This window comes from Mobula hypostoma, chromosome 2 (assembly GCF_963921235.1).
Source record: "Mobula hypostoma chromosome 2, sMobHyp1.1, whole genome shotgun sequence".
Lineage (NCBI taxonomy): Eukaryota > Metazoa > Chordata > Chondrichthyes > Myliobatiformes > Myliobatidae > Mobula > Mobula hypostoma.
The window spans coordinates 114,533,333-114,735,681 of NC_086098.1; the positions used below are offsets into that span (position 1 = coordinate 114,533,333).

At 45.2% G+C, this 202,349-nt stretch overlaps 2 protein-coding genes, 2 long non-coding RNA genes and 1 pseudogene across 8 annotated transcripts; 2 read left to right on the plus strand and 3 right to left on the minus strand.

Moving 5' to 3' along the window:
- Positions 1-6,184: 6,184 nt before the first annotated feature.
- Positions 6,185-38,244, minus strand: LOC134359283 (uncharacterized). 3 transcript variants are annotated; one of them, XM_063072258.1, is made up of 7 exons: positions 37,799-38,244; positions 29,054-29,189; positions 23,738-23,916; positions 20,610-20,776; positions 20,014-20,158; positions 12,443-12,582; positions 6,185-8,430 (listed from the first exon to the last, which is right to left on the minus strand). In XM_063072258.1, the coding sequence occupies exons 1-7, from the start codon at positions 37,851-37,853 to the stop codon at positions 7,357-7,359; spliced, it is 1,896 nt and encodes a 631-aa protein (XP_062928328.1). In that variant the 5' UTR covers positions 37,854-38,244; the 3' UTR covers positions 6,185-7,356. The 3 variants fall into 3 exon arrangements, with proteins under 3 accessions (XP_062928328.1, XP_062928338.1, XP_062928348.1); XM_063072268.1 differs by lacking the exon at positions 29,054-29,189 and having other exon boundaries at positions 37,799-38,243; XM_063072278.1 differs by lacking the exons at positions 29,054-29,189; positions 37,799-38,244 and adding an exon at positions 28,425-29,036.
- Positions 38,245-60,396: 22,152 nt separating this feature from the next.
- LOC134359292 (uncharacterized) lies at positions 60,397-87,514 on the minus strand. The gene is made up of 3 exons (XR_010021077.1): positions 87,477-87,514; positions 87,279-87,362; positions 60,397-60,424 (listed from the first exon to the last, which is right to left on the minus strand). It is a non-coding gene; the product is annotated as an uncharacterized LOC134359292 (long non-coding RNA).
- A 13,712-nt stretch (positions 87,515-101,226) lies between these two features.
- On the plus strand, positions 101,227-110,183 carry LOC134359298 (uncharacterized). 2 transcript variants are annotated; one of them, XR_010021082.1, is made up of 3 exons: positions 101,227-101,307; positions 102,459-102,556; positions 106,826-110,183. It is a non-coding gene; the product is annotated as an uncharacterized LOC134359298 (long non-coding RNA). The 2 variants fall into 2 exon arrangements; XR_010021081.1 differs by having other exon boundaries at positions 101,250-101,397.
- LOC134337729 (interleukin-22 receptor subunit alpha-2-like) lies at positions 103,138-105,763 on the minus strand (annotated as a pseudogene).
- Positions 110,184-128,836: 18,653 nt separating the features above from the next.
- LOC134342388 (calpain-1 catalytic subunit-like) lies at positions 128,837-189,341 on the plus strand. 2 transcript variants are annotated; one of them, XM_063040446.1, is made up of 21 exons: positions 137,994-138,246; positions 139,802-139,871; positions 156,130-156,248; positions 158,147-158,280; positions 159,725-159,893; positions 160,516-160,599; positions 161,331-161,416; positions 162,894-162,965; positions 173,729-173,889; positions 175,292-175,461; positions 175,917-175,928; positions 176,362-176,573; positions 177,091-177,130; positions 177,590-177,655; positions 178,641-178,698; positions 178,883-178,947; positions 179,239-179,307; positions 180,303-180,381; positions 180,465-180,578; positions 188,035-188,087; positions 188,380-189,341. In XM_063040446.1, the coding sequence occupies exons 1-21, from the start codon at positions 138,007-138,009 to the stop codon at positions 188,404-188,406; spliced, it is 2,100 nt and encodes a 699-aa protein (XP_062896516.1). In that variant the 5' UTR covers positions 137,994-138,006; the 3' UTR covers positions 188,407-189,341. The 2 variants fall into 2 exon arrangements, with proteins under 2 accessions (XP_062896515.1, XP_062896516.1); XM_063040445.1 differs by lacking the exons at positions 175,917-175,928; positions 176,362-176,573; positions 177,091-177,130; ... (6 more) ...; positions 188,035-188,087; positions 188,380-189,341 and adding an exon at positions 128,837-129,177 and having other exon boundaries at positions 175,292-175,599.
- Positions 189,342-202,349: the final 13,008 nt, after the last annotated feature.

Below are 202,349 nucleotides of genomic sequence, written 5' to 3' on the forward strand. Positions count from 1 at the left end.
GTGCTAATATAGTGGTCAGCACAACACTTTAGAGCCGCAGCAATCAGTGATTGAGCTTTAGTCTCTGCCGCTGTGCGGAAGGAGTTTGTACGGGGTTCTCCCCATGGGGTTCCTCCGGGAGCTCTGGTCTCCTCTCACATTTCAAAGGTGTACAGGTTAGGGTTAGGGTTAGTAAGTTGTGGGAGTACTACGTTAGACCATAAGACCATAAGACAAAGGAGCAGAAGTCAGCCATTCAGCCCATTGAGTCTGCTCCACCATTTTATCATGAGCTGATCCATTCTCCCATTTAGTCCCACTCCCCCACCTTCTCACCATAACCTTTGATGCCCTGGCTACTCAGATACCTATCAATCTCTGCCTTAAATACACCCAATGACTTGGCCTCCACTGTCGCCCGTGGCAACAAATTCCATAGATTCACCACCCTCTGGCTAAAAAATAATTTCTTCGCATTTCTGTTCTGAATGGGCGCCCCTCAATCCTTAAGTCATGCCCTCTTGTACTAGACTCCCCCATCATGGGAAACAACTTTGCCACACACACTCTGTCCATGCCTTTCAACATTCGAAATGTTTCTATGAGGTCTCCCCTCATTCTTCTAAACTCCAAGGAATACAGTCCAAGAGCGGACAAACGTTCTTCATATGTTAACCCTCTCATTCCCAGAATCATTCTAGTGAATCTTCTCTGTACCCTCTTCAACGTCAGCACATCCTTTCTTTAATAAGGAGACCAAAACTGCCCGCAGTACTCCAAGTGAGGTCTCACCAGCGCCTTATAGAGCCTCAACATCACATCCCTGCTCCTATACTCTATTCCTCCAGAAATGAATGCCAACATTGCATTCGCCTTCTTCACTACCGACTCAACCTGGAGGTTAACCTTAAGGGTATCCTGTACGAGGACTCCCAAGTCCTGTTGCATCTCAGAACTTTGAATTCTCTTTCCATTTAAATAATAGTCTGCCCGTTTATTTCTTCTGCCAAAGTGCATAACCATACACTTTCCAACATTGTATTTCATTTGCCACTTCTTTGCCCATTCTTCCAATCTATCCAAGTCTCTCCACAGACTCTCTGTTTCCTCAGCACTACCAGCCCCTCCACCTATCTTTGTATCATCAGCAAACTTAGCCACAAAGCCATCTATTCCATAATCTATGTTGTTGATGTACAACGTAAAAAGAAGCGGCCCCAATACGGACCCCTGTGGAACACCACTGGTAACTGGCAGCCAACCAGAATAGGATCTCTTTACTCCCACTCTCTGTTTCCTGCCAATCAGCCAACGCTCTATCCATGTATGTAACTTACCCGTAATTCCATGGGCTCTTATCTTGTTAAGTAGCCTCATGTGTGGCACCTTGTCAAAGGCCTTCTGAAAATCCAAATATACAACATCCACTGCATCTCCCTTGTCTAGCCCACTGGTAATTTCCTCAAAAAATTGTAATAGGTTTGTCAGGCAGGATTTTCCTTTAAGGAATCCATGCTGAGTTCTGCCTATCTTGTCATATGCCTCTAGGTACTCTGTAACCTCATCCTTGACAATCGACTCCAACAACTTCCCAACCACCGATGTCAAGCTAACAGGTCTATAATTTCCTTTTTGCTTCCTTGCCCCTTTCTTAAATAGTAGAGTGACATTTGCAATCTTCCAGTCCTCCGGAACCATGCCAGAATCTATCGACTTTTGAAAGATCATCGCTAATGCCTCTGCAATCTCCACAGCTACTTCCTTCAGAACACGAGGGTGCATTCCATCTGGTCCAGGAGATTTATCTACCTTTAGCCTATTCAGCTTCCTGAGTACTTTCTCTGTCGTAATTATGACTACGCACACTTCTCTTCCCTGCCACCCATGAGTGTCCGGTATCCTGCTGTCTTCCTCAGTGAAGACTGATGCAAAATACTTGTTCAGTTCCTCTGCCATCTCCTCATCTCCCATTACAATTTCTCCAGCATCATTTTCTATCGGTCCTATATCTACTCTCACCTGTCTTTTACTCTTTATATACTTGAAAAAGCTTTTAGTATCCTCTTTGATATTATTTGCTAGCTTCCTTTCATAGTTAATCTTTTCCCTCTTAATGACCTTCTTAGTTTCCTTTTGTAAGCTTTTAAAAACTTCCCAATCCTCTGTCTTCCCACTAATTTTTGTTTCCTTGTATGCCCTCTCATTTGCTTTAACTTTGGCTTTGACTTCTCTTGTCAGCCACGGTTGCATCCTTTTTCCATTCCAAAATTTCTTCTTTTTTGGAATATACCTGTCTTGCACATTCCTCATTTCTCCCATAAACTCCAGCCACTGCTGCTCTGCTGTTCTTCCCACCAGTGTCTCTTTCCAGTCAACTTTGGCCAGTTCCTCTCTCATGCCACTATAATTTCCTTTAGTGCTGGATACTTGCGAGCTATCCCCAGTACGTCCTTGGATTATATTGGTTGTTAGCACAAACGATGCATTCCTCTGTGTTTGATGTTTTGATAGATGTGTGACAAATAAAGCTCATCTTTCTTTCTACCTATAGCAGGCACTTCGTGGCATGTTTCGAAATACCACCACCATCAGCTGCATTTATTGGCCCATCGCTGGCTTGGTAAGAATCCAAGATCAGCAACTTTTGCCAACACACCCAGCTTCAGACTGTAATTGTATTTCATGAGCTAAACACTCTGATACAGACTCCCTATCCCAATCTCTGTCATAGGACATGGTTATTAGCTGGAGAGAGGAAACAATTCAAGGATTTGTTCAAAGCCTCTTTAACTCCTAGGGATCCCTGATTATTGTCAGCTCGAAGAGGGAAGGAACATTTGAGAAGAAACTGAGAGATGGTGATCCTTGTATAGGAGTAAACAGAAACCCAGAGTAACTGCAGATGAAGCACATTCCCTCAATACTGCCCCACCAAACCCCACCTGCCTGCTGCAGGTCCCATCAGCACCTCAAAGCCCTCAAACCTGGAGCTGAAGCAAGTCATTCTCAAACTCAAGGCACTGCCTAAACAGTAGGGATCCACTCAGGTTTCATTTGTGATTTTGCTCTCCAAAATATGTTAGTTTCAAAATTTTCCTCACTGGTTTTGATTCTATAACCAATATGTCATTTCTTTCTTTTTCAAAGTGCAGAAAAGGCATATAGAAACATAGAAACATAGAAAACCTACAGCACAATATAGGCCCTTCGGCCCACAAGCGTCAAATATATCACAAAAATAATTGTGATGTTTGAGACTGACATCACTAACATCAGAACATTTGTACATAACAATTAACTCGCATTGAATTGCATGCTTCAATATATTATCAAATTTTCATTCTGACTCAAAGGTTTGCAAGAAAGGACACAATACAGTTCATTGTGTCTGCACCTGTCAAGAAAAACACACATTACCAGCCACCTCAAACACTGAACAAATGCTTAAGATATAAAAATGTTTCACGTACTTCTAGCCTTAGGCAAATATAAAGTGGAATACACAAGAATAAAGCAAAATAAAAGCAGTTCACACAAAATTCTGGAGGAACACAGCAGGTCAGGCACATGTATGGGAGGGGAATAAACAGTCAGCAATTCAGGCTGAGACACTTCACCGGGATGAGGGGTCTCGACCCAAAACTTTGACTTTCACTCCCCTCCATCAACGTGCCTGTCCTCCAGCATTTTGTACGTGTTGCTCAAGACTTCTAGCATCTGCTGACTTCTGTGTTTATAAAAGCAGTTTTCCTGATCAAAGTTCATTTTTTTTTTATCAGTTCCAATGAATTCATCAAAGTGGCTCCAGAGGAATTCAGTTCAGTACAGGTTCTGCTTTAAACATTTCACTCTGTTAATTATTACTAAACATTGCTGTTCTGATGAAGGGCTTTCTCTCTGATTGCCATATCTACTTCAGACATTAAATGATTATCAGATTTTATTTTTAAATTCCAATTTTGCTAAATGTGGTCTATTATGTTAGTAACTTATTTTTTGTTGTTTACCTTTCTGTTAAATGGTATCTCTGCAAATGGATTTGCAGCACTTCCCACAGACTCTGGCTTTCAGTGGGTAACTATTGCTTTCTGTGACATGTTGAATGCAGATCTCATTTAACCAAGGTTCTCCCTTCAGTACAGGACCAAGGGAGTGCTTATTGTTCAAGATGCTGCCTTTCAGATTATTATTTTGGTTTGTTCTTTCTGGTATACTTTAAATATCCAAAGGCTCAAAACGGAAGAGAGGACTCCAGCATCCTAGCCATATATCACTCCATTACTAGTGTTGTGAAATGCAACAGGCAAATGCTGTTATTAGTGGTTTTAGAAGTTGAATATTTATATTATTTATATGACGTTCCTCCTTTCAGAACTTATTCAAAACAGAATCTATTTAAAATGGAAAGGTTAAGTGCTTCTTTCATATAAAATAGTAAATGTCTAACATTCAATGTACTCAACACTTATTTTTAACCTGAAAACAATCTTAGTTGTATCTTGGAATTCCTTGCGCCCAGGAAAAATTCTGGACTGTTGTTTTTCTCTTTCCAGCATTTTTGTTATTAATTTTACATATAAGAATACAGAGTACAAGAAAAAAATATATCAATACATTATACTAAATCGCATATAAAGACTCCTTACCCTATATTCATATAGATTAATTAATTCGTAATATTTGAATATAGTATTTTTATTATATTAAAAAATCTAACCCACTACCAAGACAGAAGCTGAGTAGTAAAGAAAAAAAGGAATGGGACCCGAAAGAGAAAATCTCAATAAGCCAAAATATTTTCGGAATTGTATCCAAATCCTCACAGTGTGTTTAACTACCAGATTATCAGTTAACTTACTCAGAGACAAAGGAAGTGAGGATCCAAGAAGAGAAATAATAGAAAATTTATTAGCAGAATTAGCTTCTAAAAAAACCCACGTCAGGCAATCCTCACGATTAATGTAATATAACCAAAATGTAAGATTTCTTACATTAACTGCCCAATAATAAATTCTAAAGTTTGGTAAGGCTAATCCTTCATTCTTTTTATCTTTCTGAAGATGAATTTTATTTAATCTGGAATGCTTATTCTTCCATATACAAGAAGATATTATAGGATCAAGAGAATCAAAGAAAAATTTGAGAATAAAAACAGGCAATGCCTGAAAAAGATATATAAATTTAGGTAATATATTAATTATGATAGAGTTAATTCGGCCAATCAGCGGTAACGAAAGAGGCGACCAATTTGATAGTATCCTTTTTGCGTGATTCGATAGGGTAAGAAAATTTTCTTTAAATTGACTCTTATAATTTTTAGTAATAGTTACACCTAAGTAGGTAAATTGGTTTCTTACAATTTTAAAAGGAACGTTAGAATTTGTTGGTATCAAATTACAAAGGGAAAAGTTCACTTTTATGTAAGTTTAATTTATAACCTGAGAACTGGCTAAAACAGGAGAGTAAAGAAAGCGCATGGGGTAACAAAGTCTCAGCATTAGAAATAAATAGCAGCAGATCATCAGCGTACAGTAGGACTTTGCGAATAGTGTCTCCCCTTAAAATACCGGTGATATCATTAGATTCTCAAAAGGCAAGGGCTAAAGGTTCTAAGGCCAGATCAAAAAGCAAAGAGCTCAACGGACAGCCTTGTCTAGTGCCACGTTGAATCTTAAATGGTTTGGAATTATGAGAATTGGTGATAACCCTAGCGGAAGGAGCTAAATAAAGTAATTTAATCCATTGAATGAAAACGGGTCCAAAGTTGAATTTTTCTAAAGTTTTAAATAAATAATTCCATTCAACTCTGTCGAAAGCTTTCTCAGCATCGAGGGATACCATACATTCCGATATCATGTTAGAAGGAGAATAAATAACATTTAATAACTGACAAATATTAAAGTGAGAATATCGATTTTTGATAAATCCAGTTTGGTTATCAGAAATGACAGATGGTAAAATATTTTCAATCCTATGGGCCAAAACTTTAGATAGGATCTTAGTATCAACATTAAGTAAAAAAATTGGTCTATAAGAAGAGCATTGAGTTGGATCCTTATTCTTTTTAAGGATAAGCGAAATGGAAGGACTGTTGTTTTAAGAGCTGTACCAATGTAGTTTGTGCTGAACATTAAGTGTTTTGCTATGTGTGGTGAACCATTCAATTGTGACACAGAGATTTGTTTAAAATTTAACACACATCATAAGTAGCATCATTTTTTAATAAATGTTTTTACGATTGAATCAATTTCAAAAACAGCTTACAAAATATAAAACCTAAAATATTCTGCACATATAAAAATACTTTTCAATAGCTTTAATGTGATGCATTGTTAATATTGACACTGTCCATTTGTGTGACATATTGGTCTAACTCCGTATTATAATGTATGATTGATTTTCAAGATTGAAAACGGAAAATATTCTCTCCTTCATAAAGGCAGTAAGCAAAAACTCCTTGGATGCTGTTTCCCCAGTGCAAGTGTACGAAGGTTAAACTCCAGTCCTCTACAGCTTAACCCGACTCCCTTCCAACATCTTATAATTAGAGGTTGTTCAAGTTAAAGGAGGAGGGGCACTAGCATCTAGAGCATCTTACAGTGGCACATTTCCATCAATTTTACTTTTGTCCTGTTTCCCTGTTTTCTTACATTGGAACTACCTTAATGCTTTCTTATTTCTGAAGCCATTTATTCTGCTCTATGGATCATGCCCTATTTAAAATAACTTGACACTGGAAGGAGTGTATTGCCTGATCTCCTTCCATATTCTGCTTCCAGTGAACTTCATGATATTTCTATGCCGAAGAGTTTCCTCCAAGGCTCTCATTTTGGCTTTGCCTGATGTTGGCAGTGCTGCTAATTGACAACTAAACATTTCCATTTTAATGGATTGTGGTTATCTTTCTGTTGCTTTGCATTTATGTCTGGGTAAAATGTTAGTTACTGGTGATGATGGTGATTCAGCTTATGTATTCCAATATCAAAGCTCCCGTCTTGGACAGTGTATCAAGGAGAGAGGTAATGGCTATACACATTTCCATTATGTTTGGGTTAGCATTGACATTAAAAGCACCAGGAATGAAATGTAATAGGGAAAAAAAGCTCAAATTTACAGACTTCATCTCTGCTTTCCAGCAGTTGTGACAATTTACATTGCATCCTCTTTCCCATGAGCCACCAGGTTCCTGACTCCTGGTGTCTCACGTGTCCCAGGACTCACCTAAGGGGAGAAAGAGGCTAAGGAGAAAACTGCTTGGGTACTCTTTCGGCCAAAGAAGTTAGATAAAGCAGTGAATGACAAACAACAGGACATAGAGGAAGTATAGAGCAATGCCATATGTTGCAGGAAATACTCGTGGCTCTTGTGTACACATAACTATACTTGTATGCACAGTCCCCAGTGTTCCTGGAAACTTGATAAACAGGTTTCTTCTTCAGTTTTTAAAGACACATCTGGAAAAGCTTCTGCACAGACAGAGGACAGAAGATCACTCTGTTGCTCTATAGTTTCTGACAGGGAACCACTTTCCTCCGAGTCTCTCCTAACACATAATGCAGATAAGGTCAGTTTGCAATTATTGAGGCTCCAGTCCAATGCTGTCAAATCTGGCTCCTCCACCTCTTTCTGGTGTTTTTGATTCAGTCTGTTTGTATCTAATACAATGGGACAATGCTCACCAACATGCACTGGAGGCTTTCCAGCTGGCTGTCGTTGAAACTGCGACTGCAAGTTACAGTGTTCTTGATCCAGTGGCATTTTTGACAGACAAGTTCTTCCATGCTGAGCTTTGTAAGATCCAACTTTAGCCCAGTCAATGTCGTTCCCTGTGGTCCTCATGTTCAGGTCATGGACAAGAGGTTGTGACAGGTAATTCATCTCCTGTGGGCTCTCAGCCTCCCCACTTGGTGAATGGAGGATTGTTTCATATTTTGGGTTCAGACGTGTATCTATTGTGAGAAACCCATACTCAACATGGTCCTGAGCCTCCACGTTGATTAGAAGCGGTGATGGCATTTGAGATTTGTACCCTGATTGTAGGGATTCACTTAGCCGATCAATGTTCTGCAGCTGCTGAGAACAACTGATGTTCTCCATTGCAATGTCTCCTTGCGAGATTTTCTTTTCATTTGAGAGACCGCTTTGCTTGGACTGATCAGACATGGGCACAACACTCTCTTTGCCACCTGGATGGTTTTCTGTTGTTGAAGATCCAATGATTTGGGACCTGTAAACATCTTTTTCATCTTCGGTTGCCAAGGGAGTGATTTTCCATTTGTTAGCAGACTCATTGCTAAACTGCTTTGTTAGAGGAATTCTGAAGTCATCAGCATCCCGACAATTGTGCAGCGATGCTCTGTTGCCACCATTTTCCAGAACCATAACATTAATGGTCAATGATTCAGGCAACAAAAACAGGAAAGCCTTTGTCGATGGGCAATCTCGTTGTAGCTGGGGAAAAAAGCATAAAAGCATTAGTGGCTTCAAATGAAGCACTTAGTGTTCAATTATTTATTGCTTCATGAACATTGTTCATCATCAATTAAATGAAATTGTGTTGTCAGTTCTCTCAAGTCATCGAGTCATAGTTATACAAGCTCTCTGGGATTTAAAACACCTGCTGGAAGTTCTTCTGAGGAAAAACATCTGCAAGTCCATATTAATAAATAATTCTTAAACAGAAATAGAAGAATAGAACTTTTATGACTGAACAATGGCCACGATTTTTTTCTTTGTGTCCTTCCATACAAGTTTCATTCACCTAGTCAACAGATCAAATATTAATGGACGTGCAGCCCACAGTGTCCCATAGATGGAGGTATTGATAGAAAAATGTGGGCTATTTCCAAAGTGACTCCAAGCATTTGAATCTTTTAAATCAAGATTGTGAAGAAGAAAATACATTTGCTGCATGAACCAAAATTTTGATAATAGTCATAAAATTTTATAGAGGTGTAAAATATTGTTTCATATTCCTTTGATGGCAAATGTATTCTGATGAAGAAATTTTGATCTGAAACATTCACTCTGATTCACTTTCCACAGTTGCTATCTGATCTGCTCCATTTTCTGCTTTTATTTCAGATTTCCAGCACTTGTGGCCTTTTAGTTTTTTTCACACTGTGTCAGGTCCAGACTGGCACAGGAATGCTTCCTCATTTATTTAGAAAGAGGAGAATGACCACAGGGAACTACCGTAAGAATAAGTTACTTTTTTTTTTAATTGCAAGAGCATTTAAAGTACTTTATTTTGCAATACTTGTTCATTGTTTTTGGAAAAAGAACTTATAGATATGAATGATTAGAAATGCATTTTGACGGTTGTTCAAGTGTTAAGATCCTCCTCCATTTCTTCCTAACTGTTCAAAATAGAACTCCCTTTTCCCCTCACCCATAGTTCGTGCTGTGGTTTCTACCGTTACTTCATAAATTCCTGCCATGACTCTCCTTCACCACAACAATTTATTCCTCATTCACATTTGTTGCAGCTTTAGGCAAGAACTCCCAATTCCATACAACTGCTGAGAGAATTCCCATGCATTAAATCCTAAATTGTATTCAACAAGACTGGGAAGTTTGATGTGGAGTGTGGAGAAATTAAAAGTGCATGAGTGCATATATTGACTGGAATTGATCGGTTTCCGCTGCTGATAGTGAGAACAAAAGCACTGTGTGCAGACATATATGCTGATATAGCCATCTTCTGCAGCTCTTCATCTATACCATCTTCCTTGGAAGGAGGATAATATGGTTACACTATCAGGTGGAGATGAAACTGCTCATGTTAGTCTTTGGCTTAACGAACAGGTTAAATTTGACCCATCCAACACCATCATTCCATTCTTTGCTGGAAGGACTGTTTAGGGCCTTGAATGGTAGTGAAGGAGGATGTGCAGGGGTGAGTGTAGCACTTTTTCTGCTTGCAAGGGTAAGTGCCAGGACCGAGATCACTGGGGAGGGACAAATGGGCAAGGGAGTTGCATAGGGAGTGATTCCATCACCATTCCCCATCCCCTTTTCCCTCTCACCTTATGTCTGCCTGCCCATCGCCTCCCTCTGGTCCTCCTCCCCCTTTTTCTTTATTCCATGGCCTTCTGTCCTCTCCTTTCAGATTCCCCCTTCTCCAGCCCTGTATTTCTTTCACCAATCAACTTCCCAGCTCTTTACTTCACCCCTCCCCCTCCCAGTTTCACCTGTCACCTGGTGTTTCTCTCTCCCCTCCCCCCACCTTTTGAATCTACTCCTCATCCTTTTTTTCTCCAGTCCTGCTGAAAGGTTTTGGGCCAAAATGTCGACTGTGCTCTTTTCCACAGATGCTGTCTGGCCTGCTGTGTGTGCTGCTTGGATTTCTAGCATCTGCAGATTTTCTCTTGTTTGTGAACGGCAATTGTTCACAGAGTTTAATGTAATCCAGAAATCTGAATGAATGATTTAGAGGCAATTTCAAATCCCTGCAAGGTAACAGGGGAATTTTAATTAACATCAATAGTACTGACCATGAATCACTAATATCCTCTAGGAATCTGTTAATCTTATCACGTCTGCCTTGACCATAATTCCAAAATCACAGCAGCATGGCTGACTCTTAACTGTTCCCTCAAAAGGGCTGGTGAGGCACTCGGGGTGCCGCGAGCCCCGTTCGGTGGAGTACTGTGAGTGCTTGCCTCATCATGTTGAGCCAGAGAATCAAACTAATTTGGGAAACCCATTCTTCTGCTACTTCAGTTGCACTTCTGGCCACCTTCATTGTGAGACTGCAGTGGTGGATGTGGATTGAATAGCAGTTAAGCAGATCACTTTGTCCTGGACGGTATTGAGCTCCCTGAGTGTTGTTGCAGCCTCACTTAATTCATGCAAGGGGCAAGCATTCCAACGTGCTCCTAACTTCTGCCTTGTAAACAGTGGAAAGATTTGGCGTCATCAAGAGAAGAGCCACTTGCCACAGGATGTCTAGCCTCTCACCTGCTCCTGTCACCACTCTACCTGTGAGTCTGGTTCACGTGCATTTCCAGTAGATCATGAACCTCAGGGTATTAATGCCGGGGGACTTGATGATGATAATGGCATTGAATATCAAAAGTAGATGGTTAAACTCTCTATTATTGGAGATGATCATCGTCTGGCACACATCATGTGTACTATATTACTTGCCAGTTACTAGGCCATATCTGAGTACTATCTATTTGCTGAAGAACCGTGAATAGAAATGAATATTGTTCAACCATCAGAGAGTATCACACCTTCATCAGAGGGTATCACACCTTCATCATTGAATACCACATCTTCATCAGTGAATACCACGTCTTCATCAGTGAATACCACGTCTTCATCAGTGAATATCACGTCTTCATCAGTGAATATCACGTCTTCATCAGTGAATATCATGCCTTCATCAGTGAATATCACATCTTCATCAGTGAATATCACGTCTTCATCAGTGAATATCACGCCTTCATCAGTGAATATCATGCCTTCATCAGTGAATATCACACCTTCATCAGTGAATATCACGCCTTCATCAGTGAATATCACGTCTTCATCAGTGAATATCATGCCTTCATCAGTGAATATCACGCCTTCATCAGTGAATATCACGCCTTAAGGAAGCTAACTGAAGGAAGCAACTGACAATATTTGACAAAGTGCCTGCAATGTGGTGAGCTTCTTTGCTGCTTTAAACTGTTTTTTTTTGGCATGCTGCTGAAAAAAATGACTCAAGGTTCTCGTACCTTTTCAGATGCTCCTTCTCTATTTTGGATTAATCAAGAGCCAGGGGTTCCTATGAGCTGATGGAGCATCCCAGCACAAGGGACCTTGGGCAAGGTCTCATAAAAGCTCTATCCAAATTCCACAGTGCTTTCTTACATTTGCATTCTCATTCCCTTGCAATAAAGTGCAACCTAACATCTCTACCCCAATTTGCGTGCTGCACCTGTTACTTCCTAGAACTTCCTGTACCACCACACCCAGATCTCTCTGCACGCAAAATATTTACTAGTTCCTCATCATTTCAAAAAATGTTGTTTCTGCCACTCTTCCCTTGAAAATGAATAACCTAGCATTTTCCACGTTGTACTTGAAATGCCACCGTGTTTCCCTTTTAAACACTGTGCTCTACATGTTTTTCTTCCTACCTTTGAAAAAAAATTTCTGTATGTCTAATTCTAATCTACCTTTTACATAATATACAGTTGTTGCACATCCCCTTGTCTGTAAATGTTATTGTCAAATAGGTAAAATATTATATACTTAATTGGATTAAGAGCACTGTAAATAAATGCAGCATTAACTGTTCTGTTAAATCTGCGGTGAACAGGTTACTTATATGCTTGTTGCTACACGTAAACTGTTACACAAAACATACACAAAAACAATGCAACTGTTGTTATGAGCCCTACAAAGACGGTTCATTTTTATAGGACTTGTAACAACAGTTATGTTGCAACTGTCAGAAACTCCTTACCAGGTTTATGGGTTGCTTCTGATCACTGGCATTTATGTAGTTGTACATAAAACAGCACACCGAAGTGAACAAAAGAATAAAGAAGAAGATCGGCAAAACACATCCTAGCAGAATAATTTTTACCATTTGTTTTGATGGATCTGTCAAATAAAGAAAAGAAAGATATAATGAAAATGCACAATTAAATTCATAAAAAGTATAAATGCTCAGTGGGTCATGCAGGTGAAAAGGACAGATTTATTATTTACAAATGAGGCTTTATACCTGAACTGGGAAAGATTGGAAATAAAACCCCAGAAAGGGAAAAATGAGAGGCTGAACAAGTGGGAAGGTCCAAGTCAATAAAGATTAAATAACAATAGGGACGATGATGCAAAGTGAAACAGGTACAGAAATGAACAATTGATCGAATGAAAGTAAGAACACGAGCAATATCTGAAATGGTTGAGCTGAATGCTGAGTCTTGAAGGCTTATGTGCCTTGTCAGGAAATAAAGAGCTGTTGCTCCACTGACATTGAGTTATTGAAAGTGGTAACAGGCGGAAAGTTAGCGGTCGATGTGAAATTGAGAATTAAAGTTTTTTTGGTGACAAAGTGACAGATAATTGGAAACTTAGAATCTTGCATGTAAACTGAATAGAAGTTTCACAAAGTAGATATTTTATCTGTTTCTGTTCCTGGGAAGGGGAGGCCACGTCCCAAGACTTAGCAATTCTATCATGTAATATTTCTCCAGGTATGTCATTGAAATTTGATTTTACCCGAAATGAAACATAACAATGAAAAAATATGAAAATCCACGGGGCAGAAGTTTAGAGGCAAGATTGAAAAGATTCCAAAATGAGACAGAGTTCTTTATAACATAATAATGAACAATTAATTTGTGCAAACCATATCTGGAAGCAGACCAATGGAAAAGATATTGTGATAACTCACTTGAATGACACTAAAGAATATGAGTTGCAGGGTTGGTGCAGAAATAGATAAAATCAATATATGATTAAAAGCTTTTCATAATTGCTTAAAAATGTAATATTTGATAGAAATATAGAAAACCTACAGCACAATACAGGCCCTTTGACCCACAATGCTGTGCCAAACATGTACTTACTTTAGAAATTACCTAGGGTTACCCATAGCCCTGTATTTTTCTAAGCTCCATGTACCTATCCAGGAGTCTCTTAAAAGACCCTATCACATCTGCCTCCACCACCGTTGCCGGCAGCCCATTCCATGCACTCACCACTCTCTGCGTAAAAAACTTACCCTCTGTACCCACCTCCAAGCGCCTTAAAATTGTGCCGCCTTGTGTTAGCCATTTCAGCCCTGGCAAAAAGCCTCTGACCACCCACATGATCAATGCCTCTGATCACTCTCTCAACTACCTCAATCCCTCAGCTACCCCAGTGCAATGGAACTCTGTGCACAACCCTTGCTGGACTCCTTTTGTTATCAACATCTTCTGGGCAATGAGTGGCAGTAACAAATTGGCAAAGCCTCAGCGTTACTGAAGAATAAGGCAAACTTGAAAAATATGTACCTGCAGTGGATTATTAGAATACAGAATGATTTAATGTAAAAGACAGTTCGTCCCTTTAAAGTAAATCTATTTACTTCAAAGTAAATTTTGATTCGGAGCAAGAAGGCTGCGAGTGAACAGCTGATTTTTCAGAGCGAAGGGAGTTTTCTTCTACTCGGGGTAAAAGAGAGGCGAGACTGCTCAGGCGTGTGACGTCAGCCAGTAGAGCACGAAAGGTTTAAAAAATAAGACCGCCATATCCAGCGGGCAGCAGAGTGATAGGGCTTTGGCTCAATGGGCTTAGGCAGTAACGGGAAGTGGCAAGGTAGGTTTACCTGTGTTAATTGCGGAAAGGAAGTAATATGAGTATGAGGCCAGTTTTCTGTGCTCGGTGTCAGATGTGGGAGGTCCTGGAGTCTTCCAGCCTCCTGGACGGCCATATCTGCACCAGGTGTGTCGAGCTGCAGCTCCTAAGAGACCGAGTTAGGGAACTGGAGATGCAGCTCGATGACCTTCGCTTGGTCAGGGAGAGCGAGGAGGTGATAGAAGGAGTTATAGGTGGGTGGTTATACTGGGGCCACGGGAGACAGACAAGTGGGTCACAGTCAGGAGGAGGAAGGGGAAAATTCAGGTACCAGAGAGTACCCCAGTGGCTGTACCCCTTGACAATAAGTACTCCTGTTTGAGTATTGTTGGGGGAGGGAACAGCCCACCTGGTGGAAGCAACAGTGACTGTGCCTCTGGCACAGAGTCTGGCCCTGTGGCTCAGAAGGGTAGGGAAAGGAAGAGGATGGCAGCAGTGATAGGGAACTCTATAGTTAGGGGGTCAGACAGGCGATTCTGTGGATTCAGGAAAGAGACTCGGATGGTAGTTTGCATCCCAGGTGCCAGGGTCCGGGATGTTTCAGATCGCGTCCAAGATATCCTGCAGTGGGAGGAAGAACAGCCAGAGGTCATGGTACATACTGGTACCAATGACATAGGTAGGAAAAGGGAAGAGGTCCTGAAAAAAGTCTATAGGGAGTTAGGAAGGAAGTTGAGAAACAAGACAGCAAAGGCAGTAATCTTGGGATTACTGCCTGTGCCACGCAACAGTGAGAATAGGAATAGAATGAGGTGGAGGATAAATGTATGGCTGAGGGATTGGATCAAGGGGCAGGGATTCAGATTTCTGGATCATTGGGAGCTCTTCTGGGGCAGGTGTGTCCTGTACAAAAAGGATGGGTTCCACTTAAATCCGAGGGCACCAATATCCTGGCGGGAAGATTTGCTAAGGCTACTGGGGAGAGTTTAAACTAGAATTGTTGGGGGGTGGGAACTGAACTGAAGAGACTGGGAAAGAGGAGGCTGGCTCACAAATAGAGAAATCTTGTAGACAGTGTGAGAGGGAAGATAGGCAGGTGATAGAGAAGGGACGTGCTCAGACTGAAGGTTTGAGATGTGCCTATTTTAACTCAAGGAGTGTTATGAACAAAGTGGATGAGCTTAGAGCGTAGATCAGTACTTGGAGATATGATGCGATGGCCATTATAGAGACTTGGATGGCTCAGGGACAGGAATGGTTAATTCAAGTGCCAGGTTTTAGATGTTTCAGAAAGGACAGGGAGGGAGGCAAAAGAGGTGGGGGCGTGGCACTGCTGATCAGAGATAGTGTCACGGCTGCAGAAAAGGAGAAAGTCATGGAGGGATTGTCTATGGAGTCTCTGTGGGTGGAGGTTAGGAACAGGAAGGGGTCAATAACTCTACTGGGTGTTTTTTATAGGCTGCCCAATAGTAACAGAGTTATTGAGGAGCAGATTGGGAAACAGATCCTGGAAAGGTGTAATAATAACAGAGTTGTCGTGATGGGAGATTTTAATTTCCCAAATATCAATCGGCATCTCCCTAGGGCAAGGGGTTTAGATGGGGTGGAGTTTGTTAGGTGTGTTCAGGAAGGTTTCTTGACACAATATGTAGATAAGCCTACAAGAGGAGGGTCTGTACTTGATTTGGTATTGGGAAATGAACCTGGTCAGGTGTCAGATCTCTCAGTGGGAGAGCATTTTGGAGATAGTGATCATCTATCTCCTTTACAATAGCATCGGAGAGAGATAGGAACAGACAAGTTAGAAAAGCATTTAATTGGAGTAAGGGGAATTATGAGCCTATCAGGCAGGAAATTGGAGGCTTAAATTGGAAACAGATGTTCTCAGGGAAAAGTACGGGAGAAATGTGGCAAATATTTAGGGGATATTTGTGTGGAGTTCTGCATAGGTACATTCCAATGAGACAGGGAAGTTATGGTAGGATACAGGAACCGTGGTGTACAAAGGCTGTAATAAATCTAGTCAAGAAGAAAAGAAAAGCTTACAAAAGGTTCAGAGAGCTAGGTAATGTTAGAGATCTAGAAGATTATAAGGCTAACAGGAAGGAGCTTAAGGAGGAAATTAGGAGAGCCAGAAGGGGCCATGAGAAGGCCTTGGTGGGCAGGATTAAGGAAAACCCCAAGGCATTCTACAAGTATGTGAAGAGCAAGAGGATAAGACGTGAGAGAATAGGACCAATCAAGTGTGACAGTGGGAAAGTGTGTATGGAACTGGAGGAAATAGAGGAGGTACTTAATGAATACTTTACTTCAGTATTCACTATGGAAAAAGATCTTGATGATTGTAGGGATAACTTGCAGCAGACTGAAAAGCTTGAACATGTAGATATTAAGAAAGAGGATGTGCTGGAGCTTTTGGAAAGCATCAAGTTGGATAAATTGCTGGGACCGGATGAGATGTACCCCAGGCCACTGTGGGAGGTGAGGAAGGAGATTGCTGAGCCTCTGGTGATGATCTTTTCATCATCAATGGGGACGGGAGAGGTTCCAGAGGATTGGAGGGTTGTGGGTGTTGTTCCTTTATTCAAGAAAGGGAGTAGAGATAGCCCAGGAAATTATAGACCAGTGAGTCTTATCTCAGTGGTTGGTAAGTTGATGGAGAAGATCCTGAGAGGCAGGATTTATGAACATTTGGAAAGGCATAATATGATTAGGAATAGCCAGCATGGCTTTGTCAAAGGCAGGTCATGCCTTACGAGCCTGACTGAATTTTTTGAGGATGTGACTAAACACTTTGATGAAGGTAGAGCAGTAGATATAGTGTATATGAATTTCAGCAAGGCATTTGATAAGGTACCCCATGCAATGCTTATTGAGAAAGTAAGGAGGCATGGGATCCAAGGGGGCATTGCTTTGTGGATCCAGAACTGGCAGGTCCACAGAAGGCAAAGAGTGGCTGAAGATGGGTCATATTCTGCATGGAGGTCGGTGACCAGTGGTGTGCCTCAGGGATCTGTTCTAGGACCCTTACTCTTCGTGATTTTTATAAATGAACTGGATGGATGGGTTAGTAAGTTTGCAATGACACAAAGGTTGGAGGTGTTGTGGATCATGTGGAGGGCTGTCAGAAGTTACAGTGGGACATTGATAGGATGCAAAACTGGGCTGAGAAGTGGCAGATGGACGTCAACTCAGATAAGTTTGATGTGGTTCATTTTGGTAGGTCAAATATGATGGCAGAATATAGTATTACAGGTATCCCCCGCTTTTCGAACATTCGCTTTACGAAACCTCACTGTTACGAAAGACCTATATTAGTTCCCCACTTTCGCTAACAGAAGGTGTTTTCACTGTTGCGAAGAAAGGCAGCACGCGGAAAAAGCGGCGTGTGAAAAAAAGCAGTGCACGATAAAAAAAGCAGGGCGCGATAAAAAAAGCAGGGCGCGATAAAAAGCGGCGTGCTGCACACCCCGTGCAGCCGCTCTCCCCCGGATTCGGAACTACATTCTAGCCGGCATTGCTTAAACACGTGTCTGTGAGCAGCTGTTTGCAAGATGAGTTCTAAGGTATCAGAAAAGCCTAAAAGAGCTCGTAAGGGTGTTACACTTAACGTAAAACTAGGCATAATTAAGCGTTTCGATCGTAGTGAACGAAGTAAGGACAAGGTGAGTTTGGCTTGTGGAAGTTGATGAAGATGATGTTGAAGAGGTTTTGGCATCTCATGACCAAGAACTGATAGATGAAGAGCTGATGCAATTGGAAGAGGAAAGGATAACAATCGAAACCGAATGCAGTAGCGAAAGTGAAGTCATCCAGGAACTGAATGTGAAGCAACTGTGTGAGATTTTCGCTACAATGATAAAGTACGGCTTTAATTTTGGAAGAGTACGTCGGTTGAGGGCATATTTGCAGGATGGTTTGAGTGCTTACAAAGAACTGTATGATCTAAAAAATGTGTGAGGCTCAGCAGTCAAGCAAGCCTTCCACATCAGCCACAGCAGACAACAAACCTCGACCTTCGACATCGAGGCAGGCAGAGATAGAAGATGAGCTTCCTACCCTAATGGAAACAGACGACGATGAGATGACACCCCAGTGTCCCACCACCCCAACCCCCAGGCCGCAGACAGATACTGATTCGTGGAGAATGCAGCGGTAGCCAGGAGGCACACAGCACATCTTTAAGAAAAAAACCGAAATAAACATGCTAAATAATTACATGCCGGGTGGCACCTAATTAATTAGCATGTTTATTTTGGCTTTTTTCTTAAAGATGTGCTGTGTGCCTCCTGGCTACCGCTGCACCCCTGCATTCTTCGTGGATCAGTATATGTTCGCTGCCCCCAGGGTGGGGGCCACTGCACCACCCCAACCTGTGACAACTCAGCCTAACACACCATCATCAGTGTGCTCTGCGCTGTCCGAATTCCGGTAAGTGATACTACACTGTACATACATTATTTCTACTTTATATAGGCTGTGTATTTTTACGTGTTATTTGGTATGATTTGGCAGCTTCATAGCTTAAAGGTTACTGGAGAGAGTGTTTCTGCCAACAGCGCTTGCGTGAGATTTTCTGCCGAGAGCACATGCGTGAGATTTTCGCTACGGAGAACAATGCCGGCAATGATTGTGGAAAAGTATTTCTACTTTATATAGGCTGTGTATTTATCATATCATCCCTGTTTTTACTAAATGTTACTGTTATTTTAGGTTTTATGTGTTATTTGGCATGATTTGGTAGGTTATTTTTGGGTCTGCGAACGCTCACAAAATTTTCCCATATAAATAAATAAATGGTAATTGCTTCTTCGCTTTACGACATTCCAGTTTACGAACCATTTCATAGAAATGCTCTACCTTCGGATGGCAGGGGAAACCTGTAATGGTAAGACTCTTGGCAGTGTGGAGGATCAAAAGGATCTTGGGGTCCGAGTCCATAGGACGCTCAAAACAGCTGCGCAGGTTGACTGTGTGGTTAAGAAGGCGTATGGTGTATTGGCCTTCATCAATTGTGGAATTGAATTTAGGAGCCAAGAGTTAATATTGCAGCTACATAGAACCCTGGTCAGACCACACTTGGAGTACTGTGCTCAGTTCTGGTCGCCTCACTATAGGAAGGATGTGGAAGCCATATAAAGGGTGCAGAGGAGATTTACAAGGATGTTGCCTGGATTGGGGAACATGCCTTATGGGAATAGGTTGAGTGAACTCGGCCTTTTCTCCTTGGAGTGACAGAGGATGAGAGGTGACCTGATAGAGGTGTATAAGATGATGAGAGGCATTGATTGTGTGGATAGTCAGAGGCTTTTTCCCAGGGCTGAAATGGTTGCCACAAGAGGACACAGGTTTAAGGTGCAGGGGAGTAGGTACAGAGGAGATGTCAGGGGTAAGTTTTTTTACGCAGAGTGGTGAGTGTATGGAATGGGCTACTGGCAACGGTGGTGGAGGCGGATACGATAGGGTCTTTTAAGAGTCTTTTGGATAGGTACATGGAGCTTAGAAATTTCTAGAAGCCTAGTAATTTCTAAGGTAGGGACATGTTCGGCACAACTCTGTGGGCTGAAGGGCCTGTATTGTGCTGTAGGTTTTCTATGTTTCTTAAAGGAAAGAATGGAAAAGGCAGGGTTAGACAGTTAGAAGAGTTAGGCACAGTGAACTATTATTTCTGTGATTGAATATGTAACAATTTTACATGATATAGTATAATAAATAATCTTGAGCCGGTTGATTTGTATAGTTTCTCACCTTTAGGTGTTGTTGTACATTGAATTTCAGAAGGACCACTTTTTCTACCGGTGGGATGTTCCACTGACCAGGCAATTACACAATATGTAGTGTCATGTTCCAATCCATCTACTGTCTTAATCCTATCGTTTTCGAAGAAAGTACTCTAAAAGAAGCATCAGATGTATAATAATTGTTTTAAAAATGGTAAATATTTCTACACAAACTTAATTATACAGATTACCCAAAGAAACAATGATTTTTTCTTTAAAGTTTGTATACTAATTATTTACATGTGCATGTGGCTACCCCTGTGCAATAGAACTCTGTGTATAATCCCTGTTGGATTCCTATTGTTATCAACACCTTCTACAGGATGAGTGGAACAAATTGGCTGTCTCTCATGGTTAGCACATTGTTCTTGATCTCACAGTGTTAACCAGATTTTATACGATTTCTCAAACAGGAGAAAATCTGCAGATGCTGGAAATCCAAACAACACACGCAAAATGCTGGAGGAACTCAGTAGGCCAGGCAGCAGTAATACAATTTCTGTCCAATATTCAGATCCATTAAAATACCATTATCATAAAACATAAAATAAAAATTTCTCTTACCAACTTATTGGTCTTATTGTCGATAACAAGCACTTCAAATTTTAAATCATGGAAAATCTGAGTGAGTGGAATAGAGTGAACATCTTGCCATTTTTTGGGGGGTGTCAATGTGATTGAGATGGAACAAACCCCAGCTTCCAGTTTTACTTTTGGGGAAGTGAAGTTTGCTGAAAGTCAAACAAAAATTAAATCTAAGCACACATTTGCAATTTAGACATAACTCAGTTACAGATGCTTGAAGTAAGAATCTAAGAAAAGTATTAGTCCTGTTGGTTTGTTTCCTGATTTGTGAAATAGATTGATAGTCTGGATTTTTATCCTCAGAACTATGAATTTGGCAAGAAGTTGTCAGAGGAAACCAGCATATTATTTCCATTTTCTGCTTTCTGTTTTACTGTGTTTAAAGCACAAAAAAAAGGATTGGCTGAGATATGACTACAATTAAACTCCAAACATGAAAAATCATCATTAAGGGTAACATTGGATTAGTATGTGTGTGGTTGGTGGTTGGTGCAGGCTCAATGTGCCAAAGGGCCTGTTTCTGGGCTGTTTGACTCTGACTCTGTCAGAAATAAATCAAAATCAAAAAAATGTTAAAATTAATGACTGATCTTGCCTAGCCAGAAAAGACAATATGCTTCCTTTGCAAAGACTTAAATTTTATGTAATGATGAATTTTCATTCGTTAATGCTTTGATTTTTCTAATATTTAGTTTCCTATTAAAACCCTATAAATAAAATGGGTTAGAAATCTATCCTTTGTTGTTTGTACTCAGTGGTTAATATGGAATAACACGTTGTGCTCAACTTCCAAATTTGAATCAAACTTCTCACCGAGGGAACTCTGTGAACCTAGCACTCTAAGCACAGGCTTAGAGTAACTGACCAAAGATAAAATGACAGCTTTGAAGCTGCAGAGCAATTTGTTAAGAACTCTTGAGGTCCACGTGTTTGCCTTTCATTAGTAGGCAGCTGTCGATCCCAGGGGATCATGGGTTTGTGCCTCTGGTGGACTGTGTCCTGTGGGTGGGAAGATTTGAAGAACCGGCTGTTGCCCATGCAGCAGGTTCCCCCTCTCCACGTCACTGATGTAGTCCAGGGGAAGGGCAAGCACTGATACAGCTTGGCACCAGCGTCATCACAGAGGTTACCAGAGTGAAGTTGTAAACAACATCAAACTGACTTAGGGATTCCGACTCCGGATTTCTTCCTTGGGGTTTACTTCTGAAGCCTTTCCCATGGGTGGGTACAGCTGCAAGGCAGTGGGTGTTTCAAATCAGAGTTTTCCTTCTCCTTTGCCCCTTTCCTTTGCCCCTTCTCTTGTCAATGGAAACAATTCCGCCGCCACACGTGAAGAGCAAGAGTTGGACTTGGTTGTCAGAGGCTGTTAAAGAAGCACACCATTTGGAGCACTTTATAGGTAGTGGGAACTTATCCCCACTACCATCCCCCCCCCCCCCCCGATATGACAACCTTAGGAAGCTTTCGTTAATTATTTCCAATACACATGCACTATTTACGTATAGTACTCAAGTAGAAACACTGAGATGAATAACTATTCCCTCTGTGTGATGGTGTTGACTCAGGGAGGAAACTATTTGGACAGGAGAACTCACAGCAGTTTTAAATATTTTGACATCAAAGTAGCATTTGCCTCATCACAAGCATTCATCTGTAAATCAGTGCTTATTGAATCAAGCTTAAAGAAAGTGGCAAGTGTCAAATCATTAATGCTTTTTGGAGTTAAACAGATTTATGAAGATTTCTACTGAACGTAGACACTAGATGTTACCTTAGCAGCAGTTCTCTCATGAGCCAAATATAATGCCGTTGAATTTTAAGGAAATTATGCAATAGACATCCCGAGTACTGTATTTCTACAGTTAATTGATTACTTCATCAATATTGGGCATGGATTTATTACCCTTTATTCAGTTGTAACCAAATCCTCAGTGGGACGTGCAAAACCCTCTGCCAGTAATCATGCAACTGTATCTACGCAGAAGAGTTATCCAAGGTAGCCAAGGTGATCGGGATTGCAGGATTGATGGCTTTGTGGCCAAATTTGAGGATGATTCAAAGATTGGTGGAGGCGCAAGTAGTGTTGAGGAGGTAGGTAGCCTGCGGAAGGACGTGGACTGATTGGGAGAATGGGTAAGGAAGCGGCAAAAGGAATACAGCTCAGGAAAGTGTATGGCCATGCACTTTGTAGATGGAATATTTCCTGAATGGAGAGAGAATTCAGAAATTGGATGTGCAAAGGGTCTTGGGAATCTCAGTGCATGATTCCCTATAAGTTAACTTGCAGATTGAATCAGTAGCAAGGAAGGCAAATGCAATGTTAGCATTTATTTCAAGAAGACTAGAATATGAAAGCAAGGATGTGCTGCAGAACTTATAAGGCATTGGTCAAACCACCTATGGAGTTTTGTGAGCAGTTTTGAGCCCCATATCTAAGAAAGGACGTTCAGGCATTGGAGAGGGCCCAGAGGAGGTTCACGAGAATGATCCGGGAATGAAATGGTTAACAAATGAGGAGCATTTGATGGCTCTGTGCCTGTGCTTGCCTTTAAAATTAATGTGACTATATTATTATAATGGCCTTGGAACCTTAAAGACAAAGGGCTTGGAATGTGATATTGACCGTTGAGGAGAGTGCAGTACAGGAACTTGGCCTCCAGCTTATGTCTGTGCTGACCATGACGACAATCCAAACTAATTCCATCGCCTGCACATACCCATCACTCTCTGTGAAACAAAAACCAGGCTCATAAATCTCTTAAACTTTACTTGTCTGGCCTTAAACCTATGCTCTGACCCAAAGGTTTGACCCTTTTCCATTCTGGGAAAATAACTCTGACTATCTAACCCTCTCACAGTTTTATACATGACTGAAACCCGCAGCTTCTGATGCTACAGAGAAAGCAATTTAAGTTTATCCATCATCTCCTTACACAGTATTTAATACTCTCTCATCCAGGCAATATCCTGGTGAACCTCTTCTCTGGGCTCAAGGAACAATTTCAAAGTCTCTACAAATACTTCTCTAATATAAACAAACATAAAACCATCACATCAGTTTTTCATGATTTGTATTCATTGGGGCAGGGGTGAAATGATACACTTACTTTCCATTTCCGGATTGAATCTTCCACTTCTGATCCAATTTGAAAAGCCAGCTTCTGAAACAGACCTTACCCTGGCATAATAATGTTCTTTGTAATCATCTGTTTCATTTGAAAGGTCACAGTATGTTTTTGTAATATTCCAGCATTCGGTTTTGATCCTCCAATCTCTTTCTCCATACCTGATTTTAAAAAATGCATAATTAAAGCTCTTAGCAAACACTAACTTTGCAAAGTCTTGCCCTGTAAAAGGAGGACTATGAATATTCTTGTCATCTGCAAATGAAATTACTGTACATACAACCTATAACGTCTTTACACAGGCTCATTGTCATGGCTGTCTTCACTTAATTGCTCCAGATTTGATGGGGGCTGGATCAAGTGGTAGGTGAGGATAAAGTCATTACGATGGACATTGCTTGTTAGAAGTATGCATGGGGATGCCTGATAGACAAGGGCTGAGTCAGGATCAGGACAACAGTAGTCCAAAGTTTAAACGTCTAAGGAATCGTGTTCTTTTCACACTTCAAAAAAGCCTTCACTTTCAATGAATTCCCAACATAAAAAGATAGTGAATCCTAGAAGTACTTTGAAAAGAAAGCATGCCACTTGATAAATTCTCTTTTAAGTGGTCAAGTTCAAAGTTGAAAGTAATTTTTTTAAGAGTAGTATACAGTACCATATACAACCTTGAGGTTAAACTTCTTGCAGGTATCCGGAGAAACAATACAGTAGAATCCAAGGAAAACCACACACAACAAAGACAAGCAAGCATCCAATATGCAAATGAGGACAAATCATGCAAATAGTAAAAAAAAGTAAACAAATAATATATAGAATATGAATGGCAGAGTCCTGGTGATGAGTGTCTTAAAGAAAATGTAAAGTGCAAGATTAACGAATGAAATCAAACTGTTATCATATGTTGGAGCAGGCAATGAATGGACCAATATTCCTTTCAAATGAATCCAGCTGCCCTTCACCTCCCCCCCCCCACCCCAGTGCACCCTTTCCTTCCCTTTCTCCCATGGTCCACTGTCCTCTCTATCAGATTCCTTCTTCTCCATCCCCTTACCTTCATCTCCCTTCCCTCACCCACCTGACTTCACCTATCACCTTCTAACTAGTCTGCCCTCCCCTTCCCCTGCCTTCCTATCCTGGCATCTTCCCCCTTCCTTTCCAGTCCTGATGAAGGGTCTCGGCCTGAAATGTCAACTGTTGATTCCTTTCCATAGATGCTGCCTGACCTGCTGAGTTCTTCCAGCACTTTACGCATATTAGTCTGTACCCTGCAATTTCTGTTTCAAATACACACTCAGGAAAAAAAGGAACAATTATCAGCATAAGGGGTTTTCCCTTGATTTTTTATATTATAATCGAGAAATAAAAAATCTTGAACTAGTTCCAGAAACAAAAGAGGGAATTGTGACAAATGCAGTCACTGAACATTGTCATTAATCCAAGACCATAAACAAAATTTATAATTTACACAAGTATGTCAATTGTAAACTGTATAGTTAGTTACTCTATGCTCAATTGTACACTACATGTTGAACAGGGCTCCAGAGGAGGATTACAAGAATGATTCTGGGAAAGGAAGGGTTAACATATGAGGAGAGTTCAATAGCTCTGGGCCTGTACTCACTGGAGTTTTGAAGAATGAGGAGAGATCGCATTGAAACCCATCAAATACTGAAAAGCCTAAATAGAGTGGATGTGGAGAGGATGTTTCCAAAAGTGGGAGAGTCTAGGCCCAGAGGGCACAACCTCAGAATAGAGGAAATCCCTTTAGAATAGAGATGAGGGGGAACTTCACTAGCCAAACATTGCCACAGACAGCCATGGAGGCCATATCATTGAGTGTATTTAAAGCAGAGCTCAATAGGTTCTTGATTAGTCAGGGTGTGAAAGGTTACGGGGAGAAGGCAGAAGAATGGGGTTGAGAGGGCTAGTAAATCAGCCATGATGGAATGGTGGAGCAGACTTAATGGGCCAAATGGCCTAATTGTGCTCCTATATCTTACGGTCTTATCTCCTTATAAAGCAGAAAATAATGAAGACACTCAGCGGTTTCCTTCCTGTAGTCACTGCCCGATCTACTGGTGTCTCTGGCATTTCTCTTTCTGTTTCTGATCTTCAGTGAAAACAAATCTTGGATTTTCTTTGGCTGCAAACCTAACTTCAAATAGTTTTAAAATCTTGATTCTTCCAGTATAGTAATGTGTTTTATTTCTCACTGTCGAATACAGCTGACAGCTGGTTCTGGGGCAAACGCAATCAAAGATAATGATGAGTTAATACTGATATGCACTGTAAGATATTGAAATACTTGTTATACGTGCAGGACAATGTAGTTGAACTCATAACTAATAATAAACACGAGAAAGTCTGCAGATGCTGGAAATCCAAAGCAACACACTGTATCTCTAAATAACTAGGTTGCCACACATTGTGGGCTGTAGGGCCTGTACTGTGCTGTAGATACCTATGTTCTATGAAGTATTAATTTCTGGAATATGAAAATGGCAGAGGTAATATATTGTCAGTATGAAATGAAACAAGCTTAAAATCCACAGCAGCATGAATCAAAGATGAATGTAAAGAAGCCTTGTAACAAAATTTTAATCTAATATATAAATTATATGAGGATTAATGAATTACAGTTTCTACCAGGTAAATTATAGACTATATCTCTCTCCTTCTCGTTAGATATTCAAACTATGCCACAGATGTGTCATGAAGACCAGGTCTATGGAACCGTCCCCTTTTCACAGCTTTTCAATGATTTGATTCCTATAATACTTTTCAAACTCCAGCTTGTTACTCTGCCTCACCATTGCTTGCTTTTTATTGCCCCCACAGAACATTGAACTACGGCTTTCTAGAAGGCATTTTAATCTCACCCTCAATACTGACTTGCTCATGTCATCACTTCGAGAGCCAATTTCTTTCACAGCAATTCTGCCTACTCTGTGATGTCATCTGGGAATTCATAAATACTTTGGAGTGAAACTGAACGGTTGTGGTTTGATATTTTCAAATACTTATCTGTTCTAATTGTATATAGAAATCTACAGCACATTACAGGCCCTTCGTCCCACAATGTTATGCCGACCATGTAACCTACTCTAAAGACTGCCTAGAATTTCTCTAGCACATAGCCCTCTATTTTTCTAAGCTCCAAGTACCTATCTAAGAGTCTCTTAAAAGACTCTATTGTATCCACCTCCACCACCATCGCCGGCAGTGTATTCCACGCACTCACCACTCTCTGTGTGAAAAACTTACCCCTAACATCCCCCTTGTATCTACTTCCAAGCACCTTAAAACTATGCCTCCTTGTGTTAGCCATTTCAGCCCTGGGTAAAAGCCTCCGGCGATCCACACGATCAATGCCTCTCATCATTTCATACACCTCTATCAGGTCACCTCTCATCCTCTGTCGCTCCAAGGAGAAAAGGCCAAGTACACTCAACCTCATAAGGCATGCTCCCCAATCCAGGCAACGTCCTTGTAAGCAATATTTATATCATATATTTTTCAGACACAATCTAAGTATTTTCTTTTGTATTGAATATAAATCTGTTGCATGCTTTATTTTGCGGAATAACTGTTTATATTTGCCTCTCTAAAAGTTAACATGCACAGGATGAGTTGGTTGGGAGATTAAGAAACCTATTTAAACAATAATTCAGATTAGACCAGAAGAAATAATTCAACTTTGCATACAAATTGATGCACAGATAGATAACAAATCTATGTAAAGTGGAACATGTCTTTGTGCTTCTACAGTGTGGAAAATGTGGTCAGTAAGGTGAAAATGTCATGAGAAGCTGCATCTGCAAATATGTGGTTTACCTTTCTATATTGTTTTCACATTGACCTATTGCACTACTCTAAATATTAATTTTAATTCCAATCACATCTTTCTAGTTCTAATTCTTACCAAGAACACAATAAAAAAGGAGTAACACAATTAAAATTAATACTACTGATTAAGACAAGTTTCCTACCTTATAGGGGTTAAAAAGTACATGATTCAGAGATTAACTGACTACTACAACACAGTAGTTTAAGGCTGTTTAATATAGACCACTAGATGTCAAAACAGCCATTGTATAGTATTTTGAATATCACATAATAAGTAAGAATTCTGTTTGCAAAGAGCACATATTGTGGTTAGCAAAACATTTACATTTCTGAATGGGGTTGCTAATTGAATTTTATGGAAGGGGACAGTAACTCTCACTTTTCTAGTGATATGTTCTAGTATGTTGTTAAATCATGGCACATATTAAAATTTTAAAAATTAAGAGTCGGTCACATGTTACAGCAGCTTTCCTTCTAACAGTGCATATAAATCAGCCCCCAATCATGAGACAAATATTTCTTCCTGATCCCTGTGACTAATCCAGCTATTTCAAATTGATCTGGAGAATTCCAAATAGTCACAAGGTGGTGAATAAATTGTAGTTTAGTAGGCAGAAAAAGAGGTCACTAAAATACCTAATTTGGTAGGCTACCACACGTGTGTCTTGATGACTGAGAGGAATATAATGGATAGACCAGAGGTGGAATTGTAGTCAAATTGTTACATGGAAATGAGGAAATATTATTTCCAAAAATACATATATTTTTCATTTCTGATTAGCATAACAGCAAAATTATTTTTTAAAATATCACTTCCTACCTGCTCTTTATTGTTATTGGGCCAATTATTAGAATTGCCAGGAATTTTTCCCTACAATACTTCAGTGGGAAATGAAATCAGAAATGCTGGAATAATCATTAGATTGGACAGTGTCTATGGAGAGAAGACAGCGAGAGTGAGAGAGAGAGTGTGAGAGAGAGAGAGAGTGTGTGAGTGTTACAGGTTGATTGTCTATTATCAGAACTTCAAACAATTAAAAGGCATGTCTTGAGGTGCAGAGAAGGGGAAATTATGGAGAAAACAAAGGATTAGGGTGCAGACCAAGAGAAAATGGATGACACAGATTACTGTTGCTTGAGAGGGAGAAGTCTTGCTGACGGCAATGAACCTGTCTCAAGAAGGTGCAAGTGGAGAGAACACAGAAAAGGGAAAAAATCTCTCAGAATGAAAATTGGACCAGATCTGTGAGCTACAATGTGCCTGGGTTGAAAGTAAATCTGAAATCAAAGAGAATGCTGGAAAAGTCCAACAGGCCAGGCATCATCTGTGGAGACAGAAAAACTGAGCTCCATCAAAATAGGCAAAGGGTTAACAAGCCAAAAATGAAGTTGCTGGAAAATTAAATTTTAAAAAGCAATGTAAAGAGAGAGAATGAGAATAGAAATTACATTTTATAATGCACGCTGAACAGTTGCTTCCCATTCTCTCTCCTGGTAGGCCGTTCCCAGTGTAGGACATTCTGCAAGTTTACTGACAGGAAATGCACACTTCTAGGTGCAGGAAGAGTGCTTTCCTTAGAATTCTCTGAAAAATAAACCAAAAGGAGCAATGTTAGACTGTATACAGCAGTCAAATAAAATTGCACAAGGATGGTCAACATGCAAAATAACCTGAGCATGTTGGTACCTATACTCCATAAAATCATCTCTACTTTGGAAAGGTCAGGGAGGCTCTCCAGATACCAACTGACCTGCTCAGTTCTTCTAGCAGCTTGGTTTTGCTCCAGATTTCAGCATCTGCATCTCTTGAACCTGTTTAACTTCCCAGCTCCACACTTCTATTGATGAAGCTCAAGTAGTGTTTCCCTTATTAATCACTTTCTCAACTGCACAGCTACTGTAATGCCACTTTCTTCTGCTGCTGACCTCACTCTAGAATAGTATCTTTTTGGTGATCAGATAAAGCCAACAAATCAATAGGTTGGTGTGCAGGTTCCTGTCACCAGCTGTAGAGTTTCGGATCCCAAGGGGGGTGTCAGGGAGGTGGCATGTTCCCAAACCAATCTGTGACCTGTTTATTTCAATCTCCTTTAAGTAACGTTGAAGTAAGACACACGAGCATTGCTAGCCATGCATGTGTGGATGAGAACTGACGAATTGCCAGTCCTGACATGTACATAAGATCAGTGGAAGTATGTGGTCAATGCACAGAAAGTCTCTGTCAGGCACCGCTCAGTCTCCACCCAACCAACAGGAGTCACCTGGCACTCGTTTCCAACTATCAGCTGCAGCCTATTTAAACCAGGCTCCCATCCCCAATCCTTGCCCCACTGCTCTGCATTTGGGTTAGTAGACCATCATTAAAGTTGGATGAAATACCGGGGAAAAGCAGAACCTACTGTATGAAACTAACAGCTTTTGAAAAAAGTGGGGAACATTGAAAGAAAATAGTAAAAATATTCAAAAATATGGGATAATAAATTTAATTTTGGTTCGTCCTGACAATTCAATGTTGAGGTCCTGACTGTGTTTCACTAGACTTGCTGTTAATGCACTTTCAGCAACGAAGAGCTCTGCTGTGTAGTGAATAACGGCATCTGCTGCAGCAGGCAATGCAAGGAGTACAGTCAGGGTCACTTTCACCATCCCGCTAATGAATAAAACATGAGATTTCCTTTACAAACAGGAAATATGGAAAGCATCAACCCATATTGTCTTGTCCATAATAACAGTTTCAGGTGCAAACTGTAAATTAAAATTGAACTCCAATATGTTTTGAATTGTTAGGTAGGTTGCAGGATAGAATGGCGATTGATAGTGACTTAGAATCAGACAACATAAATACTTCCTCAGCTATGGATAATATTGTAAAGAGGAATAAAATTAAGAGTGATGAAAATCTATCCACAAAAGACTGGACTTGAAGTTCCTTCCCCCTTCGTTGTATGTATGTTGCTCAGTAAAAGCATGTCGATGCACACATCCTCACGAATATATCTCCGAACATATTACTGACTATCCTTTGAAATATGTTAATAAATGGATACAAGTTCATCTGCATTCCTCCTGTACCTCCTGGGGATTCATGTCAAACCTTAAACCTCAAAGTGATAGCTAATGATTACTCCAAGATGATTTATAGACCCATTGTGGAGTCAGAGAGTGAAACAGTAGAGAAGCAGGTTCTCTGACCACCATGTCCATGCTGACTATGGAGTACCGGCTGTTCTAATCCCATTTTTCAGTTCCTGGATCATAGCCTTCTGTGCCCCGCTGTTTCAGGAGCTTGTCTAGACATTCCTTTACTGCTGTGAGAATCTCTGCCTGCAGCACCCACTCAGGCGATGTGTTCTAGGAGCCAACCATTCTCTCGATGACTGGAGATTAAATCTTTACAGAATAGTCAGCATGGTACTCAGCATTAGAGTGAACTTGATCTGGAATTTCAGACAATGGTGTGCTTTGAAAATTAAATGTGGGGAAGTTTCTGTGACAGTGCTTTGAATTACTGGCTGTGGGTGTATAGGATTAACTACATACGTACAGTACGTGCCTGTCAGTGGAGCTATTGGGGGGTGGGGGTTGCTAGTTGTGAATGGTAGTCGTTGTGTGTGGGGGGGCGGGATGAAGAACTGTGCAGAAATAATGGAGCCAGTCTGAATTGGACAAATGGACTAAAATTTAGGGGCCGTCTATGTAACAGTGTATGAGATTCATCCGATTTTCTAAAATGATCGCACTCAAGCATAACAAGGAGAATACCTGCTTCAATGCAATGACATTTTACATCAAGTCAAAAGCATTTAATTTAAAACTTGGTGATTGCCAGAAGGATAAGCAGCGTTGAAAGAAGAGGTCCTTAGCTAGCAATGACATGTTTTTAAAATGCATAATACAATGCCTTTAGTGCCCCCCAGGTACTTCAAAGCTAACAAACAAACATAACTTTACAACGCTCTTTCACAACACTTCAATGGCTTTTTCTCAGCCATTTAAAGTGTTGTCAAAAGGGAAACATTGCAGAAAAAGTGTTCATCAGGGGTGTCATAATGCAATCAATCATGTGGTATTACGCTGTGATCTGTTTTTTATTAAATCGTGAAATAACTGTTAATCCTGATATCAGAAAAATACATCAGATCTTCAGTAAGGGGTAGCATCTATCACTGAGGCACTTAGAGAACAAGTACATTAACATGTAATATCTGGGAAATCCAATGGTTTCTGCTTTGTTTGAAATACCTTGACTCCTGTAACTATCTGACTATTTTTCTATGTTCAGACATTCCCTGCTCAGCACAAAGATTTAAATTTGTGCTGGATGAATCAGAAAGTTTGTGATAGGTTTTACTGATGACAGAACTGAAACTGGTGGTAATCCTCAGAGGTCCCTGCAGCATCTGCAGAATGAGGGACTGGGTTAGCTTTTCTGGCTGACCTTTCTGCAAGCTCTAATTGTGGTGGTAGGGTGGGGGAAGCAGGTTGGAAAGGTCAGAGAGGATTTCGTGACAAGGTGGAGTCGGAGGTTGTCCAGGTGATAGATGTGCTATTGGTGCCATCTGATGAATGTTTGTGACTGACAGATGATCTGCCAGAGGGAAGACTAAATGGGAGAAGATGAATGAGCGCAACAGAGAGGGAAAACAAAGCTGGAAATGAGAGAAATAGAACACTATAGATGCTGGACAAAAGAGAATACCGAGAATACCCAGCAGATCAGGCCACTCTCTGTGGTAACATTAAAAATGGAGTTGATTCCATTGATAGGTGACTTTACTTCAGAACCAGAGAGCAGCCAATATCCAATATCCATTCCAAGCTCACAGACTCCAACAACACCTTGTCCACATCTCTTCCAACTCACAGATGCCCTACTATTACTCTAGTTTCTCAGGCTCCATAATAGTTGACCATATGACTTTCCTCAGCAGTGCTTCCAAAATGTTTTGGAAATAGAACTAGGGGACATTACCTCAAAACTCTGGTGAGTAGATTTAGATTGGAAATTAGGAAAAGCTGCTTTTCAAGAGGGTAGTGATCTGTGGAATTCTTTGCTTATGAAAGCATTAAATATACATTATTTAAGATAGAATTAGATATACATTTGCATAGCAGGGGAATTAAGGGGTATAGGGAAAAGACAGGTAGGAGGAGCTGAGTCCATGGCCAGATCAACCAGGAGTTTATTGAATGACCGACTGCTGCTCTTATTTATTATGTTCTTACGATTTTTGTTGTCCTTATGTCTTTCTTTTCTCCATAACAATGGCATCCCCTCTACAATAGTTGACAGGACTATCAAATGCACCTGCTCTCTTTCCTGTGTTTCAGCTGTCACCACTCTTCTCCAGCCAAACCTAAGACAGGGCAGCACACACAAAATGCTGGAGGAACTCAGCAGGCGAGGCAGCCTCTATGGAGGGGAATATACAGTCATCGTTTCAGGGTTCCTTTCACCATTCCATCAGCTTCCTAATTCAATAGCACATTGGAACACAAAGGGAAATGGGCATAATACAGGCAAATTGGAATAACACAGATAGGCACCATAGTTGCATGGATGAGCTTTTCAGGTTGAAATTGGACTACAGCAATGTTGTTGGCTGTTAAATATGAACCAAAGTAGCAGCAAGCCAAAGACAAAGATAAATAAAACTGTTGGATCACACTTCACCTATAACCCAACCAATATTCCAAAGTCCTCCTCATAAACGCCCAGGGATTGTTATTTAAATTGCAATGAAGTTATATTTCACAGCAATCTGTAAAGTTAGGGCCTGACAGATTGTTCCAATTGCCAATAAGGAGATTTGTTGATTCATGATGTGCTATACCATATGACGAAGGTGATCATGGTCTTTCCATGACCGTGACTGTCCTTGGCAGATTTTTTTACAGAAGTGGTTTGCTATTACCCTCACCTGGACAGTATCTTTACAAGACAGGTCACCCCAGCCATTATCAATACTCTTCAGAGATTGTCAGTAGTCACAAACAGAATTTGTGATATGCACTAGCTGTTTATACAACCTGCTCTCATCGCTTCAAGTGACCCTGATCTGGGGTGGGGGGACTAAGTAGGTGCTAAATCTTGCCCAATGGTGACCTGCAAGCCAGCAGAGGGATGCAGCACCTCACACCTCCCTTGGTAGAGACATATCTCCACCCCACCACCCAAGTAAGGAAGTAAGGGGAGCAATCACAATGCAGTGATGAGTGGAGGAGGATATGGCTGGAGCAATACCAGGTGTATCTATAAACAGGTGATGATTGGGTAAAACTGCAAATGAACAGCAGGTGTAGCTAAGCAATGGATCAGATCAGAGCTCTGTATTCCTGCATCTATCTGTGAGTAAACAGATAACAGGTTTCAAGGCATTCATAACCTGAGTGAACACACCAACCCCAAGAATGAGGCTGAATTTTCAACCATCCTCAGCAGGAGTGCTAGGTGGATAATCCTCTCAAAGTTCTCAGCAACACAGGTGTCAGTTGTCAGCCAATTAGATTCACTCCAGAGCACTGGACATAGCAAAGACTACAAAACCTGCGTAGGGAGAACAGAATGTCATGTGGTCTCTCTTCACATCTGGGATGAGTGCTTGCTTCCTCAGGACAATATAAACTACCTACAGGCCAGGGGTGAAACAGAAGTGTGGGAACCTGTTGCAGAGGCGTGATACCTGCTGATGTCTAGAAATTCTTTACCTTGTTATTCCACATTTTTATAATATTCACCTTTCAGTTAAAGGCTCAATTTGAATTCCATTCATTGCTCCACCACGACTGCATTGACTTTAGTAAACTAGTTCATCTCCATTCTTTAAAGGTGCATCATCAATCAGGGCTTGGTTTACCTTTTGCTTTATGAGTACAAAAACTAAACAGCTTATTGATCAAGTGTTAAGCATGAAATGTTAATTAAGCTAAACAGGATCCTTACGTTTAGAATGCAAAATGTCAACAATACTGAAAGTCTGCAATCTAAAAGCAGAAAAATACTACAAATATTCAGCCAGCCATTCAGAGCTAGTATTTTAGACTGATGAACTGGTTCTGAAAAATTATCAGCCTTAAATGCTATCCACTTATTCCTTCACAAATGTTATCTGGACTTGCTGAGAAAGAACTACTTTCTATAAGTGCGATATAAAACAGGACATCTTTCACGAGCTCAAAACATGGGTGCATAATATCACATGCAAACAAGCATTATTTTAATGTGATTTGTCTCTTCCAATGGCATTATTTATTTTACAACCTTGATAAAATTTAACCCTTCTGAATCTCTACTGCCCATGCCTTACCCCAGGTATGCAGTTCACAACAGTTCACCCACTGTTCACAAAACAAATGGTCTGGAGCAGGAGTGAGCCACACCGTGCAGTGAACTTTCCACATCAGTTACTGAGGCCATGGATGATCCATTCCTGACAGCCAGCCCAACTTTCCTGTCTGGTTTCTTCACCTTTAATTCCAAAAATCATCTGTCTCAGTTATACTTACTGTACATACCCATGAGCTACAGATTTTTTGGGCAGTGAATTCCAGAGATTTAGGAAACTGAGAAAAGTTACTCAAAGGTCTTAAACTTGTTATTTCTAACCGTTCAGCAGGAGTGGCATCCTCACCGTCTCTGCCTGTCATTCCCTCCGAATGTTCCTCTTTATCTGAACTCCAGACCGGAGAAGCTCACTCCACTAAACCTTTCCTAAAATGGCACCCAGGAATTAGTATAGTGAAACCTTTGCTGTATCACATCCAAAACAAGTGTACCCATCCCCAAATATACAGTGACTTTCCTCACAGTATCCCAGGCTTGGGCCCACCAAGACATCACGTTTTTGTATTCCTCGCTCTCTCTATTATATTCCACTTGCCTCTTTAACTATTTGCTGGGTTAGGAAGCCAACTCTGATTGAACACCAACACTTAAGGATCTGCTTCATTAAACTTCTTTGGCTTTTTGCCCGGTTATTTAACATGTCAGCATTCTTTTGCAAAAACCTTGTCATCCTTAGAATTAATTTTGCCTCCTTTATTTATGAACTTGGATATATTACACACTGGCCCTCCATCTATTCCTTTCCCTTCCATTGATGTAAGAGGCCTCAGGCCTGATCAGTGAGGATATACAGAATGGCTCAGGCTTCACAGATTACTTGAGTGAAGAAATCGAGGTTCACAACCCTGGGAGAAGAGATTTCTCAACCGCACTAACCTTCGGCTTGTGCTTTGGGAAGTGTTTTATTACAAAATAGTAGCTTAGATCTCACTGATGATGAACGTCACCGTGACCTTCATTACACCATTGTCAACACTGGCTGTCTACGATAGAAAGTTAAGAGCTCAGAATCTGTACAAAGCTAACAGTCCAGCAGGCAATAACGATCATTGTTTTCCTGCATGCCTTTATGTTGTGAATGCAAGGACAGAATTCCCAACACCTGGGCCCTAATTACACTTTGTTAACTCCAATCAGCAGTCCTCATTCTTTGTTGGGCTGCCAAGGCAGACACTTTAGTCCATGGTCTGCCATTGCAATAGTTCATCAGGTAGAGAGAGGTGACAATCCAAGGATGTTTTCAAAGCCTCCCTGAAAAGTATGATATTCTCACCAACTCCTGAAAATCCCTGATCCATTATCACTGTAAGTGGAGAAAGAGCACTCAAAGACAGCACTGAAAGTCCATCTGTTAGAAGTATGTAAACTTGCAGCGTAAAATAACATAGTAACAAACCGTCTTGCAAACTACCCATCTGCCACAATGGCATTGCTAGCCAAAGATTCTGCCAAAGACAGAGAGAAAGCAACTCCAGCTTGTGAGTCTCCCAAAGTAGAAAAGAGGAATATTCATAAGAAATGAGAGCAAATGTTACAGAACAAAAAAAAAACTGATATACAGTACTTCATACAAAAACAGTAGCAATAAGAACACAAAAGTGAAAAAGTAATAGTAGATTGAAAGTAAATGTGAAGCAGACTCAATGGGCCAAATGGCCTAATACTGCCCCTATATCGTATGGTCTTATGAGCATAATGCACTGATGATCAGCAACAAAAGGGGTGAGAAAAACTTATAAAAATTTATCAGTGAGGGAGCTCAGAGCAGAATGCTGATAGCCTAAGTAATAAAATTCGAAAAATGCAATTACAGGCAAATAAAGGCAATGAAGTGATAAGTATTGCACAGTAAACATGATTAAGAAATAAATATTTCTGTGCACCTGTATAAGGTTTTCTAAAGGCAAAAGAAGTGGGAATACAGGAGTAACCACAACATTGATAAAGGAAGCACAGAAATCAGGGAAAAAGCAATTCCAGGGAAACTGTGCAGCAGAAGTATTAAAGGAGCCAAACTTCTGGCAAGAGTCACGAGCTGAACTTCTTTTGGTAATGCTGCAGTGATAGAATAAGTAACTGCAGAAAACAGTGGTTAAAACTGTTCAAATGGATTAAGAAAACATAAAAATAGTTTGAAAATCTTTTACATTACACAGTGTTTCTGCCCACAGCGTAAGGGAATACAATCGAAAACATGATTTCTGAGCTGCTGATGAAGAAGGAACAGTTTCGGACACAGTGCAAGTGTGTGGCGTTACCGCCACTGTTCTGAATGGAGGTGTCAGCAGCGAGCGAGTCGATCACGATGCTGCCTCCGCAATCAGCGATAAGCGACACCAGAAGGGACGGCGACGTCCTTCCTTGAGACCATTACTGAATCCAGATGAAGCTTTACGACCGTCTAAATGGTTTTGTAATTATCATTACCGATTTAAACCCAGATTTATTTAACACTGAATTTAAATTTCCTAATTCATGTGTTATTATCAATGCAAAAGAAAAAACCTAATCCAGTTCTCTGATTTCAAACATTAACCCGGTTTCTCTTCAACAGATAGTGTCTTCCCTTTTCCAGTTTCTGTAGTTTGTCCATTTTCATCCTATTGAGCAAACCGGTCTACCCTCTCCCTGCGATTATTGTGTCCAAACACCAGTAATAATACAGAACAAGTGGCATTATTCTATTATAGTCGCTGTAGGCAGCCACGACAGAACAACATGACAACAGAAATATGCTTTTACAACCAAGCGGGGTTTAACGAACGGCGGATCTGAATTATTCCCCGAGTGAGTTCTAGAACAAACATGGGTAAAATTAAAGGGTAGGGGGAGTGACATGTCAGTCTTACCTGCTTCAGCCTGAAGAATGAGTAAGGCCACGAGGAAAAGCCCCGTGAGGAACATTATTTATGTGTCCGCAGCTACACCAGGCATCCGATGAATGTTACAATATTCCGCGGCGGTGGCTGCTACCGCCACGCACCCAGCCAGACAGAGAGAGAGAGACAGACAGACAGACAAACAGCGACAGAGTGAGAGAACGCACTCGTGGTTTGCTCAGCAGATGAAGAAAATGAAACTTAGAGCCCTCTGCTCTGCTCGCGGGGGTGAGGTGTAACCGCGGTACATCCACGTACACTCACAAGGCTTGCACCTCAGGGCACAGAAACAACGTGCCTTCCTGATCTGGGAACAGGGAGCGCGCACAAGGGTAAATTAGCCATTTGTGGCTTTACATTTAAAGGTGAAATTAGTAAATACGAATAAAATTAACGAGGACACCACAGGGCAGGTGATGTTTTGCAGCTAATTTCTATATACCCAAACCCAGTACAGTGAAAGTCTATGCTCCTACCCTTGTGGAATGACAAGTTCTCGAGTACTGGCAAATAAGCACTTGACGCTACAAATCTGAACCGAAAATAGAACATGTTGGAAAAACTTCAGGCGGCATTGATGGAAAGTGAAACGATAAATATTTCTAAACTGCTTCTATTTCTTTCTTTTATTGGCTGTATCATCATCTACACGGAGAGTGCTCATAGCTGGTTACACAAGACATGGACAGCTTTCGGAAACTCTAAGGGTGGTTTCTTTATTGTGGGATTTCTCTTCCTAAAAAGATCACCTTGGCACTCTGCACTTCATCACTTGACAAAAAGAACAGCAATCCCGAAACAAACTATTACTGGGAGTATGCACATAGGCAAAAGAGTAGTTGGATCATATCTAATGCAGCGTCAATACTAGTAGTTTCATGCCAAGGATCCTTGGGGACCTGAATCACCCCAACCACAATCTGTTTCAGCTGCTACCATCCGGGAAATGGTACCACAGCATAAAAGCCAGGACCAACAGGCTCCAGGACAGCTTCTTCCACCAGGCAATCAGACTGCTTAATTCATGCTGACACAACTGTATTTCTATGTTATATTGACTGTCCTGTTGTACATAATATTTATTATGAATTACTATAATTGCACATTTGAACAGAGATGTAACGTAGAGATTTTTACTTGTCATGTATTTGAAGGATGAGTCAATTTAATTCAATTCATGATGGAGTGAGGAATATGACAGGCATTAAACTCTGATTGCATTTTCCTGCCAGATTATTTCAATAACTTCTATGTCTAACCACTTCACTCTATTGTAAGAGAGTCAGCAAGAAGCCAAAAATGTGAGTAGATGAAGCTCAAGGAATCTGAGATTTGCCGACAAACTGAATTTAAAATTGACCTGGTGATAGGAATGAAAGATAGTGATGGATGGATGTTTTTGTCACAGTGGGGTGCTGGGAACAGACCCAAATGCAAGACACAGACAGTGAAGTACAAGGAACAGGACTTGACTAGAGCCAGGACATGACAGGATTCAGACCAGGAGCAGGGACAAGAACGTAGAGTAGGGCTAGGGAAAGCAGGACCAGGACTAGAAACCATGGACTAGGAGACAAGGCTTGGACTCTGAACTCGAGACTGGACAAGGACCCAGAACTTGGGTCTTGCCTCAGGCTCAGACCCCAGAACCAGGCAAGGACATGACATGGCTTCAGGACAGGACGTGGCTGGGGTCTAGAGGCCTGAGCTTGGAGACAGGCCAGGGTCTTGAGCTTGGCTGCAGGCTGGGGTCTGGGGCCTTGGGTTCTTGAGCTTGGCTTGTGATCTTCAAAGCTTGTGTTCTTGAAGGATCTCCTGGGGCAGGATGCAGATCTCCTGGGGCAGGGCAGGACAGACCCAACTACAGGGTAACAGCAAACAGCCTGCTTACCCAACAGAGGCAAGAGACAGAACCAACCTCAGGGTAATGGTAATCACAGCCTGGCTTACCCAACGGAGGCAAGGACAGGAAAGGAGCTCAATCCAGGCTGGCTCTGTCTCAGGGCAGCCAGCAACCTTGGCTGGCTACAGAAACAGCTGAATCCAAACCACAATGACTGCTCCAACAAGTGCCAACAAGGCTCCATGAAGCAGTGGTCCTCCAACCAGGCCTAGAGATCACAAATGGTTTCCCTAGCCTTCCATCAGCAGGTAGCTCCAAGGAGGACTAACAAGACAACCCAGCAGCTCACACTCAACCCCAAGGCTACTTATATTCCAAGCCTCAAGATGGGAATCAGGTGCCTATGCTTAACTCAATCAAAACAAGGGACAGCTGGAAGAACCGGAGTCCTGAGTCCATGGACCAGACTGTGAACCGGAATGCAGACTTTATGGACTGGACCATGACAGTTTTACTAACAGAAACTTTGTAAAATATAGTGTACTTTCTAACTCTGAATCCTTGTCTCTTTTTCTCCAGTCCTGCTGAAGGGTCTCAGTCAGAAACGTCGACTGTACTCTTTTCTATAGATGCTGCCCAGGCTGCTAAGTTCTTACAGCATTTTGTGTGTTTTACTTGGATTTCCAGCATCAGCAGATTCTCTCTTGTTTGTGTACCATAGGGATCAGTGCTGGGGACTTTACTGCTGGTAACGTATACATACCTATAAACCACTAGAATGACAATGTAGGTGGTGTGGTGAGTTTGCAGACAGCACAAAAATTTGTTCAATCATAGATAGCAAAGAACATTGTCTCAGTATACAGCTGCAAAGTTAGATGGTGTAGTGGCAGATAGAGTTTAGTCTAGAGAAGTGTAAATGGCAGGGAGACATCAGGAGAATTGATATTCAGAGACCTGGGGTACAAGTCCATAGCTCGCTGAAAGTGTGGATGTAGTTGGAGGGGATAATGAAACCAGATTTAGTACTGTGTGTATGCCTGTCTTCATAGGCCAAAGCAATACGTATAAAAGTTATCACATTGCAGTTGTACAAAGCATTAGTTACATCACACTTAAAAGTATTATGTACAGCATAAAAGTGGAGAAGAGTTTCAAAAGGATTCTGCCTGAACATAAAACATAGAAATCTACAGCACATGACAGGCCCTTCGGCCCACAATGTTGTGCCCACCATGTAACCAACTCTGGAAACTGCCTAGAATCTCCCTATCGCGTAGCCCTCTATTGTTCTAAGCTCCATGTACCTATCAAAGAGACTTTCAAAAGACTCTATTGTATCTGCCTCCACCACCGTCACTGGCAGTGCATTCCACACACCCACCACACTTTGTGTAAAAAACTTACCTCTGACATCCCCCTTGAACCTACTTCCAAGCACCTTAAAACTATGCTCCCTCATGGTAACCACTTCAGCCCTGGGAAAAAGCCTCCGGCTAGCCACATGATCAATGCCTCTCATCATCTTATACACCTCTATCAGGTCACCTCTCATCTTCCGTCACTCCAAAGAGAAAAGGCCAAGTTCACTCAACCTATTCTCATAAGGCATGCTCTCTAATCCAGGCAATATCCTTGTAAATCTCCCCTGCACCCTCTCTATAGTATCCACATCCTTCCTGTAGTGAGGTGACCAGAACTGAACACAGTACTCCAAATGGGTTCTATCTAAGGTCTTATATAGCTGTAACATTACCTCAGGGTTCTTGAACTCAATCCTGTGGTTGATGAAGGCCATCACACCATACGCCTTCTTGACAACATTGTCGACCTGCACAGCAGCTTTCAATGTCCTGTGGACATGAACCCCAAGATCTCATCAATCCGCCACACTGCCAAGAGTCTTACCATTAATATTATATTCGGTCTTCAAAGTTGACCTACCAAAACGAACCACTTCACATTTATCTGTCACTTCTCAGCCCAGTTCCGCATCCTATTGATGTCCCAGTGTAACCTCTGACAACCTTCCAGACTATCCACACCACCCCCAAGCTTTGTGTCATCGGCAAACTTACTAACCCATCCTTCTACTTCCTTATCCATGTCATTTATAAAAATCACAAAGAGAAGGGGACCCAGAACAGATCCCTGCGGAACACCACTGGTCACCGTCCTCCATGCAGAATACAAACCATCTACAACCACCTTTTGCCTTCTGTGGACAAGCCAATTCTAGATCCACAAAGCAAGGCCTCTTTGGATCCCATGCCTCATTACTTTCAGAACGCACCTTGCATGGGGAACCTTATCAAATGCCTTACTGAAATCTATATACACTACATCCACTGCTCTGCCTTCATTCATGCATTTTGTTACATCCTCAAAGAATTCAATCAGTCTCATAAGGCACAATCTGCCTTTGACAAAGCCATGCTGACTATTGCTAATCAGATTATGTTTCTTCAAATGCTCATAAATCTTGCCTCTCGGGATCTTCTCCAACAACTTGCCCATCACTGAAGTAAGACTCATTGCTCTATAATTTCCTGGGTTATCTCTACTTCCCTTTCTTGAACAAGGGAACAACGTTTGCAACCCTCCAATCCTTTGGTACTTCTCCCGTCCCTATTGATGATGCAAAGGTCATTGCCCAAGGCTCAGCAATCTCCTCCCCTGCTTCCCACAGTAGCCTGGGATATATCTTATCTGGTCCCAGTGACTTATCCAACTTAATGCTTTTCAAAAGCTCCAGCACATCCTCTTTCTTGATGTCTATATGCTCAAGCGTTTCAATTCGCTGTCACTGTAAGTCATCCCCACAAATGCCAAGGTCTTTTTCCCTGGTGAATACTGTAGCAAAGTATTCATTAAGTACCTCTGCTACCTCCTCCAACTCCATGCACACGTTTCCACTATCGCTCCTGATTGGTCCTATTCTCACATGGCTCATCCTCTCGCTCTTCACATACTTGTAGAATGCCTTGGGGTTTTCTTTAATCCTGCTCACCAAGGCCTTCTCATGGCCCCTTCGATCTCTCCTAATTTCATCCCTGAGCTCCTCCCTGGCACCCTTGTAGTTTTCTAGAGCTCAAATAGTACCTAGTTTCTTGAACCTTTCATAAGTTTTTCTTTTAATTAGATTTTCTACATCCTTTGTACACCATAGTTCTTTTACCCAACCATCCTTTCCCTGCCTCAATGGAACATACCGATGCAGAATACCATGCAAATGTTCCCTGAATATTTGCCACGTTTCCCTGAGAACATCTGCTCCCAGCTTATGTTCCCAAGTTCCTGCCTGGTAGCATCATAATTCCACCTACCCCAATTAAATGCTTTTGCAAATTGTCTGCTCCTATTCCTCTCCAGCTCTTTGGTGAAGGAGATAGAGCTGTGATCGCTACCTCCGAAATGCTCTCCCAACAAGAGATTTGACACCTGGCCAGGAATTGAGGGTTGCAGATATAAGGAGAGATGGGATAGTGTGGGTTTATTCTCATGGAATTGCAGGAGGCTGAGGGCTTTATGGACATTTATAAAATTATGATGGACACATACTGGCTAGATAAGTCTTTTTTCCTAGGCAGGGTTCCAGTGTAAACTAGAGGGAATGTGATTAAGGTGAGAAGGGTGGCACTTAAAGGAGATCTGAGAGGTAAATTGTATAACAGGGTATAAATGATTCTGTTGAGAAGAGTTGAGTCACGATCAGCAATTCTGCAGAACAGCAGTGGCAACAGCATTGAACAATAAGCAGAAAAGTGTGCCTGTAATTCTTGCTCAGATGATATCAACGCCCAGAAGCATGATCAGCTAATCACAACATTAAGGAATTGCATTTTCTGCATTCTTCTTTGATTTTAGTTTGCTTCCAACGTACACCATCCTAGACATTCTACCATTGTGTAACTTGCCTGTGGGCATGATGGAGAAACATTCGCATGGCCCTCATTGTGATCTTGCACTTTATTGTTTACTTGCATTGCACTTTTTTTGGGAAGATTTTACAATTTATTCTGCACTGTTGTCGTTTTAGTTTATTTTAGGGTAAAGATATGCTCTGCATAAACACTTTGCAAGACAAGCTTTTCACTGTATCTGGGTACAGGTGACAATAAAAAATCAATACCAATAACACAAGATTTAAGAAGAATGTAGAACATTTAAACTGCCAAGCCGTACAAGGCTACAAACCAAGCGCTGGTAAATGGGGTTAATATAGTGACAAGAGACCTAGACAAGGATGGTTAGGATTCAAGTGTTAGAGTATCCAAGACTAGGAGCGGGACATGATATGAGACTGAAACGAGGACAGGTCCTAAACTAGCTGCTGAATGAGAACCCGAAGTAGAGCTAATGACTGAGCACTGAACTGCTCTGTAAATACTAAAGTCCTGGTGCCAAAGCATGGCCGCCAATTAGCAGTGCAGGCCTAAATCTTTAAAGGGGTTGCACCAGCTATCCATATTTTTGGGAGTCAGAGCGTCTAAACCCCGGAAGCTGCGTATTGTAACAGGACTTCCTCCCCTATGGGTGATTCCTGGCGGCTCTGGACGCTTGGCATGAGGATGATGGTAGGCATGGATGAGAGCTGGATCCAAGATTTCCCTTTCAGGAACCCAACACTGTTCCTCGGGTCCAAATCCTTCCCAGTCCATGAACACCCAGAACAGCTGGTGAATCCAAAATTCTTCTTATGGTGAAGACCTGTTCCCCATCGACAAACCTGGGTGGCTGCAGGGCTGATGGTGGTGGGGTCAATGGGCTGATGGTGGTGGGGCCAATGGGCTGGTGTTCATAGGTTTTAATTTGGAAATGTGGAAAGTGGGATTGATCTTGAGGGTCTCAGGGAGCTACAAGGTGTAAGCCACCGGGTTTACTTTCTTGAGAACCTTGAAGGGTCCAATAAACTGGGGCACCAATTTCCTAGAGTCCACCTGGAGAGGTAAATCCTGAGTAGACAGCCAGACCAGTTGCCCAGGCTGCAAAGCTGGTCCCTGTCTTCTCTTGTGGTTAACCTTCATTTCAGTCTTCCATAGAGGCCAACAAAATCTCCCTCGCCTTAGTCCCTTTCTCCCTGCAGTATCAGAGGAGGTCCTCAACCACGGGAACCCCAACCTCAGCCTCCTGCTCAGGGAAGAGTGGTGGAGCATACCCAACCTGGCATTCAAACAGGGTCGTCCCATGTGTCAAAAGCTGTAAAGTGTTGTGAGCGACCTCTGCCCACATCAAATGGTCGCACCACTGGTCTGGTTTTTCTGAGGCCAGGCACCCCAGGGTCCATTCTATATCCTGGTTCACCAGCTCCGTCTGGCCAGTGGACTGTGGGTGAAACCCAGAGGAAAGACTCACTGTAGCCCCAATCAGGAAACAGAATGCCTTCCAAAAATGTGATGTCAATTGTGGACCTCAATCTGACATAATGTCCACAGATATCCATGGATCCTGAAGGCTTGATGCAGGACAATCTGAGCCGTCTCTGCCACTGACAGTAATTTGTCCAATGCAATGAACTTGCAGGCTTTTGAAAAAAGATTTACAATTACTATGATGATGGTCTTCCATTTGGAAGGTGGAAGACTTGAGACAAAGTTGGTGGAGATGTGTGGCCATAGTCTGTCCAGAACAGGGAGAAGGTAAAGGAGTGCTCGGGGTTGGGTGCAGGGCTCCTTGTTCCAGGTGCACGCCTCACATGCCTGCACTTACTGTTAGGCCTCGTTAGCCATTCCAGGCCACCAGGACCTTCTCTTAATGAACTCAAGGGTTCTGTCAACCCCAGGGTGAGTGGTCATCCTCGATGCGTGTCCCCTTTGAAGTAGCTTAGACCTGATAGAACTTGAAGTGAACAGATGGGCCTTGGGAACAAGTGCGTTGATTCCCCAGTGAACGGCCGTTAGCATCTTAACCTGGGGCAAAATGTTGGTAGGCCATTTCCCTCTTTCGAGTTCGTCAAACTGGTGAGACAAAGCATCTGGTTGTTGGTTCTTTGACCCCAGTCAATAGGTCAGAACAAAACTGAACAGTTAAGGAAAAGAGACCACCTAGCCTGCCTGGAATTCAGGCTTTTGGCCTCCTCAACATAGCCTTGTTCTTGTGGTGTGTCCATACAATAAAAGGGTTCTTGGCCCCCTCAAGCCAGTGACACCATTCCTCCAATGCCAACTTGACCACGAGCAGCACTCTAGTTCTGGTGTCATAATTCACCTCTACTGGGGATAGCCGCCTGGAGAAGAATGCACACGGGTGCAGTTCATTGTCCAAAGGTGTCCATTGAGACAACACTGCAACCACTCTGACATCCAAGGTGTCCACCTCCACGATGAAAAGATGGCCCGGGTGAGGTGAAAGCAAATTGGGAGCTGTTGTGAACTGCTGTCTGAGTTCTGTGAAAGCAGCATCCGTTTCGGTAGTCCAAACAAAAGGGCCTGTAGATCTCTTAGTTAGTACTGTCAGCAGAGCTGCCACTCAGCTGAAGTTCCTGATACACTTTCTGTAAAAGTTGGCAAATTCCAGGAATCATTGGACTTGTTTCACACTGGATGGTCTTGGCCAATGTCTGACTGCCTGTGTCTTAGTAGGGTGCATCTTGAGGTTAGCATTAGAGATGATTAAACTCAAAAATGAAACGCTGGTTATGTGAAATTAGGATTTCTCCAGCTTGACATAAAGTTCATGATCCAGGAGAGGCTGAGTGGAGTAATGATGGTGCTAAACAGCAACTCTTTTGATTGCATCTTCGGAAACAGCTCTATTTCCATCTTTGATATCTTTATTTTCCCCTTTCAGGTTTCTTTTGAAGACCCTGACCTGGAGTTACACGCTGACTTTGGTTCTTTGCGGGAATGGGACTCGCTCTCAGGCTTTCAGAATTGGCCACTGTTTGGCACGCCAAAGGCTTGGACGAAGGGTCCAGCTTGGATTCGGAAGCCTAGGATCTCGGGGCTCTGGAGACAGGTGGATCAGGGACCAGTGTCACCACTAGAGACCCGTGTGTCGTCAGGGGAGTCGGGATATCTGCTGTGTGCCCAAAGACCTGAGATCTTTGAGATCTTCGGGCAAAGAGCTCGAAAAAAGTGACGTAACAGACTTTTAACATTGCAGACCAGCGAGTTGTTTGTTATATCTCCCCGCTCGCTGGGAAAACAGAAACACCCTCCTTCTCTCTTATTAGGGAGAGAGAGAGAGCCTGTGGTATGTTGTATACCGGGTGAAACACAAAGTCTTTGGGGTACTGCAAGTCTGTGTCTTTACTGTTGCTTTGTTCACACTTGAGTGCTCGATGGTGGGTGCCGATGCTTTTTCTGCTGGTTGGGGGGAGGAGGGATTGTTGCTTGCTGTCACTTACGCATGGGAGGGAGGGGAGCTGGGGAGGACTTTGGGGTTCTAACGTTTAACTGTCATTCATTCTTTGGGGGCACTTCTCTGTTTTTGTGGATAGTTGTGAAAAAAAAAGCATTTCAGGACATTAAGTTGGACCTTTGGAACCTTTGATCTAGAAGCCTTTTTAAGATATTGCTGATATGAGCGATGTGCTCCTCCATGGACTTCGAGAAAATTAGGATGTCATCCAATTAGATGAAGACGTACTTATGGAGAGTAACCTAGAGCACGTCGTTGATAAAGGCTTGGAAAGCGGCTGGTGTGTTTGCAAGGCCAAAGGTCATGACTGGGTACCATTGTATGTGTGTGTGTGTGTGTGTGTGTGTGTGTGTGTGTGTGTGTGTGTGTGTGTGCGCGCGCACGCGCGCGTGTGTGTATGTAGGGGTGTGCGTGCATGTGTGTGTGTGTCACATTGTCCTCATCAGTTTACTCAGTACCTGTGGAACTAGAGTCGAAATAAGTGATGTTCAACCTCAAGAATTGCCTAAGAAGGAGAAGTAGAAGTAGCACGCAGCAAGTTTCCCTCGACAGCGGAGTGATAACGCCCTGAAAATGCTATTTCAATTACAATGTTCAACAAACATCAGTCAGGTTGTCAGGGATTACACCCAGTTTTCTTCAGAATCGAGGCCGTGATTATTTGCAGCCATGTGACAGGTTCTTTTATTCATAAAGCAACAACTATTCAGGGTTTATCTTTAATTTTCAAATTTTCATTATTCAAATTTGACACCTGTGACAGTACATTTACACTGGAAAACAGTTTGTGACTATACTCTAGTAAGAAGAGGTCACTGCAGATTAATAATTATGCAATCATATGGAAACAGATTTTGTCACTCAATGCACTATGAACAAGTGTGCCTATAAAACAATGTTTTTTTTAGATATAAGGTTGACGTAATGGTGTTGAGTTTCATTGGGGTAAAAGTCCATGTTAACCAAACTGGTGTGTGGAGCTGTGTGCACAGCAGGCTGTGTTGTCTGACTGTTGTAAATAGTGTAGATGTTGGTATTCACCAAACCTTTCAGAGTCAGGTCTATTATCACTGGCATGTGTCGCAAAATTTATTAACTTAGCAACAGAAGTTCAAGGTGATACATAATGATATAGAGAGACAAGAATAAATAAGTAAATCAATTACAGTAAGCATATATGTATAGATTTAAAATAGTGAAAAGCAGAAGTAATGTATGTTATTTTAAAAAGTGAGGTAGTGTTCATAGGTTCAATGTTCATTCAGAAATCAGTTTGCAGAGGGGAAGAAGCTGTTCCTGAATCTCTGAGTGTGTGCCTTCAGGCTTCTGTACCTCCTTCCTGATGGTAACAACGAGAAAGGGGCATGCCCTGGCTGATGGGAGTCTTTAGTAGTGTACGTAATCTTTCTGAGGCTCCACCCCTTGAAGATGTCTTGGATCCAAGATGGAACTGGCAAATTTTAAAACTTTCTGTATCTTCTCTCGATTCTGTGCAGTCGTTCCCAACCCTGTGCCCCGCCCCCCCCTTACCAGAAAGTCATGCAGCCTGTCAGAATATTCTCCACGGTACATCTATAGAAGTTTTTAAGTGTTTTAGGTGACAGATCAAATCTTTTCATACTCAGAGGAGTTTGAAATATAGTCACTGACTGGCCTTCTTCATATTTGCATCAATATGTTGGGACCAGGTTAGATCCTCAGAGATCTTGACACCCAGGAACTCAAAGCTGTTCACTCTCTCCACATCTGATCCCTCTATGAAGATTGGTATGTGTTCCTTCGTCTTACCCTTCTGGAAATCCACAATCAGCTCTTCTGTCTTACCAACATTGAGTGCCAGGTTGTCGCTGTGGCACCACTCAATTAGCTGATTGGTATACAGAATGTAGAGCAAAGGGCTAAGCACCCTGGAACACCAGTGTTAATTGTGAGTGAGGAGGAGATATTATTACCAATCTGCACAGATCGTGGTCTTCCAATTAGAAAATCAAGGATCCAATTGCAGAGGGAGGGACAGAGGCCCAGGTTCTGTAGCTTATTGATCAGGACTGTGGGAATGTTAGTGTTAAATGCACAGTCAAAGAACAACATCCTGACATGGGTGTTTGTATTGTTCAGGTGGTCTAAAGTCGTGTGAAGAGCCATTGAGATTGCATCTGCCATTGACCTATTGTGGCGATAGGCAAATTGCAATGGGTCCAGGTCCCTGCGGAGGCAGGAGTTCAGTATAGTCATGACGAGCCTCTCAAAGCATTTCATCACTGTAGATGTGAGTGCTACCGGGTGATAGTCATTAAGGCAGCTCACACTAAGTCACTGGTATGATTGTTCCCTTTTTGAAGCAGGTGGAAACTTCCAAACATAGCAGTGAGAGTTTGAAAATGTCCAGGAATACTCCTGTCAGTTGGTTGGTACAAGTTTTCAGAGCCTTCCCAGGTACTCCATCAAGGCCTGGCACCTTGCAAGGGTTCATCCTCCTTAAAGACAGACTGACATTGGCCTCTGAGACAGAGATCACAGGGTCACTGGGTGCAGCAGAAATCTTCACAGCTGTAGTTACATTTTCCCTTTCAAAGCCTGCATAAAAGGTTTTCAGCTCCTCTGGTAGTGAAGCATTGCTGCCATTCATGATGTTGGGTTTCACTTTGTAGGAAGTAATGGCCTGCAAACCCTGGTAGAGTTGGTGTGCATCTGATGTTACCTCCAACGTCGCCTGGAGTTGTCTCTTCACTCTTGAAATAGCCCTCTGCAAATCATACCTGGTTTTCTGGTACAGACTTGGGTCACCAGACTTGAATGCCACAGATCTAGTCCTCAGCAGACGACGTACCTCCTGGTTCATCCACGGCTTTTGATTTGGGCATGCACATCAAGTTTTCATAGGCACACACTCATCCACGCAGCTTTTAATGAAGTTGTTAACAACTGCAACATACTCATCCAGATTTGAAGATGAATCCCTGAATACAGTCCAGTCCATTGATTCAAAGCAGTCCTGTAGACGCTCCTGTGCTTCCCTTGTCCATACCTTCCTGGTCCTCACTGCTGGTGCTGCAGTCTTCAGTCTCTGCCTATACTCAGGGAGTAGAAGTACAGCCAGGTGATCAGAATTCCCGAAGTGAGGGCGTGGAATAGCATGGTAGACACTCTTGATGGTGGTGCAGCAGAAGTCCAGTGTGTTGATGCCTCTGGTACTACAAGTGTTTTGTTGATGTTAATTATTTAGTCACTTTTTCAGGCTGGCCTGGTGAAAATCCCCCCCAAGTGATGGTGAAGGCATCAGGGTGTGCTCTATCATGCAGGTAGGTCCTATTGCTCACATCATCCAGCGTCTGATTAACATTGGCCTGGGGTGGAATGTACACTGCTACCAAAATGATCGCCGGAATCTCCCACAGCAGGTAAAATGGACAGCACTTAATTGCGAGATATTCCAGGTCTGGTGAGCAGAATTGGGACAGCACTGATATATTTGTGCACCAAGAGGAATTGATCATGAGGCATACTCCTCCACCTCTGCTCTTGAGACTTGACAGTCCTATCCTGATGGTGTATTCATCAATCTGAATCTGCGTACCCGGTATGGGAGGGGTTAACCAGGATTCTGTGAAACAAAGGACGCAAGTGATCCTAATGTCCTTCTGATACAGCACCCTAGCTCTGAGATGTTCAATTTTATTTACTACAGACAGTACGTTTGCCAACAAGATAGTCGGAACTGGGAGTCAAAAACCCTGTTTTCTTAAATGCACCAGTAGCCCGGACTAGCAGCCTGGCTTCCTACGAGTATAGCAAGAAGTATGACCATAATCGGCATTGTTTCCATCGGTCTTATTCAATCACATCAAGACATCTTTATTACCTTTAGATTTGAAGTGCAACTGCTCACCAGCTGGTGAGCTGCCTCCTTCATGACCATTCACCCACATCTTTCTCAGGTCAGGGAGAGACAAATCTCTTGACCCTTGCTCTGGCAAGAACATTCTGCTGACAATAATACAGGCTCTGAACTACCAAGTAGCAAGAGGCCTCAGAATGAGTGGGACCTGAGAAAGAATGAGGACAGGATTCATTGGGGTAAGGTTTGTGAGAGGCTAGGCCAAATGCTGTTAATAACAGGGTTAATAACTGCCCCTGAACCTGCCGGTGTGACTCCTGAGGCTCTTGTACTTACTTGCTGATGGCAGCAACGAGAGAGAGCATGACCTGGGTGGTGGGGTCCCTGATGATGGATGCTGCTTTCCTGCGACAGCGCTCTGTGTTGATGTGCTCAGTGGTGAGGTGGGCTTTGCCCTTGATAGACTGGGCCATACCCACTAGTTTTTGTAGGAGTTTCCTTTCAAGGGCTTTGCTGTTTCCATTTCAGACTGTGATACAGCCAATCAGAATACTCTCCACCACACATCGATAGAAGTGTGTCAGAGTTTTAGATGTCACGCCAAATCTTCGCAAACTCCTAAAGATGTAGAGATGCCGCCATGCTTTCTTTGTAATTGTACTTACATGCTGGGCCCAGGACAGGTCCTCTGAAATGATCACACCGAGGAATTTAAAGTTGCTGACCCTCTCCAACTCCGATCCTCCGATGAGGACTGTCTCATCGACCTCTGGTTTCCTCCTCCTGAAGTCACTAATCAGCTACTTGCTCTTGCTGACAATGAGTGAGAGGTTGCTGTGGTGGCTCCACTCAGCCAGATTTTCAATTTCCCTCCTACATGCTGATTCGTCGCCATTTTGATTTGGGCTAGCGACGATGGTGATGTCAGGGGAAGGCTCTTCCACTGGTCAGTTCCTCCCTCAGAGTCCCCTCCCCACCTCTTTATATCGGCTCCCTCTCCTTTACACCCTCAGCCTTGAGGCAGGGTCTCGAGCTGAAATGTCAGCTCTCCCCCTGCCTCATCAGATTCTGATTGATCTGCTGAGTTCCGCCAGTAAGTCAGACCCTCTGACTTCACCCGTTTTCCAGCACGTTGATTGGTGTGGTTTCCTACAAGACTACAAAACACAACGTCTCCCTTGTGCGGCCTGTGCAGCCAGTTTCCCGCCTGCTCTTCCTTTCACGTGTCAGTGTTACCTGGCTCACTGGTGGCAGAGACTTCCCCTGACATCAGGGCAGGCAGGTTCCACTGAACTTGGACTGGATGAAGAAAGTATCAGGGTGAATGTACTGGCTGCTCAGCCTAGGCATGATGCGAACATGGCAAGCTTTAAGTCAGTACAAACACCACCCACAATGAAACTTCTCATGGCAAAAGGCTCTTATATCAGTGGTTACCCTCCAGAAGCAGAGATAATTGTTGATCAGGCCTTGAGTTGCAATGCTACATCCTCCTTGGCCTTCTTGGGGATGCTAATTATAAACAGGCTACAAGGCCACAGAGATCTGAGGTAAATTTACACATTGGGTCATGATATCAGCAGTGTAGAAAGAAAATCAATCAATGCTGGTGGCCTACCCCAACGGCGAGCCTGGCAATATTCTTTTGCTGATATCTCTTTTCTCCCTAAATGTCCTAATTTTCTTTTCTTAAACATCAAGTATACTTCTTTAAGAAACATATTGAATGCTCATTTGTGGTTGTTGTATGGGTTCTGTTCTTAGCAGTCTTCCTAAGGCACTGTAAACCAGGGGTGATGTGAAAGGCATGATCTAAACTAGGACAGGATGAGAACGTTCACATCATCAGACAGGTAGATCTATCTTGTCAGAATTTGAGCAGAGTAACACTGCCAAGTTGAGTAAATTCTTCTGGGATTAGGTATAGACCAATAACCTCCAACTTAGTAGCAAGACTGTTGGTGCTCAGCTGGGGATATTAACTTTTACATCCTTACCTGTTTATGTTTGAGAAACACTTCAGTAATACGTTTGCATGATGTACTGCCAAAATCCTTTTAATAGCTTCAGAAATCAATAAGAATTGTACTGGCTAAAGTTATCCATTATTCTTAAGTTTGGAAATATCATTAGTAACTTCCATTTTCAGTAGTTGCTCAAATTAAATTTAATGCACTACGAATTTAATGCTAATCTATTTTAAGACGGTTACAGAATTTTGCAGTTAGTGCCAAGTTACTGAGTTTTAAACATGCTAGGAGAAATTTTTTTGAAAACTTCTGAAAGAAATTGTTGAAGCATTTCCTGAATGTAATTCTTGTCTAATCACTTTTTGAGTATATACTATACGGGTAAAGAACCTGAAAGCCCCTATTAGAGAAATTTCAAAACAAGGAGGATGAAAATTATAATTTCACAATGTCTCTAGCTGTCTCACAGATAACCAAATTTAGCAATGATAATCTGAAGAACATCACCCAATTCACTCTTCTCAGAGCCGATTAGTATGTTTAAATTTATTTTTACAATGCAGTGACTTTAAAAAAACATGATTTCTTTTTGTCTCATGCTAACCGCAAAACAACCTGGTATTAGAATACAGTACTTTTCTACTTCCTGTTCCTCATTCGTATGCAGAACAAAAGTCTTTGCTGAAAACCCAAAAATACCTATTCTGTGCAAAAAGGAACTCAGGTTGAGTTGGTTGTTTTTCCACGAGATGTATCTTCTGAGTGATCTTTTAAAAAAACAATTCCATTGTGTTGTGAGAAATGTTCAGCATACTTTATGAACTCTGTAATAAAGTATACAAAACCTGCAACCACTGGTTGCCTGATAGGACTAGATGAGAACACTCTTATTGAATACGAATGTTGGCTTTGCATTCAATTCAATAGTAATTATATATGTGAAACAGGGGTTGGTCATTTATCTCCTTAAGCATGTTTACCATTCAGCAAGGCTGAAGATGAATTGTGACCCACATCCATTTACCTGCCCACGCCTCGAAGCTCTTTATATATTTAGGTGAAAGAAATCGATCATTCATAGATTTAAAGTTAACCAAGGATCAATCACTACTTGAGCAAGTGCATTCCAATTCTTCTGCCCCATTTATGATGTTATTTATCTCAACCTTATGTTGTAAAAGTTGTGGCTTTGATACTTTTAGGTCATTTCTCCTAATCTTATAATTCCCAAATTGCAGAAATCAACTTCTTCTAATGTTCTGAAGTTTTTTTTTATTAATTCACCTCACAACCCTCTAAACCCTGGGAAGTATTCTCAGTTTCTGCAATCTATTCATGTAACCCTTGGAATCCAGACCTCGTGTGAGTTGTGTTGTGAATAAATCTATGTTGTACGTTACCTGAGATCAGAATATCAACCCCTTTCTGCACAATATTAACCAATGGTTTGAAGGAAGTAGAGGATAGGTCATAAAGTGTCCTGGGAAAGAGACAGAGAGGCAAGGGAGAATTTTGATATCAGGGGATAGAGACTAGGGATGGTGGAGTTTGTATGAAGTCAGAGAGAAAGTGGTTAGAGACGTTTGAGCTGGCCAAAAGAGGACTGACTCAGCGAGTCACTTGGCATCTGTAGAGTGTAAAACATAGTTAATATTTCAGGGCAGAGACCGTTAACCAGAACTAAAAAAGAGATTTAAATTTCTCCTGTAAGTTTCTGTTAGTCATCACTATATTACCAAATCTGGTAAAAGGTCATCAACCCAAAATATCAACTCTGTTTCTCTTTCCACAAATGCTGTCTGACCAGTTGAGTAATTCCAGCATTTTCTATCTTAATTTCAATTTTTGGTCCAAAGGCCCATTGTGGTTTCACCGCTCCTTAAAGGCTGCTCTGAGGGCTTCCTTGAGGGGTGAATGTTGGCATGATCGTCTCCCATGGTTCCTGCTAGGGCTCAGAACTGCTCCAAAAGAGGACCTGCAGTCATCCGCGGCTGAGATGCTATATAGGCAGCCATTACGAGTGCCAGGTGATTTCATTCCTGATGCCACACCGCCTGGTCGGCCTCTCAGCAGTGTTTCACCCTCCCCAGTAAACTCAATTCCTTTTCACCTATTCCTACCTCCCATCATGCCGTACAGCACTCCTGGGTTTCTGTTACCTACATTCCGCCTCGTTTGTTTTCATCCACTATGACGCACAGCAACATCCCTTTATGTCCATTTACAATGACCCTTTCCATGTTTTGGATTGTAGAGAAAACACTTTTAATCACAGATAGGAGGGGTAAACCTGAATGTATTTTGGTAGATTGCCTTAAACCGGCCCACCAAGATTGGAGTATTCTGCTGCCGTGCCCCTGGCATCACAACATGACCATGACCATGACCATGACCATGACCATGAGCATGTCAACACACCTCCGGTTGAGCCAGAAGCACCTGCTGTTCCTCCATCCATCGAACACAGGACATGAGCTGGGAGGCTCATCCAAGCTCCAGACAGGCTCACAGTGTGGGTTTTTGTGAATTCTGGGGGGGGGGCCTATGTAGGGTAACGTAATTGGGAGAAATGTACATAATTCACAACCACCTACATTGAGCTGGGGTTTCACTTTAAGAGGCTGCTCTGACTTGATGACATTTTTACGTGAAACATTATAGCACTCTTGTGTGTATAGGTTTTGGAGTTCAATAAAATGCATTATGGATTTCATTAAACATAAAATGCCTCATTTTGTTTTATTTGCAAAAACCTACAATATCACTCAGTGATCACTGTATGCTAGTGCTCACCAGTAAAACTTCTACTACATTAACTTACACTTAAGCCCTCCGAGGCACACTTGATAAACACGATTTAGACTTGGATGTGGAAACAGTAAATCTCACAATCTGCAAATAAGATGGAGGCTCCATTACCGGTTGCAGTAGCATTGATTTGGTAAAGGCTACTGGAGAATGTCTTATCCATCTTTAATAATGTTATTCGATCAATTGCATCTTTCTGAATGGCTGGCAGACTAACAGACCTCTGTTCAAATGACAGCTCCAGATGAAGCCGTATCTCAGGAATACACTGTCCCAGTCTGCCAATCAGGTTGCACGCTTGCTTTCTGGAATCTTCAGCCTCTGACTTGGGGGGAAAGGTGCTTCCATTCAACCTTGTTAATTAATCTTCACTTTGAAAAGTTGTCAGAAACTAAATGACATGAACACCCATTCAGAATCCAATTATTTCTCCTTCTAATTAACCAAAAGGGAATTGAAATTTAGTATCAAATTTTCTTAAATGAATTAAAAATAGTTATTTTAATTCTCAATGTCTATGTGAAGAACATAGACCGACTATGCTTAGTAAATTGACAGGTTGGTTTTTCATTGTTCTATGCACTGAGGTACAGTGAACAACATGTTCTGCATACTGTTCATACAGATTAATTCATCACACTGTGCATTGAGGTCATACAGGGTAAAACAATCGCAATGCTGAAGAAAGTGAAACAACTAACGACAAACTGCAGTGCAGGTGGACAATAAGATGCAAGGTCATAACGAGATAGACTGTGAGGTCAAGCGTCAATCTGGTCGTGCTAGGGAACCATTCAAGAGACTGATGAAAGAGGGAGGGAAGCTGTCCTTGAGTCTGGTGGTACATGCTTTCAAGCTTTTGTATCTCTTGCCTGATGGGAGGGGTGAGAAAGGAGAATATCTAAGGTGGATGGGTTCTTTGATTCTGTTGGTTGCTTCACTGAGGCAGTGAGTAGTCCAAGGAGAGGCTGGTTTCCGGGATGTGCTCGGCTATGTTCGTAACTCTCTGCAGTTTCTTGTGGTCACAGGCAGAGCAGTTGCTATACCAAAGTGCAAAATAAATTTATTATCAAAGTACATATATGTCACTATATACAACCCTGAAAGAAATACAAGAAGCACAATAGATTCAATAAAAAACCACACATAACAGGACAGAAAAATAACCAGTGTGCATAAGAAAACAAACTGTGCAAATACAAAACGAAAAAAAGAATAATAATAAAAATAAATAAAGAGTCAATATCGAGAACATGAGAGGAAAAGTCCTTGAAAGTGAGTCCATAGGTTGTGGGAACATTTCAGTGTTGGGTTGAGTGAAGTTATCCCCTCTGGTTCGAGGGCCTGATGACTGTGGGGTAATACAGTAACTGTTCCTGAACCTGGTGGTGTGAGTCCTCTACCTTCTTCCTGATGGCAGCAGCAAGAAGAGAGCATGGCCTGGGTCATGGGGGTCCCTGAAGATCAATGCTGCTTTCCTGTGACAGCGCTCCTTGTAGATGTACCTACTCAATGGTGAGGATGGCTTCACCCGTGATAAACCGGGCCATAACCACTCCTTTTTGTATGATTTTCCATTCAAGGGCATTGCTGTTTTCAAACAAGGCTGTGATACAACCAATCAATATATTCTTCACTACACATCTATAGAAGTTTGTTAAAGTTTTAGATAACATGCTGAATCTTCACAAACTTTTAAGAAAGTAGAGGTGCTGCTGTGCCTTCTTTGTAATGGCACTTATGTGCTGGACACAGGACAGATCCGCTGAACTGATAACACTGAGGAATTAAAGTTGCTGACCCTCTCCATTCCTGATCCCCTGATGGCAAGTGACCCATGCAAGTCCATTTTCCTTCTCCTGAATCAATAATCAGTTCCTTGGTCTTGTTGATATTGACTAAGAGATTGTTACATAGAAAACCTACAACACAATACAGGCCCTTCAGCCCACAATGCTGTACCGAACATGTAATTACCTAGGATTACCCATAGTCCTCTATTTTTCTAAGCTCCATGTACCTATCCAGGAGTCTCTTAAAAGACCCTATTGTGTCTGCCTCCACCACCATCACCGGCAGCCCATTCTGTTGCTGTGGCACCACTCAGCCAGATTTTCAATCTCCCTCTTATGTGCTGATTCATCACCACCTTTGATCCAGCCTATGACACTATGACATCAGTGTTGTTAGCAAACTTGAATATGGCATTGGAGCTGAGCCAAGCTTCACAGTCATAAATATAAAGCGAGTAGAGCGGGGGGGGGCGGGTGCTAAGCACACAGCCTTCAGGTATGCCTGTGTTGATGGAGATGGTGTTGCCAATCCAAGCCGACTGGCATTTGTAAGTGAGGAAATTGAGGATCCAATTGCACAAGGAGGTACTGAAGCCCAGGTTTCGAAGCTTATTAATTAGTTTTGAGAGGATGATAGAGCTGAATGCTGAGCTGTGGCTAATGAAGAGGATCCTGATATATGCATCTTCACTGTTCTGATGTTCCATGGCTGAGTGAAGAGCCAATGAAATAGGATCTGCTGTTGTGATGCTAGGCAAATTGGAGGAGATCCAAGACACTCCTTAGGCAGAAGTTGTTACGTTTCATCACCAGCTTCTCAAGACTTCATCACTGGGGTGTAAATGCTACTGGACGATAGTCATTGAGGCAGGTCACCATGTTCTTCTTAGGCACCAGAATTACTGAAGCCTGTTTGAAGCAGCTGGGTACCTTAAACTACCGAACCAAGAAATTAAAGATATCTGTGAACACCCCAGCCAGTTGATCAGCACAGGTCTTCAGTACCCCGTCTGGGCCGAATGCTTTCTGTGGGTTCACCCTCCTGAAGGATGCGCTCACGTCAACCTCAGAGACTGAAATCACAGGGTCACTGGGGGCTGTGGGGGTTCTTGATGGTTTGACTGTCAAAACAAACATTAAAAGCCTTGAGCTCATTGGGGAGCGAAGCTTTGTTGTCACTTACTTTCAATTTGTAGGAGGTGATAGCATTCAAGCCCTGCCACAGCTGTCGAGCTTCTTTCAGTGATACAAGTTGGTCCGGAATTGCCACTTTGCATGTGAGATGGCGGTACAGAGATCGTACCCGGACCACGTGTATTATACTTAGTTTCCAGACCCTCAGTGCCACTGATCTGACCCTCAGAAAATTGTGGATCTCATGGTCATCCACGACACACTCATATATGACTGTTTTCATAAAGTCCATGAGAAGCATAATGAATTAATTCAAATCCTCTGATGAGTCCTTGAACACAGCCCACTCCACCAACTCGAAGCTGCTCCTCTACCTCCCACAACCACCTCTTTGTTGTCCTTACCTCTGGAGCCTTGTTCTTCAGCCTCTGCCTGTATGCAGCAAAGAGGACAGCCAAGTGATCAGATTTCCAGAAATGCAGTCTAGACATGGAACGGTAGGCACTCCAAGCTGTTATGTGTCAGGATAGGAGGCATTCCTTAGCGCACTGGTAAAAATTGGTGAGGGGCAAAGGGGACATGCCAAACCTGTGTTGGTTGTTAACACAACTGACGCATTGCATGGTATGTTTCGATGTACATGTGATAAGTAAATTTAATCCGATCTAAAGTAGATGAGGCAGGGAAAGGTATTCTGCTAACACCCCCAGCAGCTGATCTGCACTGAATATACGGGCAAAGCCAGGGACACCATCTGGGTCAGATACTTCCTGTGGGGTTCACTCTCTGTAAAACTGGTCTCACGACTGTAACGATGACTGTGGGTTCAGGTGTTAAGGCAGGTGATGACATTCCAGTCCACTTCAATTCAGGACATGCATAGAATGCACTGAGTTCATCGGGAAGGGATGCGCTGCCTGATTTTGTTTGATAGGTCATTGTGGCATTTAAGCTGACAACTTGCCTAGGATTCTATTTTGGACTGGTACTCTCTTGGCATCACTGATAGCTTTACGGAAGCTGTACCTTCATTTCTTGTGAAGGTCAGCGTCACCTGATTTGAATGCCACAGCCCTAGACTTTAGTAAGGAGTGTTCATCCATAGTTTCCAGTTTGGGAATACTCAAATTGTCCTCCTTGGTACACAGGCAATGGCATACCGATTTTTTGATCATTTATTTATTTATTTTGAGAGTCCGTACAGTAACAGGCCCATCAACCCAATGAACCCATCCTGCCCAATTACACCCATGAGACCAATTAAACTACTAATTCGTAAATCTTTGGAATGTGGGAGGTGTCACGTGATCGGCAACAATGAATATAGAATTGAGTCAGGTTTTATAAACAAATAAACAATCGAACATTTATTAAACTCTGCTCAATATAAAAAAATAAACAAATGAAAATCTTAACCAGGAGTAAACTGCTATGCGGCTATTTAACAAACCGCCACTCAGTACTAGTTCTTAAAGCGATAAATGTGAAAACAGTTCTTAAAGTGGTAAATTCAAAGACAGTTCTTAGGACAGTAAATTTGAAAGTCGAAGAGATTTATACAGTCAATTAGGAGAGACTTTCCTGAAGTAAAGAATTCCTCGAAGACACGACATCACTGCCGATCCCAGCCAGATCCTGCCTTGTCCGCAGGATTCACGACGACGGAAATAAGATGGTTTAAGGGCACTGATCTTTCCCTCTGGATACTAGATACTGCACAACCTTTCTGCTACTTTTAGCAGAGGCTATCTCATGCAGATCAATCATACTTGCACGAATTCAATAATGGTCGATCCTTTCAACAATCCAACGACTCCTTCAGGTTCCCGTCTTCACTCTCCAATATTACTGAAAAGGTACATCAACAAATTGGTTATTGGTTAAACTGCCAGCCCAACACTTTTGTACCTTACAATAGAACGTAAAACTCCGTTTAAAATCAAAACTGCGTCATAAGGCAAATACACAACAGAGCGGTGTATCTGGCTAATGTTCTAACTGGGAAAACCAACTGCATCACCAGGGGTCTACAATTATATATCTGGTGAGAACAGGTCATCACATGACCTCCCATCAGCTGGAAAATTACATCATGTGACCTCTGCAACACTATTACATCATCCTCATAAGACAGTCACCAGATATCCATGAGGTATGTAACAGAGGAAACTGGAGCACCTGGAGTAAATACATGTGGCCACGGGCAGGGAGTACAAACACCTTACAGACAGCGGCAGAACTGAACACGGGTCACTGGCGCTGTAATAGCATTATGATAACCACGACACTACTATGCATCCACCCAGCTCAGACAGGCTGAGGAATGAACCTTTGAACATGAAGCAGTCTACTGACTCACAGCAGTCATCTGGGGATTCACGTCTTTCCTCAGTCCAGCACCGTAAAACCTTTTGGACTGGATGCATGACCCACATACAGCATCACCTGCTGAAGGTCTACAAATGTCCTGACGCTCTCTGGCAATACACTATTTTACAGAACCTACAAAAGAACAGGCTAATTTGGATTTTGTCATATATAATGAGGAAGGATTAATAAGTGATCTTGTGGTTAAGGATCCCAGAGGAAGTAGAGACCACAATGTGGTAGAATCTCAGATACAGCTTTAAGATGAACACCTCGGGCAGAAAATCAATGTTTTTACCCTAAATAAGGGCAATCACAATGGTATGAAAATGGAATTGTCTAAAGTACTGTAGATTATGTAAATAAACTGAGAGATAGGTCAGTGGAGGAACAGTGGCAGATATTTGAACATAACGTTTGGCAGCAATTTATCCCAACTAGGAGGAGACAGTCCATGAAAAAAAGGTTAACAAAGGAAGCCAAGGATACAGTTAAGTTGAAAAGTAGGGCTTCTAAAGTAACAAGGGCCAAAGGATTGGAATTGTTCAGGAATCAGCAACAAAACCTAAAGAGGTCATTAGGAGAGAAACGATTTTCAGAGAAAACTTGCAAGTAACATCAAGAAAAACAGTAGAAGTGAGACTTTTAAAGAGTGAGGCTGTAGAGTTAATATCAGGAAACAAAAATGTTTGTTCCATTAACACGATAAAATCTGCAGACACTGGAAATCCAAGCAACACACACAAAATGCTGGAGGAACTCAGCAGGCCAGGCAGCACCTATGGAAAAGACTAAACAGTTGACGTTTCAGGCTGACACCCTTCATCAGGACTGGTAAAAAAGATGAGAATTCAGAGCAAAAAGGTGTGGGAAGGTGAGGAAAAAGTACAAGGTGGTCAGTGATAAGAAACCAGAAGAGGGAAGGGGTGAAGTAAAGAGCTGGGAAGTTGTTTGGTGGAAGAGATAAAGGGTTGGAGAATGGGGAATCTGATTGGAGAGGACAGAAGAATGTGGAAGAAAAAAAAGGGGGAGGAACACCAGAGGGAGGTGATAGGCAGGTAAGAAGAGAAGGTGAGAGAGGGAAACAGGAATGGGGGAATGGTGAACTCTTCCTATGTTACATCAACGACTGCATTTGCTGCTTTCTGTACCCATGCTGAGCTGATCCACTTTATCAACTTTGCCTCCAACTTCCATCCTGCCCTCAAATTTACCTGGTCCATTTCTGACACCTCCCTCCCCTTTCTCGATCTCCCTGTCTCCATCTCCAGAGACAGCTTATCCACCGATATCTTTTATAAACACACTGATTCTCACAGCTACCTGGACTATATCTCTTCCCACCCTGTTACTTGTAAAAATGTCTCAGTTCCTCAGTCTCCGTCACATCTGCTCTCAGGATGAGGCTTTTCATTCCAGAACTAGATTAGATTAGATTCAACTTTATTGTCATTGTGCTGAGTACAGATACAAAGCCAATGAAATGCAGTTAGCATCTGACCAGAAATGCAAAGAATAGTGTTATTTACAAAATAACTGCGAATAAAAGTGCTACAGCACACAAATATAAAAGTACTGAGACAGTACAATATGGGTGCAATACTGCTTAGCGCTGTGATGTGAGGTTCAGCAGGGTCACAGCCTCAGGGAAGAAGCTCTTCCTGTGCCTGCTGGTGCGGGAGTGGAGGCTCCTGTAGCGCCTACCGGATGGGAGGAGAGTAAAAAGTCCATGGTTAGGGTGAGATGCATCCTTGATAATGCTTTTCACCCTGCCCAGGCAGCGTTTATGGTAGATGTTCTCAATGGTGGGCAATTGGGTGCCAATAACCCGCTGGGCAGTTTTCACCACACGCTGGAGTGCTTTGCAGTCCGATACAGGACAATTGCCATACCACACTGAGCTGCAGTTGGTGAGTATGCTCTCAATGGTACAGCGGTAAAAGTCCGTCAGTATCCTGAGACAGAGGTGAGCTTTCTTGATGCTCTGCAGGAAATGAGGTGTCTTCTTTCTTCACAGAAAGGGGCTTTCCTTCCTCCACTATCAATGCTGTCCTCAACCGCATCTCTTCCATTTCACACACATCTGCTCTCACCCCATCCCCCACCACCCTAAAAGGGATAGGGTTCCTCTTGTCCTCATCTACCACCCCGTTAGCCTCCATGTCCAGCACACAGTTCTCCATAACTTTCACCATCTCCAATGGGACCCCACCACCAAGTGCATCTTTCCCTCCCCCCACTTACTGCTTACAAGTGGAACAAGTACCGACTTATAATTTACATTTTTAATATTTACTATCGACTTGTACTCCAGGGAGTGCAAAGTGCAGATTCAAATATCGCTGTGATGATTGTACGCTCTAGCATCAATTGTTTGGCGACAATAAAGTAGAGTGCTACTGCTGCCTCTACACCTGCTCCCTCACTACCACACAGGACCCCAAACAGTCTTTCTGGGTGAGATGACACTTCACCTGTGAGTCTGCGGGAGCAGGAGGATTTCCCGCCATGTCATGCTGGAAGATGATGGCAGCTTTAGGGATACAAGAGAGAACCAGTAGAGAGCCGTTAACACCATGGGCCAAGCAGCAGGGAGAGCGTCCAGTTGGCTTTGGCTGCAAAGGGACGATAGCAGCTGGATGTCTGACCGTCAGGGGTAGAAGACTGATCACCCTCTGCTGTCCCACCTTCCCGAGGATGTTCCGGATTAGGGGATGAAACATCTGAAGACGGATGGACCCAGTTGATGACTCGATGGTCCAGCAGCAGAAACATCACAGCTGTTTAAGGTAATACATGGGATTAGGGCAATTTGAATTAACCTGTGAAGTTTTATGGGTTGTTTCAGATATGGCCAGGACACTCGACTGGTAACAAGGATGAAATTGGTGGAACATCAGTCGTAAACTCCAGGCATTTGGAATTCAAATCTGCTAATGTAAAATGCTGTTGAATATAATAAATATGAATTAGCATCAAAGGCAAAAAAACAATAACAATTTGTCGAAAGAAACAAATTACTTCATTAGTACATTAGAAAATAGATGTTAATGTTATGCTAATATATTTGTGATATGTGAGAGGGTTTACAACTCCAAACCCAACTGTGAAAGGAGGTGGGTTGGGCGTGGAGCTAGCAAACCCATCCCATAAAAACCCAGAGCTACATTATTGCCAACAAAAGCTCCAAAGACCTCATTCCTGGGAAAGGAAGGATCTTCATCATGAAGACATTTGAGGTTGTGCGGTGAAAGCCTGGCCAATCTTCGGCCTAGGACAGAGGACACTGGCTAGCGGCCTATACCCCGTAGGGTTGATAGGTCTAAGAAGAAGAAGAAGTGGATTGATCGCACTAAGAAAATTTGTACAGCTTCAAAACAGCTGCAGCAGCCGCATGCTTATAAGTGTTAATGCCAACACAGAGAATGCCCACTAGTAACATCCAATATAGACAGATTAGGATAGCAATTTACAGACAATGTTAGTTTGTTGCCAGTGTTGTCATTTTAGAACTCAAAGCATCAACTAAATCCTCCTCTTAACCTTGGACATCTGACTGTGCATTTGCAGCTGGACCACCCCCGTCAGTGTAATGTAATAAAACCATGGTTGGTTGCTGACTGATTTCTATTGGCCGTTGCTTTCAATGTACAATGACCATGTACTTGATGAATTGGGCTCCTAGTAGGTGGGGGTTGGAAATATTTACATTGTGTCATTCACTTTTGCATTAGGGATGCACTCTCAGCAGTCATCACAAGTAGAGCTGCAGAGGAGGGGAAGGAGGGAAAGGAAGAGGTGGGAGAAGCAGAAAGTGGAGTCAACCAAGTAGGGTGCAGCTGGTGGAGGAAGCACATGTCCTAAAGTCCAACAATCAAATAGCATATAATAGCATGGAAATAGCTCACTCACCATTTTGAAAGGGTTGATGCAGAGTGCTGGTGGCTGTATGCATGTTATTTTGTAGGAATTGTATGTTATATCTGCTCTAAAACAAAAATCCAGTTGCTAGCCTTGGGAAACAGCCCGGGATTTGGAAGGCTTTAGTTTCGACTACACCATCTGATACAGGCAGAGGCAAACTGGCTCAGCTGGCAGTGGAATGGGGAGTGATGGCATGGGAGTGCTAGGAAGACAAATGCTTTCACACTGACAGAGGACAGTAGTTGGAGTATGCTTTATGATTAACTCATTGTGGTGCACTGGCGTGGCAGTCCTGTCTCAGTCCTGCTCTCCCAGCCTTGAACAACTAGTGGTCAAATGTCATCCATTTAATCTGCCAAGGGAGTTTTCCACTTTCGCCCTGGTAGTGGTGTACGTTCCACCTCAGGCCGATGTCAGGCAAGCACTAGAGGAGCTGTCACAAAACAGCACACACTGATGCCTTCCCTGTCATTGTGGGGGATTTCAACCAAGCCAACTTGAAGAAGTCTCTGAGCAACTATCACCGACATTTCACCTGTGGAACCAGAGGAGTCTACACACTTGACCACTGTTACACCACCATCAAGCATGCTTACCACGACATCCCATTGCCAGACTTTGGCAATGGGATACTCCCAGCCCACAGACAGAGACTAAAGACCACAGCACCAGCGGTGAGGACAAAGAAGGTATGGTCAAGGGAAGAGGAGGAGGAGGAGGAGGAGGACTGTATTCAGGGATTCATCTTCGAATCTGAATGAATGCTCCACAGTTGTCACCGACTTCATCAAGACCTATATGGATGAGTGTGTGCCTTTGAGAACATGCGGGACATACCCAAACAAAAAGCTGTCAGCTGTAAGTGAACCAGGAGATTCGTAATCTGCTGAGGGCTAGTTCTGTGGCATTCAGACATGCAGAACTATACAAGAAGTCCATGTATAACCTACAGAAGGCTACTTTAAGAGGGAAAAAGCAATTCCGATGGAAGTTAGAGACAGAATTGGATGCACATCAGCTCTGGTGGGGTTTGCAGGCCATTATTTCTTGCAAGGCGAAACCTAAGCTTATGTAAGGCTATAGACAAACCCTGCTGCTCAGTGTCTAGGGAAACCCCACAACTAGCCAACTACGTAAGCCAGTTTATGTGGAGGCTGTGTAAATGCCCAATTCACAGATCAGACAGAACACCATGAGCGGTTAAATACGTACACTTTATAAATCTTACTGCAAGTATCGGTTAACACAGAATACACTCTAAAAAGGCACCAAAGTTTGATTAGAGTTTTAAAACTCAATGCACTTAAGGTTTTGTTGGAGCTCAATATCCCGCAGAACCTCGACCCTCTATCCTCGGCCTCCGACGACCCGCACGGGACCACTCCTCGGGTGGTCGACCAGAGCGCCTCCGAATGTGACCATCCTCCTTCTTCTCCGCCTGAAAAACCCACCAAACCTCGCGGTCCCCAGCCATATGAGACAGAATATCACCCACAAAAAGAATAACATGGACACTCATTGATTCGTCCTTCCCTTATCAATAATATAACCCAAACAAGCAGGGAGAGAGAGAACTCCTTACATTGCAGTTATTATTACAGAAAAGCCATTTTATATAACATACAAAGAAGCCATTTTAGACACCTCAGCAGCCAGTGCAACCAAGACCCAGTTACACTTAGGAGAATGATGGCACCTAACGGCAACTCCTTTGTTTGCATCTTTGGAAACAGCTCTGTTTCTACCTTTATTATCTCCACTCTTCCCTTTCAGGGTTCTTTTGAAGACCCTGACCTGGAGTTACACGCTCACTTCGGTTCTTTGCAGGAATGGGACCCGCTCTCGGGGTCTCATGACTGGCTGCTATTTGATATGCCAAGGACACAGCTAGAAGACTGGTGCACCTTCGGTGTTCTGGGATTTCGTGGCTCTGGAGGTGGGTGGACTCGAGGTCGGTGCCTCTGCAGGAAACTGGTGCGTCGTGGGAGACGGAAGATCGAAAGCAGCAAGCTGGCTGTGTGGGCTGTGTGCCCAGAGACCAGAGTTGTTTGGGCACAGAGCTCGGAGGAAGCGACGCAACAAACTTTTAACATTGTAAATCAGCGAGTTGTTTGTTATGTCTCCCTTCTTGCTGTGAAATGGGGCTGTGATGCTTCACTCCCAGATGAGCTCAATGCTTTTTATGCACAGTTTGAAAGGGAGAATAAAACTACACTTGTGTGAATCCCTGTGATCTCTGTCTCAGAGGCTGACATCGGAACATCTTTCAAGAAGGTAAACCCTCGCAAGGTGTCAAGCCCTGACAGTGTACTTGGCAGGGCTCTGAAAACCTGTGCCAACCAACTGGCCGGAGTTTTCAAGGATCTCTTCAATCTCTGACTGCTGCGGTCGGAGGTTCCCAGCTGAATCAAAAGGGCAACAATCATACCAGTGCTCAGGAAGAGTAGAGTGAGCTGCCTCAGTGACTATTGCCCAGTTGTACTCACATCTACTGCAACGAAGTGCTTTGAGAGGTTGGTCATGGCAATAACCAACTCCTGCCTAAACTAGGACCTAGACCCACAGCAATTTGCCTATCGCCACCATAGGTTTTCAGAGCAGTCTACTGTTTGTTGATTACGACTCAATATTCACCATCACCATCATTCACCCCCCCCCAGTACTAATCAACAAGCTTCAAAACCTGAGCTTCTGTACCTCCCTCTGCAAATGGATCCTTGACCACCTCTTCGGAAGGCCACAGACAGTGGGGATCAGAAATAACATAACCTCCTCCCTGTGTTACTCTCCTGAACGGTGTCGTGGCACTGCTGCAGGTCGGGTGACGTGACGTAAGCAACTTTGCACATTGGTATCCATAGCCATGCTGGCAGCAGCCTGAGCATGCATGTTGAGCTTGTGTGACTATCACCACGCTTCCATGCTGGTCGTCTGAATGAGCACAATAGGTTTCCTACAGACAGAAACTGGAATTTGTAACAGGGAATACGAGAAATAGCAGGAGCAGAGGAATAAAACAAAAACTTCAGTCCTCTCTTCACTTGAAGAGACAGAAATATCCTTCAAAAACAACATGGTTCTGATGAAGTTGAGGAAATAGAGAAATTAGGTTTTAGTAAGAACTAAGTATGTGAAGAAACTAATGGCGTTGAAAGCCAATAAAACCTAAGGCCTGATATTTGCATCTCAAATTACAAAAGGGATAGAGGTAGAAATAATGGATACATTGGTTATCTTTATCCAGTATGTATGCCATTGATTATGGAATAGTTCCCACAAAATGGAAGGTGGAAAATGGTGCCCAGCTTTCTAAAGAAGGGAGGGAGAGAAAAAACAAGAAACTGCTGACCAGTAAGCCTAACATGAGGAGTGGGGAAAATATCCAAGGAACTAGCATAGGATGACAGAACAGAAAACTGAAGGTAGGAAGCTGCAGAACTTGTGACCACAGAGACCCAGACACTGAATATTTTTAAGGTGATGTGCTGCTAGATAGAAATAAACATCCAGCGAAGTGGGGTGAGGGCAGAAATATGGTGTAGAGGTGGGTGGTCAGCCATGGATAAATTGAAGGGCAGAGCAGGCACCAGGAGCTGAACAGCCGTGTCCTACTCCTATTTCCATTGCAGCACTCAGACACAATTCAGTTCTTCATTTGCTGTAATGTACACTTAGACATTTGTCATCTTGTACTACATCGTGATGGATGTAGGATTAGATGAAGATTAAAGACAAGGTTAGCTTTATCTGGCACATGTATATGAAATATCAAAGCATTCGGTGAAATGTGTTGTGTCTGTCAATGACCAACACAGTCCGAGGATGTGCTGGGAGTTTCACCATGCTTTTGGTGTCAATTTAGCATGTCCATTCTTACTAACCCTAACCTGTATGTCTTCGGAATGTGGGAGGAAACCGGAGCACCGAGGGGAAACCCACACAGTGACGGGCAGAATGTACAAACTCCTTACTGACAGTGCTGCAATTGAACCCAGGTCACTGTCGCTGTAGAGCAGTACTCTAACCATTACGCTATCACGTCACTCTCTACCCTACTGTGCCATTCTTTATCTTTGTCACTTAAAAATCATTATCTCTATCTTAACATTTCTAAAACTATCAAGGCAAAATATCAAAATACATTGGATTGCCATTAGAAAGTCTTACTAAATCAACCGTTCATTCCAATTTTCTCTGATTTGGTGGGGGGGGGAAGAATTTTCTCACATTGATTAACTAATAGCTTAGATTAGGAACCTGTTTTGGGCTTAGTGAATGCTCTGATATTGTCTATTCATGCAAGCAAGATGAGGGATGAATGGTTGAACCACAGACGATGTAACAAAACAGACAAGTATGTATTAACTATAATATTGAATGGCAAGGAGGGTGGAAAACCCTCTGGCCCATTGCGCCTGTGTCAGAAATGTGGGTGTAAAGAGGGAGGAGAAGGATTTACTGGGATGTGAGGTGCAACTTTTCCACACAGAGGATGGTGGTAACTCTCTGCTGGAGGTGAGTACATTTGTAACACTGAAGAGACATTTGGACAGGTCTGTGGAAAGAAAAGATTGAAAGATACATGAAACAAAAACAAACAAATGGGTCCAACTGAGATAGGCAGCTTGGTTGGTGCAGGCGAGTTGGACAGATGGGGCTTTTTCTGTGACACTGTGACTCTGCTCTGCTCTCTATCTTTCTATGGACAGTCATTCTGGCCACTGAGCTTACTGGGGGAAATCTCCAAAGATGGAAACCAGGCATTAAAACATCAGTTTTCAAACAGATCACAATGCTCGGTTATCCCATGGCTGCTGCTTGTGATCCCAGCTCACTTCTACAATGCTAATGTCCGTTAAGATTAATTGCACTGATACTAACAATTCTGTTTATTAGAGCTTCTGTGAGTCTCTATAGAGGCATTAATTATACATGTAATTGAATTACTTCTTGTACTTCCAATGTTGCTAAATTTAATCCTGAGAAATCTAGGTATGATTAATGATAGGGTATGGGCAATAATATTCCCTAACCTTTCCATGCCTGATTGCGTAGGTTGCACAATGTAGACACATGAAGCCTTAATTATGAGTATATGCTTGCTTAGCTTGGGTAAGGTAAAGGGTTAAATTATAGAATTAAGCTATATTAAAATTAATAAGTCACAAGAGGAAGGTGGTTTGTATAATCTTAGATGTGCTGTCACACTAAGCCATAAACAGTGAGCCAAACCACAATTAAACAGCAGCGGATATGTTGGCGAGTTGCAGGAGAATGTCAGAGCTGCAGGCAGAGTAGTTCAGTCATAGTTATATGGCATGGAACAGGCTCTTCAGCCTAACTCATGCTCACTTGACCCATATCCCTGCAAAACTTTCCTATGCACGTAAATGTCTAAATGTCTTTTAACTGTTGTAATTGTACCTGCCTCTACCACTTCCCCCGGTAGCTTGTTCTATACATTCAACATAGTTTGTGTGAAGAAGTCCCTTTAACTCTGCCCTCACAGTGTAAGTGTATGTCCTCTAGTTATAGACGCCCCTATCCTGAGAAAAAGACTGTGATTATCCACCTTTTTCACACACCTCATGATGTATATACCACTATAAAGCCACTGTTAAATCTCTACATTGCAAGAAAATCTTTCCTAGCCTGTCCAGTCTCTCCTTTTAACTCAAGCTGTCCAATTCCAGCAACATCCTTGTGAATTTTTTCTGCCTCCTCTCTAACTTAATGACATCTTTCTTATAACTAAGTGACCAAAAGTCTCACAATATTCCAAATGCAATCTCACCAACATCTTTTATATCTGTAATATGACATCCCAACTCTTGTCAAAATCCCAAGTCTTTTTATCACTAATTGCTGATTTTTTTTTTATCTCTAGCTGCCATTTTTTTTCCTTTGGTGAGGACTCTCCAGCCCACACCGATGACCCCTTCTCCCATCTTAAACCCTCCTTCTTTCCTGGACATCTCGTTCTGGTCTTCTGTCTGCTCTGTATCTTTTTTTCGCTAGCTGCCAATTTTTTTCTACCAATCAGCTCCTTACTTCACCATCTCCCCATTTACCCCTTCTCCCGGTTTCACCTATCACCTGCCACCTTGTACTTCTCCCTCCCCTCTCTCCACCTTCTTACCCTGACTTCTCCCTTTCCTTTCCAGTCCTGATGAAGGGTCTTGAGCCAAAACGTTGACGATTTACTCTTTTCTACAGTCTCAGCTGCCTGGTCTGCTGAGTTCCTCCAGCATTTTGTGTTGTTTTGGATTTCCAACATCTGCAGGTTTTCTCTTGTATTCAGTGCCCTGAACCATTGAGGCCAGCCTGTCTTACCTGTATCACTGCTTTCAGGGAACTATGTACTTGCCCTCCTAAGTCTCTCCAGGGTCCTGCCATTTATTGTGTACATCTACCCTGATTTAACTTCCCAAAGTCTAAGCAGGTCCTTCCTATCTTACAAACACCCAACTTATGTATAGTCCGTATATTTGAGCAAAGCTTCTGAGAGACAAACGGTATGGATTTGCTAAGTGGCAGGCACCTTCTGCCATGTGGGAACTCTGTTGTAACCTGGGTAATACCTGTATATACTTATAGGGGAGGATTTCGACTTCCCAATATTAACTGGGATCAACTTAGTGTGAAAGGTATGGAAGAGGTGGAACTTTTAGGGGAGTTTTTTGAGCACTTTGTTGCCCTACCAGGCAAGGTGCAGTACTGGAACTACTCTTAGAGAACGTCATAGAGTATTACAGCATGAACACAGGCCCTCTGGCCCATCTGGTCCATGCTGACCACAAGATCCTCCTTGCTGTGGGTGGATGGGAGGATGAATTAAGAAGATGGGAGGGGATAGGAGGAAGAGGTAAAGCGTTGAAGAAGGAGAAATCTAATAGGAGAGGACAGTGGACCATGGAAGAAAGGGAAGGAGGAAAGGAACCAAAAGAAGGTGAGGAGAAAAGAAGAGGTGAGAGAGTAACCAGAATGAGGAATGGGAAACGAGAGAAAGGGGGAGGGGGGAGAAATTACCAGATATGAGAGAAATCGATGTTCATGCCATCAGGTTGGAGTCTACCCAGATGGAATTTGAGGAATCACTCCTTCAACCTGAGTTTAGCCTCATCATGGCAGTAGAGGAGGCCGTGAACAGAAATCTCAGAGGGAAGTTGAATTGAAATAGGTAGCCACCTCCTCACCTCATAATCCTCCAGGCCTCTCCCTCCATGTACCTATTGAAATGCCATTTAAATGATGCAATTGTACTTGTCTTGACACATGGTCCAGCAGCTCATTCCAGGTGCTCACTCCCCTCTGTGTGAAGAGGTTATCTCTCAGGTCTTTTTTAAATCTCTCCCCTCTTGTCCTGCATCTATGCCCTCTAGTTTTGCACTCCCCAAAACTAGGGAAAAGACTATGATCATCCATGCAGCTTATGAGTTCATAAACTTCTATGAGGTCACCCCTCATTCACTTGCACCTCAAGGAATAAAGATCCAGCATGGCCAACCTCTTCCTAGAAGTCAAGCCCTCCAGTCTGGGCAGATTCCTCGTAAATCTCCTCTGCAGCTTGACAATGTCTAGTTTAGGAAAGTGACCAAAACTGTGCACGGTATGGTTGTTGGTGTGATCTTACATCACTACAACATAATTTTCATGCTGCTAATCTCAGTGCCCTGACTGACGAAGGTCAGCATGCTAAGTACCTTCTTCACCACTCTGTCTACTTGCACAGGCACTTTCAATAAACTGTCAACTTGTACTCTCAGGTCCTCCTGTTCCACAACGTGTCAATTCTCTGCCACTCACTTTGTAAGTCCTATGTCAGTTTGAATAGCTTCATCTATCCCTTTAGTTACCTGTTTGAAAAACTCCAAAAGTTTCATCAGACGTGACGTCCCACATACAAAGCCATGCTGACTATTCCTGATCAAGCCTTGACTATCCAAGTGATGGCAGGATTCCCTCCAGTAACTTCCCTACAGCTGAAATCAGACACACCAGTCTGTACTCCCTGGATAACTCTGGCTGTCCTTCTTGAACAATGGAACACTAGCCACCCTCCAGTCTTCTGGAACTTCAGTAATGCCAAGAAATATTCTGTAAAAGGAAATATTGTGAAGACAAAAAAAAATTAATAATTTCAGGTGAAACAGAGGAGATCTTAGACAGACTGGAAGGCAAAACAGATTAAGTAAGAAATGGATGATGATATAAGGCAAAAGGTAATGGTAATGGGGCAAACAAAGAAACATCTAATGGGTCTGGAGGAGTGATGGTATTAATGAACACAATGTTGAGGGCTATGAACTGTCATATAGAAAAATCTACTGATATTCCTTGAGCTAATGATGAGTTTCCTTGAAGAAGAGTGGAAGAATGAGGCTCTCTTTCTCTCACTGCTCTTCTACATCTTCATCTGTCTCACCACACCATCCCTCCATACTTCCACTTGTTTCACATGTTTCCCCCTACTCTCTCTCTCTCCCTTGCTCTGTCTCTCTGTCTTCTCTTTGTCTCTCTGAATGTGACTCTGGTTCATCTGAGGCTGGCTCAGTCAAACACACAAGGAGCAATCAGGGAGCCAAGGTAATTCAAATCCCAGACTCTTCCTGCTTGGACCTTCCTGGCTTCATGCTCCTCCTGTATTGCAATGGCATTGAAATGGTGTCTTATGCACAGAAGCTCCAAGCCAAAGAAGTAAATGTAGAGACAGACGAAGGAATCATTTTCAATGTTCAGAGTAAATTTATTATCAAAGTACATATATATCTCCATACACAACACTGGGGTTCATTTTCTTGCAGCTATTCTCAATAAGTCCAAGAACCATCATAGAATTAATGAAGTACCTCACCAACAGCTGGACAACTAGTGTGCAAAAGATAACAAACTGTGCAAATACAAAAGGAAAGAAAAAAAAGAAATAATAATAATAATTACATAAGTAATAAGTATCGAGAACATGAGACAAAAAGTCCTTGAAAGTGAGTCCATAGGTTGTTGGAACAGTTCAGTGATGGGGCAAGTGAAATTGACTGGTTATCCCCTATAATTCAAAAGCCTGATGGTTAAGGAGTAATAACTGTTCCTGAATCTGGTGGTGTGAGTCCTGAGGCTCCTGTATCTTCCTGCTGATGGCAGCAGCAAGAAGAGAGCATGGCCTGGGAGGTGCCCAGGTGCTACTCTCCTGCAACAATGCTCTGTGTAGATGGGGGGGGAGGGCTTTACCATGATGCACTGGCCCCTATCCACTACCTTTTGTGGGATTTCCTTTCAAGGACCTTGGTGTTTCCACACCAGGCTGTGATACTCTCCACTACACATTTATAAAAGTTTGTCAAGCTTTTAGATGTGATGCCAAATCTTTGCAAACTTCTAAGGAAGTAGAGGTACTGCAGTGCTTTCTTCATAATTGCACTTGTGTGCTGGGCCCAGGACAGGTCCTCTGAAATGATAACACGGAGGAATTTAAAGTTGCTGAACCGCTCCACATCTGATCTTCTGACAAGGACTGGGGCATGGGCAGCTGGTTTCTTCTTCCTGGAGTCAACGACCAGCTCCTTGGTCTTGCTGACATTGAGAAAGTGGTTGTTGTTATGACACCAGTCAGCCAGATTTTCAGTCTCCCTTTCTCACCACCTGTGATTTGGCCTACGACAGTGAAATCATCAACAAACTTGAATATGGCACTGGAGCTGTACTTAGCCACACAGTCATAGGCATAAAGCTGTGGTGCAGCCAGCCAGTATGCTCTCTATTACACATCTATCGAAGTTCCTGAGGTGGGGAGAAACTGGTCACTACACCACTGAAACCAGCCTCTGTAGATCTATCACTCAACTGTACCGACAATCTATGGATTCTGACAACTCTTCTCACTGCCTTGGTAAAGCAGCCAGCACGGTCAATGACCACATCCACCCCAAACATTCTCTCTTTTACCTCGTCCCTTTGGGCAGAAGACACAAAAGCCTGAAGGCACATACCACCAGGCTCAAGAACAGCTTCTACACCACTGTTATAAGTTCACTAGTATGATAAAATGGACTTTTGACCTCAAAAGCCACGCCGTTAAGACCTTACACCCTACTGTCCACCTGCTCTGCACTTTCTCTGTATCTGGAAGAATTTATTCTGCACTCTGTTATTGTTTTCCTTTCAACTACCTCAATGCACCGTTGCAAAGAAACAATCTGTATGAACAGTATGCAAGAAAAATTTCTTACTACACCTCGGAACATATGACAACAATAAACCAATTTACCAACTTGGCAAATGAACATCTTCAGCTCTTGGTTCCGCCTGCTGGTTAGGTATGTAATTACAAGCACAACAAATTAATCTCCAAGTGCAGGAAACCAGAGGAATGGGCCATCAGTTTCCATCCCACCCTGTCAGCAAGTTGTTGGGTGTAGTCTCTCCATCGTTAATATTGTTAAATGTCTGTGCCCACCGCTCCAGCGTCTGCTGGCCACCAACCACTCTCTCCCTCCTTATCACCTCTCTCTCCCTCTTTCTCCCCTTTTCTCTCATTCTCCTATATATTTCCTTCCCTCTGCTTATCCCTTTTACCTTTCTCTAAATATGAATCTGGTTCATCTCGGTCTTTCTCGGTCATCTGCCTAGAGAATAAGGTGAGCCAACCCCAGCCAATACAGGATGCACCTTTCATTCCCCTGTTTGTGGTACAGAATTGCATTAAAAAAAGAATTATTCTGATTGTATATGAATAGTTTGTGTAACCAAGCAACTTCAGCATGGGCCACATAGTCATTAGGATGGCCAAGGAAGCTGCAGCTGCTCAACAATCTGGTATTGGGGGAAAGCTGAGATATTGGGGTTAAGGAGGCAGCAAAGATAGAACGGATCTGACGAGTGTGGTATGTTCCTTGAGTGAGATGTGAGAAATCTGGGAGACCTCCAGTCTCCCTGATAACAACATCTGCATGAAGTGCACTGAGCAGCAGCTCCTTAGAGACTGTATTAAAGAAGGGAAAAGAATTAAAGAATTCTGTGGATGCGAAAGAGGCACCTGGATGGTATGTTGCCTCCCAGATCTTTGGGTCAGGAATGGCCCAGATCAGGTCCACAGCATTCAAAAGGGGGGGGGGGGGGCGCGGGGTGATCAGTCAGAAACTGCGGTGCATTTTGGTACCAACAACATAGGTCGGAAAGGGGAGGAGGTCCTGAAGAGAGAACATAGGGAGTTAGAGAGCAAGCTGGAAAGCAGGACCTCCAGGGTAGTCACCTCTGGATTGCTGCCTGTGCCACATGGCATTGAGAGTAAGAATAGGATGATTTGGCAGATGATTGTGTGGCTGAAGAATTGGTGCAGGGGACAGGGGTTCAAGTTTCTGAGTTACTGGGATCTCTTCTGCAGAAGGTATGACCTGTACAAGAAGGACAGGTTACACCTGAACCCCAGGGGAGATTAATACCTTTTTGGACTGGTTTTCTGGAGCTGTTGGGGAGGATTTAAACTAATTAGGCAAGGGGATGGGAAACAGAGTGACAGGCTGAGGATAGGGCAGTTGGTGTACAGCTAGATGCAGGATGTAGTGAGGGGAAGCAGGGAGTCTGCAGAAGGGCAAGGACAGATTGGGAGAATGTTCAAATTTTAAAAGTTCAAAGCTATTTTATTATCAAGGTACATATATGTCACCATCTACAACCCTGAGATTCATTTTCTTGTGGGCATACACAGTGAATCAAAGAAACACAATAGTAGCATTGAAAGATCATGCCCAACAAAACAGACAACTCCAAAGTGCAAAAAAAACAACAAACTGTGCAAACACCAAAGCAAAAAATGCAATAAATGTTGAGAACATTGAGATGAAGAGCTCTTAAAAGTGAGCCCATGGGTTGTGGGAACAGTTCAGTGAAGGGGTAAGTGAAGTTGAGTAAAGAGTTCTCGAGTTCAAGAGCCTGATGGTTGAAGGATAATAACCTCCTGAATCTGTTGGTGTGAATTCGGACACTCTAGCACATTTCTTCATTGCCAAATCGGTAAAGAAGTGGTCAATGGAACATCGTGCAGGGAACTTTATGGTCATGCACTTGGTGGAAGGAATAAAGGTGAACACTATTTTCTGAACTGGGAAAAAATTCAAAAGTCAGAGGTGCAAAGGGATTTGAGAATCCTTGAGCAGGATTCCCTGAAGGTTAACTTGTTTGTTGGGGCGGTGGTAAGGAAGACAAATGCAATATTGGCATTTATTTTCAGAGGTCTAAAATACAAGAGCAAGGATGTAATGCTGAGGCTTTACAAGGCACTGGTGAGGCCTCACTTGGAGTATTGTGAGCAGTTTTGGGCCTCATATCTAAGAAACGATGTGCTGGCATTGGAGGGGACCAGAGGAGGTTCATGAGAATGATTCCAGAAACTAGAGTTAACATTTGAGGAGAATTTCATGGCTCTGGGCCTGTACTCACCGGAGTTTAGAAGAATGAGGGGGATCTCATTGAAACCTATAGAATATTGAAAGACCTGACAGAGTTGGTGTGGAGAGGATGTGTTCTATAGTCAGGGAGTGTAGGATCAGAGGTCACAGACTCAGAATAGAGAAATGTCCATTTAGTAAAGGGAAGAAGAGGAGTTTCTTTAGCAAGAGAATGGTGAATGTGTGGAATTCATTGCTACAGATGGCTGTGGAGGCCATCAGTGGGTATATTTAAAGCAGAGGTCGATAGGTTCTTGATTGGTTGGGGCATCATAAATTACAGGGAGAAAGGAGTTGAAAGGGATAATAAATCAGCTGTGATGGAATGGTACAGCAGACTTGATGGGCCAAATGGCCTAATCCTACTCCTATGTCTTATGGTCTTTTAACATCCAGTTCTTCCTCTTGCATCTTCCTTGGTTTGCCTGGCTACCTCTGTGATTATTGCATTACCCTGTAGTTGTTTCTGTAAGCACGATACTCTCTGTGAACCAGATAAAGCCAATTAAATTCATTTATCATTGAGTCCAATTTTACTTACGCTTTTCCACTGGACAGTGAGGACAGATGCCAGTGCAATCACTTCAGCTACAGAGAGGCTGGGAATAGATGTATGAGACACTTACAAGTATTATGAGGGTTTAGTAAAAACTATGGTGGTATCAGCACTTTGGTAACACAATTGTGGTGTATATATTCAAAAAGAATGATTGGACAGAAGGCAATGTAGATTTATTAATCTCCCTTTGACTGCAATAAAAAGGATTGAAATACAACGTTAATGCTGAAGTGTTTCTGTACAACAGCAACACTAATCAACACTCATGAAGGCTTTGTAAAGGGAAGATTCTTGCTTGATTGTCCCACCAATTTCTAAGGAGCTGTGATCAGACAGTGTAAAAATTGGAAAATCTGGAAGCAATAAGCAGCTCTAGCAGCTGCTGTGGGAGAGAAACATTGATACTGCAGGCAAAGGGTTCTTCATCAGAACTGCAACAGTGAGGAATCTCGTGTGTTTTGAGGAGCACTGAGGGAGAATGGTGGAGGAAACAAAGGGAATGGCTGTGAAAGGATACAGTCCAAAGTTAGAGACAGAAAACAGAAAAAAAAACTATCTGTCAAGAGATGAAAGTTAATCACCAAGTACTGTAGCCAAAATTGTCAAATTCAATATTGTCCCAAAACGTGTTGATAGGAAAATTGATTCTTTGTTGGAAAAGCAATTCTTTGGCCACATGGAGTAGCGCAAGAACCTGAGGTCAGATAGGAAGTGGGCTGGGAAATTAAAAACACAGGAAACAGGGAACTTCCAGTCCCTTGTGCAAACTGAACAGATGTGTTCTCCAGTGTGGTCACTCAATTTGTGTTTGGTTTGTCAAACATTAACATTAAAACCGTTGCACTGATGTGGACGAGAAACAAGTGAATCACTGCTTTACCAGTCCCTAGACAATGGGAAGGGAAGGCAAGAAATTAATTCCTAATCCGCAAGGACCCCTTCTTGCAGCTTCTTAGCCTCTCCAGATCTCTTCATTGCCAGTTACCAATATGGTATTCATTGCCTCTATTTTTCTATTTCCCCACTCACTCTAAGCGACCCCTCTCTGATCTTGTGGCACTTTGTTCACTGGGGACCAATCCCAATACAGTCATCAAACCTGTGGATAAGTTTCCAGTTTCCTGCTTCCATCCAGGTCATGTTCACCGTTAACATCTCATCCTTCTATATACACCAGAATGCTCTAAGGGCCCACACTCCTCCCTCAGATACGTTTATCAAGTCCCCTTTTATCACCATTCTGCTTTCCTTGACCTTGTCACATTGAACAACTTCACCCTCCACTCCACTAACTTCTCCAAGTTAAAGGTATAACTATAAAAAGCATATTGGCACAGGCTATGTTTGTTTCTGTATCAGATACATGGAACAGTCCTTGCTTCAGACAATTTCAGAATCCCTCTCTCAACATTAGTTACTTTTTGGTGCTGTTTGCACTCACACAGAATTTGAAAATGTTATTATTTTGCTGCAAGTTTCTACACTATTTTCATATTCACGTGGTTATTTTCTTTTGTGCCATCTCCATCTCCATTTCAGTGGGCAGGTTAGTAACCATTATAATTCCACTGACTTCCAAAGCTGTTCAACTACATCTCTTCACACTCTGATCCTTGTGATGTCTCTATTCAATTCTTCAAGTTTCTCCATCATAACATGTTATAATGAGCATCCCCTCTGCTCTCTCCACTTAATCACTTCTCTGCAACTTAAGATGCATGATTTTCGCACTTTTTGAGCTCTGATAAAGGGTCATGTTAATTTATGCTGTCTGACCAGCTTCCCATGTTATTCCCTTCCATCCACCAGCATCCACACTCAACAGACCATCCTCCAATTCTGCATCCTCCATAACTGAAGAATGATCCATCGAATGTGGAGACAGGGCGTTCTACCACCACATACACCTGGCTCTCCCATCCTTTTTCAATATTTCAGGGAGACTAGTTCCTCTATATCTTGCTGGTTTACTCTTCCATCTCCACCAAACAAGGCTGAGTGTTTCCTGAACTTTCTGGTTCTGTTCTTGATTTCTAGCATCAGAAGTTAATCCAGTTTGTCCATCTGGAGAAGAATGTCAGAGGAACTTCAGGGCTGAACCTTGCCCCACTTCACCTGTAGTCCAGTCTCTGGTTAGACCACATTTTGGCACTCCAGAATGGGGAAGATCAAAGAGAGAACCCTCAACCATCAGAGACATCTACGATACTTCATTCGGGAGTCTGACGAGATTCGTTATGTCACCAAATACTGTAGTAAATTTATTCAGATGTACAGTAGGGAGTATTATAACTGGTTGCATCACTACCTGGTATGGAGTTTCTAATAGAAGCTGCAGAGGGTTGTAAACTTAGCCAGCCCCATCATGGGCATTAACCTCCCCAACATCAAGGACATCTTCAAAGGCAGTGCCTTAACAAAGCAGCATCCATCACTAAGAACTCTCACCAGCCAGGACATGCCCTCTTCTTATCAGATTTACCATCAGGGGAGAGGTACAGGAGCCTGAGGACAAACGTTGAACATTTTAGGAATATCTTCTTCCCCTCTGCCATCAGATTTCTAAATGACCGTGAAGCCATGAACATTGCCTCACCATTTTGCTCTTTTTACACTCTTGATTTATTTTTTATATTTTTCTTATTGTAATTAATATTAACTTTTATGTATTGCGACCCAGCTGGTGGTGTAGTGGCGTCAGTGATGGACTTCGGGACAAAAGGTCCCGAGTTCGAATCCAGCCGGCTCCCCAGATGCTTTCCACCTGTGCTGGGTTACGAGCTGGTGATGTCTTTGGAAACTCACCCGGCAGAGGGCAAGGGCAAACCACTGCTGTAACTAGCCTCGTACACCGACTACGGTTCCCCACTACGTCAGAGAGGTGTGGAGGGAAAACGCCCACTAACCTGAGACACTCTGGATGTGATGTACCTTTCCTTTCCTTTATGTATTGGACTGTACTGCTGCCACAGAACAGCAAATGTCATGATGTTTCTCAGTGATAGGAAACCTGATTCTGATCTAGTCCCACCCGCACTTTGTAAGTCAGTCCACCAGTCTGTGCTCCTTTACCCTGAGTAGGAACAGAAACTGAAATGGAAGATCTGGTACAGAAGGTCCTACAGTGCTGGTCTGAGGAAACAGAAGAGCGTCTACATGATTACTTTGAGTCAATGCACTGGCCCACATTCAGGGACTCAACGGACAGCATGAATGAGTGTGTCACCAACATCACAGACTTCATCAGCAAGAGTTAGAGGACTGTGTACCAAAGAGGTCAATCCGAGTATTTCCCAACTGGAAACCATGGGTAACTTGAGAGATCCACTCCCTACTGAAATCCATATCGGTGGCATTCTAATCAGATGACCCTTACCTGTACAGGAGGTCAAGGCATGACCTTCACTAACCCACCTGGGATGCAAAGATACCAGTCCAAAAGTGAGTCCCTGACAAGAAGTCAGTTGTAACAGGGCCTGCTCTCTGTAACAGGCTACAAAATGAAGCATCATTGACAACAGTGCATCCCTCCCCTATGAGCTCAATGCATGCTATGCAGGCTTTGAACAGAAGGGGAATGAAATGACACCAACATCCCTGACAGCATCCTGAATGCACTGTAACCTCAGTCACCACTGGGGACGTCAGATCAGCTTTCTGGTGAGTGAAGCTGTGGAAAGCCTTCATCCCAGATGGTGTTTCTGGCTGCATCTCAGAATCTGCATGGATCAGCTGGCAGGTGTATTTGCAGATTTTTAACCTCTCCCTTCAGCAATCTGAGGTTCCCACCTGCTTTAAGAAGACCACAGTCATCTTGATGCCAAATAAAACAAAGGTAACGTGCCTCAATGATTATCATACAGTTTCTCGGACATCTACTATCATGGAGTGGTTCGAGAGGCTAGTCATCTCCAGACAACTTTGGCTCACTGCAGTTCCCAACTACGAAAACAGGTCTACAGTGGACTCCTTGGCTCTACACTCCTCCTTGGAGCATCTGGATAACAAGGACATCCACATCTAAATCCTGTTTACTGATTACGATTCCACCTCAATGTCATAGTTCGAAACACAGTTCCAACTCTTAGACCTGGGACTCAACATCTCCCATTGCAATTGGATCCTTGACATCCTGACCAACAGACAGCAATCAATAAAGATAGGGAGCAATACCCCTGGCATTATTATTCTCAACACTGGTGATCTGCAAGTCCTCAGCTCCCTACTCTACTCCCTGTAGATAACAGTCGATAACTGTATGACCAGATGCTGTTCCAAATCCATCTACAATTTTACAGATGATACCACCGTAGTGGGCTAATAACAATGAGACGGAGTACAGGAGGGGCAATAAGAGCCAATGACATGGTGTCATGACAACATCCTTTCCTTTGATGTCAGCAAGACAAAAGTACAGGTCATTGATTTCAGAAAGCAGGAAGGAGTATCAATGGTTCTGAGGTGGGATGGCTGAGAGCTTCAAGTTCGTAGGTTAAACATCACCAATAGCTTATACTCATTCAACGGGGTGCACACTATGGCCAAGAAACTTAACCAGCAACTCTACTTCTTTTGAATGCCAAGAAAATTTGGCATGTCCCTGTTGACCTTCACCAATTTAGGTGTACCAATGGAAGCATCCTTTCAGGTTCCATTGCAGCTTAGTATGGCAACTGCTCTGTCCGAAGCTGCAGGAAGCTGCAGAGAATTATGGACACAGCTCAGCTCTCCTTCATGGACTCTCTCTACACTTTGCACTGTCTCAGAAAAGAAGCCAGCATAATCAAAGACCCCTCCTACCCTGGACGTTCTCTCTCATCTCCCTTCCATTCAGCAGAAGACACAAATCTTGAAAACTCATTCTACCAGGCTCAGGGACATCTTCTATCCTGCTGTAACAAGACTATTGTATGTTGATGATAAACTCTTCACCTCGCAATTTAACTCGTCATGGCCTTGCACCATATTGTCTAACGCAAACATGAGGAAATCTGCAGATGCTGGAAATTCAAGCAACACACACACAAAATGCTGGTGAACGCAGCAGGCCAGACAGCATCCATAGGAAGAAGCACAGTCAACGTTTCAAGCCAGGACCCTTCGTCAGGACTAACTGAAAGAAGAGCTAGTAAGAGATTTGAAAGTGGGAGGGGGAGGGGGAGATCCGAAAAGATAGGAGAAGACAGGAGTGGGAGGGATGGAACTAAGAGCTGGAAAGTTGATTGGCAAAAGGGATACAGAACTGGAGAAGGGAGAGGATCATGGGATGGGAGGCCAAGGGGGAGAGAAGCGCCAGAGGAAGATGGAGAGCAGGCAAGGAGTAATTGTAAGAGGGACAGAGAGAGAAAAAAGAGAGAGGGTAAAAAGGAAATAAATAAATAAATAAATAAATAAATAAATAAATAAGGGATGGGGTAAGAACGGGAGGAGGAGCATTAACAGAAGTTTGAGAAGTCAGTGTTCATGCCATCAGGTTGGAGGCTACCCAGATGGAATATAAGGTGGTGTTCTTCCAACGCACCCGACACAGACTGGGAGACCGTTTTGCTGAACACCCACGCTCTGTCTGCCAGAGAAAGCAGGATCTCCCAGTGGCCACACATTTTAATTCCACGTCCCATTCCCATTCTGACATGTCTATCCACGGCCTCCTCTACTGTAAAGGTGAAGCACACTCAGGTTGGAGGAACAACACCTTATATTCTGTCTGGGTAGCCTCCAACCTGATGGCATGAACATTGACTTCTCTAACTTCCGTTAATGCCCCTCCTCCCATTCTTACCCTATCCCTTATTGATTTATTTATTATTTTTCTTTTTTTCCCCTCTCCCTGTCCTTCTCATAATTACTCCTTGCCTGCTCTCCATCTTCCTCTGGCGCTCCCCTCCCCCTTTCTTTCTCCCCGGACCTCCTGTCCCATGATCCTCTCATATCCCCTTTGCCAATCACCTGTCCAGCTCTTGGCTCCATCCCTCCCCCTCCTGTCTTCTCCTATTATTTTGGATCTCCCCCTCCCTCTCCCACTTTCAAATCTCTTACTAACTCTTCCTTCAGTTAGTCCTGATGAAGGGTCTTGGCCTGAAACGTCGACTGTACCTCTTCCTAGAGATGCTGCTTGGCCTGCTGCGTTCACCAGAATTTTGTGTGTGTTACCATATCGTCTACCTGCATTGCACTTTTCTGTGACATTAACCATAACACTATCATCTGTATTCTGTTACTTTTCCCTATATACAATCTCAAAGTAGTTATGTTTTTGAACTGATCTGTACGGATGGCTTGCAAAACTAAATTCTTCACTGTATCTCTTAATGTATGATATTAATAAACCAATCCCAAACCAATGGCCGTACTAACCGCTCTCCGGATCCAAACCACGGAGTGCAAGTAGGCAGGGAACCTGGGCAGTCACTCCCAGATTGGACACTGGCTCAGATCCTTCTGAAGGTGAAACATACTAAATGGATAGCAGACTGGCTGACTGGTAGGAGGCAATCATTGGGAATAAAGGGGGCCTTTTCTGCTTGGCTGCCAGTGACTAGTGCTGTTGTGACCAATTCTTTTCACGCTATATGTCAATAGTTTGGATGACAGAACCCCGAGTTTCTTTTTATTTCAGATGTGGTTCTGCTGCTGTTTGAGCCTGTAATCTACATTCTGGTAGTACGGTTTCAGGCCAATTGGGCGATCTGGCACTTTGCTCTCTCCAAGAGTGTTCCACGAGACTGCGACCAAAGCATGTGGCATGGAGGCCAGGAGGCCAGGAGGCCCGGAAATGGGGAGCGGGCACTTGATCAACCTTGCAGAATAAAGTGCCGAGGAAAACTGGAATCACCAAGGCAAGCGAGTGCTCAGCTCCGTCAACCAGCCTCTTGCTCGCTGCTGCTGAAGTAGGTATCCACGTGTGGCTCTCCCTTGCTCCCGAGGGAAGGCCTTTGCATTCGAGTGATCTCTCTCTCTCCCTTGATGCTGTCGTCAGGTGGGACAGGAGCAAGATTTCATCGCCGCGGATTGTAGATTGGTTTAATCCAGTTTCAATGACGTGTTCTAGGTCTGAGTGTTCTCTCTTTGTTACTACTATTGGGTGATGTTTGAATCAGGCAGCCCGCAGATAATGAACACTGAGCTGAACTGTACTGACATATGAATTTTGTGTTTTATATTCTGTGTTTTTGATCATTGTTTTGTTGCTGTCTGTGTGGTTTTGTTGTGCGGGGGGGGAGGAGGGAGTGGGGGTCTTCTTTGCTCCGGGTGAATGATAGACGGAGGCAGATAGAGAGGTGGGGGAAATGATGAAAAATCAGATAGAGCAAGGTTGGGGGGGGGGGGAGTAAGAGGATAGGAGACAGCTGCTAGAGGGAGATTAGCAGGAACACAAAGTGACACCAGAGCTGGATTCAGATAGGTAAATAAGATGAGAATGGGAACCATTCAGGAGGAAGTGAGTGGGTGGATGGAAGCTGGAGGGTGAGGAGGGGAGGGGAACGTTTGTGGGAAAGGGGACAAAATAGAATGATCAGGGAAGAACTGGGGCAGGGGGTAATGGAGGAAGAAAAATAAAGGGAAAAAGGGAGAGGGTTACCTAAAACTGGAAAACTCAATGTTGACGTCATTGGATTGTAGCAGAATATGACATGTTGTTACTCCAGTTTGTGTTGGCAGTAGAGAAGGCCAAGGAAAGACAAGTTAGCTTGGGATTGGGGAGGGGAGTTGAAATGGCCTGTAACTGGTTTCTGCAGGCTGAGCGTAGGTGTTCTGTGAAGCAACCGCCACGTCTGTGCTTGGTCTTGGTCTCGCCAGTATAGAGGAGGTAAGTCCCGTTGTTGATGAGTTTCAATTTACAGGAGCGATGGCAGGAAGGAATTAAAGCAGCAAGTCTCATCGACGGGCCTATTTAGCTCGAAGCGGGTGGCCAGTGTGGAGTGGCCCAGTGTAAGAGTGGGAACTTGAGGCTTTGGAAAGGACTAGGTAAGATCCAGTAAGACTCTTTAAACTACACAGATGGGCTAATGGCATGTAGTTGAGGCTTAAACTAGGTTACTGATAACATTACAATTAAATAAAAATATACCAAATTACAGCTAAGTAAATAAAGGGGGGATGCGGGATCAGGTGATGTGTTGTAGCTGTGGGGTCTGGGAGCTGGTGGACCCCAGAATTCAGCATAAATTTGATGACCTGGAACCTGAGCTTCAAACAGTTCCTCAGGGACGGGGATACCTACCTGGACACTGTTTCAGGAGGCAGTCAAATAGTCATAGTCATACTTTATTGATCCTGAGGGAAATTGGGTGATTAACTGTTTCAAATTCAGTCTGTGGCCAGGGACAATAGGGTGTGACTGTGGGTGACCTTGACCTTGACCTTTTCCAGCAGGTCTGTGACTGCTGCATCCCATGCAGATGAGAAGCAGGGAGTCTGCAGAAGGACTCGGACGGATTAGGAGAATGGGCAAAGAAATGACAAATTTAATACAGTGCAGGGAAGTGTATGGTCATGCTCCTTGATATAAGGAATAAACCATAAACTATTTTCTAAACAGGGAGAAAATTCAAAAATCTGAGGTGCAAGGAGCTTGGGAGCCCTCAGTGTTTTTTTCTATATTTATCATATAGAGTATTTCATTGTACTGCTGCCGCAAACTTAACAAGTTTCACGATATATGCCGGTGATATTAAACCTGATTCTGATTCCCTGATGGTTAATTTGCAGGTTGTCTGTGGTGAAGAAGGCAAAAGCAATGTTAGCACTCATTTCGAGAGGACGAAAATAGAAAATCAAGGCTGTAATGCTGAAGCTTTGTAAGACACTGGTGAGGCCTCACTGGGAATATTGTGAGCAGTTTTAGGCCCTTTATTTAAGAGAAAATGTGCTGACATTAGAGAGGGTTCAGAGAAGGTTCATGAGAGTGATTCTGGGCAATTGACTACTCTGGGCCTTTACTGACTGGAATTTAGAAGAATTAGAGCCTCTTTCCATGATGGCATGCAGAGGACAGTACAATTCGATAGATCATCCTCACAGCCCTTCCCCATCCAAAGCGGAATGAAGCAGGGTTTCACCCTTGCCCCGACACTCTTTGGGATCTTCTGCTCTCTCGTACTGTTGTACACTTTCAGGGCATCTGATGATGGAGCGACGGCAAGCTCTCCAACCTTGCATGCTTCAGAGCAAAGACCAAAGTGCGTCAGGTCCTGATCCGGGAAATACTCTTCACTAATGATGCCACCCTGACATCCCACACACAATCTGGTCTCCAGAGGCTAGTCAGTTCCCTGGCACATGCTTGCCAAGAGTTTGGCCTCACCATCAGTCTGAAGAAGACAGTGATCATGGGCCTGGACGTCGGCGAAGCCCCCAAGCATCAGCATCGGCGACCACACCCTGCAGGATAGATGAATTCACCTACCTAGGATCGACAGTCTCCAGCCATCTGTCCCTCAGTCCAGAGCTCAACAGGTGAATAGGGAAAGCCGCCGCTGCTATGGCCAACCTGTCAAAGAGCGTGTGGAGAAACAACAAGCTCACCACAGCCACCAAGATTGCAGCGAACAGAGCCTGCGTACTGAGCACTCTCCTCTACAGCAGCGAGAGTGGGACAACTTACGTGCGCCAGGAGCACTGCCTCAACAGCTTCCACCTGCGGTGCTTGTGTCGGATCCTGAGCATTTCCCGGAAAGACTGCGTGCCAAACAAGGACGTCCTGGACCAGGCCAGCGTGTATGTCCTTCTCACGCAGCGACGACTGCGCTGGCTTGGCCACGTCCGCCGCATCCCCCAGGACATCCTATCCAGAGAACTCGCTGCAGGATCCCGGCCCACTGCCGGGTTACAGGGACGTTTGTAAACGCGACCTGAAGTCTGCTGATATCAGGATGGACACTCGGGAAGAGACAGCTGCAGATCGCTGCACCTAGCGTCAGGCTGTACATACAGGCATTACCAATGCAGAGGGAAAACGAACTGGACTGTGGTCGGACAGAAGGGAGAGAAGGAAATCTGCGGCAGTGACTACCCAGCCGCAGCCATCAGCCTTCGTGTGCAGCAGCTGTGCCCAGGACTGCCGCCCAAGAATCGGCCTATTCAGCCACAGCCGATGCTGTTCCACACCCAGCTGAGTCCTAAACCGGGCGTGTCCATTGTCTACTTAGACAGAAATTATTATAAGGGGGGAATCTCACTGCAACCTATAAGTTGAAAGGGCTAGATAGAGTGGATATGGATGGGATGTTTCCTATGATGGAGCCTAGGAGCAGAGGGCACAGCCTCACAACAGAGGGACGTCCATTTAGAATGGAAATGATGAGGAATTTCATTAGCCAGAAGGTAGTGAATTTGTGGAAGTCATTGCCACAGGCGGCTGTGGAGGCCAAGTCCCTGGGTGTATTTAAGGTGGAGGGTGATATATTCTTGATTAATCAGGGCATGAAGGGTTACAGGGAGCAAGCAGAAGAAAGGGGTTGAGAGGGAAATGGATCAGTCTGATGAAATGGCGGAACAGACTCGATGGGCCAAATCTTCTGCTCCCATATCTTATGGTCTATGAGAATGGTGGTTGTAGGAAGGACAAGCAACCAAACCATGGCATTGTAGTCCTAAGGTCAGATGGGGGGTGGTGAAGAAAAGAGAACTATAGTTGTAATTGGGGATAGTATAGCCAGAGGAATAAACATAATTCTCTATGCTAGGATTGAGAATCCCAAAGGCTGTGCTGCCCGGGTTCGGAACTTTTCATCCAACCTGTAGAGGAACTTGAAGTGGGGAGGGAAGGAACTAGTTATTGTGGTTCACGTGGGTACCAAAGGTATTGGAAGAATAAGGAAAGAGATTCCGTTGCGAGAACTTGAGCCGCTAAGCAGTTAATTGAAACGCACAACCAAAAAGGTAATAAGCACCAGATTATAGACGATAGACAGATTGTTACATGAGCCTTGTGCAAATTGGCATGGTGTCAATAAGAGTAGAGTTAAATGTCAAAGATTGGTGCTGGAGAAGTGAGTTTGAGTTCGTGGAACACTGGCATCATCAGTGTGGAAGGGGGAGCTATTCTGATGGCACAGGCTTCACTTGAACCGTGCTAAGATCAAAATCCTTACTGTGGATAGGGCTTTACACTAAATAATAGCAGGGTGAATTCAACAAATTGAAAAGTTATTGATAAAGTAAAAGGGAAGGAGTGTGCAGGAGAGGTTACCATATAAACAAAAATAAGACAAAGTTGAGAAAAGGATAATAATTGAACTTCAGGCAACATGGAGACAAATTTGAGAAGGGGGTGGTGACAAGGAAGCTGTAATATTTGGATGCACACAGTGTACAAAACAAGGTAGATAACCTTTTAGCACAATTAGAACTTGGCAGGTATGACATTATATGACAGAGTTGTGGTTGAAAAAAAGATCATAGCTGGAAGCTAAGCATCCAAGGATACACATCCTATCAAAAACACGGTCAGGTGGGCAGAGGGGATAGGGTGACTTTGCATCCAAGGGGATGCAGGTGGGCAAAGGAGATGGGGTGACTTTGCTTCCAAGGATACACATCTTATCAAAAATACAGGTAGGTGGGCAGAGCTTTGATAGTAAAAGATGAAATCAAATCCTTAGCAACAAGTGAAATAAGATAAGAAAACGTAGAATCCTTGTGGGCAGAATTAAAAAACTGCAAGGGTAATAAGACCCTGATGGGAGTTAATTCCAGACCTCTGAGCAGTAGCCAGGATATAGGCTACAACAGCAGACTGAAAAGCCATGTAAGAAAGGCAATGTTGCAGTGGTCGTAGGGATTTCAATATCAAGAAGATTTGGAAAATCAAGTTGGTGCTGGACTCCAAGAGAACAAACTTGTAGAATGCCTATGAGATGGATTATTAAAGCAACTTGTGGTCGATCTCACTAGGGAAAAGGCAATTCTGAATTGGGTGATATGTTATGAACCAGATCTGATCAGGGAGCTGAAGGTGAAGGAACCCTTGGGAGTCAATGACATAAATGATAGAATTCATCTTGCAGTTTGAGAGGCAGAAACTAAAATCAGATGTATAGATGTTGCAGTTGAGTAAAGGTAACTATAGAGAAAAGAGCTCACCAAAGTTGATTGGAAGGGGACCCTACAGGGATGATGGCAGAGTAGCAATGACAGGAGTTTATAGGAACAAATCTGAAAACATGGATCATTTGCCCCAAAGAAGGAGCAGCATTTTAAAGGGAAGGTTGCAGATCTGTGGCTAACAAGGGAAGTCAAAGACACAGAAGCAAATGAGAGGGCATACAATATTGCAAAAACTAGCAGAAACTTGAGGATTTGGAGGCTTTTAAAAACCAACAGAAGGGAATTAAAAAGGCAACACGGGGACAAAAGATGAGAAGAAGTAAGCTAGCTAGCATTATAAAATAGGATACCAAAAGTCTTTTTTTTACATTTATAAAGAGTAAAAGGGAGGTGAGTGTGGATATTGGATCTCAGGAAAATGATGCTGGAGAGGTAGTACGGGGAACAAAGAAATGGATGATGAATTTGATAAGTATTTTACGTCAGTATTCACTGTGAATGACACCAGCAGTAGACAAGATATTTGAGAGAGTCAAGAGCAGAAGTGAGTGCAGTTGCTGTTACTAAGAAGAAGCTGCTTGGGAAGCTGAAAGGTCTGAAAATGGATAAGTCACTGGTACCAGATGGTTTATCAGGTGTGGCAAATCTTTTTGAAAGTGTGAGTCCAAATTGGTGCCAATCTTCTTAAAAACACATACTCTTGCATACCATGGTAATTTTGAGCAGAGTTGATCTTTGACTAATGAATTAATAACAAGAATTATGGACTTTTTAAGTAAAAAGGATGTGTCCATGCTTATTTACATGTATTTATTGTTTTACTATTAATAGAAGTACTTATAAACAGAGACAGAATGAAATAAGTGAAACATTTTAGAAAGTCTGTTCAAAATTATTAATATTAAAAAGACAATTGAAAAATAACATCATTTCTAAATAGCATTGTTATTATAAACATTTACCATCCAAATAGTAATATGTTTACCAGGTCCATGAGGATTTCAAAATCTATCATTCAACATAACACGTTCTCACAACCATCAAGCTGGTACTAAGCTGGCGTGAGACATTTCCTGCAAAAACGTCTTACTGCTGTTAGGTTGTAACAAATTAATTGCGGCTTCATTTGGCTGTAAAGATAATTACTATGTATTTTTTTATTAAGGGTGGGATTTTAAGAATTGAGAGGCAGCACTGCATGTCACATGCCAACAAAATTTTTGCATGTGCCATCTTGGACACACGTGCCATAGCTTCACTCACAACACGCTGGAAGAACTCGCAGGTCGGGCAGCATCTGTGGAGGCTTGCTGCCATAGTTTCATCACCCCTGCATTACCCAGTGTTCTGAAAGAGGTGGCTGAAGTAGTTGTGGAGGTATTGGTAGTGATCACTAGAGTCAGGAATGGTTCCAGATAACTGGAAAATCACAAATGTTACTCCACTCTTTAAGAAGAGAGGGAGACAAAAGACAAGAAATTATAGGTTGGAACCTGACTTCAGTAGTTTGGAGATGTTGGAGTCCATTGTTAAGGCTGAGGCTTCAGGTTCTAGGAAGCACATGATAAAAATAGGTCAAAATACACAGAGTTCCCTTAAGAGGAGATCTTGCCTGACAAATCATTTGGAATTCTTTGAGGAAATAAAAGGCAGGATAGACAAAGGAGAGTCAGTGGATGTTGTTATTTGGATTTTCAGAGGCCCTTGACAAGGTGCTGCACATGTTGCCTCTGTACAAGATAGGATAGAAAGGTACTATCATGGGCTGGCAGAAGGCAAAGACTGGGAGCACTGTAAAGGGGCCTTTTCTGTACAAGATAGGATAGGAAAGGTACTATCATGGGCAGAAGATTGGCTGGCAGAAGGCAAAGGCTGGGAGTACTGTAAAGGGGCCTTTTTCTGTACAAGATAGGATAGGAAAGGTACTATCATGGGCTGGCAGAAGGCAAAGACTGGGAGTACTGTAAAGGGGGCCTTTTCTGGTTGGTTGTCGGTGGCTCGTGGTGTTCTGCAGGGTCGGTGTTGGATCTGCTACTTTTCGTGTTATATATTAATGATCCAGAAGATAGAATTGATGACTTTATGTGGCCAGGTTTATGGAGGATACAAAGGTAGGTGGAGAGGTAGTAATGCTGAGGAAGCAGAGACTTGAGCAGAATGGAAGACTGGGATTACAAGTGGCAGATGAAATACAGCACAGGGAAATGTATAGTCATGCACTTCAGTAGAGGAAATAAAGCTGCAGACTAATTTCTGAATGAGTGGTGAATTCAGAAATCAGAGGTACAAAGGGAATTGGGTGTCCTAATGCGGGGTTCCTTTTAGGTTAACTTTCAGGTTGGGTCAGTAGTAAGGAAGGCAATTGCAATGCTAGTAACCATTTCAAGAGGACTAGAATATAAAAGCAAGGATGTAATGCTGAGGTTTTATAAGGGGTTGGTCAGACCACATTTGGACTATTGTGAGTGGTGGATGCTATATCTAAGGAAAGATGTATTAGTATTGGAGAGGGTACAGAGAAGGTTTGTGACAATGATCCTGGCGATGAGAGGATTAATTTTTGAGGCATGTCTGATGGCTTGTACTCATTGGAGTTTAGAAGAATGAGGGGGTATTTCACTGAAAGCTACCAAATATTGAATGGCTCAGGTGGAAAAATTGTTTCCAACATCAGAAGAGTCTAGGAGCAGAGGACATAACCTCAGAATAAAGGGATGTTCCTTTAGAATAGGGATGAGGAGTAATTTCTTTAGCCAGAGGGTGGTGAATCTGTGGAATTCATTGCCACAGACAACCATGGAGGCTGTTATTGGGTAGATTGAAAGCAGAGGTGGTTAGGTTCTTGATCAGTATGGGTGTCAAAAGTTACGGGAAGAAGGCAAGAGAATAGGATTGGGAGGAAATACATAAGCCATGATCAAATGACAGAGCAGACCCAATGGGCTAAATGGCCTACTTCTACCCTATGTCTTACAGCGTTATGGAGACCACATCAGGAGCACCAAATGCAGTAGACCAGTGAACCTGGAATGACTCCTTTCTGTCCCTGGATGGTGGTGAGGAAGTGAGGAAGTCCGCTGTGAGGGCAGGGGGAAGAGTCTGAGGTAAGGGAGCAATGTGTCTGGAAGGATGAGTAGAGCAGGCAGTCACAGAGGGAGGGGTCCTTGCAGGAGGCAGAAAGAGGTGGGGAAATGTGGCTGGTGGTGGGACTTCATTACGGCTGGCAGAAAGGACAAAGGATGATGTACTGCACGAGAGGCTCATAAGGTGAAAGGTGAGGAGTGAAGAATATCTGTCTCTGATCTGACTGGGTATCACTGCAGATCAGAATCTGGTAAGTAAAAGAGAGGAGAATGGAGTAAGTATCAGTGCTGAAACCTGGGATTGGATCAGGAACCTTTAGACTTTTCACCTAATGCTCTCCAGCTGAGCTATTTCAGCTACCACTATAATAATTCCTGATTATTTAAATCTGGGTTCTGCCAAATGTCCTGATTGATATATTCTGGAAATTCAGGTAAGAGCTCGGTCTGTGTTTGTAAAGTTTCTCCTTCTTGATCTTGGGATTTATTTTGGACACAGACCCGAGACTGCCAGTGCTCCCTGGATATTCCACGTAATCCAATATTCTCATGTGATTGGTCTATGGGCAACAAAGAGTCAAATTCTACCATCATCCGTACATAGTCCGAGCAAGAAAACTGAAGCATTTCAAGGTAGGTACAGAATGCCATGGTACCCAAGGGCATCGAGTTAGAATCAGTCTCTGTGTTGTAAACTACCTGGATATTTAACGTTGATATATTTTCTATTAGGTGACTTTGGTAAACATTTGTTTTGCAACAGCAAGGGACAGGGATGGTCTGAGATGTCTATGAATTCACCTTTGTCAATATCTGGTTGCTCAATTATTTGAGGATAAAACACAAGACACTCTTGCTTTTTATTATTCCACGTTGTCAGGACTGCAGGGTAGTGAGGCCTGGGGGCACAGATGTACCTGTATTTAAAGTACAGATATATTGACAGTGCAACCAGGGCGAAGATCCCACCGGCCCAGCGGATAATCACTGATTGGATGGTTCTAGTTCTTGGCTCTGTGGATTAAAACACAGATAAAGCAAGCATGTTAACACAGTTTAAATATTATAGGAGTGTATTTATGTGAATAGCAAACATCACGGTGCTCACCTGCCAATGTCACACACTGCTCCCTGCTTAAGTTGCCAACGTTATCATTAAACGGAACCTTTGTTTGAATGGAAACGCAGTAGGTTGTTCCAGGACTTAGATGCTGGATCTCAAAGGTGTTGTTGTTTGTGATGTAAGTCCTCTGATACTCTACATTGACCTGGTTGTTTCAGAATGAGTAATAAAGCTTCAATCAGTTGTGCATGATTTGATAGGAACAGAGAATAAACCACAACGAAAGGCTCTCACCTGACCCTGGGCTTTGACAGACAAGATTATATTATATTTTACTTCAGGATATGTGTCTTTCACTGACAGGCTTCCATTGACTGCTATGCAGGGAGCAATCAACTTAACCAAAACAGACTTTTCTGAGGCGATCACTTCAACCTTTGGAGGCCCGATAACAGCTAGGTGAAAAATGAACATGAATTCTGCTCTTACAATAGTTTGTACAGTTAGGTTAGTCAATGTGAATACTACAAACTAAAGAAGAAATATTGTTATTTAAATATCTATCAATTAATATTCAGCTTTATCAAGTAATCAGATTGTCAATATGCAGTTGTAGCCGTAATACAATACTATTCAGCAGATTATTTGATCTTAATCACATACATAAAGATTCTACCAAGGAATCTGAACCAATTCAACACAACACACTAAAAGTTAGTTTAAGGACAATAAGACCAGACAGGTGATGGTCTCATTAACTATGCAACATCTGACACAATGTTAACCTGTTAGTGACAGGAATGTAAAATATTCCAGCATCTGAAGTTACCTTTCCTTAAGGTTTCTAATTTTCTATTTTAAACTTCTGAAAAGCAGCATATTATTGGTACAAATTAATACGCTAATGGTTGAAAGAATGATTATGAAATGCAAGCTGTCTGTATAAAATCTTCGCCCAGTTCTCTGGACTCCCCAAAGATAGATTGATGGAAACTGAGCAGGCAATTGAGCAATACCTTTAATGAATGAGTCATGTTAAGGTAAATACTGTATTAAAATCCTCAGAAGTAAGATCCTTGCTTGTGCATAATAGGCAGTTACAACTAAAAAAAAGGACAGAATAAAATGTTATGTCCAGCTTTACAGTTCAGAGACATATACTTACTGTCTCTTATTGGAGAAAATGTCTCACTCTGTGTCCAGTCTGATAATCTGTTAAATGAAAATGCTCTTACTCTTACAAAGAAGATTTCAAAATGTTGTCTTGTCTCTTCTGTAAGGTCACAGTAGGTTACCCTGATACCCCAACATTCTGTTTTGTTTGACCATGGCTGTCCATACCTATAATTTGAAATGGCAGTGATTATTCCCTTGTAAATCACTTACTAAAAATTATTAAATCGAAGATCCTTAAAGACCTTGATATTACTCCTACTTTTATCAGTTATATTAAAACACATACTGTTTGTGTTGTACAAAGAACATGATATTTTCTGTCCCATTTTCCAGTTTCCAGTGAAGAACATTGTGGAAGTTTCGGGATATGAATTTTACATCCTTCGGTGCTCCAGATTCTGAAATGAATAGACATACAGACATATATCTTTTAATGATTTGCTGATCGTTAGGATCCCTAATGGTCATTGACTACAGTCAGTCTTTCTATTCTATATTGGCATTTAAATTATATCCTGTTGATTCATTTTAGATACAATTTGAGCAAGTATTTGAGAAAGATATTCCAGTCATTTGATACCTTTATGTCAATTTGTAGATACATTGTGCACCCCAGATACTGCAACAGATCAGGGAACATCTTCACAACTAATCTGGAACTGACTGAAATAATAAGTCTTAATACCATTATTACAATACTTAACAAACATATTGTACAGAATACACAGTTCCATTATCAGACACGCTGTGATTTTAAGTTTAACAAGTGACGATGCTAAATCCAGCTCTTTGATCTTTATTTTCACTTCATTCTGATTGGTGTAAATGAAATAAATAATTTCCATCTTGGCCATTGAGATTAAACATTTAACAGCTGACAATTCTACACAAGTGTTTCTTGGTATCCAAACAACGACTGATAAAATTAATTGGCATTAACAGTGGCAGAACTGAGATTATTCTGAAAGAGAATAATGTAAAGGAGAAGGGCAATAACAATTGTCATAAAACCCCTTGGAGACAGACAAAATAGAATTGGAATACAAATGTGCTGTAGGTTTTTTAATATTATAAAGGATTACTTACCCTCACTGATAATTGTTTCCGATAGTAATAAGAGCAATGAAAACAAGCGCCTGTCTTGTGCTGCCATCTTTACATTCTACAGCAGGCAAAGTAAGAACAAAGAATGTCACCTTCTCCCATTAATGAACAATTGATTTCATCTTCTTTGTTCATGAAATGTCTGATTGCTTCCTTTTTCACATTGTTGTCAAATACAAAAGGAGGAACTAGAATGCAATGTCCTTCTGCCTTCTGCCCACTAACTTGCTGATTCTTCTCTCATGGTGACAAGCAAACTCTGTGCAAGGCCTGAAATGGAGGCATGCTACACACACACAAAATTGGCTCCAGAATTCCATTAAGTGTGACTTATGTCGAGGATACTTCCGGGATTGTTACATAGAGGAGGGGCAAGTGGTGGGATTGAAGTGGATTACGATCGGAATTCATTATCACCACATAAAGCAGGGGTTCCCAAACTAGGGTCCACGGACCCCTTGCTTAATGGTTTTGGTCAATGACATAAAAAAGGTTGGGAACCCCTGATATAAAGATGGTCAGCATCCCAAATCTAGCCCTCTCCCACCCATTCCCATATCCAAAACTCAACCCAGAATAGGCTCTGGCCAAATGTCAAGCTCATGATATGAACTGCCATTTACGGTAGTGATTTCATCTGACTCTACCCAATGCTCCTCTCCACATCTTCAGACACTCTCACCATTGCTCGACAAATTCTACAACAGCTCTCATGTTTAAACACATATTCCACCTTCAATTCTCATTGCCATTGCATTTCCTTAATTCCCACAGCATCTACACCATTTAGTTACAACAGGTGTTGTCCCATTGCCATCACTTTAATTCTCCATCTCACTCCATCTTATCGATCCGTGGTCCTGTTCTGATCTACGGATCTGTGGCCTCATACACTGTCACAATGAGGCCCAACACCAGCTCGAGGAACAACACCTCACCGTTCATTTGGATTTGTTGCAGCCCTCTGGACTTAATATTGAATTCAACAACTTCAATTAATTTAATTCTGGTCTGTAACTGTAGTTTTGTGTCCTGCCATCTACAACGGGATCATACCACTAAGCACATCTTTCCTTCCCCCCCCCCCCCACCTTCCACTTTCCATAGGGATCACTCCCTACATGACTTCCTTGTCCATTCATCCCTCCCCACTGATCTCCTTCCTGGCACTTATCTCTGCAAGCAGGACAAGTACTATACCAGCCCCTACACCTCCTCCCTCACCACCATTCAGGGCTCCAAACGGTTCTTCCAGGTGAGGCATCTGCAAAAGATGAAACAGTCAATTACCCTTCATCAGAAATGATAAAGAGCAAAATCAGATTAAATCAGGTAGCAGAGAAGGTTGTGAAGGTAATGAGTGGATCAAAGAGAACACCTGAAAGGGAGACAAGACGTCATCATATAATGGATGGTTAACCTCCTGTGTATAATATGCTGCTAATGCTGTGTAGTCTGGGCAGGACTGTGCAGTCTGCTTTAACAGAATATGTACAGTGCTTTTTGTTTACCAAGAATGCGAAGCAAACATGATCCATCCTGATACAACAAAAAGGCAGCACAAGTTATCTAACGCTGGATAAAGTTGAAAAGGAATTCATGTTTGAATAACTTCTTGGAGCTTTTGGAGGATGTAACATATAAATGGATAAGGAGAATCAAATGGGTATGGTTTTCAGAAACCAAAAGCCCACATAAAATACTACAGTGCAAAATTAGATTTCTTGGTATCGGAGGTAATTTATTGGCATAGATTGAAAACTGTTTGGCAAGCAGGAAACCGGGAATAGAAATATCCACTACTCTCCTGACATAGGTATTTATTTTCAGGATGGCAGTTAGAAACTTCAGGGACCAATGCCTGACCCATGACTGTGTTGCCACGCACAGCTTCAATCTGCCGAACAAATTTACAGATGTCAATGACATTGATAGGCCTTATTTCCAACAATGATGAGACAGCTACAGAGGAGAAGGCAATGTCCTGACACAGTGGTACCAAAAAACCAACTTCTCCCTCAGTGTCAAGAAAACAAAGGAGCTGATCGTGGACTACAGGAGGAATGGAGACAGGCCAGCACCTATTGACATCAATGGGACTGCAGTTGAGAGGGTGAGTAGTTTCAAGTTCCTCAGTATACACATCACTGAAGATCTCACCTGGCCTGTACATACCAGCTGAGTGGTGAAAAAAGCACAACAGCACCTCTCTCACCTTAGACAGCTGAAGAAGTTCGGCATGAGTCCCCAGATCCTCAGGACTTTCCACAGGGAAACCATTGAGAACATCCTGACTGGCTGTGTCATCGTCTGGTACAGGAACTGTACTACCTTCAATCGCAGGGCACTGCAGAGAGTGGTGCGGACAGCCCAGCGTACCTGTGAAGGTGAACTTTCCTCTATTCAGGACAGTTAAAGCAGCAGGTAAAAAGGGCCCAGAGGATCATCAGGGACTCCAGCTGCCCCAACCACAAACTGTTTCAGCTGCTTCTGTCTGGCAAACGGTAACGCAGCATTAATTAAGGTCAGAACTGACAGGCTCTGGAGCAGCTTCTTTCACCAGCCGTCAGATTTATCAAAACACATTGATCTGATTGTGTACCTGACTGTACATTGATCTGATTGTGTGTCTGACTGTACACTGATCTGACTGAGTGTCTGACTGTACACTGATCTGACTGAGTGTCTGACTGTACACTGATCTGATTGCATGTCTGACTGTGCACTGATCTGATTGCGTGCCTGACAGTACATTGATCTGATTGTTCATCTGACTGTACACTGATCTGACTAAGTGTCTGATTGTACACTGACCTGACTAAGTGACGGTGCACTGATCTGATTGCGTGTCTGACTGTGCATTGATCTGATTGTGTATTGGACTGTACATTGATCTGATTGCGTGTCTGACTGTACATTGATTGTGCATCTGACTGTACATAGATCTGATTGTGTAACAGACTGTACATTGATCTGATTGCGTGTCTGACTGTACATTGATCTGATTGTGCCCCTGACTGTACGCTGATCTGATTGCATTTGATTGTGTATCTGACAGTACATTGATCTGATTGTGTATCCAACTCTACATTGATTTGATTGTGCATCTGACTGTTCACTGTTCTGATTGTGTGTCTTACTGTACACTGATCTGATTGTGTGTCTGACTGTACACTGATCTGATTGTGTGACTGTGCATTGATCTGATTGTGTATCGGACTGTACATTGATCTGATTGCGTGTCTGACTGTAGATTGATCTGATTGTGCGTCTGACTACACTGATCTGATTGCACATCTGACTGTACACTGATCTGATTGCGTGTCTGACTGTACATTGATCTGATTGTGTAAAAGACAGTACATTGATCTAATTGTGCATCTGACTGTACGTGGATCTGATTGCGTGTCTGACTGTTCACTGTTCTGATTGTGTCTGACTGTACACTGATCTGATTGTGTCTGACTGTACACTGATCTGATTGTGTCTGACTGTACACTGATCTGATTGCATTTGATTGTGTATCCGACAGTGCATTGATCTGATTGTGTATCCAACTCTACATTGATCTGATTGTGCGTCTGACTGTACATGGATCTGATTGTGTGTCTTACTGTACACTGATCTGATTGTGTATCTAACTCTACATTGATCTGATTGTGCGTCTGACTGTACACTGATCTGATTGCGTATCTGACTGTACATTGATCTGATTGTGCATCTTACTGTACACTGATCTGGTTGAGTGTCTGACTGTACACTGATCTGATTGTGTACCTGACTATGCACTGTTCTGATTGTGTGTCTGGCTGTACATTGATCTGATTGAGCGTCTGACTGTACACTGATCTGATTGTGTACCTGACTATGCACTGTTCTGATTGTGTATCTGACTGTACATTGATCTGATTGTGTATCTGACTGTACACACATGTACACAAAACAATTATCAGTACAGTCTTAGTGTTTGGGCAATACCCTCCCACATTTCCCCTCTTTAATGCTTGTACATTGCAATGGAGACGCGACATAAAAATCTTTACTCCCTTGGATGCAAGAAATAAAGTAAATTCTAAATTCTACATTCTGGGTCTCAACTAATCGTAATGTATCTTACGATAGGAGGTTACGTAACATCCATGCCAGGATCACCAGACTCAAAAACAGTCATTTTTCCCCAGCAGTAAGGCTGATCAACACCTCCTCCCACTAATCCACACCCCAACCACTGCTACTTTATCATTTCCTGTCAGTCATCTTATGGACAACCACTCTTGTACCTAACATCACTTTACAGACATACAATTAATCAATGTATTATGTATTTACATTTATTGTTTTTTAATTACTGTGTTCTTTTATCTTATTGTGCTGCTTCAGATCCAGATAAACAATTATTTTGTTCTCCTTTACACGTGTACTGGAAATAACATTAAAATAATCTTGAATCTATATAATATTGGAAGGAAGAACGAGTTTGCTGAAGACACTGAACTAGGTGGACTGTGAATTGTTTAGAAAATGCAGAGAAACGCCAAGAGCAAGTGGGCAAGACAAAGCCTTACAATGAGGATTCCACTACAGAGAGGGAAAGAAAATGGCACCTTAACTTGTGCTGGACTTGGGAGGCGATGGCGAACAAAGAGAATTGAGTGTTCTTGAGAAACAGTTACTGAAAGCAAACAGGCAGAGCTAGCAGGTGATCAAACAAGAGGGCAAAGATGAAAATTTGCAAATGCAGGAAATCCAAAGCAAAACACACAAAATGCTGGAGGAACTTGGCAGGCCAGGCAGCATCTATGGAAATGAGTAACCAATTAACCTAACACTCTGTGACCAGTTAACCTGATACCCTGTGACCAATTAACCTGATACCCTGCAGAAGATGGGAAGAAACTGAAACTGGAGCATCTGGAGTAAACCCCTCACGGGGAGGAGACACGAACTCATTACAGACAGTGGTGGGTTTGAACCCGGTTGCTGGTGTTTTAATAGTGTTACACTCTGCTGCTGTGCCACTGGAAAGATTTTGAGGAGTCTGGAGTCTTACAGTACGTGCTGTAAATATCTAACCTCTCACTTGCTCTTGTGGTTAATCCTATTAAGATTCTAATCAATACTGACTGCCAGCAACTAGTGAATAAAAGCTGTCCCCACTAAATTGGCAATGGGCAGAATCCTGAAAAAGCAGTGGTAAATTATTACCAGGGATCGTGCTTGGCGATAGGGATAGAAAAGAAATTGGATCCATTCTGAAGCAGAGTTATTGGTAGCCTGAAGAATAGGAAGTGGGCCCGAAATTAATCGAGTGTGCTTCTGAATGAACCATGAGATGAAACTGTTGAATAAACACTTCTTGTAAATATATTAGTCATGGGATGAAATGCTTCAAATTTAATTTTATTGTGTACATTACTTTTAAATCCACTATGTCTAATTGACTATTGGAAGTATAAACCTTGACAAAAGGCCTCTGCTCCACTTCATCTGTAGCACAGTCAAAATGGTCATCTATAAATTAAATTTCAATACAGGTACTTTGGTTAAAATACAGACTTTTCCAGTAAACTAATATTAAATATAACTGAACTGAACTTCAGCTGTTGCCAGTACATTTCCTTTGTTGATAAGAATTTGTAAACAATTTTCAATTTATTCCTTTGTGGGTTTGATCATAAAGTTGATAAAAGTATATTAAGCCAGTCCTCCTCCACATTACCTTCCGATTACGACTTCTTATTGGATGTCTGGGCAGTAAACAGAAGTTTTCACTTTGTTGCACTAACCCATTAATTAGATTAGAGAGCAATGAAAAAGAGCAATTGTTTCATAAATCAGAGCCTGCTAATAGAAACTGAGGGTAGAATTTTCACAGATGTTTCCTGACCTCCTGTCATAACTTTGATATAGACAATGAAAGTGGCAAATTCAAAGCAATTAGTATCATCGCTGTCAGAAAAGGATTGAGAGTGCAGATAAATTGAAATAAATTGCTGAGTGTTTTACAAAGCAAAATGACTATTGATGCCCGCACTATATTAAGTTAAAAGGAAAAAAAAACACCCAACCAGTCCAAAAAAATTATGCTAAATCTTATTTTCTTGCCATTTAGATGTTCTATGACTTACCCTGAAATGTTGTCACACATTTCTTTCTGCTATATTCACTGGCTTTGCTGAAAATGGAGATCTTAATCTGGGCACATACACAGTAAGTCATTTTTTGTTTCGGGTTCCGTATGTTTAAGGTGATACCTGTCACCATGTACAATTCAGATCTCTGTACAAGATAAGAAGTTGTGTGTCATTTGAAAAGTGCGCCAAGATCCCCACTCTCGTTCTTGTACGAATTGCCATCCCATCTTTGTTCTCCGGCTCCCTGTCTGGGAAATGCTTTGTTTTACTTTAGTGATGGATGACTGACCCTATATTACATATATATCTTGCAGAGACTCTATCGGAATCAATAAACGTTGTGTGTCTTCCTCTATCAGTCTCTTGTACTGACACTTACAGATTGGCTTAAGGTAGAACTTTTTCCCTGCCATGCATTATTACAGTATGTTAATTTCTGAACCTATCACTACACCGTTAGAGCAAAGGAACTGGATTTAGAACATTCACCCCTACCCCACCCCCTTTTTTGCTTACTGTGCCATTTGATTGAATTATAGCTGATCTGTCCATCCTTCCAACCTCGGTTCTATAGCCTTAGTATCCTTGCCCGTCAAAAATTTACAAATTGTACATTGGTATTTCCTGAGTTCCAGCAACAGATTTCATCGAAGAATTTTACGTAATGGTCGAGATCACTGAAATGAAACACAAGCATGACAAATTATTCAGTTGTGAAGGAAAGTACTTCTCAGGCTGTCATCAGAATGTCCCACAATCAAACTAATTCACAGCTATAGCAGAGTATAACTGATAGAACAGTTCCCCTTTCCAATTTTGTCACAAAACTGCAAATAAACATGAAGATCTACAAAACTATATATTTGTTGTGTTTAATTTCCGCTTACTGTTATAAGTAGTTGTTTCACTTCCACTAGTTCTTTCCATTGAAATGGATAATTTTATTTATTTATTTATTTCAAAGTACAGCACAGAATAGGGCCTCCTGGCCCCTCGAGCCGCATAGCCCAGCAACCCCCGGTTCAGCCCTAACCTAATCACAGGACAATTTACAATGACCGATTAACTTACTAACTGGTACTGTACATCTTCAGATTGTGGGAGAAAACTGGAGCACCCAGAGAAAACCCACAGGTTCCATGGGGAGAGCGTACAGACTCCCTACAGGGGACGCCGGGACCGAACACCAAACTCCGACGCCCTGAGCTATATAGTATCACGCCAACCGTCACACTACCATGACACCCTTTGTTTTCTTCCAGCTCACATATCTGCCAGGAGCAGTAAAATTGACAGCTTTTGGAGGGGCACAGTGAATATAAGGTCAGAGATGTGAATACATTTACAACTTGATGGTCCTGTGTCAGGAGGGGGTAAGTTAGCCTCAGAAGGGGCCATGCTAGCCTCTTGAAATGGTCAGGCTGGAACACAAAAATTGAAGGCCTCATGCTGACCCCTCCATTCAGTAAGATCATGACCAAACTTGTACCCACTTTCCTGCACTAATATAACAGAATAAGAAGTCAGGAATTTGTAAACTGGCAGTATGTCATTCCTACAACACAATCGTATGCTCTCTGATCCTAGGCCATGCTTTTTTGACACACTGGTTCTGTCCAACAAATCCTTTGCTTCCACACAGTGTATCAGATGAAGCCACTCTCAAGGGAATTAAAAAGTGATAGCTGCTTCATGGCAGAGATTTAGACACTGGAATGCCAGTATCACAGACATTCCTTTAACAGAATTGTTGGTGCACTCCTACCATATGGACATAGCTTTAATCTTACATTGTCTACCCGGTTGCCTGAAACCTCTACCAGATATTCAAGGTCATTGTATATTTTCTCCAAGGTAATCCAGGAGCCATTTTTACTTCTGAAAGGTGATCATGGAGTGAGCAGTTTCACCAGCATTGATCTTGCCTGGGATATGAGTTTAATCCTTGGTGGACCAATGGCAGCTAATGATGAGACAAAATATGGCATAAAGTGAAAACAGATGATTGTAATCAAATACATCTTACATGATTCAAACCACACATGAATTCTTGTTCAATATAATTATCATAATGGTAGCAGAAAGGCAGAGGTCCCATTTTATTTATTGAGACTTTCCAAAGATTCAGCAGCAAACTGTATGGAGTTTCTAAAAGCAATTTATTTTATCTAACGCTTACAAAGTACAATGGAGACAAGCCTATGTTTTTCTAAATGACTGGCTGGTGTGTTGATCCTTCTCTGGATTAGTTTTAGGATTTATAAAAGCAAATTAAAACCAGAATTGGTGCAGTCAACGGCAACACACACAAAGTGCTGGAGGAGCTCAGCAGGCCAGGCAGCATCTATAGAAAAGAGCCGACGTTTCAAGCCGAGACCCTTCATCAGGATTGGAGACTGGAGATGCTTCCAGCATCTGCAGCTTTTCTCGCATTGGTGCAGTCAAACCAGTTTTCTGTCCAGGATAGGCTTTCACTCTCGTTCCATAGTTGATTTTAGTTTACACCCCACCTCTGTCACAGCGTGCACAAATGATAACCCCAACTGAGTTGTGGCTCTTACAGACACTGGCCTATAAATTCTAATGCACCACATTAGATATGCTAAATGGCAACGATCAATTCCGGCATTAGTTCCCCCATGATTCATCCATCAGAAATACTTAGTGTAAGTTGTCAGCATATTAATGAAATTACTCACTTTCCCAAAAAGGTATAATTCTTTCACTCATGGCCCAGTTTGATTGGCTGCTGGCTGTTTGGGCTTGAACTTTAGCAAAGTGCGGCTCTATGAAACGTTTTGTCTCTTGTGTGAGGTCACAAAATGTCTGACTAATCTTCCATCATTCTGTCTTATTATTCCACTGCTTCCTCCATACCTACAATAGAAAAATTTGCTCTGATTCAGGTGCTGGTGAATCAAATAGGGTATGAATCAATTGGATTATTGGCATTTTAGCAGATTAAGAAAGGTTTGAAATAGCAACGAATAAAACCTTGTTTCAGAGAGAACAGAACCAAATCAACTTTGGGGGTTCATTGAATGCATACAGATTTGGTGTCTTTTTTTTGATATTTGCTCTCAACGATGTTGAATTCTGAGAGGTTAGTGAACAGAGGAAGTGGAATAAATTAGCTGGTCAGGGCAGAAATACTGAGTTAAATGCTGCGGATTGTTCCATGACTGAATGAGGGTCTCTCACTGAAGAAGCATCAAGACCGAATATATTGTAATAACTTGATTGATAATTCAGCAGTTGACCGATCTCTAACTGCTTCATCCATTATGGCACAAAAATGTGGCTTAAAATTACCCCCAGTGTGTATGGTATCAGTGAGAATATTACTTTTCATTACCTCAGCATTAGATTATAAAAATATTTAAATGATGAATCTGCTGCAAGTATTAAAAAGCTGAACAAAAACAATGAAAGCTGTTCTCCTCATTCATTTAGAGAAATCTTATCCCATTTTCCTATCAGCTTCCTAGCTATTTCTTAAATGATTGCTACCCATTGATAAATTTTACTCACTGCAGAATATCAGCCCTATAATGTGCAATTTATTTATTTGATCCTGTGCTCTCTTGAGCAAATGAATGGTTCAGATTGAAGACATTTCCAATTGCTTTTTATCTTGTTCACATCTCTATAAATCAGAAATTCAATTTGTCCGGTCCTTCCTCAAACCTCACTTCTCTAATCTCAGATATGACTTTTGAAAGACTATAAAAATATAAGATACTGCAAACAGTCAGCTGGCATGGTGGCATGAGGAAAGGGGAACAGATTTAATGTTTTAACTGCTTTTAGAAGATTAGCTACCCCAAGCCTTCGGGCTTTCCATTACCTATATGATGTATCACTTCCTGACAAAAATGTAGGATACTGGTCAACAGACATCTTCACCTTCCTAGTTTTCCTGGCTGATTTTTATTAGGTTATCATCATGCAAGATTTTCTAAAGAATGTATTCAATCACTTGAATCAATATTTTATCTGGTGCTAGATTAATATGGATGAAATTTTTGTACAGGATCTCTCCAGTATCCATCAACTCCTATAATATTCCCACAGGTTTCATCCTCAATATCTCTACGTAACGCCCATTCCTCTTTTTGAGACCCCAGTAATTGGCTAACATCATCTACCCAGTTTGATTGCTTATAGACTCTATTGGTGTAAGGGTCCTTTTATATTTCGTATTTTGTACTTCCCAGCTTTTCTGGCTACCTTCTCAAAACATACTTTCAAACTCTTCTATTACCTCAGTGATAGAAACAAACATTTTGTATTGCACGATGTAAACTGTGTTCTTCTTATAGCAGCTGCCTTTCTGCCATTGTAGAACATTGAAGACGTCAGTAGACTTGAAGTTCACCTGTCGTGGCTCTGGAATATGACCTGAAGACAAGATGAGAACTGAATATGTTAAATGATGAGACAGTTAAAGAGTACGTATGCTAATACAAGATTTATAGCTATTTTCCGTTGTTTTGTTGATCTCCCAAATTGCCTAGGAAATGTCATTTTATGTTTTGTGAATCTTTGTCATCAATTGCACTTTACGAGTCTTTTGGCTGGTGATCTGTACCTTGCTACTCGAAGGCTGTGCCTATTCTTAGTCTATCTATGTGCATTTGAAATCCCACAAACTCATCAGGATTCATACACCTTGAATGGCAGAGCAGACCACCAATGGTGATGATAGATTAAGCTTGTCTTCTTCTTTAAACATTTTACTGTGTTACACAATCCACAGTTTTTTACAAACAAGTTACACAGTTATTCTTAAAATATAAGAAATATGAGTCTGTTTAATCAGTAAGGTCATGGATGTTCCAGTCTTGGCCTCAAAACTAGTTTCCCCACACATCCCCCCACCTTCTCATATAGCTTGACTCTCCTGCACTTCGAACTTCTGTCAAACTCCATAACTTTGTAATTGTAATAATTTATACTATGTAAGACAGAAGTGAGAATAATTAGGAACATGTTACTTGGGAGATTATATTGAATAAACTTGTTAAGTATCACCAGAGCAGCAAAAACAAGCATCTACACAAGAACTTTCAGTGTATGCAGAATCTCTTGTGTTTAATATTACCAGAGATCGGGTAACAGAAATTTCTCACTAAAATTTTGCTTTGATAGAAAGGTCAATCATCAATATATATATACTATTTATTTAACAAACACTAAATGTTAAAAGATTGGTTTTACTTATTTAGCGTCTTGTTTGTTACGTGTTCTTTAAAGGCACATTAGTAAGATCATAAGATATAGGAGCAGAATTAGGCCATTTGGCCCATCAAGTCTGCTCCACCATTTCATCAGGGATGACCCACTTTTCCTCTCAGCCGCAATCTCCTGCTTTCTCCCAGTATCCCTTCATGCCAATCAAGACTCTGTCAACCTCTGCCTTTAATATGCATAAAGACTTGGCCTCCACAGCTGCCTGTGGCAAAGAATTCCCAGATTCACCACTCTCTGGTTAAAAAAAATCCCTCCTCATCTCCATTCTAAAAGGATGCCCCTCTATCTGCTGTGTCCTCTGGTCCTAGACTCTCCCACCATAGGAAACATCCTCTCCACCCACATCCACGCTATCAAGGCCTTTCACCATTCAATAAGTTTTAATGCGGTCACCCCTCATTCTTCTGAATTCTAGTGAATACCAGCCCAGAGCTCTTCATATGACAATGCTTGCAGGAAAAATGTTACATGCATGCTTATGACAATGTTAATGTTACCCAATAGTATGTTAGTACTTTATAACACATTCTCCAAATTTCCATTGAAAAAAAAATGGGAGCTAGAAAAAAATAATAAACTGAAGTTCAAAGCAAACAGAGGAGCAACTTTCTTAACAACCCACCTCAACCCTCAAGATTCCAGGAGCTTCACAGCCTTGAAGTCTGATGGTTCTTGGGTCCAATCTGATGGATTAATAAAACTCTCAAGGGAAAACTCCAAAATCATGATTCAAAAAAACAGGGAGCATCTGATCTAGTCCTGTAATTCATATGGAGCCTCACTCTACTCCAGATACTCCAGAAAGTGTTTTCGTCTTCCAGTTTATAGGGCAGGATGTTTGTGTAAGGACCTGGGATTGTTCCAATCCATGCTTGTGGGTCAGTGGAGACATGATAGAAAAACACATTTATTTAAATAAACACAAGTGGTTCTGTAGATGCTGGAAATTTTAAGCAACACACACACGCACTCACCCGCCCACCCACACCCAAAATGCTGGAGGAACTCAGCAGCTCAGCCAGCATCTATGGAGAGGAATGAACAGTCGATATTTTGGGTCAAGACCCTTCATCAGGACCTGATTTGGTCTGACCTTTATCATGTCCTTTGTACAGCCAGAGCTGGTTAACTAAGTAATTTTTCCGATTTCATGTGCTTTTGACAACTAAGCAACGCACTGGGGGAATTCAACTAATGGAAAATCATGGCCCATTTGTACAGACTATTTTTAAACCTCACCTGTGGTAACAGTGGCCAGATAAGTTCACCTCAAGCGAGTAAGTTCACGCCAATCTAAGCCACTGGCAAAACCAAACTCCAGTGAACACTTCACCATGGAGGTTTCCTAGGACTCAGTATTTCAACAGACATTAATGAAAATGTCACTCGATTTGCTTACCAGAAACTAAAGAACAAACTAGGTGTGAGAAACTCAGTAGCACCAACAGCTGAATGGAGAATCTTCCCATCTTGCTTCCTCCACTAACAACTTTGAAATGGCTTTTATCAGATAGAAAAGCAGAAATGAAACTATGTAATTTAAAGAATGTTTAAATAAAAGAAAGTTCCCCCTTGGTAGTTGGGATTTATTCAAGCAAAACCACTTCCTACCTCCCCGTAGTTCTGGACAGAGAACCAAAAATGTACAGCACTTTAGGAGTTAGCCGTTGGCCATGGTCTATGGGCTTGTCGTGATGCATGTTTTTCAGCCCAGTCCCACTTTCCAACACTGGGTATTTAATCCTTCAGGTCAGGTTCTAAGGTTCGTGACGAGAATACACATAGATTACGATGTTAGCTGTCCTGTGCTGGCACCAGTGGGATCAGCAGTTGGTCTGCCACCTGTCTTCAGGAGAGAGAGAGATAAGGAAAACAATGGAGCAGCATTTGGAGATGTTAATGAAGGGACGGGAGAGTTTAACGGAAGAAGAGCTGTCAAGATCGGCTCCCCCTTTGAACCCTGAACTGTTTGAAGTGATGGACAGGCGATACCCCATCAAGGGGATAAAAAGGGACAGGTTCGCTAAGGCAAGACACACGACACCTCGAGGTAACGAGACCCTGAAAGCGGTGCATCTCCCACAAGTCAGTGGGAAGTTTTGGAAGGCGGATCGCGGGACCAAGCCATAGACGCACAGGGTGGAAAGGCACGATCAGCGGGAACCTGGTGTGTGTCCGCCCTTGCCTGGGTGCCAGGTTCACCACAGAGAAATAATTGTATCTGGAAACGGAGGGGTCACAGTCGGTGACCTCAGAAGACATCACAAAGGGCTCGCCCAAAAGCTGACTGCGAAGAATATCGAAGGTCTGTGTGTGGAAGCCGTTTGAATATTCATTCATTTTGCTCTCTCTCTCCTTCCCCCCCACTGTCCATCTCCCACGGCAGTGATTACTGCGAACTGAACTGAATTCAATTGAACTGAACTTTGCGTCACTTTGAAACTGGTCATTTACCCCTAGACGATGATAGAGCTTGATTGATCCTGTTATCCTAATTCTGTGTACATGTGTGTTTATCATTGCTGAACTGTTGCATTTTATTATCCTTTTGCTTGTGTTGCTTATTTCTTTAATAAAACTTCCTTAGTTCTAGTAATCCAGACTCCAACTGAGTGATCCATTTCTGCTGGTTTGGCAACCCAGTTACGGGGTACGTAACAGGTTATATCCAAATAGCATTGACTATGATGGGGTTTTAATGTCTCATTCAAATTAATAAGTAATGTATTTGCTGGAAATGGACTCAGTTGTAGAATATTAAGATTTGTCTTTAATAATCAGAGAATTTAGAAATAGTGGCAAAGTGTTTGACAAAAAACAGCTGTTAAGGAGATATCAGGGTCTCAAGTTCAGCCAGCAGAGGCCCGGCTGCTTTGAGGGGCAACTGCAAACCTGAGCTCTGGGGCTTAAGATGATATCCACGGATGATAAAAGTAAACGCCGCTGAGGTTAGACTGGATGGCAAATGTGAAGAGTGGCTGAGAGTCAGCCCTAACAATTTCAGTTAACTCACCTTCTACAGAAAAAGAACTTGTGGTATTCTGCGTAACAAGGAGGCTACAACATGAGATGGATCAGCTGGAAATTTGATCCATAGATCAAGTTTAATCCCAGTAAATGCAAAGTGAATCATTTGGAAGACCAAGGAAGGGTAGGACATAAACAATAAATTGTAGGATCCTGGTATTGTTGATAAATAGTGGAACCCTGGAGTGCAAATCCATTAATCCCCAAAAGTGGCAGCAAAAGGTGATGAAGGAGGCATGGAGGATCCTTGCCTTCATCAGCCATGGCAGAGAATATGAGACAGGACATTGTATTGCATTATAAAGCATTGGTGAACATTGTGTGAAGGATGTGTTTGCTACACTACAGGAAGGAGAAGTGCACAGGAGTTTTTCCAGAACGATGCCTGGAGTGCAGCATTTCAGTTATAAGGAGAATTTGGGTAGGTTGGATTTGTTCTCCTACAGTGGAGAAGGATGATAGAGATATAAAGAATTATGATGGGGATAGATAGGGTGGATGGTAAGAATGCTTTCCATCAAGGTGAGGGTGTGTAAAATAAGAAATCATAGGTGAGAGGCTGGAGGCTTATAGGAGCTACAAAGGGGATTTTTTTTCACAGAGTAGTTGGACTTCAGAATGCATGGCCTGAGGAGATGGCAGATGCGGGTGCAATGTTTATGTAGCTTTTTGATGAGCATTCGAATTGTCAAGACAAAGATGGCTACAGACCAAATGTAGGTCAATAAATACAATGGTTTACAGACGCATGTTGGGTCAAAGGACTATGAGTCCATAAGAACATAAAAAATAGGAGCAGGAGTAGGCCATCTGGCCCATCAAGCCTGCCTCACCATTCAATAAGATCATAGCCGATTGACCATGGACTCATCTACACCTACCTGCCTTTTCCCCATAACCCTTAATTCTCCTTCTATGCAAAAATCTATCCAAACTTGTCTTAAGTATATTTGCTGAGGTAGCCTCCAGTGCCTCATTGGGCAGAGAATTCCACAGATTCACCACTCTTTGGGAAAAGCAGTTCCTCCTCAACTCCATCCTAAATTTAGTCCCCCAAATCTTGAGGCTATGTCCCCTTGTTCTAGTCTCACCTACCAGTGGAAAGAACTTTCCTGCCTCTATCTTATCTACCCCTTTCATAATTTTATATGTTTCTATAAGATCTCCTCTCATTCTTCTGAATTCCAGCAAGTACAGTCCCAGGCAACTCAATCTCTCCTCATAGTCTAACCTCCTCATCTTTGGAATCAACTAGATGAACCTCCTCTGCACTGCCTCCAAAACCAGTAGTATATCCTTCCTCAAGTCAGGAGACCTGAACTGCATGCAGTACTCCAGGTGCAGCCTCACCAGTACCCTGTACAGTTGCAGCATAACCTCCCTGATCTTAAATTCAATCCCTCTAGCAATGAAGTTCAACATTTCATTTGCCTTCTTGATAGCTTACTGCACATGCAAACTAACCTTTTGTGATTCATGCACAAGCACTCCTAAGTCCTTCTGCACAGCAGCATGCTGCAATCTTCTACTATTTAAATAATAATCTGATCTTCCATTTTTTCTTCCAAAGTGGAAGACCTTACATTTACCAACATTGTACTCCATTTGTCAGACCCTTGCCCACTCACATAACTTATCTATATCTCTCTGCAGACTCTCCATATCCTCTGCACAATTTGCTTTTCTGCTCAATTTAGTATCATCGGCAAACTTAGATACACTACACTCGGCCCCCTCTTCCAGATCATTAATGTATATCGTGAACAGTTGCAGGCCCAGCACTGACCCCTGTGGCACACCACCCACCACTGATTGCCAACTAAGAGTTAACACGCATGTACCCTAACCCTCTGCTTTCTATTTGTTAACCAATCCTCTATCCATGCTAATACATCACCCTCAACTCTATACATCCATATCTTATGGATAAGTCTTTTATGTGGCACCTTATTAAAAGCCTTCTGGAAATCCAAGTATATAGTGTCCATCTGTTCCCCTCTATCCACTACACTCACTATATCCTCAAACAACCCCGGTAAGTTTGTCAAACAGGACCTGCCTTTGCAGAATCCATGCTTCATCTGCCTGATGGATCCATTTCTTTCCAAATGCCTCACTATTTCTTCTTTAATGATAGTTTCAAGCATTTTTCCAACTACGGATGTTAAACCAACCGACTTGTAGTTACCTGCCTTTTGCCTACATCTTCTTTTAAACAGTGGCGTGACATTCGCCTTCTTCCAATCCATCAGGACCTGCCCAGACTCCAGAGAATTTTTTGGTAAGTTATCACCAAAGCCTCAATTATAACCTCTGCCATTTCTTTCAGTACCCTGGGATGTATTCCATAAGGACCAGGGGACTTGTCTATCTTTAGGCCCACAAATTTGCTCAGCACTACTGCTTTAGTGATAGCTATTGTATCGAGGTCCTCACCTCCCATCACATCCATATCATCTCTCTTCAGCATGTTAGACGTGTCCTCCACTGTGAAGACCGACACGAAATAGCCACCCAAAGCCTCCATCAATTGCTCCATTCTCGCCCTCCAAGACGATTGTAGAGCAAAAGTTCTAAAGTTACAGTATCCTAATTTTACTCATGACTTTAGACTGGTGGAGTATAGGAAGGATGTGATAGCTCTAGAGAGGCTGCAGGGGAGAATCAACAGAATATTGCCTGGAATAGAGTATTCCAGTTAGGAGGAGAGACTGGAGAAGCTAGATTTGCTTTCCTTGAAGCAGAGGAGTCATGATTGAGAGATATAAATGACAGGGTGCATAAAAACAAAATCTAGAACTTGGAAAATACAGCACAGGAACATGTCTTTCAGCCCACAATACCTGTGCTGACCTGGTGGCAAATTAAATGAGTTATCTGCCTGCACATGATCCATATCTCTCCTTTCTTTGCATGTTGCTATGCCTATCTAGTGGCTTCTTAAACTCCACCCCTAGCAATGCGTTTTGGGCATCCACACTCTGTGTAAATAACTTGCCCCATACACATTTTTTTAAACTTTCCCACTCTCACCTTAAAGCTACGCCCTCTATAATTAGACCCTGGGGAAAAAGTCTCTGACTATCTACCACAATTATGTTTCTCATTACTTTACAAGCCTTTAAAATTCTTGAGAAAACAATCCAAGTTAGTCAAACCTCTCTGCAGGAAACTTTCCCCTTAACCAGAGGGAGACATAACAAGAGGGCATATATAAGAGGGAAGAAACTCAGAGGGGATATGAGGGAGACTTTCTTCACCCAGAGGATGACGAGTGCCTAAAACGTACTGCTGGAAGGACTTGCTGGCATTTAAGAAGTGAGGACTCGAGTTGCTTATCCATTGCAAGGTATGGGCTAAGTGTTGGGAGAGGGCTTTAGTGTGGGTGGGCTCCCACTGGCTGGCTTGAATGTGATGGGTAGAGTGGTCTGTTTCCATGCAATACATCTCCATAGATCTATTCATAATAAAAGCTTCGCAAATTCAGATCAAACGACTCCATTCCCAACAGAACGGAGTAGAAGCCTGGTTTATACAACCAATCTTTCTGATACATCTATAGGATTAAGTATCATTTCCACCCATTGATTTTCACCATTCTGGTGGTTCTTTTCTATCATTTGTATGTGCACATCAGCTGCGCATTTCCAGAACCAGACACATAGCTTATACCACTTTGTTCTCAAGTGTTAGAGATAAGATCGGCTTAGAATTGTCTCAGAGCTCGGTCAATTCAGACAATATCTGAACCTGAGACTACGTCCACACTAGACTGGATAATTTTGAAAACGTCGGTTTCGCATAAAAACGATAGGCGTCCACACCAGGCGTTTTTGAAAATACCTCCATCCACATTAAAACGGGTATTTGGGCGAATCTCCTCCTACTGGGCATGCGCAGGACACATCTACAGAAAACAAGCGAAGAGGAAACGGTATACTTAGTGCACATTTGTCCAGTTACAGACTAGAAAAACTTAAAAGGAACTTGCCAAACGACGGACAGCTGTTGGCTCTCGTGCAGGAGGACTTAAAACTAAAAATCAAATACTGGAGCGTATGGAGGCAACCAACAAGGAGTTCATGGACAGTATGACCCGGCTGACGACGAACATTGAAAAACTGACTAACTCTGTTGCAGAGGGATTTGCAATGATGAGGAATATGATGGCTCCCCCCCCCCCACCACCAGTACTTTTCACCGCCACAATACCAGCCTCACAGCCACTACAATAACTGCACATACGGACACACAGACCCCCCCCCCCCAGTAGCCCCACCAACATCTTCCCCACTCCCACAGAGGGGTCACCCTGGAAACATTTCCTGCAGCCGTAGTCTTTTCACCAATGAAAGGGACAACAGTTTTTTTAAAACCTCCGGTTACCCTGTACACACGACAACACCCAATGGGCGTTTTCAGATTTAAACACTCTGGTGAGTGTTTTAGAAAAGCTCCGTTTTCAGGGGAGGAAAACACTGTTTCAGTGTGGATAGAGGGTCAAAACAAAGAGAAAAAGCTTTGGTTATGGATTTATCTAGTCTAGTCTGGATGTAGCTTGGCAGATTAGATTTAAAGCATTTGTAATCTTTTCTTATTTTTAATGCCAGTTTGCAGTGCATGTTAATTATAAGGTCAATGTTGATTATATGATTCAAATCAATCTTCTTAGGTGCTTAACTATAAATATTCAACAGTAGCTGACGGAGTGAAAAGTTGCCAGAAATTGAATACAGCGGTTTTATTTAAGATTGACAGTTCTTGCCAATGGGTATAATTCTCCCAATTAGTTTAAGTTCCTGCCTCTCTCCGCAGTTCTTTCGGCTGAACTGAAGTGAGTGGGCCTATGAGGAAGCACTTGTCTGGACTGCAGCAGAGCTAAGGGTCTCCAACTGTCCTAATAGTTCCCCCCTTCATTCAGAAAGGTTCATGAGAATATGGACACTGGGTTTTAATTCTGGATTTCCCCAAGCAAAGCACCATTGAGGAAGTGGTTCTCAAATGGTAACTTGCTGACAGCATCTATAGATTGCAGTGCGGGTTAAATTAAACTTCCGGCCTTCTGTGCTTAAGGGCATGGTTTACGGTTAAGGTTCAAATTGGTTTACCTAAAGACAATATTGCCACCTACTGGTAGGATTTGTCTCATAATCACCAGTCACGCCCTGTATGAGAATCAGGACCTGCTGGGTTTATCGTCAAGTATACCAGGTGCAATGTAATTGTGAAAAATGCCACCAGTGAACAGTATGCATATTCACTCATTATACATAAATAATAAATAATACATAAACCAGAAATAAAACAACAACACAACAGTACAGTGTACAGTACTATAGTGCAAAAAGCATGACAATAACAGAAGGGTCAGGGGTCTGGGAACATGGCAGCACCACTGGGAAGGGGATATGAAAGAGGTGATTGGTTCAGAAGGCTGAAAGCTGTGGGGAAGAAGCTGTTCTTGAGATTGGTGCTCTGGTCTGTTAAGCTCCTGTGTCTTTTCCTAAAAGTTAGAAAAGTAATAACCTATTGAGAAAAACCATTTTTACTTAGCACATGGTTAGAATCTGGAATGTACGGTCTGCAGAGGTGATGGGTTGGGTTCCCTTGTGGCCTTCAAGAGGGAATTGACTGTAAACCATGTGAGAAAAGGTTTACCATGTTACAAAGAGAAGGTGAACGACAGGGACTAGAGGGTTGCACTGGTAGCGAGCTGGTGAACACAGTGTGCACCTGTGATGTAACCATACTATCATTCTGTGTCCATTACAAAAGCAGAGGCTCTTATTATTTGGTCAAAAGCTGCTGGAAAGTGGCTTCTTTCTTTCTAAAGAAGAAATATCCACAATTGAGCTTCTTGCCCCTCCCATAATATGACTGCTGGTGGGCGGATCATTCATAAATATGATTCATAATTACGATACCAATGTACGTAGAGGGAAATCTTCAGTGGACATCCTGGGTTGTCCCCTCCTGTAAACATAAGAGGTTCTGCAGATGCTGGAAATCTGGAGTGATACGCACAAAGTGTTGGAGGAACTCGGCAGATCGGGCAGCATCTATGGAGAGGAATAAACAGTCGACAATTCGTGCCAAAACCCTTCATTGGGTCCTCTCCCTCCTACATCACTTCCATTTTATCATCTTGTGATTTAACATTCTGTAACATAAATATTGAGCAATTTCCCAAAACAAGTTTAGTTCTGAATCAGGATCAGTAATCCCTGTTAATGTTATAATGTACTGAAGACTTTGATGAATTTTGCACTCAGGAATGAAGTTACGACACGATGAAGTTCAGTCATCGTCAGAAGAGAAAGCATTGGGGTGGGCTTCAAGCCAGATTGAAGTGTCGAGGCCGGAGAATGGAAAACAAATTGGTGTTCAGCACCACTACTCCGTGCCAGACAATATCTCCACCCCCCACACCCCTAAACCCATCCCGTCTACCTGCATTTAACCCATCTCCCTCTCTTTTCACTACTACCATGGAGCAGGAGGTGCCGGAGTCTTGGTTCCCTCACCATCAGTTTCCAGAACAGCACTGGGCTCCTGCACCGGCATCAATCGTCTCAGTACTGAACTGACTCTACAGCCTCTGCAGCTCTTGTTCTCAGTATTGTCTGATTACACTTGTTATTATTTGCACAGTTTGTCCTCTTTTGTACACTGGATGTTTGTCAGTTTTTGATTTTTCGTGGATTCTATTGTATTTTTTTGTTTTCCTGTGGGTGCCTGTAAGAAGCTGAGTCTCAGGGATGAGCATGGTATACATACTTAGATGATACATTCACTTTGAACTTTGAACAAAAACTTAGCACACATTTACACAATATACTAAAGCAGATTCCAGCATGTTGCTTCTTCAATGTGTGCTTTGTTCTGCACATATTACACAGTCCAAAGTACACATCAAAAAGACTCTGTCATTTGCTTACTGCTTCTCTATTAATGATGGCAATGAAAATTTAAGAATTTTTTATTTAAGTGGCAGCCTCGGTTGGTCACAGTCACCATGGATGTTGTGTCCTAGCTGTCTAGATAGGCAGGCCTGGGCAGTACCATATGGAGAGCAAGCTGTTGCCCATGTAGCAAGCTCTCCCTCCGACGCATCTGATGAACCCAAAGGAATGGCAGAGACCGATACAGTTTGGTACCAGTAGTGTTACAGGAGTTGCCAGTCAGCGTTGCACTCAATGTAGGCCTTAGGGACTCCAGTTCTGGACTTTTCCCTTGGGTTTTACTCCTGAAGCCTCCCTCATGAGTGAGTATAGCCGCAAGGCAGCGGACGTTTGAGATCAGAGTTTTCCTTCTCCTAGCTCAGCTGCCAACCACAGTAACACGGCCTATCTGCCCAAAGCGACTGGCTTTAAGGCGCCAGTAATCCATCTTTGCTCCTTGTCCTGTCAGTAGAAACGGTTCTGGCCGGGCTTAGTAGCTAGGCCACACATGAAGACCAGGAGCTGGACTTGGTTGTCAGAGGCTATTTGAGGCTCACGCCATTGGGAGCATTTAATATGTAGAGAGTGGGAGCTTGTCCCCATTACCACCGCTGGCTATAACAATCTTAAGGAACTAATAGTGGTAGCCTATTCAAAGAAAACATTTATAAAACCGCTACTTTGCTGAACATCAGGAGATGCCCTAGTGCTGAACATCTAATGAGGAACAGTCATGTCAGAAACATAGCAGCCAAATCGCATACTGCCCGGGGCTGCAAGAGCAGGGCGATAAAATTACATCAACTGCTGCGGAGATGTAATCAACATCAACCAGGTTACCAGGGACCTTTGGTTCCTCCTCATGAAGAAGCTTTTCGGAAACATTAAGGATGAAAGAGATATAGAGAATTCAACTAGAAATCTTTCATCGTCTTTATTGTTCGTCCATCGTCATCGTCGATGAAGACCTCGACACCATTGATGGTGTCGAGACTAACGCATGATTTGGATTTAAGTGAGGGGGAATTGCGCAGCGTCAGCCTCACTCTCTCTTCCCAATTCCCATCTGGATCCAGTGGCAAGACAGAGTCGAGATGGCTGGAGATGAGACCAGGTGCAGTGGATGACCAGGACGTCTTCTGTGTCTTGTCCTGCTCTACATGTTCCACGATGCTTGCAGAGACCGCCTTCTTGACCGTTGGGCCTTCCATTGGTCTCGTCCGCTCAATCCACCTGAGTCTGTCTTCACATGCTGGGATAGACAACTCCCTATCTCACCAAGGGTTTGAGACCCGTCGGCTACCCTCACCTGGCTTAGCCGGCTTGTCGAAACCGTTGCCTGGGTTATGGCCACTGTCACATGCAAACAGTTACGAGGAGCCACAGGTAAGAGCTGAGTGCCAGGTGGGGACCAAAGGTGGGCTAACTGCTTTGAAAAGGACGTGACATGTTCCCCCACCAGAGGTGCTACCCCTCCCTGACACCCCATACTCCATCTATAGTTCTGAACAAAGGACAGTACAGCACTGAACATGCCATTTGGCCCACCTTGCTACCAATTTATATTAAATCTCCTGAATATTGTCCATATTCATCTATTCTCTTCATTTTCATGCGTCTATCTAAAAGTCTGTTTCCACTACTGCCCCAGTAAACCATTTCAGGTGCCAACCATTCTGCTTGAAAAAACTTACCCCTCAAATTGTTATTAAATTTTCTCTCTCTAATCTTAAAAGCATATTCTCTGGGTATTTGATGTTTCTACACTGAGGAAAAAGATTCTGACTGTCATCATTTTGAAAACCTCTATCAGGTCTTCGCTCAGCCTCGAATACTCTAGTGAGAACAAACCAAGTTTGTCCAGACCTTCCTTGTATCTCATGCACCCTAATCCTTGTAAACCTCTTCTGTACCATCTCCAGAAACTCTATGTCCTTCTTATAATGGGGCAAGCAGAACAGAACAAAATACTTCACGTGCCGTTTGACTAAAGCTTCATACAGCTGTAGCATAACTTCCTTACTCTTACAGTAACTCAACACTTTGTTTGCAGCTCGTTTGATATCACCACTCCTGTGTAAAGAGCTTTCCCCTCAGGTCCACTTTAAATCTTTCCCTTCTCTCCGGAAACCTATGACTCCCTTTGACTGGGAAAAAGACTGTGCATTCACCCTGCCTATGCCCCTCAGGATTTTAGACATCTCTATCAGATCACCATTCAACCTCCTACACTCCAAGGAATCAAGTCCAACCTCCCTATAAAAGATTCACTGAAATCTTTCCAGCTTAACAGTATCTTTCCTATAACAGGGTGACCAGAACTGAACACCGTACTCCTGGTGCAGCCCGACCACCATCTTGTCATTTCAGTCATTTGCCCTACAAAAACAGTGATTGAGGCAGGTATAATAATATTTCCAAGTCGAGTTTATTGTCATCTGCACAAGTACGGTACATGTGTGCATGTGTAATGAAAAGCTTACTAAGTAGCATCACAGAAACAGCGTTATATAAGTAGCATTCACAAGAAAAGTTTTTACAACTTTTACAAGAAAGTACACAGAAGAAGAAACACTTCGAAAGACAGTTAGAAGACATTTAAGAGTGCATGGGTAGGACAGGTTTCAAGGGATATGTGCCAAATGCCAGTAAAAGGGACTAGCTTGGATGGGAATCTTAGTCAGCAAGAAACAACTCTCACACCTCTTTTATATCCTCCTCTATCATATCGAAACAACTGAATCCTGTAATGTTGGTGTGACCTGGTGCCCTGAATGTTATATTGTCCTGCCCTTATTGTTTTGAAATAAGCCCAGCATGCTGATTAACCTGCCCCAACCATCCTTTCTTTCAGACTTATTTACAGCAGGGAGCAGTCTGCACAGGAGCCGGCCCTCCAGCCCATCCTTTTCTGACACACCAACTGAAATGCCAAACTAAACTAATCCCTTATGCCTTCACAGGGTCCACATTCCCTCATTCTCTGCAAATTAATAAATTTCCTGACACATGCCAGTGACAATAAACCTGATTCTGATTCTGCAATCCATCTTAGCACCTCGGTCATGTTTCCCTCCCACTACCAACTGGCAGCATATTCCTCGCTGTGTGAAAAAAAACTTGCCCCACATATCTCCTTAGAACTAACTCCCTCTCACCTTAAATGCATACCCTCTAGTACTGTATATTTTGACCATGGGAAAAAGTTGCCAACTTTCTGCTCGGTCTATGCCCCTTCAAAATCTTATAAACTTCTATCAGGTCTCCCCTCAGTCACTACCAGTCCAGAGAAAACAACTCAAGTTGTTCAAACTCTCCTTATAGCACAAGCCAGAGAGCATCCTGAGAAACCTCTTCTTTTTCGTCTCCAAATCTTCCACATCCTTCCTATGATGGAGTAACCAGAATTGAATGCAGCCTAATCAGAGTTTTGTAAAGCTCTAACATAACCTTCCAACTCTTGAACTTGCTGGATCCAATTGTTTAATTGTCATTTTCTTTGCAGTTCAACAATTAATTATTTGCCTGTAGTTTAAGTAGCCTTTATATGCATCATGGTTTATTATGCCTCTAATTGTTATACAAAGTATAATTTTGGAAGCTTCTTTGTGCTGCATTAGTGAATAAATATTTTTTCTCATTGGTCAATTTTTACTGCAGTATTGATGAAGTGCTTTCTAACTGATTAATTTTTATCTATAAATTAAAATGAAGTTTTCTACTCGGGTATAGGATAGTGGAGAGGGCAGTTTGTTCGGGAGAGCACGCGTGAAGTCGCCGGTTACCGGCGCCATCTTAGCTAAGCTTTTCTTATCTCTATGGGTATAAAATAACTAAGCAGAAAGCCATGTCATCTTAATCTTCTTAGTCTGTTGCCTATAAGCCTTCTGCTCCTGTTTCCTTTGTTCTATCAACTCTTAATAAAATGATTGTGAAGCAACAAGTTTTATGCCTCGTTCTTATCTTCTAAAAGAACCTTGGATTTAAACACCAAAATCCATCAAGTGGCGTAGTTGGCAAAGATATTATGAAGTTTAGAATTTGTTACAATTGAAAACAGAGGAATGATTTTTTAACATGCAACAAAATGGGTAAGAGCTTCCTTTGTTGTCTGAAAGAAAAGTTCTAGTAAGTTCTGGCTTTGAATACTGGATGGAAATCAGGATTGTGGACTGCTGTGAGCCTCTTTAAAAAGGAAAACAGCTGTGAAAATATTGGTTAAAATCTACTTAGTCCTAACCTATTTGGTTACAATCTAGGTTGGTCGCACGACAATCTACTGTAGTACCTAGTGAAAATAGTGGTTGTACAATCTATTTGTGATCTGTTTGGTTGATGGATCAACCTATTTGGTATTTGGTTACAATCTATTAATATTTTGATGATCCTGTGACTCATAATGAAGAACAACTGGAAGTGTTTGGACCTTTAAAAGTGACATTGTGTACTGCACCTGCATTAGGAATCCCCAGTAAGGGTAGACCAGTTACTCTGTATGTCAATGAGAAACATGGCTATATGATGGCAGTCTTAGCTCAAGAACATGGAGACATACCATATTCTGTGTGTTGTTACTCTGCTAAATTAGATAGTGTAGCATCAGGATGGGCCCGTATTTACGAGCAGTGCAGGCAATCTATCTAGCAGTCATGGCTGAATCAGGTTTTAAATGTTCGATGTCTGCACTCTGTACACACTTTACTGACTATGAATAGGGCCTCGGTTGTCCAGGTGGTCTACTGTTCTTCAGGCACCTAATATCATGGTTTAACGGTGAGCCCATCGAATCCAGTCAGACTGTTACCGTCAGACATGGAAGTCTCTGATGATGAAGACTGAGCTAGTACAATAGTATTCCGAATAGATGCCTTTATCAAACCTGAAACTGCTCCTCATTGATTGATGGGCAGTTGTTTCTGAAATTAAAGTGCTGGCATCAGGAAGCATGGCTCCTGGTGCCAGGACGACGGGCAGAACTAAAAGCTTTCACTGACGCCTTTAAGTTGGCAGAAGGAAGACTAATATCTACACTGATCTTGATATGCTTTTGAAGTTGTTCATGATTTTGGAAACTTATGGAGACAAACAGGATTTCTTCTGGCTTTAGGGACCACAATCAAGAATGGCCAACTAGTACAAGAACTTATAGAAACATAGAAACATAGAAAATAGGTGCAGGAGTAGGCCATTCGGCCCTTCGAGCCTGCACCGCCATTTATTATGATCATGGCTGATCATCCAACTCAGAACCCAGCCTTCCCTCCATACCCCCTGACCCCTGTAGCCACAAGGGCCATATCTAACTTCCTTTTAAACATAGCTAATGAACTGGCCTCAACAGTTTGCTGTGGCAGAGAATTCCACAGATTCACCACTCTCTGTGTGAAGAAGTTTTTCCTAACCTCGGTCCTAAAAGGCTTCCCCTCTATCCTCAAACTGTGACCCCTCGTTCTAGACCTCCCCAACATCGGGAACAATCTTCCCGCATCTAGCCTGTCCAATCCCTTTAGGATCTTATACGTTTCAATCAGATCCCCCCTCAATCTTCTAAATTCCAATGAGTACAAGCCCAGTTCATCCAGTCTTTCTTCATATGAAAGACCTGCCATCCCAGGAATCAATCTGGTGAACCTTCTTTGTACTCCCTCTATGGCAAAGATGTCTTTCCTCAGATTAGGGGACCAAAACTGCACACAATACTCCAGGTGTGGTCTCACCAAGGCCTTGTACAACTGCAGTAGTACCTCCCTGCTCCTGTACTCGAATCCTCTCGCTATAAATGCCAGCATACCATTCGCCTTTTTCACCGCCTGCTGTACCTGCATGCCCACTTTCAATGACTGGTGTATAATGACACCCAGGTCTTGTTGCACCTCCCCTTTTCCTAATCGGCCACCATTCAGATAATAATCTGTTTTCCTATTTTTGCCACCAAAGTGGATAACTTCACATTTATCCACATTAAATTGCATCTGCCATGAGTTTGCCCACTCACCCAACCTATCCAAGTCACCCTGCATCCTCTTAGCATCCTCCTCACTGTTAACACTGCCACCCAGCTTCGTGTCATCCGCAAACTTGGAGATGCTGCATTTAATTCCCTCATCCAAGTCATTAATATATATTGTAAACAACTGGGGTCCCAGCACTGAGCCTTGCGGTACCCCACTAGTCACCGCCTGCCATTCTGAAAAGGTCCCGTTTATTCCCACTCTTTGCTTCCTGTCTGCTAACCAATTCTCCACCCACACCAATACCTTACCCCCAATACCGTGTGCTTTAAGTTTGCACACTAATCTCCTATGTGGGACCTTGTCAAAAGCCTTTTGAAAATCCAAATATACCACATCCACTGGTTCTCCCCTATCCACTCTACTAGTTACATCCTCAAAAAATTCTATGAGATTCGTCAGACATGATTTTCCTTTCACAAATCCATGCTGACTTTGTCCGATCATTTCACCGCTTTCCAAATGTGCTGTTATCACATCCTTGATAACTGACTCCAGCAGTTTCCCCACCACCGACGTTAGGCTAACCGGCCTATAATTCCCCGGTTTCTCTCTCCCTCCTTTTTTAAAAAGTGGGGTTACATTAGCCACCCTCCAATCCTCAGGAACTAGTCCAGAATCTAACGAGTTTTGAAAAATTATCACTAATGCATCCACTATTTCTTGGGCCACTTCCTTAAGCACTCTGGGATGCAGACCATCTGGCCCTGGGGATTTATCTGCCTTCAATCCCTTCAATTTACCTAACACCACTTCCCTACTAACATGTATTTCGCTCAGTTCCTCCATCTCACTGGACCCTCTGTCCCTTACTATTTCTGGAAGATTATTTATGTCCTCCTTAGTGAAGACAGAACCAAAGTAATTATTCAATTGGTCTGCCATGTCCTTGCTCCCCATAATCAATTCACCTGTTTCTGTTTGCAGGGGACCTACATTTGTCTTTATCAGTCTTTTCCTTTTTACATATCTATAAAAGCTTTTACAGTCCGTTTTTATGTTCTCTGCCAGTTTTCTCTCATAATCTTTTTTCCCCTTCCTAATTAAGCCCTTTGTCCTCCTCTGCTGAACTCTGAATTTCTCCCAGTCCTCAGGTGAGCCACTTTCTCTGGCTAATTTGTATGCTACTTCTTTGGAATTGATACTATCCCTAATTTCTCTTGTCAGCCACGGGTGCACTACCTTCCTTGATTTATTCTTTTGCCAAACTGGGATGAACAATTGTTGTAGTTCATCCATGCAACCTTTAAATGCCTGCCATTGCATATCCACCGTCAATCCTTGAAGTGTCATTTGCCAGTCTATCTTAGCTAATTCATGTCTCATACCTTCAAAGTTACCCCTCTTTAAGTTCAGAACCTTTGTTTCTGAATTAACTACGTCACTCTCCATGTTAATGAAGAATTCCACCATATTATGGTCACTCTTACCCAAGGGGCCTCTCACGACAAGATCGCTAATTAACCCTTCCTCATTGCTCAAAACCCAGTCCAGAATAGCCTGCTCTCTAGTCGGTTCCTCGACATGTTGGTTCAAAAAACCATCCCGCATACATTCCAAGAAATCCTCTTCCTCAGCACCTTTACCAATTTGGTTCACCCAGTCTACATGTAGATTGAAGTCACCCATTATAACTGCTGTTCCTTTATTGCACACATGGATGTCATAAAACTGCTGTCAGAAGTTGCTATATTGAAATGCAAAAAGTCACTCCAAAATTACCACAGCAGCAAGCCATGAAAATGCATTTGTGGATGAATTGCAAAAAAGACAACATATGAAGAAGTAAAAGAAATAAAATAAAGTACCAAGAACATATACAGTGAATCCAACGACTGAAATTATGGAAACAAAGTTGAACTCTATCACAGATGCATATACAAGATTTTCTGGCATAGTAAATATACTGTATAGCACACATTGAAGTACAAAAAATTAACAACAGATGCTCTCAGTGGTGGTGGAATCCAAAGTTCAGGACACAAGCTCAAAAAATATTTGAAAGATGCATGACATACCAGAAAACAAATCCTGGAACAGCGGAAAAACTACCACAATCGCTCCTGCAATTTGTGGAAAAGCTCCTGCCCCACCTGGTCCAATTTTACACTTAGGAATGGGCTACATTTCTTTGTCAAGGATACCTAGACAGACTAGTAACAGTGGACAAGTTTCCAAGGTGGGTGGAGGCTATTCCAACAAGGAAAGCCACTGTCACACTCACAGCAAAAGCTCTGATTAAGCACTATATTCTTAGATGGGGATTGTCACCACATTGGCTCTGACCAAGGGACGTTCTTCACTGGGAGAGTTTGTCAGAAATCATCATGACTGATGATCTTTCTATTGTCCACACCACCCAGAGTCATCATGACAAGTCAAACAAATGAATGGAACTAACAAAGGATGACTAACTGTGTATCATGAGGAAGGCATACCATGGCCTACGGCCCCTCCTATGTCACATCAGAGCAACCCCAAACAAGAAAACTAAACTAAGTCCACTTGAGGTGGGGACAGGATGTCCTATGTCACTGTGGGAGCCCCTGATCTCAAAGTGGCTGATAGACACATTATGGCCGATAGTTGGGTTATCTATTATGTGAAATTAACCCCGGCTGTCCAGTCTGTTTCTCCACAGGTCTCTGCCACTTGGGAAGACACAACAGAAGGAGGACACACGGTGATTTCTGGTGAGTGAGTCCTGATTAAGGAACCACTGGGAACTGGATGGAAAGGTCCTTATCAAGTAGTGTTAATTACCAACTCAGCGGTGAATGTAGAAGGTATAAGGAAGTGGATATAAGCCAGTCACTCCAAGCCAGCTAAAATGATATCCAATGATAATATTGTGGTTCATGTGCTAGTAACCTTTTGGTCACAGTGCCTACACAGCTGGGCTAGAGTGCAAATCACTAACCAGCCAGAAGACCAAGAAAGTCGACAACTGCTGGACATTATGAAGTTTATTCTAATACTATTAGTTGTTTTTGTAGCAATTTTCCCAACTCATAATGTATATTTGTACTATTGATAATCAGAAATACTATTGTTCAATGAAGTTCCTGTCAAATAATAAGAAATGGTCTAAGTTAATGGTACAATATATATTTTACGTGTGGAAATGGTTAGGATCTTATATATTTAGGGTATATTTTTCCTGCCATGAGACGCACATCTTATCTCCCGAGTCTATGCACAGAAACTGCGCATACCATACCATGTACCTGTGTTGGACAATGCCTGGAATCGTGACTGTCGATAACTAATTTAAGGTCTGGAGCTAAACAGAGGAGAGCATCTGTGGGAGTGTTTAGACGGGGTTCAAGTGGGCGACCCAGGACTGCATTTAAACTGGGTCTCCATGTCCAAGGCCCTTGTGTGTGTGGACTGGATCAGGGTCTGGGGCTTCTTCGGGTCCGATCCGGTCAAGGGCACACGAGAGAGAGAGAGGGAGAGGGAGAGAGAGAGGGAGAGAGAGAGGGGGAGGAGAGAGAGAGAGAGAGGGGGGGGGGAGAGAGAGAGAGAGAGAGAGAGAGAGAGAGAGAGAGAGAGAGAGAGAGAGAGAAAAGGGGCGGGGTCTGGGTCTGAGATCTGAGATCTGCCGGCAGTGCCTTCCCTACGAATTGCGGTGGTCGGCCTCTGACAGCGGAATGGCGCAGCGTGAGTCCGGGCGTGGGGGTCGGGGAGAGACTGGGCGAATTACACGTGGTGGGACCAAGGCGGCGGTGGGGGGAAAATCGCTGCTCCTTCATCACGATCTGCCTCGCCAAGCGGCTCCCTGACGGCGGTGGTCGCAGCGAGGGCTGCGTGACTACTGGGAAGGACGAGGAGAGGCGGCTGGGTTGGGGAAGTGCTGCGGAACACGGCCGGTTGAAGGTCTGAAGCGACGGCAACAACTGGCTGAGTGACGGCGATCCTCACAGAACAGGTGGGAGGGGGAGGGTGGAGTGGAATAGATCACTCCCCATCTGCTTCGCACACCCCCCTTACACTCCCTCCCATACCCCACCTACCTCTCCGACACTACCCACCTCCCACACCCCCTCTCTCACACCCCTCATCATATCCCCTCACACACCCCTTCCACAACCTCCCTCACACCCCCAGAACCCCCTTCTCACCCCCCACAACCTCCCTCACACCCCAGAACCCCCTTCTCACCGCCCACAACCTCCCTCACACCCCCAGAACCCCCTTCTCACCCCCCCACAACCTCCCTCACACCCCCAGAACCCCCTTCTCACCCCCCACAACCTCCCTTACACCCCCCAGAACCCCCTTCTCACCCCCCACAACCTCCCTTACACCCCCCAGAACCCCCTTCTCACCCCCCAGAACCCCCTTCTCACCCCCACAACCTCCCTTACACCCCCCAGAACCCCCTTCTCACCCCCACAACCTCCCTTACACCCCCCAGAACCCCCTTCTCACCCCCCACAACCTCCCTTACACCCCCCAGAACCCCCTTCTCACCCCCACAACCTCCCTTACACCCCCCAGAACCCCCTTCTCACCCCCCACAACCTCCTTCACACCCCCAGAACCCCCTTCTCACTCCCCACAACCTCCCTAACACCCCCAGAACCCCCTTCTCACCCCCCACAACCTCCCTCACACCCCCAGAACCCCCTTCTCACCCCCCACAACCTCCCTTACACCCCCCAGAACCCCCTTCTCACCCCCCACAACCTCCCTTACACCCCCCAGAACCCCCTTCTCACACCCCCCACAACCTCCTTTACACCCCCAGAACCCCCTCACCCCCCAACAACCTCCTCACCCCCAACCCCCTTCTCACACCCCACAACCCCTTTCTCACACATCCCCCCTCACCCACCCCTCTCTCACACTGACCCCCTCACCTACCCCCCACATCCACCCTCTCTCATCTACCCCCCACATCCACCCCCTCTCATCTACCCCCCACATCCAGCCCCTCTCATCTACCCCCCACACCTCCTCTCACACACCCTCCTCAGACACCCACCCCCTCTCACACACACCCTCTTGCTCCCCCCTCTCACACACACACTGCCGCATATCCCTCTTGCACACACCTTCTCGCACACATCCCTCTCACACACACCCCTCTAACACCCTGCACACACATCCTTCTCACGCCCCTCTCATGAATCCATGTCACACCTCTCTCACACATCCTCACACCCCTCCTCTCGTGCACACCCCCTCTCACCCACACCTCTCATCTACCCTTCTCGCCCACCCCACTCTCCCCCTCACATACCCCTCTCTCACACCCACACCCTTCTCACACTCCCCCTCACACCACCCACTCGCAAATCATATCCTCCCCCTGCTCTCATCTTTGAAGCTGTCCCTCCCCATCAAGAGTTAACAGAAGGCCAGACGCAGGCCAGGCCTGGAATCTGCCAGGTTCTCCGCCCACCCTCCGCTCTCCGCAGGCAAGCAGAAGCTCAGTGGGACTGGTTTGTGCCGAGGAGGTAGGGCGATGTCTCAGCCCGTCTCGGGAATGTGGCGGGAGAGGGGGCTTGGGGAGGGCAGGGGGGCTTGCTGAGGGGCAGGGCGTGGGAGGATGGGGAGACAGAGAGAGTGGGGCCGGTGAGGAGAGAAATCTGTGCTAGAGACTGGGCAGGGTGGGGCTCCTGGTAAACTAACTCCTGGGCCGTTGATGAAGAGGGGAAGTGTCTATTCCTGTAACGATCCCCGCACTCACAACCCGTGCTGGGCGCAGGCAGAAAGGGTAGAGGTAGGTGGTAGAGAATGGGGGGAGGGTAGAGGTGCTGGGGATGGGAAGGGGAGGGGAGAGATGAGGATGGGAAGGTGGGGGAGAGAGAGATGGGGATGGGAAGGGGGAGAGAGATGGGGATGGGAAGGGGGAGAGAGAGATGGGGATGGGAAGGGGGAGAGAGAGAGATGGGGATGGGAAGGGGAGAGAGATGGGGATGGGAAGGGGAGAGAGAGATGGGGATGGGAAGGGGAGAGATGGGGATGGGAAGGGGAGAGATGGGGATGGGAAGGGGAGAGATGGGGATGGGAAGGTGGGGGAGAGAGAGATGGGGATGGGAAGGGGAGGGGAGAGATGAGGATGGGAAGGTGGGGGAGAGAGGGATGGGAAGGGGGAGAGAGATGGGGATGGGAAGGGGAGAGAGATGGGGATGGGAAGGGGAGAGAGATGGGAATGGGAAGGTGGGGGAGAGAGAGATGAGGATGGGAAGGTGGGGGAGAGAGATGGGGATGGGAAGGGGGAGAGATGGGGATGGGAAGGGGGAGAGATGGGGATGGGAAGGGGAGAGATGGGGATGGGAAGGGGAGAGATGGGGATGGGAAGGTGGGGGAGAGAGATGGGGATGGGAAGGTGGGCGACAGAGATGGGGATGGGAAGGGGAGAGAGATGGGGATGGGAAGGGGAGAGAGATGGGAATGGGAAGGTGGGGGAGAGAGAGATGGGGATGGGAAGGTGGGGGAGAGAGATGGGGATGGGAAGGGGGAGAGATGGGGATGGGAAGGGGAGAGATGGGGATGGGAAGGGGAGAGATGGGGATGGGAAGGTGGGGGAGAGAGATGGGGATGGGAAGGTGGGGGAGAGAGAGATGGGGATGGGAAGGGGGAGAGAGAGATGGGGATGGGAAGGGGGAGAGAGATGGGGATGGGAAGGGGGAGAAAGATGGGGATGGGATGGGGAGAGAGATGGGAATGGGAAGGTGGGGGAGAGAGATGGGAATGGGAAGGTGGGGGAGAGAGATGGGGATGGGAAGGTGGGGGAGAGAGATGGGGATGGGAAGGGGAGAGATGGGGATGGGAAGGTGGGGGAGAGAGATGGGGATGGGAAGGGGAGAGATGGGGATGGGAAGGGGAGAGATGGGGATGGGAAGGGGAGAGATGGGGATGGGAAGGTGGGGGAGAGAGAGATGGGGATGGGAAGGTGGGGGAGAGAGATGAGGATGGGAAGGTGGGGGAGAGAGATGAGGATGGGAAGGGGAGAGAGATGAGGATGGGAATGTGGGGGAGAGAGAGATGGGGATGGGAAGGGGAGAGAGATGGGAATGGGAAGGTGGGGGAGAGAGAGATGGGGATGGGAAGGTGGGGGAGAGAGATGGGGATGGGAAGGGGGAGAGATGGGGATGGGAAGGGGAGAGATGGGGATGGGAAGGGGAGAGATGGGGATGGGAAGGTGGGGGAGAGAGATGGGGATGGGAAGGTGGGGGAGAGAGAGATGGGGATGGGAAGGGGGAGAGAGAGATGGGGATGGGAAGGGGGAGAGAGATGGGGATGGGAAGGGGGAGAAAGATGGGGATGGGATGGGGAGAGAGATGGGAATGGGAAGGTGGGGGAGAGAGATGGGAATGGGAAGGTGGGGGAGAGAGATGGGGATGGGAAGGTGGGGGAGAGAGATGGGGATGGGAAGGGGAGAGATGGGGATGGGAAGGTGGGGGAGAGAGATGGGGATGGGAAGGGGAGAGATGGGGATGGGAAGGGGAGAGATGGGGATGGGAAGGGGAGAGATGGGGATGGGAAGGTGGGGGAGAGAGAGATGGGGATGGGAAGGTGGGGGAGAGAGATGAGGATGGGAAGGTGGGGGAGAGAGATGAGGATGGGAAGGGGAGAGAGATGAGGATGGGAATGTGGGGGAGAGAGAGATGGGGATGGGAAGGGGGAGAGAGATGGGGATGGGAAGGGGGAGAGAGATGGGGATGGGAAGGGGGAGAGAGATGGGGATGGGATGGGGAGAGAGATGGGAATGGGAAGGTGGGGGAGAGAGATGGGAATGGGAAGGTGGGGGAGAGAGAGATGGGGATGGGAAGGGGGAGAGAGAGATGGGGATGGGAAGGGGGAGAGATGGGGATGGGAAGGGGAGAGATGGGGATGGGAAGGGGAGAGATGGGGATGGGAAGGGGAGAGATGGGGATGGGAAGGGGAGAGATGGGGATGGGAAGGTGGGGGAGAGAGATGAGGATGGGAAGGTGGGGGAGAGAGATGGGGATGGGAAGGGGGAGAGAGAGATGGGGATGGGAAGGGGGAGAGAGAGATGGGGATGGGAAGGGGAGAGATGGGGATGGGAAGGGGAGAGATGGGGATGGGAAGGGGAGAGATGGGGATGGGAAGGGGAGAGATGGGGATGGGAAGGGGAGAGATGGGGATGGGAAGGTGGGGGAGAGAGAGATGGGGATGGGAAGGTGGGGGAGAGAGATGAGGATGGGAAGGTGGGGGAGAGAGATGGGGATGGGAAGGGGGAGAGAGATGGGGATGGGAAGGGGGAGAGAGAGATGGGGATGGGAAGGGGGAGAGAGAGATGGGGATGGGAAGGGGGAGAGAGAGATGGGGATGGGAAGGGGAGAGATGGGGATGGGAAGGGGAGAGATGGGGATGGGAAGGGGAGAGATGGGGATGGGAAGGGGAGAGATGGGGATGGGAAGGGGAGAGATGGGGATGGGAAGGGGAGAGATGGGGATGGGAAGGGGAGAGATGGGGATGGGAAGGGGAGAGATGGGGATGGGAAGGTGGGGGAGAGAGAGATGGGGATGGGAAGGTGGGGGAGAGAGATGAGGATGGGAAGGTGGGGGAGAGAGATGGGGATGGGAAGGGGGAGAGAGATGGGGATGGGAAGGGGGAGAGAGAGATGGGGATGGGAAGGGGGAGAGAGAGATGGGGATGGGAAGGGGGAGAGAGAGATGGGGATGGGAAGGGGAGAGATGGGGATGGGAAGGGGAGAGATGGGGATGGGAAGGGGAGAGATGGGGATGGGAAGGTGGGGGAGAGAGAGATGGGGATGGGAAGGTGGGGGAGAGAGATGAGGATGGGAAGGTGGGGGAGAGAGATGGGGATGGGAAGGGGGAGAGAGATGGGGATGGGAAGGGGGAGAGAGAGATGGGGATGGGAAGGGGGAGAGAGAGATGGGGATGGGAAGGGGGAGAGAGAGATGGGGATGGGAAGGGGAGAGATGGGGATGGGAAGGGGAGAGATGGGGATGGGAAGGGGAGAGATGGGGATGGGAAGGTGAGAGATGGGGATGGGAAGGTGGGGGAGAGATGGGGATGGGAAGGTGGGGGAGAGAGATGGGGATGGGAAGGGGAGAGAGATGGGGATGGGAAGGGGGAGAGATGGGGATGGGAAGGGGGAGAGATGGGGATGGGAAGGGGAGAGATGGGGATGGGAAGGGGAGAGATGGGGATGGGAAGGGGAGAGATGGGGATGGGAAGGGGAGAGATGGGGATGGGAAGGTGGGGGAGAGAGATGAGGATGGGAAGGTGGGGGAGAGAGATGGGGATGGGAAGGGGGAGAGAGATGGGGATGGGAAGGGGGAGAGAGAGATGGGGATGGGAAGGGGGAGAGAGAGATGGGGATGGGAAGGGGGAGAGAGAGATGGGGATGGGAAGGGGAGAGATGGGGATGGGAAGGGGAGAGATGGGGATGGGAAGGGGAGAGATGGGGATGGGAAGGGGAGAGATGGGGATGGGAAGGGGAGAGATGGGGATGGGAAGGTGGGAGAGAGAGAGATGGGGATGGGAAGGTGGGGGAGAGAGATGAGGATGGGAAGGTGGGGGAGAGAGATGGGGATGGGAAGGGGGAGAGAGATGGGGATGGGAAGGGGGAGAGAGAGATAGGGATGGGAAGGGGGAGAGAGAGATGGGGATGGGAAGGGGAGAGATGGGGATGGGAAGGGGAGAGATGGGGATGGGAAGGGGAGAGATGGGGATGGGAAGGTGGGGGAGAGAGAGATGGGGATGGGAAGGTGGGGGAGAGAGATGAGGATGGGAAGGTGGGGGAGAGAGAGATGGGGATGGGAAGGGGGAGAGAGAGATGGGGATGGGAAGGGGGAGAGATGGGGATGGGAAGGGGAGAGATGGGGATGGGAAGGGGAGAGATGGGGATGGGAAGGGGAGAGATGGGGATGGGAAGGGGAGAGATGGGGATGGGAAGGGGAGAGATGGGGATGGGAAGGTGGGGGAGAGAGATGAGGATGGGAAGGTGGGGGAGAGAGATGGGGATGGGAAGGGGGAGAGAGAGATGGGGATGGGAAGGGGGAGAGAGAGATGGGGATGGGAAGGGGAGAGATGGGGATGGGAAGGGGAGAGATGGGGATGGGAAGGGGAGAGATGGGGATGGGAAGGGGAGAGATGGGGATGGGAAGGGGAGAGATGGGGATGGGAAGGTGGGGGAGAGAGAGATGGGGATGGGAAGGTGGGGGAGAGAGATGAGGATGGGAAGGTGGGGGAGAGAGATGGGGATGGGAAGGGGGAGAGAGATGGGGATGGGAAGGGGGAGAGAGAGATGGGGATGGGAAGGGGGAGAGAGAGATGGGGATGGGAAGGGGGAGAGAGAGATGGGGATGGGAAGGGGAGAGATGGGGATGGGAAGGGGAGAGATGGGGATGGGAAGGGGAGAGATGGGGATGGGAAGGGGAGAGATGGGGATGGGAAGGGGAGAGATGGGGATGGGAAGGGGAGAGATGGGGATGGGAAGGTGGGGGAGAGAGAGATGGGGATGGGAAGGTGGGGGAGAGAGATGAGGATGGGAAGGTGGGGGAGAGAGATGGGGATGGGAAGGGGGAGAGAGATGGGGATGGGAAGGGGGAGAGAGAGATGGGGATGGGAAGGGGGAGAGAGAGATGGGGATGGGAAGGGGGAGAGAGAGATGGGGATGGGAAGGGGAGAGATGGGGATGGGAAGGGGAGAGATGGGGATGGGAAGGGGAGAGATGGGGATGGGAAGGTGAGAGATGGGGATGGGAAGGTGGGGGAGAGATGGGGATGGGAAGGTGGGGGAGAGAGATGGGGATGGGAAGGGGAGAGAGATGGGGATGGGAAGGGGGAGAGATGGGGATGGGAAGGGGGAGAGATGGGGATGGGAAGGGGAGAGATGGGGATGGGAAGGGGAGAGATGGGGATGGGAAGGGGAGAGATGGGGATGGGAAGGGGAGAGATGGGGATGGGAAGGTGGGGGAGAGAGATGAGGATGGGAAGGTGGGGGAGAGAGATGGGGATGGGAAGGGGGAGAGAGATGGGGATGGGAAGGGGGAGAGAGAGATGGGGATGGGAAGGGGGAGAGAGAGATGGGGATGGGAAGGGGGAGAGAGAGATGGGGATGGGAAGGGGAGAGATGGGGATGGGAAGGGGAGAGATGGGGATGGGAAGGGGAGAGATGGGGATGGGAAGGGGAGAGATGGGGATGGGAAGGGGAGAGATGGGGATGGGAAGGTGGGAGAGAGAGAGATGGGGATGGGAAGGTGGGGGAGAGAGATGAGGATGGGAAGGTGGGGGAGAGAGATGGGGATGGGAAGGGGGAGAGAGATGGGGATGGGAAGGGGGAGAGAGAGATAGGGATGGGAAGGGGGAGAGAGAGATGGGGATGGGAAGGGGAGAGATGGGGATGGGAAGGGGAGAGATGGGGATGGGAAGGGGAGAGATGGGGATGGGAAGGTGGGGGAGAGAGAGATGGGGATGGGAAGGTGGGGGAGAGAGATGAGGATGGGAAGGTGGGGGAGAGAGATGAGGAGGGGAAGGTGGAGAGAGATGGGGATGGGAAGGGGGAGAGAGATGGGGATGGGAAGAGGGAGAGAGAGATGGGGATGGGAAGGGGGAGAGAGAGATGGGGATGGGAAGGGGGAGAGAGAGATGGGGATGGGAAGGGGGAGAGAGAGATGGGGATGGAAAGGGGGAGAGAGAGATGGGGATGGGAAGGGGGAGAGAGAGATGGGGATGGGAAGGGGAGAGAGATGGGGATGGGAAGGGGAGAGAGATGGGGATGGGAAGGGGAGAGAGAGATGGGGATGGGAAGGGGAAGAGAGAGATGGGGATGGGAAGGGGGAGAGAGAGATGGGGATGGGAAGGGGGAGAGAGAGATGGGGATGGGAAGGGGAGAGAGATGGGGATGGGAAGGGGAGAGAGATGGGGATGGGAAGGGGGAGAGAGAGATGGGGATGGGAAGGTGGGGGAGAGAGATGGGGATGGGAAGGTGGGGGAGAGAGATGGGGATGGGAAGGGGGAGAGATGGGGATGGGAAGGGGAGAGATGGGGATGGGAAGGGGAGAGATGGGGATGGGAAGGGGAGAGAGATGGGGATGGGAAGGTGGGGGAGAGAGAGATGGGGATGGGAAGGGGGAGAGAGATGGGGATGGGAAGGGGGAGAGAGATGGGGATGGGAAGGGGGAGAGAGATGGGGATGGGATGGGGAGAGAGATGGGAATGGGAAGGTGGGGGAGAGAGATGGGAATGGGAAGGTGGGGGAGAGAGATGGGGATGGGAAGGTGGGGGAGAGAGATGGGGATGGGAAGGGGAGAGATGGGGATGGGAAGGTGGGGGAGAGAGATGGGGATGGGAAGGGGAGAGATGGGGATGGGAAGGGGAGAGATGGGGATGGGAAGGTGGGGGAGAGAGAGATGGGGATGGGAAGGTGGGGGAGAGAGATGAGGATGGGAAGGTGGGGGAGAGAGATGAGGATGGGAAGGGGAGAGAGATGGGGATGGGAAGGTGGGGGAGAGAGAGATGGGGATGGGAAGGGGGAGAGATGGGGATGGGAAGGGGAGAGATGGGGATGGGAAGGGGAGAGATGGGGATGGGAAGGTGGGGGAGAGAGAGATGGGGATGGGAAGGTGGGGGAGAGAGAGATGGGGATGGGAAGGTGGGGGAGAGAGATGAGGATGGGAAGGTGGGGGAGAGAGATGGGGATGGGAAGGGGGAGAGAGATGGGGATGGGAAGGTGGGGGAGAGAGATGGGGATGGGAAGGGGAGAGATGGGGATGGGAAGGGGAGAGATGGGGATGGGAAGGGGAGAGATGGGGATGGGAAGGTGGGGGAGAGAGAGATGGGGATGGGAAGGTGGGGGAGGGAGATGAGGATGGGAAGGTGGGGGAGAGAGATGGGGATGGGAAGGGGGAGAGAGATGGGGATGGGAAGGTGGGGGAGAGAGATGGGGATGGGAAGGGGAGAGATGGGGATGGGAAGGGGAGAGATGGGGATGGGAAGGTGGGGGAGAGAGAGATGGGGATGGGAAGGAGGATGGGAAGGTGGGGGAGAGAGATGAGGATGGGAAGGGGAGAGAGATGGGGATGGGAAGGTGGGGGAGAGAGAGATGGGGATGGGAAGGGGGAGAGAGATGGGGATGGGAAGGGGGAGAGAGATGGGGATGGGAAGGGGGAGAGATGGGGATGGGAAGGGGAGAGATGGGGATGGGAAGGGGAGAGATGGGGATGGGAAGGGGAGAGATGGGGATGGGAAGGGGAGAGATGGGGATGGGAAGGGGAGAGATGGGGATGGGAAGGTGGGGGAGAGAGAGATGGGGATGGGAAGGTGGGGGAGAGAGAGATGGGGATGGGAAGGTGGGGGAGAGAGAGATGGGGATGGGAAGGTGGGGGAGAGAGATGAGGATGGGAAGGTGGGGGAGAGAGATGGGGATGGGAAGGGGAGAGATGGGGATGGGAAGGGGAGAGATGGGGATGGGAAGGTGGGGGAGAGAGAGATGGGGATGGGAAGGAGGATGGGAAGGTGGGGGAGAGAGATGAGGATGGGAAGGGGAGAGAGATGGGGATGGGAAGGTGGGGGAGAGAGAGATGGGGATGGGAAGGGGGAGAGAGATGGGGATGGGAAGGGGGAGAGAGATGGGGATGGGAAGGGGGAGAGATGGGGATGGGAAGGGGAGAGATGGGGATGGGAAGGGGAGAGATGGGGATGGGAAGGGGAGAGATGGGGATGGGAAGGGGAGAGATGGGGATGGGAAGGTGGGGGAGAGAGAGATGGGGATGGGAAGGTGGGGGAGAGAGAGATGGGGATGGGAAGGTGGGGGAGAGAGAGATGGGGATGGGAAGGTGGGGGAGAGAGATGAGGATGGGAAGGTGGGGGAGAGAGATGGGGATGGGAAGGGGGAGAGAGATGGGGATGGGAAGGGGGAGAGAGAGATGGGGATGGGAAGGGGGAGAAAGAGATGGGGATGGGAAGGGGGAGAGAGAGATGGGGATGGGAAGGGGGAGAGAGAGATGGGGATGGGAAGGGGGAGAGAGAGATGGGGATGGGAAGGGGGAGAGAGAGATGGGGATGGGAAGGGGAGAGAGAGATGGGGATGGGAAGGGGGAGGATAGGAAGGGAAAGGGTCAAGGCTTGGAGTCGGAAAGGGTCAGGGTTCAGAGGTTAGCTGTCATACTGACACTAGTAGTTGCTAGGACTTGGAGCTGTGTCTGGTTTACTGCCCATTTTGGCTACAACTTTCCCCCCAACCCCTCTCCCTGATTCTGGTCACTTGTTCTCTGACCCAAGTGCCCTGTGACCTCAGTTACTCACCCTCTGATCTGTTGCCCCTCCCCTCAGGCTGAGCTGCGCCATGTTTCTGGGCGTGTCAGGCCGGATACAGCAGGAGCGACTGAAGCAGCAGGGGATGGGCACCAACGAACAGGCGGTGCACTTCCTGCGCCAGGACTACCAGCAGCTGAAGGAGCAGTGCCGGGAGGAGGGGACTCTCTTCCAGGACAGCCAGTTCCCTGCTGCTCCCACCTCCATTGGTTACAAGGAACTGGGCCCACACTCCTCCAAGACCCGGGGTATCGAATGGATGAGGCCAACGGTGAGGGGAGCACCACCCCGGCCAGCTCCACAATCCCATCACCCTCAGTCACCCGTCACTCTATGATCTCATCAGCCATTACCCCCCCCACGAATCCTGTAACCGCACGAAGCCGTCATCGAGTGATCCCGTCAGCCCATCGTCCTGGGCCCCCGTCACCCTTAGTCACCTGTCACCCTATGATTTTGATACCCCACAAACCCGTCAGCCCCAGTAACCCATCCTCCCACGATCCTGTCAGCCAATGATCCCATCACCCCACGATCCTGACACTCCCAAGATCCTATCACTCAACACCCAACTACGCCAGTCACCCCTCAATCCTGTCACCCCGGTCTCTCAGCAACCCCACGCTCCAGTCACCCTCTGTTGTCCAGCGATCTCATTGCCCCAGTAATCCCATTACTCCGCAAGACTCTCAATACCCTACAACCCCAAAAATACACAGTCCTGTGTGCAACCTCATAACCCCAGATATACCCTGACTGTAAGCCTTGAACCCAAAGACCCCATATCTGTGTGACCCCCCCCTCCAGGTGATCCTACCACAACATCTACAACCCCCCCCCACACCCCACCAGAACTTGACTCACGTTATCCCCGTAACTCCACCACTTTACCCATATGACCCATCACCCTATACTTGGCTATATTCCTCTTGGCTCTTGTCATGCATATACCTGTCCACATTGTAAATGTTTCTAGTCTATCAACCTCACCATCTTCCTCTTGTAGGTGGTTTCATAGATCCACCACCTGCTGTTTTTAAAAAAAAGTTGCCTCTCACTCTGTCTATGCCCCTCATGATTTTATACAGCTCTGTGAGATCGCTGCTTAGGAATAAAGAGGCAGAATGTCCAACCTCAACCTATAACTCAGTCCCTTGAGTCCTGGCAAAATCCTTGTGAATCTTTCTTTGCACCCTTTCGAGTTTAAACATATCCTTCCTATAACTCAATACTCCAAGTGCTGCCCCACCGATGTCGTGTACAATTACAATTTAACTTTGCAGCTTCTATATTCAGTGCACCGACTGATGAAGGCCGGGGTGCCAAATATCGTCATCAGTGTCTGTCTGCACTTCAAGGGAACTACACACCCATCCTCCAAGGTCCTGCTGTTCTACAACAGTATCCAGGGCCCTTCTGCTCGATTTAAAAGTCCCACCTTGATCAGCCATTCAAAATGAAACACTTTTCTAAATTAAGTTCCATTTGTTATTCACCAACCCACCTACCCAGCCATTCAAAATCCTGCTACAATTCTTTCTTCTCCTCTTTACAATCTACATAACCTACATCTGCAAACTTAACAAACGCCCCTCATACATTCTCATCCAAAGTGTTGCTATAGATGACAAATAGCAATGGACCCCTCTGACCCCTAGTCAGAGAAACTTGCTTTGATCATCACCCAGTATGAGCCCCGTTATCCCTATGTCCATGACAATGACCCTGTTCCCTTTGTCCCAGCCATGATAGTGCTCTCCATGACTGTTGACCACCTACCACATGACCCTCCCTCAGACTGACCACTTCTGCCCCTCTGTCCGCAGGAGCTGGTGACAAACCCGGAGTTCATCGTGGGAGGAGCGTCACGGACTGATGTGTGTCAGGGAGCCCTGGGTGAGTCATACAGCGTACAACACTGAACAGTATGACACAGGGACAGGTCATCAGGCTGATGTTATGCCAAATTAAACTGAATCTCTTCTGCCTGTACATGATCCATGTTCCTTCATTCCCTGAGCATTCCTGTGTCTGACAGTTTCAGCATATCTGCTTCCAACCATTGCCCTTGGCAGCACATTCCAAGCTCCAGCCCGTACATCTCCTTTGAATTCTGACATTAAACGTATGTCCTCTACTATTTGACATTTCTACCCTGAGAAAAGGGGTAGAAATGCCCTGTCTACTGACTCTAAAACTTCCGTCAGGTCTCCCCTCAGCTTCTCACGCTGCAGAGAAGACAATCAAAGTTTGTCCAAACTCCTCTTGTAGCTCATACTCTTTAATCCAGGCGGAACCTGTTAAACCTATTTTGCAGCCTCTCAAAAGTCTCACATCCCTCTTGTGAGGGGGTAACCAGAACTGCAGCCTGACCAAAGTTTTATACAGCTGCAACATGACTTGAGTTTTTATGTTCAATGTCCTGACCAATAAAGGAGAAACCTTCTGTATCTCTTACCACTGTATCTACTTGTGTTGCCACTTTCTGGGATCAATGGGTGCTCCCAAAGATCCCTCTGCACACAACAGGAATTCTGCAGATGCTGGAAATTCAAGCAACACACATCAAAGTTGCTGGTGAACGCAGCAGGCCAGGCAGCATCTATAGGAAGAGGCGCAGTCGACGTTTCAGGCCGAGACCCTTTGTCAGGACTAACTGAAGGAAGAGTGAGTAAGGGAATTGAAAGCTGGAGGGGGAGGGGGAGATGCAAAATGATAGGAGAAGACAGGAGGGGGAGGGATAGAGCCGAGAGCTGGACAGGTGATAGGCAAAAGGGGATACGAGAGGATCATGGGACAGGAGGTCCAGGAAGAAAGACGGGGGGGGGGTGACCCAGAGGATGGGCAAGAGGTATATTCAGAGGGACAGAGGGAGAAAAAGGAGAGTGAGAGAAAGAATGCCACCTCCAACGGGATCCCACCACTAAGCACATCTTTCCCTCCCCCCCCCTCTGCATTCCGCAGGGATCGCTCCCTACACAACTCCCTTGTCCATTCGTCCCCCCATCCCTCCCCACTGATCTCCCTCCTGGCACTTATCCGTGTAAGCGGAACAAGTGCTACACATGCCCTTACACTTCCTCCCTTACCACCATTCAGGGCCCCAAACAGTCCTTCCAGGTGAGGCATCACTTCACCTGTGAGTCGACTGGGGTGATATACTGCGTCCGGTGCTCCCGATGTGGCCTTTTATATATTGGTGAGACCCGACGCAGACTGGGAGACCGCTTTGCTGAACATCTACGCTCTGTCCGCCAGAGAAAGCAGGATCTCCCAGTGGCCACACATTTTAATTCCACATCCCATTCCCATTCTGACATGTCTATCCACGGCCTCCTCTACTGTAAAGATGAAGCCACACTCAGGTTGGAGGAACAACACCTTATATTCCGTCTGGGTAGCCTCCAACCTGATGGCATGAACATTGACTTCTCTAACTTCCGCTAGGCCCCACCTCCCCCTCGTACCCCATCTGTTACTCATTTTTATGCCCCTCTGTCCCTCTGAATATACCTCTTGCCCATCCTCTGGGTCACCCCCCCCCCGTCTTTCTTCCCGGACCTCCTGTCCCATGATCCTCTCGTATCCCCTTTTGCCTATCACCTGTCCAGCTCTCGGCTCTATCCCTCCCCCTCCTGTCTTCTCCTATCATTTTGCATCTCCCCCTCCCCCTCCAGCTTTCAAATCCCTTACTCACTCTTCCTTCAGTTAGTCCTGACGAAGGGTCTCGGCCTGAAACGTCGACTGCGCCTCTTCCTATAGATGCTGCCTGGCCTGCTGCGTTCACCAGCAACTTTGATGTGTGTTGCTATCCCTCTGCACAGCACTGTTCCTAAGGATCCTGTCATTTACTGTATACTTCCCTTTACGTTTCACCTCCCAAAGTGCAATATTTGTCTAGGTTAAAGTCCATCTGACATTTCTGTGCCCATATTTCCAACTGATTTATATCCTGGTGCATCCTTTGGCTACCTTCCTCACTGTTGATAACTCTGCCAAATGTTGTGAGTCCTGCAAACTTGTATTTTCATACAAATCATATGAACAGCTGGTGCATATCGCAAGTCCTGGTTATGACTGTCCCTAATAAGATCCTGCTTTTCCAGATAGGAGTAAATCCTAAAATCCTAAAAAAAAATTTCCACAATAATTTCCCTACCACTAATGTAAAACTCACTGGCCTATAATATCTTAGTTGTTTCTACTGCCCTTCTTAACAGAAGAACATCATTGGCTCTTAAGTCATCTCAAAGATTTCTGTCAAAGCCCTGGCAATCTCCTCTCTTGTCTCACTCAGTAATCTAGGATGGGTCACATCAAGCCCTGGCAACTTATCCACCTTAATATTCTTCAAGAAACCAACACCATCTCCTTGTGCCATAGAATGTCAGCATTGTCCGCACTAATCTCACTGTCCTTAATGTGCTTCTCCTTGGTGAATACCAATGCAAGGTACTCCTTTAGTACCTCATCCCGTTTGTCTGGATCTAGGCATAAATTTCTGAGTGGTCGTATTCTCTCCCTAGCTACAATCTTGCTTTTAATGTATAAGATGCCTAGGGATTCCCTTTAATTCTACTTGCCAGGGACATCTCATGGCCCTTTTTGTCCTGTCAATTTCCTGTTGAAGTTTTCTACAGCTTCGTTACATCTGTCGAGGTTGTGCCTAACCTCACCTACCTGAAGCTTACATGTGCTTCCTCCTCCTTGGTTAAATTTACATCTCTCATTATCAAAGTCCAAACCTACCACACTTGCCTTTCTTCCACACGGAATGTGTTCACACTTATTACAAACCCACTGACTCCCGCAGCTCCTACACTAAGCTAAGCCTCCTCCTTCCCTTCCTCTCGGTTTATCGGTCTATGGCTCAGCTGTTCTGAAGGGAAGCCCTTCACTCCAGGACATCTGAGATGTTCCCCCACCCCACCCCACCCTACCCCACCCACTGTGACTGACAGAGCCCTCACCCACCTCTTCCATTCCTCAACCTTCTGCTCTTAAACTACTTCATCTCAGACAGAAAAGGGATAGATCTCGCTATATATCTCCTCCTCTCCCCACTGAAACCCCCCCCCACCCCACCCCAAAGTCCTCTTCCTTCCTCTTGCTAGTCCTCTCAGCCTGGCCAGCTTTGCCTTTGTGGCGGTTCAATGCGGAATCCCTGTCACTGTCACCCTAGGGTGGGATGGTTTGTTCTCTTGCTGGGGATGGGGCGGAAGGTGAATCTTCGGAACTTCCTTCCTCAAACGATGGAGCTGTGTTCTCGGTGTGTGGGGGTAGGGGAAGTTACTGGGGATGGTGAGACCAGAATAAATGTTGGGCAGATGAGAGCTCGCCTCCTCCTGGGTTCGGTTGAATCCTGTAGCGTTGGGCCAGTCTCACACACAGAACTCTACCAGAGCTAGGCTAATGTCCCTCTGCCCCATTCTGCCCCTGTGACTCTGCTCCTGACTCAGACACAGCTGAGAGATTGTCAGGCACTGCCAGTGCATTGTCTTGTGAAGTGGGTGGGGTGGGGGTGTGGAACCTTTGTGTATTAAAGGGACAGCCCCCAACCCAACTCGAGATCAGGTGCCTTGTAGAGGGAGCTTCACTCTGTGTCTGACCCTGGAGTGTGTGATGGGACAGTGTAGAAGGAGCTTCATTCTGTGTCTGACCCTGGAGTGTGTGATGGGACAGTGTAGAGGGAGCTTCACTCTGTATCTGACCATGGAGTGTGTGTTGGGACAATATAGAGGGAGCTTAATTTTGTGTCTGATCCTAAGAGTGGTGAATGGACAATGTAGAGGGAATTTCACTCTGTGTCATACTGTGGGAGTGTGTGATGGGATAGTTTAAAAGGGAGCTCCCCAGGAGTATGGGACAGGATGTTAAACTAGTCCTGATGAAGGGTCTCAGCTCAAAACATCAACAGTTCAATTATTTTCGTAGATGCTGAGTTCCTCCAGCATTTTGTGTGTTTTGCTCTGGGTTTCCAGCATCTGCAGAATCTCTTGTATTTATGTTAAATTAGGGCAGGATTGGCACAGTAAACGTCTGGCCCTGGGAAGTTTTGTAGAACAGAGAGCCCTAGTGGTACAGGTATACGGTTCCCTGAAAGGGACAATATGGAAAAATTCAGTTTATTGTCAAATGCACAAGTACGTGTCTGCACACGTCGTAAAAACAAAACCTGCCTGCAGCAGCCTCTTAGGCACAAAGAATCCAGTGAGCAGTATTCACGAGAAAAACAAATTCTATTTCAATCATACGAAATTATACAAGAATGAACTCAATTATAACAAAGAAATAAAAAGTGCACATTTGTCCAGAGTGGTCATCGTGTTGTTATACAGAGGGAATGATTTGGTTCAAGAACCGAATGGTTGAAGGGAAGTAGCTGTGCTTGAACTTGGTGGTGGGGGACTTCAGGCTTCATACGTCCTGCCTGGTGGTAGCTGCAAGAAGATAGCATGGCCCAGATGGTGGGGATCTTTGATAATGGATGTTGCCTTCTGTGGACATTACTGTCAGTGGTGAGGGATGTGCCCAAAATGTGTTAGGCTGAGTCCACGGCTCTCAGCAGCTACTTGCACTCAAATCGCCAAACCAGGCCATGAAGCAATGAGTCAGGACACTTTCAACAGTACATTTGCAGAAGTTTCTTTGGTGTCAGGCTGAAGCTGCTTAAACAAAGGGAGCAAAGACACTGGCGTGAATTGTAATTGCATCTCTGTGCTGGGCCCAGGCAGGGCTGATCATCTGATATATTAACGTCAATTTAAAGCTGCTGACTCTCTCCACTGCCAATCACCCAGTGCTGAGCAGTGTGAGTTTAACCTGCTCCCCCTTCCTGAAGTCAACAGTCGGCTCCTGTACAGATGTTGAGCAAGAGATTGTTGTTGTGGAACCACTCAGCTGGGTGTCCTATCTCACTCCTGTGTGCTGTTTCATCACCAGGTAGATAGGATGTTGAAAAAGGTGTTTTCCACGCTGGCCTTCATCAGTAAGGCCACTGAATATAGAAGCTGTAATGTTATGCTGCAACTGTAGAATTTGTTGGTGTGGTCACAACTGGAATACAGTATTGTGTATAGTACAGGTCACTTGGTGATAGGAAGCATGTCATTAACCTGGAAACAATACAGAAGAGATTCACAAAAATGTTACTAGATGATTTGAGTTACAAGGAGACGCTTGGTAGGGACAGACTGTTTTCCCTGGAGTGTAAGGGGATGAGCTGTGACCTTGTAGGGGTTTATAAAATCAAAGAGGGCAATAATAAAGTGAATTGTTTCCCCCCACACCAGGGTAGAGGAATCTAAAGCTACAAATAATTCTCTCCCCCTCTCCCCCCTCCCTTTCCTGCCCCATTTCGCTCGCTCTCTCCCTCCCCTTCCTGGACCTCCCTGACTAATTTCCCCTGCTGCAGTCTGGGTGTGCCTATGACTCACTGCTGGTATTCTCAGAGCTGCTGTGTCCAACCACAAAGGCTTCAAGGCAGAGGAGACGAGATACTTGTTAATCAAACATAGTACTGGGTCACCAGTAGCTCTAGCCGCATACAGAACCCAGTCCTGGGGTATGGGAGGGGGCAGGAATCACAGAAACCCCTGTAAAAACACTGGAGATTTTCCTTAACTACAGCATAGGCTGGGAGGCTGAATCGGGTTACAGACTCAAGGGAGAATGTAAAGGCGCAGACAGGAAATGGTGTTTGCTGTGGAGAGGGTTACAAATGTCGAATACCCTGCACTGCACCTTACCTAAATTAGCAAATTGATTAATTTCATTAAGAGGTGTACAGCGCAGTAGGGTAGAGGTTAGTGCAATCGCTTTACAGCGCCACATTCACTGATCGGGGTTCGAGACCCACCACTGTCTATAAGGAGTTTGTGTGATCTCCCGGTGACTGCGTGGGTTTCTTACGGGTGTCTCAGTTTCCTCGCACATTCCAGAGAGTTAATAAGTTGTGGGCAATGCTGTGTTGGCATCGGGCATGTAGCCACACTTCTGGGCTGCACCAGCACATCATCTGTGTGTTAGTCATTGATGCAAAATGATGCATTTCACTGTATGTTTCGATATACATGCGACAAATAAAGGCAATCATTAATTTTAATTAGTTTATTATTGTCACAGAGGTGCAGTGGAAGTTCCCTTCCTTTCTCACAGATCAGTATTATAACAGTGCTGTGACATCAGCCAATAACAGTTCAAGTTCAGTTAATTATCATTCAACCATAAATGAATACCCATGAATGCAGCCAAATGAAACAGCCTTCCTCCAGTGCAAAGGTACAAATCACAGTAACACAGCACAAGGCACATATACAGTAGCACATACAGTATAAGGTAACAGTAAACAGACTGTCACACAAAAAATGCATAATGTAGCCCAAGTCCCTGAGTCCATAGATGCTGTTAGCAAGGTCAAACCTGCAGCAGTCTGTCTCCCCCCGAGTGAATACTGGAGAACCGACAGTGGTGGTGAGACCCCCAATTGAGCATAGACACTATTCCACACTGCTTTTGGCGTCATCTTTCCTGGGCAGCTGCAACGGGCCACACTGCAGCGTGTGGCTTACTCCACACCACCCTCAGTCTCACTGATAAACCAGTGAACCAAACCTGCAGTGTTCTACATCACCAACGTCCATCCAGCTCTCGCAATCAGAAGGTGAACGTCCAAGACAGTCACTCGCTGATAGACTGCACACCGACTCTGACACCTTTCTGTCGCAGGCAGCAACACAATCCACACCAAGTCCAGCTCATCCTCTAACGAGAAACTTACTGATGGAGTAGACCTGCAGTTCTTGAATTTCTTAATGTTCAGCAATTGTTAAAAAGGGCTTTTAGCACTGGACAATAACACCTTTAATTGGCCTCGTAGAGGTCACTGCGTCTGTGCATGCTGCCATCTTACTGGAACTACAGAATAAAGTGTTACAGTTGCACGGAAAGTGCAGGTAAACAGTACGCAATCATAATGAGGTAGATTGTGAGGTTAAGTGTCCATCATATTGTACTAGGGAACTGTTCAGTAGTCTTATAACAGCAGGTTAGAAGCTGCCCTTCAGCCTGGTGGGACGTGCTTTCCCGCTTTTGTATCTTCTGTCCGATGGGAGAGGAAAGGAGAGCAGATACAGGCCCTTGAGCCCACAATGTCTGAGCCAACCATGATGCCAAATTAAACTAATCCCATCTGCCTGTACAGGATAAATATCTCTCCATTCCCTACCTGTCACATGTCTGTCTAAATACCTCCTAAATGGTGTTATCATATCTACTCCCAACACCTTCCCTGGCAGAACATTCCAGGCACCTTCTGCTCTCTGTGTTTTAAAAAAGAACTTCCCTTATAATTCTCTTTTATGTTTTCCCCATCTCACCTTAAAGCTATATCCTCTAGTATTTGACATTTCCACCCTGGGAACAAAACTGTGACTATATACTCTGTTTATGTTTCTCCTAATTTTATATAATTATATCAGGTCTCCCCCCAGCCTCTAACACTCCAGAGAAAATAGTTCAAGTTCGTGTTTGTCCATTCTCTACAATATAGCTCAAACTGTGCAATCAATGGCAGCATCCTGGTAAATAATTTCAGCACCCTCTTCAAAGCCTTCACATCCTTCCTGTAATGGGCTGACCAGAACTACCCACAATACTCCGTGTAGCCTAACCAAGTCTTACTCTACTGCAAAGTGACTTCCTGACCCCAAGCCCGTCGTGTGCTGCCTTTACCACTCTTTCAATGTGCATGGCCGCTCTCGACACTATGGACTTGGACCCCAAGGTTACTCTGTACACCAATGCTGTTAAGTCTCCTTTCATTTACTATACTTTGCCCATAGATTTGACCTTCCAACATCTTACATTTGCTCCTATTAAATTCCTTCAGCCGCTAAATGATCCGTATGCTGTTGTATCTCTGACAACTTTGCTCATTACGCACAACTCCACCAAATTCTGGGCCATCTGCAGACCTCCATTTTGATCCAGTATTTATATACAGTATATCTCAAACTCCTGAGGCCATACACAAACAGGGACATTCATGTTTAATACAAACCCCCTGACTCCCACAGCTATCCGAACAAACCGAGAGATGAACCCTAGGTAATTTCTAAGGTAAGGACGTGTTTGGCACAGCTTTGTGGGCCGAAGGGCCTGTATTGTGCTGTAGGTTTTCTATGTTTCTGTTTCTATGAACTCTTCATTTCATTGTGACCCTGTAGTTGAAGAGTGTTTGTTTTAATGGTAGGAGTATTAGAGGTAAGGGTGATGAGTTTAGAGTGTGGATCAGTACATGGAAATATGATTTTGTGGCTATTACAGAGTCTTGGTTAAGAGAGGGACAGGACTGGGTGCTCGATGCTTTGATATTTTAGAAAAGATAAGGGTAAAGTAAAGCACTTGACAAGATCCTCACAGTAGGCTCGAAGTTCAAAACACACATGTTATCAAGGTAAGTACTATACCATATACAACCTTGAGATATATCTTCTTATAGGCAGCCACAAAACAAAGAAACACAATAGAATTCACAAAAAAAATCTACACCACTAGGACAGTCAAACATCCAGTGTAGGAAAAAGGAAGAACAAATCATTCAAACAAACAATCCACAGAACATAAGCTGCAGAATTCCCAAAAGTAAGTCCACAGGCACGGAGCCAGGTTCAGTGCTGCAGCTGGTCCAGGAGCCTGGAGGCTGCAGGCCACAGCAGTGGGGCCAGGTTCGGTGCTGATGCCTGCAGCTGTGGGGCCGGGTTCAGGGCTGAAGTCAGTACTGATGCCTGCAGCCACAGCAGTGGAGCCAGGTTCGGTGCTGAAATCAGTACTGATGCCTGCAGCCACAGCTGTGGAGCCAGGTTCGGTGCTGAAGTCAGTACTGATGCCTGCAGCCACTGCAGTGGGGCCAGGTTCGGTGCTGAAGTCAGTACTGATACCTGCAGCCACTGCAGTGGGGCCAGGTTCGGTGCTGAAGTCAGTGCCAATGCCTGCAGCTGTGGGGCCAGGTTCGGTGCTGAAGTCAGTACTGATGCCTGCAGCCACAGCAGTGGGGCCAGGTTCGGTGCTGAAGTCAGTGCCAATGCCTGCAGCCACTGCAGTGGGGCCAGGTTCGGTGCTGAAGTCAGTGCCAATGCCTGCAGCCACAGCAGTGGGGCCAGGTTCGGTGCTGAAGTCAGTGCCAATGCCTGCAGCCACAGCAGTGGGGCCGGGTTCGGTGCTGAAGTCAGTACTGATGCCTGCAGCCACAGCAGTGGAGCCAGGTTCGGTGCTGAAGTCAGTACTGATGCCTGCAGCAGTGGGGCCGGGTTCGGTGCTGAAGTCAGTACTGATGCCTGCAGCCACAGCAGTGGGGCCAGGTTCGGTGCTGAAGTCAGTACTGATGCCTGCAGCAGTGGGGCCGGGTTCGGTGCTGAAGTCAGTACTGATGCCTGCAGCCACAGCAGTGGAGCCAGGTTCGGTGCTGAAGTCAGTGCCAATGCCTGCAGCCACAGCAGTGGGGCCAGGTTCGGTGCTGAAGTCAGTACTGATGGCTGCAGGCTCCAGCTTTAGAGCCAGGTTCAGTACTGATAGTTGCTGCCTGCAGCTGAAGAATCAGTTCAGCGCTGGGGAGTGTAAAGCCTCACAGAGTAGTGAGCTGAACACAGGTTCATCATTCAAAGTCCTGAAAAAATATATTTATTAAAATTGTTTGTAGTTCTGTTCTCTCACCAGTGCCATCTTCATAAATGCTCATTCAGAAGATTAAGATGCATGAGGTCCATAGTGATTTGGCCTTTTGGACTGAGATTTGGCTTTTTTCACTGAGATTTGACTTGGCCACAGAAGATAGAGGATGGTAACTAGGACTTATTGTGGCTGGAGGTTTGTGCCTAGTGGTGTTCTGCAGGGATCTCTACTGGAACTTCAGCTATTTGTGATTGATATAAATGACCTGGATGAAAATGCAGGTGGTGGATTGATAAGTCTGCAAATGATGCAAAGTTTGGTGGCATTGTGGACAATGTAGAAGACTACCAAAGGATACAGGGAGAGGAGGGAGGACACAGATATGGACAGAGAAATAGCAGATGAAGTTTAATCTGGCCAAGTGTGAGTTGTTGCACATTGAGAGCTCAAATGTAAAGGGACAATACACTGTTAAATAGCAAGTACCCTAACTGTGGTATACAGGTGGATCTTAAGATTTAAGTCCCTAGCTCTCTGAAAGTGGTTACTCAGGTTGATAGGGTGGTAAAGATGGCATATGCCATGCTTGCCTATATTAGTCGAGGAACTGAATTCAAGAGTCCGGAAGTTATGTTTCAGCTTTATACAACTCTAGTTCAGCCACATCTGGACTATTGCATTCAGTTCTGGTCATCTTACTAAAGGAAGGATATTGAGCCTTTGGAGAGGATGCAGGGTGCTTCCTGGCATAGAGGTCATGAGAGGTTACAAACATTTGAGTTTTCTCAGAGCAGCAGAGAATGAGGAAGATAATAAAATTGTGAGAGGCACAGAGAGAGTTGGCAGTTGGTATTGCTTTGCCAGGACAGAAATGACTAATACTAGAGACCGCACACTGAAGGTGAGAGAGGCATAGGTTCGAAGCAGTTTTTCTTTTATGCAGAGTGCCTGTAATGTGCTGCCAGGGGTGGTAGTGGAGGCAGATACAATGGAGGCATTTAGGAGGTTCTTAGATAGGCACGTAACTGTGCAGAGAATGGAAAGATGTGGGCAAAGAATTCGTTTAGTTCAGCATGTTTAATGAATCTGGCAGAACATCATGGCCCATAGTTCTTTGTTTCACTTCCCTCAGAACTGCAACTCTCTCCTGCATTTGGTTTTTAGTACCTCTGTCTGCATGGATAGCTTGCAACAGTCTTTCACTGTATTGGGGTACACATGACATTAAAAAACATAAAAGCATAGAAAACCTACAGCACAATACAGGCCCTTCGGCCCATAAACCTGTGCCGAACATGACCTTACCTTAGAACTACCTAGGCTTACCCATAGCCCTCTATTTTTGTAAGCTCCATGTATCCATCCAGGAGTCTCTTAAAAGACCTTGTCCTTTCCGCCTCCACCACCACCGCCGGCAGCCCATTCCACGCACTCACCACTCTGTAAAAAAAAACTTACCCCGATATCTCTTCTGTGCCTACTTCCAAGCACCTTAAAACTATGCCCTCTCATGCTAGCCATTTCAGCCCTGGGAAAAAGCCTCTGACTACCCACACAATCAATGCCTCTCATTATCTTGTACACCTCTATCAGGTCACCTCTCATCCTCTATCACTCCAAGGAGAAAAGGTCAAGTTCACTCAATCTATTCTCATAAGGCATGTTCCCCAATCCAGGCAACATTCCTGTAAATCTCCTCTGCACCCTTTCTATGGTTTCCCTGTCCTTCCTGTAGTGAGGCAACCAGAACTGAGCACAGTACTCCAAGTGGGGTCTGACCAGGGTCCTATATAGCTGCAACATTACCTCTCGGCTCCTAAACTCAATCCCACAATTGATGAAGGCCAATGCACCGTATGCTTTCTTAACCACAGAGCCAACCTGCGTAGCAGCTTTGAGTGCCCTATGGACTTGGACCCCAAGATCCCTCTGATCCTCCACACTGCCAAGAGTTTTACCATTAATACCACATTTGTATATTCTGCCATCATATTTGACCTTCCAAAATTAACCACCTCACACTTATCTGGGTTGAACTCCATCTACCACTTCTCAGCCCAGTTTTGCAACCTATCAATGTCCTGCTGTAACCTCTGACAGCCCTCCACACTATCAACAACACCCCAACCTTTGTGCCATCAGCAAATTTACTAACCCATCCCTTCACTTCCTCATCCAGGTCACTTATAAATATCACAAAGAGTAGGGATCCCAGAACAGATCCCTGAGGCACACCACTAGTCACCAGCCTCCATGTAGAATATGACCCGTCTACAACCACTCTTTGCCTTCTGTGGGCAAGCCAGTTCTGGATCCACAAAGCAATGTCCCCTTGGATCCCATGCCTCCTTACTTTCTCAATAATCCTTCCATGGGGTATCTTATCAAATGCCTTGCTAACATCCATATACACTACATCTACTGCTCAACCTTCATCAATGTGTTTAGTCACATCCTCAAAAAATTCAGTCAGGCTTGTAAGGCACGACCTGCCTTTGACAAAGCCATGCTGGCTATTCCTAATCATATTATGCCTTTCCAAATGTTCATAAATCCTGCCTCTCAGGATCTTCTCCATCAACTTACCAACCAGTGAAGTAAGACTCACTGGTCTATAATTCCCTGGGCTATCCCTACTTCCTTTCTTGAATAAGGGAACAATATCCACAACCCTCCAATCCTCCAGAACGTCTCCTGTCCTCATTGATGATGCAAAGATGGCCAAAGGCTCAGCAATCTCCTCCCTCACTTCCCACAGTAGCCTGGGGTACATCCCGTCCAGTCCCGGTGACTTATCCAACTTGATGCTTTCCAAAAGCTCCAGCACAATCTCTCCCTTAATATCTACATGCTCAAGCTTTTCAGTCCGTTGCAAGTCATCCCTACAATCGCCAAGATCCTTTTCTGTAATGAATACTGAAGCAAAGTATTCATTAAGTACCTCTGCCATCTCCTCCAGTTCCATACACACTTTTCCACTGCCGCACTTGATTGGTCCTATTCTCTCATGTCTTATCCTCTTGCTCTTCACATACTTGTAGAATGCGTTGGGGTTTTCCTTAATCCTGCCCACCAAGGCCTTCTCATGGCCCCTTCTGGCTCTCCTAATTTCATTCTTAAGCTCCTTCCTGCTAGCCTGATAATCTTCTGGATCTCTATCATTACCAAGCTTTTTGAACCTTTCGTAAGCTCTTCTTTTCTTCTTGACTAGATTTTCAACAGCCTTTGTACACCACGGATCTTGTACCCTGCCATGATTTCCATGTCTCATTGGAACGTACCTACTCAGAACCCCACACAAATATCCCCTGAACATTTGCCACATTTCTTCCGTACGTTTCCCTGAGAACATCTGTTTCCAATTTATGCTTCCAAGGCCTGATAGCCTCATATTTCCCCTTAAACATTTCCGTACCTTGTCTGTTCCTATCCCTCTCCAATGCTATGGTAAAGGAGATAGAATTGTGATCACCAATCCAATCCAGTTACTCAGACGACACTTCCTCCCTCTCTGTCTCTTGTAAGGATGCCATTCTTTTCTCTGGTAAGATGGCAGCACGCTCGGTCACCGCAGCTTCTATGGGGCCAACATATTGTCTTTTTTTTTTAAGTATTTTTATGTTTTTTTAGAATATTCCTGCTGGATATTAAGAACGTAAAGTACTGCAGGTCTACCCCATCAGCGAACTGCTTGTTGATGGAAAATCTGAAGCAGCTGGACTTAGTGCTGCTGCCTATGTTTGTCTGAGAGTTGGTGCACGAAAGCAGTGTGCAGTCTAATAGCGAGTGATTGCCTTAATCGCTTTTCTTGTGATTGCAAGACCATGTTGTACATTGTTAATGTGGAATGATGAAGTCTGATTCACTGATTCATTGGCTGATGGTGGGGGAGCTGCATGGCCTCGGAAAAGGCTTTTAGCCACGATGTTGACTGCAGTCACCCAAGAGAGGGGCGTTGGAGCTGGTGAGCTCCATGGGGTGCCCCACGGGGGTAGTGTAGCACAGTGGCTAAGCTGGAGTCGGTGCAGCACTCTCCACGCCCCTCACCAAGTGTTCACTCGGCAGAAGACAGACGTATTGTGTTCGACTGTAGACTGCTGTATCATTCGTGGACTCGGGGTCTTGGACCATACATCTTTTGTATGACTATTTTACTGATGTCTTATATGTGCTATGTGCTGTGTATGACTGTAGGTATTGTGTTTTGCACATTGGTCCTGGAGTAACGCTGTTTCGTATGGTTGTACTTATGGGTAGTCATGTATGGTTGAATGACAATCAAACTTGAACTCTTAGTTTCTCCACCTCAGTTGCATCAGCTCTCCAGATGTTGCCTTCCACTTCTGGACATCTGAGATGTCCTCCTTTTTCAGGACATGGGGCTTCCCCGTCCAGACTGTGATTGATGGAGCCCACAGCTGCATCTCCATTTCCCAAGCTTCTGGCTTCACCCCACCTCTCCCATACAGAACTGAGATGAAGTCCTAGTCCTCGCCTACCAACCTCTGCATCCAGCACACCATTCAAAGTCATTTCTGCCAACTGCAATGAGATCCCACCACCAACTCCACCTTCTCCCCATCCATTTCCACTTTCCACTGAGATCGCTCTCTCCATAACTCCTTGGTCAATTCATCCCCCTCCCTCTTGTAGCATTTTCCCTGTATACCGGAGGTGGTATAACACCTGTCCCTAATTTCCTCTCTCACTCTTGTCTTTGCTTGCAATGTGGTCTCCTCTACGTCAGTAAGATGGGGCAAACTAAGCAGCACTTCGCCGAGCACTTGAGCTCTGTCTGCCTTAACTATCTGGAGCTCCCAGGTGCCAACCATTTTAATTCCTCTCACTATTCCCATATTGACATGCCTCTCCTCAGTCTCCCCCATTACCAGGGAGAGGCTAAACACCAACTAGAGGGACAGCACCTCATATTCCTTCTGGGAACTCTACAACCCAATGGCGTGAACATTGAATTATTCAATTTCAAACTCTCCCTCTGTCCCTTTCTCTCTCCCACTGATCTACCTAGATTCTCTCACATACACACCCTTCGTTCCAAAACACCTCTGGTCCTCATCATCATGTTTCTTTCTCCTCCTCCCACCGGGTATCCATCTGCCCTCCCTACCTCCTCTATTTGTTTCCATGCTTCAACTTCCTCTCCTATTGGATTCCATCATCTACAATCCTTTGTCCCCTGCCAGCCTCCATTGCTGTTCCCACTCTCCCTTCCCCCATCTGCCTGTCACCCTTCCTCACTTGATCCACCAATTGTCTGCCAGCTCTTGCCCAACTTCTTCCCCTCACCTCTTCATACTGGCTATCACTCAGTCCAGATGAATGGCCTCAACCCAAAGCATCCTGCCTGCTTCCCTGTGCAGATGCTGCCTGACCTGCCGACTCCTCCAGATTCCAGCATCTTGTGTCTTCCACATGTCCAATGTCCTTGCCCCATAACAGCTGCTCCCAAACTACTCTCCCCAGTTCCTGCCTTACACTGTTAATTAGCATTCCATAATTTAGCCCTTCCCTGTGTCCATTCTGATCCCAATGAACAACTGTTTGAAAATTTATGGAGCTATGATCACTGTTCCCAAAATGTTCTGTCACTGAAACTCTAATCACCTGACTAGGTTCCTTTACCGAGGTAGGGAGGGCTGTAGGGGCCAAGGGGGTTATGAAGACAGAGAGAGATGTAGGGACCGGGGGAATTACAGATACTGGAAGGAATGTAGGGACTGGAAAAGAGATAAGAAGGGGGGTAGCTGGAGGGGGATGGTGGATACAGGGATAGGTGTAGGGGCCGAAGGGGGTTAGAAAGACAGGAAAGGTTATAAGGTCAGAGGGGATTACAGAGATAGGAAGGGGTATGGAGGCTGGAGAGAGTTATAAAGGGGAATGGGTGTAGGGATCAGAGGGGGTGACAGACAAAGATAGGCATTAGAGGGAGTGACAGACAAGGATGGATGTAGGGGTCAGATGGGGTGACAGACAAAGATAAGTGTTAGGCTTAGAGGGGGTGACGGACGAGCATGGATGTATGGGTCGGGAGTGACAGATGAGGATGGGTGTAGGGGTCAGAAGGGGTGACAGACGAGGTGGGTTGTAGAGGTCAAAGGGGGTGAGAAATGAGGGGTGTATGGGGTCAGAGAGGGTGACAGATGAGGGTTGTAGGGGTCAGAGAGGGTGACAGATGAGGGTTGGAGGGGTCAGAGAGGGTGACAGATGAGGGTTGGAGGGGTCAGAGGGGGTGACAGATGAGGGTTGGAGGGGTCAGGGGGGTGATGGATGAGGATGGGTGTAGGAGTCAGAGGGCTTTACAGAGACGGGGAGGGTTGTGGGGGCTGGATAGAATTACAGGGACGGGCTGGAGGGGTTATTGAGATAGGTAGGGTTGTGAAGACTCGGGGAGTGCAGACGTCCTGGTCTGGGGTGGGACTGTGGAAGCCTATTGACCTGTCAGAGCCTCTCTCTCTCTCTCCAGGGGACTGCTGGCTGCTTGCTGCCATCGCCTCACTGACTCTGAATGAAAACTTAATGCACCGTGTGGTCCCTCATGGGCAGAGCTTCCAGGAGGACTATGCTGGAATCTTCCACTTCCAGGTACAGAACCGGGGGGGGGGGGGGGGGGGGTGTTGTCACCGGAGCCTGTCCCCCATGGAAGGAAGGGAGGGAGAATTGTGGGGGCTTGGGGCCTGGGTGGGGAGGAGGTATAGAGTCTTTGGAAGGGTTGGAAATGGGAAAGGGTTTGAGGGAGACGGAGGGGCTGGGGAGGGGTAAGATTAGGGGCTCAGGAGGGGCTGAGTGGCCAATAGGGATGGGGGAGAGGGCAGATAGACTACAAGTAGGAGGTTGTATTGTGTTGGAGAAGGGAGAGGTAGAGAGAGGGACAAGTGCCAAACAGTCATACAGCTCGGAAGCAGGCCTTTCAGCCCAACTTGTCCATTCTGTTCATAATAGCCCATCCAAACTAGTTCTATTTGTCAGTGCTTGGCCCATTGTTTTTAGGCTTTTCCAATCCAGGTATCTGTCCAACTGTCTATTAAAGTTGTTACTGTCTCTGTCTCAGCTGTTTTCTCTGCAATCTGATTCCACATGGATCCACACTGTGTAAAAAAAAAAATAGTTGCTCCTCAAGTTCCTCATAAATGTTTCTCCTCTCACCTTAAATCTATGTTCTCGATACCCCCATTCTAAAAGACTGCACATTTACCGTATCTAAGCCCCTCATGATTTCATACAACTCTCTATAATCAGTTCTCAGTCTCCTACACCTGAAGGATAAAGTCCTTGCATGGCCAACCTCTTTCCGTGGTCCCGGCAGCAACCTTGTAAATCTTTTCTGCATTTTTATTAGTTTAATAACATCTTTCCATAGCAGGGTGACCAAAACTAAACAGATGCTCCAAGAGCAGCCTCAACAGCATGATATCTAAGCTTCCAGAGCAGGCTACCATGTGGAACTTTGTCAAAGGTCTTACTGGTCCAGATAAACCATGCTTACCAGCCTGCCATCATCGACGTTCTTGGTCACCCCATCTAAAAGCTTAATCAAGTCCATATGAATGATCTCCCATGCATAAAGCCTTGCTGACTAGCCCAAATCAACCCATCTTTCCAGATGTGCATATAGTTTATCCCTCGCAATCCTTTCCAGCTATAGATGTTAGTTACTGGTCCATAGTTCTTAGACTTTTCCTTGCTATGCTGTTCTTCAATATAACAGTCGCTATCGGCCAGTCTACCAGCACCTCTCCCATGGCTAAGGATGATGTAAATATTTCAGCCAAGGCACCTGCCTTTCCTCCCACAGATAAACCTGCTCTGGCTCTGAGATTTGTCCAGCTTCATAACTTTTATGACATCCAGCACGCCCTCTGCTATAACACAGATTATCCCCAAGACCTCCACATTTACTTTTCCTAGTTCTGAAGTATCCATGTCTTTATTCATGGTAAAAACAGAGGAGAAATATTCATTGTGTCCTATTCTTTTGTTATTCTTTTTCCCTCAATACTGTATACTTATAAAATCTCTTTAGATTTTCCTCAATCTTCTCTGCCAAAGTTATCTCATGCCCCCTTTTTGCCTTCCTAATTTTCATCTTGAGTACACTTTTACATTCTTTAAACTCCTCCAGGAATTCACTTGATCCCAGATACCTGTACCTGACCCATACCTTTTTTTCTGGCCAGCAACATAGTATCCCTCATCATCCAAGGTTCTCTATTCTTGCCAGCCTTGCCCTTCACTCTAACATGGACATCTAAACATAAACTTCTCACTATCTCACCTTTCAACGTCTTCAGCAAATATGCCATTCCAATGAACCTTTGCAAACTCCTGTCTCATATCAGCAAAATTTGCCTTGGAGAGTGGAATGAACAAAAGTCAAGGGGAGGTGCAGAGGGGGGGAAGGGGATATGGAGGGGTGAGTAGGGAGAGGGAAGAGAACGCTGAGCAGCAGGGAGTAGTACTAACGTTCCCGGCCCTGTGCTCAGTTCTGGCAGTTCGGAGAGTGGGTGGACGTGGTGATCGATGACCGACTACCAACAAGGGATGGGGAGCTGCTCTTCGTGCACTCGGCCGAGCAGAATGAATTCTGGAGTGCCCTGCTGGAGAAGGCCTATGCCAAGTGAGTGCTGATCCCTGAACACCAACCACTGACATTACCACCCCCCCACCAAATCTTATCCAGCAGAAGTCAGGGAGAGGGTGGGGTTATGATTGACTTGAGGGAGGGAGGGAGTGGCAAATGGAATACAGCACAGGGAAATATGGGGTTATGCATTTTGGTAGAGAGAATAGACTTAATTTCTAACTGGGGATAGAATTCAGAAATGGGGGATTGAAAGGCACTTGGACATCCTAGTGCAGGATTCCTTTCAGGTTGACTTGCAGGTTGAATCAGAAGTAAAGAAGGCAAATGCAATGTTAGCATTCATTTCGAGAGGACTAGAAATAAAAACAATGATGTAATGCTGAGACTTCATAAGGTATCGGTCAGACTGTGTTTGGAATTTTATGACTATTTTGGGCCCCATATCTAAGGAACGATGTGTTAGCCCTGGAGAGGATCCAGAAGAGGTTCACAATAACAACCACAGAAATGAAAGGCTTAATATTTGAGAAGAGTTTGATGTCTCTGGGCGGTACCCATCGCATTTACCCAAATTAGGACCATATCCTTCTATGCCTTGCATATTCAAGTGCCTGTCTAAAGATCTCAGTTGTATCTGATTCCAACCCACTTCCTCTGACAGTCTGTTCTGGATATTAAACACCGTGTTTAATTAAAAAAAACTTAACCACAGCTCCCTTTTAAAACTCCTTCCTCTCACCTTAAACCTATGCCCTCTTTGAACACCCTTTCATGGGGAACTATTTCCTGTGTTGGGTACTGGTGAATTTCCTGAAGACTGGAAGCTGGCTACTGTTGTTCTGTTCTTTGAGAAGGGTAGCAAAGACAAGCCAGGAAAATACAGGCCGGTCAGTCTGACATCAGTAGCAGGAAAATTACCGGAGGGAATCTAAGGAACAAAATGTCCCAGCATCTGGACAGACAGAGTTTGATTCAGAGAATCAGAAAATGGCTATGTGAAAAGTTATGCTTGATGAGTCTTTTAGAGATTTTGCAGAGGTATCCAAAATGATAGATGAGGGTAGGGTAATGGATGTTATCTATATGGACTTTAACAAGGCCTTTGACAACTTCCCATGTGGTAGGCTGGTCTGCAAGGTTAGATCTCATGGAATCCAGGCAGAGCTAGTTAGATTCAAAATTGACTCAGAGCTTAGGAAACAGAGGGTGGTGGTTGAAGGTTCGTTCTCAGAGTGGAGGTCACTCACAGGTGGTGTAGTGCAGGGGTTGGTGTTGGGACCCTTGTCATTCATAATTTATGTACTTGAGTGTAAATGCAACAAGTGAGGTTACAGTCTCACACACCGTACCCTTTGCCCTGGTTACGGTTGCCCCAGTAATACTGCCCACTCTTCCTTGGTAAAGGTCTCACACACCCACTCCCTGCTTCCCAGTTACAGTGTACAGTTGCCTCAGTAACTCCACCCTCTCTCCACAGGTTGAATGGATCATACGAGGCCCTGTCCGGGGGCAGCACCACCGAGGGGTTTGAGGATTTCACAGGGGGCGTGGCGGAGATGTATGAGCTGCGCACAGCCCCGCGCAACCTCTACACCATCATCAGGAAGGCCTTGGAGAGGGGCTCGCTGCTCGGCTGCTCCATCGATGTAAGGAGGCTGGAGGGTCTGCCGCATAAACCCCCCACCGTGAAGGCCGCAGGTCTGGGGTCTCTCGTCACCAAGTTTGAGGTCCAGGATCTGTACCACCAAGGTCTTACCACTCCAGACACCGCTACCCAGCTGAGATTTACCATAAAATGCCACCTTCACCAACAGCTGCAACAGATCTTTTGCAATGTCCATCCATTATGGTGCCATCACAGTACTGGAAACCTCAATACACATCCTATGGTCCTTGCTACACCTATTGCAGTCCCTGCTACAGATCCCATTACAGAACCTGCTACAGATCCTATTGCAGGACCAGCTACAGTTTCCATTACAGAACTCATTACAGACGACCAGTTTCCATTACAGACTTCTCTATATTCCTTATTACAATCCTCACTATCATTTTCACTACAGATCCTGCTAGACCTTCAATTAGAAATCCTATTACAAACCCAGCTACGGTGTCCATTACAGATCCCAATACAGCCCCTGCTGTGGTTGTCCTATGATTCCATTACAGTTTCCGTCAGCAAACACTGCAGCTCCTGTTACAGACCCTATTACAGTCCATTGTGCAGGATTTACATTGAGTTTCTAATCTGTCTCCTTCTATTCTCAGATTACCAGTGCCTTTGACATGGAGGCTGTGACTTTTAAGAAGTTGGTCAAAGGTCACGCCTACTCAGTGACAGGGGTCAAAGAGGTGAGTACAAGAGGGGGAAGGTGTCACGCTCGATGTTCACTCCCCATCCACTCTCCCCCAAAATACTTCTGACACACATAACACTGGAATCTACAGTAGATGAGGACACCGGAGACTGCAAGTGCTGGAATCTGGAGTAAGACACAGTCTGCTAGAGGAACTCAGTGGCTCAAGCGACATCTACTGGGGGGAAGGAATTTTGGGTTTGATACACCCTGATGCAGCGTCTTGGCCTGAAACATTGAACATCCTTCTCCCCCACGGATGCTGCTCAACCCACTGAGTTCTTCCAGCTGTTAGATTTGTGTGCAGGGAACCAGCCATTGAACAGATCAACTGAAAGTGACCAAATCTCCCCTGGCAATCTCTCCACCGTACCACACTGACCAGTGGACTTGTCCCCACTCAGAACAATGACCTATCCTATCGCTTTCTCCCCCTCACCCTGTCTTTGACCAGTGACTCATCCACCTCCCTCTCTCTCTAACCTAGCAGTTCCCAACTTTTTCTATGCCGTGGACCAATTCCATGGACCCCAGGTTGGGAACCCCTGTTCTAATCAATGACTGTCTCTGTCTCTGTCTCTCTCTCATGTCCCTCCTGCTCTTCCGCTGCCCAGTGAGTGCCCGGACACTGCCGGTTCAGTCCTTGACCTTTCCTACCCCAGGTCTGGTCTCAGCTGGGTAAGAGGAGGCTGTGACTCTGATCCTGTGTGATCATCAACCCCACAGGTCAGCTTTCGGGGACGAAGTGAGAGGCTGATCCGGGTCAGGAATCCCTGGGGTCAGGTGGAGTGGACTGGAGCGTGGAGTGACAGGTGAGGTCAAAGTGGGGAGAGGGTGGTCTGGGGTCAGGGGTCTTGGTGTGTGTAGGGGCCAAAGTCAAGTTTTATTGTCGTGCACAAGTACATGTATGCACAGGTGCAATAAAAACCAACTCACAGACCCATAGCATTATATAAGCAGCTTTCACAAGAAAAACAAATTAAACAATTTTTTACAGAAAGGAACACAATTAGAACAAAAACGTTGACAAAAAATATATCACGAAGTCCATCCTAGTGCAAAGTATTACTAAATGATGGCGACTAGGGTCAGGAAATGAATGACTGAAGGAAAGTAACTGTTCTTTAACCTGGTGGTATGAGACTTCAGACTTCTGTACCTCATGCCTGATGGAAGCTGTGAAAAGATGGCGTGGTCTGGATGGTGGGGCTCTTTGACAGATGTTGCCTCCTAGAGGCAGTGTCTTCTCTAGGTACTACCATTGGTGCGAGGGGCTTGTGTCCATGATGAATTGGCTGAATCGGGGAACAAGGGAAATGAGGGTGGGGCACCGAAGGGCTGGAGATCAGGGCTGAGAGGATTGGACTGGATCAGAGCGTGCCTGATTGGATTAGCAGAATGGATTAAATGGAACAGGTCAAGAAAGTGCAAAGTAAATTTATTATCAAAGTACATATCTGTCACCATATACAATTGTGAGATTCATTTAATTGGGGCATTCACAGTAAATAGAAATAAACGCACACAGTGAAAAACTGCACACAGCAAAGACAGACAAACAACCAATGTGCAAAAGACAACAAGATGCAAATACGAAGAGAATTTAAAAATAAATAAATAAGCAATAAATATTGAAAACATAAGTTGAAGAATTCTTGAAAGTTTGAGGGATCAATTCATTGCAGGGGCGAGTGAAGTTATGCCCTCTGGTTCAGGAGCCGGATGGTTGAGGGGTAATAACTGTTCCTGAACCTGGTGGTGTGGGTTCTGAAGCTCCTGTGTCTTCTTCCTGATGGCAACAGCAAGAAGAGAGCATGACCTGGATGGTGGGGGACCCTGATGGATGCTGCTTTCCTGTAACAACACTCTGCTCAGTGGTGGAGAGGGATTTACCCTTGGTGGACTGGGCCATATCCACTACTTTTTGTAGGTTTTTCCTTTCAAGGGCATCGGTGTTTGCATACCAGATAGTGATGCAGCCAGTCGGAATACCCCTCACCGTGCATCTGTACAAGTTTGTCAAAGTTCTAGATGGCATACCGAATCCTTGGTGTGATGTTCAGATTGGGCAGGGAGGATCTTGTGGACTGGAGCAGATCAGTAGCCGGTGTGGATCATACAGATCAGATTGGGTGGGTTAGAAAGCATGGATGGGTTCGGGCAGTTCAGGTCACATAGATCAGCTAGGGTGGGGCAGGACATTTGCATCAGAGTGGTGTAGATCATGGGGATCAGATCCGGGCTGAGACTTCTGTTTCCTGTTGACTCTCCCAAATCTGTTGTCCACAGTTCCTCGGAATGGGATTCCATCGACCCCGAGGAGCGGGACGGGATGGTGCAAATGGAGGATGGGGAGTTCTGGTGAGTGCAGTGCGGACTGGCGTGGGGGGCGGTGGGGATGAGGGAGAGATGCGTGAGAGGAGGGTAGGGCATTCAAGGCATCCTCCTGTGGGGTTGAGAATTAATAAAATCTGGGTGGTGGTCAGAAGGGGCTGTCTCACTTAGCCTCAGTCAGTGTTTGACACTGGGTGTTTGTGATGGGATGGTATAAAGGGAGTTTCACTCTGTGTTTGATCTCTGGAGTTTGTGATGGGACATGGTAGAGAAATGTTTACTCTGTGTCTGACCCTGGGAGTGTGTGATGGAATAGTGTAGACCAGGGATTCCCAACCTTTCTTATGCCATGGACCAATACCACTAAGCATAGTGTCCGTGGGCCCAAGGTTGGGAACCCCTGGTGTAGAGGGAGCTTCACCCTGGTCTGACCCTGCAAGCATGTGATGGGACCATGCAGACAGAGCTTCACCCTGGTCTGACCCCAAAAGTGTGTGACGGGACAGTGTAGGGGAACTTCACCCTGTGTCTGACCCTTTTTTTTTTACAAAATTCTTTATTACAAATGTCGGTGCTATACAATATTTACAAACCCAGTGACTAACATATTTACTACACTACAAACAGACAATACATCTTAAACCAATATATTGCCATCCTCATCAATGATGGCATTTACACCCCGCGGAGCCCAACGGTCCCGGAACACCTCTACGGTCGCCGTGGACTGTGCGTATTCCTTTTCAATGTTCACCCGGGCACGAACATACCCCCTAAACATAGCCAGGCAGTCCGCCCGGGGAGAACCTCCTGCCACCCTTTTCCAGGAGCCACGGATGGCAATTTTCGCCAGCCCCAGGAGCAAGTTGACAAGGACATCCTCACCCCTCTGTGCCCCCCTCCTTACTGGATGACCATATATAAATAGGGTGGGACTGAAATGCAACCAGAAGGCGAGAAGCAGCCCACGCAAAAACGCGAAAAGGGGCTGCAGCCTCACACACTCCACGTACATGTGGTACACGGTCTCCTCCAGCCCGCAGAAGTGACACGCGGCTGGGAGATCCGTGTACAGACTAAAGAACTTATTGCAGGGCACCGCTTTATGCAGCACCCTCCAGCCGAGATCCCCAAGGTGCATGGGGAGGACTCCCTTGTAAAGGGACTTCCATTGGGGACCCCCCTCACCTCCAGGTGGAAAGACCGACCGCCATGGCGTGTCGGGACGGTGGACAAAGGCTAGGAAGTGGAGGGTGTGGAGCAGCAGCCCATAAAGGTACCTGCTGCCTGCATCCCTGAATGGGATTGTGGGTGTCGATGAAAGACGGCTCAAGTTGTGTGGATTCGTCTCTTGGGTAAGGCTGCGGGGCCTGGGCCCGACGAGCAGCTCAGCTTGAGTCGATCCACACACCTGAGCCGCACCGACATCCGCTGAGGCAGGGCAAGGGTCGGCCAGGACCCCGCCCTCTGCCAGAGGAGGGGATTCCCGGCCTGAGGCAACCATGTTCCAGACTCTCAGTAGGTCCTGATAGAAGCCTGGCAGCCTCTGCAAAGCAGCACGGCTGACGCCCGCCGGTGGTAGCTGCATATCTTCGTGAAGGCAGCAGCCCCTCCGGAGGAAGAAAGTCGCCAACACGTGCCACCTGGGAGGGCGCTCGGCGTACAGGAATCTCTGCAGAGTCCTGAGGCGGAGAGCCGCCAGTCGTGTGCGTACACACACCAGCGACTGTCCGCCCTCTCCTACTGGGAGACTCAGAACCGCTGCAGAGACCCAGTGTTTCCTGTTTCCCCAGAAGAAGTCCACCAGCTTCCTCTGCATTCTCGCAACAAAAGGGGCAGGGGGGGCCAAGGTGACCATCCGGTACCACAACATGGAGGCCACCAGCTGGTTTATGACCACCACCCTGCCTCGATAGGAAAGCACCCTGAGAAGGCCTGACCAGCGCCCTAGCCGGGCCATGACCTTTGTCTCCAGGTCCTGCCAGTTCGCCAGCCAGGTCTCCCCAGAAGGACTCAGGTAGACTCCCAGATAGAGAAGACGTCTGGTGCTCCACTCAAAAGCTCTCATCTCCTCCGGCAGGGAGTCCACCTGCCACTGGCCTACTAAGAGTCCGGAACATTTCGCCCAGTTGATCCTGGCGGAGGATGCCGCCGAGAAAACATCTTGGCACTCGCGCATCCTCCGCAGGTCACAGGGGTCTGTCATCATGAGGAGTACGTCATCGGCGTAGGCCGAGAGGACGACCCTCATGTCCGGTTCGCGCAGAACCAGACCTGTCAGCCTTCGCCGAAGAAGGCCGAGGAATGGCTCGACACAGATCGCATACAGTTGACCGGACATGGGGCATCCTTGACGCACTCCTCTTCGGAAGTGGATAGGTCCTGTCAGTGATCCGTTGATCTTAACTAGGCACTCTGCGGCAGAGTACAGGAGCCGAACTCGGGCCACAAAGTGTGGTCCGAGCCCAAAAGCCTGCAGGGTGCCCAGCAGGAAACTGTGGTCCACCCGGTCAAACGCCTTCTCCTGGTCAAGAGAAAGAAACGCTGCCGGGGTCCCAGTCTCCTGGAGCAGGTGGATCAGGTCCCGTACTAGGTGGACATTGTCCTGGATGGAGCGGCCCGGGACCGTGTAAGATTGGTCAGGATGGACCACCTGTCCAATTACCGAACCCAGACGGTTGGCCATTGCCCGGGCGAAGATCTTGTAGTCCGCGCACAAGAGGGAGACCGGCCGCCAGTTCTTTAGCAGGCGGAGGTCTCCCTTCTTGGGCAGTAGGACCACAACAGCTCTTCGCCATGAGAGGGGCATTTCTCCGGTGGCTAGGCTCTCCCCTAGGACAAGGCTGTAATCATCCCCCAGGACATCCCAAAAAGCCTGATAAAACTCAACACTCAGTCCATCCAAACCAGGGGACTTGCCCCTCCGGAGTTGCCGAAGGGCAGTGGACAGCTCCTCCCGAGTCAGGGGGGCATCCAGACGCACTGCATCCTCTGGACTGACCTTAGGCAAATCCTTCCAGACCTCATTGCACGCCTCCGCATTTGACGGATCAGGCGAGAATAAGGACCGATAGAATGAACGGACCTCGTTGTTAATTCCATCAGGGTCCGTGATGGAGGGGCCATCGGCAGCCAGCAATTCCACTAGCTGCTTTTGAACTCCCCGCCACCTCTCCAACGAGTAGAAGAAGGGTGAGCCACGGTCCAAATCCTGCAGCATTTGGATCCGTGACCTCACGTACGCACCTCGGGACTGCTGAAGCTGCAAGTCCCTTAGTGCGTCCTTCTTCTCCTGGTATTCCTGCCACAGCTGCTGGTCTCCAGTGGTCGGACCGAGGCGGGACTCCAGGTCAAGCAACGCTCTCTCAAGCCGCTCAATCTCAGAGCCCCGCCCTTTGGTCGACCCCCTAGTGTACTCCCGACATAAAAACCGGATGTGGGCTTTGCCCACATCCCACCATAGCCGTAGGGAGCAGAACTCTCTCCGCCTCTCCTTCCAGGAGACCCAGAACGCTCGGAACGAATCCCGGAAACGGCTGTCCTCCAGCAGCCGGTTGTTAAAATGCCAATACCCGGATCCCACCCGAGGGTGTAGTGGAATAAATTCCATCCACACAAGGTGATGATCCGAGCACGACACTGGCCGCATGGAGGACGCCGACACGCGGGAGGCGTAGGCCCGAGAGATGTAAATGCGGTCTATCCTGGAACCTCCTTCTCTAGACCTTCTCGAGAAGGCGCTAGAGTTGGGGTGAAAATTCCGCCAGCTGTCCACCAAGTCAAAGGAGCCGACTAGCTCCTTTAACTTTTTTGCTGATGCTGGGTCGCGTTGGAGGCCCGAACGGTCCTCCGCCTCGAGGGTACAATTGAAATCTCCCCCGAGGATGACGCAGTCCCCAGGATCGATGGAGCTCAGCAGGGTGGACAGCTGACAGAATAGGCGCGTCTGCATCACACCGCGCCTGGGAGCGTACACATTGATAAAATGCAATGGTACGCCATCCAGGCGCACAACCAGGTGGAGCAGACGGCCGGGCACAACGTCTTGGACCCTTTCAAATACTGGCTGGAAGGTCGGGGCCAACAGGATCGCCACCCCGCTAGAAATGGAGCTGAGGTGGCTCATGTAGACCCCGCCCTGCCACTCCAGGAGCCAAGCAGACTCGTCCCCAGGGATGGTATGGGTTTCCTGCAGGAAACTCACCGTATACCGCCCATCCCTGAGGACTGAGAGATTGTTATGCCTGCGAAGAGGACCCCTGCTGCCGTTTACATTGAGACTAGCTATGGTAAGCTTCATGGAGGGAGCACACTAGGTCTCAGCAGCTGCGCCCATTTCGGTGAGAGCGGAGGCGCCTTCCACCACACTGTCCGGAAAGAAAGCAAGGATACCTTTTGCTTTCCGGGCTCGAGCGGTACCAGCAACACCCTGTGACCCACCATCCCCCGTAGGAGCGAGGCTGCTTCTCCCTCTGATGTCCCTTACTAGGTCATCCAGGAAAGATTTTAGTTGCCGTCTGTCGTTCCCCACCACCGCATTCCTCTTTCCCTTTCCCTTTCGTCTGAGGATGACTCGCAGGGACCTCACCAGCCTCGGCATGCTGGGCCAGCGAAGCGAGGCTAGCTGAGGCCGGTGCTTGGCACCCTCAGAGGTGAGAATGAAATGCTTAATTTCCTCTACAGGTATCAATGGGGATTTCTCAGGAGGGGCGAGGATGTCCATTGTTTCACTATCGAAAGAGTCCCCCTCCAACCCGTCACTGCAGACAGAATCCCCATCGGCCTCCCCGCATGTTCCAATAGATGGCTGCGCCTGCGACCCACACCGCGCAGCGGGCACCTCGCTCTTACCTGCCTGCTCCACCGTCGCATCAGCCTCATCCACATTTGCGACAGTGGAGAGACAATCCCCAGGGACTCCCTGCAAGTCATTTATTGCTGGGGTCGATGTGCACAGAATATCGTCCTCCCTAGGGGGCAGGCATAGAGGGGAACCCGGCACCTTTGGTCCAAGGGATTCATAAGCCGCCTGGTGCTGAGAATGAGAGAGCTTTGCCTCGTCTCCTCTTACACTATTCGGTACACTGGCCTCCAGAGAGGCGCTGACTTGTAGGTCCTGGGTGGAGGCCTCCAGGGCTGCCTCATTTGTGCAAACAGGCCTATCACAAGCTTTTTGCACAACCACACCATCTACCCCAGGACTGGTGGCTACATCTGAGGACTCAGGTTTAGAACCAACCCCTACCCGGATTCCCACCCCTTCCTGGGACTCCCCCGCATCTACATCCCCTGCCCTCTTGCGGGAACGTTCCCTTCTCCTCTTCACGCTGGAGGAGCACACAGGTGCAGGCTTCACCGATGGGGCGGCGCCTTCTGTTTCCATCGCCCCGTCTGCTTGCGCACCTCCCCGAGCCCCACGCTCCACTTCAGACGAAATGGGTGTGAGCTCTGCGGCCTCAAAGGCCCGCTTCTTACTATGTTTGGATTTCCCCTTTGCCTTCTTACTCCGCACAGACTCCACCCCGTCCCCCACCTGAACTACAGGGAGAGGAGCAGGGACCGACCCAACCGTAGAAGTAGGGACAGGGGTAGGGGTAGGGGCAGGGTGAGGGGCTGGGGCAGGATCACGGGCGGGGGCAGGGTCAGATGCAGGTGCAGGCGCACGCGCAGGAGTAGGATCAGGGGCAGAGGTAGCTGCGGCACTGGTGCCCGAAGTGGGCTCCCTCGGGTTCCGGGCGGCAGGACAGTCCCTCCGAAAGTGCCCCACCTCCCTGCACGCATGGCACCGTGGGCGCTCGGAGCTCCAGTACACCTGATAATCTACTCCCTCGTGCCGGACAGTAAAGCGGCCCTCAACGTCGTCCTCCCTTTCCAGCTGCATGAAAACCTGACGCCGGAAAGAGATTACGGTGCGGAGGGTGCGTCTCTTAAATTTGTGTCGGATGGCAGTAATCTCCGACCTTACTTGCCCTAAACGGGCCAGTGGGGGAAGCAAGTCCTCATTTGGAATGAAAGGCTTAACATGCCCAAGCACGATACGTTGCGTGGGGGCCGTCACCAGCTCCATAGGTAAAAAGATGTTGTCCACCGTGACTCCCCTGCTTAGGGCCCGGTGCACTAGCTCTTCATTCACCAGATAGAACACCGCCTTTCCGAACTCCTTCTCGGTGGCCAGAATACCACCTTTCCCCACAAGGTCCTCCATTGCCTCCGTACACTTTTCTAGTGTCATTCCAGGGCGCAAAATACATTGCACCCCACGTTCCACCTTCACCGACCGAAAACGGGGCGTTGTCCGAGGCCGGGGAGGCAGCCGCCCTTGCGTAACTCCCCAAAGGCCCGCGACTCCCTGGAGACCGGTCCGGCATGCTGGCGCTCTTTCCAGTCCGAGAATCCTACAGCGCTGTCGATTAGAAGTCCTGGAGCGAAACGAGTAACTGGCCGGGAAAGTTTGCAGTCGACAGTTCCTCGCTGGCTCGGCGCCAGGAAAGGCTCTGTCGGACTTGCAGAGACCCAGGCCGGGAGAGGCCGAAACGTCCTTCCAGATGCTCCGGCACCGGCACCGACACCGGACGAAAAATCAGGAAAACAATGGAGGAGGAACGTTGCCCCGATGTCAATGGGGGGAAAACGACGGCGTTCGCCTCCGGTTTTGGAGCGAACCGGCTTACTGGCGAGTTGCCAGCGGCCGCAGCTGGGAGCTACGCAGTAAGCAGCCGCCAACAAACCCAGTCCAAACCGGCAGCAAAAGCTCCACACCGAGCTTCCACGCCAACGCCGTCACTCACTCAGTTGTCCAAGAGACTTTTAGAGCCACCTCCAAAGTATTCCACGAACTTTATCCAGTAGTTTTCCTTCGATTTCTCCCAGCTCAGTCAGCACAGCTCCTCTCTGTGTCTGACCCTGCGGGTGTGTGATGGGACAGTGTAGAGAGAGCTCACCCTGTGTCTGACTCTGCAGGTGTGTGGCGGGACAGTGTAGAGGGAGCCTCACCCTGTGTCTGACCCCGAGAGTGTGTGACGGGACAGTGTAGAGGGAGCTCACCCTGTGTCTGACCCTGCAGGTGTGTGACAAGACAGTGTAGAGGGAGCTCACCCTGTGTCTGAGTCTGCTAGTGTGTGACGGCACAGTGTAGGGGAACTTCACCCTGTGTCTGACCCTGCAGGTGTGTGATGGGACCATGCAGCGAGAGCTTCACCCTGGTCTGACCCCAAAAGTGTGTGACGGGACAGTGTAGAGGGAGCTTCACCCTGTGTCTGACCCCGAGAGTGTGTGACGGGACAGTGTAGAGGGAGCTCACCCTGTCTCTGACCCTGCAGGTGTGTGACAGGACAGTGTAGAGGGAGCTCACCCTGTGTCTGAGTCTGCTAGTGTGTGACGGCACAGTGTAGGGGAACTTCACCCTGTGTCTGACCCTGCAGGTGTGTGATGGGACCATGCAGCGAGAGCTTCACCCTGGTCTGACCCCAAAAGTGTGTGACGGGACAGTGTAGGGGAGCTTCACCCTGTGTCTGACCCTGCAGGTGTGTGACGGGACAGTGTAGAGGGAGCCTCACCCTGTGTCTGACCCTGCTAGTGTGTGACAGGACAGTGTAGAGGGAGCTCACCCCTGTGTCTGACCCCGAGAGTGTGTGACGGGACAGTGTAGAGGGAGCTCACCCTGTGTCTGACTCTGCTAATGTGTGACGAGACAGTGTAGGGGAGCTTCACCCTGAGTCTGACCCTGCTAGTGTGTGACGGGACGGTGTAGAGGGAGCTCACCCTGTGTCTGACTCTGCTAGTGTGTGACGGGACAGTGTAGAGGGAGCCTCACCCTGTGTCTGACCCCGAGAGTGTGTAACAGGACAGTGTAGAGGGAGCCTCACCCTGTGTCTGACCCCGAGAGTGTGTGACGGGACAGTGTAGAGGGAGCTCACCCTGTGTCTGACCCCGAGAGTGTGTGACGGGACGGTGTAGGGGAGCCTCACCCTGTGTCTGACCCTGCAGGTGTGTGACAGGACAGTGTAGAGGGAGCCTCACCCTGTGTCTGACCCTGCTAGTGTGTGACGGGACAGTGTAGAAGGAGTTCACCCTGTGTCTGACCCTGCAGGTATATGTGACGGGACAGTGTAGGGGAGCTTCACCCTGTGTCTGACCCCAAAAGTGTGTGACAGAACAGTGTAGAGGGAGCTCACCCCTGTGTCTGACCCCGAGAGTGTGTGACAGGACGGTGTAGGGGAGCTTCACCCTGTGTCTGACCCCAAAAGTGTGTGACAGGACAGTGTAGAGGGAGCTCACCCTGTGTCTGACTCTGCTAGTGTGTGACGGGACAGTGTAGGGGAGCTTCACCCTGTGTCTGACCCTGCAGGTGTGTGACAGGACAGTGTAGAGGGAGCTCACCCTGTGTCTGACCCTGCTAGTGTGTGACGGGACGGTGTAGAGGGAGTTCACCCTGTGTCTGACCCTGCAGGTGTGTGACAGGACAGTGTAGCGGGAGCTCACCCTGTGTCTGACCCTGCAGGTATATGTGACGGGACAGTGTAGGGGAGCTTCTCCCTGTGTCTGACCCCGAGAGTGTGTGACAGGACAGTGTAGAGGGAGCCTCACCCTGTGTCTGACCCCGAGAGTGTGTGACGGGACAGTGTAGGGGAGCTTCACCCTGTGTCTGACCCTGCAGGTGTGTGACGGGACAGTGTAGAGGGAGCCTCACCCTGTGTCTGACCCCGAGAGTGTGTGACAGGACAGTGTAGAGGGAGCTCACCCTGTGTCTGACCCCAAGAGTGTGTGACGGAACAGTGTAGAGGGAGCCTCACCCTGTGTCTGACCCCAAAAGTGTGTGACAGGACAGTGTAGAGGGAGGTCACCCTGTGTCTGACTCTGCTAGTGTGTGACGAGACAGTGTAGGGGAGCTTCACCCTGTGTCTGACCCTGCAGGTGTGTGACGGGACAGTGTAGAGGGAGCTCACCCTGTGTCTGACCCTGCTAGTGTGTGACGGGATGGTGTAGAGGGAGCCTCACCCTATGTCTGACCCTGCAGGTGTGTGACAGGACAGTGTAGAGGGAGCTCACCCTGTGTCTGACCCTGCTAGTGTGTGACAGGACGGTGTAGAGGGAGTTCACCCTGTGTCTGACCCTGCAGGTGTGTGGCAGGACAGTGTAGAGGGAGCTCACCCTGTGTCTGACCCTGCAGGTATATGTGACGGGAAAGTGTAGGGGAGCTTCTCCCTGTGTCTGACCCCGAGAGTGTGTGACAAGACAGTGTAGAGGGAGCTTCACCCTGTGTCTGACCCTACTAGTGTGTGACAGGACAGTGTAGAGGGAGCCTCACCCTGTGTCTGACCCCAAAAGTGTGTGACAGGACAGTGTAGAGGGAGCTCACCCTGTGTCTGACCCCGAGAGTGTGTGACGGGACAGTGTAGGGGAGCTTCACCCTGTGTCTGACCCTGCAGGTGTGTGACGGGACAGTGTAGAGGGAGCCTCACCCTGTGTCTGACCCCGAGAGTGTGTGACAGGACAGTGTAGAGGGAGCTCACCCTGTGTCTGACCCCAAGAGTGTGTGACGGAACAGTGTAGAGGGAGCCTCACCCTGTGTCTGACCCCAAAAGTGTGTGACAGGACAGTGTAGAGGGAGGTCACCCTGTGTCTGACTCTGCTAGTGTGTGACGAGACAGTGTAGGGGAGCTTCACCCTGTGTCTGACCCTGCAGGTGTGTGACGGGACAGTGTAGAGGGAGCTCACCCTGTGTCTGACCCTGCTAGTGTGTGATGGGATGGTGTAGAGGGAGCCTCACCCTGTGTCTGACCCTGCAGGTGTGTGACAGGACAGTGTAGAGGGAGCTCACCCTGTGTCTGACCCTGCTAGTGTGTGACAGGACGGTGTAGAGGGAGTTCACCCTGTGTCTGACCCTGCAGGTGTGTGGCAGGACAGTGTAGAGGGAGCTCACCCTGTGTCTGACCCTGCAGGTATATGTGACGGGAAAGTGTAGGGGAGCTTCTCCCTGCGTCTGACCCCGAGAGTGTGTGACAAGACAGTGTAGAGGGAGCTTCACCCTGTGTCTGACCCTACTAGTGTGTGACAGGACAGTGTAGAGGGAGCCTCACCCTGTGTCTGACCCTGCAGGTATATGTGACGGGACAGTGTAGGGGAGCTTCTCCCTGTGTCTGACCCCAAAAGTGTGTGACAGGACAGTGTAGAGGGAGCTCACCCTGTGTCTGACCCCGAGAGTGTGTGACGGGACGGTGTAGGGGAGCTTCACCCTGTGTCTGACCCTGCAGGTGTGTGACGAGACAGTGTAGAGGGAGCTTCGTCCTGTGTCTGACCCTGCTAGTGTGTGACGGGACAGTGTAGAGGGAGCCTCACCCTGTGTCTGACCCCGAGAGTGTGTGACAGGACAGTGTAGAGGGAGCTCACCCTGTGTCTGACCCCGAGAGTGTGTGACGGGACGGTGTAGGGGAGCTTCACCCTGTGTCTGACCCTGCAGGTGTGTGACGGGACAGTGTAGAGGGAGCCTCACCCTGTGTCTGACCCCGAGAGTGTGTGATGGGACAGTGTAGAGGGAGCCTCACCCTGTGTCTGACCCCGAGAGTGTGTGACGGGACAGTATAGAAGGAGCTCACCCTGTGTCTGACCCTGCAGGTGTGTGACAGGACAGTGTAGAGAGAGCTCACCTTGTGTCTGACTCTGCTAGTGTGTGACGGGACAGTGTAGAGGGAGCTTCACCCTGGGTATGAGATGAGATGGTGCAGGGTTCCCTCTGCCCTCGTTTGGGAGCCTATGGTCAGAGTGTGACGTGGTGTTGGTGCCTGTCTCAGGATGGCATTCTCGGAGTTCCTGCGCCAGTTCTCCCGCCTGGAGATATGTAACCTGAGCCCAGACACCCTGCAGGATGACCAGCAGAAGAAATGGGAGGCAACCACCTTCAGTGGCTCATGGCGACGAGGAAGCACAGCAGGGGGCTGTCGTAACAATCCAGGTAAGTGGGTCCCAGCCCCCTACCTCTACCCTTACTGGGGATACGCTGCAATGCACTGACCAAACAGCAGAACATCCCATCACCCAGGTCATCGTATAAATTGACCCATACTCTGGATCTACTCGGTGGCTGAGTTGTTTGGGGGGTGTGGTGGGCTTCTGGGTACTGTCCCTCAATACAGAAACACAGACTCCCTCCCCAGCACACACACCCTTATCACTTTTTCCTTCCATGCTCTGTTCCCCTTCATTGTCTACCCATCACCCTCTCACTGTCTAATCCTCTGCTGCCCCTCACCGTCTATATTTCTAACCCCCACACTTTCCCTGTCCCCTCATGCCTTCTGCCTCCTTGCCACCTTCACTCCCTCCCCGGACCGCCTTCTTGCCCCTCACCTCCCTTGCTTCTCCCCCACCCTTCACCCACTTCCCAGCTCTCGCCCATTGGAAGCCCCAACACTTGTTTCCCCCACTCACCTCCAGTCCCCTCCCATTTCCCCACTCATTCCACCCTATCCCTTGCTCACCAACTCCCCTTCTCCTCCACCACCCTGCCATTAACCCCTCTCCTCCACGTGCGCCATCTCCCCTCTCCCTCCTCCCCAGCCCATCTCACTTCCCCCCATTATCCATCTCCCCTCTCCCTCCTCCCCAGCCCATCTCACTTTCCCCCATTATCCATCTCCCCTCTCCCCTCTCCCTCCTCCCCAGCCCATCTCACTTCCCCCCAATTATCCATCTCCCCTCTCCCTCCTCCCCAGCCCTTCTCACTTTTCCCTCGCCCTTATCCAATCTCCCTCTCTCCCTCCTCCCCAGCCCATCTCACTTCCCCCCCATTATCCATCTCCCCTCTCCCTCCTCCCCAGCCCATCTCACTTTTCCCTTGCCCTTATCCAATCTTCCTCTCTCTCCCTCCTCCCCAGCCCATCTCACTTTTCCCTTGCCCTTATCCAATCTTCCTCTCTCTCCCTCCTCCCCAGCCCATCTCACTTCCCCCCAATTATCCATCTCCCCTCTCCCTCCTCCCCAGCCCATCTCACTTTTCCCTTGCCCTTATCCAATCTTCCTCTCTCTCCCTCCTCCCCAGCCCATCTCACTTTTCCCTTGCCCTTATCCAATCTTCCTCTCTCTCCCTCCTCCCCAGCCCATCTCACTTCCCCCCAATTATCCATCTCCCCTCTCCCTCCTCCCCAGCCCATCTCACTTTTCCCTTGCCCTTATCCAATCTCCGCTCTCCCTGCTCCCCAGCCCTTCTCACTTTTCCCTCACCCTTATCCAATCTCCCTCTCCCCCTCCTCCCCAGCCCATCTCACTTTTCCCTCGCTCTTATCCATCTCACCCTCTCCTTCCCTGCCGTGGTGTCTCCACCTTCCCCCTCACCCTCTCCCCTTCTTTCACTGCAGCCACATTCTGGATCAACCCCCAGTTTAAAATCACCCTAAGGGAGGAGGACGACGATCCTGATGATGACGAAGTCGCCTGCACCTTCCTCTGCGCCCTAATGCAGAAGGACCGTCGCCGTTTCCGCCGCCAGGGACAGGACATGCACACTATTGGCTATGCCGTGTATGAGGTAGGAATTTTGACCACTGACCCTGTCCCTGCCCTGCGTACTGACCCTTGCACCCCATACTGTCCACTGAGCCTGGTACAGTGCATTTGCCTCTGGCCTACTCTGAATCCGACCTCTCCCTGACCCCTGACCCAGGGATGCCAATACTGACCCCTGGCTTGACCCCACACTGACTGTTGACTGTAACCCCATACTGACTCTATACTACACACTGACGTTTGCATCTCACAGTGACCCTGACCACTAGATTCGCAGTAATCTCTGACCCTTAACCCCTGACCCAAAGCCCTGGCCAGACCCTCTCAGCACGTCACCAGTCATGCCATATGCAGGGTTTGGAGCCTGACCATTCCAGCCTTTGTGACTGAACAATGAAGGTGGTAGCAGTGTGCAATCTCTCACTGATCTGTACATCACCCCTCTGACCCTGTCTCTCTCTCTCTCTCTTTTTACAGGTCCCAGAGGAGGTTGGTAAAGTCGGTTACTCTCCAGACTAGGGGGATACATCATTTTTTGGTGGGATTCTGTAACTGTGTCTCTGCCCCCCCCCCACGTCCCTTTGACTCTGTTTCTCTCTATAACCACCCCCCCATCCCACTAACTGCAGAGGGAGGTGAGGGGTATGTGTGTGGATCTGAGTGAACAGCGGTGTGCATAGGTTTCATATTGTGTGTGTGTGTGTGCGCAGTGTGTGGTGATATGCCCCGTGTGTGGAGTTTGCCATGTACGTGACCCATGATGTATATGTGCACGGTGTATACATACCCATGCAGTGTGTATTCAGTACACATGCACCCTGCGTGTGTGTGTATGTGTATTATACATGCGCCCCATGCTGTGTGTATGTGGTGTACCCATGCATTGTACTGTGTGGGCTCTCACTGTATGTTCTCTCCTCAGTACCGGGGCACCCACCAAGTCCACCTGCGCAAGGACTTCTTCCTAACTCACAGCTCGTGTGCCCGCTCCGAGACCTTCATCAACCTGCGGGAGGTAAGCAGTCGGCAGCGCCTGCCACCCGGCGAATACATCATCGTCCCTTCCACCTTCGAACCCAGCAAGGAGGCAGACTTCGTGCTCCGCGTCTTCACCGAGAAACATGCCGAGTCTGAGTGAGTGGGGCTGGGTTGGCGAGAAGGAGAGGGAGCAGGGAGGCAGAGTGTGGACGAAGGAGGGGGGAGGATGAAGGGGAGGGAGTTAGGAAATGGTTGAGGAGGCAGTGGATGGGGGAGGAGGAGCAGGGGGGACACTTCCTCATCCAGCATGATGTTCCATCTGCTAGATCAACGTGAGATCGTCTCATTCATGTACGCAAATCTCTCAGCCCACACCTCTGACCACAACCTCCCCATTCCCCCTGTCTCTCCACCTTTTCCCAATGTCTGGGGAAGACAGAAGGACGGAGCCTCCTCAGCAGTCAGGTCGTCAGTCCCATCATTCCCCAGGGGTAACTATTTGGGTCATCTGTCAGACTGCCAGGGGCATCAGCTGATTTCCAGGATTGTGGAAATGTTGGGTGGGTGTGGGGTTGTTACTGGGAGGTTTGGGGGTGTTGGTGGGTGGGGATTTGGTGTGGGTATTCAACAATAAACTACTCCCGACCCCTCACCATTTCCATGTCTGTCACAGGGAGCTGGACAACCCGATCACCGCTGACCTGGAAGATGAGGCAAGGACCTATTTGCTATTCCACCTGCCCAATCTCTGATGCTCGTCTCCGACCCACCTACACAGCCTCTGTTCCTGTCCCCGACCTCTGACCGCATCCACAACCTGCCTGCCCAACCTCTCGTCTGATTTCTGGCCCCAGTAAACCATCCTACCCAATTAGCCCAGCTCTGCCCACCTGACCTCTTGACCCAAAGCCAGATCCTGTCCAAACTCCTCGATCAACTTGAACCTCTCAAAATGCCTTTGAACTTTTCCCAGCCACAACCTCCAACCACCGACCCTGAAACTCGGATGACATTCATAACTGTGTATGCCAGTAAACTGATTTCTCCCTCTGAATTCTCAGTAATGCTGATTTCTCACTGATTGCTTGCTCTGAATTCTCAGTAATGCTGATTTCTCACTGATTTCTTGTTCTGAATTCTCAGTAGTGTTGATTTCTTGGCTTCTGTTCCAGGAGGAAATTAGCGAAGATGATGTTGATGAAAATTTCAAGAACATGTTTAGACAGCTCGCTGGAGAAGTGAGTGATGTGTCCATGTGGCCTACCTTAAGTAGACAATGTCCTTGTGAAAGCATCTGAGGTATAATGGAAGCTCTGGGCTCCTTACCCAAGGAAGGACTGCAGTGTAGATTCAACAGATAGTGGGTTTACCACTTGAGGGGAGATTGAAGAGACTGGAGCAACAAACAACTTGCTGAAGGAACTCAGCTGGTCAAACAGCACTGAGACTATGTGGCTCTGGATTATAGAGAATGAGAGAAGATCACATCAAAACCTACAAATTAGTCCTCCGTTTGAACAGGGACATGCGGGGAGGTTGTTCTGTCAGCTGGAGAATCTAGGACCAAGGCACCGTTGCAGAATCCGGCCATTCATGATGGAGAGGAGGAGGAATGTCTATCTTCATTTAGGGAGCAGGGTGTCTGCGGGATTCTCTCCACAGACAGCAGGGAGGTCCTGTCACTCAGTTTATTCGATACAGGGATGGAGGGATATCGAACATGAGGGGATGAAGGGAAACACGAGAAAATCTGCAGCTGCTGGAAATTCAAGCAACACACACAAAATGCTGGTGGAATGCGGCAGGCCAGGCAGCATCTATAGGAAGAGGTACAGTCAATGTTTCAGGCCGAGACTCTTCGTCAGGACTAACTGAAAGAAGAGATAGTAACTATCAGTTAGTCCTGATGAAGGGTCTTGGCCCGAAACGTCGTCTGTACTTCTTCCTATAGATGCTGCCTGGCCTGTTGCGTTCCACCAGCATTTTCTCTGTGTGTGGGGTGAAGGGAGATGGGAGTAGGACATGTGGTGGTGGGGGAGGAGGTGAATGGGGAATGGGCTGGCAGGGAGGGGGTGGTGGGCATCTGGGTGGATTAGGACAGGGGAGGAGAGTCCCTTCTCGTGCTGGTTCTATTTAACAGGCAACCTTTGATGAATAACTATCCCACATCCACCCAACTTGAACTCTGACCCTGATTAACCTTGTTTCCCAACACCCCCACAGGACATGGAGATCAGTGTGTTCGAGCTACGCAGCATCCTCAACCGGGTCTTGTCGAAACGTGAGTGGGGGCCGTGGTGATGGGTGGGGTGTTATGGGATGGGTGGGAAGTGAGGGGGGACGGTGAAACTGTCATAGATGCTCACTGGAGTGAGAGTTGATTATTTCAGGGGTCATGGTAATAGCCCTCCCCCAAATAACCTGATCCCACCCCCCCTCACTGACTGCTCTCTTCACACCTACAGACCGAGACCTGAAGACTGATGGTTTCAGTATGGACTCGTGCCGAGGAATGGTCAACCTCCTGGATGTATCCTTCAGCACTATTACCACGCCGACCATTTGGGCTGGGCTGGGAATGAATGGTCACTGACTGACCTCAAAATACAGTGTCCCGTCACACCTTCCCCCAATCCTGTTCACATCAGCAGCCCCTGACCAATACACCCCAATCCCCTGTCTCCCCCTTGACTAATACCTCCCAAAGTCCCATCTCCCCCTTAACCAATAACCTGATCTCTGCCAAATACCCCCCAAAACCCATCTCCCCCACCACCCCACTTCATCACAGATTCTCAGCTCTCCTTCACAAACTACACAGAAAGACGGCAGTGGACGTTTGGGATTGCTGGAATTCCAACGAATGTGGAACAAAATACGCAAGTGGCTGGTGAGTAAAGTTGTGTAGAGGGCAAGGATCCCTCCTTCCCTACTCCTGTCCTTCCACTTTCCCCCACCCTCAAACTCTCCTTCCACTTTCCCCACAACCTCTCCTTCCACTTTCCCCAGCCTCAAACTCTCCTTCCACTTTCCCCACAACCTCTCCTTCCACTTTCCCCACAACCTCTCCTTCCACTTTCCCCCACCCTCAACCTCTCCTTCCACTTTCCCCCACCCTGAACCTTTCCCACTTTCCCCACCCTCAACCTCTCCTTCCACTTTCCCCAGCCTCAACCTCTCCTTCCACTTGCCCCCACCCTCAACCTCTCCTTCCACTTTCCTCCACCCTCAACCTCTCCTTCCACTTTCCCCTCAACCTCTCCTTCCACTTTCCCCCACCTTCAACCTCTCCTTCCACTTTCCCCCACCTTCAACCTCTCCTTCCACTTTCCCCACCCTCAGTCTCTCCTTCCATTTTCCCCCACCTTCAACCTCTCCTTCCACTTTCCCCCACCCTCAACCTCTCCTTCCACTTTCCCCCACCCTCAACCTCTCCTTCCACATTCCCCACCCTCAACCTCTCCTTCCACTTTCCCCACCCTCAACCTCTCCTACTTTCCCCACCCTCAACCTCACCTTCCACTTCCCCACCCTCAACCTCTCCTTCCACTTTCCCCCACCCTCAACCTCTCCTTCCACTTTCCCCACCCTCAACCTCTCCTTCCACTTTCCCCCACCCTGAACCTCTCCTTCCACGTTTTCCACCCTCAACCTCTCCTTCCACTTTCCCACCAAACCCCTCCCCTTCAGCTCCTTGTCCACGTCTTCCACATCTCAAGCGCGCTCTCACGTTTTGTATCTCTCGATCTCACTCACACTCCCTTCTTCCTCCCACACCATCCCTCACAAACTGCACTATCACTCCCGCTATCTTTCTCTCAAGCCATCTCAATCTCTCACTCTCTCTCTTCCCCTCCTTCACTCTCTCTCTCTCTCTTCCCACAGGGTATTTTTAGAAACTATGACTTGGATCAGTCGGGCACAATGAGCTCCTATGAAATGCGGCTCGCCCTCGACTCTGCAGGTAATATCCCATATCTCCCCAAATTACATCCCCACCCCCACCCCCACCCCTAACCAACATTGACCTCTCTCTCTCTCCTTCAGGATTCCAGATCAACAACCGTATCCACCAGGCCATCGTGTCGCGTTACGCTGATGAAGAAGCCGTTGACTTCGACAACTTCATCTCCTGCCTGGTCAGACTAGAAGCCATGATCAGTAAGTGAGCCCCTATCCCTCTGCCCAGACTCCCCTCTTCCCCATCACAGTCAGAATCATCCAATATTTTAAACAGGTAGTTCAGCCCAACTCATTCATGCTAACTGATGTGCCCACTAAGCAAGTCACCCATTTTCCTGCATTTGGCCCATATCCCTCTGAACCTTTCGTATCCATGTACCTGTCTCAATCTCAACAATTTCCTCTGGTGGGTCATCCCATATTTCTGATCACTCTCTGAGTGACAACATTGCCTCTCAAGTTCCTACTAGCTCTTTCCCTTCTCATCTTAAATATATGCCCTCTAGTTCTTTCTTTCTCAATCTTTTTTATTAAGTTTCAAATTGATAAACATAACAATGATAATGATACAAAGCAATTGGGATTACGTTAATAACGGTTAGCGTATACAGACACAGACTCTGAAAAACATATGTAATTTATGCTTCCCAACCTCTTAATAACTCAACATGAAAAAGATTTAAAATGTTTTATACAAAAAAGTACCCCCTACACTTAAAAAAAACAAAACAGAACAAAACAAAACAAAAGCTGGGCTGCCATGTTTCATCGGTTAAAATCATTATTTGTCATTAACTCCACTCCTCTATACACAAACAAAAAGTTATTGAAAAAGATTCGGAAAAGGTCAACTTACATCATATGAAAATGTTGAATAAATGGCCTCCAAGTTTCTTCAAATTTAACCGAAGGATCAATAGTACCACTCCTAATTTTTTCCAAGTTTAAACGTTTTCATTTTTCAAATCTTTTTTATTAATTATTATTAAAGATCAACAAAAAATACATTAAGGTAATCAAGTCAATATGTCAATATGTACAATGAAGAATTAAATTAGCAAATAACTGATTAACAAAGCTAAGCAATATATCAATAATAAGTAAAAATAATGTGAAGAATATTTTTTGAATGAAAAAAAGAAAGGAAAAAAAAAGAACCCCTGGTAACTATGAAAAGAAAACCTCTACTAACTTAAAAAACAATAAAAACCCCATTGGGAGCACAACCTCAGAGCTATACGTCATACAAGCTTCCATAAAAGAAAAACATCAATCCGCCAACTCAAATCCATGTAAACAAAAATCAGAAGGAAACCATCTTGATTAACTCAAATCAGATGATAGTAGCGGGCAAATGAACCCCACGTTTTCTCAAAATCAAATCGAGGATCAAAAGTTCGACTTCTGATTTTCTCCGAACTAAGACATAGCATCACCTGAGAGAACCATTGTATCAAAGTAGGAGCAGAAGCATCTTTCCATTTCAACAAAATCGCCCTTCTGGCCAATAATGTAACGAATGCAATTACATGTTGATCTGATAAGTGAAATACTATGAATGTATTGAGGGATTATACCAAACAGAACTGTCAATTTAATAGGTTGTAAATTAGTTTTTAAAACTTTAGAAATTGTAGAGAAAAAAGATTTCCAAAAATGTTTCAATACAGAACACAACCAAAACATATGTGTCAATATAGCTGTCTCGGTTTTACATCGATCACACTGACTATCAACATTAGGAAACATTTTAGACAGTCTCTCCTTTGTCAAATAGTAATGATGTACAATTTTAAATTGAATTGGAGAGTGACTGGCACAGATCGAAGAAGAGTTAACATGTTACGGTTTGGGAAAACCATTGAAATGTAGTAGGGGGATTAGAATCCTTCCATTTAAATAAAATGGATCTTCTAGCTATTAATGTAACAAATGCAATCAAACAGGAAGCTGAAGGGGATAAATGATTAGAGTCCATCACTGGTAATCCAAAAATTGCAGTAATAGGATGAGGTTGTAAATCAATACGCAAAACTACTGAAGTAATATCAAACAAGAGGAATTCTGCAGGTGCTGGAAATTGAAACCTGCTGCGTTCACCAGCAACTTTGATGTGTGTTGAAATAACATCAAAATATCAAAAATGTCTTTCCAATATTTTTCCAAAAGAGGGCAAGACCAGGACATATGTGTCAAGGAAGCTACCTCAGAATTACATCTGTCACAGACAGGATTTATATGGCAATAAAAACGAGCTAACTTATCCTTGGACATATGGGTCCTATGAATCACCTTAAGTTGTATCAAAGTGTGTCTAGCACACATTGAAGAAGTGTTAACTAGTTGGAGAATTTTCTCCCATTTCTCTATAGGTAAAGATACCTAAAGTTCTTTTTCCCATTCATTCTTAATTTTATCAGATGTACCCAGACATATTATCATTATTAAATCATAAATTAAACTCTTCTGATATGGATTTAGACCTAAATTTTTTTCTGTAATTTCAGTTTGATGTGGTATCGGAAAAGTAGGTAAAATAACATTCAAGAAGTTTCTAACCTGTAAATATCTGGAAAAAAATGTGATCTAGGCAAATTATATTTATTAGACAACTGTTCAGAAGACATGAGACAATTATCCATGAATAAATCACGAAAGCATGTTATTCTCTTCATTTTCGAAAAAAGAAAAGCTTGATCAATTCTGGATGGTTGGAAAAAAAATTGAATATAATAGGACTTGATAGAATAAATTTATTCAATTCAAAAAATTTACGAAATTGAAACCATATTCGTATTGTATGTTTAATTATCGGATTAATCGTTTGTTTATTCAGTTTAGTGAGTGCAAAGGGAAGCGAAGCCCCTAAAATAGAAGCCAATGAGAACCCCTGTACAGACTCACACTTGCGGTTCACCCATCGTGGACATTGAATTTCATCCAAATCTTGTGTCCAGAACGTCAGACATCGAATATTAATTGCCCAATAGTAGAATCTAAAGTTCGACAATGCCAAACTGCCAAATGTTTAAATGGTCCCCATTGTCCTTATCATTGATTGGTCAAAGTAATGCTATTAAGATGACTATTTTACTGAAATTTCTGTATCTGTTTCAGGTAGTACGAATCTTCATTCCTAAATCCTTTTTTGATATTAATAATTCTAAAATTTCTTCATATATATGGCCCTCTAGTTCTTGATTCCCCAACTCGGGAAAAAGTCCACATATTCACCCTATCAGTAGATTCCATGACTTTATGCACCTCTTCATTCTCCTACACTCCAAGTAGTAAAATACTGGATTACCCAACCTCTCCCAATAACTCAGCCCCTTTGTTCTCTCTTCATTCTTTCCAGATTAATGACATCTTTCCTATGAGGGAGTGACCAGAACTGAAAACAATACTCTAAATGCAGTCTCACCAACATATTGTACAGCTGCAACATAACATCCCAGCTTCTATATTCGATGCCTAGACTGATGAAGGCTAACGTGCCAAGTACCTTCACCACTCTGTTTAGCTGTGACACCAATTTCATGTAATTGTACTCCAAGGTTCCTCCATTACACACAGTCCCCTGATCACTGTGAAAGTCCTATCTGGATTTGACTTACCAAAATGTAGCACCTTACACATCTAAATTGAATACCATTTGCCATTCTTTAGCCCACCTACCCAGCTGATCAACATCCCCTTGTAATGTTAGATAACTTTCTTCATCACTAAAATGCCGCCTATTTTAGTGTCAACTGTAAACTTACTAACCATTCCATTCATTCTTATCCAAACCATTTATTAAAAGAACAAACAACTAAGTGCTGACAGCTGAGGTACAGCACTAGCCATGGGTCTCCAGTCTGAAAAACTACCTTCCACTATCACTCTCTGCTTTCTACTATCAATTGTGTATCCACGTAGCTATCTCTCCCTGGATCCCATGTGATCTGACCTTGCAGATTAGCCTTCCATGCAGGAGCTTCTTAAAGGCCTTGCCAAAGTCCAGACAGACAATGTCCTCTCCTCTCCTCATCAGCCCTCTTCATTGCCTCTTGAAAAGAGATGTGTGAGACATGATTTTTCATGCACTAATCCATGCTGACTACCACTAATTAGGCTTTGTTCAGCCAAATGTTTTATAGATCCTGTTCATCAGAATCCACTCCAGTAACTTACCCACCACTGTCAGATTTACCAATCTGTAGTTCCCTGGCTTGTCTTTGCTGACCTTTTTTTAAAATAATAGTACATTATTAGCCACCGTCTAATGTTGTGGAACTTTATCTGTGACTAAATATGATACCGATATACTCAGTAACCACTTTAGTAAGTAAACCTGCACACCTCATTAATGCAACTATCTAATCAGGCAATCATGTGGCAGCAACTCAATGCATGAAGACATGCAGGCATGGGCAAGAGGTTCAAGTGTTGTTCAGACCAAACATTACAATAGGGAAGATATGTGATCTTGGAGACTTTGACCGTGAAATGGTTGTTGGTGTCAGACAGACTGTTTTGAGCATCTCAGAAACTGCTAATCTCCAGGGATTTTCATGCACAACAGTGTGAAAAACACGAAAAATCCAGTGAGAGGCGAGCTCCGTGGGCAAAAATGCCTTGTTAATGAGGGAGGTCAGAGGGGAAAGGACAGCTGACAGGAAGATAACAGTAACTTAACTAACCATGTGTTACAACAGTGGTGTGCAGAAGAGCATCTCTGAATGCACAACACATTGAATCTTGAGATGGATGGGCTACAGCAGCAGAAGATCATGAACATACACTCAGTGGCCACTTTATTAGGAACAGGAGTTATCTAATAATATGGCCACTGAGTGCATCTCTGCAAGGGCCTCTGCAATTTCGTCACAGCTTTTCATAACGTCTGAGGATGCAAGCCCTGGGGATTTGTCCATCTTAATGTGCTTGCCTCCTCTCTGGTAACTTGTATGTGGTCCAAGACATCATCATTCTGCCTCTATTCCTTCCATCATCTTTTCTACAGTAGAAGCTGAAGAGAAATATTAATTAAAAATCTCACCATTTCCTGTGGCTCCACACAGTCATGCTGATTTTTATGGGGGCCTGCTATGTCCCTAACCACCTATTTTCTCCTAATAGCTGTAGAATCTTTAATCTTGCCTACAAGATTTCATTTTGTACCTTTCTGTCCTCTTTATTTCCCCATTAAGTGTACTTCTACACTTACACTAATCAAGGGATTCACTCTCCTGTGGCTGCACACAAGCAGCATAATCCTCACCGATTTGATTTGATGCAAATGATACATATAGCTATCAGAATCAGGTTTATCACAGTACCTTTATACAGTATTGTAGTAATTTTACGTATTGCAACTGTACTGCTGCAAAAAATACAGATTTCTTAACATGTATGAGTGATGATAAACCTGATTCTGATATGGGTCTCTGTTATGTATTGAGAGTGGGAAAGAGGTAGGGAGAGGGAGAATCATGGTTGAGAAAAGGAGAAGGGAGAGGGGAAGGAGTGGAAAGCAACAGAGAGACATTCTCTAACCATCAATAAGCCAATTGTTGAGAATCAAGTGACCTTCAGGGCGGGGTGTGTCTACTCCCACACCACCCACCGCCCTAGCACCTCTTATCTGCCATCTGTCCCACACCCCTCCCACAGCACTCCACCTTCACCATCCCCAACATCCTTTGCTCCCGCCAGATTTACAAACTCGCTCTCCACTCCACATTGACAAATACAGTACTGTGCAAAAGTCTTAGGCACCCTAGCTATATATACATATATATGTATATATATGTGTGTGTGTGTATATATATATATATATATATATGTCCCTAAGACTTACACAGTACTTTACACATGACAAGTAAAGCTAATTTTTAATCTTTTAAAGTCCTTTATCTTTACCTAACTTGCAAAGGATATTTCACGTCCTCTTTTGACTCTCAAGATTTCTTCTCAGGTGGACTCCTACATTCCTCCTCGGGATTTATTTGATCCCAGCTATCCGGGCCCATACTTTCTTTCTCCTCCCACTTGCCAGGCATCTTTTACCAGCAAATGGTCACTTATTAACTGTTACAAAGTCAAAGTCTGAGTATGTCACATGCACACGGACATGTTTGCACTAGTACAGTGAGAAGCTTGTACGCAGCATTCACAAAAAACATAAATTAAACAGATTATACACCTCCCTCCCCCCCAAAAGAACAGAATTATAACAAAAATACATCAGTTTTAGTAAAGTGATCAAAGTGGTCATAGTTGCTAAAATGTAGTGATTAGGTTTGTGCCCGTTGGTTCAAGAACTGAGTGGTTGAAGAGAAATAGCTGTTCTTGAACCTGGCGGTGTGAGACTTCAGGTTTCTGATCCTCCGGCCTGATAGTACCTGTGAGAAATTGGGATGGCCCAGGCGATGGGGATTTTTGACAGACTTCTTGAGGGGGGGGCTTCTTGTATATACTACCTATGGTGGGAAGGGATGAGCCTGTGATGTATCTGGCAGCATCCACTACTCCCTGTAGCTTCTTACGTTCCCGGCATTTGAATTGCCAGACCAGACCACGATGCAACCACAATCAGATTTATTATTGATAACCTGGAACTTGTTGTTTTGTGGCTGCAGTGCAGTACAAGACATAAAAATGATTTTAAGTTACAAAAGTACATTATTAGCATAAAATAATGAGGTAGTCTTCCTGGGTTCATGAAGACTACCCCCCCCCCCCCCGGCCCTTCCTGAAGTTTACAATCCATTCCTCAGACTTACTAATAAGTGTAAAGTTGCTGTTGCAACACCACTGAACCAGCTGGAATTCTGTGAAGAGTGCATCTGTAGTAGTTTATTAGAGTGTTTAGTGACAAACTGTCCTACCATAGCATCCTAAGAGAGTAGAGACACTATCCTGCTTTCCTATGATTTCATCTACATGCTGGGCCCAGGACAGGACAGGTCATATGACAAATTAACACCTGGGAATTTAAAGCCGCTGGTTCCGGTCTAATGCCACCAAAGTTAACTCGAGCCCAATTTAGGACTTTACTATATGGACCAGTCCCATCTTTTTTCCAAAACCAGTAAGAGTTATGGCCAATGGTTCCAAAGTACCCTGCTCCACCTGAAGAGTCCATACCCTGAAATTTTAACTTGCCAGTTCCTACACTTCATTTGGCTACGGAGTGACACAGTAGCACAGTAGTTAGCACAGCGCTTTACAGAACCAGAAAGTGAGGTTCAATTCCCACTGCTGTCTGTAAGAAGTTTGTACGTTCTTCCAATGACCATGTTGGGTTTCCTCTGGGTGCTTTGGTTTCCTCCCACAGTCCAAAGACATAATGGTCGGTCAGTTAATTGGTCATTATAACTTGTTCCGTGATTGGGCTAGGGTTAAATCAGGGTTTGCTGGGCAGGGCGACTATGTATATAATGATATAATATTCCCAGGTGCTGATCAATAATTCACAACTGACTTCGCTGCCCACTGTCGCTGATCAGCCTGATGGACCTGATACCAATATATACACCGCCTTTGCCCTCTGACTCTCCCTGTCCCATGCCCCATTTCCTGGCAGTTTGGAATGAGGCAGTGACTGCCAATGGATGAGTCTGATAATACTGATGGCATTCTCAGTCATTCTCTTTCCCCTCTCCAGGATCGTTCCAAGCCCTGCAGAAAGATGGAATGATGGAGATGAACAAAGCAGATGTGAGTTGCCCAGATCCTGGGTATATAAGCACAAGGGCAGGGACGGGAGGGGGAAGAGCTGGTGCAGGGCGAGGGGAGCCAGGGTTGGACATTACACTGCTGGGAACGGCCTGTGCCTGAAGAGTCTGGGTATTGGATGTGCCCTTACCGCACCGGGGCTGGGCTGGGGATCAGGGTCGATGTCGATGGGAGGGGTTGAGGGTTGGGACGGTGAGAGGGTCCTGCCCCGGTGGGGTCTGGCCCATTGCATCATGTTTCAGTCTCACTAAGCTCCCTCTCTCTCTGTTGCCAGTGGCTGTTCCTGACCATGTCCGGCTAAGACTCAGCAGAAGACGAAGCAAGAGCCCTGCCTGCCTCTGCCCTGCTCCGAGCCTGCTGCTGACGGACAGTGTCCTCACAATGTACCGCAATGATGCAGATCCCTGTCCCTGCTGTGTACGGCCCAGAGGTCTCAACCCCCCCCCACCCGTCTCCCTCCCCCTCGCCCCCTGCCCACTCATTCTGACCCGTCGCACCTTCCTCCCAACCCCTCGTCCCTGATCTTTGCCTACACTGGAGAAGCCACGCTGGTCTCCTCCTCATACCCGTCTCCCACCCATGGTCGGATGGGAACCGGACTCAGTTCGTGGTGTGGGTTCCCTGGATCTCACACAGTCCCACAGCACCATCAGCCTCTTGTGTTGTGTCCCTCAGCTTCAGCTCGGGCTTCCACCCACCCTCTTTCTACCTCCCCCCCTCTAAACTCTATACATCCTTCCTTACTCCCCTCACCGTCTTCCTGCCCCCACCCACAACCCAGTCCAGTGTTTCAGCACTCCCTCCTTCAGTCTCATGTCTGTTTTCTCTGGACTAGTGCTGTCAGTGCCTCTTTCTGGAGTCCACGTGCAGGAAGTGTCCATATAGGGTGTTTACCTGGCCCATCTCTGCCCCAGCTGCTTCCAATACACGGATTATAACCACTATGCCTCCAATGGGCTGTCACGCTGGGGAGAATCAGCCCCACCCTGGAATCAAATGGTGTGAACTTCCTCCCACTTCTCCACCCCTCCCCTCCTCCCCTCCACCACCCCTGCCGGTCCCTGGGCTGGCACAGACTATACTCGAGCTTCCTCCCTTAGTGGGATTACATAGTCTGTGGTGGGACGTCCCGTCTCTCCAGCCAAAGCTGGGGGACCAGATGGAGACCAGCACCAACCGAAAATCTTAATAAAGCAATAAAGGACCAAGTCCATTCATAGTCTCGTCTCGTCTCGTCTCGTCTGCTCTCATCTCACATGTGGAGAAATCTAGGTGAGGGCTTTGGAGTGGTGGGATGGGTCAGCAGTGCCAGGTGAGGAGGGAGGTGGGGAGGGTCATAGAGTTATGGAAATAGAGTGCAGAATCGATTAGTCCAAGCCAACCACAGCATCTTCATTGCTGGTCCCAGATGCCCACATTCGGTCATAAGTCGCCAAGCCCCTCCCCTGAATGTACCTATCCATATGCCTCTTGAATAGTATTTGCCTGGACCACAGCCTCTGGCAGCCCGTTCTGGGTACTCACTACCTTCTTGGTAAAGAGGTTACCTCTTAAGTCTCTCTTCAACCTTTCCCCTCTTAATTTGCAACTCTGTCCTCTTGTTTTACAGAGAAAGGTTGAATAGGTTAGGACTTTATTCCCTGGAGCGTAGAAGAATGAGGGGAGATTTGATAGAGGTGTATAAAATTATGATGGGTGTATATAGAGTGAATCCAAGCAGGCTTTTTCCACTGAGGCAAGGGGAGAAAAAAAAACCAGAGGACATGGGTTAAGGGTGAGGGGGGAAAAATTTAAAGGGAATATTAGGAGGGGCTTCTTCACACAGAGGGTGGGAGTATGGAATGAGCTGCCAGACGAGGTGCTAAATGCGGATTCTTTTTTTAACATTTAAGAATAAATTGGACAGATACATGGATGGGGGGTGTAGGGAGGGATATGGTCCGTGTGCAGGTAAGTGGGACTAGACAGAAAATAGTTCGGCACAGCCAAGAAGCCTGTTTCTGTGCTGTAGTTTTTCTATGGTTTTGGACTCTCCAACCCTAAGGAAAAGACAATGACCGTCCAGCTTATCTATATCCTTCATGATTTTATAAATACCTTATCTATATGCTTCATGATTTTATAAACACTTTATCTATATGCTTCATGATTTTATGAACATCTTATCTATATGTTTCATGATTTTATAAACACCTTGTCTATATCATTCATGATTTTATGAACACCTTATCTATATGCTTCATGATTTTATAAACACCTTGTCTATATCATTCATGACTTTATGACTTATCTATATGCTTCATGATTTTCTAAACAACTTACGAATTTATAAACAACTCGTGAATTTATAAAGATCTATGAGGTCACCCCTCACTTTTCTATGTTCCAGGGTATGAAAATCCATCATAGCCAAGCTCTCCCTATAATTCAGGCCTGTATTCCATACAGTTTTCTTGTAAATCTTCTACACCCTCTCCAGCTTGACTTCTTTCCCATAACAGAGTGACTGAAACTGTACACAATACTCCAAATCTGGCCTCACCAGCAATTTACATAAAAGCAACATATGGTTCCTACTCTTAAATTTGGTATTCTGATGGATGAAGGCCAGCATGCCTAATGCCTTCTTCACCATCACGTCGTAATTGCATGGCTGCTTTCAGTGAACTATGCACTTGTATTCCCAAGTTCCTCTATTTGACAACACCCATCAGTACCCAGCCATTCACTGAATAGGTCCTACCTTGGTTTGAATGTCCAAAATGCATCACGTCACACATATTTCTGTTGAAAAGTATTTGCCATTCCTCAGCACATCTCCCTATCTAGTCAAGATTTCTTCACAATCCATTGTTATTCATAAAATCTCTTAAATTAGCATCATCATTAAATTTGCTTAATGTGCCACCTATATTCATATCAAAATAATTTACATAAATACTGAATAACAGAGGTCCCAACATTGACCCATAGGGCACCTTACAAGTTACAGGCCTCAACCTCCAGCTGTCACCCTTTGCTTCCAGTTAGTAAGTCAATTCTGAATCCACCTCGCTAGCTCTGCCTGAATGCCATGAAACCTAACCTTCTCAAATGCAAGACCTTAACTAAAGTTCATCCAGGCAACGTCCACTGCCCTGCCTTCAATTATCCCCTTGGTTAACTCTGGAAATCTCAAACATTTGTCAAACATGACCTCACACACACAAAACCATGCTGACTCTTCCTGATCAGGCCTTGACTGTCCAAGTGATGATAAATCTTACCCCTCAGAATTCCCTACAACTGAAGGCAGGCTCACCGGCCTGTAGTTCCCTGGCCTGTCCTTGCTACCATTCTTGAACAACATTAGTCACCCTCCAATCTTCTGGAACTTCACCAATGGCAAATGACAAAGCACATAGTAAGTGATTGGGCAGGGGAGGGGTTGGAGAGGGGCTCTCAAAGAGATGGACAGAGCAGTGTGAGCGCAGATTGAGCATCGGTGGAACAGACAATGAGCTCATGAACCCTCATCACCCCCAGGAATCCCAGGATCCAACACCATGGAGACACAGCCACAAATGGACTTATGGGAACATGGATCTATAGATTCTGCACTGTCATAGGGTGGGGAGGGTGTCCTATCTGCAGACAGGGAATGTGTTAGGGTATCCAGCTGCAGATGGTTTTAAAAGAAAGACAGAGTTCAGGGCCAGTATATTCCTGTTTACGAGGGATATTGAGGCTCTGGTCAGGAAAATGGAGGAGGCATGGGTTAAGTATGAGCAATAAGATCAAGTGAATGCTGGAGTACTTAAGGGGGAAATCAGGAGGGCAAAAAGCCAACGTGAGATAGTTTTGGCAGAAAAGATAAGAAGAACCCCAAAAGATCCCGTGTGTATATCAAGAGCAAATGAGTAACTAGGGAGAGAATAGGACCCTTTAAGGATCAATGTGGTTGCCTGTGTATAGATACAGGAGATGAGCGAGGTGCTAACTATTTCTCATCTGAAGGAGAAGACCATGGAAGTTAAGAGAATTCAGGGAAGTGAATGGTGATGTCTTCAAATATATCATTACAGAAAAGGAGATGCTAGTGGTGTGGATGTGTCTTCAGAGGCCTGATCAAGTGTGTCCTAGGACACTGTAGGAATCTATTTATTTATTTAGAGATGCATCGTGGAGCAAGACCTTCTGGTCCAATGAGCTGCACCTTCTAGAAACCCACTGATGTATCACTGGCCTAATCACAGGAAAATTTACAATTACCCCACTAACTGGTATGTCTTTGGACTGTAAGAGGAAACTGGAGCACCCAGAGGAAACCTACATAGTCATGGGGAGAATGTACAAACTCCTTACAGGTGGCACCAGAATTGAACTCCAAATTCCAGAATTCCCCGAGCTGCAATGGTGTTGCACTGACTGCAGGGCTACCAGGGGGAAGACATTTCTGGGACCCTGGTAGAGATATTTGTATCATCATTAGCTGTTGGGGGGGGGTGGTACCAGAAGACTAGAGGATGGCTAATGGTGCCTTTATTTAAGAGGGTACTAGTGCAAGGTTGTTTGTTTTTTCCAGATTGAAGGCCTGTGAGCATTGGTGTGCCCTGTTGTTTGTCATCTATACAGTGGATTCCAGTTAATTGACCCATTGGTTAATTGGAACAGCTGCTAAATTGGAACAACTCTTATAGAACAAAAACAAATTGAGAAAATTTCTGGGATTCTCTTCATTTATTTGGGGCACCATGCCACTTAATTGGGGCAGGAGACTTGCTGACCATGTTCTAATGTGTGTTCAACTGATGCTATTGTCTGGTGGTTAGATGTTACACTGTGCTTAGAGCAAACAGTTTTTAAATAGTGTCAGTTGCTTGTATTTATGTACAAAAAAAAAGTGATATTTGTTGAGAAGTAAGACAATTCTGAAATGTTTTGCTCACTGCGATTTTCTAGCATTCAGGCTTAGGAGATGCCGGAAACAGGCGGGTGTGAAAATGAAATGATTTCACTACTTCATCAGGTTAGGAACTATGAAGAATTCGAAGATATCAACAATCATCTTGAATGTTACAATGAAAGTGAAGATTTGGAGAATGTGTTTGCCAATAGCACTGGATGAAAGTTGTCCATCATCCGCACTAGGTGTTTATGCTGATTTTGCACATTGCACGCACTGGATGAATTCCTCCATTGATAACTATCAGGAACTATACAGTTTTATAATAGTATGGTACTATTGAGAGTATTCTAATTTGCTCTGTATTTCATTTAAATGCATAATTTCTTACTCAATTTGTCTTTTTTATACTTTTTAACTATTTCCAAGTAGCATTAGCTAATTGGGGCAGCCACTTAATTGGGTCAAAAGATACTGTTCTATATGTGTCACAATTAACCGGAATCCACTGTGTGAACAATTTTGATCTGACTACAGGTAGCATGATTAGTAAGTCTGTGAATGACACTAAAATTTGTGGTATAGCAGATCAAGAAGAATGTAGAACAGTACAGGTCAGGAAGAGGCTCTTCAGCCACAAAGTCTGTGCCAAACACGATTAAAATTAATCTAATCCCTTCTGCCTGTATATGATCCATACCCCTTTATCCCTGCATATTCATCAGACCATAAGAAATTGGAGCAGAACTAGACCATTCAGCCAATTTAATCACCTCTGCTATTTGATCATGGCTGATCCAGTTCCCTCTCAACCCCATTCTCCTGCCTTCTCCCCAGAACCTTTCACACCCTGACTTATCAAGAATCTATCAACCACTGCCTTAAGTACACTCAATGATCTGGCCTACACAACTGCCTGTGGCAATGAATTCCACACATTCACCACCTTCACGCTGAGGAAATTCCCCCTCATCTTCATTCTAAATGGATTTCTCTCTACTCTGAGGCTGTGCCCCCTGGTCCTAGACTTGCCCACTATAAATAAAATCCTCTCCACTATCAAGGCCTTTCAACATTCGATAGGTTTCAATGAGATCTCCCCTCATTCTTCTAAATTCCAGTGAGTACAGGGCACAGAGCCATCAAACTCTCCTCGTATGATAAGCCTTTTAATCCCAGAATTATTTTTGTGAACCTCCTTTGAACCCTCTCCAATGTCAGCACATCCTTTAGATAAGAAGCCCAAAATTGCTCACAATACTCCAAGTGAGGCCTCACCAATGCCTTATAAAGCCTCAGCCTCAGCATTACACCATTACTTTTGTACTCCAGTCCCCTCAAAACGAATGCTAACATTGCATTTGCCTTCCTCACGATCATCTTAACCTGCAAGTTAATCTTCAGAGAATCCTGTATGAGGACTCCCAATAACACACACAAAAAATACTGGTGAACGCAGCAGGCCAGGCAGCATCTATAGGAAGAGGTACAGTCGACGTTTCGGGCCGAGACCCTTCGTCAAGACTAACTGAAAGAAGAGATAGTAAGAGATTTCAAAGTGGGAGGGGGAGGGGGAGATCAGAAATGATAGGAAAAGACAGGAGGGGGAAGGATGGAGCTAAGAGCTGGAAAGTTGATTGGCAAAAGGGATACCAGCCTGGAGAAGGGAGAAGATCATGGGATGGGAGGCCTAGGGAGAAAGAAGGTGGGGGGAGCCCAGAGGATGGGCAAGGAGTTATAGAGTTATAGTGAGAGGGACAGAGGGAGAAAAAAGAGAGAAGAAAAGGGAATGAATGAATAAATAAATAAATAAATAGATAGATAGATAGATAGATAGATAGATCGATAAATAAATAGATAAATAGATAGATAGATAGATAAATAAATAAGGGATGGCGTACGAAGGGGAGGTGGGGCATTAACGGAAGTTAGAGAAATCAATGTTCATGCCATCAGGTTGGAGGCTACCCAGACGGCTCCCAAGTCCTGTTGTGCCTCAGATTTTTTAATTTTGTCTGTTTATAAAATAGTCTTCACTTTTATTCTTCTACTAAAGTGCATGACCATACACTTCCTGCCACTGTATTCTATCTAGCATTTCTCTGCCTATTCTCCTAATTTGTCTAAGTCCTTCAGCCTCCTTTCTTCCTCAAAATAACCTGCCCCTCCACCTACCTTAGTATCGTCCGCAAACTTGGCCACAAATCCAAATCAATGTAAAAAAGATGCGGTCTCACCACCGAAACCCTGTAAAACACCACTAGTCATTGGCAGCCAAGCAGAAAAGGCTCCTTTTGTTTCCACTCTACATTCAAGATTCAAAAAACCGATTCAAAAAACCTTATTGTCATTCTAACCATACATCAGCTCTGCAGGGCAGAATGAGACAGCGTTCCTCAGGGGCAGTGCAATCATAACATAACAAATGCAACACTAAATAATAAACATAACAATAAATAGTAAAACACAACAGCCACATGTCAGTTAAATCAGTTATAAGTGTCCAGTGCAAGTTAAAGGTGTCCAAAGCAGAGTCAGGTGGAGCAGCTATTTAGCAGTCTGACTGCCTGTGGGAGGAAGCTGTTTAGTAGCCTTGTGGTTTTAATTTTGAGGCTCCTGTAACATTTGCCTGATGGCAGAAGAACAAACAGTTCATGGAGAGGGTGTGAGGGGTCTTTAATGATGTACCGTGTCTTCTGGAGGCATCGACTCTGAAAGAGGTCTTGGACAGAAGGTAGGGAGACCCCAATAACCTTCTCTGCTCCCCTAACCACCCCCTGCAAGGCTTTTTTGTCGACAGCACTGCAGCTGGAGTACCAGGTTGTGATGTAAAAGGTCAGCACACTCTCAACCCCGCCTCTGTAGAATGTAGTTAAGATGTTAGTGGGGAGTGATGCTTGTTTAAGCTTCCTCAGAAAGTGCATCCTGCCAATCAGCCAATGCTCTATCTATGTTAGTATCTTTCCTGTAAATCCATGGGCTCTTATAAGCAGCCTCAAAAGGCCTTTTGAAAATCCAAGTATGCAATATCCAATGATTCTCCTTTGTCTATCCTGCTTGTTATTCCTCAAAGATTCCAACGGATTTGTCAGGCAAGATTTCCCTTAAGGAAACCATGCTGACATCGGCCCATTTTATCATGTGTCTCCAAGTACCCCTAAACCTCATCCTTAACAATTGACTCCAACATCTTCCCAACCACTAAGGCTAGGCTAACTGGCCTATAATTTCCTTTCCTCATCCACCCTCCCTTCTTGAAGAGTGCAGTGATATTTGCAATTTCCAGTCCTCTGGAACCATGCCAGAATCTAGTGATTCTTAAAAGATCAATACTAATGCCTTCACAATCCCTTCAGTTAGCTCTGTCAGAACCCTTGGGTGTAGTCCATCTGGTCTAGGTGATTTATCTACTTTCAGCTTCATAACTACCTTCTCCCTAATAATAGTAATGACACTCACTTCTGCCCCTGACTCTCTTGAACTTCCACCAAACTGCTAGTGTCTTCCACAGTGAAGACTGATGCAAAATACTTATGCAGTTCATATGCCAATTCCTTGTCTTCCAATACTACCTTTCCAGCATCATTTTCCAGCCGTCCAATATCTACTCTCGCCTCTCTTTCACTCTTTATAAATCTGGGGAATAAAACTTTTTATATCCTCTTTGATGTTATTGGCTAGCTTACCTTCAAATTTCATCTTTTTGCTTTCTAGTTGCCTTCAGTTGGTTTTTAAGATTACCAATCCTCTAAATTCCCACTATTTTTTTCAATGTTATATGCCCTCCCTTTTTTTTATGTTAGCTTTGACTTCCCTTGTCAGCCACAGTTGTGTCATCCTCCCTTTAGAATACTACTACTTCTTTGGAATGTATCTACCTTGCGCCTACCGAATTCCTCCCAGAAACTGCAGCCATTGCTGTTCTGCTGGTGTCCCTTCCAATCAACTTTAACCATCTCATCTCTCATGCCTCTGTAATTCCCTTTACTCCACTGTAATACTGGTCCATCTGTCTTCATTATTTTGAGTGTGTTGCTCAGGATTTCCAGCATCTGCAGAATCCCTTGTGTTTAAGAACTTGCAGGGTCGTGGCTACAGCTCAGCACATCATAAAATCAACCTCCATTAACTCTATCTACAATTCCTGCTGCCTCAGAAAAGCAACTAACATTATCAAGGACCCAGTCATTCTCTCTTCTCCTTTCTCGTTAGGCAGAAGATATAAAAGCCTGAGAACACAAACCACCAGGCTCAAGGACAGCTTCTGCTCCTTGGTTGTAAAGAATCCTTGATAGTGAGTCTGTAGGTGGTAGAATCAGTTCAGAATAGTGGTGAATGAAGTTATCCTTGCCAGTTCAGGAGCCTGATGGTTGTGGGGTAATAACTGTTCCTGAACCTGCTGGTGTGAGACCTAACCTTCCATGTCTCATACCTGATGGTAGTAGCAAGAAGCAGGCATGGCCTGGATAATGAGGGCCTTTGATGATCAATGCTGCTTTTCTTATGGCAGTGATCCATGTAAATGTACTCAGTGGTGAGGAGGGTTTCTGTGATGCACTGGGCTGTATTCACCACTTTCCGTAGCCTTTTCTGGTCCTGGGAATTGGTGTTTCCTTACCAGTCCGTAATTCAAATAGTTAGGAAACTCTCCACTGAAGTTTGTCAAAGTTTTTAGTGGCATGTCCATACTAGCTTGTAGTGACCCTTGCACTTTATTTGTCTACCTGTACTGTATTTTCTCTGTAACTGCAATACTATATTCTGCACTCTTTTCTTTTTACTATTTCAATGTACTTATGTATAGAATTCAAACAGGAGTTGTATCTGGGTACAAGTGACAATAATAAGCCAAGCAACACACACAAAATCCTGGAGGAACTCAGCAAGCCAAGCAGCATCTTTTGAAAAGAGTAAACAGTTCCAGGCCAAGATGCTTCATCAGAATGCCAATACCATTTGGAGTACCATGTACATTTCTAGTTACCCCATTACTGGAAGACTGTGGAAGCTTTGGAGAGAGTGCAGAAAATGTTGCCTGGATTAGAGAATTTTAGTTATTAGGAGAGTTTGGACTTGAATTGTTTTCTCTGGAACACTGGAAGCTGAGGGGTGAGGACCTAGATAGAAATTTATAAACTTATGAGAGGCATAGATAGGGTAGATAGACTGTTTTCCCAGAGTGAACAAAATGTCAAGTACTAGAACAAATAGGTTTAGTATGAGAAAGAGGAAGTTTAAAGGAGATTTAGAAAACAAGTTTAATGTTATTGAAACCCACCAAATACTAGAAGACCTGGAATACAGTGGATGTGGAGAGAATGTTTCATTCAGTAGCAGAGTGTAGAATCTGAGGACACACACTCAGAATAAAAGGACATTCTCCAAACCTGAGATGAGGAGAAATTTCTTCAGTCAGAGGTGCTGAATCTGTGAAATTTTTTTGCAACAGAGCCCAAGTCATTGCTGTATTTAAGGGAGAGATTGATTGGTTAAGGAGATGAGTTATGAGAGAAGGTGGGAGAAGGAGTTTGAAAATAACCCACCATAATTGAATAGTAGAGCAACCTCAATGGGTTGAATGGTCTAATTTTGCTCGTATACCTTATGGACTTCAGATAAGGACCATGTGCAGGCATATCAATTTAGTGCAATTTGACATCATGGTCACACAGACTCTCAATGTTGTGCCAAACCAGTTAAATTAGTAATCAAATGGCCAACTAAATTAATCTTTTATACCTACATAATGTCCATATCCTTCCATTTTTTCACATTCGTATGCTTATCTAAATGTCTCTTAAAATTCCCTAATACATTTGCCTCTCCCACCAAACCAGGCAGTGCATTCCAGGAATCCATCACTCACTGTGGAAAAAACTTGCCCTTCACATCTCCTTTAAAATTACCATCCCCTTCACCTTAAAATCTTGCCCTCTGGTATTAGATATTTCAATCCTCAGAATAAGATACTGTCTGTCTACATTATCTACACCTCTCTTAATCTTATAAACCTCTATTAGGTCTCCCCTCAGCATCTGCTGATCCAGAGAACACAACCCAAATTTGTCCAGCCTCTCGTTATATATAGCACATGCCCTCTAATCCGGGCAACATCTTGGTAAACCACTTCGACACCTTCTCCAAAGCCTCAACATCTTTCCTATAATGGGGAGACCAGAACGGTTTGCAATACTCCAGGTGCTAGTTTTATAAAGCTGCAACATAACTTCCTGACTTTTCAACTCAATGTCTCGACCAATAAAGGCAAGCACGCCATATGCCTTCTCTTCTTAACAATCATATCAAGCTGTATAGCCACTTTTAGGGAGCTAAGAACTTGAACCCCAAGATCCCACTGCTCATCAACACTGTCAAAGGTTTTGGCCTTAACAGTGTACTGTCTTTACACATGACCTACTAAGGTGCAGCACTTCACATTTGTGCTGATTAAATTCCATCTGCCAGTTCTCCACCAATATATGCGACTCATCTATATCAAGCTGTATTCTTTGCCAGTTTTCTGTGCTATTCCCAACATCATGAAGCTTCAAGAGGTCCTTCTGCAGTGAGTTGAGTATAGGAGCAAAGAGGTCCTCCAAATTTGAGGAAGGACATTCTTGCTATTGAGGGAGTGCAGCGTAGGTTCACGAGGTTAATTCCCGGGATGGCGGGACTGTCATATGTTGAAAGATTGGAGAGACTGGGCTTGTATACACTGGAATTTAGAAGGATGAGAGGGGATCTGATTGAAACATATAAGATTATTAAGGAATTGGACACGCTAAAGGCAGGAAACATGTTCCCGATGTAGGGGGAGTCCAGAACCAGAGGCCCCAGTTCAAGGATAAGGGGTAGGCCATTTAGAATGAAGTTGAGGAAAAACTTTTTCACCCAGAGAGTTGTGGATCTGTGGAATGCTCTGCCTCAGAAGGCAATGGCGGCCAATTCTCTGGATGCTTTCAAGAAAGTGTTAGATAGAGCTCTTAAAGATAGTGGAGTCAAGGGATATGGGGAGAAGGCAGGAACGGGGTACTGATTGTGGATGATCAGCCATGATAACAGTGAATGGCGGTGCTGGCTCAAAGGGACGAATAGCCTACTCCTGCACCTATTGTCTATTGCCTATTCAAATCATCTGCAAACTTACTAACCCACCCATCTACATTTTCATCCAAGTTATTTATATACATCACAAACAGCAGAGATCCCAGTACAGATACTATTAATTACAGACCTTCAACTAGAATAAGTCCCTTCAGCCACTACTCTCCTCCTTCTATGGGCAAGCCATTTCTGAATCCTAACATCCCATGCATCTTTATCTTCTGGATGAGTTTCCCATGAGGGACCTTGTCAAACACCTTACTAAAATCCATGTAGATAACTTTCTCAGCCCTACCTTCATCAATCACCCTCATCACCTCATCAAAAAAAAAGCAATTGAGTTAGTAAGGCACAACTTTCCCTGCACAAAGCCATGATGGCTCTGTGTAATTAGGCCATGGTTTTCCAAATGCTCATAAACCCTATCCCTAAGAATTCTCTCCAGAAGATTCACCAGTCTATAGCTTCCAAGATTATACCTGGTTCCCTTCTGCAATAATGGAATAACATTAGCTAGTGCCAGCCCTCTGCGACTTTGACAATGGCTACAGAGGACATGAAGATATTAGTCAAGGCTTCAGCAATCTTGTCTCTTGCTTTTCTCAACAACCTATTGCATCAGGCCCTGTGGACTGATCCCTCCTAATACTCTATAAGAGACCCGACACTACCTCCTCCTTTACCTTGAAATGCCCTAGCATATCAATATGCTCAGCACTGATCTCCCTATCATTCATGCCCTTCTTGATAAATACTGATGTAAAGATTCACTAAAGACCTCATCTTTCCTCCACATACAAGCAAATATTCCCTCCTTTAACCTTGAGTGGTCCTACCCTCTCCCTAGTTACCCTCTTGCTTCCGATGTATATATGGAATGCTTTGGGATTTACCTTAATCCTACTTGCCAAGGACTTTTCATGGCCCCTCCTAACTCCATTCTTGAGTACTTTTCTGGCTTCTTTACAATCCTCAAGATTATGGCCAATGGATGAATGAGAACAGCGAGAGGATGAAAACATGGACAAAACAACCCAAACTGAAGAACATGGGGGTTGTGAAATACTTGGCAAGTCAAGATTAGCATGTCCTACATTCCCAGAGAGACTGAGCTAGTAAATCAGAAGAATAACCAAGGACAGAAATCTACATTCACTTCAGAATGCTGTGTCACATCCATATGTGTTCCTCCAGATTTTGTTGGGCTCCATTGTAATGCTACAAAAGGCCACAGACCAATAGCTCAGAATGGGAGTAGGATGAAGAAATATAAGTACAGGCACAGGCTCAGGGTTAAGAGGAGGGGTGACTGAGTGTAGGGGCTCTCTAAATACAGGTAACCCCAATGGCCCCACTTATTTAGTATTATCTGCAAACTTACCATATTTATACATTCTCATCCAAATCGTTGATTTAGATGATAAAGAGCAATGGGTCTAGCATCGAGCCACAGGGAATACCACTAGTCACAGGCTTCCAGTCCAAGAAACAATCATCACCCTCTACTTTCTACTGTCAAACCAATTCCCTATAAAATTAGCTCGCTCCCTGATTCCTCTGTGGTCTAACCTTCAAGAGACACCTACCATGCAAAATATTATCAAAGACCATACTGAGGTCCATATAAACTACGTCTACTATCCTGCCCTCAGTGACCTTGGTTACTTCGAAAAAACTCAATCAAATTTGTTAATGTGATCTCCCATGCACAAAGCCACAAAATCAACTTTCCAAATGCTTGAGTATCTTTCCCCCCACCCAAAAAAAATCTTCTCCAGTTACTTATCACAGATGTGAGACTCACAGGATTTTTTTTTTGCCAGCCTTCTTAAATAAAGTCACAATATTCATCATGGTCCAGTCTACCAGCACCTTATCCATAACTAATGATACAGCTATCTCATCGGGGTTCTAACAATTTCTTTTCTAGGCTACCTTAGTGTTTTTGGCAGACACATCTCCACACAGCCCAAGAGTCCCCTCACCAGACATTGCCTAACCTACACACGCCCTGCCCACACACCGCCCAACCCAAAGACCCCTTCCCTAGACGCTGCACAATCCACAGATTCCATCCTTGACACTGCCCACAGACTCTCTTTTCCGACACAGCCCGAACCACAGTTTACCCTTCCCTGAACACTGCCCACCCTACACTTTACCCTTCTCCATACACTACCGACCCGCAGACTCCCCAACACACTCCTCAGACACAGCCTGACTCCCTGACACAATTACCTCACCAAACTCCCTAC

What these genes read in the sequence shown, in the direction of transcription:
- LOC134342388 (XM_063040446.1), top strand. Translation starts at nt 138,007, where the DNA reads ATGTTTCTGGGCGTGTCAGGCCGGATACAGCAGGAGCGACTGAAGCAG. An exon ending in ATGGAGGATGGGGAGTTCTG is followed by an intron (nt 162,966 to 173,728) that starts GTGAGTGCAGTG and finishes TGCCTGTCTCAG; the next exon opens with GATGGCATTCTCGGAGTTCC. An exon ending in GAATGGTCAACCTCCTGGAT is followed by an intron (nt 178,948 to 179,238) that starts GTATCCTTCAGC and finishes CAAACTACACAG; the next exon opens with AAAGACGGCAGTGGACGTTT.
- LOC134359283 (XM_063072258.1), bottom strand. Translation starts at nt 37,853, where the DNA reads ATGTTCCTCACGGGGCTTTTCCTCGTGGCCTTACTCATTCTTCAGGCT. An exon ending in TTCAGCGTGCATTATAAAAT is followed by an intron (nt 23,917 to 29,053) that starts GTAATTTCTATT and finishes TTTTAAAATCAG; the next exon opens with GTATGGAGAAAGAGATTGGA. An exon ending in AGAAGCAACCCATAAACCTG is followed by an intron (nt 8,431 to 12,442) that starts GTAAGGAGTTTC and finishes TTTTTTCCCCAG; the next exon opens with CTACAACGAGATTGCCCATC.